We start from the raw sequence: 239,567 nt of genomic DNA on the forward strand, positions 1-239,567 counted from the left end.
CGCATTCTTAAACTCCAGTTTGCATCAGAATCCGTCGGAGGGCTTGTTCAAACAGACAACCAGGCCCCAACCCGTGTTTCTGACTGAGTAGCTCCGGGGCGGGACCTGGGCACCTGCCTTTCTAACGGGTTCCCAGGTGACTCCAATGCTGCTGGTTCGGCCCCTCGTTGAGAAGCACTGCTTTCAGTGAAACATTTTCAATGCCCAGAGTCCCCCGCTGCATCTAATCAGTCCTTATCTGTCCCACACCAGATCATCCCCAAAGGCTTCTTTTTGATGTGGTTTCTAACAGTCTCAACCCCCTGACTCCTGTCACTTCTGATGAGCAGGCAGGTTCCAACCTCTGTGGTTCACACAACGGCTGCTCCATGAATGCCCAACCAGCAGTCGGTGGCTGGCTTCACAGCAGGGGCAAGTAGAGGGAGCCGGGACTGCAGTCCCGGAGCTCGAGGCTGGACAGTGACCCGGATGGCATTGACGCCACCGCTGCTTAAGTGTGCTGCTGAGAACCCGGCCTGGATAAGGTCGCGAGGATTCCCAAGCGGGTGTCCCCACTGTTCCCCCCAACTCCCACCCCGCACCAAGCAGGACCTAGGCTCAGGCAGGTGGAGCACGTAGCTGACAAGCAACAAGGCTGGGATTCACCCTGAGTCAGGCTCCTTTCAGAGGCTGCAATGTCCCACGGCCACCAGCCCCACACGGATTCTGACAGTGCCTGAATGAGTGAGTGTGTGCGAGAATGAATGAATGAAAACACAGACGCCAGAAAAGAGAGGAAAGGGAGCGTCGTTTGATTGTTCCCCTGTATTAGGCTCCTGAGGCTGCCAACACAGACTTGGGCTTAGAACAACAGAAAGTTACTCTGTTACGGTCTTGGAGGCCAGAAGCTGGTCGAAGTATAAATGGGGACATGCTCCCTCTGGACGCCATGGAGGGAGGATCCTTCCTGCCTCTTCCAGCTTCCGGGGGCTCAGGCACTCCCTGGCTTGTGACTGCATCGCTGCCGCCTCTGCCAGCATCATCTTCCCAAGCTTTCTCCTCTGTCTTCTCTTTTCAGGAAGGCCCACCCAGATAATCCAAGATGATCCCATGTCAAGATCCTTAATTATATCTGCAAAGACCCTTTTTCCAAATAAGGTAACAGTCGCAGGCTCCAGGACATGGCATAAATATGTCTACTGGGGGCCACCATTCAGCCCATTACACCCCTCACATCTGAGATCTGTTTGAGTTCTCATCAGTCATTCAACAGACACTGATTGACTGAGCACCTACTGGATGCAGGCACTGGAGCTCAAAGGTGAAAGAGAAGGCTCCTCCGGAGAAGGGGACGGTCCCGTGGGGAGCTCACGATGAGACAAGCCACCCCAGCCCAACGGGAGAGGACTGGACTACGGTACCCAAGAATGAAGGTGAAGCTGGAGGGGCTTCCTGGAGAACGTGTGGGGGCTGAGGGGATGTCTGTGCACCATTGGTGAAGGGCTGGGAGGATGTTCTGGGAAGTGGAGACTCCAGTGGCAGGTGCATGAGCCAGTGCTCCCGGGAAGGGCCCCAGGGGACTGGGGTTCCCTAGGATAGAGACCTAGGTCAGCGCTGAGCTGGGAAAAGGCTTAAACTGTGTCCCACTTGCTGGAGGGTCACTAAACCGTGTGGAGATGGCACTGGACACAGCAGGGAAGGCGGGGGCTGCAGGTGACACTGCAGGCAGGGCCCGGGCACTGCCCAGGCTGCGAGAGGGTGGGGGCCACACAGAGTCTTCACACAGCTCTCCCCGGCCTGCCACAGACGCCAAGTCAGTCCCACTCCCCCCAAATCCAGCCTCCTGAGGAGATGAAGGGCCCTTCATCGGCGGCTGGGGGCTTTGTAGTCCTTAATCTCCACTTGGGGCTGGGGGGACATTTCCCTGTCCCTGCCAGTGGGTCCCTCATTAGCGGTCCATTAACGTGCATGACTTAGAAATTGGCCACTGGGCTGTGAAATTCCAGGCAATGGGGAAAACCTCTTAATTTGGAGGAGCTTTGATATCCACTCTCTGCCGGCCTCACAGGGCTGCGTGACCTTTCCCTGCTGGGCCCCATCTGCAGCCGGTGGGTGGGCGGGCGGCCACCCAGACCTGACATTGGCTCCACTGCAGCAGGAGCACGAGGAGGCCACACAGAGGTGCCCGTGTGGATGCTGCCGGCCATGGCCCACCCTGCACCCTGCACAGGAAAGCCCAGCACGGGGTGGCCTCTCTCCCCTGTGGTGTGGGGACCCACCCCACCAAGGGAGCTCCTGAGGACCCCTCCCTTCCTCCCTCAGAGCCCGTGTCAGGTGACAGGCTTAGGAACTTTCACAACAAAGTGGACTCTGATCATTTCCCCAGACCTTTCTGCTCATGTCCGATAGAAAATGCTGGAGAGCCCCGATGGCTCACACAGAGGCGGGCGGATCACCTGAGATCAGGAGTTCAAGGCCAACCTGGCCAACATGGCGAAACTCCTGTCTCTACTAAAACGACAAATATTAGCTGGGCATGGTGACAGGCACCTGTAATCCCAGCTACTCAGAAGGCTGAGGCAGGGGAATCACCTGAACCTGGGAGGTGGAGGTTGCAGTGAGCCGAGATCGTACCATTGCACTCTAGCCTGGGCGACAACAGTGAAACTCCATCTCAAAAACAAAACAAAACAAAACAAAACAAAAAAACAAACCCAGAAAATTCCAGAGAACAGGTAAGGGCAGGCCTCAGGAGCTAGCCGGCTGCAGCACACGGTATCGTCACCCTGGCTCTGGGGTCTCAGGCCTGAGCCTCACTTGGGTCACCTGCGAAATGGGAGGACCCAGGCGCCTGCTGTCTGGGGCCATCAGGAGGGGCCCATGGAAGGTGCGCACAGCACAGGAGTGGCACGTGGCAGCTGCTGAGGTTGGAAAAGAAGTGTGTGCCATACTCCATTATCCAAATTTCCGTTTTCACCTGGGTGCTATTCGGAGCTTCTAGAACAGTATCCTGAACCTTAGCTACACAAAACTGTCTTGGGATTTTCACACTACAGATGCCAGGCACACCCGCAGAGCTGCACATTAAACTGGCCAGGGTGGCACTGTCAGAATTTTTTTTTTTGAGACAAGAGTCTCACTCTGTTGCCCGGGCTGGTGTGCAGTGGCACGATCTGGGCTCACTGCAGCCTCTGCCTCCCGGGTTCAAGCCATTCCCCTGCCTCAGCCTCCCAAGTAGCTGGGATTGCAGATGTGCACCACCATGCCCAGCTAATTTTTGTATTTTTGGTAAAGATGTGGTTTCACCATGTTGGCCAGGCTGGTCTCGAACTCCGGACTTCAGGTGATCTGCCCGCTTTGGCCTCCCAAAGTGCTGGGATTATGGGCAGTCAGAATTTCTACGAAGCTCCCTCAGGAGGGTCTACCGTGCTATGAGGGTAGAAAACTCAGGTTTTTTTTGTCTTTTTTTTTTGTTTTTTTTGAGACGGAGTCTTGCTCTGTCGCCCAGGCTGGAGTGCAGTGGCCGGATCTCAGCTCACTGCAAGCTCTGCCTCCCAGGTTTACGCCATTCTCCTGCCACAGCCTCCCGAGTAGCTGGGACTACAGGCGCCCGCCACCTCGCCCGGCTAATTTTTTGTATTTTTTAGTAGAGACGGGGTTTCACCATATTAGCCAGGATGGTCTCGATCTTCTGACCTCGTGATCCGCCCGTCTCGGCCTCCCAAAGTGCTGGGATTACAGGCTTGAGCCACCGCACCCGGCGGAAAACTCAGTTTTTAGGGCCTCCCGCTGACCCTGCTGTCCCCAAGACTGAAGCCCCTCCTTTCTCCGAAGCTCTCAGCCCCGGGGCTGGCCAGCCAAGGCTGCTTAGTAAGCAGCTCAGCAAGCCCAGTATGTTGGAGCAGAGCTGGCGTCTACCTTCTCAGATGGCAGAGGGACCCTACCTGCAGCAATTACCAGGGACCTTGGGATGGGAGACAGATGTCACAGGCCCAAAGTCCTGGGATGGGAGACAGATGTCACAGGGATAGAGAAACCGCTTGTGGTTGGTGAAACGATGGCCTCAAAGGTGTGCTCATCCCAACCTCCAGGCCCTGTATGCTACCCCACATGGCAAAAAAGGGGCTTCACAGATGAGATTGGGGACCTTGTGGGGAGGGACCCTGGGCTACCCAGGTGGGCTCTGTGTGTAATCAGTGTCCTTCTAACACGAATGCAGGAGGGGGCAGAGGTCAGAGAGGAGACAGTGGCGTGGAGACAGCAGCAGAGGCTAGATGGGTGTGCTTGGAAGAGGGAGGAGGAGCCACCGGATGCTGGGAAAGGCAGGGAAATGGGTTGTCACCCCGGGCTTCAGGAAGGAAGCAGCCCTGCCAACATCTTGATTTTAGGCCAGTGAGCCTGAATTTGCACTTCCAGCCTCTGGAACCCTAGGAGCATAAATGTTTTAAGCCACTGAATTTGTGGTAGTTTGTCCAGGTGGCAGTAGGACCCACACACACCCACATCCTGAATCCGACCCTTGGGTAGCTCTGAGGACAGGCCTATGGGCTCCCTCTGGGCTCAGCAGCAGAAGCTGGGTCCCTCAGGGGACACGGCCACAGGGCACAGGCCTTGTCACATCCTACAGTCCCTGCCTGGGGGCTGTCTCCAGAGCTGCAGTCAGGAGACCCGCTCTGGGTAAAGCAGGCAGCGGGTGAACTGTGGGAGTGAAAGCAAGCATCCTTCAGGCTCACTCTCCTCCTGCCGCTGTGTCCAATGGAGGAAACACAGGGGGTGCAGCCAGGGTCGGTCAGCAGCCAACACAGGGCTGGGGGCAGAGGGCAGGGAGGAGGGCATGGTGCCAGGGCTGAGCCCACAGGGTCTTCATCCATGGGGTTCTGACCCCTTGAGTCCACAGTGACACTGGGGGTCAGAGGGCACAAGAACCTCTTCCAGGTGCTAAGCCAGGGCTCCCAAGGGGGCCGCCTATTGACAAGAATCTCCAGGCCGGGCGAGGTGGTTCACGCCTGTAATCCCAGCACTTTGGGAGGCCAAGGCGGGCGGATCACAAGGTCAGGAGATCGAGACCATCTTGGCTAACACGGTGACACCCCATCTCTGCTAAAAATACAAAAAATTAGCCGGGCGCGGTAGCAGGCGCCTGTAGTCCCAGCTACTCGGGAGGCTGAGACAGGAGAATGGCGGGAACCCGGGAGGCGGAGCTTGCAGTGAGCCGAGATCGCGCCACTGCCTCCAGCCTGGGCGATGAGCAAGACTCCATCTCAAAAAACAAACAAACAAACAAAAAAAACAAAAAAGACAAGAATCTCCTGCGGAGGGAGCGTGTGTGTTAGAGTTAACATGACATAAAATTCACTTTAACTCCATCTGGGGCTTACCATTTTAGAGTGTGCAGTCCAGTGGCTTTAAGTACAATGTTGTGCCAGTATCACCACTATCTAATTCCAGAACATTTTCAACAGCCCCAAGGCACATCCCTTCCCCCAGCTCCTGGCAACCACTGATCGACTTCCTGTTTTTGTGCAATCTGTTTACGGTGGATATTTCATCATACATGATGTGGCCTTCTGGGTCTGGCTTCCAGCATGTTCTTGGGGTTCCCCTACTTGGGAGCATGTGTGAGAACTTCGTTTCTTTGTATGGCCGTGGTCAGTGGCACAGAGAGGCCACCTTTGTCCATGTGGCCATCACTGCTGGGCGTGTGGGCTGGCCCCACCTTCTGGCTACTATGAATAGTGCAGGCGGGACTTCCACACAGAGGTCTTTGAACAGCTTGTTTTCAGTTCTCTTGAGCAGAGGCTTAGGGGCTGTTGCGGTACAGCTCCAGTAGCCGTTTGCTCTGGGGAGTTTTTGAAAGAGATTCCTAGTCCCTTCCCAAGGAACAGATGATCTAGTCAAGCTGGGGTGAGGCCAGGGATCTGGATTTCTAGGACACTCACCTGCAATGCCTCCTTGTTACCAGCAAATGAAACCAATATTCCATGAGTTAATATCTAATTAAGGGAGTAGCACCAGCCATGTTTTTAATGAAGAATTTCAATATTTCTCTAGAAACGTCTATCTAATCTGTATATAAAAAGGGAGACAAACCTTTTGCATATCCTTGACCCTGTATTTTGTGTCCCGTGAAATCAAAATCTAAGTAAACCCTCGCGTTACTTCCAGTAGGCAGCACCCTCCCCCGCCGCAGGAGGGAGGTAGCCTGGCAGTGAGGGCTTCAGAGCTCAGGCCTAGGCCAGACCTGGGGTTTCTCCTGAAAAATGGATCTGAGAGCCCTGGGCAGGATCATGTCCACAAACCATTGGCCTGAGGCACCGAGACGAGGGCTCAGCAGGTCCCAGGGCCGTCACTGTGCGCCAGGCTCACCTACTGTGCATGGCTTTCCCAGGAGGTCTCCTTGGAGCCATCGTATGTGGGACACGCTCTGCACAGAAAGGACAAGTGTGTGTGCAAAGGAAGATCTAGACTTGAGTGTCCTGTACAGGGGAGGGGGACAAAGGGGGAGTCACTACTTGCATCTCATCTTAAAGATTCCTGTAGTTGCGGCCACTGCGTGAGTCTCCACAGAGAGCCAGGGCGAAGGATGACACCTGACACCGCTGTGAACCCCAGGTGTATCTGTGGTTGTGGCTGGTTGGTCTTTTTTGTTGTTTTTTTTTTGGTAGAGACAGAGTCTTGCTTACGTTGGCCGGGCTAGCCTCAAGTGATCCTCTTGCTTCGGCCACCCAGTGTTGGGATTACAGGCAGAGCCATTGCCAGCTGGCCTTTTCTGGCTTGTTAAAAAGATGTAGCTGTTCACTAGGACAATGAGAGTCTATGCCAGGGGCAAAAAGGAATCCTTTCGAAGTGGGGGTTGGCCCAGCCCAGGACCACGAGTGGGCCCAGGTGACAGAACGTGGCCTCAACCTCCAGGCACGTCTGTCCCCGTAATGGCTGACATCAGCACTGGCTGTCAGGCACACGGCTAAGCACATGGCCTGGGTGACACCACACACCCAGCACACAGCACTTGGTGGTGTGAAGGCCCCTGGCTAGGGCCCACAGGAGGAGTGGCCGGGCTGAACTGGACACGGCAGCTTGAGTCTAGGGCCAGGGCCATGACATCCTCTCCAGGACCTCCAAGGCAGACCCTGGAATCCCACAGCTGCCCCCCAGCAAGGGGGCGTCCCTCCAGGGCCTCTTCTGTTGGGTGGCACATCTGAATGCCAGACCCAGTCACCTCAGCAGACCACATGGATCTGGTTCCTCCTGGAGACCTAATCCCCTTTCTACCTAAACTCTCCACCAGGGCATTCTCTCTCCAGGTTCACCCTCACCTGCTCCTCCACTCAATCCTCTCAGACTCTGTCCCAAGGCCCCCAGCATCTGGGTATCCTGTTGGTGTGTCACTGTCCCTTTAGGGAGAGACAGACATGGGGCATCACACAGACACCAGCAGGAGAGAACATGGGTTAAGTACACAGGTTTTGGAACTGAGGGCAACCTGAGTTCAAATTCTGCCTTGACTACTAGTTACATGACTAGACAAGGCGACGAGTGATCTCCAGGCTTCCGTTTCACCTGTGTGATGGGCCCAGTGATGCCCACCTTACAGTGTGTGGGGAATGAAACAAAAACACGTGTTATAACTAGCATAGCATGCCTGGCACACAGGTCCTCATGACATCATTCCAGCAACTGGACAGAAAGGGTCCTCACCTCCTGGTTCGAGGCAAAACCTTTAACATAAGCCTGTCCTTTATGGTCCTGAGCACCAGACGGTGAGCAGCCTGCACCTGTGGAGACCTGTGAGACGAGAGGCTCCCGAGCCAACAGCATGGAAGACCCCTGTGTGGATAAGGAGAGTAGCTCAGAGTCACAGCCACCTACTAAGGACGGCAGGGCTCCTGAGTGCCAGATGCTTGCAGCCCTCGGACTGCTTGTGAGGCCCTACACCCTTCGGCCAGGAACGAATGCCTCACGGGACCTCAGCAACACATTCGGATTCTCGAAGCACCGACAGCAGAATGCAGTGACAGCCGCAAGGTGAGCACGTGACCTGCCAGGGACGAAAAGAATCACAATGGACAGACGGCCCGACGGCTCCTCCCCTGTGTGGGCCAGGATGTTCTCTGCCCATGACCTCAGCAGCACCCTGCACGGCCTCTGCCCTCCTTCCCAGTCACCCTCGCCTTTGCTGTGTGGACAGGTGCTCGGCCAGTCAGCATACAACACCCTGTTCAGGTGGGGATCAAAGATTAACAGGCTGTCTGGGATCAGGCAATGCTTTCTCGGATATGACCCCTAATGTACAAGCAACCAAAGAAAAAAACAGAAAAAATGGACTTCAAGATGAAAACCTTTTCTATTTCGAAGGATGGCATCAAGAGAGTGAAAGGCCTAAGAACAAGAGACAGTATCTGCAAGTTACATCGCTGATCAGGGACTCGTCTAAGAACTCCTACAGTTCAATAAAAAGACAACCCAATTAAAATATGGACAAAGGCTCTGAACAGACATTTCTGCAAGGAAGACAGACAAATGGGCAATAAACACATGAAAAGATACTCACCATTGTTAAGTCTTGAGGGAAGTGCAAGTGAAAGCTGCAGTGAGACAGCACTGCACACCCACGAGGACGGCTAGCATTTACAAGATGGGGAACTGCAGGTGCTGACGAGGATGTGGAGAAAGTGGAGCTCTCGCACGCTGCTGGGAGGAATGCAAGATGGTGCAGCGGCTTTGGGAGCTCCTCAAAAACTTAAACACAAAGAAGTATTTCATACCTAGGTATACTCCCAACAGGAAAAAAAATAAAAAACAAAAAACTACATTTGCACAAACCCCCGTACACAAATACTCAGAGCAGCGCTGTTCACAGCAGCCAAAAAGTGGGAACACACAAATGTCCACCAGCTGAGGAAGAGAGAAACACAACTGGGCTAGCCACTCCACAGGACGCTGCTCAGCCACACGGAGGAATGCGTCTGAACACCTGCCACAGCGCTGGTCAGTGAACCCTGAAAACACGACACGGAGTGAAGACAGTCAGATGCCAAGGACCCCGTACTGTGCGATGCCATTGAAAGGACATGTCCAGGACCGGCCAATCCACAGACAGAGCAGCCCGGCTGCCGGCGACCTGGGGCAGGGGACGCATGGGGGTGACCTGGAGTGGGAGTGGGGTTTTCTCTGGGGTGATGGAAATGTTCTGGAAACTGCACAGCCTTGTGAGTGCACCGAAAACCACTGAGCTCTACACTACAAAGTGTAGTTATGTGAATTATGTCTCAATAAAAACAAAATTAGCAGGTTGATTCAGAACCCGTTCCAGACTGTCATCAGAGAGAAACGGGACAAGTGGAAAGAGTCCGTTACGCAGTATCTTTCAGCTTCAGACGGGTAATACATATTTATTGAAAATTTTCTTCACCGACAATGGTGAAATCAAGACCTCAAATTACAAAACATGGTGGCAGGTGATACTTACAAAAATAAAGCGAAGGTCTATGTTTCACAGATTTGTGTACGTTTCCTTCAAATCTCAGTCTGTCCTATCATTAAAAAGATCATGGAATCTATGTTGTTCCTCATGATGGAACAGTAAAAAAACCACATTCCACTGACAAAAAAAATAGTTTTGCTTCCGAATAGCACAAGTCTTTAAAGTGACTTTTCCCAACAATAAATATAGAAAATAGCCTTTAACAAGCGTATTTTAGCTTGGTCAGGGTTGTATCATTTGTTTGGAAAGTACATATTTCCCCTCCAGTCAGAAGACCCCAGACAGCCTTTCCAGGTTCTCCCGAGTCTTTGGTGCGCGTAGCTGCCCGGTGGGAAGTCTCAGTGGCGGCAGAGCCTCTGAGTCCCTCCTGACGGGACGGGACCCACAGGATTCTTCTCGATGTACCGGGAGCCTCTGCCCATCACAGGAGGGCAGGCCCATGTAGAACAGACTCTAACAAACCTGCAGCTGGAAACTAGATCCCTTTTAAACCGCCACCACAGCTCAGCTCACCCACCAGCGCCATCCGTGAAGGCTCTCTCTGGCCCTCACGGTCAGCCAGGCTGCCGGTCACACCGAAGGGGTCTTTGGCGGGTGAACCTGCTGCATGAGCTGCGGGCGCTTCACCCTGGGCTTCCTTCGCTTCGGCCTGCTCTTGGCCTTGTTGATTTGTACCACAAAGAAGGCCAGGACCACCATGGCTCCCAGGAAGGCGAAGACAGGAATGGTCTGGCCCACCTCCTGGTTGTAGCGGCCAGGCATGATCCCTGCAAGAGGACAGATGGTGAACAGGCAGGAAGGCCACAGAGCTACCATGACAGCCTTTTTCCATGACAGCTGGATTCATCAGAAACTAAATGCGAGCCAATTTCACTAGCTGGCCTTGCAGGGCATACCTCATTTTAAAGCCTTAGCTAAAGTAACCCAGGCCATCAGTAAACAGTGGATGAGAGCAAAGAGCAGTCATGTTCCCAGTCCGTGTTGACGCCACTTCCTGGCGGGGCAGAGGGCTCAGTGGGCTCTCTGCTGCCCCTCCTCCCTGGGCTCCCCACAGGTGGATGATCAGGCCCAGCTCTGCTTCCGTCACAACCTACCGAAGGGAGGCCCAGAGGCGCTCTGTGTTTCCCTAAAAACAGGGGAAGATGGGCACGTCTCTATCCAGGGGAGAAGGAGGGGCCTGTGGTTCCAGCTGAGTGGGAGGAGAAGAAAGGAGGCGTGGCGGAAGAAGCACGTCTGGCAGTGCCCCGCCTTTGGGGAAAGCCCTCTATGGAGGAGACGCATGACTGAAAACCAGGAGAAGCCATCAGAAGACCCCTGGTTCAGAATGTCAATATGATTGACTGGGCAATGCTAAGGGCTCTGGAATTTACCCTCAGCGCACCCCGTGACCTACGCACAAGGCCCTCAGGACCCTGGCACCACCACCACCACGCAGTGTCCAGGCCTGGACTGCACGGACAAGGGTGCCCCTTCCTGACCCCATTTCTGGACAACTCCTGGAACCCAGAGAAACTCCCTTTGGTAGCTGTAAATTCTTTGGAAGAGTACAGGGGACTCCAGAGCAAAAGACCTGCCCAGGTTCTGCTGGAAAGGCCTGGTACCAACTGCCTTGGGTAGTGGAGAATAACCTGCCCCAAGCATTCTATCGAGTCGCCCTCAGAGTCTGTCAGATCCCTGCAGAGACACACAGGATGAGACCACCCCAGCTCGGTCAAGCCCCTCCCAGGGGGAGCAGGGCAGAGAACTGCAAGGGCCTTCTGGGCTGAGAGCTGGGAGCCAGGGCGGCTGCTGCCACTGGCTGGGACCCAAACCAGCAGACAGGCGTCCTGTGAGGGACATAATAGGTGGCTGGCAGAACTTTCATAAAGAGCATGCAAGTTACTTTGAACATCTTTAAGTAGATCACCCGGTCGTTGTAAAAGAAATTCCAGTGTGAAAATCTAGGTAGCATTTTCCAAGGGAAACAACAATCTCTTAATCTCTCAGGTCTGCCCTTGGTCGTGCTGGTTTGTGCCACAAAAGACGCCAAGAGCCAAGGCCACCACAGCTCCCAGGAAGGCAGAGACAGGAAGAGTCCGGCCCGCCTCCTGGGGGAGGGAGGGAGACTCCTTTGAACAAAATACAGGACGACTGAGCACAGTAACAAAGCACCCGAGAACTCACCTCCAGGAATGTCCCAGGCGCCGCTCTCCCCAGGGGACAAGGGCCTCACTTGAGGGCGATTTGATCGAAAGTTGGGTAACACCACCTTGTCCAGGTCGATGGAGAGTAGCTTCTGATGTTTCCAAAGGTTACTTCAGAAAATAGATTAAAACAAAATCAAAATAAGCCATTGGACTAGTCTAGGAAGCTCAACTAAAACCCAAGAAAGAGAAAGTGATCTACAGGGAGATGTGAAATGCTATTTGCATCCACGTCTACCTAAATGCCACTGAACAGCAACTGTGGTGGCCGCTTCCAGGTCCTGAGAGAGAGATCAAAATCAAGTCCCTGTTCATGAGATTCTACTGAGTTTATCATATGACCAGCATGAGCCTGTTTTTGCATAAAGCTGGCAACATGACCAAGCAACCTGGGAGGACAATCATGGTGCGGCCCTGGAAGGAGCCTGTGGGTGGGAGAAGCTGAAGCCCACCGAGTGGACGTGAGCCTGGGGCCACTGAGGTCCTCTCCCTAAGGCCTGGAGCAGTCGGAGGCAATGGTGACTCCACAACCACTGCATATAAGGAAGTGGGCAAACTGGTGCCAGGAACCAGACAGCATCTTTGTCTCTGAAGAAACCGCTGTCTAGAGGGAGAATAGGAAATATACAAGGAAGCAACAGTGGGGAGAGTCTGAGCAGCGAAACGCGGGGTCCCCATCTGCCGCGCCCGCAGTGGGGGGATGATCAAGTGAACATGTGCGCTTTCTGCACTCTGTGATGCACCGTATCATTATTAACTTTGGGATCTGAAAAACTTGTTCAGGCCAATACAACTTAGACCCAAAGAACGCAGAGAGGTTGATATGCTGGCAACAGCAGCACAGAGCTTGGGGGGACACCTGAGCTAGAGCGAAGAGCGCGATGGGAAAACACTACTCTGGCTTAAGTGAGGGGGAAGAATACAGTAAGTTTCCCAATGAAAAATTCTCTGTTTTTCTGTTGTTGACTCATTTGGAAACTGTCGGCCTGTCTCTCTCACTTGGGGCAAGTGAAAGCAAAGATGTCCAGTCCTATCAGCAACTAGGCTGAAAGTCAACGCCAAGCTAGCGGACAAGGGCTGGTCTGAGCAGAGGCTTCTTAGGCAGGAAAGAGGGAGACTCCCACTCGATACTCCCAGCTCGGCAACTGCCTGAATACCAATGAGCACTCATTATAACCCTCCTATTTTATAGGATTTAATTTTACACTTCCAGTTTAATCAGTCTGAAAATTAAACTGACAGTGTTAAGTTACAGAATCAATGACATTTAGGCTTTACGACTTTCGTAGCTGAATATATATGGGCTACATTTCCATTCTAACAGTGACATCCTGTTCCGGAATCTAATTCTTTGGTGATGGCACTTTCTAGTGGAGTAGTCATGGTAACAGTCCACACCCATTACCATGTGGCTGCTTTACAGCATACTGATGGAAGGACTGAGGAGCCACCGGAGCAGGGGTTCCTCTCAGGGAGGACGCTGACACTTGCACAGCTGCCCTAGGTATGGGCACCTGATGCCCAACAGAGAAACCCAAAGCGCCTCTCCACTTCACAGACGGAAACCTGCCCCCGACACGGGGCTGACAGGCATCTGGAGCTGTCTCCTGGTCTCAGATCTCTTTTAGAGACTCAGAATATGCGTTGATCTAGGTCTCTGGGGACCGAAAATAATTTTCAACAAGATGTGAAAAGCAAGATAAATGTAAAACCCAGCCACGTACTGAGAAGGAGGAATTACTGAGTGATTGTAAAAATCAAATTCCAAGAGCTGTCCATGATCAACATGCTGGATGGGCCAGTCCAGAATGTGACGGATTATTTGATGTGAACAGGTAGATAGCCAAGGATAGAAAAGACATTGTTATCTGCTTCAAGTCCTCAACAACACTGTGGAGAATAATTGGGTTTCTGGAACTTCAGCTAACACTGTTCACTGAGTATGAATTGCTGACCATGGCTGGAATATAAACTCTGGTTTGAATGCTAGGCTAATAGAAGGTTATAAATAAATAGGATGCAAAAATGGAAACTTATCAGAAATTTTTAAATGATGAGATGTGAACTGGAATGGAAAAGGACCCAGTAATGAAGGTTCAGAAAGAAAGCTGCTGATGAAACAATGTGATGATTGCACCATTCTCCTGTGTTCTATTAAGCATATTCGAAATGAAGACATAGGGTCAGTGCGTGGTGTGTTGAGCACTTTTGGTTTATGATGAGCAGTCAAGGCGGAAGGCGGCCTCAGCACCTTCCCACAGGCATTCTCCTCTTCACCTTACAGGATGGAGGGTGGCCTCTTGTCCCCGGCCCCATACCATCACTGGAGGAAAAGGGGGCCTATCTGAGGGGAGCCTCCTGCCTGAGGGGGTTGGGGAGAGGGGCCGGGTACCAGGTGGCCAGAGAGGCTTGGAGGGCAAGACCCCCGCTTGACGGGGTGGGAGGTGTGCCTGCCAGGCCAGGGGCACAGCTCACAGCGCTGACGGCTCTGACGGCTGTCCCTGGCTCAACCCCTTGCTCAGGAGAAGCTCCCCCTTCCTTCTGATACTGTCCTGCTCAGGCAGGGACGTCATAGAAAAAGTGAGAGGGTGGGATCTGAGAACACGGGGGGGACCAGTCACGCTGAGCTGGCTCGCCTTAGCTGTAGGGGGAAACAGCAGAGCCACCTCGGACACTGGCTACGGAAAGGAAACAATGCAAATGAAGAAGCCGAGTTAGTGAGCTGGAGAAGGGATCCGGGCGGCACTGCACACAGCAGTGCAGTGACAGCAGGAGAGGTTACAGCCTGTCGTCAGAGGCGGGTGCTTTCACCCCCAGTCACAGTCAGCACAGGACATAATGACACAGAAGCATGCTCTTCTTGGAAAGGCTGCAGCCGCGGCCCCCGGGGATGACAGAAGAAGGGAACTCTCTGTATCTTATCATCAATGTCTCAAACAGGGAACACACTGCAGCCGGCAGCTCTCGACTCCCCAGCCACAGGACTCGGAGCTCCAGCTCACATGAAATCACTGTTGGATCACAGCTTTTTAAAAAAGAATTAACCAAATGTAACAAAATGCTAATTATCCAAAGCACTTTTTATGCAGGATACCACCAAAGAGCCTATTTCCAAAGGCCAATACAGGGTTCACTAAATAACTACCACAAATGACAAACCTGAGGATCTGACAATTCAATAGTGACGTCAGTAAAATTCCATTCTCTCCTATAAGAAAAGCAATGACTCACAGGCCCCACGGAAAGAGTGGAAGGGCACAGGCGGGCACTAACCTGGGCGCTGTCTCGTTTAAAGGCTGTGGCTTGGCCCAAGACAAATGTGGACAGGCTGGCAGAGGCCGAGGTTTTGGGTCTCCCAAATGGGCCTCCAGAACCTTGGAGTACCGATGAAGATGGTTTCCTGTGGTTAGAAGCAACAGCAACAAAAAAGAAAATCATCTCTATTATTAAAATGCAAAGGGAAAAAGAGGACTTTATCATGAGTTTGTCGGCTTTCCCACAACAGAGCAGAGTCCCTGTGCTCTGTTAAAGCTGTCCTCCACGTGCTGCAGGAGCCACGCCTGATTGGTTCCTCCCAGACAATGTGTGTTTCCATCGCTGAAGGTGGGTGAGAAAATCAGAACTTTCCTTGAAGATGGGCAGATGTGTGCACGGCACTGGCTGGTCAACCTTTGCTGACCACCACCGACACACACAAGGCTACACTTGCAGAATCTAAGCTACAGACCAATTTCACAGAAAAAAATCCTTCTCTTCTAAAATATTTAATTCTCTGGCCAAATAAAAAAAATCTCAGCATTTTCAAAATTCTATTTCTTCGATCTGCACCATTGAACACTGTAGCTGCCAAACACATGTAGCTATCGAGCAACTGAAATAAGGTATCACGTGTTTAAATCCTAATATTCTTCTTGTCTTTGGCTCAAGTATATTATTAAAATAGTTTCATCTGTGTTTCTTTCTACTTTTTAAACGCAGCTCCTGGAAAATATTAAATGACGCCCGTGGCTCACATGACCCTTCTATGGGCAGTGCTGTAAGGACCAGCACACCAGGGACTTACAGGCACTGATACCCACCCCGCTAAGTGCCAAGCAGCTGGGGGCCCCACAGCACCGGCACAGGCCCCAGAGGCGGGCTGAGGCTCCACCACCACATCCCGCCCGGGGGATCTCAGGCAGGTATCTAGTTTCTCTCAACTCTCGTTTCCTTATCTGGAAACTGGGAATGATAGTATCTATTTTCACAGGATTACTGAGAGGGGACAGTGAGGTCATCCATGGGAGCATCCCAGCCTGCGGCCTGGGACCTGGCAAGTACTCTAGACGTCAGCGATTCTTCCTGAAGGCCTGTAGGAGCCAGTGTCCTCACCTGTGAAAGGAGGTAAACACACTTGGAGGGGCGCGAGGGGCGTGAGGGGCAGGGTGCGTGCGGAAAAGCAGCTGCACACTGGGCCCTCAATCATGTCCCTCTGGGGACTAAGGATGGCCTCTCGGCAGGTTAGAGCTGCTGTGTGCTGGTCTACCTGCAGCCATTACGAAAACCGCTCAGCTGTGCTCACAAACTGGCCCCACTTGCTGGCAGGCACAGCCACCGGCTGAAGTAGCATCATGTTCAGCTGGATCCGATTTCCTCCCCAAGGCATCCTGCCCATCCACTCACCTTCCATCCTCTCTGGAGTGGCTGAGCCTGCTCCACTGGGAGGGCGCTGGCGGTTCCCAGAGTGACTGAGGCTAGGAGGTGTCACCCCATACGATGTGTACTGGAGGAGCGCATCCAGAAGCCAAAAGCAGTCTGCAAAGTCAACAAGCCTGTTTAGGAATTCTTTTTTTTTTTTTTTTTTTTCAGACAGAGGCACGCTCTTGTCACCCAGTGCAGTGGCACAATCATAGCTCACTGTAGCCTTGAGCTTCTGGGCTCAAGTGATCCTCCTGCCTCAGCCTCCCGAGTAGCTGAGACTGCAAGCACATGACCCCATGCCTGGCTAATTTTTTATTTTTGCAGAAATGGGTCTGGCTGACCTCAAACTCCTGGGCTCAAGTGATCTTCCTGCCTCGGTCTCCCAAAGCACTGGGATTATAGGTGTGAGCCACCACACACGGCCCGGAATTTAGCTTTTAAAAAGAAATCTCTAAAGGAATTTTTTTTTTAAGTTAGTCCCCAAAAGAGGGGGAAATGGGAGTTTAGAAGTCACGAGTTTACGTCCAAGTAAATCCAATACACTCCAGATTCCCCTATTCTCGTAAGACATGCATTCTCAGTGGCCCAGCTCAGCCAGATCGGCACACACAGGCCTGACCTGACCAGGGCTCCACTCCCCAGTGCCTTGTGGCTCCAAGTGGTCAGCACCACTGTCCACCGGGCTGCACCAACTGCCTGAGTTCCACACTCAGCTTCTCATGGATAGGGGCAGAACGGAGTTCATTCAGAGACAGTGAGACCATGTGACACCCACTGAGAAAAGAAGGGCCTGAGAGCGGGGGCTCAGGGGCAACAGGGAGAGGAGAACAGAGTCATGGCTCCTGCTGCGTCCCAGAGGCTCTCCTGGGGAGGAGGAACTGTACTGACACCCCAGGGGGTAGAGGCAAGGCCCAACACCCATGGAGCATCTGTTCACCGGAGCTGGGCTTCGAGTCGGCAGGGCCCTGACCACTGAAAGTGCGACAACAGAGAAAGGGCAATTTGTTTTTGGGGACACCTTAGAGTGAAGGCACTGGGCTAGCAACAGCTTCCGTTCACAAAGGATCCTTTCTGAGCGCGAAAGCGCCACCCAGTATTGAAACCGGAGCTTCTGTTTCCATCTTGTTTCTCCTGTGTCTGCCCCTTCAAGTCCCATTAACATCAACCTGGACCAGACAAGATCCATGCAAGAAAAATGCCATTAAGTACTCTTCTTTCATTAAAGTGCACTTCTGGTCAAGTGTTTAATGCCCCTGAAAGGTTAAAAAAGCTGCCATTTTAAATTTAAGGCCTAGGACCATCTTCACAGGCATTTAAAATTTAATACAGATTCTCACCAGGAGATCTCAGGTCTTAAAATCTCTGTGGAAATAAAACATTAATCTCCTTTAACTGTGGCTTTAACCCTCACTTTTTATTTTTATTTTATTTTTATTTATTTATTTATTTTTTTGAGACGGAGTCTCGCTCTGTCGCCCAGGCTGGAGTGCAGTGGCCGGATCTCAGCTCATTGCAAGCTCCGCCTCCCGGGTTTACGCCATTCTCCTGCCTCAGCCTCCCGAGCAGCTGGGACTACAGGCGCCCGCCACCTCGCCCGGCTAGTTTTTTGTATTTTTTTAGTAGAGACGGGGTTTCACTGTGTTAGCCAGGATGGTCTCGATCTCCTAACCTCATGATCCACCCATCTCGGCCTCCCAAAGTGCTGGGATTACAGGCTTGAGCCACCGCACCCGGCCTTATTTTTATTTTATTTTCTTTAAACAGTGTCTTTCTCTGTCACCCAGGCTGGAGTGCAGTGGTGCGATCTTGGCTCACTGCAACCTCCACCTCTCGGGTTCAAGCAACTCTCCCGCCTCAGCCTCCTGAATAGCTGGGATTACAGGAACACGCCACCACGCCTGGCTCATTTTTGTATTTTTAGTAGAGACGGGGTTTCACCATGTTGGCCAGGCTGGTTACGAACTCCTGACCTCATGATCCACTCACCTCGGCCTACCAAAGTGCTGGGATCACAGCCGTGAGCCACCGCACCCAGCCCATTTTTGATTTTTAAAAAGACCCATCCCAGTCTAGAGATTTACATAAATGCCAGGAATGTAGTCAACTTCAGCCTGAAACGGAGGGGCACACACACACCTCTCAGTGCATGCTCTCAGGGCCTCGTTCCTGTAACTCACCACCTGCCCTCTGCCCCAAGTTCCCCAGTGATCACAGTGTGTTAGAAGGCTGTCCTTCAGTCCTGGAGGTGTCCTCATCTTACCAAAGTGCTTACTATGGAGCACTTTTACCACTCTTTTTCCCCTTTACAAAATGAGAAAAATAGTCTGTGCCCAACCTCAAGCCCCCAGATCTAAAGGCTGCATTGAGAGACTGAAAAAGAGCGGAGGGAAGAGGACTGATGTGCCCATTTGCCTTCCCTTCACGCCTCAAGATAACAAAAGCTCTTCACTGATAAAGGCTCAGAAAAGCCTAAATTCCAGGTCTGGAAGGACAACCAAGAACCAGCCCTCCAGGAAAAGAATGTGTCAGACCAGAGAAGGGTGCCCCCACGTGGCAGTGCCCACAAAGTGCAGGCAGCACGGGGTAGGAAGCCTGGGAGGGGCAGGCCCCAAGGAAGCCAGGGACGGGGCTCTCCACCAGAATGCGGGGGTCCTGCCTCCACTGGCCTCAGGAAGGTGAAGATGGAGAAGAGGCATTATGGCCCGAAAAAGTAGTTTTGTTTTGCTTATTAAATGTGTGCAGACTCAGACACCCATCAAAATATTCCAAGCAATCAAAGCGGCTGCAACGTCTCCAGCTGAGCCTGGCTCGAGTGAACAGATGTCGGCTGATCTGCCAGCATCTCACGGGCGCCTTTCCAGAGACAAAGGGAAGAAAGGATCTGAGTGCTGAAGTCACTAAGCCCATTTGCGGTTTTCATACCCTTCTGTCGGTGACTGTCATCCAAGCAATTGGAGTCCCCATACAGTACAATCCGGCCTCCACCCTCAGCTGGAAGCTGATAAAGTCCCAAAATGGGGACATTTTCAACAACTGCTGTTTCCTGCTTTAAAACCTCCAATCCTGAAATCACACAACAAAGACAACAGACATGAGGGTTTCCACTGAGCAGTGTCACTGCCTGAGATTTCATCCACATGACAAACAAACCACAGTTACAAAATCTAATATTCAATTAAGACATGGCAAATTTTTAGAACAGAAAAGCCTTAAGAATAAGCCTTTTAGAATAGAAATGTCTTAAGTGCCATTAATTTGTTTTAGCAAAATTCACTTTGTATTTCCGTATCTATCCACTTTAATTTTTACTTGCCACGGCGGTACATAATATTCACAATTGTAAGGGTGCTGCCTCTATCTTAAAAAAAAAAAACTAAATTTTATCTCCTCTTATTATCCTGAAAGGCCTATGTTTTCAGACAGTTACACAAAGGGCAGCCAGCAGCTCTTGCTAAACACACAGGTTTCTCTATGAATACAGTAATATATACTAATACCCAGGTTTCATGTTTTATTATGAAAAGCTGGGACAAATGTAACTAATTTTTTAAAGTATGTCCATATATTTTTAATTTAGGTTTAAGACACTGGTTACATTAATTTCACAAAGACACATGTTCCAACAGCACAGCCTCCTATCTTTGCCCAGATGACATACTTTAAAATTTATAATGAATCAAGAAGTCAAAAATGTATAAATGCCACAGGTAGCATCATCAGTGGCACCACCAGATAATCTAGGAGTCTCTGCCCCTAATTCAATTGCTTTCCTCAGCACTAGAACATGATGTACGTCTTCACCAGAATCTAGTATTGTCCATGTTGATAACCTCTGAAATGTCTGTAGCTCTATAAACGTGACATTCCCTGCTCTCTGTGTGGGAATCCTACTAGGAGCTGAGTAGAAGAAAAAATACGCTTTTCTTTGGAAGAGGGAAGAAGTCAGGAGAAACTGGAATACATTCACCGCCATTTGCCTTATGGTATTTGATGGGAGTTTTATTTCTGCCATCAGGGTCTTTTCTGATGAGGCATAACCCAAATTCCTATTTTCAAATTCTTATTTTGTACCCAAAAGACTATTCGATTTAAAGTCTTTATGGGAATAAAATGACCCTTAAAAAAATTTCATTTTCACACTGTAGTAGAACACCAAAAGAAAGCATGTATCCTTAAATCTACTTCTGATTCTCCCTACCCACCAACCAAAAACAAGGATCTCCCAGAGGGTACAAGCCAATGAGACCACCGCTTTGAACCCTTGTTATAGCTAGGACCTGAAGTGATACTGCCTACGAGAAATGCTTTTAGAAAGAATCACTAGGCCGAGCGCGGTGGCTCAAGCCTGTAATCCCAGGACTTTGGGAGGCCGAGACGGGCGGATCACGAGGTCAGGAGATCGAGACCATCCTGGCTAACACGGTGAAACTCCGTCTCTACTAAAAAAAATACAAAAAAACTAGCCGAGCGATGTGGTGGGTGCCTGTAGTCTCAGTTACTCGGGAGGCTGAGGCAGGAGAATGGCGTAAACCCGGGAGGCGGAGCTTGCAGTGAGCCGAGATCGCGCCACTGTACTCCAGCCTGGGCGACAGGGCGAGACTCCGTCTCAAAAAAAAAAAATAAAAATAAAAAAAAAAAGAAAGAATCACTAACCCGTGGCCAAGTGACTGTGAAAACAATCATTATGTACCTCAAGTTGAAATATAACCCTCTGAAACACAGATCCAGTTACCAATCAACCTTGCTTTTGATAAAAGGAAAAAATCCCTTCCAGGTAATATAAAAATAAATTCTATATTCCAGTTGCAAGTAGATAAGGTGAGAAATCCTCTCTTTTCACCGTTTTCAACTAATAAAACTATCCTTAACCTCCACGTACAGAAAATGGCAACCTTTACAATGGAGGGGGCCTCTCATTCTGAAATACACAGTATCAACTTGCATGACAAAAATGAATCTTGTACATTTTCACAAGCCTATTGTTTGGGGCACGTTAACAGTCTCAAAGCTCCAGCACCCACGTGTGAGAGTAGACACACGTGGTTCAAAATGACAGCTCTGGGCTGATAGCTCACAGGAAGGCTGTAGTGTGGTTTCTGCTCACCTGCCCATACCCTCCTGCACCTGGCTTTCCAGAAGGCAGAGGCAGCTACTCCCACTGCTCTCCAGTTCACCAGGTGGGCACGGTGCACTAAGCACAGGGTGGTATCACGAATATCAGTTCTAGGAGAGCTTCCTGGGTGATGCCTATACACAGCTGAAGCAAAACTGCATGCAAACACCGCTCTTCAGAGAATTCTGAGAGGCTGGTGTATAATGAATGTTTCTTATCTTTAAATAGTTCAGAACTCCAAAACATGGTCAAAATGTTTCTAAAATCTTTTCTGGCAATCACAGAAGCAGAACAATTCATAAAGGATAACAAAAAAATTCGTCAAGTAACCTTGAAGGTGGTTTTTTTTTTTTTTGACACGGAGTCTTGCTTTGTTGCCCAGGCTGGAGTGCAATGGCATGATCTTGGCTCACTGCAACCTCTGCCTCCTGGATTCAAGTGATTCTCCTGCCTCAGCCTCCTGAGTAGCTGGGACTACAGGTGCGTGTCACCACACCCGGCTAAATTTTTGTATATTTAGTAGAGATGGGGTTTCACTGTGTGAGCCAGGATGGTCTTCATCTCCTGACCTCGTGATCTGTCCACCTCAGCCTCCCAAAGTAGTGAGTACCATTCAAGTAATAGTGCAAAAAATTTTAAAAGAAACCAAAACATCCAATGGACATGGGAGTTCTCATTGGGGTGATAACATTGTTCTGGAAGTAGACAGTGGTGATGCTTCCACAATTTTGTAAATACACTAAAAACCACTGAACTGTACACTTTAAAAGGGCAACTGTTACGGCATGTAAATTATATGCAATTAAACTTATTAAAGAAAGACAGAGAGAGAAGTGGGGGGAAAGGGAGAGAGAGAAAGAAGCAGCAAAAGGCCCATGAATGGCACCCTTTACCTTGGTCCTTGAAAGTCTGTGTTATCACGACGCCATCTTCTGGAAACTTCGCGATGCTGCACCCCGACGCATAATACACTAGGAAAGAGTTCCAAGTCAAGGGAACGCAGGAACGCCGAACGCTTTAATAAACAATAGCTACTCGTTTACCCAAAATACATCCTTCAGACGCTATGTATTTTTTTTAAACTGTTTTTAATTTTGAGGGAGGAGCTGCTATTGCCTTGTCACACATAAAGTACAAGTAATCACCTCAAAATTCAAGTGAAAAACACTACTAACATCAGGTTTCTGAATATATTTTATAATTCAAGGAAAAATATTAATATTAGGTTTCTGAATAAATGTTAAAATTCAGAGCAGTCAAAGGCTCAAAACAAGCTGCCCAGACGTGCAGAATGGGTACTAAGAATGCTCAAGACGTTCTTCTCAAAACCAGCTACCAAAACCTTATCCGTGGGGAAACTTCCTACACGAGAAACACAAAGTTACTTCATGAATAGAACTTTGTAAATAATTAGGAAGCTATGAGGTAGTTCCTATTTAGGACTGTTACATAAAGACTCTAATAGGTAGCACTAAAATTAGGAACGGCTACATAAAATATTTTCATTAAAAAAAAATCTGGATAAAACTAGAGCCTCACAGATGTACTTCTGAAAAAACGGATGAGTTCTTTCCACAGACTCCACTAACTGAGGGATCATCATTTTCTTTCTCAAGAAACCTAGACTTCAGAGGTGTACAACTTCTGCCCTCACACCTAAGACCACGCCCTCGGGAAACACACAGAGCCTTACTGTCATGGTTGGCCAGCGTGAATTCTCCTTCATACAGGCCATCGCTGAACCCCATGTTCCACACAGACAGCAGCTCATTCAGAGCTGGGATGTTAGCTCCTCCAGTATCCGGCATCCACCACTGCCTGGGAAAGTGGTAACAGACACACAGGGCACAGGGAATGAAGACACGCCATACACATTGATTTAGTCTCTATGACAAAACTCAATTTCTCCTGCCATAATCCAGCCCTTCCACACTAAGGTTTCAACGGAAACCAACTGTCTGAGTTTGGGTAAAACTGCAAATGTAAATGCTTCGGTTGATGTGCAGAATTAATTAAAGCGAAATTTATTTTAGGAAATGAAAATCAGTACTTCACTGAAACACACCAGAGAAAACTGCTTAGCCTACACCCAGCAAAGCTCAGTGAAGGAAAAGGAGATGAGAAAGAAGCATAGAAAGGTTCAGTCACAGATTCTAAAGAAACCAATTCAAAACATAAAGGTGATTATGTTTATAATACGCTGGGAATCCGTGATCCCAATTAAGGGGAGGACATTTTCCCCTTGAGTAAATTAACTACTATAAATACAAGTAAATTAGTATACTTATTATATTAGTATACTGTATAATTATCTAAATATACAACAATTAATTTACTTGAAATATTCTTTAAGTAACAGTTCCTTTGGTGCATTTAAATTTATATATACTCAGTAATAGAGTGAGAGTGGAGAAGAATTAAACAGAAATTTAAAGCAGAAGTATCTCATATCTAAGATCAAGGAAAGACAACCCTCTATATTACTAATAGTACTCACAGTCAATGAATGTCTTACTTTACGAGCAACTTTCAAGAACATCTCTACTGTATAAAGGACTATTTTCTTTTTGTGTGTTTTATTTTTCCTCTTTGAGACAGGGTCTGTCTGACACCCAGGCTGGAGCGCAGTGGCTTCATCTCAGCTCACTGCAGCCTTGGCCTCCCAGGTTCAAGCGATCTGCCCAACTCAGCCTTCCAAAGTGCTGGGATTACAGGCATGAGCCACCGCACTCAGTCAAAAGGATTTTTTTCTAATCAAGCTCTCTGAATATGTCTGTACTAACTGGAAAGACAACCAACAGGTCAAATCATCACGTAAGTATTTGCTGGGTAGAATTTAATTCACCAAAAGTCACATTTCTTATAAACACCAATGCATATCATCAGTACCTTGTGTTTTCATCATAAAACTTCACTTTTCTCATAACGGAAGTGTTGTACCAGTCACTGAAGATGACTAGTGAGAGGCCATTGTCCACGTCCCTCCGGAGCTTGGCGATCTCTTCGGGAAAGTACTCCTCCTCACTGTCCACCATCAGCAAAGTGCCTGGTGAACAAAGAACCAAGGCTGGGAACTGTCACCTCTGAATGACAGGACACCACCGCTGCAGAAACACAGCGTGTCACCGGGTCCATGTCTCAGGTTACTGACACCTAACAGTCTGGTTTGTGCCGCCCTGTACCACTTTAAAAGGGGCTATCAAAAGTAGAGGATCAGGGTCCAGCAATACACAGGGACTAACTGTGATCTGATTTCATTTGTGGTGCTCAGGATAACGATTTTTCACTCACTTGAAAAGGAGCAAAATATATGGCAGAGCAATTTTAACTTAACAGAAAAAAGAGTGCGAATGCCCCTGTCTCCAATCAGTCTGTCTTGTATTTCAGCTGAACGTCACACCCACCAACACCTGCTTCAGAGCCTCGCCCCAGGCTCACCCAGCTGTGGAACCCACGGTGCATACTCCCTTCGTAGCTATCACTGAAAACTGGGATTCACTCCTCAAACATTTGACAAACATCCAAAGTGGGCAGAAAGACCATCTGGCTAGCACAGCGTCGCCACTTACCATACTGACTGGCATCAAAACATGTGAAGGGGGCCCCGAGGACCTCCACAAAGTAGCCCATGCTTCTCAGATGCTGGTACATGTCCCTGAAGTTGGTGTGGATGTGATCACCATTCCTGAAAAACAACAGGCCACAGCATTAAAATGATCAATCTTTACTGGCAATAAAGGCATATCCGGCCACAGGGCCGCCTCTGCAGGAGCACCGTGCCGTGGCCCACAGAGAAGGCCTGGATGGCTGGCCCACTGGCATAGGCTTCAGCTTAGGAGGCCTGTGTGCTCTGACCTGGACACAAGGAAACGGCTGATAAGAAGAAACTATGTGCCTGGCAGGTGCATGAAAGAAACAAAATGACAAGAAATGGCCAAAGACATGTTTAAAGTGTACTAGACCATCACTGTAGCGGTGGTGTGTACAGGGCGGCACAAACCAGACTGTTAGGTGTCAGTAACCTGAGACGTGGACTCGGTGACACACTGTGTTTCTGCGGCGGTGGTGTCCTGTCATTCAGAGGTGACAACCATCTGTGTCTGACAGAAGACATGCAAACGGCCGCAGGAGTGAACGGACGCTGGAACAAGCCACGCAGGGCCACGGTGCTGAGACAGCAGCAGAGCTAACTGGTATCACTGCCACTGGTCAGCTTGCCATGCCCATCCCTCCCAAATGTGCTCACTTTCCTATGCGACACTGTATACACCCTCTATGGGTCACCCCATTCTCACCTCCCAGTCCCCCAGCACCCTACTCCTCAGCAGCACGGACTCCAGGCGCTCTTCTGCAGGCCCACAGGCTCACCTTGGTCTATGAACTTCCCACCACTTCCTGTCTACCCGTCTCTGGTCTGAGCCCCTCCAATCTGGCTGCCAGAGACATCTTATTTTAAAAGGCAAGTCTGACTCGGTAACTATCCTGGGCACATCTTTCAGTGCTTCCCCTTCCCCTGCTTTCAGCATGGAGTTCAAACTTAGTCCAAACATGAAAGCAGAAATGAGCTTGGCTAATGGGCCAAGAGAAAGTCAGCCCAGCTTCCCTGCAGGGAACAGGCACAGGGAGAGGAGGTAAAGGACTGCGGGGGAAGCAGTGCCAGATTCTGAAGGGCTGCATGGGTCACACCAGGAGGCTTGGCTAGGTGAGGAAGTCAGAAGAGGCAGTCACTGGAGAGCTTGAGGCAAACTGTGTTAGCATCTGTTTTAAAAAGACTACCAAGGTTGCTACAAGAGGAGCGGAATTTAGGGCAACAATAGCAACAGCAGTGGCATTCAGGAGCTATGGATGCCATCCAGGCAAGAGATGACAATGGCCTGGACTAGGGTGGGAGAGGGGAGAAGGCCAGAGACGGCATGATCCAGGATGTAGTCTGAGGGTAAGACTGACGGCTTTGCTGACTGGCTCAATGGGAGAAGGAAGGAAAAGAGAACAGTTAAAGGGAACTTCAAGCTTTTACTGCACAATCATACTTGTGAAAGTTTCAAAAGAGAAGTCAGGCTGCCCTAAGAGCATGGCAAAGGCCTGAACATCGCAGCGTCACCAGAGTCCAGGCTCCACGAGAAGCTGAGCAACATCTCCTTTCCAAGAGCTGCGGGGACAGGGGTGCCTCCTCCCGCCACAGAGGCGGGGGCGGTGAAGTGCGTCCTGTGGGGCGCTTACCAGTCTAAAGGGTCATTCTTCATCCTTAAATTATCCCTGGGGAAATAGCCAGGCGGATAGCGGAGGTTGTGGTACTGATCCCAGAGCACTCTCTTGCTTCGCGGCGGAGTGGGAATTATCTTCACTTTAATGGGGAGCTTTACTGTTGAAGTCTGTTCTGCACCATTTTTTGACTAAAAAGAAAAAAAGAAACTTGAAATGCCCTCACTGCCCAGAACGAAACTTTCAGCTTTAAAAACATGATTTATATTTATCAATTTAACCTAAATAATTTGAATACAAGAATTTCCAATAACAAATGTCTGATAAAAGATTCATGTATCACAACTAAGTCTATTCAAACACCTAAAGAGTTTAAGAGTTAAGCTAGTTCTTCCAACTCCAGCAGCTCCGGAGGCCCTGGAACCATCCATTGCGGCCATCGAGGCTAAGCCTATCTATCAACTGTACTTCCAATGGAGACCCCAGGCATTTGGCCTTCCCTCCCTGAAAGGTGATGTCCAGCAGCTAGGAAAACAAGCCACTTTCCCGCATGTCCTTGCCTCTGTCTCTGCTGGGGAAGCCACAGTGATCATGACATGGCCCTGAGCAATGCCTTCCCAGGAAGCCGCTTTCTTGGTCACAGAAATGGAGATGGCCAGGTAGCCCGACCAAGGCCATAAGACCGAGGAGTAGGAGAAGGCGACTTCAATGTTGTCTCCGTTCTGTGGCAAATAGGGCTGCCAGTCAGGCTGCAGGAAAAAGAAATGAGGCACAGGCTGAAGTGAAAACCTCCAAGAGAAAACACGTGGAAACCAGACAAACTCAATTCTTACCAAAACTGGTTCTGAGAAATATTTCATTAAATAGGGAAAAATAAAATTTATACACAGATACTAAGTAACTACAACCAAAGTAACCTATGGACTGCCTGGAACATACCACTAGAAAAGTCTAGAAACCGCTATTTCTGACAGCCTCCAATTTTATGGAGACATTTTTTTCCACTATAAAACAGAGGAACTTTTGTCAAAAGTTCTTTGGTGAAGAACTTTATCTGACTGAGAGAACTCACACAGATGAAAACTCTCAGATTTAAGGTTATTTCCCAATTAGTTGTATGCTTAAAAAAATCCCATTAAGTGAAAGTAGTAACATGACAGGGACACCAGCTGTCCAGAGTCACATTCTGAAGCTAGAAACAGGTGGCCGGAGGGAGGGCTGGCTCAGCTGCGAGATGACCACCCTTCTACTCTCCAGGTGGGAGAAAAGCAGAAAGGGAAGCATGAGCAGAGGCCATCTGGAAGAGACGTCAATGAGAGCTTGCAACTAACCAGTATTTCAGATGAATCTAAATTACTCATTTCCCTCACAATCCACACAGCCAGAACTTACTTCCCAAGTAAGCTAGTGTGTTAAGAAAAAAGTATGAAAAAGAAAAATATCTGTAGGCTACGGTGTCCAAAATAATGAGGAAGAAAAAGGATTTTTAAAGAATGCTCTTGGGGCCACTGGTTTGCAAGTGAAAAACTTTCGCTCATCTCTTGTAACACATACCAAATTAACACATATGAAAGAATTAAATATTTAACAATCATATACATAAAAATTAGAAAAAAATAAAATTTTATTCTATCTCTGGAAGGATGTTTCTCATCTGTAAAACAATAGAAATCATAAAACATAAAAATTCAACTACATGAAATGTAAAACTTTTACAGAAGCAAAAAAAATCCCCACCACAATAAGTAATATTAAAGGGAAAAGAACATCACCTGGAGGAAGATTTTGCTTAAAACACAGCAATGGTTAATTTCTCTACGACAGGATGATCTTGTTAGGATTGACAGAGAAAATCCCAATTCCAGCAGAAAAATGGGTTAATGAGATGAACGTGTAACTCATACAAGAGGAAACACAATTCGTAAACACACCAAAGATATCCACCCCACAAAGAACTGAAGTGCACATTAAACACAAGGCACCCATTACACAAGGCACCCTCTAAGTTGAAAGCTGAAAGATGTACCATCTAGAACAGCCACATGCCCAGCAACAGGCGAACGGAGAACCACCACGTGGCCGACCCGCCCAGTGGAGCACTACTCCACGTGGAAAGCAGCACGGCACTGACAGCGCCACGGCGTGGACACACCGTGAAAACCTGAAGCTGAGGGGAAGGAAGCCAGGCACAAAAGGACAGATACTCTAGGATTCCATTGATGTGAGAAGTCCAGAACAGGCAAGCCCACAGAGACAGAAAGCAGGCTGGTTGCCAAGGACTGGAGGAAGGAAGAAGGAGTGGCTGACATTGGGTATTAAGGTTTCTTTTAGGAAATGTTCCTGAAGGAGATGTTGGCACAACCTTGTGAATATACTAAAACCCACCGAACTGTATGACCTAAAAGGGTGAATTTCATGGTACGTGGATTTTATCTCAATTTTTTAAAACACTACTGGAATAAAAACACTTTAAAAGGCAAATCCCCCAGTGAAGGTCTGGTGGAGCCATCTTCTCCCGAACCCCACTGGCAGCAGTCTAAGCTGACATAACTCTACTGGACAGAATTTGGTAGGATGTGCCAAGAGCCATCCTTGACTGTTCACACCCTCTGATTCAGGGAGCAAATCCAGGGAGTTTATGTTAAAGACATAATTCAAAAGAAAAGAAAACCATATATGCAAAAATATTCAGTGAAATGTTTATAGTTGAAAACTACTTAACAGTTCAAACAAAGGAAAATAGTAAACAAATTATAATTTACTATTTCTACATAAACAACCATTAAGAAGTATACTGGTGCCACGCATAGTTGAATTTTTCTTTTCTTTTCTTTTTTAGAGACGGAGTCGTGCTCTGTTACCAGGATGGAGCGCAGTGGCATGATCTCGACTCACTGCAACCTCCGCCTACTGGGTTCAAGCGATTCTTCCGCTTCAGTCTCCCGAGTAGCTGGGACTACAGGCGTGTGTCACCACGCCCAGCTAATTTTTGTATTTTTAGTAGAGACAGGGTTTCACCATGTTTGCCAGGATGGTCTCGATCTCTTAACCTTGTGATCCTCCCGCCTCGACCTCCCAAAGTGCTGGGATTACAGGTTTCAGCCAACATGCACAGCAGTTGAATTTTTCAATGTTTATGATATAATGAGAACCACCAAAAAAATTGTAAATTTTTGACAGTTGCACAATGATAACAAAAAAATAAGTATTGCAGACAAGGGCTGGAAAAGAACATTTAAAAAACAGTGGCCCTTCTATGCTAAAGCTGGAAGCGAGTTTTCTATTCTTTTTCTCTATTTTTAATTATTGTGATAATGTCTATGCAGTTAAGATTTTTAAAAATTTACAAAACAATATTTTCTTTTTTTTTGAGATGGAGTCTTGCTCTGTCGCCCAGGCTAGAGTGCAGTGGCCGGATCTCAGCTCACTGCACGCTTCGCCTCCCGGGTTTACGCCATTCTCCTGCCTCAGCCTCCCGAGTAGCTGGGACTACAGGCGCCGGCCACCTCGCCCGGCTAGTTTTTTGTATTTTTAGTAGAGACGGGGTTTCACTGTGTTAGCCAGGATGGTCTCGATCTCCTGACCTCGTGATCCACCCATCTCGGCCTCCCAAAGTGCTGGGATTACAGGCTTGAGCCACCGCGCCCGGCTACAAAACAATATTTTAAAAAAAAGACTGTATCTTTCAAACACATTAAAGGATAAAATACTGGCAGGCGCGGTGGCTCACACCTGTAATCCCAAGACTCTGGGAGGCTGAGGTAGGTGGATCATCTGAGGTCAGGAATTCGAGACCAGCCTGGCCAACATGGTGAAACCCCGTCTCTACCAAAAATACAAAAAATTAGCCAGACGTGGTGGCAGGCACCTGTAATCCCAGACACCTGGGAGGCTGAGTCAGTGGAATCGCTTGAACCTGGGAGGTGGAGGTTGCAGTGAGCCGAGATAGTGCCATTGCACTCCAGCCTGGGCAACAAGAGCGAAACTCTGTCTCAAAAAAAAAAAAAAATGAAATACTACAACTGGGCCTTTAATTACAGGCGCAAAATTATATAGATGAAAAATCAAATGTAATTAGCTGACTTAGGAGCCAAACTCAAGATGCCAAAGCAAAAAGGCAAAATTGGTTTAATTAATTTCTGCCCTGACTTATTCTGTACAGACTTAGGATATAACAAACCACTGCTTCCAACAGCTCTGGCACCCTAGGCAGGGCTAGTTCCTTTTTTTTTTTTTTTTTTTCCCCAGACAGGGTCTTGCTCTGTCACCCAGGCTAGAGTGCAATGGCATGCTCTTGACTAACTGCAGCCTCAACCTCCTAGACTCAAGTGATCCTCCCACCTCAGCCTCCTATGTATCTGGGACCACAGGCACGTGCCACCATCCCTGGCTAATTTCTTTATTATTTGTAGAGACAGGTCTCACTTTGTTGCTCAGGCTGGTCTTGAAGTCCTGGGCTCAAGTGATCCTCTCTCCTTGGCCTAGAACTTTTCCTTTTTTTGAGTTATTTCTCAGCAGAAATAACTATGGCCTAAAGGTCTGGGCTATGTCTAAGTTCACCATCAAGTCAGAGACCAAGTCAGAGAGAAGTTTCACCTTATCTACAATTCTTCCTGTGACTCCCATGCCGTTGAGGATGGTGACATTAACAACTGTCGGCATTCCTCCATAGTAGATGGGCTGGGAGCAGTAGGGCCACATGTAGGGACACTCAGTCAGATCTATGTAGCTGGGGCTCAAACTGAAATAAAGAATACAGTGTTAGAGTAGATCATATGAGAAAACTACAATGAAGCAACACAACTGTACAAGAAAGAGTTAACAAAGCAGACCGAGCTTGAGAAGGGCTTGCTTACAGGGCTGCCCTAGGCTGGCATCTGGGGACTTGGCTCTGGAATGCTCCTGCACAGATAAGGCCTCTGTGCCAACCTGCTGTCTATACAGATAGTGCGATGTGCAGGGACACCTCTGCTTTTGCAAGTCTGGAGCTGTGGGAGTTGACTGGCAGAGAATGAGTATGTGACCAGCCCTAATGGAAACTTGGACTTGAGTCTCTAGAGGGCTTCCCTGGGCACAAACATGTACACATGTCAATGCAGTCTGCTGCTGGGAAAGGGGCCAGCTCTGAGACCCCACCTGGCAGGAGAGAGGGGACAGCTTAGGAAGCTGTGCCTGGATTTCTCCAGGCTCTCTCCGTGTGAGGTGTCTTTTTCCCTTACAGAGCCGCTGTGCGTCCTTGCTGTGCCACTATAATGAATCTTAGCTGGGAGTGTGACCACAGGCTGAGTCCCATGAGTCCCAAAGCGCCAAGCGTGCGAGAGGTGCTGGGGACCCTGACGTCATTTGTGTCAGAGGTGCTGACACAAGTGCTCTGGCGATTATGCTGGTTTCATGGTCTCCCCTTATCTGAACTGAATTTGTGTTGGGTTCACATCGCTCCTAGTGCAGCAGCGGTGTCAGCTACACCCGAACAGGTGAAAAGACAGGCAAGAGACAAATGTTTCAGACAAGACGTGACCCAAGACGGCCTCCCTGAGAGCACCAGGCATATGTGGATCCTGCTTCTCAAGCTGTACCCATGTGCAGTGGACATGAAGCTCTGCTCAACTGCTTCACCTCATTACAGGAGATGCTAGCCTTTCTCAAACAGCAACTACAGTATAAGGACTATTTTTTATTAGTTTGTAATAACAAAGATGTATCTGGGCCAACTGAATTGCTACATAAGAAACCAAATGGAACATCTTTAGGGACACTGTGACTTTCACAGGCAGTTATAATCAACAAATATCACAGTTAAGTCATCTAAATAGATACCACCTTCACAAATCTAAAGTTCACAAAAAAAAGTAAAGGAAATAGGTACCACCTAGTTTTAAAAATCTGAATGGATTGGCCATGTGACCACAATTGTATGCATCAGCAAAGGTATCTGTTCTACCTGAAATGTGTTTGTAAACTTTGCTGGTAATTGTGCTCTGTAATCAGTTTAATTCAACTACTAATTCAACATGATTTAACTAAGAAATCATTATTAGTAAACAGAATTCAACATCATATTAAGAAAACAACACCGCAAAACCAGTGGGATTTATTTCAGAAATGTAATATGGGAAACTCATTAATATCATAAACCATATATATTAATAGGTCTAAAGTATTCATATGATTACCTTTCTAGATGCTGAAAAAGCCTACAAAATTCAATCCACAGTCCTGATGAAAACACTCAAAAAAACAGCACTAGACAGATAATCTACCAAAAAAAAAAAATATACACACACACACACACACACACACACAGACACACCCCTACCTTAGGGATAAATCCTTCATCTTACTTAACGGAGAAACACAAGAGGCATTTCCATTAAGATTAGGAACAACAAAAGGATAGCCACTATCTCCATTGCTGTTCAACACTGTGCTAGAGATACCAGCCCATGCAACTAGACAGAAAATAATCAACGAAGCCTTAAGAATCGGTAAGGAAGACGTAAAACTATCTTTATTTCCATATGACAGGTTAGTATACCTGGAAAACCCGAGAGACGCAATAATAAAACTAACTCAAACAATAATTCAGTTAGGTAGCAGGATATAAAATTAACATATAGAAATAAATCAGTTAGAGAATATAAAACAAGAGAAAACCCCATCTACAACAGCAACAAAAAGATTAAATACTTAAACTTACCAAGAAATGTGTAAAACCTATATGAAGACAACTGTAAAACCTCCTGGAAGACACACAAGACTTGAGCAAATGGAAACATATCCTTTGCTCTTAGACAAAATAACAGCACTGTAAAAATACTACTTCTAAGTTCATTTAAAATTTGATGCAACAAAAACTCCAACAAGCTTCTCTCATAGAATTAAGTAAGTTGGTATGCAAATTCATATGAAGAAAACAAACATGTAAGCATGGCCAAGAAGGGCCGGGTGCAGTGACTTACACGTGTCATCTCTTTGGGGGCACTTTGAGAGGCCGAGGCGGGAGGATGGCTTGAGCCTAGGAGTTCAAGACTAGCCTGGGCAACATGGCGAAACCCTGTCTCTACTAAAAATAGAAAAATGAGCCAGGGGTAGGGGTGTGTACCTGCAGTCCGCCTACTTGGCAGGCTGAGATGGGAGAATCACCTGAGCTCAGAGGGCAGAGGTTACAGTGAAGCAAGATCATGCAACTACTCTCCAGCCTGAGCCACAGAGCAAGACCCTGCCACACACACACACACAAAAAAAAAAAAAAAGAAAGAAAGAAAAAGGAATACTCAAGAAAACACTTGAAAAAAAATTACAAGAGGAACTAGCACTAACAGACATTAAAAACATGCTACAAAGTCTTTATAATCAAAACAGTGTGGTGCCAGTACATGGACAGACAGACCAGTGGAACAGAATGGAAACCTCAGGGATAGACCTAATACACATGACAACTTACCACATAATAAAGACAGTACCTCAAATCACTGGGGCAAAGATGAACTTTTTAATCACAAGAGCTTTAACAAAAGAAATGGGTGGCCATTTGGCAAAAGAAAAAATTAGATCCATACCTCCAAACAATACACAAAAATAAATTCCAAATGGATCAAGGAATCTCAAGTAAATAAAAGAAAGCAAACAAGTATTAAAAGAAAACATGGATGCATTTCTCTTTTATCTACCTCAGTGCAGAAAAAGACTTTCTAAGGACTCAAAATCCAGAGGCATCAGCAGAAGAGTAACAAATGTGACTATATTAAAAAACAACTGCATGGCAAAAACACCTTACATTAAGTCAAAAGACAATGACAAAGTGGAAGAAAAATCTGCAACATGCATCCCTGACAGAGGGTTACTAACCCTAATATATTGAGAACTCTAAAGAGGGGCCAAAAACCCCACTGAAAAATAAATGAACAGACAATTCACAAAAAAGGTAAAAAAAAAAAAAAAAGGCCGGGCGCGGTGGCTCAAGCCTGTAATCCCAGCACTTTGGGAGGCCGAGACGGGCGGATCACGAGGTCAGGAGATCGAGACCATCCTGGCTAATACGGTGAAACCCTGTCTCTAATAGAAAATACAAAAAACTAGCCGGGTGACGAGGCGGGCGCCTGTAGTCCCAGCTACTCGGGAGGCTGAGACAGGAGAATGGCGTGAACCCGGGAGGCGGAGCTTGCAGTGAGCTGAGATCCGGCCACTGCACTCCAGCCTGGGTGGCAGAGCAAGACTCCGTCTCAAAAAAAAAAAAAAAAATAGCTCTTAAACATAGACTTACGTGTTCAAATTCACTCATAAATAGAGAAACACGAATTAAACAATAGTGAAATACTATTCCTTACCAATCAGATTTGTAAAAGGTAACACGTATGACAAAACATTCTGTTGGTGAGGCTCTGGGGAAACCAGCACTCATGCACACTGCTCACACAACACAAACAGGCACAACCCTTCCGCAGGGAAACAAAGCAAAGCCTAACAGAGTTACCCGATGCTCTCAACGCTGACCAGCAATGCCACCTTACCTAACAGAGCTACCAGACGCTCTCAACGCTGACCAGCAATGCCACCTTACCTAACAGAGCTACCAGACGCTCTCAACCTGGACCAGCAATGCCACCGTACCTAACAGAGCTACCGGACGCTCTCAACCTGGACCAGCAATGCCACCGTACCTAACAGAGCTACCGGACGCTCTCAACCTGGACCAGCAGTGCCACCTTACCTAAAAGAGCTACTGGACACTCAATGCTCAGCAGGGTAAATTTTTAGGAATTTACCCTGAAGGAACACCTCCAAGAAAACTAAGACACACAGGCCTGAGGTTATTCATTGCAAGTTTATAATTACAAAATACTGGAAACAATTTAAAAGCCCACATGTAGACAAGTAATGGCTTAAACAATTGTACATTCACAGGATACGATTGTGAAAAAGGAGGAGAAGTTCTATGCACTGACGTGGAGAGATTTCCAAGACGTTAAGTGAAAAAAGCAGAATCCAAAAGAATGTCCACAACGATGCTATCCTTCTATGTATGTGCTCATTTGTGGGGTGGCGGGGGCGGGGGGAAGCATAAACCCAAACCTGATGTGATCGTTACCTAAGGCGTGTGTGGAAGCCTGGTAGAAAGAACAGGCGAATGGGAACTGACATGGTTTGGATGCTTGTCCCCTCCAAGGTTCATGCTGACTTGTAATCCCCAATGTTGGAGGTGGGCCTGGTGGGAGGTGATGGGATCATGGGGGCAGATCCCTCATGGCTGGTTTAGCATCATCCCTTTGGTGACAACTGAGTTCTCGCTCAGCTCAGGCAAGATCTGGGTATTTAAAAGTCTGGGACCTCCCCACTCTCTTGCTCCCTCTCTTGCCATGTGATGTGCTGGCTCCCCTTCACCTTCTGCCATGATTGGAAGCTCCCTGAGGCCTCCCCAGAAGCAGGTGCTGGCGCTAGGCTTCCTGTACAGCCTGCAGAACCAAGAGCCAATTGAACCTCTTTTCTTTATAAATTACCCAGTCTCAGGTATTTTTTTTATAGCAATGCAAGAACAAACTAACACATCCTTCGAACCACAGTAATGTTTCATACACCCAATAAGTTCTAATCAATCAGGATGTGGGGGAAATCTAAAAAAGAATACAAATATGAATAAATGAGTCCAATTGTATTAAAAATAGACACCAAGGAAATAATTAACCTAAGTAACTGAAGAAAACATTATAACTATATTCTGTAGGGCCAAAGATAATGATGTACTATCATAAATACTATATTTAAAAAATTCACAAAGACATGGGTTAGCAATTCCAAAGCTGCTCCGTATGTATATACTAGGACTAAGCAAATAAGTCAATATATTGTGGATAATGAGAGCCAGGCTTCTCACTGTTGGAGAATAGAGCTGAAACAGAGGTTTAATATGACTATCTCTGTAAACAAGAAATAAATAAATAAACAGAAACAAGGAGAGGGAAAGGCTGGAGCGAACACTGAGATACTAGGTGGAATCTGGAGGTGGCATTACTCATGTTTCCGGTACATACACCGATAGGCAGATACAGAAGCAGGCGTGTGTGTCTGTGCACATGTCCATACACTGCCCAGCTCTGTCTGAAGAGTGCAGTAACCACTGTGAGCACAGCAGCTGTGAGCACCCCGAGTGCCCAGGTCTTGGTATCTCAATACCATTAGAACAGGCCACCAGGAAAGACCTGCTTGAAGAAAGAACTGATACCAAGGCTAGAGCACAGAAGTGCATGACAGGACACCCTGCGCTGCCAAGAAGACAGGAAGTGCTCAGAAAAGGCTGGACACATGCTGAAAACACACACAAGCCAACTAGACGGAGCTCCCAAGAGCCAACTCCGGGACAATTTGGACGACCAACTAAATGATGATATTAATTATAATCTACAGAGTAAAATAAGTATCTATGCTTCCATACTGATATAAAGAACTGAATAATTAAATGGGAGAGAAAGGACAGTTCTTCCTTCCAGCAGAGTTCCCATTAATAAACGCAAATGGCATGAAGGAAAAAGAAAATCATCATGTGTCAAAGTCCTCAGGAGTAATCAGCAAAAGCAAGAGCCATCAAGGCATGCTAACATGAGTGAGTGGAGCATGTGAAGAAACGAGACCCTCTCAAAACATGCCCCCACCAGACACTGAGAAGTCACAAAGGAAACAGGGGCTACACAGTGCAGACATCTGGCAGGTGCCACCTCTGGCCCCACAGGGCCAGCAGCTCAGATCTCCTCTGCAGGAGGACACCTGCAGCTGCTGCCCTCGGGTTCTCACACGTCTGTGCCAAGCCCATGCCTCCCCCCTGGGGCTGCTCCCAGCCAATGACTAAGCACAGAGCAGGCACTAGGGCAGGCCCATTCCTGGGGGACACAGGACTCCTCCAACAGGCAATCTGGTTCAAGGATTTCCCATGAGCTAAAACTTTTTCAGGCCTGTGCGAGCCTCTTCCTCCCCAGTTTTTCTAACTTTTCGGTGTCAGATCAGCACTGCAGTTCTTGCCTATTCCCACACCCTTCCCTTTATCCTTCAGAGGCCCTCACTCCCCACAAATCTTTTGAACATCTAATCCTAGCTTGGCGTCTGCTTCTTGGAGGACCCAGACTGACAGACCACATTAATCAAATGATGAAAACGAACACCACCAGTAATAAGATGAAGGAAAACGGAGGAACCATCTGTGATTAGAGGAAACTAAGAAGACAGGAAAATGAAATCTAACGTGGGATCGTGGACTGGATCTCAGAGAAGGGACCTGTGGGACAATGGGCAGAATCTGAATGAAGCCTGCAGGTCAGTCATCAGAGCTACACCAAGGTTCATTTCCAGATTATGAGGCTCATGCTGTGGTCAGCAGTGCTACCAAGATTCATTTCCAGGCTCTGATGCTCACACGGAGGTTTCGGAAGATATTAAGGTTAGGGCAAGCTGGGTGAAGGACTTAGGGGTTCTCATGAACTATTTGTGAAACTTTGCTGTAAATCTAAAATCATTTCAAAACAAAGGGTGAAAACAAAGCAGGGCCCAGGCCGGACGGGAGCACCATGGGAGCTGGCGACATGCATGTGGTCTGCAGGTGAATTACAGCACAGGGTCAGTGTTCGTATGTTAGTTTTAACAGCTGTACTCCAGTGATCTGAAACGGTGGCATCAGGGGAAACTGGGCAATCTTGTTATGACAACTCTCTCCTATTTTTGCAAAATTTCTGTAAACCTAAGATTATTTCAAGTCTAAAAAAGTAAACAAAAGAAAAAAAAAAACCAAACCACTCAGAAATCATCACTTTTAACCATTTATATTAAAGATAACATCAGTAAGTCGAAAGTAGCTACCAGTTGTGCCAGCGGTACCCTGGTAGAAGCAGCAGCAAAACCTCTCTGAGCACCCCGAGAATTCTGCGCTTAGTCATCATTTTTTGTTTCGACGCTTGTACTAGTGCAGAGGGAAACTTCGCCCAGAGCCCAGTGAAGGAGAGAAAGGCCCACTGGCAGGATGGCGCACTGACCTTGCCTGTGGCTTGTAGCTGTTGAGGATCTGATAGGCTCTGAGCAGATCGAGCTTGCCGTGGCCTTGCTCAAACATGTTGACCCCGGGGAGTCTCCGGGCTGATGCAATCAGGGCCTGCTTCATACTGGCAGGATTCACCAGCTCACGCTTCTGGACTGTGCTGGAGGAAAAATCAAGCATTTGTTCATTTTCTCTCAGTAAAAGGATGAAAATCAGACCACTGAACCCTAACCTACACACGTGCACACAAGAGGCCTGTGGTCTTGTTTCATATCTAACAGGTGCTTGTCTGGCACAGCCTGTGTGACAGCATGAGAGCACACTCATTTCTGTACCCGCTCCAGGACGGACCGCTCCGCAACCTTCTATGGGACCCATGGGCTAGGGCCGTTTATGCTAAATGCACCAGGAACACGTATGTTTCTGATAACTTAACTGAACAACCACATAGGTTGCAGAAGGCATGAATGTGTAGGACGTCCTGACTCCTCAGGGGAGCGGAAGCCTGCTGGCCACAGCAAGAAGATGCCATGGGACACCGCCTGGCTGGGAGGAGGAGGAGCACACTCAGATCCTGGGGAGGGGCCACAACACAGGACTGGCAGGAGGCACAGGTCTGAGTGAGGACCGCTGCCTCCAAAGCCAATCCTCACCTTTTTGTTTCCAGATTGGGAGGCTTGTCTGGGATGAGCCACCCTGATGGATGATGCCTTTCAGAATGACGCAAACCTAAGGCCACCTTCAGTTTCACCATGAGAATGCATCTGAACAAGCTTTAACACACAGTGCGACCTGGCTAGGAACTCAGCCTGGTAACACTAACATTAAAACATCTATTTTTATGTATCTACGTATTATAAATACAAGTCAATTTTAATTCCTAAAATTGAGGGAGGAATATCAGTACGCAAAAAAGGAAAACTTACTCTCCTAAGTTCCTAAATATTTGTATGTGATAGTGGTTGGTCTTGGAGTCTATGCAGGTTTTCTAAATGGGAAATCTGACATAAGACGACGAGATAAAGTAGAATTAATTTTTAATGACAGAATAAAAGAACTGCTCAAAGCTGCAGGTCAACAATCTTCCTCCTCTTCCTGCCTATAAAGTGAACTCAAGGGCTGCGTTCCACTGCCTTTCACAGCATCATCAGGCTGGAGCTCAGGAGGCCGCCACTGCTGCTCGGCTTCTATTACGAGTGACTGTCACATACAGAGGTGTTTCTGAATGATCACAATGGCATTTCTGTCTGCTGCAGTGAGATGATGAGATTGAAAGGCTTCCTTGTTGCTGAAAATATCTGTACTTAAAGAAGCTGCTGGGAAAAGGAACAACCCCTCGGATGCCCACTTACTAAACAGCAGAGAGCTGATGGGCTCAACGGTGAAGGCAGAGCCTTCACTTCCCACTAACAATCATGGCGTGTAGGAAAAATGAACCAGTATTTTCTGTTTCTAGAATCAACAAAATTAGAAACAGGAGCCCTAACTGAGTCCTCTCCACCTGGCAAATACAAGGGTGCAAGTAGGCCAGGTAGCCCACTATCCACCTTCCCTCCACTTTGTTCCTCACTTGATGTAACACTGGAGAGAGGAAAACAACTGGAAGAGAAGACAGTGTTTCCAGCAAGCACACGGTTATTCTCCAGAGGCCAGTCTGGCCAATGTCAACATTCTCAAGAATTTGGCTCCAAACTGTAAGGGAAGAACAGAGGAAAGGGGAAAGAGAGAGATATCTACCCCCTTTTTTGGTAGAGATGGGGTCTCACTATGTTGCCCCAGCTGGTCTCAAACTACTAGCCTCAAACAATCCTCTTGCCTTCGCCTCCCAAAGTGCTGGGATTACAGGTGTGAGCTACCACACCCAGCCCAGTATCTAGCTTTATTAAGGATTACTAACAAAATAATATCTGGCATTAGAAGCTGAAATCAGTATTCAATTTACTTAAAGAGAATTTAAAATATAAAGACATTTAATACTATTAGCTTATATTAATTAATTTTTAAATTAGCATAGAATAACTTCCAAATATGCAGAGTTTTGTGTGTTATCACAACACTCAACTAAAACTTCATCTAGATAGAAGAAGTACAATTTATTCTGGGGGAAGATACAGTGACAAGATAAATGCCAGCCCCAAAGACTTCTTTTTATATAACTGAGTAAGGAAACACGGGCCACCAAAGAAAGTGACACCATGTGAACATCAACTCTGGTCTACTCGCTTGGAGAACTTTAGTTATTGATTGGCTGATTGAGACAGAGTCTTGCTCTGTCACCCAGGCTGGAGTGCAGTGGCGCGATCTCAGTTCGCTGCAGCCTCTTCCTCCTGGGATCAAGCAATTTTCCTGCCTCAATCTCCTGAGTAGCTGGGATTACAGCTGCCCACCACCATGCCTGGCTAATTTTTGTAATTTTTAGTAGAGATGGGGTTGCACAACATTGATCAGTCTGGTCTTGAACTCCTGACCTCAGATGACCTGCTCCCTCAGCCTCCCAAAGTGCTGGGATTACAGGTGTGAGCCACTGCACCCAGCCTCTTTGAGAACTTTCTCCCACTTTCATTATCTTCAAGATTAAGGCCCAGTCACTAAGCTCCACTCCAACTGCAGGAGATTCAGTGAGACAAAGCGGAGTGGTGACTGTCAGTCCCTGGCAGGTTTGACATCCTTAGCTACAGTGAACACTAAAAGGTGAGTCCCTGTCACAAAAACAACAAATGGGTAACACTGAGAAGATGGATGTGTTAATCTGTTTCACTAGAGTAACCTTTTTACTATCTCTATGTATCCCATAACATCATGTTGAATATCTTACATAGATGCAATTTTTTTTTAAAGTGAATCCCCCAGGAAATGGAGGATATATGGCAGGGACATATCTTACTTTTTGTTCCCTGCCTGATATATATGCTTGCTTGGATATAAAAAGCACACTTCTAGCACATAAATGGGATATTAGAAAACAGAACACAAACATAAACAGGTATTTTGCCTATCAGCACTTTGTTTACTTGAGCTTATAAAGTGTGTTCACATTCAAGTCATCTAACTATAAAAGAAGTGACTCCTACTCTTTGCAGAGATGAAGAAAGAGAGACAGAGCAAGGCTGTGAAGGCCCTAAGCTCTCAAACCCAAGTCAGGGCAGAAGTAAGACACAACTCCTGCTCCGCTGGCACGGAGTGCTCCTGTCCTGACGTGGGAGCTACTGTTCTCTGGGGGGCAACACTCACCTCACTAATAAGGTGACAGCACCTGCAACCACTGGAGAAGCAACACTGGTCCCTGAGAGGGCCCGGCACCCCCCTTTCACGCCGGAACCCCGCACGCCAGCACCATAGGTGACAATGTCAGGTTTCACGCGACCGTAGCCTCCTGGTAGCTCCTATGAATAAAAGCAGCTTGGTTTCTATGTCTGATACTTTGGCGTACAGCCACATGCAGTTATGAGTGAATCAAATCAGAACAGAGATATGGGTTACACAGTATAACCTTAGGAAGGTACTGGTTTTAGTCTGAAATTCACTCCAGGCCGGGCGCAGGGCTCACACCTGTAATCCCAACACTTTGGGAGGCCAAGGCAGGTGGACTGCTTGAGCCCAGGAGTTCCAGACCAGCCTGGGCTACACAGCAAGAACCCTATCTCCACAAAAAATACAAAAATTAGCTAGATCTAGTGGCACAAGCCTGTAGTCCTGGCTACTCAGGAGGATCACCTGAGCCCGGGAGGTCAAGGATGCAGTGAGCCGTGATTGTGCCACTGCACACCAGCCTGGGCAATAGAGTGAGATCTTGTTCCTCTCAGCCCCCGCCTCCAACAAAAGAGAAAAAAACAAAGATATTCACTACAATACAGAAAATAAGCTTAAATGATAACGTAGAAAGTAACATTTTAAAAATATATTTTATAACAACCAGAACAACGGCAAAGGCATAAAGCAATTAAAAGATAAGTATTTTAATTTTGCTGACATGCCAGACTAGAAAGCGGACACTGGCTTATCACCAAGACCAGAAACCGGAAACTGCTTTATCTCTAGATAAGTTAAACTTAGAAATATGTTAGAAAAATTAGAAAATTAAAATGTAAAATAACTCAAACATGTTTCTTTACAAGGAAAAAAGTACAAGGTATGAGTGGATGTTTCAAATGGTTGTAACAGAGGAAATAAGAAACCATTGAGAAGGAACAAGATAACCACCCAACTAACTTGGGATAAGGTTTTAGTAAGTACTCGCTTAAGCTTCTTAAGAATTGGGGCAAAACGAGAAATACTCCATCAGAAAACATGAGACCAATTTGAAGGGAAGGCCAAGGACCGCGGACACACACTGGGACACTGAGGGAAGGCGCCCTCCACCGCAGCTGTGAGGATGGAGGGACACTTCCCAAACGCCATTCAAAAGCTGGTTGGTGATGAAGGCCATGGACGTGACATCTCATCACGGTTCGGTGACAGCGTTTACATGGGGAGCTGGGGACAAAGTGGGTGACATCTCATCACGGTTTGGTGAGAGCGTTTACACGGGGAGCTGGGGACAAAGTGGCGGATGCAGTTTCCTAGTATCTGGCAGCACAAGGAACATGCTGAGGGAGCATGGACGGGAGGATATGCAGCCTGCCCTGGACAGACTATCACATGAGAGACCAGTCCCCAGACAACAGGTCAGCTCCAGGAAGAGGCATGTGAGTGTGGGAGGCAGGGACCCCTGGTGAGGCTGGGTGGCAGGGACACTGGGGGCTGACATTGTCACAGTACAAAGGCTCAGGTAGAAGGCACAGTACAAAGGCTATCCCGTAAAGTGCTGCAGTGTGGACGAGGCCCACAGTGTTCCCAGGCAGTTGGGAATCTTTGCAGGGACTTATCTGAGGCCTCCGAGTGTGACACGTGAAGTTAAAGCATGGAGAGATGCTCTGACCCTGAAGACAGCGAAGGGCAGGTGCTCCCCTCAGCCACCATGAGGGCAAAGGTACACAATTGCTGTTCTGCATGAGCGTCTAATTTTTCATCAAACTTTGACAGGTAAAGGCGGGTGAATTTGCTGCATAATTAAAGCCCGAACAGCTGAATTATTAACTGTAGCAGTTATTTTGAAATTGTCCAGCTAAGTGCAATTGTTTCTGGGTTAGCAGAGTTGTTATTAAGCTGTTCTCAATGGCTTCTCCAACTTCTTAAGGTCCCCCGCAAAAAAAAAAAAAAAAAACAAAAACAAAAACAAATCATCTCACCTACCACTGAGGAGCACTGCTTACCACTACTAGATAGGTAGGGTAAACGGTTACCACTACTAGATAGGTAGGGTAAACGGTTACCACTACTAGATAGGTAGGGTAAACGGTTACCACTACTAGATAGGGCAAACGGTTACCACTACTAGATAGATAGGGCAAACGGTTACCACTACTAGATAGATAGGGCAAACGGTTACCACTACTAGATAGGGTAAACGGTTACCACTACTAGATAGATAGGGCAAACGGTTACCACTACTAGATAGGGTAAACGGTTACCACTACTAGATAGGGCAAACGGTTACCACTACTAGATAGATAGGGCAAACGGTTACCACTACTAGATAGGGTAAACGGTTACCACTACTAGATAGATAGGGCAAACGGTTACCACTACTAGATAGGGTAAATGGGCAGGAACCCAATTCACCTAAAGATGAATTCAGGCCGGGCGCGGTGGCTCAAGCCTGTAATCCCAGCACTTTGGGAGGCCGAGACGGGCGGATCACGAGGTCAGGAGATCGAGACCATCCTGGCTAACACAGTGAAACCCCGTATCTACTAAAAAAATACAAAAAATCTAGCTGGGCGAGGTGGTGGGCAGCTGTAGTCCCAGCTACTTGGGAGGCTGAGGCAGGAGAATGGCATAAACCTGGGAGGCGGAGCTTGCAGTGAGCTGAGATCCGGCCACTGCACTCCAGCCTGGGCGACAGAGCGAGACTCCTTCTCAAAAAAAAATAAATAAATAAAGATGAGTTCCTCAGAAATCAGTTAATAAGTGAAACTGCGAGACACACTTAGAATGATCACAGCAGCTGTGGACTTGCCAGAGTGAAGGGGCACATGCTGAAGGGGCCAGATCTCTTGTCCTCATGGCTGGGCAGGCACTCACAGCCCCAGCTATTCAGCTGCGAATGTGAGGGTGTCTGTACACTTACAAATACACCCCACGGCTCATGAACAACCGGTGCTGCTAGCCACAGTAGTCTGTCCAGCTAAATACAATTATTTAGCAAAGAAAAGCGTACCCAGGTAGTCATTCCCCTTGAAGAAAAGCGGGCGATGTTATCTTCAAAGTCAATGCCGCCTACTCCAATCACATCCATTTGATCAGCAGGGTTATTCAGAGTGCTATATTGAGACAAAAAAAAAAGAAAAGAAAAGAAAAGAAAAGAAAAAAACCAAGAGAAATAATTTACAATGGATGATTCAAACCAGGGCAAATACTCCCAGAACAATCTAAGACTGTATGAGCTGCTTCTGCGGGAAGATGTGTGCAGCTCCTCACGGCTGTCCTGTGAAACGCATGACCCTGCCACGTTCATACTGTGCTCCAATTCCACCCTCTCACCTGGAACGCCCCTCCTTTCTTCTCCTCCCTGTCAACTTGGCACACCGGGGCTCAAGGCTCACTTTTTCCCTCCAGCAATCCAAGCCTTAAGGATCTGTACTTGCCTTGAACTTCACAACACTTAACATGATCGCAGTTCATCATCTAATGACACATTCTCACATCACTTTCAGACTGTTCCCAGTACATTCATCTTAACTCCCCAACTAAATCACACACTTCTCTGGGAAGAAACCGTAACCACACATTTGCATCTGCCAAGGTCAGGAAGTGGTTAAGTTTTCAATTGAACTTCTGTGGTGCTGTTCTACCCTCTTCCTAGGGACTGTGGAAGGACTATCATTACTCTGTAATCTTGCGCTCCTTAGAGTCTCTCCAATCCCTTAAGTGCACTAGATCTGCAAAGAAATTACAGTGAAATAAATAATGGCAAAAATGTGTAAACCACAAAGTCAAGATAAAGATGAACTATTTGAAAATATGAGACACTCAGTTATAAAACTGCATTGCTAAGCTTTATCTATTATGGCTATACTACCAAAAAAAATGAACTCTTTGACAATTCAAGAACTACAACTGATTCCAAGTGGCTTATGAGATAATAGCAGCATGAAGTTCTCCTCCCAGAGTTTGTTTTTAACTGACAATTCCCAACACACTGAGACAAAGTGGTACTGCCTTCTCAGCCCACTGGCCACCAATATCCTACCAGCATTCGGAGGAACCAATAACGATTTTCTGATGACTGATGATAGATATTTACACATTCCCAGGAACACAAGGAGCAGAGGTTGGTACAGAAGTCACTGATAGAAACTCCCACCAAAGGTGACCAAAAAAATACCACCTTCCCACCCTCCTCTACCTGTCAATCCCTATAATGCTTAGTGTACTTTAAACTCTTAAAAAATAAGATAAGGCATTAAGAAATCATTGCTGGTACTGAAAAGGAGGGAGCTGAGACTGCAGGCTCACTGGCACCACAGAGTGCAGGACCCAGAGAAAGAGACCACAGCAAAGAGGACCAGAGGATGTGTGCCTCACTCCCAGAGGAGCTGACGTATACACGTTACTGTCCTCAGACCAGCCCTGGGAGTAGTCCCACCAGATGCCCGAGCAGAAAAAACCACACCCGCCACAAGCTGGGCTGCTGTGATCATATGCCATGTCCCATCACTGCAACAGCCAGCAGGTGCCCAGGTCTGTGTGAGGCAGCACAAGCGTACAAACAAGGTGGAGACGGGGCCTTCCTTGCAAGGCTCTTCTCCTCCAACCCACTATAAACTCACGATTCTGATAAGAAGCTATCGAGTGCAACCACCCACAAAAGCCACAGGGTTTCAGAACGGCAGCCAGCATGTGAGAAAGCAGTCAGAAAAGCAGTCAGAATAGCATGTGAAAGAGCTGAGAATCCAGACAGGTGTGGCCAGGAAGATGGGCAGAGGGACGGGGTGCGGAAGACCTGAAAGAAACAGAACGCGGACACTTATTCCAGGAAGGTGTGCGTGGGGAAGTGGAAGATCAAGGTGAACTGAGATTCTGGCTGGAGTTGGCCAACTACGGCCCATGGGCCAAACCAGGCCCACACCTGTTTTTGCAAATACAGCGTTCCTGGAACACAGTCATGTTCATTTACATATATATCACCCACAGCTGCTTTCACACAATAAAGCCTAAACTATTATCTGACCCTTTATAGAAAAAGTTTGCAATTCAGCCCAGAATACTGAAGACCTTGAAAACCAAAAGAAAAATGTGGATTTCATCTATTAGACAATAATAATCCGCTGCAGATTCTTGATTAGAAAACTGCTAGAATATATGTTTGAACAGTAGAAATACACACAAAACAGAAAGAGAGCAGCTGTCATTCACAGAGCATCTGTCATTCACAGAGCATCGTCGGCATTCATGGTGCTCTCCTACCCCTGCTGTCTGATTTCAGCCTCACAGGCACCTTACAGGCTGCTCTCTGCTCCCATGACAGGTGAGGGAGCTGTGGCTCAGAGAAGTGACGGTGCCTCAGCCGTAAGCGGCAGGTCGGACTTGTCTGCTTCCACACCTACTTTCATCCCTGTCCATGCTGGAAGAGCTGGGGTGGGAAAAGACTCAGATAGGAAAACAGGCTAGGAAACACTGACACCCGGTGACTCTGAACTGGTGAGTGCCAGCCTTGAGTGAGGACATAAAAAATGGGACGAACATTTAAAAAGGAGACAAGAAAACCTGACGAGATGACTTAATAACTAGAAGTTTATCACGGCAGAGCTACAGCAAGGGTATGTTCGTGCCACTTGCATCTATGGCTCATGATACGTATTACTGATGCCACAGCAAAATCCAGAACTGTGGACCTCTAATGAGTGTTAGGATCATTTACTCAACTATCAGGCTAGAATCCTAAGAACGCCAATATCCGCGTTTTCTGAGATATACAAACATGAACTTCACATAGCTTCACCTCCTATTACGCCCTGGATTTGCGTAAAGCATCCTACAGAAACTGAGCACAAGAAATGACTTATAAACATTATCTAGAGAGTAAAATGAAGCTGCTGGTGGAAAGAAAACTGAGACCTCTAACCAGACAGGAGTGTACTGGCTGGGATTCAGTGGCAAATGTTTCACATCTCGTGCTGCTTAAGTTCAGCACAAAGGCCCCCTGTGACACCATCCTCCCTGCCTCCCTCCTACATGATCCCTCTCATCAACTCCCAAAGCACCATCCATGTTGCCATTAGGCCCGCCAGCACTTCCTCCGTGAATGAGTGTCACTGTGCTCGCACCTGCTCTTTCGGAGACAGGCAGAAACCTCTTCCGTTTGCCTCTTTACCCCAACGCTTTGCACACAGATCTCATCAACACTGCAGAATCTCTTTCTAATAGATTCACTTTTCTGATTGATTTTGGGGAAAAAAAGGTAGTTAGAATAAAAACTTTAGGCTTCTAAATTACAATTTGTAACAAAATTTTAAAGACATATAAATAGAAGGAAGACTGGCCTTGAGGTGACAACTGCTGAGGTGGGTGGTGAGTACCTGGGTGTTCATCATGCACCCTACAGTATTTTTTTACATGAGGAAAACATCCTTAAGACAAAGTTTTAGGCAGATATAAACAGGTAACCATAGGTGAATACACAAACAGATAACAGTTTTTCAGTTATTTAAGGGGGAAAAAATTCCCAAGGTCATCCCTGCTGGGGCTACTTACCCATAAAGAGGTCCGTCATTGCCAATAGCAGAAACCATGATTACGTTGTTAGCTGTTAATTCCCACACCTACAAAATGAGCATTTATTTAATGAAAGTATACCACTCTTAATGTATAATTGTCCAAAAAGAAAAAACAAAAACAAAAAACCTACACAACATCTAAAAACAGTTCTAAAAAAGCAGCACTGGACCATCATAAAGGTGGATGTGCTGGCAACTTGCAGGTTTAGAGAATACCACTCGGGACGGAGAAGCATGCAGTGCACAGAGCAGATGCTGACTTTTAGTCACTTTCAGGAAAACAAAATTGCATGTTTAGGTAAGCAAGAATCGGCAGGGCATGGTAGCACACGCCTGTAATCCCAGCACTTTGAAAGGCTGAGCTGGGTGGATCACCTGAGGTCAGGAATTGGAGACCAGCCTGGCCAACATGGTGAAACCCCATCTCTACTAAAAATACAAAAATTAGCCAGGCCTGGTGGTGTGCGCCCGTAATCCCAGCTACTTGGGAGGCTGAGACAGGAGAACCGCTTGAGCCTGGGAGGCGGGTTGCAGTGAGCCAAGACCACGCCACTGCACTCCAGCCTAGCCAACAAGAATCAAACTCCATCTCAAAGAAAAAAATACAAAAAAAAGAATCAGCAAGGCACCATGTGCTCCTTATAAACACCTACTCTAAGGCCTCTAACCCACTCAATTTATGACATGCACATCACTGAAGCTCATGTCATTAGCCATCTGTTCTCACAAAGCTGTCACCACCTGGATGAAAAGCCACCAACACACTAGATGTGATGCACAGTTGGACTGCGAAAGAGCAGGAGCTGTCAACCAAACCCTGTGTGCAATGACTCCACAAACCTTGTCAACAAAGGGATGATCCATGAAGTCCGGGCCGCCAATGCTGAGGTTTAACACGTCAATCTTCTTTAAGATGGCATAGTTGAAGGCGTCCAAAAACCAAGATGTGTAAGATACCTAGTTAAATATTAAAACAGTCCGCTTAGTGTTTCAATCAAGTCTTAAAGAGCTAGGACAGTTTTTATTTCTAAGGCTCTTAAAATCATAAAGTATTTCCCTTAATTTTTTTTTTTAACTTAAAACCAGAAATAAGGCCGGGCGCGGTGGCTCAAGCCTGTAATCCCAGCACTTTGGGAGGCCGAGACGGGCGGATCACGAGGTCAGGAGTTCGAGACCATCCTGGCTAACACGGTGAAACCCCGTCTCTACTAAAAAATACAAAAAGCTAGCCGGGCGAGGTGGCGGGCGCCTGTAGTCCCAGCTACTCGGGAGGCTGAGGCAGGAGAATGGCATGAACCCGGGAGGCAGAGCTTGCAGTGAGCTGAGATCCGGCCACTGTACTCCAGCCCGGGCCACAGAGCGAGACTCCGTCTCAAACAAACAAACAAACAAACAAAAAAAAAACAACAAACCAGAAATAAATCCTGAGTATGCATAATGCTCTGGAGAGTAAAATACAACACCTAGAAGTTCTAAGTCCTTGGAGCTGAACCTAAGGAAGAGACAGCTGTGTTCCGCAGGTGGCCTATCTCTCCAGGTGAAACGCGCAGCTCTCTACACAAAGAATGTCTTCCTGGAAAATGCTTCCAACTGCCCTCTCCTGTAAAAGGACTTATCCCAAGGCACTTCTATTAAGTTAAGCATTTTGGAATAGTTCAACTTATCTATCTAATCTTCTCATTCCTAAACAGACTGAAGGACAAACGGCAGCGGTAACAGTTATTTCATAGTATTAGTCCTCTGATGTTCAAGTGCTCCTATGTTCCTTACAAAAGGTACATTACTTTGTGGATCACCTTCAGCTGTTGCTTTTTTAAAAATATAAAATTAAGTTTACAGTAGGAAGAGAAGCAATGTAATGATTAAGATTATGTTTTTAAAAGGCTTTTAAAAGATCACGTATTTATATTTTCTTATATACACCAAAGAAATTCTAGAAGGAGGTATAAGAAAGGAACATCATCACACAAGAGACACGGGCAAGTGAGAAAAGAACCTGCTGGACAGGGACGGGGTGGGGGCCTCACTGTGTTACCTTTTGACATTTCTGAGCTATGTATTACCTATTCAAAAATTAACCTTCAAAAATAAATGATGAAAAAAGAAACAAATACTAGGACCCTCTCCCTTTTCTACAGTTTCCAAATGAAGAGTGAAGGAACAAGGCTTGTAAACTCACATTACCCAACACAATGCCAGGTGTGGGGACACAGAGGTAAATAAAACAGCTGAAGGTGGTAGGAACCCAATCAGGGAGGCAAACACACTTATTCTATGTGCAACTGTTCTATTCTATCATGCAGACACCCGACCCAGGGCACAGAGGTCTGGGGAAGCCTGGAGGTAGAGAAGAAACAAGGGAAATCAAAGAATCGTTGTAAGTGGTAGCCTCAGCAGGGTCTTCAGTGTTCAAGTTAGGTCGACACGGTGGTTGGTGGGAGAAGGGCGGAGCCACCCAGGAGGCAGAGGAAGAGTAAACTGGGCACGTGTGCTGCAGTATGAATGGCTCAGCGTCACTGACGTGCACTCCTTTTACATAAGTGTGTAAAGTCCAGTGATTCTGCTTTTTACATTTCAGTATGAATTCCTCAAGTTTCAGGGGTGCTCAAAACACCTACCTGATTATTGGTAAAGACCCTGAAAATGTGAAGCTCTGCATCTGGAGCAAATCCTTGGCACTCCCTCATGCTGGCTATCACACCTGCCACGAATGTGCCATGGCCCAACCCTGTAGTCCATAAAGAAAACAATCCCATTAAACACACTGGATAGCAAGTACCAGGACGCAACATTCCAGGCCATGAGTTTCACAGCCTTCTATTTCCGAGTGCTGGAGAGGAGGGTCTCTGCTGCTGCTCTATGATCCCCTTGGACATCACTGGCACAAGCACCCCTTCTAGGTCTAGCCACCTCCACGCTCTTCCGGACAGGGAGCTGCCCCTGCACCAGGCATCCCCACTCTCCCCTGAAGCACTACTTCCCGACATCCTCTGAGGTAGTCAGAGCAGTTTCTGCCACAACAAAAGGCACAATAACAACTTGGGCTTGTCTGAGTAATTGCTGACGGACTGTGGAATCATGCACTAAACACCCTCTCAATCAATCAGAGAGGACGGGAGTGATGTCCTACATCCACACATGACCACATTCTCACTGCCACTGAGACCCACCATCGTCCAGCGTTCGCTCATTGGTCCAGTTGGTTCTCTCCTTCACATTTTTGAAGTGGGGATGCTTCTCGCTCAGCCCAGTGTCAAAAACAGCAACTCTTACATTAGCACCTTATTCGGAAAAGAAAGCAAACACAATCATGTCTGAAGAAATCATCTTTTTGGATTTTGCCTGTAAAATACATTCTTTCCTGGGACCCACAGAAAATGACATACTGTGGAAGGCCAAAGCCTGCTCAGAGCAAACAAGTTAGGCCAGCTGCTCCCAGGGTCAGCTGGCTAAGCCAAGGCCAAGCAAAGAGGACAGCAGGAGCAATGCCATCATCTGTCACCAAATTAAGATTTAAGGATAAGCAGAAAATCCTTCTAGACCCTCCTCAATTGCCACTAGCACTCAGGATGGAACCACTCCTTCCACTCCTAGCGGGCTTCTCAAGCCTCCAGGATGGCACCTACCGATACTCTCCTTCTGGCAATTTATCACAGGTCTCCACCCCCGCTTCTCAGAGGCCCTGCAAAACACTCACAAACCACACACCCAAGGTGCAGGACACAGAAAAGGGGAAAAGGGGAAACCATTCCCATTCCTGACAAGGACAGCAATTTACTCCATGCAGCTCATTTATAAAACAGCAAATGCTGCCGCGAGGAACACCACCACACGGGGCTCATCACACCTCAGAAAAATCACTGCAGCGTGCCCTTTTCTAGAATAGTAAGTCTATTCCAGATACTGGCCAAAGCCATCAACACCACTGTGAAATACAACTGGCCTGTCTGACCAAAAATTCTAGAAAGCATCTAGAAAAAATACAGAATACCTATATGACTTAACAGCTAACCAGTGTAAAGAGGGTAATGTTTTTCTGGCAAAAGGGCTGTGTACATATCAATACTATGTTAAACAATCTATTAAACTGAGATAAATATAAAAATCAATGCTACTTTTAAAAAATGCACACAAAATCAGAAACCATTTGGTTTGGGGGGAATAAAAAATTATTTCTGATGATTAGAAAACTTGTTTTGTGAAGGAGTTCTCACTCTAAGAAGGTAAAACTATGGGAAGACACACATTTTAATGAAATGCCAGTCCACCAGGTATTATAAGTTGAAGTATCTCAGACATTTTGGAGGGCAGGGCGCCAAGGAGATCAAAGGAGAGGTAAGGGTCCCTAAGTCAAGGAGATACCAGAAAGACACTTAGGCAAACTGAGATTTCCTGGGAGCAGGTGAAACTGGTTTACATTTAGAAGGTAAAAATCTTCCCATTAGATAAAATAGGAATGTTTTGTCATGATGAATCAGCAAAGGAAAAACCCTTATTGTTCTGAGTTTTATTTCACAGGACATGATCATTAACACCGCTTCCTGTTCCGAAACAAATCACTAGCAGGTTGATAGTCAATTACTTAGTCACTCTGCATTCAGGGCACCAAACTGAAGTGATAAACTAATTTCCATGGAATTACCCAGATCAGGCACCATTTTTCCCCAAGAAGTGACAGACCTCTGCAGGCCTGTCGGTCAGTGCCAGCAGCCGGCAGTGCTGTGCTCGTTTGTGTACGTGTCAACAGGAGAGAAGTGCTCCATAGTCTGCCCCTTCTAACCTCAGAAATGGTAACAAAAATAGGACACAAATGGTGGCAATGAGAAAAGCCACAGAAACGGATGCCTGGCATAACAGGAGTGAAAGACGAGGAGTACTTGGCTACCTTCCAGCTCAACAAATAGTAAGAAGGTTAGAAGTGGAAGGTTGCAGGGCTTTCGCACTAGGCAGTCCCGAACACGGAATTCCTAGATGTCTGGACTTGCCGCACCTTCCCTGGGTAATAGCACACACCTGTATATCCCATCTGCCAGAGCACGTCTGCCTGCAGTGTCTGGGCAACCTGGCGCGGGATGGCTCTCAGCAGCCGTCTACTTGAATGCCTTCCCGTAGCATGCCAGAAGCCAGAGCCCAGGGAGAGACTGGCTCTTCGCAAGGGACGTGATGACTGCCACTTCTGGCTCCATCGGGTTTCATTGCAGGGTACTGTGGGGTCAGCTAGAGGCAAGGGAGAGAAAGGTCAGAACAGAAAAACAAAACACGATACCCACCAGGCAAAACGACCCCAAACACAGCGAGGATTACCATTTGCCATTCTGTTTGAGGGAAGGTGGGATTATCTTCTTTTTCTAGAAGGACAGTCTCAATGCAATTATGATTACAGGATGTTATTTAGCTGTCATACTATTCCCAAATAGTTCTCTACTTGAAATTTTCTAACCAAGATAAGGCAGAGAAAGACTGATTAAATTAAATAATAATAATTTTAAGAAGCTAACTGTGATACTAAAACTAAAGACAAACCTGATTTTTCATCAGCAACTTGTTCTCACTGAACCAGAAAGGGGAGAAGTTAAAGAAAATGACCCTAAGCATTCATGGAGTTTCATTTTCACTAGAAGTTTCACTGGATTTCTGGGATAGGCAAAAGCCATGTTATCCCATTGAGCATCAAATATCAACGGGACTTTAAAAAACCGTATATTGCTCAATATTCTCAATATTCTTATCTGCTAGAATTTCACCTTTCAAAAAACAAAAGAACTACAAAGGAGTGAGAGATGGGGAATTTCTGAGGGTGATGGAATTATTCCATATCTTGATTTTGTTGGTGGATATTTGATGGTATACTTTTGCCAAAACTTGCCAAACTGTACTCTAAAAAGGACGAAAAAAATAACTAAATAAAAATAAAAAGGACGAATTTTACTACCTGTAAGTCTATTTTTACAAAGCGGAGGAAAAAGGAAATACCACAGAAATGGCCTAAGGGTTTTCCCTTTACCGGCCGGGCGCGGTGGCTCAAGCCTGTAATCCCAGCACTTTGGGAGGCCGAGACGGGCGGATCACAAGGTCAGGAGATCGAGACCATCCTGGCTAACACGGTGAAACCCCGTCTCTACTAAAAAATACAAAAAACGAGCCGGGCGAGGTGGCGGGCGCCTGTCGTCCCAGCTACTTGGGAGGCTGAGGCAGGAGAATGGCATGAACCCGGGAGGCGGAGCTTGCAGCGAGCTGAGATCCGGCCACTGCACTCCAGCCTGGGCGACAGAGCGGGACTCCGTCTCAAAAAAAAAAAAAAAAAAGAGTTTTCCCTTTACCTTTCAAAGACCATGTTATAATGAACAAGTCATATCTCAAATCAGTTTTAAGAGGAGAAAATCTATACCACGAATACAGTTCTGTTTCTAAAGCAAATCACTGTCATTTTTATTCCAGCCTTCCCAAGCGACACCCATGTGAGTACAGGGGCCTGGAAGCATACACAGTCACGCCAATCCTGCTAAGTAAATATCTGCACAGTCCAGCTGAAATTGGTCTTCACTGAAATTCCTGTGCTGAGTCTGATCTTTAAGTCAACAGCACAGGACCATGCTGGAGGTGCTGACTGAAGAACAACACTGAGACCAGGAAGGGGTCTGCTCTGCTCAACCCTGCACAGGCCAGACTACACCTCCAGTATTATACTCAGTTCAGGGGCTTCACAGCTTTAGAATAATTTAGAAAAATTAGTACATTCAAAGGAAAACACTTAAAATGATGAGGGGACTTGAAATCATGTCATCTGAGTAACTATGGAAGGAACTGGGGATTAGCTTGGAGAGAAAAAAATTCCCAAAACAGACACACCATGGGTATCTTCAAATATCAAAAAGACAGTTATCTTCATCATATCTTTAACTATTGTCTTGCAGAAAACAGGTACGCTTTGTCTTACGGATAGAATCAAATGGGTGGGATCCAGAGTGAGAATGGTGTCAGCCCAAAATAAAGCATAAAGCAAAACCTTCTATGAATAAGAATCATAGAAATCGTTAACATTTGGTTACTTACAACATCCTGAACACTCTACTGCTTTCCTCATATGCATGACTTCATGTTATCTTCACGTCAGCCCCGTGAGGGAGGGAGGATCATCTCCATTTTATGAATGAGAAAAACAGAAGCTTCAAGCTGGAAAAGGCGCTTACTACTGAAGGTCACAGCTAACTTCAAGGGGCATGGGCAGGCAACGTGGGCAAGGTTCCCCTCACAGGGGTGTCAGGCACCCAGGACACACGCAGTGGAGATGGTGTCCAAGGGAATCCCACCTCCAGAGAGTCTAGGATTCTTGTGCTAAAATTAGGCAACTCCGTGTCTCCTAAAGCATTCTAGAGCTCTTTAAGATAACTGAAGTAAAAATAAAGTCAAGTAAAATACCACAATGTATATATTTGGCTAATTGTATCAGGTTTGATTGGCTTTTATTTTCCTGGATTATTCTGAGGTGTCACTGCTTTTTAAGGAGAATAATACATAACATCTGGAGTAAGCAGAAAAGGCTCTGAGAAAGTCAGATGCCTGAAGTTTACACCTGGTTTTACTATGAAAATTAAACTTCTCTTCGTGTGTGTGTGTGTGTGTGTGTGTTTAATGCAGCAAAACCTCAGAGGCTCTTAGGTCTAAAATATGATAGATAAAGAAGAGAAAAATTTTAATTTCTTCTTCCTTCTGATGAAAGAAATGATAGTAAACAATAACAGAACTAGCAATTTGTTAACCTGATTTAAGATAAACAGGAAAAAAAAAACCCTTTTCCTTTGGTAATACATATCTTTGGAAAATATCATTTAATAAATATGCAATTTATTACTTGAGGCTAAACTCTATCTTGACAAGCCCAATTGTAATGAAGTAGGAAAGACTAAGCCCTGGAGAAGAACAGGAAAAGCCAAAGTCCTTCCATCCTCACACGTGCACAGCTGATGACTTAACCAAACCCAGCTGATGCATGACTATGCTGGTCAGGAGGCTTTGAGAAAAACAAAATGAAACCCAAGGAAAACATATTTTGCAAGAGTGCCTTAAAAAATGGGACCGGGCACGGTGGCTCACGCCTGTAATCCCAGCACTTTGGGAGGCTGAGGAGAGCAGATCACCTGAGGTCAGGAGCTCAAGACCAGCCTGACCAACATGGAGAAGCCCCATCTCTACTAAAAATACAAAATTAGCTGGGTGTGGTGGCAGGCGCCTGTAATCCCAGCTACTAGGGAGGCTGAGGCAGGAGAATCGCTTGAACCCGGGAGGTGGAGGCTACAGTGAGCCAAGATCACGCCATTGCACTTCAGCCTGGGCAACAAGAGTGAAACTCCGTCCTGAAAAAATAAAAAATAAACACACACACACACACACACACACACACACACACACACACACACGGAGAGAAGCAAACTGCAAGAAACAAGCAAACATAAGGGTGCGTCTTTCAGCACAAGAAGGCGCCGCAGCCTTGAAGTCTGAAAGCTCTGAGACGAAGCTGGCGAAAGTCACTTCCAACAGAAACAAAGATCACTACCATCTACTACTGCAAACCCTCCGATTTTCTTTTACCAGAAGAGCACGAGGTCTCTTTTTAAAAAATAATTCCACCCCCCACCACCAACCCTGTGCACGAAAAAAACAAAACTAAACTAAAACATTCCTACCAGGAAAATGTTCACAATGAGCAAACTAGATGGAAGGACACGGATACTCACTGTACTATTTTTCAAGTACTCTGCTGCAGTTTGAGATTTTTCAAAGTAAATGGCAGAGACAGAAATCTGCCTACAATCACAATACTCACATTCTGCATCCTTGAGGGAGCGGAAGACCTTCCGCTGGGGCGTGACCCGTTTGATGTTCGGATGACCTTCAAGTGTCAGCAGGCCCGCTTTCTGTTTTTCTTTTATCTGAATCACCTCAAAATCACTAGGGTAGTCACTGGATGGATTGTTTCGAGGGATAATTCTCCAATTGTCTACTTGACTGCTCTTCAGGGCACTTGAAATAAATGAATTTCTAGCTTTGGCTGTAAAGTATCCATTGAAAGCCACAATATATTCTGAAACCAATCACCACACACAAAAATAAGAATTTAGGCACCTACATTGTAACATATACTACATTGTCTCTAATCTAAAATCTGGCAAAACAAAAATTATCTTAAAGCCCACAGCAGATGAAAGGAAAACACAAAGACTAGTTTCAATGCCTAGACAACTGTCTGCAGAGCTTTGAGTAAAAATCATCTATATGGGGCTGGGCGTGGTGGCTTACACCTGTAATCCCAGCACTTTGGGAGGCTGACGTGGGCAGATTATGAGGTGAGGAGTTTGATATCAGCCTGGCCAACATAGTGAAACCTCATCTCTACTAAAAATACAAAAAATTAGCTGGGTGTGGTGGTGGGCACCCATAATCCTGGGAGGCTAAGACAGGAGAATCACTGGAACCCGGGAGGCGGAGGCTGCAGTGAGCTGAGATCACGCCACTGCACCCCTACCTGGTGACAGAGCAAGACACTGTCCCAAATAAATAAAGAAATAAATACCTGTATGAATCACCTAACCACACAGAATACATCATTCAAAACCAGATACCTGTGATTTTTTAAAAAAGCATATACCTACAGAAGTCTGAATACACAACAAAGAAATGTATATAATTTTTTTTCAAATAGGAAAAAAATTCAGAGAACTGAATGCTCAGTGTTTCTTAAAATGAAAACAATAGCAAAATTCCAGAGTGGATTATGTGACACTGCTTAGTTCTTCATATAAACTCTAGAACATAAACATTCAGCACCTCCCAGCTCCCCATCCTTACCAACTATAATGGCACCTGTTCCAAAGAATCAAGGTGTAGGCTGGGCACAGTGGCTCATGCCTATAATCTCAACACTTTGGGAGGCCAAGGCGAGAGGATCACCTGAGGTCAGAGTGCAAAACCAGCCTGACCAACATGGAAAAATGCAGTCTCTACTAAAAATACAAAATTAGCCGGGTGTGGTGGCGCATGCCTGTAATCCCAGCTACTCGGGAGGCTGAGGCAGAATGGCCTGAACCCGGGAGGCAGAGGCTGTAGTGAGCTGAGATGGCGCCACTGCACTCCAGCCTGGGCAACAAGAGTGAATCTCCATCTCAAAAAAAAAGAAAGAAAGAAAAAGAAAAAAATTAGCTGGGCATGGTGGCAGGTGCCTGTAGTCCCAGCTACTTGGGAGGCTGAAGTGGGAGATCACTTGTGCCTGGGAGGTCAAGGCTGCAATGAGCTGAGATGGCACCACTGCACTCCAGCCTGGGTGACAAGAGCAAAACTCTGTCTCCAAAAGAAAAAAAAAACAGAAGGTGTAGATAAATAATTCATGTCAATTTCCTTGTATCATATAAGCTTACTCTACTGGGAAAACAAACTTACGCAAAGTTAATATTCATGAGCTGTGCAGTCAACTCATTGGAAATTCACCACAGAAGGCCAGGCACAGTGGCTCATGCCTGTAATCCCAGCACTTTGGGAGGCCAAGGAGGGTGATCACTTGAGGTCAGGAGTTCAAGACCAGCCTGGCCAACATGCTGAAACCCCATCTCTACTAAAAATACAAAAAAAAAAGGCCATGAGCCACCATGCCTGTAGTCCCAACACTCTGGTAGGCCAAGGTGGGTAGATCACGAGGTCAGGAGTTCGAGACCAGCCTGGCCAAGATGGTGAAACCCTATCTCTACTAAAAATAGAAAAAATTAGTTGGGAGTTGTGGTGGGTGCCTGTAGTCCCAGCTGCTTGGGAGGCTGAGGCAGAATTGCTTGAACCCGGGAGGTAGAAGTTGCAATGAACCGAGATCATAGCATTGCACTCCGGCCTGGGCAACACAGTGAGACTCCATCTCAAAAACAAAACAAAACAAAATATTAGCCAGGCACGGTGGCAGGTACCTATAATCCCAGCTACTTGGGAGGCTCAGGCATGAGAACTGCTTGAACCCAGGAGGCAGAGGTCACAGTGAGCAGAGATCATGCCACTGCACTCCAGCCTGGGTAACAGAGTGAGACTCTGTCTCCAAAAAAAAAAAAAGAAATATACTGTAGAAAAGAGGAACATGTTCTTCAGCAATAGCTAATGTTATATTAAGTAAACTTGAAAAAAATAGGATGGGAGGTCCTAATATTTAAGACAACATCATTACCATATTCCACAACTGTTGATGAGAATTCCACCTTCAAAGTCAGGTGGGAACAGCCAGGGCATGGGGCCTTTTCAAAAGATTTCTTTTCCAGTCTGTCGCCCAGATGTTTCTTCCCACAGAGCAAAACCATTAGCAGAAGCAGCCAGATGTTGACAAGCTTCATGGTCATAAGTGAATATGATCATAAAATTGCATACGTTCAAATCACACTTTTTTCTTCTTGATTAGAAGTAAATTTTTGTTTCGGCTAAAAGCTGCAACATTACTGATCAGCCATCTTACAGTCTTGTCCAACGTAAATAAAAGTTAAATCCCATGGCCTTTTGTGGTTCAGCCTGAAGCGAGGCTTTCATTTCTTTCTCCGCTTCTTCTCCATCTTGGAAATAAGGCTTCTCTCACTCAGGCCGTGATGACTGAGTCCTATACTCCATTTGTACCACAGAACCAACGTCCAACGGGGTTGATCAATCAACCACTGTGAGCCAATCTATGAAACAAAAAATAGTGCAAACAGACATTAGTAGCAAACTGACATAGCCAGGTATGATTTAGTTGTATTTATAATTTAAACAGGTGGGTCAGTCAGGCAAGGTGGCAGGTGCCTGTAGATCAGCTACTTGGGAGGCTGAGGTAGGAAGATCATTTGAGCCCAGGAGTTTGAGTCCAGCCTGAGCAACAAAGTGAGACCCTATGTCTAAAATAATAAATAAGAGAGTAAAAGAGATATCTCAGTTTTAAGACAAATTAATGTGCCATACAACCATGAAACGTATTATTTCGTGTTTATTTACTTATTACTCACTGCTTTCATGGGAAAATTTTTTTAGGCACCTTCAAAAATAAAACAATAAAATAAATGAGAAAAATGGAAAAAACTAAGGATAACAAAACAACACCAAAAATATTAAGCACACTGGACCTGAGCATTCTAGCAGTCAAAGAGAAGAGGGAATCAGGATGATCATTTGTTCTGTTTCAGATTCTGTATTTCCCATCATTTGCAACTCAATCCCCAGAGGATTTCCCCAGTTGGCACTTTTACTTCCCACAAATTTCATGAAGTTTTCAGGCAAAAGCTTGGTATACATCCTCACTTTCTGCTGTAACATTAATACCTAACAGCAAAGTAATTTCCATGTAAGTGATATTTAACACCTTCTTTAAGAAACACTATGCTTTAACATTACAGATTTTGAAATATTTTCTACCAATTCTACGAAAAGAGCATAAAAGGGTTTACTGTCTTGAAATCTATTTTACCTGAAACCTCACACTTAAAGAAATATAACTCGCTAAATGTGTTATAAAACCAGATGATCTCTTTACTGGAGTGACATGAGAGGACAGTTTGTGAAGGAAGTTACTGCTAAAGAAAAATGTCATTTGAATATTAAATTACACATGGACACTGACATCTTCCAAAACATCTAAATTGTAAGAAAAACTGCCATTCTTCACAATGAAAACAGAGCAATAGTAAAGAACAATGCTGGCTGTAACATACCCAGAAAAATCAGTTGCACAGACCATACCTGGGGCATAAATAATCCAGCAGGGTGGGGGATGCGTAAATGAAGCAAGAGAGGCCTTCCAGTGTTACTTAGGATTTTATTATTCTTATTTATTTATTTATTTATTCATTTATTTTGAGGAAGGGTCTCACTCTGACACTGAGGCTGGAGTGGGTGGCGCAATCTCTGCACAGTTCACTGCAGCCTCAACTTCCTGGGCTCAAGCAATCCTCTGGCCTCAGCACCCCGAGTAGCTAGGACTACAGGCATGCATCACCACACCCAGCTAATTTTTGGATTTTAATATAGAGAAGGGGTCTCGGCATTTTGTCCAGGCTGGTCTCAAACTCAGGTGATCCAGCCACCTTGGCCTCCCAAAGTGTTGAGATTACAGTCATGAGCCACCGCGCCCGGCCCACTACTTGTATTTAAAAAGAAAACATTAAGGACAAGGAGTTAGTCATCTATTAGGAAAGGTACTTCAAGCTGTAAAACTCATTCTTCTGGCAGAAACTGGTACTTCTGAGTTTTTGGTTTCTGGAACTATCAACACGTGCTTCCGCAAGTAGAAAAACATTGATAAAAGTACTGTGAGGGGTTAAAATATCCAAACGGTATTTTCACATTTACTAATTAGGGACTCTCACGACTGTACTAACAACTGATCCTGAAAAACAAGTCTATCTCTAGTACTGGCACTGGCAACTAAGAGACGTGGAACTCATCTGAGACGAGTGAAAGTTTAAAGCGTTACATCCACCTTGACAAGAACAACAACAACGAGAATGCCAACGTACGAGCAAAAGCAAAGAGCCAAACAGAAAGACCAGAAAAGCAGAGGGCAACTAAAGCCACCCTAACAGGTTTCACAGAAGTTTACTCAGGAGTAAGCCCCTATTTCTCAGTTTCTTTATGCTTGATACATCCAGCAGTGGAGTACAAAGAAAATAATGACATGAAGCATGTATCTAGCTTAATTAAAGGCTACTGGCCAAAGAAGATAAAAGCCAGTAGTAACAGTTCTCATAGCACAGCAAATGAATATATATTTAAAAGATACTTATTAAATGGGTTCCTTACTCAAGGCAGGTTTTTTGATGTTGCTGTTAAAAAGGAAGGAATAATCATTTGAGCCCAGGGGTTTGAGACCAGCCTGGGCAACATGGAGAAACCCCATCTCTACAAAAAAAAATTAAAAATTAGTCGGTGGTGCATCTATAGTCCCAGCTTCTCAGGAAGATCGCTTGAGCCTGGAGGGTTGCAGTGGGCCAAGAGTGCACCACTACATTCCAGCCTGGGTGACACAGTGAGACTCTGTCTCCACTTAAAAAACAAACAAAAGAGCCTCTTAAAACTTTTCTGCCTCAAGCTAAAGAATCTATGACACATGTCGGCTCCATATAACACAAATATAAGTAATAGTAGTGAGAAAAATCTTAGACCCAACTGGGTTAAATCAACTTTAATTCAACCTGTTCTAAAATAATTCACTCGCCGGGGGCGGTGGCTCAAGCCTGTCATCCCAGCACTTTGGGAGGCCGAGACGGGCGGATCACGAGGTCAGGAGATCGAGACCATCCTGGCTAACATGGTGAAACCCTGTCTCTACTAAAAAATACAAAAAATTAGCCGGGCGAGGTGGCGGGCGCCTGTAGTCCCAGCTACTCTGGAGGCTGAGGCAGGAGAATGGCGTAAACCTGGGAGGTGGAGCTTGCAGTGAGCTGAGATCCGGCCACTGCACTCCAGCCTGGGCGACAGAGCGAGACTCCGTCTCAAAAAAAAAAAAAAATTCACTCAAAAGTAAAGACTCTTAGGTAAGAACTTATAACACAGCCCATGCAGAACAGATGGCTGATGTTCTCTTACAACTTAGGCAGATACTTGCCTTTAAAAGAAATGGAAAGAAAGGGTTTGGTTGTTTTTTGTTTTTTTTTTTCTGAGATGGAGTCTTGCTCAGTCACCCAGGCTGGAGTGCAGTGGCACGATCTCGGCTCACTGCAAGCTCCGCCTCCCAGGTTCACATCATTCTCCTGCCTCAGCCTCCCAAGTAGCTGGGACTACAGGCGCCCATCACCACGCCCGGCTAATTTTTTAAAAATATTTTTAGTAAAGACGGGGTTTCACCATGTTAGCCAGGATGGTCTCGATCTGCTGACCTTGTGATCCACCCGCCTCAGCCTTTCAAAGTGCTGGGATTACAGGCGTGAACCACCACACCCGGCCGGGTTTGGGGGTTTTTTAATGAAAAAAAGGCCAGGTGTGGAGGCTCACACCTGTAATCCTGGTGTGATTCCACTTTGGGAGGCTGAGGCGGGTGGATCACTTGAGGCCAGGAGTTGGACACCAGCCTGGCCAACATGGTGAAATCTACTGAAAAAAAAATCAGTTGGGCATTGTGGTGCATGCCTGCAATCCCAACTACTGGGGAGGCTGAGGCAGGATAATCGTGTGAACCCAGGAGGCAGAGGCAGCAGTGAGCTGAGATTGTGCCACTGCAGCAGTCCCGCCTGGGTGATGGCAAGACTGTCTCAAAAAAATAAAAAATAATAAGTGAAAAAAAAATGCTAAGGTAATCAGTTCTTCCCCAAATTAAAAATAATAATACATTTGGGGTTTTTGGAAAACGGAGAAGGCAATTATTATCATAAGACACTTTACCTTAACTTATTCATTAGATCAGGCAACTTTAGAGTACTTACCAACTTAAGATACTATCAGGCACTACAGAACAAACACGGATTATTAGCGCGTCGGGACACAACCTTCAAAGTGTGATCTAGTTAAATTCAAGGAGGCCAAACACAACTAAACAAAATGCAGGAAATGAAAATGCCAAAGGAGAGGCAGGCATCCAGGGTCATAGATGCTGAACTGACACACAGTTCTCTCCAGGCTGTGAAGAGACGGCTTCTGCTGGGGAGAGGGCACCGCAGCAGCTCTGGAAGAATCTGAGCTCAGCAGGACTGAAAGATGGGCGTGAGGGAGGGAGGAGCAGAGCATCCCAAGGACGGCAACGCTGTAAAGACACGGACGTGCACAAGGATCAGCACCACCCAGCCTGAGGAGGGAGGCAAAGACGGGTCAGTCTGGAGAGGCTGAAAGACGAGGGGGGCAGAGAGGACCTCAAGCAGGTACACCCCAGCCAACAACTGGAAATGCGGACCTCTTCCATCCAATGGCAGTGAACAGCACAGAGATAAAACACGGCCAAAGGATGAGATTGCTGAGCTCCTGTGTTCACCCATCCAACTCATTTAGTGAGAAACTATTAAAAGCCAGTAACTGTTCTAGGAGTAGGAATAGAGTAATAAACAAAACACCATAGAAATCTCTGACCTCATGGCGCTCACCTTCCAGTGCAGGGAGACAGACCGTAACTAAGACAAGTAAAACATATGGTATTTAGATGGTGATAAAAACTACATTTGGGAAGGAGAAAAAACAGCTGGGCACAGTGGGTCACATCTGTAATTCCAGCACTTTGGGAGGCCAAGGCGGGTGGATCACCTGAGGCCAGGAGTCCGACCATCCTGGCCAACATGGTGAAACCCTATCTCTACTAAAAACAAAAAAATTAGTCGTGTGTGGTGGCAGGCGCCTGTAGTCCCAGCTACTCAGGAGGCTCAGGCAGGAGAATCACTTGAACCCAGGAGGCAGACATTGCAGTGAGTCAAGATCACACCACTACACTCCAGCCTGGGCAACAAGAGCAAAACTTCATCTTAATAATAATAATAATAATAATAAATAAGTAAGAAAAAACAAAGAAAAGGAATACAACAAGTCAGGAGAGGGCTGGCTTTCTGCTACAGTGCTACCTACAGCAGCTGCTGAGAAGGGGCCTTTTCACTGAAGGCCCTTCGGATGCAGGAAGCTGGCCAAGGGTCTGGGGAAAGAGAATCCAGGCAATCGGAAGGCAAGTAAAAAGGCCCTGGGGCAAGGACCATTCCTGGTATGTGTGAGGAAAGAAAGGCAAAGAGGCCAGCGTGAAGCAAGGGAAAGCCGAAGATGAAATCCGAGGAAACGAGGAAACGGGGGAGATAGCCCGGGGAGGGCCTGCAGGTCCCAGAAAGGACTTTAGCTTTGATTCTGAACGGGAAGAGAAAGTGTGAGGCAGTCCTGAGCGCAAGAGGCTTGAGTTTTAGCCCAATCGCTCTGGCTTCGGTGTGGAAGAGGGCACAGGCTGAGGCAGGGAGCATCTGGAGGACTTCTGTATAGAAAGAGCCAAGGGAGAGCAGATGCTGGCTTGGACCAGGGTGGGCAGGGGAGGTGATAAGAGGCAATGACATTACAGATACGAAGGTAGAAGTGACAGATGTGCTGTCCACCAGATGTGGGGGGCACACAAGTGAGGATTCATGGCAACACCAAGGCTGGTTGCCCGACTGGACCAGTGGAGCTTGCCCCTAACTGAGACGGGGAAGATAGCAGAAAAGCTGGCTTGGGAGACACCAGCAGGAGCTGAGCTCTGAGCATGTTCAATTTAGGATGAGCCTCAGGGTCTAGAGCATGGCTTAGGGCAGAATCCCAGGCAATCCAGTACCTTTTCTTTCAGACATGACAAAAGACAGAGGGCACAGGAAAGTCAGAAGGAAACCACAATCTGTGGGAAATAATTTGCAAAAGGAAGGTGGGCAAACTGAAGAGACAGAGACCGCTAGTTTAGTAACTGGTCCCTTCTGGAAAAGGGCCACACTAGTGAGGGGGTGAGCCTGGCCGCGAGACTGCATTTTACCAAGCCTATCAACTCCAGCCCACCTGCTCTAGTCTACCAAACCACCAGCGGCTGCAAGGTGCCTTCAAGTGTAAAAATCCCATGGGGATGAATGATGAGGCTGGAAATGACAGGGACAAGGACACACCCCTTGCTGTGTTTGGATCTCGTGGACCTGCTTGTGTTCCTAAAAGGTGAGCTAAAATCCAGGTTCTAACAAGACACTATTTCAAAGGATTTATGGTTCAAAAAATATGGCAACAGATCCTGAAGTTTCTGTAGTTTCCCAATCCTAGAATAAGGTGGTTTCAAAATGTAAATTTCCTTTAAGGAAAACAAAAATGCCGAAATGGGGGCAAGAGACCGGTAAATGATGGCAGAGGGACTGGGGTCCCCAAGGCTGTACTTGTTACCAAGCCCCGAACTCCTGGGCCTTTTTTTTTTTTTTTTTTTTGAGACAGGGTCCCGCTTGGTCCCCCAGGCTGGAAGGCAGTGGCACAATCACGGTTCACTGCAGCCTCACCCTCTTGAGGCTCAAGTGATCCTCTCACCTCAGCCCAGTAGTTGCTGGGACTACAACAGCACCACTATGCCCAGCTAATTCTTTTTTTTTTTTTTTTTTGGTAGAAATGGGGTCTCACCATGTTGCCCAGACTGGTTTCAAACTCCCGGGCTCAAGAGATCCTCCTGCCTCAGCCTCTCAGAATGTTGGGATTATAGGCATGAGCCACCATATCTGGCCTGGGCCTAAAGAGATCTTGTTCCCACTGACTCACTAGACAAGTCCGTGAGGCTTTGCAAGCACAGACTGCACTTTCCAGGGTCTAATACGTCTATTCAGCTGTGACGACTGGTCCCTCCTGGTTCTCACTATATAATGCAAACCTGATGGGCACACTTCCCAAGACAGGCTCACCACTGAGAGGTAAGCAGGTAAGCAGGTAAGCAGCAGCAGGACAGGCAGACAGAGCATGCACATGCAGATACAGACACACACACCTAAGGAAAAGCATTTTTTTCTTCTTTTTAGATGGAGTCTCACTGCTTGCTTTTTTGTTTTGTTTTGTTTTGAGACAGAGTTTTGCTCTTGTTGCCCAGGCTGGAGTGCGATGGCGCAATCTCCGCTCACTGCAACCTCTGTCTCCCAGTTCAAGTGATTCTCCTGCCTCAGCCTCTCCAGTAGCTGGGATTACAGGCGCCCGCCACCACACCCAGATAATTTTTGTACTTTTAGTAGAGACGGGGTTTTGCCATGTTGGCCAGGCTGGTCTTGAACTCCTGACCTCAGGTGATCCACCACTCCCCTCGGCCTCCCGAAGTGCTGGGATTATAGGCCTGAGCCACTGCGCTCAGCCCAAGAAAAGCACTTTCTAAAAAGAGTGCTAACTCTGCCTTTTCTTCTTCCCTTTCTGAAGAATTCTGCTGAAGACAAGAAGGTAGGTATTCATGGGAGAACGGCAGAAGCCCACCATGGGGTCTTAGAGTCTGAGCGGAGTGAGGAAGGTATGTGAAGGGAGAGGCACCAGGTGAGGGGGTCAGAGCCTGGCAAGTGAAGAAGGCACCACGTAGGCAATGGGGTGATAGCAGTGAAGGTGAAACCGTCTGATCAAACAAACATTTTACATATAATGGGATGGAGTTTTCTTACTGTCAGAGAAGGGAGTTAGAAATATGAAACAGAAAAATACAAATGAACCATTCAGTATCAGAACAAAATGATAAATGCTGGTCTGCATTTAAGGTTTTCAATACATAGACTAACAGATGTAGAAAGAAAGAAATCTAAGTGCATGTGTACATGCTACATACATTTCCTAGCTATCTCCAAAAGGGTGTGGCAGCAGTGAAATCCCAATAGCAAGGAGCCCACCTAGTGCCCACAATTGGTTCTAAATATCTCTCTCCACTAAAAGAACCCAGGCTCTTTGGACAGAGAGCTAGTTCCAGGTTGGGTAGGGTAAGAATAAGACGGGTTTGGAACAGTGACACTCAGCGAGGAAAGGCTCACAGAATGATGGGGAAGTGTCCAAGGAACACGGAAGCCAGTCTGGAGGGGCCCCCACTAACCAAATCCAGGGCAATCTGAGCATCGCAATAAATGATGAATATAACAGATCCCAATTCGTGGAATAAAACAGGAACACAGGAGTCCACAATGACATAAAGTTTGAAGAAGAATAAGATATTTACATCATCTCAAAATGCCTTACTGCTAACAAAACCTCTCTTTTCAAAGGGGAAAAGTCATTTTACAGCGGAGAGGCTCCACCAAGTTGTCCAAGGGAAGCATTAATGGGACAAATGGAGCCAGGTCTACAAGAGCAGATGCACTGAGAAGAGCCTGCATCACTTCTGGGAGGTTCCTGACAAAGATGCACAACCTGAAATCAAATCATGAGAAACATGAGACCAACCCAAATTGAGAGACATTCTACAAAATCAACTGGCCTAGAATTTTCCTAAGCACCAAGGTAATGAAAGGCAAGAATGTCTGAGCTACTGCCCCAGACTGAAGGAGACTCCAGAGACAAATGCAACTCCTGAATCCAAACTGGATCCATTTGCTGTAACAGGCACTCAGGGACAACTGGCAAAACCCAAATAAGCCTGCCTGTGGATCAGATGGTAGTGATGTATCAAAACTAATTTCCTGACTTTGACAACTGTGCTGTGATTATGTAAGAAGGTACTTGCTTGGAAGATACGCCCACTAAAATACCGGGGGATAATGGAGTATCAGGTCTGCAATTTACTTGCAAATGCTTCAGAGAAAAAAAGGTTTCATACTGTTCATGCAACCTTCCTGTTAGGTTCAGCCTGTTTCCAAAGCAGGGAGAAAAAATAAGTTCTTTATTTAGCCTCACCTACCAGGGATCCACGAGCCTGGGGGTATTTTAAATGTGGTGACAGGGGCATTCTAAGCCTCTTATATTGGATTCAGTCAGTGCTGTTCACTGCTACGAAACCAAACCACATACCATGTCAGATAGATTTACACTCATCAATTGTTATGTAGAAGGACATCCAAAGATGGGACTGAGCTAGTTAAAGGGAAATTAAAAGTATATCTCATTTTAGGAAATTGACAGAATTCCTGAAAAGATTCATGGTAAATTTCTGCTAACATTAATCTGTGTTTCTATGATTTACATTCAACAAATCAAATGACATTTTGACAGAAAAAATGAGGCACCCCCTGTAGAATAAAAATCATGTTTATTAAGTCAACAAATCCAATAAAGTAAGTACTCTCACACGTTGCTGGTGAATATTAAAAAAAAAACAACTCAACCTTTTAGAATGGCAATTTTCAAATATGTATTAAAACGCTTAAAAACGAACATTAAAAACTTTTGGTCCAACAAATCCAAAATAACAAAAACTAACACTCACTGAGCATTGATTATGTAGCAGGTGACATTTAAGTAGTCTGCAAGTATTAACTCATTCAATCCTCCCAACAACCCATTACTACCCCCATTTTCAGATAAGAACTGAAGCCCAGAGTAGCCAGGCAACTTGCCTGGGGCCACACCACCAGCAAGCAGGACAGCTGGGCTGGAAACTCAGGGGGTCAGCCTGGCTCCAGAGGCTGCACTCGTCAGAGGCAGGTCGCCTGCTTTTCTAAAATCTCCCCTAGGGATTTAATTCAAGAAGTATGAATGTGGAAGCACATAAGGCTTTATGTCCAAGGATACACACTGCAAGATTATGAGTGAAAAGCTGGAGACCATCTAAATGTGCATAAACAAGGAGACTGAGTAAATAATTATGGTTCGTGCATACCACAGAATGCCATGCAGCAATTTCAAATGCTCCTCCTGCAGTAGGCTCAACAATGGTCCCCACAAACATGCCCACATCCTCATTCCTAGAACCTGGGAATGTTCCTTTATACACAAAAGCATACAGGCCAAAGGGACTTTGCAGCTGTGACTAAATGAAGGCATTAAGACAGTATCCTCGATGATCCAGGTGGGCCAGGTGTCATTACAAGGGTCTCCATAAGAGAGAGGCAGGAGATGAGAACAGGTAGTAAGAGACGTGATGATGAAGCAACGGGTTGGCTGGCCACAGGGGCTCATGCCTGTAATCCCAGCACTGTGGGAGGCTGAGGTGGGCAGATCACCTGAGGTCAGGCGTTCAGGACCAGCCTGGCCAACACGGGGAAACCTCATCTCTATTAAAAATACAAAAATTAGCTAGGCATGGTGGTGTGCGCCTGTCATCCTAGGTACTTGGGAGGCTGAGGCAGGAGAATCACTTGAACCTGGGAGGCAGAGGTTGGAGTGAGCCAAGACTGTGCCACTGCATTCCAGCCTGGGCGACAGAGAGAGACTCCATCTCAAAAAAAAAAAAAAAAAAAAAAGAAGGCAATCAAGAGGATGAGATAATCTGAGGAAGAAGTCAGGCGCCAAGGAACACAGGTGGCCTACAGAAACAAAAACGAAAGGAAACTGATTCTCTCCACAGAGCCTTCAGAAGGAGACAGCCCTGCTGAAACTTTGACTTGAGCTCAGTGAGACCAATTCTGGACTTCTGATATCCAGAATTGTGAGACAGTAATTTCACCTTGTTCTAGGCCACTGTTTGTGGTCATTTGTTACAACAGAAATATGGGGAAATGCCAATGAAATGTTAAGTAAAACAGTTCATATACCATATAATCCAAATTTTATTTTACATTTTAATTTTAAAATGTGTCTATGAGCAAGTAAAAAAAATGCAGCTGGGTGTGGTGGCTCATGCCTGTAATCCCAGCACTTTGGGAGGCCAAGGCAGGCGGATCACTTGAGGCCGGGAGTTCAAGACCAGTCTGGCCAACATAGCAAACCCTGTCTCTACTAAAAATACAAAAAATGAGCTGAGCGTGGTGACACATGCCTGTAATCCCAGCTACTCGGGAGGCTGAGGCATGAGAATCGCTTGAACCAAGGAGGTAGAGGTTGCAGTGGGCGGAGATAAAGCCACTGTATTCCAGCCTGGGCAACTGAGCCTCCGTCTCAAAAGGAAATGACGGCAACAAAAAAACCCACTGAAAGCCACATACCAAAATGGTTACAGTGGTTCTACCTTTCAACTGTATGATTACAGATAGTTAATTTCTGCTTTATTTTATTTATGTTTATAGGGAGCACGTTACTTTTATACTTAGATAAAACATATCATTTAAGTATTTTAATAAACCTTTTCAAATAAATTTTAAAGAATAGGCCAGGCCTGGTGGCTCATGGCTGTAACCCCAGCACTGCAGGAGGCTGAAGCTGGGGGTGTGCAGTGGGGGCGGATCACCTGAGATCAGGAGTTCAAGACCAGCCTGCTAACATGGTGAAACCCCATCTCTACTAAAAACACAAAAATTCGCTGGGTGTGGTGGCGTGTGCCTGTAATCCCAGCTACTCAGGAGGTTGAGGCTGGGAGAATCGCTTGAACCTGGGAGGCAGAAGTTGCAGTGAGCCAAGATCAAGCAACTGCACTCCACCCTGGGTGACAGAGTGAGATGCCATCTCAAAAAAAAAAAAAAAAAAAAAGAATAAATCACACTTTCTGGTAAGACAGTGGCACAAAAATTCAAATATATATGCTAGATTTAATTTTATTTGTACATATACTAAAGCTTAAAAGGGTTCTATCTCCTACAAATCGTTCTCAAAGATCTGTCTAAAGCTATTTTCCAGCCTAAGGAAAAGACAGCCTTTGAAAGTACTAAGCTTTTGGCTAGTTCATTCTGAAAGGCTTATTATCATTTTTAATATCACTTAAGAGAGCCTACTTAGGGCTGTTACTGGATCCACTAAATGTTAACTGGATTTAGTTTCTATAAATTCTTTATGCAGAAGACCTGGTTATCTTTCCATACAAAGGCATAACCTTAAAAGATAGTATTTCTATACCTATCGATTTTTCATGAGAATGATTACATCTCTAATACAGGAATAATTTAAAATTTTTGACATCAAACACTAACTTAAAAAGACACAGTTCAAATTATAGACATAGAAAACAGGACTTAATGGGATTTGTGTAGAAGGGAGATTCGGCAGAAGAAATGGATTACCGAGCAAGCAGCTGGCCCAGTTGGTGGCTAGCATTCTGTGCAGCTCTTGGAGCCTCCCACTTACAATTTTCACAAGAAAAGAATATCACAAAGATTATAATTCTGGGCATAACTAAAATATACCTGAAATTATCTCTTTAAAAATAATTAGAACATAATGCAGGTGAGAGAAAATGACTTGTATCACCCGATAATCATCTAATTATGCAGCTATGCCTTGCTTTGTAATAAACTAGTTTACTAAAATAGCTCCAAAGGAGACTGAACTGTGTTTAGACCACAAAAGGTTACTATCCAGTCCAACTAAAAGTCGGCTGAAAAACTACCACCATCAGAACCAACTGCATACTTGGCTGTATTACCACTGTTTAACAGGCTAACAATTAAGTCATGCCAGACCAAACTATAGTAAAACAAAGGTGTCTTCTTTTTTTTTGAGACGGAGTCTCGCTCTGTCACCAGGGTGGAGTGCAATGACGCGATCTCGGCTCACTGCAACCTCTGCCTCCCAGGTTCATGCGATTATCCTGCCTCAGCCTCCCAAGTAGCTGGAACTACAGGCGTGTGCCACCATGCCCGGGTAACTTTTTGTATTTTTAGTAGAGATGGGATTTCACCATGTTAGCCAGGATGGTCTCGATCTCCTGACCTCATGATCCACCTGCCTCGGCCTCCCAAAGCGCTGGGATTACAGGCATGAGCCACCGTGCCTGGTCTACAAAGGTGTATTCTTACATCCAATGCAACCATTTCTTCTGGCACACTCTATCCATCAGGTGGTCTTGTATTAAAAACAAAAAAAATTCATCCCAATGTATCACTACAGTCAAGAGTGAGAAACCTTGGTCTGTGGTGTCTTCACTGCCTACTATCTCACACAGGTCACTCTTGTCTTTTAGTCTCACCCTTGAGTCATCCAGTATTAGTGGGCCACACACAGGGCACCTCCAAACTTCTTACCTTCTTTATTTTACTTTAAAATGCGTTTCCTCAACTGGGCACGGTAGCTCACGCCTGTAATCCCAGTACTTTGGGAGGCCGACGCAGGCGGATCACAAGGTTAAGGAGTCTGAAACCAGCCTGACCAACATAGTAAAACCCCATCTCTACTACAAATACAAAGACGAGCCGGGCGTGGTGGCAGTCGCCTGTAGTCCCGACTACTCGAGAGGCTGAGGCAGGAGAATCGCTTGAACCCAGTAGGCAGAAGTTGCAATGAGCTGAGATCCGCCACTGCACTCCAGCCTGGCGACGGAACGAGACCCTGTCTCAATAAATAAATAAATAAATAAATAAAGCGTTTCCTCAAGCAGATTTCTGCAGTAATGATGGGAGCAATGCACAGTTCACCTTAGCCTTCAGTCTTCCCAGTTCTTTTTTTTTTTTTTTTGAGACATAGTCTCACTCTGTCACCCAGGCTGGAGTGCAGTGGCGTGATCTTGGCTCACTACAACCTTTGCCGCCTGGGTTCAAGCGATTCTCCTGCTGCAGCCTCCGAAGCAGCTGGGATTACAGGCGCCTGCCATTGTGCCCGGCTAATTCTTGTATTTTCAGTAAGGACGGGGTTTCACCATACTGGCCAGGCTGGTCTTGAACACCTGACCTCGTGATCCGCCCGCCTCGGCCTCCCAAAGTGCGGGATTATAGGCGTGAGCCACCGCGCCCGGCCCAGTCTTCCTAGTTCTTGCTAACCTCCTGACTAGAAGAGCTCCCACTTCATCCCTAGGTGCTTCAACGGTTTCGCAAGCTCCGCATTGGAATTTCCCCTTTTTATATAGAAAGGACCAATTCTTGATTATACAGGGTGCCTGGGGAGTGCAGTAGTTTGACACGTGTCTGGGTCAGGTCCCAGCTTCCATCCCCAATCAACAATTTTGCTGTCATCTGCATCACACACTAGAGCATAAAATAAAATTTTATTTGACAAAAGTATTCTGCATAAATGTTTAAACAAAATGCAGTAGAGCCATACAACTGAATATTATTTGGTCATAAAAGGAATGAAATCCTGATTCATGCTACAACATGGATGAACTGTGAAAACATGCTAAGTGAAAGAAGCCTGACACAAAAGGCCACATATCATATGTTTCCATCTGAATATATGAAATAGTCATCAAAGGCAAATCTAGAAAGTCAAAGTAGATGAAAGGTTGCCTGTGGCGGAGCTTGGAAATGGGTATTGACCATGAATGGGCATCAGAGGTCTTGGGGTAACGGAAATGTTCTAAAAGTGGATTTGGTGGTGACTGTGCAGCTGTAAATTTACTAAAAACCAATGAATAGTACACTTAAAACAGGTGGATTTTATGGTATGTAAATTCTACTTCAATGAAGCCCTTACATTAAAAAATAAGTATAAATAATAAAAGCGGATTCTCCAGATTGAAAAACAAAAAAATGAGAGGAATTACTTCTCTTCTGCAAGCCCTCCTTTTCTTACATATACAATCGCAGACCCTGAAGTTGGGAGGGCTTACCTACATAGTTAAGACTTAAGGACGAGTCTCCAGAATTCAATTCAGGTCATATTCCACTCCATGTCATTTGGAAGTGTCAATCACAATCTAACAACTCCATGTCATTTGGAAGTGTCGATTAGAATCTAATAACTTGTGTAGACAAATAGACAATCCAATACGAAAAGTAAACATCTTAATAAAAATATTGACGATCCACAACGATCCTAGGTAGCGCAACCATGCCAAGGCGAGGCAAGATTTTTAAGATGCTACAGGTTTAAAAGGCAACCAGGTTCTGAGAGTTCGCCGAACAGGATCCCTGCATTTCCAAAAACCAGCAGTGGAATATGCACAGACCGAGATAAGCCAAAGACTCGAGGTCTTTTAAACCTGAAGCCAGCACTGCCCCGGAAGCACACCTAGAATTCAGTCTGTTTGCAGGCTCGGGGCCAGAGCAGGGCGTATTGTTCCACTCGGTGACTGCTCATTTCACGTAAAGAAAACCATGCAACGGAACAAGCCGCCGGAGCGCGCACACCCTCGCAGGGCCGCGGGACAGGCACGCTGTGTCCAAACAACACCGGAGGCCCCGCGCCCATCTTCCCCGGCCCGGCCCGGCCCCCGCAGCCCTCGCCTTGGGGCCTCGGACGCAGCCGGCACAGCTGAGCGAGTGGGCCGCCGCTGCTAGACAGGCGGGCAGGGCAGCTGTCCGGGAAGGCCGCGCGCGCGCGCGGGCGGCTGACGTACCTGCGCCGCCTGGAGCTCAGGGCCGGCGGGCCCGGGATAACGGCGCCTCCGCGGCGAACACGCCTGGGCACTCCATTCGGGGCTGTTTACTCCCAACTCTCGCGAGACTGGGCGACAGGGCCAGGGAGGCCCACAGCTGGGAGCGTCAGCCCCACAGACCCAGCGTGCCCTGTGTGTCCCGCGCTCCCGGGCCTGCGTGCGCGCTCTGGACGCCGTGGGCCGCGGGACCACGCCGGGAGGATGGACGATGGTCTCGCGACATTTGCGGTCTGGGACCTGTGGCAGGGTGGAAGCGGAGGGGCGTGGCCAGCGCGGGGCCAGGCGGCGACAACGCGCCGGGGGAACGCCTTGTCTGCGCTGCGAGTCGCTCTAGGATCCCAGACTCGGAAAAGGAGCCCGGATCTAGAAAGACTGCCTGGTGCAGGCTCCCTACCCCCACGGGCCTGCTGTCATGGAACCGTGGAGAACTCGCTTCCGGCGCGGACCCTCCCTGCAGGGGTCCACGTCCAGGCATCGGCGGTTCGGACTCCCCAACCCCGACCGGGCACCTGCCCTGGGTGCCCCTTAACCCGGGCGGTAGCTGGTTAAGATGGCGAAGTGCCAGACCGGAACACGCGAAACCCCAAATTCCGCCTGCCCGACCTCCTGACCCCTGGCGCCGCAGGACGACAGACTGGGCCTCCCGACGCGCAGCGCCCTGCCGGGACACCGGTGCGTGCGAAACGGAAGGACCTTTGTAACGCCACGTGTTTGCCCATTTTGAAAAAACAAGAATGTGTTAAACTCTCTGAAAAGCTTGGCGCCTGAAAGATGTCTGGGTGACTTAGATGCTAGGATCACAGGTTGTTTTCAATGTAAATGGCCCCATAAGGGCTGCTGGTGGGCGGTGATGCGCTATAGGTCGATCAGACGATTTTTTGTCTTTTTGAACTTGACACTGCACCACAGTAATGCTGAACTGCACCAGTATTACAGATCACAGCGCACCATCTTCCTTCAACATGATTTAACACAGTTGACTTAATATAGTGGATACATGTGGAACTACAAATTACCATACCCCACCTCAGGCTTCTACTTGGTAATTTTGAGCAAGTTATTTAACCTCTTTGTACCTCAGCTTCTTCATCCCCAAAATAGGGGTACCAGCCAGGGGGGGTGGCTCACGCCTATAATCCCAGGACTTGGGGAGACCGAGGCAGGCGGATCACTTGAGGTCCGAAGTTTGAGAACAGCCTGCTCAACATGGTGAAACCCCATCTCTACCAAAAATATAAAAACTTAGCTGAGTGTGGTAGCCTGCGACTGTAATCCCAGCTACTCAGGAGGCTGAGGCAGAATTGCTTGAACCTGGGAGGCAGAGGTTGCAGTGAGCTGAGATTGTACCACTGCACTCCAGCTTGAGCGACAGAATGAGACTCTGCCTTAAAAATTAAGTAAATAAAAAAAATTTTTAAAAATATGGGTACTAATATCTACCTTAAAGGATGAGGGTTAAATTAAGCACAGACATAAGGCCTAGCGCAGTGGCTTATGCCTGTAATCTCAACACTTTGGGAGGCTGTGGCGGAGGATCACTTGAGCCCAGGAGTTGGAGACTAGTTTGGGCAACAGAGACATGTCTCTACAGTTATGTTTGGTTTTGTTTTTGCCAGGAGTGGTGGTGTGCACCTGTAGTCCCAGCTACTAGGGAGGCTGAGGTGGGAGGACTGCCTGAGCCCAGGAGGTCGAGGTTGCAGTGAGCCATGATTGTACCACTGCACTCCAGCCTGGGCAACAGAGCAAGACCTTGTCTCAAAAACAAACAAAAAGCATACGCATAAAGTACTCGGCTCCTACATGACTCAATACTTGGTGGATACTTGAATCCTTTCCTGACTCAGATCTCATACGATTTTCTGAACTTTTGGAGAACCCTTGCCTCTCTTTGCATTTGCAAACTGTCAAAGGCACTCCCTTCTGCCACCACAGAAAGCATTTGATCTTAAACTTGACTATGTCCTTCTGTTCCAACTTTGGGTAAATTAATCTTGGTCAGGGTTCCCTGAACAGCCCTTTAGTCACTGTGCCATTGAATACATGGCCCTACTGTTGGAAACTGGGGTAGAATAGTGATTGCAGATATCAATCATGTGACAGTGAGGCCCCACAGCAGGGGAGAGAATACCACCACCACCAGTTCCAGAGAATGCCTGTACACTGAGGGGACTGCCGTGTGGTGGAGGAAAGTTACTTGGAGAGCTACCAAGACAGCCTGAGCTACAGGATCCTAGTCTACCACTGCTGGATTCCCACCACTCTGGTTCTAAAATAACTTCCTCAACTTGTGCTTCACATACAGAATAAAGCATCTGCAAATCTTTATTCAAATGAAATGTTATTTTAAAGAATAAGAGCTGATGGCACAGGCATGAGCCAACCCTGGGAAAGCCTCCCTGGAGTTGTGGCTCCTGGGGTCCCAGCAGCCACTCTGCAGCGATCTTGGAGGTCCTAGTAAACCTGCCGGCAGCACTGCAGGCAGGCTGCTTTTTTTGGGCAGGGATGGCTTTGCCAAGAGCATCAACACCTCGGAGGCAAATACCAAGGAGGTGTTTTCAGGCAAGATCGCACCTGAGTCACTGCTGCTCGATGTGCACCTGGAGGAGACATCCCTGCAGACATCTCCAGCCTCTCACTATACTCACTACAGCCTCACCCACCAGCACATCTCAGGGGTCTGTGGCTTTTTCAAGGACAACTTCATGCTCCTGGTGCTGGAGCTCTGCCACCTGAGACCTCCCGTGGACCCGCACACAAAGACAGCCCGAGGGTGCTACTGCCCGCAGTAGATTATCCTTGGCTGCCGGCACCTGCCTGAAACTGGATTATTCACCAGGACCTCAAGCTGTACCCCCTCTTCCTGAATGATGACCTGGAGGTGAAAACGGGAAGATTTGGACTGGCAACCAAAGTCCAACATGACGGGAGGCAGAGGAAGACCCTGGGTGGGACTCCTGATTCCATAACTCCCAGGGTGCGGGGAAAGAAAGGGCACCGTTTCAAAGTGGATGTGTGGTCCCTTGGGTACGTCACACATACCTTGTTAGTGGGCAAACCACCGTTTGAAACCTCGTCTAAGAGACCTACCTCTGGTCAAGAACACACACAGCATTCCCAAGCACAGCCACCCCGTGGCCACCTCCCTCATCCAGAAGATACTTCAGACACACCCGACAGCCCCCCACTGAGAAGCTTCTGAATAACGGGTTTTTCACGTCTGGCTCCATCCGCGCCCATCTCCCCATCATCTGCCTCCCATCACACTGAGGTTCTCAATCCCTCCCAGCAGCTTGGACCCTCACAACTGCAAGCTTCTCGTGATCCTCAAGGCATGGAGAACCCCTGCCTGAGCAGCCCCAGGAAAAAGGAACCAGTGCCACCCGCAGCCCCAGCTTCTGGGTCAGTGAGCGGGTCAACTGTTCCAACAAGCACAGCCTAGGGCATCAGCTGTGTGACAAGTGTTACACATGCCTTATCTTCGACAACACCGTGACAGCCTGCAGTGCGGTAGTGCTCCCTTATCCAAGGGGACATGTTCTAAGACCTTCGGTGGATGGTCTTGGACTCACCGTGGCTGGAACTTCAGCAGTTTGAGGTGCGACAGCAAAACTTCCATGAATTTCTTTTTCCTTCTTCCCAACGTCATGGAGAGAAGACTTGTTTTACTGTAGATCTCAGCAACTTCAGCATACAACGTTTTTCTTTCCTTATTAAGTGGAGAAGTTTTACCTTTTCACTTAAAAGAGCACTTTCCAGCTTCTCGGCATATCCGTAGTGCCAGCATCACCACTCTTGGGCTTTGGGGACATTACGAAGTAAAATAAGGGTTACCTGAACGCAAGCTGTGGACATGGGGAGAATTCTCATCCCAGGCAGGAGGGAGTGGGATGGTGCGAGATTTCATCGCGCTACTCAGAACTGGGTGCAATTTAAAACTTATGAACTGTTTGTTTATGGGATTTTCCATGGAATGTTTTCGGACCTTGATTGACCACAGGTAACTGAAACCTCAGAAAACAAAACTGTGGCAAAGGGGAAACTACTGTCCACAGAACATGATGACACAAGTCCTGCCCCATTGTGAGTTCCCATCCAACTCACTGATGGAGGTCACCCCCGTAAGAATTTCCACAACCACCTGAGCAAACACTTACTGGAGAAGGGTGTCAATGTCACGCCACAGGAAGGCCATGAGCCTGTCCACCCCCTCCCCTCTGGGGAGCACCTGGCTCCATACCTGCAGCACCATTATCCCGCCCTCAGCAGTGGCACTGTGCGGGGCTGCAGAGAGCACATCGCCCTCGCAGGGGGCTTGCTGTGGAAGTTCTATTTATGCATGTTTCAGAGTGGGTTCTAGAGCCTCCTCCCCTTCCCTTTCAGTCTCACCATAGGAATTACATAGAGTCTTTTTTTTTTTCTTTTTATCTTTTGAGATAAAGTTTTGCTCTGTCTCCCAGGCTGGAGTGTAGTGGGGAGATCTCAGTTCACTGCAACCTCCGCCTCCCAGGTTCAAGTGATTTTCCTGCCTCAACCTCCTGAGCAGCTGGGATTACAGGGGCGTGCCACCACGCCCAGCTAATTTTAGTATTTTTAGTAAAGATGGGGTTTCACCATGTTGGTCAGGCTGGTCTCAAACTCCTGACCTCAAGATCCGCCCGCCTCGGCTTCACAAAGTGCTGGGATGACGGGCGTGAGCCACCGCGCCCGGCCAGGAATTACACAGAATATTTCTACTGAATTCACGACTGTCCTGTGCTTGGCTTTATACTCATTAAACACATATGAATCTTTAAAAAGAAAAATAACACACAGGCCAATACTGAGATTGAGACATAGATAGACTGGAATAGGTTTTGAGGACATAACCACCTAACCCTCTGGTTCCCAAATGTGGTTAGATTTTAAGTAATTGAGGTTGAAACACAGGAAAGTCTCCTAGGAGCTGTCTCTATCTGCTCTCTTCCCTTTTTTTCTTCCCATTCTTTCTTGAATCCATTACAATCTAGCTTAAAGATTGAAATGGCTCATGGAAAAAAATCACCAATGATCTCCCTCCACACAGCCAAATTCCACAAGCAAATCAATCTTCACCTTACTCAACCTACCAAGAGACAGAGATCCAGAAGTCAACTCAGCAGCTTCCAAAGACTAGGTACATTGTTCTCAACAATTTTGTTACTGACTTGTCAGCTTTCAACCAGTTATGACCACTGGTGTTCCTAAGTTAATTTCTTGTAATCACTTCTAAGAAAAAAAAAAATTCTCTCATTCCAAATTACAAACATCTGGAACAAAACACGTCCAAAGGAAACAGAAACAACTACTTTTATTGTTAAACTTTCAACTGACAGATTAAGTTTCAAAGGTTCATATTTCCCATGTTCTTTTTTTTTTTTTTTTTTTGAGACAGGGTCTCGCTCTGTCTCAAGGCTGGAGTGCAGTGGCATGATCTTGGCTCACTTCAACCTCTGCATCCCGGGCTCAAACGATTCTCCTGCCTCAGCCTCCTAAGTAGCTGGGACTACAGGCATGCACCACCATGACTGGCTAATTTTTGTATTTTTTGTAGAGACAGGACATGTTGCCCAGGCTGGTTTCGAACTCCCGGGATCAAGTGATCCACCCACCTTGGCCTTCCAAAATGCTGGGATTACAGGCGTGAGCCACCATGCTCGGCCCATATTTCCCACATTCTTAATGAGACCCCATCCACAGTGGTCCAATCAACTTTCAAATTAGCTCTGGGGAAAAAAATATATTTAATGAAAGCTAGAAAACCTAGAGGTCTTGCTCTTCATCTTTCGCTACAGCTACGGACAGCTCTGCGCCACACTTGCACCAATCAGCATGTTTGCCCATGTCCTGCCAAGGAGAGAATTTTACATCATCACTGACAAGGTGCGTTCACCTATTCTCATCACGTAACACTGATTCCGATTCCATACCTAATTTATCAATCTAAGACATTACTGGACCACGCAACCTTACATATTTTCACACGACAGTATTTTCACACGAAGTTATGCTGCTTATTACACATCAAAGTTCACGTCAATGTGGCATGAAGTCAAGAGGATTCCAAGTTAGCTCAATCAAAACCTTGGGGGTCACACAGCATCTCCCAGTGTGTAGATGTTCACATCTAAGTTCTGAAGACATGATCTGAGCATGGAAGAGCTTCTGGAGTTGGCCGCTGATCTTCTGAGTGCAAGTCCCATCTGGAAATCCTGTAGGCAATGTTATGGGCAAAACTGTGTCCATAAAATTGTGCTCAGGTCTGCTTATGACAGATTATCATACCACAAAAAAAAATGCCACAGGAGTCCAGACTTTTAACCAATCTACCAGCTTCTGCATCAGTATCACAATGCCAAGCCCTGAATTTTAAATGTGCACATATTGTCATATTCATATAGTGACTTATAGTTTTCAAAGCACTAGGTACATGGTCCTCAAAAATGGTTGGCTTTATAAGACCCCAACTAAGGACATTTCATAGGTTTCAATGTTAACGCATATTGTGAGGGTCTGTGCATAATTATCTTCACACCAATAAAGGTATTCACTACAATACATAAATTCATTACACAAACCAAGAATAAGCTTCTAACTTATTGACAGATATATCATGTCACACACATAATTTGTCCATATTTTACTATTCCATAAATACGTATTATTTCTATCAATAATGCTACTGGAATAATATTACATAGAAAAACGTAGGAAAACCAGATATAACAAGCTGCAGAGGGCTAAATTTCAGTTATGAAATGGGTCAGAGGCTGAGAAATCACTATTTATCCACAAGGATTGCCTTACAAATCAAAAGATGACTGCAGGTTTCTCTTACATATCTAAATCTAGGAATAAGTTCATTCCATAGCAGATTTGAAAAAACAAAAATATAATGTAGGAAGTAATATTATTGATGGCAAATCAACAGCATGAAATTTGGTAGGCTTATCTAGGATGAAAAGGAATAATCTAGATTGTTTTAATACCCTCTAAGATTCCATGTTAAGTCATTTTTTAAAAAGACAAAAAATCTTTTTAAAAATATGGTAACCATAAATAAAGTTGCTCAAAGACACCACACCCACACACACACACACACACGCGTACACACACACGGTTCTCTAATGAAATACCAGTTGAAGTGCAGCATTTTCATTACAGATAGTCAAACAGCTAGAGCTATACAATACACACAGATTTTTCCTAATAGTACCAGCAATCTTAGTTATAAAATAATACTTTTCAGTAGTCTTTCTTGATGCACATTTAAAAACTAGTACAATTCCTCTAGTGTAATGGTCAATTTCCCTTAAAAAACAACATCTGAAATTATAAGAGCTGACAAATCACATTATATTTCAATATTAGACTGCTGTGGCTCTAGAACAACAGAAAAGCGTAACTTTTGAACAGGTTAGGGAAAAAGCATGAAATGTAGATGTCTTCAATCAGCCTCAGGCATTATTGATCCTGTGCCATCCACACACCCTTGAGGTTTTTCACAGCATTCTGACAGTATGACGTCTGCTTTGCAAATGACAAATCAACAGTATGCTGAATAATCAGCAATAAAACACAGGAGATAAATTAAATGTGTTTTTCCAAATGTCGGAATACCAAGGTTCCCAGGAGTTGGCAAAACTTCTCAAGCGGCCATCCAGACTCAGGCTGTGCAGGATAAGGCCTCCTTACGTAGTGAACGGTTGAGAATATTTGCTCCCCACACCCAGAGCCATTCAGGCATATACTGTGCAAAAAGAAACTAAAAATGAAAGAGAAAAAGGTTGTGAGGTTAGAACGAGAAATCAACACTGAAGGAACAAGTACACAGACCAGCACATGAATACTCACCAATCACAACAAATACCCACCAATCAATTACAACAAATACCCACCAATCAATTTTAACAAATACCCACCAGTCACAACAAATACCCACCAATCGATCACAACAAATACCCACCAATCGATCACAACAAATACCCACCAGTCACAACAAATACCCACCTATCAATCACAACAAATATCCACCAATCACAACAAATACCCACCAGTCACAACAAATACCCACCAATCGATCACAACAAATACCCACCAATCGATCACAACAAATACCCACCAATCGATCACAACAAATACCCACCAATCACAACAAATATCCACCAATCACAACAAATACCCACCAGTCACAACAAATACCCACCAGTCACAACAAATACCCACCAATCGATCACAACAAATACCCACCAGTCACAACAAATACCCACCAATCGATCACAACAAATATCCACCAGTCACAACAAATACCCACTAGTCACAACAAATACCCACCAATCGATCACAACAAATACCCACCTATCAATCACAACAAATATCCACCAATCACAACAAATACCCACCAGTCACAACAAATACCCACCAGTCACAACAAATACCCACCAATCGATCACAACAAATACCCACCAATCGATCACAACAAATACCCACCAGTCACAACAAATACCCACTAGTCACAACAAATATCCACCAGTCACAACAAATACTCACCTATCACATTAAATACAACAATGGAAAAAGCCCCCAGGCACTACTGTATTGAATACCTAGTTTTGCCTAAGATCTTACCCTAGATTCTACAGGGAATAGAAACATGACCACCACCCACCTACCCTACTTTCTGTAATGAGGCTGGACTGTCCTGCATGTAAATACAATTCTATCTTTACTTAATGTGATATGAACAGAATGTTCACTGGTTAAGAACCACAAAATCGGCAGGGCGCGGTGGCTCACGCCTGTAATCCCAGCACTTTGGGAGGCCAAGCATGGTAGATCACAAGGTCAGGAGATCGAGACCATCCTGGCTAACAAGATGGAGCCCCGTCTCTACTAAAAATACAAAACATTAGCCGGGCGTGGTGGCAGGTGCCTGTAGTCCCAGCTACTCGGGAGGCTGAGGCAGGAGAATGGTGTGAACCCGGGAGGCGGAGCTTGCAGTGAACCGAGATCGTGCCACCCACTCCAGCCTGGGCGACAAGAGCCAGACTCCGTCTTAAAAGAAAAAGAAAACAAAACTCAAAATCATTCTAGGACTAAATCAGTTGGAACAGACACACGCACACACGGTTAGTACTCTATGAGAAAACTGGGGCTTCTCGGGTAGGCTGGAACAAAGTTCAACAGGAAAACCATCAGAAACACCAAGACGTTGGGATGGTATCTTGACCTATGACAGGGGGGCTCAGGGGACCAGGGGAGGGAGTCCTGCTGATGCTGCTCTGCTTCAGGGGTCTCACTCAGGGCCTTTGTGCTAGCAGCAGACGTAGAGCAATGTCTGAAAACATATTTGGTTGTCACACTGGGAGTGGATGCTACTGGTATCTAGTAAGTGGAGGCCCAGGGTACTGCTCAACATCCTACAATACACAGGACACTCCCCATGACAAGGAATTATCCGCTCTCAGTGCCAACAGTGCTGAGGTGGAGAAAGCCCACACTCCTCTAACAGATTTGTCCAGAACTGAATGAAAGTTCTACTACCGCATATACGAAAAAGAGACAGGCCCTTGGCAAGTACTGACATTCTAGCCATGAACTGAACTGATGCATGATAACAGAGGTTATCCAATCCTCTTGTCAATAAGTGGACACAGGTTACTCTCCAGGGAGGACACACACACACACACATATACACACTCACGCACTCTGTGTACAAAGAAAATCACAGCAGCAAAAGCTACCAGAGAAATATGCCACAGACAAAAAGCAAAGGATGAATCAAATCTTTGATGTAAAATTGGAAATAAAAAATGATAGTGTTGAAAATAATTTGAGTAACATAAAATGAAAACAGAAAGTTTTAACAACTTTATACAGAAAACTACTCCAGGAATTAAATCAGCTTAACAGAATTTCTTGGCAGAAAAACACATTCTCAAGGAAAGTTTATCAATGTGAACAAAATTTAATTGTGAGTAAAATGTTTGTGTTTTTTAAATACAGTCAAAATACCTACTGCATCTAGACCTCATCCTCATCATATCTTTATTTCTAAAAAAAATTTTATGGTCAGTGACTTCTAAGACTACTTTTTAGGTTTCTCTGCTTTTCTCAAGTAATTAAAGGACCTAGAAACAACTACTTAAATAAAACTGCTTCTTTTTTTTTTTTGAGATGAAGTCTAGCTCTGTTGCCCAGGCTGGAGTACAGTGGTGTGATCTTGGCTCACTGCAACCTCTGCCTCCTGAGTTCAAGCGATTCTCCTGCCTCAGCCTCCCAGGTAGCTGGGACTACAGGCGTGCCACCATGACCAATTAAGTTTTGTATTTTTAGTAGAGACGGGGTTTCACCATGTTAGCAAGGCTGGTCTCGAACTCCTGACCTTAGGTGATCCACCTGCCTCAGTCTCCCAAAAGTGCTGGGATTAGAGATTCGCCATGCCCAACCAAAACTGCTTCTTATTAAGCTCTCATTTTCTTTTCTTTTTTTTTTTTTTTGAGACGGAGTCTAGCTCTGTCGCCCAGGCTGGAGTCCAGTGGCTGGCTCTCAGCTCACTGCAAGCTCCACCTCCCAGGTTTACACCATTCTCCTGCCTCAGCCTCCCGAGTAGCTGGGACTACAGGCGCCCGCCACTTCGCCCAGCTAGTTTTTTGTATTTTTTGGTAGAGATGGGGTTTCACCGTGTTAGCCAGGATGGTCTCGATCTCCTGACCTCGTGATCCGCCCGTCTCGGCCTCCCAAAGTGCTGGGATTACAGGCTTGAGCCACCGCGCCCGGCCTTAAGCTCTCACTTTCATAAAATAAGTAACTGTTGATATACGTATATGTTTATTTGGTAGAGGTAAATCTAATACTCTTTATGCAAACGTCCCAAAAATATCTGTTTGGTAATTAAGAAAACTCCGAATATTTAAAAAAAAAAAATTGGACCAGGTGTGGTGGCTCACACTTGTATTTTATTTATTTTATTTTTTTTGAGACGGAGTCTTGCTCTGTCGTCCAGGCTGGAGTGCAGTAGCACAATCTCAGCTCACTGCAAGCTCTGCCTCCCGGGTTCACGTCATTCTCCTGCCTCAGCCTTCTGAGTAGCTGGGACTACAGGCACCCACCACCACGCCTGGCTAATTTTTTTGTATTTTTAGTAGAGACAGGGTTTCATCGTGTTAGCCAGGATGGTCTCAATATCCCGACTTTGTGATTCGCGGCCTTGGCCTCCCAAAGTGCTGGGATTACAGGCTTGACCCACCGCACCCAGCCAGCTCATGCTTGTAATCCCAGCATTTTGGGAGGCCGAGGCGGATGGATCACCTGAGGTCAGGAGTTCGAGACCAGGCTGACCAGCATGGTGAAACCCCATCTCTACTAAAAATACAAAAATTAGCCAAGCGCGGTGGCAGGCACCTGTAATCCCAGCTACTCCGGAGGCTGAGGCAGGAGAATTGCTTGAACCCGATAGGCGGAGGTTGCAGTGAGCCAAAATCGCACCACTGCACTCCAGCCTGGGCAACAAGAACAGAACTCTATCTCAAAAAAAAAAAAAAAAAATTCTAAACTAGGGCACAACTCTTTACTAGACCAGATAAAGGAACTCAAGTATATTATAATGAATAATGATGCATCCTCATATGAATACTCAGGATGACAATTTCAAATATCTGACCCAGTTACTTTCCAAAGTCCTAAAAGGTCCCAATCCTTTGTCACGCCTAAACGATAAACTTAAAATAAAAGTTCTATGCTGCTTGAAAAAATTAGTCTAAGACTATATGGACATATTATTTGATAAAATGGTTGCATGAAATATAGCCCTATCTTGTGGTTTTGTGGTTTTTTTGGATTATATTTTTAACTTAGAGGTAGTCCTCAAGCAGTACTAGACTCTTTGAAATTCCCATGTAAATACTTAGCATTTTTATAGTCCTACCATCCACTTACAGCAGCATATTTCTTTTTTTTTGAAACAGAGCCTTGCTCTGTCGCCCAGGCTGGAGTGCAGTAGCGCGATCTCGGCTCACTGCAACCTCTGCCTCCTGGGTTCAAGCGATTCTCCTGCCTCAGCCTCCCAAAGCAGCTGGGACTACAGGTACACACCACTAAACCTAGCTAATTTTTGTATTTTTAGTGGAGACGGGGTTTCACCATATTGGCCAGGCTGGTCTCAAACTCCTGACCTCAGGTGATCTGCCCACCTCAGCTTCCCAAAGTGCTGGGATGACAGACATGAGCCACCACACCCCGGCCAAAGCAGTATATTTCACCTTTAAGGTGCCACATAGATTGAACTTTGAAAGAATTTTGAAAATTCTTAATGTAATAATCTCACAAAAGAAAATGTAGTGTCTTAACCAAAACGATTAAGTGTCAGGCTTCAAAGTCAGAATTTACAATTCTCATCTTAGGCTTTAATCATATTCCTCTGTATCACTGAGAAAGGTTCAGGATGCATTAATCTAATTATGAGACCTGAAGCACACTCCTACCTGAATAGAATGGGACCAGTACCCTGTGGTCCTTTTGGAAATCCCAAGAGTAGAAACAGCATGATGTGCATAGACTTTTGGCGAAGGCACCAACCACGAGCACCTGTGCAGAAAGCTGCTGGGTGCTGCCATGCTGGTGGCTACATAGAAAGGGATTAGACTCTGTACAAAGATTCCTTTAGAGGCATATTCATACTGCAAGGCTCTGCTGAAGTGGTCTAAATAAGCCTGTTGAGACAGAGGGAAGGAAAAGACTTTTAATTCTGGGTGAACTTGAAAATCCAGGAGAAAAAAAGATTTGCTTATTATCAATTCAGGAAAAAATACAGGATAAGCAAATGTGAGTTGCTGACAAAGAGTTCAACAAATCAGACCAAACAATTGTTAATAAATGTTCTGTGGTATTAGGATTTCATCTTCCAGTAAGTAGTATCTGACCTTAGAAGCAGAAAATGCAGCCAGCTGAGGAGTGGGTTTGCAGCAGGAGCCAGAAGAGATCGTGACGATGGCACCTTTCTTTCTCTCCACCATTCCCGGTAACACGACATGGACCATCAAACTAGCGGCGGCTATGTTCACATTTATGATGTCCCAGAGCTTGTCCTCGGAGAGCTGAGTGAAATACTGCGGGTAGGGATAAAACACACCCACGTTATTTACCAAGATGCCAATGTCTTTGTCCTTCAGGGCTTCTCGAATTGGAAGGTAGATCTCACGGCCGCTGCTGAAGTCCGCAACTATAATATCAGTTTCCACTTTGTACGTGTCGGCTATGTCTTTGGCAACAACCTGCAACTTCTCCTCGTTCCGACTAATCAGGATGATATTGAGACCTCGGCTTGCTAACTCCTCAGCGTAGGCTTTTCCAATCCCATCTGTTGCACCTAGGATGCAAGTCAGGAAAAGTGAGCACGCGCACTTCATGGTGTGACCCTTAAAATGGACCTCAAGTACCCCCTGTCAGGTTTAGTCCGAGAAAAATTCACACTAGAAGTCAAGTGAGTTCTAACATCTACGAGTCAAGGGCACTGTTGCTGAGTCAGGAACGTGAAGGGCGCATGCTACACAGTCTCCCAGACATCCTGACACGTGGACAGGGAGTTATTTTACATTCACCATATTGATTAGGAGACACAGTAGGAATTTGTTTTCAAACTATTATCTGGCTTGCATGAGTGGCAGGAGGTGCTTTTCTGGGAAATCTTCATAAATTAAAATGAAATTCAAAATACGTGAAGCATTTCTGAAAGTGATGACAGTTTCTAAAGACGATTTTAAAACAGAGAACAAAAAGGAAAAGCAAGTGGTACAAGTGGGTCTGGAGGAGGCCTGGGAACAGCAGAGAGCAGAATAGGAAGGATACCAATCATGAGGCAAGTTCTTCCTCAGATGAGAGCAGTAAGAAAATGTGAACATGGCCGGGCGCGGTGGCTCAAGCCTGTAATCCCAGCACTTTGGGAGGCCGAGACAGGCGGATCACGAGGTCAGGAGATCAAGACCACCCTGGCTAACACGGTGAAACCCCGTCTCTACTAAAAAATACAAAAAACTAGCCGGGCGAGGTGGCGGGCGCCTGTAGTCCCAGCTACTCGGGAGGCTGAGGCAGGAGAACGGCGTAAACCCGAGAGGCGGAGCTTGCAGTGAGCTGAGATCCGGCCACTGCACTCCAGCCTGGGCCACAGAGCGAGACTCCGTCTCAAAAAAAAAAAGAAAATGTGAACATAATCACGGCAGGAGTCATAAGTTTCATTTTTTTATCAGCATGTTCCAATAAAAACATCACATTAAATTCAATAACTCCTTGAATAATGCATCCGACTTCATAGAAAAGATTATTTTGATTATAAAGTAGGTTACCACTGACAACGGCCCATCTTCCATACTGCTTGATCAAGTCTGCTCTGCTCCCCAGGCGGGGGATAAAATGCAGCCTGATCAGGCTGTAAAAGTCACAGATGACAGTGATGCTTTTTCTGGCGGTATACCAGGCTCCAACCAAAGCTAGAGCTTCCATATAGCAATTGCAAGACCTGGCGATTTCCCTGTACAAGAGGTAGAAGCTGTCAACAGCAGCCATGGCAACCTGCAGGGAGAAGGAAAGAGAGAGAGCCTCTTTGGTTAATAAATTAAAGGAACATACACAGTCTGAGTGAAGACATCCAGCTGAGGGCTTCAGATCTTGTCAGTTGTGCATTCAAATAACAGTAACTTTTCAAATGCACGTGGCCCATGGATTCAGTCTGTCTGTCTGTCTGTCTATCTATCTATCTATCTATCTATGAGACAGAGTCTCACTCTGTCGCCCAGGCTGGAGTGCAGTGGTGTCATCTTGGTTCACTGCAACCTCCACCTCCCGGGTTCAAGCGATTATCCTGCCTCAGCCTCCCAAGTAGCTGGGACTACAGGCACATGCCATCACACCTGGCTAATTTTTTATTTTTAGTAGAGATGGGGTTTTACCACGTTGGCCAGGATGGTCTCGAACTCCTGATCTCAGGTGATCCGCCCCCACCCTGGCCTCCCAAAGTGCTGGGATTACAGGCGTGAGCCACCATGCCTGGAGATTCAGTCAATTTATGATCTCATCATTTAACATCTGTAGCTTATAAAGTTACTTTCTTCCAAGGAGACTAATCAACATAACTACCAGAAGTTACCAAATTCCCACTAAAATCAGGTACTACACTACATGCTGTGGCTACAGAGACAAACACAATATGCTCTGTGCCTGAAACATGCTCCTAGTCTAATAATAACAAACACAAAGCTTCTAATGCATACAGCGGAGGTACATGTATTTCTTTGCTTTATTCACAATCAGCAAGTACGGAGGACCTACTACCTGTGTAGGGACAAAGGAGATGAAACAGAGGTGGCACTAAGACACGGCCTTGGCCTCAAAAGCTTACGATCCACTGGAGACAAAACTCAGCTTTTAAAAACCTTTACATCAATTAAAAAAAAAATTTTTTTTGTTTAAAGAGATAACCTCCAAGCTTGGAAAAATGGCTTCTCAAATGACAACAGAGTGAGCACTCCTCCATCTTCTAACTTAATTTGTAACCATCATGTTGCCTGGTCCCTTACATTTGAGGAAAGAAAAGTCCAACACAACTCTGGTGAGTGTCCACAGAGCATGCATTTACTAAGCACCTACTAGGTTCTATGTACTGTGATTTGAAGGATTCACAGATGAACTAAATGACCGTCCCTAGGTGAAGACACAGACATTTAACAAAATAATGTATAATGCCACATGATCTGGTAGATGTGTGCCTGCAATCAGAGATAACCCTGCAGAAGTGGACCAAGGCAAGGCATGGGGAGCCCTGGCCACAGACCGAGTGAGTGGACTTCATATCAGGCTAAACCAACTGTGTTCATCCTGTGAAAGACAAAATATCAAAACAACTGCAATAGACTACACTTATATTACAGGGAACTCAAGATACACACAAACCCAAGGACACAGCTTATATTCTAAAAAGAACATTGATTTAAGCCAAAAGAAAAAGAAATATAAAACTTCTGGGGGTGGCCACTTTTAAAGAATCCCTTTAAAATAGAAAAAAAAAAAAAAAAAAGGTCTGGAACCTAAGAAAATACCCAACAGTAGCAGCAAAAATTAGCATAAGTTTAAGAAAGAATGGGTGAATTCCCTCCTACTCCACTGCAGTGTAATTTGAGCTCAACCAAGTTTTGCAGAGTAAAAAAGGAACCAAGCAGAAGAAAACAAATTAACCACTGAAATGGAACACGCACAAGAACGGCACCATATTGTGACAAAAGGCATATAAAATAATTTTAAAAGTGTTGAATAAATATATGTAACTGTGTAGTGTTAATTACAAATCAACAAAACATACAAAATAAATATGACTGAAAACTGAAGAAGTAGAGAAGCAGTAGGATTCCTAAATGCCCTACGGTAAGGAAACAATCTCTCAAAAACAGAAAGTTCCACAGTGGTACCGTGTGACGTTGATATTGCTACCATATGAAGTTACCAAATTAAGCTAATGTGGCATTAAGTTTAAAAAATGTTTTCCTCGGCCAGGCGCAGTGGCTCATGCCTATAATCCCAGCACTTTGGGAGGCCAAGGCGGGTGGTCAGAAGTTCAGGACCAGTCTGGCGAAGATGGTAAAACCCCATCTCTACTAAAAATACAAAAATTAGCTGGACACGGTGGTGGGCGCCTGTAGTCTCAGCTACTTGGGAGGCTGAGGCAGAGAACTGCTTGAACCGGGGAGGCGGAGGCTGCAGTGAGCCAATATAGGGCCACTGCACTCCAGCCTGGGCGACAGACTGCAACTCCATCTCAAAACAAACAAACAAACAAACAAACAAGTTTTCCTCAAATGAAAAGTCGGGCCCCTTTATTCCCTACAGGTAAAATGCTGCCCACTGGGGCTCTGTGCACAGAAACTCACCTCCCGCAATGAGAATGCCAAAGTTCATCAGGAAAAGGAAACGTTTTAAATTTGACTAAGTACATAAGCCAAATACTTAAGCTAAAAACAACTAAAATAAATGCTCCTTTGGGGTAATTTTTCTTTATGCACCAGATTGGCTGAGATCACCTAAAATATGAGCTGTCTAGTTCAATGAAGTCTTTCTTTTTTCTGAGCAATCTTCCAAACAGCAGTCACCAATACCCCTTACTGCTCCCAAATCCTTTGATTGACAATCCTTTGAAATATATTCAAAGTTAGCCCCCCTTCTGGGTAGCGAATGAGCATGCCTGTTTCCAGATGTGCATGACAGGAAGCCGCGCCACCACCCCCCCACAATCCTCCTGCTGCTGGATACGCTGATGACGGGGCAGGTATCAGAGTTTTCACACTGGCTGCAGCCCGTCAACAGTCATAATTACTGGGTTCCCAAAGACATGCCCAAAACAGATTCCCAAAGACGTGCCCCAAACATTAATACCCTATAAGAACAGTAAAAACTGAGATTTCAGCCAGGGACAGTGACTTACACCTGTAATCCCAGCACTTTGGGAGGCCGAGGCAGGCAGATCCCTTGAGGTTAGGAGTTCAAGACCAGCCTGGCCAACATGGTGAAACCTGATCTCTACTAAAAATACAAAAATTAGCCGGGTGTGGTGGTGCATGCCCAACTTGAGGGGCTGAGGAAGGAGAATCACTTGAATCTAGCAGGCGGATATTACAGTGAGCCGAGATTGCACCACTGCACTCCAGCTTGGGCAAGAGTTAGACTCCATCTCAAAAAAAAAAAAACCCAAAAAACAAAACAAAACAAAACAAAACACCTGATATTCTATGTTAGACCACCCTAAATTGTGAGTTCCAGAAATAACTCATAAAACGTGTGTGTGCCTTTTGTCATAACTAATCAAACACATGGCCATGAGGAAAGTAAATGCAAAAACAATTACCTATATGTAGTTACCTGTATGTACCAGGACTTCTCAAGCAAAATGTAATAAAACTGGGAATAACAAGCCATGACTAAAGAAACCTAGACACTTGGAACATTAAGCTTATTCTTCTAATAACAGGTAGGCACACATCTAGGCTGTTAAAACAATGTTTTCAATGAAAAAATAGATAACTACAGGCCGGGCACAGTGGCTCATGCCTGTAATCCCAGCACTTTGGGAGGCCAAGGCGGGCAGATCACGAGGTCAGGAGATCGAGACCATCCTGGCTAACACAAACCCCGTCTCTATTACCAAAAATACAAAATATTAGCCGGGCATGGTGGCGGGTGCCTGTAGTTCCAGCTACTTGGGAGGCTGAGGCAGGAGAATGGCGTGAACCCAGGAGGCAGAGCTTGCAGTGAGCTGAGATCGTACCACTGCACTCCAGCCTGGGCAACAGAGCAAGACTCGGTCTCAAAAAAAATAAATAAATAAGAAAAAAAAAGAAAAAGAAAAAATAGATACCACATATCAAGATCAATGGGTTGTAGTCGAAGCAGTATTTGTGGGGAAATTAGCTGCTCTAAGTGTACCGAGTAAGGCTCTCGCTACAAAAAGAAGGTCAGGCTTGTCTCATGGAGGGACCCCACACTGATGGAAGCTTCCTCCTTAAGCCTGATTTTTTTCAAGAATCTGAACCTTTTTGAAGTAAATATCTAGCAAAAGGTGTCTGACAACACAGGGGGCCCCAGTTTCTCTGCTGAGGTCGTTACCTGCCCTGGGGTCTCTTACCTTCTAAGTCTGCCAGTTCTGGGTCGTCAGCAGTATACAGCTCTGTCCTTCTCTTAAGGCCAATCTGTGAATAAAACCAACAAGAAACAAATGCCTTTTCTTTTCCTCTTAGTTCAGCTGGGAAAACTATATTAAACTAACATCCAAGGGCTCAAAAATTAAGAAAACACAAAAATTCTTACGCCATGAATCTCTGTATGGCAGCAAACCACGTACTAAGCTCCAAGTACCCTCCTCTCAGAATAAGAAAAGCTTCTGGTGTCTGTTGGGGACACAGTGCATGTGTCCTCAGGAACAGCTGGAGGGTGCCCCCCTTATCCTATGCCTTTTTTCTTTTTTTTTTTTTTTTTTGAGACAGAGTCTCGCTCTGTGGCCCAGGCTGGAGTGCAGTGGCTGGATCTCAGCTCACTGCAAGCTCCGCCTCCCGGGTTTACGCCATTCTCCTGCCTCAGCCTCCCGAGTAGCTGGGACTACAGGTGCCCGCCACCTCGCCCGGCTCGTTTTTTGTATTTTTTAGTAGAGACGGGGTTTCACCGTGTTAGCCAGGATGGTCTCGATCTCCTGACCTCGTGATCCGCCCGTCTCGGCCTCCCAAAGTGCTGGGATTACAGGCTTGAGCCACCGCGCCCGGCCTTTCCTATGCCTTTTTTCTTAGGGAACATTTCATCAAATGGGACAAAAGCCCATTCCAATCCCAGGGACCCTTGGGGAAACACCACCCAGGCACCACGCCGGCGTCAGGGAAGGGAGCAGCCACAGCTGCCCTTGGTGCCTTTCTCTGCCTGGTGCCTGTCTGGGTTTCACATGGGCCTCCCACTGCCTCGCTCTGCACACCCCTTCTTCAGTTCCACCTGCAGCGTTCCCTGGAACATCCACATTGCCACAGGCTGTCCTGGCCTCTCTTTCCAAATCCTGGCAGGGATTCTGGCCAGCCTACCTGAGTTCAGGTGTCCACCACCTGTCTAATCTCCTGGCAGGGTGGCAGGGAGGAAGGTGTCCCACTGTGTTTGGGCGCAGCCCCCCTGAGGCTGTGAGTGGGTCAGGTGCTGAGGAAATGAAAGGAAACCTCTGGTCCACATTTTCCCTCTCCTCCACCACACACACCGCGCTGGAACTGTTCTGTCTCTGACCACCCCAGCAGGCTGCAGTCCTCCAGCACAGAGGCCAAATTCTATTCCTCTCTGTTTCTCCAGCACCTTCCACAAATCCTGGCACAAAGAAGCTCAACACTACCACATCTCTGGCTGCAGCTCAGAGGCAGAGTCTTTTCCTGTCCGGCTCTCAGTCTCCGCATGGCAGGATCCATCTCAGCCCCCAGCTCAGGAGCAGACCACCCACAAATTCCTTTGATCCTTTACAGAAAGAAAAGCTTGCGTGCTAAACCCACCAGAGACCTCCCACTCAGGCCAGCAGAGGAGACACACCCACTGCAGAGGTGAGTACAGGAACCGGGGGCTGAGAGGCTTCAAGTCCATCACGGCCCAGCTTTTCAACACCCCCACTAGACACCCCTCACCATCTTGTCAGGGGAGGGCCATCATGTGCAAGTACCTTAAACATGTGTTAATATTATGGTTGCTACGTATATTTTAAAAATCACAGAGCATCAGAGGGGTTGATGGCATTCAAGGTCTGGTCCTCAGCCTTGATGGATAGAAATGCAAGTTTTTCATTCCTCAGAGGCAGCTCAAGACAAAGAGATCTGACTCACATCCGCAAAACCCACAGAAGACTGATACATTCAAATGCCGATTTAGGAATGGATAGTGAACCCACAGCGAAGAGGCCTAAACACACATGGTCACTGGTCCCACAGTCTCTCGAGATGTACATGGAAAACCAAACTTCTAGAATAGCAATGAAGACTGAGGACACCATCATGAATAAACCAGGACTCCGTGCCACCTGCTATACACGGAAGCCAGAGAAAGATACACCAAGCAACTGCAACGTAAGGTGGCAAGGGCGCCACTGGGGAGAAATGGGTCTTGAAGTGTGAGTAGAATCTCTAGGCAGAGAGGAGGGAAGGGGCCTCCCAGGCCTGGGCCCACGGAGAAAGGCTCGGCACGGTCAAGGATCTGGCCTGCTCAGGAAACACTGGGAAGTCCCCCGCGCGGACAGCACAGGCTGTGCCATCCTGTGTGAGGCCCCATGTGTGCAGGCACACAGGCTTGAAGGAGGCTGGGAGAGGCAGACTGGAGACGCCTTCACGCCAGACTGGAGTGCTTGGGCCTCCTCCTTGAGCACCAAGGAGGGAGCTGGTGGGGCTTGTTTGGGAAGGTAACGCAGCAGGGGAGACGAGGGGTCCTGAGCCCTCGTCACCCAGCTGGGGATGAAAGTGGGCCACATGGAGAGCACAGGCTCTGTGGCCTCTGCTGCTCCTCAGCCTCGCCAGACGCTTCACATATTCTCTCACACCCTGATGGGCCAAAAATGTTAAGAGAATTGGAAATTAAAATTCATTCCCTCCTCTCGATCTTCTTCCCTACCCTCTGTACATGATGGAAAATAACATTTTTCTCATGACAAAGGAAATCAGTACTTTCCCCCAAAGCCGCCACATTTCAAAAGCTCATGGCCTCTCACTGAAACTTTCAAAGGAATCTATCACACATTTAAGCCTAGAAGCCCACTAAGGGATATGTAGATATCAAGCCTCGTCAAAGTTGCTTTAGGTGTCTGACTCGTTACTGTTTTGTGGCTTGAATAGTGAAAGCTATTAACCTGTGCTACGGTCTGGTCTGAGCATTCGGCCCCACTACCCGACTCTTGGTGTTGAAACTTAACCCCCCAGGTGATGGTTTAGAAGGGAGGGCCTTTGGGAGGTGATCAGATAATGAGGGCTCCACCACCTTGATCTTGGACAATTCAGCCTCCCAAACTGTGAAAAGTGTTTGCTGTTTCCAAGCCACCCAGTTCATGGTATTTTGTTATAGCAGCTCAAAACCAACTAAGGCAGCCTACAACCTAGAGAAACCCATGATGCGGAAAGCAATACTAAAACACAGTAAAATTCTGATTCCTGTACAATCTACCTGCAAAAAGTTATTCTAAAGCTTTGTTTTCTTAAACAGAGAGTAGAATGGTGGTTGCTAGAGGTGGGGGCATGGGTGGGAAGTTTTCGTCAAAGGGTACAAACTTTCAATTATAAAATGCACACATCTGGAGATCTAATGTACAGTACGGTGACCGTAGTGAGCAATACCAAACTGTAGGCTTAAACTCTGCTTAGAGGGTAGATCTCAAGTGTTCTCACCATAAAGAAATAAAAAGTAACTGAGGAGATGAATGTCTTAATTAACTTGGTTGTAGCGATCATTTCACAAAGTATACACATATCAAATCATGTTGTACACCTTAAATTTCTATAATTTTGTCAATTATAGTCCAATGAAGTTGGAAAAATATAAAATACTTATTTTTAAAAAATTTTAAGCTTTGTTTTCTCATCTCTGCAGAAAACTAAAACATCTGTGAACAAAACAAAACAAAACCAGAACTGTCTCCAAACTAGAAAAAGAAGAGCAATTCCCTATTATCTTTTAAGCATTTTCTACTTCTATGGGTCAAGAGTCATCAAAAACCTACAGGAAACATTACAACTGCAAAAGCGTCATGGGACAATTATGGTCGTAACTGCAAGGAGCAAAGTCACCTCTTCAAAGCACCACTGCTGTGGCCTGTAACCTGATCCCACTCCACAGTGAAGGGGACTCCACTCCACCTAGCAGTGTAAAGGGCAATCAGATCAAATACAAAAACCTTCATGAACCAAGAGTTCTGGGAGGAAAGTCTTGGCTGAAACATGGACATCACCAAGCTATCCAAATGCATGTGACGTGGGGCGGGTGGTAAAAGAACACAAGGCAGACTGGCCAGGGTTTTAAAGAAGACAAAGCAAGTAGGACAGAAAAAAAACAATCAAAGCACCAGCGAACGACAGTGTGGTGGGCAGAGTAATGGCCTCCAGGGGTATCTACAGCCTAATCCCCAGACCCTGTAAATACGTTACCTTATGTGGCAAAAGGGACTCTGTAGATGTGATTGAGTTAAGGACTCTGAGCTGGGGAGGGTGGGTCCAATGTCATCATGTGTCCTTGTAAGGGGGGCAGGAAGATCAAAGACAGCGAGCAATGTGACTAGAGGGAGAGGTCAGAGACAGCTCGAGTTGAAGGTACTCTGTGCTGCTGGTTTCGATGATGGACAGAGGGGTGGGTCACCAGTCAGGGACTGAGGGTGGCCTCTAGAAGCTGGCAGAAGCCAGGAAAAGGATTCTGCCCTGGAACCTGCAGAGGAAGACAGCCCTGCTGACACCCTGCCTTTAGCCCAGTCAGAATGATCTCAGATTCCCGTCTCCAGAAGGAAGAGACATCTAGGTCATTTTAAGCCCTACCTTTGTGGCAGTTTGTTCCATCAGCCACAGGGGATAAGGCTAAACAGTGGCAGGAAGGGATGGATGAACAGTCAGTTCAACTTTCAGGACATGGAAGAGACAAACTGAAAACTCTGCAACCTCCCTTAGGCTAAAACCACGATGTGTATTCAGGAGCCAGAAAGTCTCAGAGATTCCTGTCATCTTCAACTGACCAGGGTAGACCTGAGGTCCCCCTCCTTACCAGCTGGGATTATCTAGCTTTTCAGTAAGGCTCCAGGGCTATGACTGTTTTCATTGAAAACACTTTTTCAAAGAAATCTTACTTTTTTTCAGAGTGTGACTCTGTCTTGTACTCAGCACTCCAAATCCTCTGTTCTTCCTAACCTTTCATGTCCCATGCCTTCTCCTCAGTTCAATCACTTCCTGACAAGCACCGACAACGTGCCAGCCTGGGGAGAAACTTCCTTCCTGTCTCTTCCCTTCCCAGGTCGTGGCACTGCCCCCGCCTCTGAGTTCCTCTCCATCTCTCTTACCCATGTGGCACTTAGCACACACTGCTCTGGATTCTATGTAAACACTAAACTTGCTTATATCTCAGTTTCTTGGTTGTCCAAGGAGAGCACAGCCCTCTGGAGGACAGGAGATGTATAGAAAACAAATTTTTCTGTAATTAAAAAAAATTTTTGTTTTTAGACAGAGTCTTGCTCTGTCTTCCAGGCTGGAGTGCAATGGTGCAATTTCTGCTCACTGCAACCTCCGCCTTCTGGGTTCAAGCAATTATCCTGCCTCAGCCTCCCAAGTAGCTGGGACTATAGGTGCCTGTCACCATGCCCAGCTAGTTTCTGTATCTTTAGTAGAGATGGGGTTTCATCATGTTGGTCAGACTGGTCTTGAACTCCTGACCTCAAGTGATCCACCCATCTCGGCCTCCCAAAGTTGCTGTGATTACAGGCATGAGCCACCGCATCTGGCAAAATTTGTAAAATATATACAGAAGTACGTAAAACGTATTATGCACAGTTCAAAGAATAATAAAACAGCCACTTAGCCACCAGCCTACTTAACAAAACTAGTGTCCTAGAAGTCCTGTATGCTGCTCCTCTGATTATAGCCCCTCCTCTATCCTGGAGGCAGCCTCTGTCCTAAATTTTGGGGTAGTCACTCCCTGACTTTTTTAACAAAACAGCTGTATACCCCAAGCATGTATTCTGAAAGAGTAACAGTACTGCCAAGTTTTGCCTGGTTTTGAGCCTCATGTAAAGGAGCCACACTGCAGGGACCCTTTGGTGACTTCTTTCTTTCACTCAACATTATTCCCGAGACTCATCCATGCCCCTGCAGCTGTAGTCCATCCTCCTCTGCAGCTGCACGGTATCTCACGGTTCAGATGCACTGCCGTTCACAGATCCCCCTGCTGCTGGTGCTGGGCACATGCATTGTTTCTGTTGGTTTTGACTTTACAGTAAGGAACAGCACTGCAGGGGGCACTTGTCCCCATCTCCTGCACACCTGTGCAAGAATTCTCAAAGGCATCTGCCCATGGCTGAACTGCTGGGCCACATGCATTCCACTGCCAAATGCTTTTGCAAAGCAGCAGAACCCATTCACACTCCCGCCAGCAGCGGGTTCGTGCCACTCCTCAATGTCACTGGCTGGTAGCGTCCAAAGCTTCACCTTCTGCCAACAGGGTGGCTGTGAAATGGTATCTCATTCTGGTTTTAATTTACATTTCCCTGGTTACTAATAAGGCTACAGTCCTTTTTATACGTATGTGCTGCCTGTGTTTTGTAACCTTTGAAATGCTCATTCCTATCTTTTGTCCTTTCCTTCTTTTTCTCTTAGAATTGTAAGCATTCTTTAAATATTCTAGATACTAGCTCTCTGTATGTTTTGTGTCTCATTACAGTATCTTGGATACACTAAATGTGCTATTATTATTTTGAGACAAGGTCTGGCTCTGCTGCCCAGGTTGATGTGCAGTGGCATGATCACAGCTCACTGCAACCTCCGCCTTCTGGGCTCAAGCCATCCTCCCACCTCAGCATCTCAAGTAGTTGGGACTACAGGCATGTACCACCAAGCCCAGTATTTTTTTTTTCTTTTCTGGTAGAGATGGGGTTTCACCATGTTGCCCAGGCTGGTCTCTAACTCATGAGCTCAAGCAATCCACCTGCCTTGGCCTCCCAAAGTGCTGGGATTACAGGTGGGAGCCACTGCACCCGGCTGAATATCTTAATTTTGAAATAGACAAACGCATCAATCTTTCTGCTTTAGGATGTGTACTCATTACGTTTTATTTCAGAAATCCCTCCTTAGCCTCAGGTCATGAAGAAATTTTTTTGAATTATTTTCTAGAAATTTTACACTTTTGCTTTTTCAGTTTAAGTCTTTAATCCTCCTGGAGTTTTGTGATGGTGTGAAGCTGGGATCTCACACAACTTCTTTTTTTTTTTGAGACGGAGTATCGCTCTGTCGCCCAGGCTGGAGTGCAGTGGTGCGATCTCAGCTCACTACAACCTCTGCTTTCCAAGTTCAAGCAATTCTTCTGCCTCAGCCTCCCAAGTAGCTGGTACTACAGGCACGTGCCACCACACCTGGTGAATTTTTGTAGTTTTTTTTTTTTAAGTAGTGACGGGTTTCATCATATTGGCCAGGCTGGTCTCAAATTCCTGACCTCATGATCCGCCCGCCTCAGCCTCCCAAAGTACTGGGATGCGCCCAGCCGGATCTCACACATCTTTATATTCCTCCTCAGCACCTGATATGCTGCTGTAGACAATTTTATTTAATAAATAGAACCAAATACTGCTTTGTGTTTAAAGCTTCAAATTTAACTCTTGAGAAAAAGTTTTTTTTTTTTTTTTTTTTTTTTGAGGCGGAGTCTCGCTCTGTCGCCCGGACTGGAGTGCAGTGGCCAGATCTCAGCTCACGGCAAGCTCCGCCTCCTGGGTTTCCGCCATTCTCCTGCCTCAGCCTCCCAAGTAGCTGGGACTACAGGCGCCCGCCACCTCGCCCGGCTAGTTTTTGTATTTTTAGTAGAGACGGGGTTTCACCATATTAGCCAGGATGGTCTCGATCTCCTGACCTCGTGATCCGCCCGTCTCGGCCTCCCAAAGTGCTGGGATTACAGGCTTGAGCCACGGCGCCCGGCCAAGAAAAAGTTTTAAGAAGCTTCTCATACTCTGTGTCAGCAGTTTGACAAAGTTAGTCATTGGTGTATCATGACTTTTTGGGATTTATTTGCCTTCACTGCCAATTTTTGGTATATGACTAAACGCACAATGAAGCTGAGCCTAAGAGCAGCAACATGGAATTAGAAACCTGGATTCTAGTCCAAGATCCAATACTCCTCACTGTCATATCTGTATTTGTGCAATAAGAATTAAAGTATTCAGAGTACCCCACTTCTAGGCGGATACCTAAGATAATTAGAAATTTTGCTCACATAAAAACTCCTACTTGCATGTTCACGGCAGCCTACTCACAACTGCCAGAAGGCAGAAACAAACAAAATGTCTATCAACGAATAAATGAATAAGCAAAATGTGGTGTTACCCATACAAAGGAATATTATTCAGCCATAAAAAAGCATGAAGTACTGATACATACTACAACATAAACTTTGAAAACATTATGCTAAAGGACAGAAACCAAATACAAAAGGTCGTATGTTGTATGTTTCCACTTGTATGAAATGTCCAGCGTAGGCAAATCCACAGATAGAAGATAAATTAGGGCTGCTGAGGGACGGGGGAGAAAAGGGGTATGCCTGTTAATGGGGTTGGGGTTTCTTTTGTAGGTGATAAAATGTTCTGGAATTAGTTACTGGTGATGGATGCATAGCATTGTGACTATAGTAAGAACTACTGAGTTATATACTTTAAAATGGCTAAAATGATAAATTTTATGTCATGCGAATTTCAATTTTTAAAAACCTACTTTAAAAAAAAAGTAGCGCCAATTTGTTCAACTCTATGCCCCTGCAATATTCCTGCAGTGATTAAAACCAAAAATGGCCGGGTGCAGTGGCTCATGTCTGTAATCCCAGAACTCTAGGAGGCCAAGGCGGGCTGATAACTTGAGGCTAGGGGTTCAAGACTACCCTGACCAACACAGCGAAACCCTGTCTCCACTTAAAAAAAAAAAAAAATTAGCTGGGTGTGGTAGCACGTGCCTGTAATCCCAGCTACTCGGGAGGCTGAGGCACAAGAATTGCCTGGGCGGGGGGGGGGGGGGGGGGGGGGGGGGGGGGGGGGGGGGGTGGTGGTGGTGGAGGTAGCAGTGAGCTGAGATCGCAGGCACCACTGCACTACAGCCTGGGCAACGGAGCGAGACTGTCTCAATCAATAAATAAATACACACACACACACATTCTGAAAGGGGCCTGCCTGGGTTGGAATCCACCTCTCCATTTAAGAGCTGTGTGTCCTGAATGAAGTTACTTTGCCTCTCTCTGCACGTTGTTCACACCACCTGTAAGAAAGGGGATAACTGTTTCTGCCTAAGAACAACAAGAGGAATAAAATGAGGTGGTCCATAGAAAGCACTCAGAACAGTGCCCGTCCATGAGTGTTCAACAGACCTAAGCTATTAGCCACAATTATTGTGTTTGATATTAGCTACTGGATATCTGTGGCGGTCAGAGTAAAACTGAGAACTCACTTTATGCAAAAGATGCTGCTAAGTGCTTTATTCCTATTGTCTCACTTTATTCTCTCATTAACCTTATAAAGCGCAGTCAGATTCTCCTGTTTATATATGGGGAAATTGAGGCTTACAGAGGTAAAGTAGTACACTCAACACCCCACAACTCAGAAAGGGCTGCTTGCAATTCAGATGGAGGTGTAGCAAGGCGCAGAGTCCTGGCCAGGGAGCCCACTATGAGACCCCCAGACTGCCTCGCAGTCAACTGTACACATCCTGCTGGGATCGCCGAGGGGCGCTGCAGCGATCTGGTTTCTGGGGCTGTGTCTGGGTGGCACGTTTTCAGAACAGGGACCTGCCTGGTTCGTCTTCCAGTCCTTCCCCTCCAGCACCCGGCAAGGCCCAGTCAACACGAGCAAACTCGGAAATCCTAGCTGAACCCACGACCGCTGCATGAGGAATCGGCGTGCACTTTCTTTAGGAGGTCAATTCTTCTGAATTATTTCCATTTTAGAAAAACAACGGCAACAACAACTCAAACCAAATCGTTTAGAAAGGAGAATAAAGCAGCACCGACAAAGGAGGCGATTGCTGGGGTCGCTCGGGGTAGGAGCCGGGTGAGAGGCTGCAGGGAGGGCAGGGCACCCGCCGGCGACAACGGGGTTCGGGGTTTGGTGGGAGAGGCCCGGGGGAAGGGAGAGTATGGGGGTGCAGCGCCGCGGCGGGGGGCGTGGGGATGGAGCCGGCGGAAGGAGGGCTCTGAGATGTGAAGGGGCGGGGCTGGGGGTGTTTGGTCTGAAGGAAGGAGTCTCACGGGACGGAGGGACGAAGATTTCCTGGGGTCAGGGGCGCCGAGGGGCTTCGGAGCCGGATGCCGCGGAGGGGGCCCGGGGCCTGGGGGGCGTGGTGAGAACTCAGAGGGGTCCGGCGAAGCAGCCGGCTGGCGCAGAGGGGGCCGAGGCGGGGTCTGGGGCGGAAGGGCCGCGAGAGGGCGCCCAGGGCGCGGGGGGGCGCGGTACCTGCAGGGCGGCAAAGTCTTCCAAACCGGTCCCGCCAGACCCGCGCGGCCACCGCCCACGTCTCTGCCGCCGCAGCTGCTGCCGCTCCGCGCCCTCACGTGACTCGCGCACGCGCCGGGGGCGGAGCCGTCTCAGGCCCCCCCGCCCGGCGTCCCCAGCGCGCCGGCCCGACCCGAGTGCGCGTGCGCGGCAGTTGCCTTGGCGACCGGGGAAGCGTTGGGCTGCAACGACTAGGGCGCGAACGGCTGGCGAAGAAGGAAAACTGGGAGTCTCTGGCTGGGCTGGGGCCGTAGCTACGTCCACTGCGGACCAGGGCTCCCCACAGCTGCGAGGCGTTCGGTGTCGCCGAAGTAAACATGCATCCTAAACCCTCGGAGCCTGCGGCAGGTGGGGCAGCAGAGCTGGATTGCACGCAGGAGTCCGGCGTGGAGCAGTCTGCGGGTGACCACGGGAGCGCAGGCCCAGGGGGCTGCAAGGAAGGTGCCGATTGCCCCCTACGGAGGGTGGTGGGCAAGGGGCCGACACGGCTGGGCGCTCCAGCCCCCTTCCCACACCACATACCCGATCTTCACAGCCAAATAATAACAATAATAGTAACGGTAGCAGCCAACGCTCTGCAGTAGGGGCTTCTCTCCCCATTTCGTACAGAGGAGGAAATACTTAAGATACTTAAGGGATTATAAAACTTTCTCCAAACAGATAACCCTCGGCTAGTCAGTGACAGAATAGACTCGGCCGGGCGCGGTGGCTCATGCCTGTAATTCCAGTACTTTGGGAGGCGGAGGCTGGCGGATCATCAGGTCAGTCAGGAGTTCGAGACAAGCCTGGCCAACATAGTGGAACCCTGTCTCTACTAAAAATACAAAAAATGAGCTGGGCGTGGTGTCAGGCGCCTGTAGTGTCAGCTACTTGGGAGGCTGAGGCAGGAGAATCGCTTGAACCCGGGCGGCGGAGGTTGCAGTGAGCCGAGATCTCACCGTTGCACTCCAACCTGGGCGACAGTGGGAGACTCCATCTCAAAAAACAAAAACAAAAACAAGACAAAAACACCCACCAGACTCAGGCCCAGACAGTATGGGTCTCCAGAGCCCCAGCCCTTACCCACCACGCCATTCTCCCTGCTCCCAACTTTGATGCTTTAAATATATCCCTTTATTGCTATCAGCATGTAAGATCAAAGGCTTTCTCCCCCTCCAGACTGCATGTTGTGTCAGGGCAAGACATCCTGATTGAATTTGGAGTTTAGTCCAGTGCCTGACCTAGGGTAGAGAGTCCAAATGAAGAGTTGGTGGTTCTGGGGTCAGGGTGTGACCCCCTCACCAAAGTTTGCCAGAATGGACTTGAAAGATAACCTTCATAGCTGGGCGCAGTGGCTCACGCCTGTAATCCCAGCACTTTGGGAGGCAGAGGCAGGCGGGTCACCTGAGGTCAGGAGTTCGAGACCAGTCTAGCCAACGTATCGAAACCCTGTCTTTGCTAAAAACATAAAAATTAGCAGGGCGTGGTGATGTGTGCCTGTAATTCCAGTTACTTGGGAGGCTAAGGCAGGAGAATTCCCTGAACCGGGGAGGCGGAGGTTGCAGTGAGCCAAGTGGGAGGCTGAGGTTGCAGTGAGCCAAGATCACACCACTGCACTTTAGTTTGTGGGCAACGGAGCAGGACTCTGTCTCAAAAAAAAAAAAAAAAAAAAGAAAAAAAAGGAAAGAAGGAAGGCCAGCTTCAGCTTCTGCTCCCACTAGACTAGACTTGGTGCCCTAAGGGAAACCTTTTAGTGATTAGATTAAAAAGCCACTTGATTTGTGTTCCAGTTTCTGAACCCAGGCAACAAATAAACCAGCTGATTTGTGTTCCAGGCAACAAATATATCTTAAGCATCAACTGTCCAGATGAACCTTGTATGAGGAGCCATAGGGAACTGGCATTGCTCAGTGGAAAGACACTGACCTTGGAGCCATTGACATTGGGTTCAGGTTGAGGCTTAGCAGCTGGCCAGCTTTATGGCCATTGGCCCAGAGCTTAATCTCTCGGAGCCTTAGTCTCCTCATCTGTAAGCTGGGATAATTATACAGGAGTATATGGAGAGAATTACAATTAAATGCTCCAGCATATAGTGGGCCATTATTAAATGGTAGCTCTTGTTATTAATTACATATTGATATTTATATATCGAGCGCTTATTCTTTATTTTTTCCACAAACATTTATCTGTTGCTTCCTGTGGCTGGGCATTCTATGCAAAATTGATGAGTTTAAGAATCAGTCCCCCCACACACAGCCTTTAGTCTTATTCACTAGACCACACAAACACAGAAAGCAGCAGACAACTGCTCTTTAAGTGCAGTTGAATTGGCTAATTTTGAATGACCTTTAAAAAAAATTATTCATTTGAATGTGCTCATGTTATTTTTATCAAAGATGTTCTCACTATTTTTGTTTCTTTTCATGTGATTTTCCTTTCGAAGATTTTTTTTAAGAGATAGAATCTCACTGTGTTACCCAGGCTAGATCTTCCTGCCTCAGCCTCCTGAGTAGCTGGGACTACAGGCGTGCTCCACTACACCTGGCTTGAGAAATTTTTTAAAAGGCAAAAGAACAAAGAACATTGAAACGAATACCCATGTTTTGCCAGCAAGAACGGAAAATGATTAACATTTTATCATATTAACTTGAAGTCTTTTTTAATTAAAGAAATAAGTTCCCCCCAAACAAAAAATAAATGAAAATAAATAAGGTCGGGCACGGTGGCTCACGCCTGTAATCCCAGCACTTTGGAAGGCCAGGGCAGGCGGATCACCTGAGGTCAGGAGTTTGAGACCAGCCTGGCCAACATGGTGAAACCCTGTCTCTACTAAAAATACAAAATAATTAGCTGGGCATGGTGGCAGGCGTCTGTAATCCCAGCTACTTGGGAGGCTGAGGCATGAGAATTGCTTGAACCTGGCAGGCAGAGGCTGCAGTGAGCTGAGATCCCAGCACTGTACCTGGGGGATAGACCAAGACTGTCTCCCCCCCCCCAAAAAAAGAAAGAAAACATTTCACATAAAGTTGGTGTTCCTTTTGTCCCCTATCCCCCACCTGATTTCTAATCCCATTCCTTTCCTCCCTTGTCCAGAATTTTATATGGATTCTTGCAAGCACTTCTCTATACATACATGCCCTGAAACAATGCATAGCATTGGTTTGCATATTTTTAATTTATGTACGGTATCCTGTGCTTATTGTGAAACTTGCTTTTTTCACTCCATATACGTTTCTGAGAATTATCCCTATGGATAGATGTACTTCTAGTGCATTCTTCTCAAAGGCAGAAAAGCAAGTCATTGTTTTATGTAACCAGTCCCTATGGAAGGACATTTACATTGTTAACACTTTTTGGCTTTTATAAAAAAATGCAGAAACAAATCTCTTTGTCCATGTTTTCTTGTGCACCTGTACAAAAGTTTTTATAGAGGACTATCTAGAAGTGAAATTTACATAGTCTTTGCCAGTGCTTTAAAAATTGTTATACCTTTAGGCCGGGCATGGTGGCTCATGCTCGTAATCCCAGCACTTTGGGAGGCCGAGGTGGGCAGAACATGAAGTCAGGAGATTGAGACCATTCCGGCTAACACAGTGAAACCCCATCTCTACTAAAAATACAAAAAAAAAAAAAAATTAGCCGGGCATGGTGGTGAGCACCTGTAGTCCCAGCTATTCAGGAGGCTGAGGCAGGAGAATTGCGTGAACCTGGGAGGTGGAGCTTGCAGTGAGCTGAGATCGCGCCACTGCACTCCAGCCTGGGTGACAGAGCGAGACTCGTCTCAAAAAAAAAAAAAAAAAAAAAGTTGTTTGCATTTAAAGATTACTAGTGTTTTTTTTTTTTTTTTTTTTTTTTTTTTGAGAGACAGGGTCTCATTTTATTGCCCAGGCTGGAGTGCAGTGCTGTGAACACAGCTCACTGTAGCCTCAACTTCCCAAGCTTGAGTGATCAACCTGCTTCAGCCCCACAAGTGGCTGGGACTACAGGCACGCACCACTACATCTGGCTAATTTTTTTTTTTTTTTTGAGACGGAGTCTCGCTCTGCCGCCCAGGCTGGAGTGCAGTGGCCGGGTCTCAGCTCACTGCAAGCTCCGCCTCCTGGGTTTACGCCATTCTCCTGCCTCAGCCTCCCAAGCAGCTGGGACTACAGGCGCCCGCCATGTCGCCCGGCTAGTTTTTTGTATTTTTTAGTAGAGACGGGGTTTCACCATGTTAGCCAGGATGGTCTCGATCTCCTGACCTCGTGATCCGCCCGTCTCGGCCTCCCAAAGTGCTGGGATTACAGGCTTGAGCCACCGCGCCCGGCCGCTAATTTTTGTATTTTTTGTAGAGATGGGGTTTGCCGTGTTGCTCAGGCTGGTCTCAAATACCTGGGCTCAAACAATCCACCTGCCTCAACCTCCCAAACAGTGGGATTACAGGCATGAGCCACCATACCCGGCCGCTAAAGAATACTGGTGTTCTATAGTAAAAGTGGATGGTCATTAACCAAGCTGAAGTTGGGGGATATTTTTTGGTATATATCTTGATCTCTACAGACCTGATCTCTTTTATTTTACAGAAGTTAATGATCCTAAGGAAATATGTGTGGGTTCTTCTGCCACATCCTACCAAAGCCAGCAGAAACAGAGTGGTGATAATGGGTCAGGTGGTCACTTCGCACACCCAAGAGAAGACAGAGAAGATCGGGTCCCCAGGTATGTGGGCATGCTGCCAAGTAGTGCACATTTACGGAGTAAGGTGGATGACGTGGCCGGGCGCGGTGGCTCAAGCCTGTAATCCTAGCACTTTGGGAGGCCGAGACGGGCGGATCACGAGGTCAGGAGATCAAGACCATCCTGGCTAACACGGTGAAACCCCGTCTCTACTAAAAACTACAAAAAACTAGCCTGGCGAGGTGGCGGCGCCTGTAGTCCCAGCTACTCGGGAGGCTGAGGCAGGAGAATGGCGTGAACCCGGGAGGCGGAGCTTGCAGTGAGCTGAGATCCGGCCACAGCACTCCAGCCTGGGTGACAGCGCGAGACTCCGTCTCAAAAAAAAAAAAAAAAAAAAAGGTGGATGATGTAATCACTCCCTTGTACAGATAAGGAAATAGAGGCTGGTAGAGACTGAATTGCCTGCCTGGTGTCTGAGAATGGAGTGAGGATGGCACTGCCTTTGCTGCACAACTGAGCGCACATTCTATTCAACTTTAATGCCAGACCTGCAGAGAGGAACAGCAGTAGTTCCTGATGACACCATTTAAAGTATTTTTTATTAGAACATACATTGCAATTTTTAGGCTGGGCACAGTGGCTTATGCCTGTAATACCAGCACTTTGGGAGGCTGAGGCGGGCGAATCACGAGGTCAGGAGTTTGAGACTGGCCTGGACAAGATGGTGACACCCCGTCTCTACTAAAAATACAAAAATTAGCTGGGCATAGTGGCGGGTGCCTGTAATCCCAGCTACTCAGGAGGCTGAGGCAGGAGGATCGCTTGAACCTAGGAGGTGAAGGTTGCAGTGAGCCAAGATCGTACCACTGTACTCCAGCCCGGGTGACAGAGTAAGACTCTGTCTCAAATTTAAAAAAAGAACATACATTGCAATTTTTAAGAATGCTGAAAATAGGCCAAGCACAGTGGCTCATGCCTGTAATCCCAGTACTTTGAGTGGCCGAGGTGGGTGGATCACCTGAGGTCTGGAGTTCAAGACCAGCCTGACCAACATGGTGAAACCCCATCTCTACTAAAAATACAAAAATTAGCCGGGCATGGTGGTGCATGCCTGTAATCCCAGCTACTTGGGAGGCTGAGGCAGGAGAATCACTTGAACCCAGGCAGCAGAGGTTGCAGTGAACTGAGATTGTGCCATTGCACTTAGGCCTGGGCAATAAAGTGAGACTCCATCTCAAAAAAAAAAAAAATGCTGAAAATAATACTGGATGAGGCCCTAAAATCTATATAAAAAAGAAGAAGAAAAAGAAAAGGAGAAAGAGAAAAAGAAGAACTTAAAATAGGTATCAGGCATATAGGATGTTACAGAATTTTGGGCAGGAATGGATGTGGTAAAGAACTGTGAGAATATATTTTACAGCTGACAATTTGCAATAAGCTTATTCATATTTTACATTTTAACAGAATGACTAAAAGTTCCCTGCAAAAACTCTGCAAGCAGCACAAGCTTTATACTACCCCAGCATTGAATGATACTCTGTATTTACACTTTAAAGGTAAGGCCCTAAGAGAGGAAGTGGTTCATGTCAGGTGGAAGGATTCTGTCTAGTGGTATAAAAAATTACTTGCAGGGATCATCTTTAGTTCTCAGAATGTATCTAAGCAGGACATTTCAGAGTTTAGTGGAGATTTATGGAAAAGGAATAACTTTTATTTCAAGAAAAAGTCTTGCCTGACCAGAGTTTACAAAGGAGCCACTGGCTATAGGAATACCAAGGAAACACATTATCTTTTATTGTTGTTTCCTAAGGAATTTTTTTCTTTTTTCTTTTCTTTTTTTTTTTTCAGATGGTGTCTTACTCTGTTGCCCAAGCTAAAGTGCAGTGGCACAATTTCTGCTCATTGCAGCCTCTGCCTCCAGGTTCAAGCTATTCTCCTACCTCAGCCTCCTGAGTAGCTGGGTTACAGGTACCCGCCACCACACCTTGCTAATTTTTGTATTTTTAGTAGAGGCAGGGTTTCACCATGTTGCCCATTCTGGTCTCAAACTCCTGAGCTCAGGCAATCCACCTGCCTCAGCCTCCCAAAGTGCTGGGATTACAAGTATGAGCCACTATACCCAGCCAGGACTTTAATTCTTCATACCAGAAAGTTAGTTTATAAGTACTTTGGGCTTGGGAGGTATATGTTGGGAAGGATTGCAGCTTGATGTTGGAAACAAATAATGAAGATCTTTGGGTGCCCCTTAGAATGGAGAGGCATGAGCAGGAGCCAGGGTTGGAGTCCAGTATCACATATAAATGGAAGCTCAGGGTCACAGACAGGGCTTTTCCCAGCCTGAGGGCTCCCAGCCTGTGCTGATGGGGTGACCAACTTGCTCATCAGTCCTCTCATTGTTCATTTGTTTCTTCAGTAGCTGTTTGCTGAGAGTCCACCGTGTGCCCAGCACTGCTCAGTGCTGAAAATGCACAGAGGGAACCGGCAACTGTGTCTTTGGTGTCCTGGGGGATGGGAGCAGCTATTGTGAGGATGGTGCCCTGGCAGGGAGATGCCCAAAGGGATCCAGGAGCACAAATGCCTCAAGGGGCCAGCACAACTCCTATGGGTCTCCTCACTCCAAAATTCCCCACCCAGCATCCAGGTGTAGCAGTGAGGAAGATGATGTAGGAGGACAGACCCCCGGGGGACTGATACTTAGGAGGCGGAAAGAAAAAAGGAACCAGTAAGTTTGACTAAGTAGAGACAGTCAGAGAGGTAGAAGAGCTAGGAGAGAGAGGTGCCCATATTAGTTATCTATTGCTACATAATTAACTACCCTGAAACGTAGCAACTTCAACTCATGATCTCACCCAGTTTCTGAGGGCTGGGAACTCGGGAGTCATTAGCTGGGTGGTTCTGGCTCAGGGTCTCTCATGAGGCTGTAGTCAGACTGTCAGCGCAGCCTCACTCATTTGATGGCTTGAGTGGGGCTGGAGAATCCACTTCCAGGCTCTAGGCCTCACCCTCATAGCTGTCAGCCAGAGGCCTTAATTTCTCACCACATGAGCCTCTCCATGGGAGCTGGCTTCCCTTAGAGCAAGTTACCCAAGAAAGGAAGCAAGACCAAGACAAAAGTGGAGGTGACACTTCATCACTCCATTGTATGCTGTTGGTGTCAGGATCCACTCCTGTCTTACTGCATTGCTAACATGAAGGCATCGATACTAGGAGGGTGATCCAGAGAGCCTGAGGAGGAAGCTTGGAAAGGGGTGCAGGGCCCATGGGCCAGATGCCTTGGAATAGTCAAGGGCTAAGAGGACTGCCAATAGCGTATAGCAATTAGGATCTTAGGGAGACTTGAGCCAGGTGGTTGCAGTGATGGGGGGATCCAGTGGTAGCAGCAAGTTGGAGATGGCTTGAACAGCAAAGGGGGAGGAGATGGGGTGAGAGCTAGAGCAAAGACCAGGGAGAAAAACCAGAATGTCAGAAACCAAGGGGACAAATAATCCAGTTTCTTCAACAAAAAACTGCAATGGAAGAAAGAGAGAGACACACACATACACACTCTAGGTTAAAAGTGACGTAAGGCCGGGCGTGCGTCTGTTGCCTGTGATTCCAGCAATGTGGGAGGCCGAGGCAGGCAGATCAGGAGTTTGAGACCAGTCTGGCCAACATGGTGAAACCCTGTCTCTACTAAAAACACACACACACACACACACACACACACACACAAAAGCCAGATGTGGTGGTGCATGCCTGTAATCCTAGTTACTTGGGAGGCTGAGGCAGGAGGCGGGCTGCAGTGAGCTAAGATTGTGCCACTGCGCTCCAGCCTAGGCGACAGAGCAAGATTCTGTCCAAAAAAACAAAGGTTGGCTGGGCGCAGTGGCTCACACCTGTAATCCTAGCACTTTGGGAGGCCAAGGCAGGCAGATCACCTGAGGTAAGGAGTTCGAGACCAACCTGGCCAACATGGTGAAACCCCATCTCTACTAAAAATACAAAAATTAGCCAGGTGTGATGGCGGGTGCCTGTAATCCCAGCTACTCAGGAGGCTAAGGCAGGAGAATCACTTGAATCCGGGAGGTGTAGGTGTAGGGTATAGTGAGCCGAAATTGTGCAATTGCACTCCAGCCTGGGCGACAAGAGCCAGACTCCATCTCAAAAAAAAAAAAGTGACTTAAGAGACATCCACTAATGACAAGGTTCGGACCTTATTTGTGTGTTGATTCAGGCAGTAAACAGTTTGGAAAAAAAGACAACAAAGAAGTGTGACCAGTTACTGGCTATTTGATGACATTGAGGAACTGTTGTTGAGACGTCACAATGGTGTTGTGCCTATCTTAAAGACGTAAAGACAAAAAAAAAAGTTCCTATCTTTCATAGATACTGACTTCAGCACGAAGACCTTGGAGTAACATGACAAATACTTCCGCTATAAAAATTTTTGTGGAGAGGGTTTGCAAGGAGGGAGAGCATCAGGAAGACTAGCTAATTGATGCTGGGCTTAGTACGTAGGTAACGGGATGACCTGTGCAGCAGACTACCATGGCACACACTTACCTATGTCACAAACCAGCACATCTGGCACAGGAACCCAGGAACTTAAAATAAAACTTGAAGAAATAAAATAATCAAAATTTTTGTGGAAAAAAGATAGGATTTTAAAAAGTCTATCTATACAATACCTATGTTTAAGTGTATTCTATAACTATTTTAAATATTATGTATGCTCATAGCAAGCTTGGAAGGCGAGAGAGAAAAATGAAAACGATTATCTGTTGGCAGGAACATGGGTGCATTTTTGCTCACCACTGATATGAAAAATTTGTAATAAAAACTTTTTCAGGCAACGAAATAAAGAACTTTAAAAAGTGTTGGTAATAGTAGGTAAAGCATGAATTACACATTGATGATGAGTTACTAAAGGAAACTGAAACGTTTGTTTTCCTAACCCTAAATTTGGCTCATAAAACTGAAAAAGAGAACAAAACAAGGCCTACAGTTTGCACCAGGGTTAGGCCTGGTGGGGGCATTTTCAGGGCAGGTTTACCCCCCACTGCACCCCCACCTCCACCCACTCCCTACCATGAAGGCAGCAGTAGGCTCCACCCTTTCAGGTGGGTGATTCCAGCAGAAACACTATTGTTCTTTTCAGCAAGACCCCCTGGGATGCATCAAAGTTGGTCTTGCTTGGCTAAGTGTGGCCACCCCCGAATGAGTCCCCATGACTCTGATAGGCTGCCCAGAGAGCCGTCAGGTGATATTAGGAGAAGGATGGTTCCTCCAAGAAAAGTTGTTACTAGAGGAAGGAGGTGTGGATGGCTGTTTTGAGCAGACTAAGATACCATAGCCTGGGTGGCTTGTAAACAACAAAAATGTATTTCTCACAGTTCTGGAGGCTGGAAAGTCCAAGGTCAAAGGACTGGCAGATATGGTGGCTGGTGAGAGCCTGCTTTTTTATTCTCAGATAGCACTTTCTTGCTGTATCCTCATGGAGTGAAGATGGCAAAGGAGCTCTCTGGGGCCTCGTTTATGAGGCCACTAATCCCATTCCTGAGGGTTCTTCTCTCGTGACCTTATCACCTCCCTAAAGTCCCACCTCCTAATACCATCACATTAGGGGTTAGGATTTCAATGTATGAATTTTGAAGGGACACAGATATTCAGTCCCTAATAGTAGGCAAAAACAAGGGTGACCATGACCCCTCTGCCCTGTGAGTAGGAGCTGAATTCCCATGTGCTTCCTCCTTGTTAGGTTTTGATCGCATTGAGAACCTGGAAGAGTACACAGGGCTGCGCTGTCTCTGGCTGCAGAGCAATGGAATACAGAAAATCGAAAACCTGGAGGCGCAAACCGAGTTGCGTTGCCTCTTCTTGCAAGTGAACTTGCTCCATAAGATCGAGAACCTGGAAGCTCTGCAGAAACTGGATATTCTTAACCTCAGCAACAATTACATCAAGACCATTGAAAACCTCTGTAAGAGTACCCAGGAAGCAGTGTGCCTATTTGCCATGTGTCCATCACTTTCCCCTGAGGGAGCTTCTAAGATTTTATATTATGGGCAAGAAGTGTTTTTGGTTTTGTTTTGCTTTGCTTCTTTTTGAGACAGGGTCTTGCTCTGTCACCCAGACTGAAATGTGGTGGTGCAGTTACAGCTCCCTGCAGCCTTGACCTCCTGGTCTCAAGCAATCCTCCCACTTCAGCCTCCCAGGTAGCTGAGACCACAGGCACGTGCCACCAGACCTGGCAAGTTTTTCTACTTTTTATAGATATGGGGTCTCACTATGTTGCCCAGGCTGATCTCAGACCTCCGGGGCTCAAAAGTTTCTCCTGCCTTAGTCTCCCAAAGTGCTGGGATTACAGGTATAAACCCCTGCACCTGGCCCAAGAAGCATTTTTATGCCTTTGTTTTTGACTTCTGCTGACCTTACCTTCCAGCCTGCCTCCCAGTCCTGAACACACTGCAGATGGCCCACAATCACCTGGAGACCGTGGAGGACATTCAGCATCTACAAGAGTGCTTGAGGCTTTGTGTCCTTGACCTTTCACACAACAAGCTGAGTGACCCTGAGATCCTGAGCATTCTGGAAAGCATGCCCGATTTGGTAAAAACAAAAAAGCAACGAAAAAGCACCACAGGAAACCATTTCTATTATTTTCATCAAATATCAAGTCCTTTTGTCTTTTTTCTCCTTCCTGCCTTCCTTCCTTCCCTTTTTCACACTTTTTTCCTCTTTGTGTTTTTAGCTGGAATATCTGAAATGCCAGATGCCATATTATTTTACCCTCAAACAGTTCAGTGTGTACCTCTGACAGATAAGGCCTTTTTTTTTTTTTTTTTTGAGACGGAGTCTCACTGTTGTCACTCAGGCTGGAGTGCCATGGCACGAACTCGGCCTACTGCAACCTCTGCCTACGGGTTCAAGCAAATCTCCTGCCTCAGCCTCCCGAGTAGCCGGGATTTCAGGTGCACACCACCACACCCAGCTAATTTTTGTATCCTTAGTAGATTCAGGGTTTCATCATGTTGTCCAGGCTGGTCTTGAACTCCTGACCCTAAGTGATCCACCCGCCTCAACCTCCCAAAGTAGTAGGATTACAAGCATGAGTCATCACGCTCAGCTACCACTCAACTGATTTTTCAAGGAAACCAGGTCCTCTGTCTGGTGTTATCCACATTCTGGATTTAGCTGACTGCATCCTTGTGGTGCCACTTAACATGTTCTGCTGGGCCTGGTATTTCCTGTAAAATGATATCGGAGTCAGAGACTGGGTGGTATTCGGGCTCAATATTTCACCTTGAGGTGTGCCAGGTCCTTCCACTGCCGGTTCCTCACATCAGGGAGCATGTGATGCCTGCTTGCTTTTCCTTTTGTCATTTTAAGATTCACTAGTGGGTTCAGATGTTGTCAGCTTTATCCAGCCATTATCAAGTTTCCCATCAGTCCTTCTCCCAGTTATTTCAGCAGTCACTGATGAAAGTTGCCTAGATGAATTATTTAATGAGGAGTCACACAATGACAACTTTCCAGTTCTCTCACTGTCTCAGCATTTGTTAGTTAGAATGCGTCAGCTAGAATGCTTCTACAAAGAGCTTTCACTCACCAACTAGTGGTTCATGCAGTTCATGCAGAAAAGGCCAGAATCAATGTTTGGCCCTTTTATTTATTAATTTTCTTTTTCTTTCCTTTCTTTTTTTTTTTTCTTTTTTTGACAGGGTCTTGCTCTGTCACCCAGGCTGGAGTGCAGTGGTATAATCATGGTTCACTGCAGCCTCGACCTCCCAGGCTCAAGCAATTCTCCCACCTTAGCCTCCAAGTAGCTGGGAGCACAGGTGCACACCACCACGTCCGGCTAATTTTTATATTTTTTGTAGAGATGGGGTTTTGCCATATTGCTCAGGTTGGTTATTTATCAATTTTCAGTAAAATGAATTGAGACCCTAGCAACCTCTCATGGCGACAATGAAGCCTTTCTTTTTTTAGTATCATTATGAATGCATGCATTTATATATACAGTATTTGACAAGATTTAACTCTTTTTTTTTTTTTTTTTTTTTGAGACGGAGTCTCGCTCTGTCGCCCAGGCTGGAGTGCAGTGGCCGGATCTCAGCTCACTGCAAGCTCCGCCTCCCGGGTTCCCGCCATTCTCCTGCCTCAGCCTCCCGAGTAGCTGGGACGACAGGCGCCCGCCACCTCGCCCGGCTAGTTTTTTGTATTTTTTAGTAGAGACGGGGTTTCACCGTGTTATCCAGGATGGTCTCGATCTCCTGACCTCGTGATCCGCCCGTCTCGGCCTCCCAAAGTGCTGGGATTACAGGCTTGAGCCACCGCGCCCGGCCGACAAGATTTAACTCTTGCAGTCACTTTAACTTTTCATGTTCAAATTTTCCCATCCAGGTGAGGTATGGTGGCTCATACCTGTAATCCCAGCACTTTGGGAGGCCAAGGTAGGCAGATCACTCGAGGCCAGAAGTTTGAGACCAGCCTGGTCAACATGGTGAAACTCTATCCCTAATAACAATACAAAAATTAGCTGGGTATGTTGGTGCACGTCTGTGATCTCAGCTACTTGGGAAGCTGAGGCATAAGAATTGCTTGAACCCAGGAGGCGTTGCAGTGAGCTGAGATCTCACCACTGCACTCCAGACAGAAAGAGACGCTGTCTAGAAAAAAAAAAAATTCTCATCCTTTGGCTTGCTTCCCATGTCCTTTTAAGTCCTCTCTAGTAACTTTGACAGCTTCCTTGCTGCTTAGTGTCTATGTGTTGTCATGTGTACTAGGAAAAAAATACTAAAACTAGTACACAAAACCCTTGAGTTTATTGTATACCGCTTAGTGCGTTGATAAACAAGGAGAAAAGCGAGTCAACTGAAAGCAAATCACAGTTCAGGAACAATCTGTAGCATGTACTAACAAAAGACTAGTTTAGAACTGCAGGGCATGGTGAGAATAGAAAGCTCTATTATATTATAATCCTCCCATTTGTTCGTTTTTGTTTTGGCTGGGGTTGCCATAAGTACTGGGTGGCTTAACCAATAGAAATATATTTTTTCGTGGCTGGGTGTGGTGGCTCACGCCTGTAATCCCAGCACTTTGGGAGGCTGAGGCAGGCAGATCACAAGGTAAGGAGATTGAGACCATCCTGGCTAACATGATGAAACCCTGTCTCTACTAAAAATACAAAAAATTAGCCAGGCATGGTGATGGGTGCCTGTAGTCTCAGCTACTTGGGAGGCTGAGGCAGGAGAATGGCGTGAACCTGGGAGGTGGAGCTTCCAGTGAGCTGAGATCCGGCCACTGCACTCCAGCCTGGGCCACAGAGCTAGACTCCGTCTCAAAAAAAAAAAAAAAAAGAAATTTATTTTCTCATAATTCTAGAGACTGAATGTCAAGAGCAAGGTGTGGGCAGGGCTGGGTTCTCCTGAGTCCTCTCCTTGGCTGGTAGAGGGCCGTCTTCTCCCTGGGTCCTCACATGGTCCCCCCCTATGTGCTGTGTCCTACTCTCTCCTTCTAAGGACACCAGTCAGATTGGATTAGGGCCTACCCTAATGGGCTCATTTCAACTTCATCACGGCTTTAAAAGTCTTATCTCCAAATACAGTCACATTCTGAGGTGCTGAAGGACTTTAACATGTGCATTTTGATTAGGACACAATTCAGCCCAGAAGGAAAGCAGGTTGCTTTATATTAATAGTTGTTTTGTGACTGCATTTAAATCCTCCCCACACTGTGTACCCCTTTATTGCTGCCTGGGTGTATTGCTCCCACCGCCCCACCCTGTGCAGGGTAAGTCCCTTGAAAATAGAGCAAGAATGGTAAAGACAGCATGAGAATGAAGTTTGGGAAATGCTAAACTAACTCATTTACGATATCTTCAACAAAGAAACAGTTTAGATATGAAAAATATTCCATCAATTTAGGCAGACAGATTTTGAAATGGTTCACCCTCATGTTGCCTTAAGCATTCAACTTCTTTTTTTTTCTTTTTTGAGATGGAGTTTTGCTTTGTCACCCAGGCAGGAGTGCAGTGGCATAATCTCGGCTCACTACAGCCTCCGCCTCCTGGATTCAAGTGATTCTTCTGCCTCAGGCCCCTGAGTAGCTGGGATTACAGGTGCTCGCCACCACACCCCTCTAATTTTTGTATTTTTAGTAGAGATGGGGTTTAACCATGTTGGCTAGGCTGGTCTCGAACCCCTGACCTCAAGTGATTCACTCACCTTAGCCTCCCAAAGTGCTGGGATTACAGGAGTGAGCCACCAAGCCCAGCCGCTCTAAGCATTCAACTCCTTTGAGTTTCTTTTTTTTTTTTTTTTTTTTTTTTGAGACGGAGTCTCGCTATGTCTCCAGGCTGGAGTGCAGTGGTGCGATCTCGGCTCACTGCAAGCTCCACCTCCCGGGTTCACACCATTCTCCTGCCTCAGCCTCCCAAGTAGCTGGGACTACAGGCGCTCGCCACTACGCCCGGCTAATTTTTTATATTTTTAGTAGAGACGGGGTTTCACCGTGTTAGCCAGGATGGTCTCAATCTCTCAACCTCGTGATCCACCCGCCTCGGCCTCCCAAAGTGCTGGGATTACGGGCGTGAGCCACCATGCCCGGCCAACTTCTTTGAGTTTCTTAAGGCAATAGAGGAGGTGACAGTATTTAAAGATGGGGGAGGATGACAAGTGGGATTGCTGAACCCCTTCCTCCTCCCTGGTCCTAACTGACAGCAGGGAGAGCTGTAAGCTGAGGGAGAAGGGCCCTCCATCCTGCGGCACTCAGCAGAAGTAAGCGGGCACTCTCCATCCTTTCCCTTAGTCACTGCTGCTTCTCTGTCTAGCAGCTGTGTGCATTTTCTTAAAATGGATCCTGGCTGGGAAGAAAAGAAAATCAATTAGGCAGAGATTCATTTCAGTAAAAGAGGTTGGGTAGCAAAACTAATATAATCAACTGCTCTCAGAAAAAGCCTCAGAAAATGTTTTCCAGTATTGTTCCGGAGGGACAATGAGATCTAAGGTCTGAAGTTCAAGTGGAGGAAAGGGCTGCTGAATGATCTAGATGCTCTGATAGCATGAGAGCGATGGAAACCTTCCGATTTCTCCCATCAAGTCACCAGGACGTGATATTAGCACTTCTCTAGATTTTGTTCATTTATTCTTAGTGCCCAGCACATATCAAGTAATTCAGTCGCATCTTTCAGTAATCATTTTGGTTCTGCTTGTCTTCTGGCAGCGCGTACTGAATTTGATGGGAAACCCGGTTATCAGAAACATTCCTAATTATAGAAAGACAGTCACTGTACGACTAAAGCACTTAACATACCTGGATGATAGACCGGTGTTTCCAAAGGACAGGTAAGAAGAGAAAAGCCTTCTGATCACATTTTAATGTTTAATAGTTGACCATGCTTAATATTAAACTTTTAAAATTTCTGATTCTTGAGCAATTTCACATATCAAAAACGTTCTTTGGAAATAGGCTTGATGGCTACATAACTGACTATAATGGAAATGTAAGCACTTATTCATAGATTTTTATATTCCTTTGATAAGTATCTTTGTATTGGTGGTTTACCTCTTTGCTGATGAGTTCCTTGGAATGGAATTTTGGGAGTAGCATCACTGCATTGAAAAATGCGGTTTCAGACTTTGTAAAAACTCTTACACATATTTTCTAGTTGTTTTCTAGAGTGTGTGTACCAATTTACAACCTCACAAGACATAACCATGAGAAGAAATCTTTGCCAAGTTAGTTAATGGGTGAAGATAGTACCCCGTTGTTTTAAATTGCCATTTTTGGATAATTGATGAAGTTGGGCATTTTTTTCACTGTTACTGGACACTTATATTTCCTCCTTTATGAATATTCTGTCCGTGACTTTTTCCAAGTTTCTTTCTGAAGTGATTTTCTTACCGATTTGTAAGAGCTTCTTTAATATTAGGAACATTGTACCCTGGACTGCCATGTTTATCGTCACTGCTTTTATCTGTGTTTTTAACTTACTTTTAAATTTAGATCAATTTAGTAATTCTAATTAGAATAAAATATCAGTCATATAGGCTACTTGATGAGAAGTACAATCTGAATTTTGCGTTATACGACATTTAAGATCAATGTAGCTTGTAATATGTTTTTAAACTCACAAATTTAAATCAAACTAACAAATATTTCCAATAGAGCTTCCACTTTAGCCAGGTAAGAAAACAAGACCTGCTTCTGAGAGGTTCAACAGAAATTGACCCAGCTCCCTGGGCCCCAGGTCTGGGGGTGGTGAGGACGGGGAGAGCAGCCAGTGTGCAGGGGCCTGACTCCCAAGCCAGCTCTGCAGCCACGAGCTACGTTACGACCTTGGGGGAGCTCCCTAACCTCCCTGGGCGCACGTTCCTCATCTGCAGAGTGGGGATGAGAATATTGTTGCCACAGGGTCGTTGTGAGTGCCTGTGAGCAACATGCAGGACTCTGAGCAGGTGCTGGGCTCCTAGGAGTGAACCAGTGGGAGCAGCTGCCACTGAAGAGGCTGCCCCCGCCCCGGGGGCCATGCTGAGGAAAGTAACGTGGATGTGAGCAATAGGAGCCACTGTCCTTTACAGCATAGCCCAAGACTTCAGCTCAGGAGTCAGATTAACCTGGCTTGAATCTTTTTTTAGAGACAGGGTTGTACTCTGTCACCTGGGCAGGAGTGCAGTGGCGCCATCACTGCAGCCTCAAACTCCTGGGTTCACACAAGCCTCCTAAGTAACTGAGATTACAAGCGTGCATCACCAAACCCAGTTAATTTTTAAGTTTTTTGTAGAGATGGGGGTCTCACTATGTTGCCAAGGCCAGTCTCAAATTTCTGGCCTCAGGTGATCCTCCTGCCTTGGCCTCCCAAAACTCTGAAGCTCCCAAAGCCTCACAGGCATGAGCCACCACACCCCTGGCATTGAATCTTAATCCAACCACTGACTAATTGTTTGACACTGGGTACTTGCTGTCATCTAGGATGCAGCAGGCATGTGCTCACCTGTCATTAACGCACTCTCCATGACCTATGTAAATAGTGCCTTCTCCACTTGATGTCTCTTCGGCCTGATTTAATTTCCTCTTAGGACACATCAGCCTCTGACATTTCTTTGTTTAGGATCTGTCTTCCCCGACTAAAAGGGCTCCTCTAACAGAGATGAGCTCGTACACTCACTGCTGGGTCCCCAGCCTCTAGAACGGTGCCTGGCACGTAGCAGGCAACAGAGAGGCCTCTGCTGGCTGTCTGCTCTGAGATCAAAGGGTCTGAGGTTTTCTCACTGTGTGGTAAATGGACTGGAACATGGCTTATTCTCCTTAGCATTTTCTGTCTCAGTGACTCGTGGTCTTTCTCTGCTATAGTATACTGTGCAACAGCCTGTCCGAGTATTTCCAAACCCCTGTACCTTTGATTTTACAGCAGGGATCTGCTGCTTTTCTCTGAAGGTAAGCCTCCTGTTTTTAAACCACCAGACTTTATTTTTCAAATAACAACTTTGTTGAGGTATTATTCACATCCCATACAGTTTATGTATTTAAAGTGTACAGTGTGGCTGGACGCAGTTGCTCACGGCTGTAATCCCAGCACTTTGGGAGGCTGAGGTGGGTGGATCACTTGAGTTCGGCAGACTCCCTCTCAAAAAAATAAAAAATAAAATAAAAATATAAATATAAAACAGTGTACAATGCAATGGCTTTGAATATATTCACAGAGTTATGCAACCATCGCCACAATCAATTTTAGAACATTCTCATCACCCTAAAATGGAAACACTGGGCCGGGCGTGGTGGCTCACGTCTATAATCCCAGTGCTTTGGGAGACCAAGGCAGGCGGATCACGAGGTCAGCAGATCCAGACCATCCTGGCTAACATGGTGAAACCCTGTCTCTACTAAAAAATAGAAAAAAATTAGCCAGGCATGGTGGTGGGTGCCTGTAGTCCCACCTCGTCAGGAGGCTGAGGCAGGAGAATGGCATGAACCCGGGAGGTGGAGCTTGCAGTGAGCTGAGATCACACCACTGCACTCCAGCCTGCACAACAGAGCGAGACTCCGTCTCAAAAAAAAGAAAAGGAAACACTGGGCATGGTGGCTCACACCTGTAATCGCAGCACTTTGGGAGGCCAGGGTGGGCAGATCATGAGGTCAAGAAACCAAGACCATCCTGGCCAACATGGTGAAACCCTATCTCTACTAAAAGTACAAAAATTAGCTGGGCATGGTGGTGGGCGCCGGTAGTCCCAGCTACTCCGGAGGCTGAGGCAAGAGAATCGCTTGAACCCGGGAGGCGGAGGTTTCAGTGAGCCGAGATTGCGCCACTGCACTCCAACCTGGGTGACAGTGCGAGACTGTCCCAAAAAAATAAAAACACCATCCCCATTAGCAGCCCACCCCCTATTTCTCGCTGCCTGAAGGCCCTGGCAGCCACTCCTCTCCTTTTCCTCTCTGTTGATTTGCCTGTTCTGGACATTTCATATCAATGGAGTCACCCGCCATGCGACCTTTTTTTCTTTCACTTGGCGTCATGTTGTCAGGGTTCATCTGCGATGTGGTGTGCTCCGTCCAGTACTTCACTCCTTTTTGTTGACACATGATACTGCATTTTGATACACTACATTGTATTTGTCCATCAGCTTTTGGAAATTAGGATTGTTTTCACTTTTTGGCTATTGTCAATAATGAAGTTTTTGTGTGGACAGCTGTTGTCTCCTTCTGGGTACGTATCTAGGAATGGAATTTCTGGGTCATACAGGGACTTTATGTTTAATTTTTGAGGAGACATCACATTGTTTTCCAAAGCAGCTGCACCATTTTACATCCCCATCAGCAGCGTAGGAGGGTTCCAGTTTTCCCATATCCTCACCAACACTTCTGATTGCCTGTCTTTTTCTCCCTTTTTGTTTTTTTAAGATGGAGTCTCACCCTGTCACCCAGGCTGGAGTGCAGCAGTGAGATCTCAGCTCACTGCAACCTCCGCCTCCCAGGTTCAAGTGATTCTCCTGCCTCAGCCTCCCTAGCAGCTGGGATTAGAGGCATCCGCCACCATGCCCAGCTAATTTTTCTATTTTTATTAGAGACGGGGTTTCACCATGTTGGTCAGGATGGTCTCAATCTCTTGACCTCGTGATCCACCTGCCTCGGCCTCCCAAAGTGCTGGGATTAAAGGGGTGAGCCACCACGCCCGGCCCTGTCTTTTTATTTCTAGGCCCCTGGATGGTATGAAATGGTGTCTCACTGTGGTTTCCATTTGCTTTTCCCTGGTAGATAATGATGTCGAGCATCTTTCATGTACTTATTGGCAGTTTTTATGTCTTCTTTGGAGAAATGCCTTTTCAGTTTCTTTGCTGATTTTTAAAAAATTAATAGACTTCTGACAGATTTTTTTTTTTTTTTTTTTTTTTTAGACAGCGTTTCGCTCTGTCGCCCAGGCTGGAGTATAGTGCTGCAGTCATGATTCCCTGCAGCCTCCACCCCCTGGGCTCAAGTAACCCTCTCACCTCTCAGCCTCCTGAGTAGCTGGGACTGCAGGTGTGCACCACCACGCCTGGCTAGTTTTTGTGCTTTTTGTAGAGATGGGGTCTTGCCATGTTGCCCAGGCCGGTCCGGAACTCCTGGGCTGAAGTCATCTGCCCACCTTGGCCTCCCAAAGTGCTGAGATTACAGGCATGAGTCACTGCACCTGGCCTAGACTTTATTTTCAGAGCAGTTTTAGATTTACAGAAAAATCGAGCAGAAAGTAAAGAGAGTTCCCATATACTACCCACCCTCACAGTTTCTCCTATTTGTAACGTGTTACATTCGTGTAGGACATTTGTGACAAGCAATCAACCAATGCTGGTACCTTATTATTGACTGAAGTCCATCATTTCTTTAGGGCTCATGCTTGGTGTTGCACATTGTATGGGTTTGGACAAAGGTATCATGTCATGTATCCCCCATCACAGTATCTCACAGAATAGTTTTACTGCCCTAAAACCCTCTGTGATCTGCTTATTCATCCCTCCCACCTCCTCAGCCCCAACTCCTGGCAACACTGATCTTTTTGCCATTTCCGTGATTTTGCCTTATCTAGAAAGTCATATAGCTGGAATCATACAGCATATAGCCTTTAGGGACTGGCTTCTTTCACTTAGCAATGAAGTTAGGCTTCTTCCATGAATTCGTGTGGCTTGACAGCTCATCTCTCTTCACTGCTGAGTGATATTCCTCCCTCTGGGTGTGCCAGAGTTTGTCTATCCATTCACCTACTAAAGGATATGTTGGTCGCTTCTAATTTCTGCCAATTAGAATAAAACTGCTGTAAACATCCATGTGCAGGTTTGCGTGTGGACATAAGTCTTCAGTTCATTTGGGTAAACACTTAGGAGCACAATTGCTGGATCATATGGTGACAGTATTTTTAGTCCTGTAAGAATCCGCCACACCGTTTGCCAAAGTGGCTGTACCATTTTGCATTCCCACTAGGAACAAGTGAGAGTTCCCGGCACTCCACATCCTCATTAGCACAGCATTGCCAGTGTTTTGGATTTGAGCCATCTTATAGCCACATCATGTTGTCTTGTTGTCCTAATTTGCATTTCCCCAGGACACGTGATGTGGAGCATCTTTTCACAGGCTTATTTGCCATCTGTGTATCTTTTTTGGTGAGGTATCTTGATCGTTTGCCCAGTTCTTTATTGGGTTGTTTCCTTATCTTTGAATTTTAAAAGTTATTTGTATGTTTTGGATCCAAGCCCTTTCCCAGATAGCTTTTTTTTTTTTTTTTTGCAAATATTTTCTCCCAGTCTGTAGCCTGTCTTCTCATTTTTTAAAACTTTGCTCATTTTTTGTTTTGGGTGGAATCTCACTCTGTCACCCAGGCTGGAGTGCAGTGGTGTGATCTCAGCTCACTGTAACCTCTGCCTCATGGGTTCAAGCGATTCTCCTCCTACAGCCTCCCGAGTAGCTGGGACGACAGGTGCATGCCACGACACCTGGCTAATTTTTGGATATTTAGTAGAGATGGGGTTTCTCCATGTTGGCCAGGCTGGTCTTGAACTCCTGACCTCAGGTGATCCACCCACCTCCTCTTCCCAAAGTGCTGGGATTACAGGTGTGAGCTACCATGCATGGCCTAAACTTTGGTCATTTTGAAATTGTGTCATCTTTTTATTAATGAGTTGTGAGGCTTATTTATATTTTCCAGGTACAAGACCCTTATCAAATATATGATTTGCAAATCTCTTCTCACATTCTTTGAGTTGTCTTTTTACTTTTCTTCGGTAGAGACAGGGTCTCGCTATGTTGCCCAGGCTGATCTCAAACTCCTGGGCTCAAGTGATCATCCCACTTTGGCCTCCAAAGTGCTGGGATTACAGGCGTGAGCCACTGTGCTCTGCTGGCTTTTTTTCTTTTTTAAATTATTATTTATGATATTCTTTGCATGACAAACATTTCTAATTTTTATGGAATCCGATTTCTCTATTTTTTCTCTTGTCACTTGTGCTTTTGGTGTCATATCTAAGAAGGCTGTGCAGGCCGTTCCACCTTAAATAATAAAATTCACACGTGTAACTTTCATCCTTACAGTCACATGTCTGATGCTCACTTTGCTTTGATTTTGAAGAAAATGAGCAAGTTGATCAGAGAGTGTGTGTTTGGAGTTCACCTCCCCTATTTATGTTTCTTTGTTTTTTTTAAACAGAGCTTGTGCGGAGGCCTGGGCTACAGGAGGGTACGCAGCTGAAAAGGAGGAGAGACAGCAGTGGGAGAGCAGGGAGCGGAAGAAGATCACAGACAGCATTGAAGCCTTGGCCATGATCAAGCGGCGGGCGGAGGAGAGGAAAAGACAGGGAGAGAGTCAAGAGAGAGGTATGCGCTGGGCCGAAGACAACAGCCCCAGAGTTCCTTTGAGATTAGGCGAGTCTAAGCTTTCAAACTCACTCTTTAATCTTGGGGATTTTTTTTTTTTTTTTTTTTAGACAGAGTCTCGCTTTGTCGCTGAGGTTGGCGTGCAGCAGCATGATCTTGGCTCACTGCAACTTCTGTCTCCCGGGTTCAAGCAATTCTTGTGCCTCAGCCTCCCCAGAGCTGGGATTACAGGCACGCACCACCATGCCTGGCTAATTTTTGTATTTTCAGTAGAGAAGGAATTTCGCCATGTTGTCCAGGCTCGTCTCGAACTCTTGGCTTCAAGTCATCTGCCTACCTTGGCTTACCAAAGTGCTGGGATTACAAGCATGAGTCACTGTGCCCAGCCCTGGATTTTCTTTTTTTCTTTCTTTCTTTTTTTTTTTCTTTTGGTGGGGACCAGATCTTACTCAGTTGCCCAGGCTAGAGTGCAGTGGCACAATCTTGGCTCACTGCAACCTCCACCTCAAGTGATCCTCTCACCTCAGCTTCCTAAGTGGCTGGAACTGCAGGTGTGCACCACCATGCTTAGCTAATTAAATTTTTTTTTTTTCCCCGTAGAGATGGGGTCTCACTATGTTGCTGAGGCTGGTCTCAAACTCCTGGGCTCAAGTGCTCCACCCACCTTGGCCTCCCAAAGTGCTGGGATTATAGGCATGAGCTGCTGCACCTGGCCAGGGATTTTATTAAATTCTGTGGGTCAGAAGCCCAAAATGGGTTTCACTAAGCTAAAATCGAGGTGTCTCAGGGTTATGCTCCTTCTGGGGGCCCCAGGGGAGAACCTGCTTCCTTGCCTTTCCCACCTCCTAGAGGCCGCCTGCGTTCCCTGGCTCGTGGCCCCTTCCTCCAACTTCCAGGCCAGCAGTGTGGCATCTTCCAGCCTCGCTCTGGCTCTGACACGCCTGCCTCCCTATTCTGAGGGCCCTTGTGATTATTTTGAGCCTGCCTGGATAACCCAGGACAATTTCCTGATCTCAGGGTTCTGGATCCTAATCACATCTGCACAGTCCCTTTGTCCATGTAAGGTAACATATTCATAGCCTAAGATTAAGGTGTGAACATCTTTGGCTAATATTTTTGTATTTTTTTTTTTTGTAAAGACAGGGCCTTGCTGTGTTGGCCAAACTGGTCTCAAATTCCTGGCCTTAACCAATCCTCCCACCTCAGCCTCCCAAAGTGCTGGGATTATAGACGTGAGCCACCGCGCCTAGCCACATACACATTTTTATGTAAAAATGGCATAATTATGTTGCTTCCTGTCTAGTCTTTTGAATTAGCATACTATAACTATTTTCCATACAATAGATATTTTCTTACTACATATATTTTGTCTTTTCCCAACTTTTCATTTTGAAATGTTAAAAATTTTCAGAAAAGCTGAAAGAATAGTAAAACATAGTTGTATGTCTGCATTTATTAATAGATTCTGTGGTTTTTCATAATTTGCTACATATATTTGCCACACACACACACAAACACACACACACACACTTTGCTTTTCCCCTGAACCATTTGAAGATAAAGGCAAACGTCATAGCCTTTAAATCCCCAGTGCTTCAGCATGCATCTTCTAAGAACTTCTTGCGTTCTGTTTTCTTGATGGCTGTGACTTGTTCCATTAAAGGGCTGTGCTCAGCAGCGCCTTCATGGGCATTTGGCTGCTGTCATTATCCACTGTAAACGACACTAATGAATATCCCTCAAGGATACTTTTTTTTTTTTTTTTGAGACAGAGTCTCACTCTGTCACCCAGACTGGAATGCAGTGACTCACTGCAACCTCTGTCTCCTGGGTTCAAGCGCTTCTCCTGCCTTGGTCTCTCTAGTAGCTGGGATTATAGGCATGTGCCACCCTGCCCAGCTATTATTATTATATTATTATTATTTTAGTAGAGACGAAGTTTCACCAGGTTTGCCAGGCTGGCCTTGAACTCCTGATGTCAAATGATCTGACTGCCTGGGCCTCCCAAAGTGCTGGGATTACAAACATGAGCTACCACGCCCAGCCCCTCGAAGAAACTTTTTAAACTGTGTTCCTTATTTATTTTTATTATTATTTGGACACAGAGTCTCGCTCTGCCTCCCAGGCTGGAGTGCAGTGACACGATCTTGGCTCATTGCAGCCTCCACCTCCCAGGTTCAAGCGGTTCTCCTGCCCCAACCTCTTGAGTAGCTGGGACTACAGGCGCGTGCCACCACGTCCGGCTAATTTTTTGCATTTTTAGTGGAGAGGGGGTTTCGTCATGTTGGCCAGCCTGGTTTTGAACTCCTGGCCTCAAGTGATCCACCCTCCTTGGCCTCCCAAAGTGCTGGGATTACAGGCGCGAGTCACTGCGCCGAGCCCCTCAAGGACACGTTTTTAAACTGTGTTCCTGACCTCTTTCCTGGTCTCAGAAGTTTGCTGTGAGCCCTTGAAGTATGCACGAACACCCTTGTCCTCCTGGGACACTCCCACATTCACCTTTGCATTTTCCGCCAGTAGGGGAGAGGACATCTTCAGATGATAGTGAGAACGTGTCTGCCAGTGAGGAAGGCAAGGAGGAGGCTCCCGGGGACAGAGAAACAAGGCAGAAGATGGAGCTATTTGTTAAGGAAAGCTTTGAGGCCAAGGACGAGCTCTGCCCGGAAAAGCCAAGTGGAGGAGAGAAGCTACCTGTGGAGGTTAAAAGAGAGCATGGAGATCGAGAGCCAGAGAGAACCTTCCCAGCTGAGACTCCACCACCCCTGCCACCTGTGGAGGTTAAAAGAGAGGATCGAGATCAAGAGCCTGAAGGGACCTTCTCACTTGAGACCCCACTACTGTCGCCGCCTGTGGAGGTTAAAGGAGAGGACCGAGATCAAGAGCCAGAGGAGACTCTCCCAGCTGAGGCCCCACTACTATTGCCACCTGTGGAGGTTAAAGGAGAGGATGGAGATCAAGAGCCAGAGGGGACCCTCCCAGTTGAGGCCCTGCCAGCGCTGCCCCTCGGATCTGCCAGGGAAGGTAATGAGAGCAGAGAAACACACACAGACACACATGCCTCTCAGGGAGCCCCAGCCTTTGACTCAGGCCTCTGTGGGACCTGGGGCCTGAGTTTCACTTCTTCTGTGTTGCTGTTTCTAGAAGATAATGTACGCAAGTTGTCTTGTTATCTAGAACAGTGCTGCTCAACAGAAATGGAACAGGAGGCTGGGCGCAGTGGCTCACGCCTGTAATCCCAGCACTTTGGGAGGCCAAGGCGGGCGGATCATGAGGTCAGGGGATCGAGACCATCCTGGCCAACACGGTGAAACCCCGTCTCTATTAAAAATACAAAAAAGTTAGTTGAGTGTGGTGGTGGGCGCCTGTAGTCCCAGCTACTCAGGAGGCTGAGGCAGGAGAATGGCATGAACCCAGGAGGCGGAGCTTGCAGTGAGCCGAGATCTGGCCACTGCACTCCAGCCTGGGCGACAAAGTGTGACTCTGTCTCAAAAAAAAAAAAAAGAAAAGAAAGAAATGGAACAGGAGCCACTACTAGATTCTCTGGTAGCCCTATTTTAAAAAGTAAAAGGAACTTTGGGAAGCCAAGGCAGGAGGGTTGATTGAGGACAGGAGTTTCAGACCAGCCTCAGAAACATAGTGAGACCTCATCTCTACCAAAACTACAAAAATTAGCTGGGCATGGTGGTGTGCCCCTGTAGTCCCAGCTACTTGGGAGGCTGAGGCAAGAGGATTGCTTGAGCCCTGGAGGTTGAGGCTGCAGTGAGCCAAGATTGCACCACTGCACTCCATCCTGGGTGACAGAGTGAGACCCTCCCTCAAAAAATAAATAAACAAATAATTTAAAAATTAAAAAGAAACAGTAAAAGTATTAATGATATATTTGATTTAACCCAATATATAAAAAATACAATCACGTTAACATGGAATTAATATAAAAATTATCAATGAGATATTTTACTTTTTAAAAAAAATTAAGTCATCAAAATCCAGTATGTATTTGACATGGTTGAACGGTAACTTTTTAATGGTGAAAGGTGGGCCATTCATCTCTGACATAAATGAAGCCCTGAGAGCAATGGAGGGATCAGAGTACAGGACCCAAGGATACAGCCTGCGAGGTGGCTCACTCGTAATCCCAGCACTGTGGGAGGCCGAGGCGGGCAGATTGCTTGAGGCCAGGAGTTCGAGACCAGCCTGGCCAACATAGTGAGAAACCCCCTCCCCGCAACCCCCGAGCCTCTACAAAAAAAACCCCAATAAATTAGCTGGGCATGGCGATGACCACTTGTAGTCCCAACTACTTGGGAGGCTGAGGTGGGAGGGGTAGGAGACGGGAGGTCGAGGCTGCAGTGAGCTGAAATCGCACCGCTGCACTCCAGCCAGGGTGACAGAGTGAGACCCTGTCTCAAAAAAATAAAAATAAGTAAATAAAAAGGAAAAGTAGGGGCCTGGACGAGGAAGGGGCCCATCGCGATTCCACATTCCTCAGGCGATCTTGCAGTTATGAAATTGTACAAGCCCTGACCCTCGTGCAGCAGGAGGGGCGTGTGCCTGGCTGAGGGACAGGCCAGCGGTGGGCTATGAAGCCTGCCCCTCTGTCTCTGAGCTGGCATCACTTGTCGCCCCACAGCGGCTGCCGTTTCCAAGATTCCTGCGGCTGCTGCTTTGATTCCTGGATGGTGCTCTTCATCTCATGGGATTCGCCTCCAGGTTATAGAAAGGGGGAGCTGTTCCATTCTCTTCCCAGCAGACAGAAGCCTGTGGTGAGCTGCGGCCTCTGTCATGGAGGCTGGCCTTTGGGCTCTGAAGAGGGTTTTTGTCTTTTTTTTTTTCGAGATGGAGTCTCACTCTGTCACCCAGGCTGGAGTGCAATGGTGTGATATCGGCTCATTGCAACCTCCACCTCCTGGGTTCAAGCGATTCTCCTGCCTCAGCCTCCTGAGTAGCTGGGACTACAGGTGCCCGCCACTACACCCGGCTAATTTTTGCGTTTTTCATAGAAACGGGTTTTGCTATGTTGGCCAGGCTGGACTTGAACTTCTGACCTTGGGATCCGCCCGCCTTGGCTTCCCAAAGTGTTGGGATTACAGGCATGAGCCACTGAGCCCAGACCTCGGGAGCCCTTCTTCACCGTGGGCTTGTCCATCTGCCCACTGTGTGTTAAACTAACTGCAAGACTTGTTGTTGCTCTTTAGAGCTGACTCCCCAGGCTGTGGCCACTGAGGGTGTATTCGTTACAGAACCTGATGGGACGAGAATGGAAGATTTAGAAACCGTTAGACTGGAGACAAAGGAGACATTCTGCATCGATGTACGTGAAGTATTTAATCTTGGAGATAAGTATCAGTTTTACTGTTAGTAAAATAGGTGATCAGATGCAAACTCTGGAGACCCTCGATACCCCAAGTGTGGTCCTTGGGCCGGCAGGACTGGCACTGCTGGGGCGCTGGTTAGAAATGCAGACTCCCAGGCCTCACCCAAGGCCCACTGATCAGAATCCAACTTTAATGCACTGCCATAGGTGATTCGTGCACATGTGTGCTCAAGTTTCCAAATCACTACCCTTGAACCATGTCTACCACACTCGATTCGTTTTTTGCTAAAGAAGCTACTTTGCTAAGCAGTTCTGACTAGTTGCCTTATCCAAATTGGTGGTGAGAGTTACATTGTATCATCAGAGTTACATTGTATCATTATACATTGTATCTTTTTCCTCCTCCTCCGACACCACCCAGCAGGTAGCTCAGGCTCTCACTGGCCTTCTGGCTCATAGAGGTGTGACGGTGCAGTGTTGCATTCCGTTGAGTGAATGTTTGATCGCAGCCTTGCCTGTCACTCTTCCCTGAAGCTCTTCCCATTTTGATGACAGTCCCAAATGCTTAGGCCCACAAGAACGGTACCATGGGAATTCACACATTGTGTCACAAGCCCCCAAGAACTGTCCTTTGATGGGGCAGGAATAGGAGAGGCATTTCTGGGCACCTCTGACCTCATACCTTGGAGAGGTGGTCCCCTCCCTACTTCCTTGTTAAACTTCTCCTAAACTGGTGTTTCTAATGTCCAAACTTCAGAACTTCACATGACCCAGTAAGAGTTAAAGTGATCACGGTCAGAAATCATAGTGGGTTTCTAGTTTTCTGGAGCTATGTAAAAAAAGAAACAAAGGCCAGGTGTGGTGGCTCACACCTGTAATCCCAGCACTTTGGGAGGCCAAGGTGGGTGGATCACATGAAGTCAGGAGTCAGCCTGGCCAACATGGTGAAACCCCATCTCTACTAAAAATACAAAAAAAAAAAATTAGCTGGGCATAGTGGCAGGTGCCTGTAATCCCAGCTACTTTGGAGGCTGAGGCAGGAGAACTGCTTGAACCCAGGAGGTGGAGGTTGCAGTGATCCAAGATCTCACTACTGCACTCCAGCCTGGGCGACAGAGCGAGACTCTATCTCAAAAAAAAAAAAAAAAAGAAAGAAAGAAAAAAAAAGAAGAAGAAAGAAACATAATTGGGCAATTTATCTCTCACATTTGAGAACTGACCATACAGATAACTACAACACTAACAGCTAATATTAGCTGGTTTCTTATTATATGCGTGACACCATTCTAAGTATGACTTGTATTGATTGATGTAACCCTTCCTACAACTCTAAGTGGTACATACTATTATCACCCAATTTCCCAGATGAGGAAAATGAGAAACAGAGAGGTTAGGCAACTTGCCCAAAGCCACACAGCTAGAAAATGGTGGTGGGGGAGTAACAACCCAGGCAGCGTGGCTCCAGTTCATGCATCCAACCACGCACTATGCTGCCTCCCCAACCATGCCCTGGTTTTTATGGACAAAGACACCAAACAAACACCCACAATACAAAAAAGTCCTACCAGTTTTGGAGAGATACAAAATATATTACTTTTATACCACCTAGAGTTTTTGGACTAGTTTGTACAGAGGTGCATTTGGTTTGGGTCCTGTTATTTCCCCCAAGATGAACGGACTGTGTCTCTAAATAAAGAAACAGAAAAAAGATGTGGAAATTCTTTAAATATGTCACACATTGCAAGTTCCCTTTCTTTTATTAGATCCAGACACCTGAAGTGGCAACGCTTGCTTTGTTTGTGCCTAGAGTTTCTTTGGGTGGGGAACAGGCAGAGGAGTCACCCGAGTGATTTGAGTAACTGTAACTAAGGCTGGGTTGACTGTGTGTTTGCCTTTATCGTGCCTATCAGAACATTGACAGCGCATGTGCCTCCCTGGTGATGTGCGGCTCACTTGCTCTTTCAGGACCTACCTGACTTAGAAGATGACGATGAAACAGGCAAATCTCTGGAAGACCAGGTTAAGGTCATTAGTCCATTTTCCCACAGTCAGCTTAATTCCACTTTCATTCTTGTCATTTACAGTCTCTCTCCAAAACTTGAAAGTAAAATGTTCCCTGTGCATAAAAAGCATTGAATCCCCCATATTCTCTTTTTTTCTTTTTCTTTTCTTTTCTTTTTTTTTTTTTTCAGGCAGAGTCTGGCTCTGTCACCCAGGCTGGAGTGCAATAGCCTGTTCCTGGCTCACTGCAACCTCCACCTCCTGGGTTCAAGCAATTCTCCTGTCTCAGCCTCCCGTGTAGCTGGGATTTCAGGCATGTGCCACCACGCCCAGCTAATTTTTGTAGTTTTAGTAGAGATGGGATTTCACCACGTTGGCCAGGCTGGTCTCGAACTCCTGACCTCAAGTGATCCACCTGCCTCAGCCTCCCAAAGTGCTGGGGTTACAGGTGTGAGCCACCGCACCCAGCCCACATCCCCCATATTTTCACCTTGCTGAAGGAAATGCCATTTGTTCTTGTTCAATTCTTTAAGATTTTATGATTAACCCCTTGAGAATCTATTGCTGGTTTGTAACAGCTGAGCACAGTGCAGAGTTACCTGAAAGCACTTTCTGTCGTTAAGATGTAGTTCTATGTCCATCCTATGAATGTCTGTCTGAATATAGCTACAGGTAGAGGGAAAGAAATGAAAACAGGAGAGAGGAAAGAAAGGGGTGAGTCTGTGAGGCACGGTGGGGAATTCTCTCAGAGTGGCGTGACCCTCTGCCCAGAGGCCATGACTGAGATTACCAGGAGCCCATATGTGTCAGACCCGTACCCTGAGGGAGAAGGAGGCATCAGCCAACATCTCTGTGCGCGAGCTCAGTGGCAAAGAAAACAGACACAGTTATTGTGGGGGGGCTGCTGTCCAAGGAGCTAATTCTAGAGAGTCTGTGAGGGAAGCTGGGTTCAGGGGTGCGTCAAGCAGAGCCCAGGGCTCAGGGGTGTACCCTCTCGGGTAGCAGGAGGGTGTGGAATAGCCAGTGGCTGGGGGAGCAGAGGCCGGAGAGAAGGGCATGGACATGAGCCGTGCCCAGGGAGTGGCCACCCCACCCCCAGGCCTACCTTTCAGAGTCCTGTGCTCCCTTGGGCCTTTCTTGGATGTGGCAACAGAATAGTTTGTGACATTGGGTGAAAAAGCAGAACTGGCATGGTGCATTGTAGAGTGACTCTGTTGTGAAAACAGAAACTTGCAAACACATCTCTTCTTCTGTGAATAGAATATGTGCTTTCCGAAGATTGAGGTCATCTCAAACTTGAGTGATGACAGTGACCCTGAACTGGACTACACGTCACTCCCTGTGCTGGAAAACCTGCCCGCAGACACTCTGTCAAATATATTTGCCGTCTCTAAAGACACCTCAAAGGCGGCTCGGGCGCCCTTCACAGACATCTTTATAAAAGAAGCTAAGAGGGACTTGGAAGTCCGAAAACAAGACACCGAGTCCCCACGACCCCTGATCCAGGAGCTCAGCAATGAGGACCCCTCTGGCCGGCCACTGATGTCCCCCACCTGCCAAAGAGACGCTGCACCACTCACTTCCAGTGGAGACGGGGACAGCGACTTCCTTGCAGCCTCTTCAGGTAAGAGCATGGGGCCGAGAGCACGGTGGAGATGGTGTTGGCTCCCCGGCCCGGGATGGGTGGGGCAGGGCAGTCACTCAGCCCTACCCCAAGCTTTCATGTTCCTGGAGGAGTCACCTAGGACAGAGCACACAGATCCTCTGAACGTCCCATTCCTGAGTTCACGGCTCTGAAGCTGCCACTTGCTGGTAGCCAGCCTGTTCTTGGGCAGCCAAGTCTGACTGTGTGTGAGGGTCACAAGGCACCTGTGGTCATGCAGATCTCCTGGGGCAGGGGCCTAAGGACCCTGCATTTCCACCCTCTCCTCACCATCCCTGGCCTCAGCTGTTCTAGACCAAGGCTTTTGGAGGGGACCACGGACACCACTGCTGGGGAGTGTGGGGCAAGCGAGGTGACAGCGGCAGGAGGGCGTGGCTGCTCCACAGTGACCCAGGCCTGGGTGAATCACAGGCCAGTCCTACTGGCCTTCAAGGTGGGGAAGGCAAAGGGGCACCAGGCAGGGAAGGCGGCCAGAGGCCTGGCTGCAGAAGACCCAGAAAAACATGCTTAATGTACTGGGGCCTCCCCTCATGCTGCAGGCTGGCACATGTGCCTGGCAGATGTGGTTTGGGGGAACAGCTGGTTAGTGCTGAGGACAAGCAAGCTGGGCTGTTTTTTCATTCAGCACCTGCCTTCAGGTGCACCCCCAAATCAGGGGCTTTGTGGAGCCTGGACCATTCTACTCTCACCCAGCACGCATTGGTGGCCGGGCTTTTTTCTGAAGACAGCTGCCTGGCTGACTCCAGACTTGCAGGCAAGAAGCAGGGAGGGCTTGAGTGCATTTCCCGGGAACACTGAGTGGCCTTCTCTTTCACTCTAGGAACCAGCACAGACAAGAGAAGTGCAGTCTGAGCTGGAGCCCGTGGAGCCTCGGGTGGGGGCAGGCCTGGAGGACACTGAATAATTTTTGTTTTGTTTGAGACAGTCTCGCACTGTGGCCTAGGCTGGAGTGTAGTGATGTGCTCTCGGCTCACTGCAACCTCTGCCTCCTAGGTTCAAGCAATTCTCCTGCCTCAGCCTCTGAAGTAGCTAGGATTACACTGTCACAACGCTGGCTAATTTTTGTATTTTTAGTAGAGACGGGGTTTCACCATGTTGACCAGGCTGGTCTTGAACTCCTGACCTCAGGTGATCTGCCTGCCTCGGCCTCCCAAAGTGCTGGGATTACAGGTATGAGCCACCACGCCCAGTCAAGGACACTGAATTTGGCCTGGACTGAACCCCAAGGCTGCCCCCTGTCCTTGGAGTTACAGTGACAGGGAGAAAGCACAGGTCACCCTTCCTCCCACAGTGCCGACTGAGAGCGCCACCACACCCTCAGAGACGTGTGTCGGAGTTGCCCAGCCCAGCTCTGCCCACGTGGGACCTCACTGCATTCCCACCACCGAAAGCATCATGGTTCCCCCCAGTTGTATGTAGCATAAATGGTTTAATTATAAATGTCTCCTTTAGGCATGATAAACATTTTAATACCCACGCAAGTTAATGTGTGATTGGGCTATCTCCTATTTGTGTGAGTCACATGCAATTCCTTTCACCAGCCACCCTGAAGAAAGACCTTTCTCTTACTGTGTCATCAGAAACCAGACAGACCCCAGGTCCCTGCAAAATCTCCAGTGGGCCTTTTCCCCACAGGAAAGCAGAATCTTCCACTGCAGCTAGAGAAACTCTGGATAAGGGACTTGATGCTTTAGACATCAAAATAAGAAGGGGAGAGAGGAAAGACAGGGGGGAGTCCGTGAGGCACAACAGAATTCTCCCGAAGTGTTATGACCATGATCCTCTCCTCAGAGGCCACTATCGAGAGCCCACAGGTGCCAGACCCACGTCCCGAGGGAGAAGGAACATCAGCCATCATCTCTGTGCGTGAGCTCAGTGTCAGGTAGTTACTGCGGCGGGATGCTGTCCAGCCTAAAAAATGTGACCATTCCAGTTCATCTTCAGCTGACAAGTTTATTTAATCCCTGAACCTGGATCCAAGGCATCTCCCTGTACAAAACATCAGACCGTGGCAGAGACTGACAAAGCAACCCAAAACAGCAGCTGCCGACGGCCGCTGTGCCCACCTCAGCAGTAGCTCTGTGGGGGCCTCACTCCACCCTCACCAAACACAAGGAGGAGCCAGCACTACTGCCCCATTTCACCAGACAGGAAGGCACGAGAACTGAGAGACCTGCCTGAGGCCCCCACAACTGCAGGGCAGCGGAGCCCTGTCTCCCAGCACACACTAGACTCCCAGCAACACAGGCCCGCCAGCACCTCCAACCTGCCTTTTGGGATGATCCTCAGGCGAATATACAAAATACAGAAGAAACTACTATTATATTTTGTTGCCCTATCCCTTCAACTTGGCTCCACCTTGCTTGGCTCATCATCACAGTGGCCTCCAGAAGGTGGCGAGACCTGTTTTTTTTTTTTTGAGACAGAGTCTCACTCTGTCGCCCAGGCTAGAGTGCAGTGGCCAGATCTCGGCTCAGTGCAAGCTCCGCCTCCCGGGTTCACGCCATTCTCCTGTCTCAGCCTCCTGAGTAGCTGGGACTACAGGCGCCCGCCATCGCGCCCGGCTAGTTTTTTGTATCTTTTAGTAGAGACGGGGTTTCACCGTGTTAGCCAGGATGGTCTCGATCTCTGACCTCGTGATCCGCCCGCCTCGGCCTCCCAAAGTGCTGGGATTACAGGCTTGAGCCACTGCGCCCCGCGAGCTCTGCTTCTTAAGTTTCAACAGTGGAAGGCACATCTGGTCCGGAGGAAGGATGAGGGGCTCTCTGGGGCTTGAGGGCAGCCCACCTTGTGTCCTCAGAAGCCCATTCGAGGCTTCTTCCGGGGGCGCTGAGAGCCAGAGAGGACGGGTGTGTGCTGCTGGGAGCGGGTGGTCCAGACGCTGGAGGCCTGGGAGGAGGGGGGTGTGGCGGCACATCCTGGGGTGCCCCTTTGGGGTGGCAGCTTAGCCATGTAGTCACAGAGCATCTGCCGCCGCTCTGCGGGGACGCCCTGGGCACACGCATCCGGAGTCAGCTCCTGGGAGGGTGGGGTCACAGGGGGCCGGGGCAGAGCATCAGCACGTGGCCACTCAGGGCTGTGAGGGGGGCTGGTGTCCTCTGAGGGGTCCACATGGCCACTGAGCGAAAAGGTGCTGGACAGCTGGGTCCGGCGCTTGGGCCGCCTGGGCTGTCTCCCGGGCCCTGAGGTCCTGCCCTGCTGCCTCTCCCACCAGGCAGCCCCTCGGCCTGCCCAGGCTTCCCCCAGGCGCTCACTGAGCTTGTCCTCCGGGCCTGACTCGGGTGCAGGGGGTGGCTCTGCCGCAGGGAGGGAGCCCAGGTCTCTCTGCAGCAGGAGCCGCCCTTGGGCCATGGCCTTGCGGAGCACGTCCGGCCGCTGCCCTTCCTTTTCCTCCCGCCACAGCTCTATGCTACCCAGCAGCTGGTGGTGGGTGAAGGTGGGTGCTGTCCACACAGGAGGAGCTAGGGGCACTTTTAGCAGGGCCTTCAGCCACTGGCTACAGCCAGCAGTGTCTTGGGAGGTCCAGGAAGCAGTGGGGACACGACAGTCAGATTCGGTGTCACCGCAAGGCCCGGAGTCTCTGCGGTGGTCGGAGTCCGCCTGCGGGCGGAGCTGCTGGTAGAAGACATCTCCCGCCGCGGAGAGCTGGAAGAGCACCAGGCCTGGTGTGGGCGCCGAGGGCAAGGGTGGGACGACGGTGGCCAGACCTGGTGATGGGAATGACAGTGACCTCCAGGGCCTAGCGGGGGAGGGGTGTTTTCCACCGCGCCCCCCAAGCTCGCTCCCCTGCCCCAGCACACACCTATGGTTGGTGCTTTCAGGCGCTCCTGCAGCCGCCACTGGATCTTAGGCTCCAGCAGAGGAAATGCAGGGAGGGAGTCGGTCCTGGAAGGAAGAGACTGGGGGGGGCCTGCCAGGCGGGGCACTGACGCCCCTTCTCCTGAGGAAGGACAGACAGCTGAGGCCCCATTGAGGCCCCGACAGCCCCATCTCCCACATGCCGCCCACCCTGGCCTAGACCCTCACCAGCCAGGTGCAGCAGTTGCAGCTGCCCACCCTGGCCTCCGAGGAGCAGGGGCTGCACGCAGCTGGGTCGGGGCGGAGGCAGCAGTCGGGCCAGCAGGAGTGGGGAGGGCAGGCCATGGTTCCACTTCAGCATCGGCACCAGGGGGAGGCGCTCGTCCACTAGGTAGAGAGAGAACTGGGGCCCGAGAAAGAAGGGGGATGTGGCCGAACCTGGGAGCTGAGCTGTGTAGTGGCCCTCCAGGCCCCATGTGGCTCTCCGGGTGAGTACAGAGCCCTGAGGGGCAGCAGCATCTCCCATCAGCCTCCAAGTGCCTCTCAGACTGTACCTGCCAGCCCTGAACAGGAGGTGCGTCCCAAGTGGGTGGCACCTTCACCAATTCTGACCAACAGCCAGGTAGAGACAGAACAAGTGGGAAAGGTGTGCTCGGAAGAGGTGTGGGGGAGCCTTGCCAGCAGAAACCTGCCTGGCCTTCCCGCAGCCACCCCCAAACTCTCCTGACCCCAGAGCCTATGCTCGAGGCATGCTTACAAACGTCCCCAGGAGGGCGGGGGGAGGACGGACCTGCTCCCTCAGAGCCCCTGCCTCCTGCACAGCAGAAACTGTCCAGCTCTGCACGGAAGCCCCACCCCGAGGCTCCTCCTCCCCCCGTTCCACCCCTGGCTGTATCTTGAAGCCCTTACTAAGGGGAGGCCCTGGCAGGGCTTCCCCACCTGCCTGTTAGCACTGGCTGTAGGATCCACTGCGTGTTTGGGCCACAGATTCATCCAGGGTTGAGTCTGGTTTGCTGCGTGGTTGTCTGGGCCCAGCAGAGCCGCTGGTAAGCAGCAGCCTCTAGTGACCATCTGAGACAGAGCAGAGGTGGGGCGGGGCGGTGTTGTGTGCCACTCACCTGGGTACAGACGAGATGGAGAGTAGGGGGTAGGCATTCAGAGCTGGAGTGCCCCAGGTACTGGGTGAGCAGGACACGTTCCCCTTTCTGGCACGAAGCCTCTGCCCCCACACGAAAAAGCAACAGACCACAGCCCGGCGGGCCCTGGAAGAGGAACACAGGGTCAGCCTCCCCAGTGCCAGGCCCATGACACCATCCTCGCCCAGGCCGCAGCCAGCCTGGGGCTCACTGCTCTGCGGCTGCTCCCGCCATCAGGGCAGATCTCCCGCCGCCACCGCATACCTGAGCGTCAACCATCTTCACTCCAGTGCGGTCACCCACAGTCAGCACCCGAGGGTGGGCGGTGAAGTCTGCCCAACGCCAGGAAGACGAGTCCCGGAACACAAGGGTCTCAGGGTCCTTGTAGACTTGCTGCAGCCTTGGGGAGATGGGCAAGCCATGGGTAGGGGGGACAGGCTGATGTGGAAGGCAATCAAGGGTCGCGACATGCTGAACAGGGAGTGACGGGCCAGAGCTGTTTGTTAGGGTGGGGGGTTACACGGGAAGCGGCAATACCCTTCCTCAGGGCTCCACAGGCAGACGGCTCCTGAGCGGCTGCAGATGGCCAGCTCCCCGGGCAGGTGAGGGCTACGGGGCAGGAACGCATTCACATCAGGCTGCTCGCCCCTGCCCCCAGCCCCTCCTCACTGACCAGACTGACTCCCCCTCACCTGAGGCTGATCCCTGTGGCCCCCTTCTCCACCTGCATTGCCTGCAGAAGGGTTGGCTGCCACTGTTTACCAAACTTCCACACGGCACAGTGGTAGTCAGAGCGGACGGCCAGCAGAGCTGAGGAGGGATGGAGAGGGTCAGGGGTCAGGGGTCAGGCAGCAGGTCAGCCAGTGAGGGAGGAACGTGTGTAAGGGCCTTACTTTCTCCCTGGACAGTGCATGTCACCACCTGCCGGACAGGTCCCTGGAGCTGGATGCGTCCAGGGTTCCCAAGGAATTGGGGACTGTCACCTGGGCTCAGAACAACCTCTTGGAAATCTGGGCCTCTCACTAAGGATCAGTGCACGAGCTGTGGCCACTGCAAGCCCCACATTCCTGCCCTTCCCTGGACCATGCCAAGAGCACCTCCTCCACCAGACGGGAGCCCGCTGGGATCTCCTGTCTCGAAAGAAAGGATACGCAGCCTGTCCAGGGCGCCTCCAGCAGGGTAGACCAGCTGCCCGAACTGGGGTGTCCTTCCAGGCACCCAGGCCAGCGCACCCCCAGTGCAGGCCTCGTCCAGAAGCAGCTGCTCCCACCGCAGCACCAGCTCCTCGTGCAGCAGCTCTGCCAAGTGGCTCGCCACCGACGTGCCCAGGATGGGGCCTCCAAGGATAGAGAAGCGGCGCTGTCGGTTGCTGAGGTAAGCCCAGGGACACCTGGGGACCAGAGAACAGCAGGAGGATCACTCAGTGGCACTCAGGGAAGACAGGTGCCATCCCAAGGAGGCCAAGTGCAGTGGACACATTTCTTATTCACCTAGAATTTCTTCCTTTGGGAAACCACCCCATCCTGTTCCCATGCCCTGGAAGCAATCAGGTGACCCAGACCTGGCCATCAACAATATTCCATTGCCCTTGCCACAGTGACTGGCTCACAGACGGCTGTGAGACCCAAGCCAAGCCAACCAAACTCCTTTCTGGGACTTCTGGTGCCTCAGAAAGGACACTGGCTCTTTCCTTAGATCATAAGCCATCTTGCTGCTACCTACAGACAGCCTGTCTAGGAACTGTGCAGGAAGAGGCAAGTGGACGACAGAGTAAAGAGAGACACAGCTCTACGAATATTATTCAAACAACTGGACGCAGCCATGCCTGAAGTCCACAAATTTAAATCTGCTTTCCCCTGAGATGATTTGGAGTTGGAAGTCTGCTATAAGGAAGTACAGCTCAGACTGCGTGGAGCAGGGGGGAAGTGTGTATGACAGAAACCTGGATGTGCGTCCTAGCACCTCCTATATCCCCACCGCCAGCTACGTCTATCCATCTCCTCCTTTCTCATTAGCCACTTGCCCCCAGGGCTGGTGTCCACCGAGGTCCTGGAGCAGCTTCTTCACACTGACCACTGTCGTCTTCTTAGTGCGGCTCTGCATGGAAAGGCCTCGTCAAGCTCACACACCCTCAAGTTCACCCCTGAAGGACAGCAGGGAGTCCCTACCCCTGGTGTCATGGGCCACTCACCCCTGCTCCCTCCAGCTTGAAATTCTCCAGCATCAGCTTCCCCAGGGGTGCAAAGGCTACGTCTCCATGATCCCAGAGGAACCAGCTGATCTGGGGAGAGGAGAAGGCCAGGTCACTAAGCATAGTCTCCAGGCTACGCAGCACTGTCCCCCGTGGGCCCACTCACCTGCTCAGTCACATCCAGCACGACTCGGGGTCGCCTCCGATACCGGTACCCTCCGCGGAAAAGCAGGTCCCGGGCAGTCAGGCCGGGGTCCCAGGGATCTGAGAAGGAGGTTGTGGAAAGGGCTGGGGCGGGCACAGGAGTGCAGCCAGATGCCCTGGGCGACTGGAGGCATCCAAGGGCCCCGAGCGAGCACAGGCTTAGCAGGGAGAGGAAGGTCTCAGGAGTGGGAGCCGCGGGAAGAATAGGTGGAGCGGTGTGGAATGAGCCCAGAGGAATGAGACCCTCACCGATGACGGAAGGCAGCATGGGGAGAGGCCCAGGGGTCGCCGGCTCCCACAGCAGGTCCTTGGTCACATGCAGTGCCCCGTTCTGAAGGGAAGACAATCACAATGACAGTATCATGACGAGTGCCTTCCCCGGGCCAGGCTCTGTTGCAGGCATTCATCTTTTATCAACTCATCCAATCCTCACAACAATCCTGCGAAGTTGGGATGACTGGCATTGTCACACTACCACCTGCCCCATGACAGAGCTGGTAAAGAGAATAGCTGGGACGTGATCCCAGGCAGCCTGACCCCAGAGTTCATGTTTCTGACCTCCGCCTGTGCTGGCTTTCAAAGAAGGAAGCCCCTCATGCCACCAGTGGCTGGTCCGCATCCCACTTAACCTCACTTCCATTCAGGAGACCTTGCAGTCACTCTGGGAGCGCGGCAGGCGGTTCCACCTCCCTTTGCTGGGCTGGCCTGAGATGTTTCAGCTCAAATGACACAGATCTAGCCAGCCAGACTCCTAGAGGAGCCCCAATTTGATGTCAGACCTTCCCTCATAAGGAGGCCATCCCGACCCCTGTTCCCCAAGCCCCCACTCACTCTCTGTCTTTTTATTTGCTCATCCATTTGCCTCTGCCAGGCTTCATTCCTAGACAGCACGTTTCCAAGGGGAACTAGGGGGCTGAGGATTCTAAGCAAAGGGCCAGTGTCCCTCCAGAGGCACCAGAAACCCTGGCAGGTCTATCCTCCCCTCTCCCAATCCTACTATGCTGTTTCGGCATCCTTCTGGTTTCATTCCAAGCTCGGATCACATTTTGTAAACACCTTATCCATTGGATAAAGTTCACTTGTTTATTCTCGCTCAACTCAGCTCTCCGTTCCAGGAAGGAAGGGGTCAACCGACTGATTCAGGCAGCATTTCCAGGGTCTCATATGGCATCCGGCATAGTAGGGGCATCCGTCTAGGGATGGCAGGGTAGCCCACGTACCCCAGAGGAGGTGGCACAGCCTGTGTCTCAGCAGCCTTGTGTGAATGCCACCCCACTCTGTGGCCTTTCAACTGGTATGAATGTGAGATAGGGGACCCAGGAAGGGGTGCCCCTGGAGCTGCCAGGGCCCCTGCCTCCATCCTCACCTCTGAGTTCTGGGGCTGGGTCTCTGGCAGAGTCAGCGCATGTTGCCAGCTGCACATGAAAGAGAGGTCAGGGATGTCGCTCAGACCAAGGGGTCCAGTCATAAACAACGCGGGGCAGAGGGAGCGGGGGAAGTCCATCCCGGAAATAAGGCCCAAGCAGCACACTGGCCACCTCGGGAGACTGGAAGCTGGTAAGGGCGTCAGGGTTCCTGAGGAGAGAAAAGTGTACGATGGGAAGCATATGCTCTTTGAGGAAGCAGATAACAAAAAATATGTAGCCCAATGCCAAGCAGTAGTGAGAACTGTATTACAGCAAACCACCCGTCCAGGAGAAGGGGATCTGGTAATGGGCTGAGGGCATGGTTTCAGCAAAGCCAGCCAGGAAAAGCCTCGTTGACAAGGTGGCATTTGAGCACAGCCTGAACCCAGTGAAGGAGAGAATCACGTGCACAACTGGGGAGAGGGTTCCAGGCAAAACGATCAACAACTGTGAAAATCCTAGAGCAGCGAAGTGTGTGAGAAACGAGGCAGCCAGAGGAAGCGAGGTGACAGCGGTAGAGATGGAGTCAGACAGACGGCAAGGGGTGGCCTCTCTCACAGCTCGAAACCTCATCATACATTTACAGACTACACCCCCAAGACGCTCAAGTTACTCCACAGCCAGGGACTGCATCTCAGCATTGTCTTCCTACTGTCAAGCACAGTGCCTCCCAGAAAATGCACTATGGGTTGAATAAAAATAAATTTCTATCACAAGGGGCTAGGCGCAGTGGCTCATGCCGGTAATCCTAGCACTTTGGGAGGCCAAGGCGGGTGGATCACCTGAGGTCGGGAGTTCGAGACTGGCCTGACCAACATGGAGAAACTTGGTCTCTACTAAAAATACAAAATTAGCCGGGCGTGGTGACGCATGCCTGTAATCCCAGTTACTCGGGAGGCTGAGGCAGGAGACTTCCTTGAAGTCGGGAGGCGGAGGTTGCAGTGAGCTGAGATCGCCCCATTGTACTGCAGCCTGGGCAACAAGAGAGAAACTCCATCTCGAGAAAAAAAAAATTATATCACAAGGCTTTGGTAAATACAGTCCTCTAGAAGTATAAGCAGCCATAGCATCCCTCCTTTTTAATTAACAAAAATAACAGGGGCAAAAATAACAGCAGCTCTCACTGACCAAGCGCCAGCATCTATCTGCCAGGCACAAGCTAAATGCTGCGCTCTTCTACCGCAGCCCCTGTTAAGTTCAGGAAACCAAGGCTCCGCGAGAACTTTTTAGTTCAACAACTCTTACTTAGCTGCCACATCCAAGACTTGATTCCCATCCGATTCAGAGGCAGAGCTCTGAACCACTGCTCTCGCATGCACCGAAATGCAAACGCTAGCATTAGAGTCTCGCTAAACACAAATCTTTTCCCTTTGGCCGAGTGCGGTGGCTCCCGCCTGTAATTCCCGCACTTGGGGAGGCCAAGGCGGGTGGATCACCTGAGGCCAGAAGTTTGAGACCAGCCCGGCCAATATAGTAAAACCTTGTCTCTACTAAAAATACAAAAATTAGCAGGGCGTGGTGGTGCACACCTGTAATCGCAGCTACTGAGGAGGCTGGGGCACGAGAATCGCTTGAATCTGGGAGGTAGAGGTTGCAGTGAGCTGGGATCATGCCACAGCACTCCAGTCTGGGTGACAGAACAAGACTCTATCTCAAAAATAAAACAGAAACAAAAATATTTTCTCTTGGAACCGCATAGCCTGAAACGATCGTAGGGAGGCGGAGAGGGCTGGTGGAGCGCACGACCCCACAAAAGCCCTCAGACAAGGCAGCCTCGACTTCCCCGGCCGGCTTCCCGCCCTCGCTGCGGGCTCTCCAGGCCCCTTTAGACCTCCAAGACTACAGGACTCAGTCGGGTCCGCACTAACGACAGGCCGGGGACTGCGAAACGTGAGCCAGCCGCGGGGACTGGGAATTGGTGGAGTCCCTCCCCTCCTACATCTGCGCGGGTCCACTCCTCTCGAACATGCCCAGTCCGCGCGGAGGGGCGCATGCACTTACGTGACCCCGGTCTCGTCGTGGTCGTCTGGAAAATGGGCTTCGGCGTGATGCTCGCCGGACCCTGACACCACGAGGGAAATCTCAAGTAGAATCCCAGCTTTGGCACTCAGGACGGGTCAGCCCCGCCGCAGCTACTCACGGTCTTCCGGTTTGGACCGGAAGTGCCTCCTGGTGAGGCAGGAAGTCCCACCTCCCCGCCGGGCCTCTTAGGGTCCTGGCGCGCCCCCTCCCGGGAGGAGAGGGAACGGGCGTGCAGGCGGCGCGCGGGCAGCGGAAATAAAGCTCCCTCGAGTTCCAATAGTGGAGGCCGGTGGACTTAGGTTCGAATCCCACATCTGCTTCACCAATTTCCTCAGAGTTGTATTAAATTAATCATTTAACGAACTCTCACGGAACACCTACTATAAGCCAGACACTGTATTAGTCAGTAGGTATCCTACTGATTGTCCTTAAATCCCAAGAAGCGGGCTTCACAAATAAGGGTACAAATACCTCCTGAGAGTGAGGCTTTTCCAGTGGTAGTCATGCAGGGAGAGCTTTAGGCAGTGGTCCTCAAACTCTAGCTAGTGTGCGTCAGCAGTAGCACCTGGGGGGCTTGTTAAAACACAGTCTCCAATTCGGTGAGTCTGGGGTGGGGCCTGATAATTTGCCTAAGTTCCCAGGTGATGCTGATACTGCGTATCTGGGGCCCATGCTTTAAGAACGACTGTCCAGTCATAAACCTTACCATTATCCTAACATAGTAGTTCTCAAACTTGAGTGAGCCTTAGAACCACCTGGGGGAAGTTTGCTAGGCTCCGCCCTACCTCTGCCCCGCGAGCTGCTGATTCAGTAGGTCTGGGATGTGGCCCAAGAGTCTGCATTTCTAGCAAGTTCCCAGATAATGCTGGTCCAGGGGCCATACTTTGAGAACGGTTGCTTTAAATAATCAATTTCCAAATTCTCAGCTGTCATCTATACCTTTATTTGTTTATTTTTTTGAGATGGAGGCTAGAGTGCAGAGGTGCGACCTTGGCTCACTGCAACCTCTGCCTCCTGGGTTCAAGCAGTTCTCCTGCCTCAGCTTCCCGAGTGGCTGGGATTACAGGCCTGCGCCACCATGCTTGGCTAATTTTTGTATTTTTAGTAGAGATGGGGTTTCACCATGTTGGTCAGACTGGTCGAACTCCTGACCTCAAGTGATCCTCCTGCCTAAGCCTCCCAAAGTGCTGGGATTACAGGATGAGCCACCATGCCTGGCCTGTATGTTTTTTTTTCTGGAAGTTTTTACCTGGACTAAAAGTGTCAGCAGGGCTGTGTTCCTTTTGGGAGGTTCTAAGGAAGAGTCCACTGTGTTGCCTTTTCTGGCTTCGGGAAGCTGCCTGTGTTCCTTGGCTCATGACCCCTTTCCATCTTCGAAGCCAGCAATGCCAGCTGGATTCTTCTCATGAGGCCATCTCTCTAGTTTTGACTCTTCTGTCTCCCTCTTTCCCATGTAAGGACCCATGTGATTATAGTGGGCCCACCCAGGTAATCCAGGATAATCTTCCTATTTATTTTTTTGAGACAGGGTCTCACTCCATCGCCCAGGCTAGGGTGCAGTGGTACCATCATGGCTCACTGCAGCCTCAATTTCCCAGGCTCAGATGATTTTCCCACCTCAGTCTCTCGAGTAGCTGGGATTACAGGCACGTGCCACCATGCCTGGCTAATTTTTTTTTTTTTTTTTTTTTTGAGACAAGAGTTTCGCTCTGTCACCCAGGCTGGACTGCAGTGGTGCGATCTTGGCTCACTGCAACCTCCGTCTTCCAGGTTCAAACGATTCTCCTGCCTCAGCCTCCTGGGTAGCTGGGACGACAGGTGCCCACCACCACACCCAGCTAATTTTTCTATTTTTAGTAGAGACAGAGTTTCACTATATTGGCCAAGCTGGTCTTGAACTCCTGGCCATTTGATCCACCCACCTCAGCTTCCCAAAGTGCTGGGATTACACACGTGAGCCACTGCACCCAGCCTAATTTTTGTAGTTTTTGTTGAGATGGGATTTCATCATGTTGCCCAGGTTGGTCTTGAACTCCTGGGCTCACGTTACCCTCCCACCTCGGCTTACCAAAGTGCTGGGGTTACAGGCATGAGCCCTATTTTAAAGTCAGCTGATTAGCAACCTTACTTCCACCTGCAACCTTAATGCCTCCTTGCCAAATAATATACTCATAGGTTCTGGGGATTAGGCTGTAGGCATCTTTGGGGGAACCATTATTTTGCCTACCACACTAATATTCTATATTACCCTTATAAAACACCTATCCAGCTTTGGCACTGGGAGGCCAATTCCAGTTCTTCCTTCCCTCCTTTCTCTGAATAAGCCATTACCAATTTGCTTTTGTAACTGACATATACTTAACATGCAGTAAAGCACACAAGTCTTAAATGTACAACTCATTGAGTTTTTATTAATACATACATAGAAACCCACATAAACACCACTCAGATCAAGACAGAGAACATTTCTATCACTCAGGAAAGTTCCAGCCAGGCACAGTGGCTCATGCCTGTAATTCCAGCACTTTGGGAGGCCGAGGTGGGAGGGTTGATTGAGTCCAGGAGTTCAAGACCAGACTGGGCAACACAGCAAGACCCCTGTCTGTACAAAAAAAAATTTTTAAAGAAAATTCCCTGGCGCCACTTTCCAGTCAATACTTCCTTCAAGAAGGAACCACTATTCAGACTCTTATCACCATAGATTAGTTTTGCCACTTCAAGAACTTTACATAAGTGGAATCATGGAGAGGATGTGTCTGGCTGCTTCTGCGCCCTGTGCCTAATAGATTCCCCTGTGTTGTGCACGCAGCTGTTGGTTCCTTTTTAAATTACTGAGTCGTGTTCCATTGTATGAATATACCACCATTTACTTGTTCACGCAACCTCCTGTTGGTGAGCGTTTGGGGCATTACTGGGTTTGATGACTTTGTGGAAGCCTCTCTGTGGATATGTGCAGCCCTCAGTCCATTTCTGGACATCTGCTGTGCTGTCCCTTCACTCTCCTGGGCCTCATCCCACTCTCTGGGCTGCACACACACACAAAATGGAATTGTTCTTCCTGATGTCAATCCTTGACATGTTGAGGAGGCCGATTACCCAGCCCACCACACCTGCTCCTCCCAAGTCAAAGGTTCTGGGAGGACTCCACCACCTGCTCCTTATATGCCCCAGCACCCTCACTGTCACAATCCTGGTGAGCGCTGACAGGCCTAGCTTCAGCAGCAGCAGCAGCAGCAGCAAGCACTGTGATAAATCTTACAGTCACTGGTCATGCTTTCCCAAGTAAGTGGCTACTGTAAGACTCAGTTAAACTTGCAGCCTCCTTCAAGCAAATACGCGTTGCATCACAGTAAGCCTCGTGTAAATTGTCTTCATCCCTGTCTTCATCTTATTTTTCCTATTTCTCTTGATCTCTAGCTCCTCACTTTAAACAATTGTTATCTTGTGGTATTTTTATGAATCAACTCAAAATCCCTTCTTGGGGGGGGAAAGGCAGACTGTCAACTGGCTATTTAAAAAAATTTTTTTTTTTTTGAGACAGTCTTGCTCTGTTGCCCAGGCTGGAGGGCAGTGCCACAATCTCAGCTCACTGCAGCCTCTGCCTCCCAGGTTCAAGTGATTCTTCTGCCTCAGCCTCCTGAGTAGCTGGGACTACAGGCGTGTGCCACCACACCAGGCTACATTTTGCATCAAATGGCTAATTCTTGGCTTGAGAGCACTTCTGTTTGACTTCAGAAAGGCCTGCAGTGAAATTTTATAGCGTGGATTCCAATGATCCTGCTGACAGTGTGAACCCGGATTTCCTGTGTTGAAGTCTCCAGACTCAGCCAGTGAAGCAGCTGAGCAGCCTGTGATGTGGAGGTGCCTAGGGGCCTATGGCAGGAGTCAGAGTGTGGAACTGGACCTGAGGCCCCCAGATCCTCCTCCCCCGCCTTCAAGGCTCCGCGACCACCCACGGTTAGAAAAGCAACTGCTACAGCAACCCCTCACCCACCTGCCAGAACTTCCGTTCAGGCAGTGAGACGTTGGCCTCAGCCATAAGCATCCAAGCCGCCGCGGTTAGGAGACTGGCTTTCCCATTGGCAGGATGCACTGTCCGTCAGAGATCTAAGGGCTCTCATTGGCCAGCGGTGTGGCAAGGGTGGAGCGCACCATGCTTTGTCCACGTGGTCCCCACGTGAAGGAACCCGCCCTGCGCGTGTGAAAGGGCGAGAGCAGCGCGAGATAGGGCCCAGCGCCGCAGATCTTTGTTGGCGACTATGGCTTCGGCTTCTCAAGGCGCTGACGACGGCAGCCGCAGGAAACCCCGCCTGGCTGCCTCGTTGCAGATCAGCCCCGAGCCCCGCCCCTGGCGACCGCTACCCCCCCAGGCCCAAGGTGCCTGGGAGCCCGCGCCCGCGATAGACCACGCGGAGGGCGGGCAGCCCCAGGTCTCGGTGTTGAGGGACAGTGGATCCCCTGGGGCAGGGGCCGGAGTCGGGGAACTGGGGGCAGCCCAGGCGTGGGAAAACTTGGGGGAACAGATGGGGAGGGCCCCGAGGGTCCCTGTGCCCCCCGCAGGGCTGAGCCTGCCGCTCAAAGACCCACCTGCCAGCCAGGCTGTGTCCTTGCTCACGGAGTACGCGGCCAGCCTGGGCATCTTGCTGCTCTTCCGGGAGGACCAGCAACCAGGTGAGGCTGGGCCGGGGCATGGGTGTGCCAGAGGACAGATCCGCGGAGGGCTGGGTCCCAGGACGTGGGGAGGAGGTCTGAGGAAGGTGGACCTTGGTCCCTCTGCTCAGAAACACTGCCAGAGCAGGACCTGGCCTGAGCCTGAGACCTCGGGGTGGACCCTGCTGTGAGCAGTGGTCTCCAAGAATCACCAGCCACACCAGATGCTCAACTGTGGCAGGGTCACGGCAGGTGAACGTTCTCTCCACCTGACGTCCAGGGAGACTGAGGCCCCTTGGTATTTCTGCATACGTTTTTAGAGCCACTTACATGCAATTTAAGTTGCCATGCCACCATTGGAGATACCGGAATGAGAGCCACTCCCCTGACTCAAAGACGTTATTAAGCACAGTTTGGTAAATGTAACACCGTGTATGTGATACAGAGGTAAACCGTTATTTCCTCTTCTTCAGTACATACCCCTCAAACCCCTTGACTCAGTGTTTGTGTGTGTGTGTGTGTGTGTGTGTGTGTGTGTGTATTTAAGCCAGGGTCTTACTCTGTTGTCCAGACTGGAGTGCAGTGGAACAATCTTGCCTCACTGTAGCCTCTGCCTCCTGGGCTCAAGTGATACTCCCGCCTCAGCCTCCGGAGGAGCTGGGACTACAGGTGGACTCCACTACACCTGGCTAACTTTTTTTTTTTGTAGTGATTGTGTGGTTTTACCATGTTGCCAAGATTGGTCTTGAAATCCTGGGCTGAAGCTATCCGCCTGCCTAGGCCTCCAAAGTGCTGAGATTACAGGCGCGAGCCACCACACTTGGCCCAGGGTTTTAATTTAAAAGCTAATTGCAGACATTATGCTCCCTACCTGTAAATACGTTCACGTGTTTATGTGTGTGTGTGTGTGTGTGTTTTTGAAACGGAGTTTCACTCTTGTGGCCCAGGCTGAAGTGCAGTGGCACGATCTTATCCCACTGCAACCTCTGCCTCCCAGGTTCAAGTGATTCTCCTACCTCAGCCTTCCGAGTAGCTGGGATTACAGGTGTCCACACCAAGCCCGGCTAATTTCTTTTTGTATTTTTGGTAGAGAATCACTTTTGGGGTTTCACCATGTTGGCCAGGCTGGTCTCAAACTCCTGACCTCAGGTGATCCGCCCACCTTGGCCTCCCAGAGTGCTGGGATAACAGGCTAGAGCCACCTTACCCAGCCCTCTTTTTTTTTTTTTTTTTTTTTTTTCCTTTGAGAGAGTCTTGTTCTGTTGCCTAGCTGGAGTGCAGTGGTGAGATCTCAACTCACTGCAACCTTTGCCTTTCGAATTCAGATGATTCTTGTGCCTCAGCCTCCCGAGTAGCTGGAATTCCAGACTTGTGCTGCTGTTCCCAGCTCATTTTTTTGTGTTTTAGTGGAGATGGGTTTTACCACGTTGGCCATGCTGGTCTTGAATTCCTGTCCTCAGCCCCCCAGAGTGCTGGGATGACAGGAGTGAGCCACTGTGCTTCGCCTCATATATATTTCTTAAGAACAAGGGCATCTCTTATGTATCTACAATACAATGATCAAATCCTGGAAATGTAACATTGATAAACTACGATCTTCTAATTTCTATTCACATTCAAATTTTGCCAGTTGTCCCAGTAATGACCTTGTGGCCATTTTTTCCCTCCCCAGTATGACGTTACAGTTAGCTGTCCTACCTCTTTAATCTCTTACCTGAAACAGTTCCTGTCTTTGTCTTTCACAATATTGATGTCTTTGAAGAGTAAGGGCTGGTAGTTTTGCCAGTGTCCTTCAGCTTGGGTTTGTTTCCTCAGGACTGAGTTCAGGTGATAGGTTATTGAAGTGATGTCGAGTCCTTGGCCACGCATCTCCCCAGGAGGTTTGCAATCTTGGTTTGTCCCCTGGCTATGTGAGCTGTGGGCATTTGACTAGGGTTGCATCTACCAGGTGTCTTCACTTTCTTCTTTGTGCTGAATAAGTCATCCAGGGGCATTTGGAGATCTTGTAGATATCCTGTCCCCATAACATTGTCACTTGTGGTTTTGATGGCTCTCCCCAGATTCAGTCGCTGTTAGGATGGCAGCCACGTGCTGGTTTTCTTTTTCTTTTTTTTTTTTTTTGAGACGGAGTCTCGCTCTGTCGCCCAAGCTGGAGTGCAGTGGCCAGATCTCAGCTCACTGCAAGCTCCGCCTCCCGGGTTCACGCCATTCTCCTGCCTCAGCCTCCCAAGTAGCTGGGACTACAGGTGCCCGCCACCTCGCCCGGCTAGTTTTTTGTATTTTTTAGTAGAGACGGGGTTTCACCGTGTTAGCCAGGATGGTCTCGATCTCCTGACCTTGTGATCCGCCCACCTCGGCCTCCCAAAGTGCTGGGATTACAGGCTTGAGCCACCGCGCCCGGCCTACGTGCTGGTTTTCTAAGGCCAACATCCCTTCCACGTCTGTCTGTGGTTGCTGGTTGTGATGCCCGTTTAGAGCAGACAGATCTCAGTGCTAGTGAGGAGTGCTGAAATGGGTTCCCTTCCAAAAGGGAAGTCCCCAGAGGGGCAGTCCTTGGGAGAAACAGTTTAGCAGCAAGTACTGTGAAATTAAATAACCCTGCACCTTTGACCATGTGATCCCAGTTCCAGATTTTTCATCTATCTCTTTTGTGTTATAAGTAATACCCAAAATGATACTGTTTCATAGAAAAGGTGTTCAAATACAGGGCCACTGGAGGAGAGGAAATAAAATCAATGTGTATGTGGCAGGTGGAAGTGCTTGGCGGCTTCCTCCTGAGAACAGGGTGGTGTGGGCTCTGGAGAGGGGACCTGGATATGGGTCCTGACACAACTTGGGCAAACTGCCTGCCCTTTCTGCTCATCTGTGAAATGGAGTCACGCATCCCTGTTGTAGAGGGGTTGGGTGAGGACTTGGTTGAGTCAGCGATGGGTCACAGCCTGCAGAGGCACTCAAGGGTGTGCGCGACATGGGGTGGAGATGGAGCCCGGTGGAGTAAGGGAAGGGCAGTCAGGGTCTTGTTATTCTGGCTGTCCTCGATGTCAGGTGTCAGGAGGAGGCAGAGGTGGTGCCTGTCACAGGGCCGAAGGCCGGGGGGTTCCTTCCTCACCTTGCTCCTTCCCCAGGTCCCTGCTTCCCTTTCTCTGTGAGCGCGGAACTGGATGGGGTGGTCTGCCCTGCGGGCACTGCAAACAGCAAGACGGAGGCTAAACAGCAGGCAGCGCTCTCTGCCCTCTGCTACATCCGGAGTCAGCTGGAGAGTCCAGGTAACGGAGGGAGGGCCAGGCAGCTGAGCCTCAGCTGGGGACAAGAGGCCCAAAGCCGGCAGTCCTGTGGGGAGGCTGAAGTGGCTGTGCGTGTGGGCAGGAGGTGGGTTGCTGTACGAACCATCTGGGCATCAGGACATCACCTGCAGGGAGCTGGGGCAGGGGACAGGTGCCGGTCTCTGCTTTCATGTCCTCTGGGGACACTGGGGGTAGGGACTGCTAGAAGAGCAGCTCATGGAATGTCCTGTGTCTGGAAGATGAAAACGTCCTCTTCCCTGTTCCTTGGCTTCCTGAGGGATGGAGGGTGTGCCTTGGCACCCACACCAGCCCATCCTCCTTGTCTCTTCCAGAGTCCCCCCAGACCTCCAGCCGGCCTCCACCGCCCCCCCTGAGCGTAGGTAGGTGAGCTCTCACGGACGCAGGCTCTAGTGTTGAGGGGAGAGGCGTGGGCCCCCTTCTACCTGCACTCTCTCGCCCCGGCACAGACAGCATCCTGACCCACGGGGAGCGCTGCGCAGCCTTGGTGAGCGCCGGCTTTGACCTCCTGTTGGACGAGCGCTCGCCATACTGGGCCTGTAAGGGGACTGTGGCTGGAGTCATCCTGGAGAGGGGTAGGGATCGCCCCAACCCCGGCCCTGGCCCCCTGGGAAGGGCCCCCTCGAGCTGCTTGCCTTAGGCTGGGCCCTCTCTGCCCTCCCTGCACAGAGATCCCAGGTGCCAGGGGCCACATGAAGGAGATCTACAAGCTGGTGGCCCTGGGCACCGGCAGCAGTTGCTGTGCCGGCTGGCTGGAGTTCTCGGGCCAGCAGCTCCATGACTGCCATGGCCTGGTCATCGCCCGCAGGGCCCTGCTGAGGTGAGGGGCTGTGGGGTGGGTGCCTGACAGCAGCCTTTGCCGGGACAAGGTCGTCCCCAACCACCCTCTACCTGTCACTCCTAGGTTCTTGTTCCGGCAGCTCCTGCTGGCCACGCAGGGGGGCGCCAAGGGCAAGGAGCAGTCCGTGCTGGTCCCCCAGCCGGGGCCCGGACCCCCATTCACCCTCAAGCCCCGCGTCTTCCTGCACCTCTACATCAGCAACACCCCCAAGGGCGCGGCCCGTGACATCTAGTATGCAGGGCCCCTGGGGCAGGCGGGGGATGGGGTGCCCTCGGTTGGGCTGCTGGGTGGGAGTCAGGGTCAGAAGAGTGGCCCTGATGCTGGTGTCTGTCCCCTCCCGGCCTGCAGCCTGCCCCCCACCTCAGAAGGCGGCCACCCGCACAGCCCGCCCATGCGCCTGCAGGCCCACGTGCTTGGGCAGCTGAAGCCTGTGTGCTACGTGGCACCCTCACTGTGTGACACACACGTGGGCTGTCTCTCAGCCAGTGACAAGCTGGCACGCTGGACCGTGCTGGGGCTGGGTGGTGCCCTGCTGGCCCACCTGGTGTCCCCACTCTATAGCACCAGCCTCATCCTGGGTGAGCACGTGACGAGGGCTGGAGGGTGGGAGGGGAGGGCAGGGAGGTCACTCACCTTGTCCTGTCCCTTCTGCCCTGCAGCTGACTCATGCCACGACCCTCTGACTCTGAGCAGGGCCATCCACACCCGGCCCTGCCTGGACAGTGTCCTGGGGCCATGCCTGCCACCTCCCTACGTCCGGACTGCCCTGCACCTGTTTGCAGGGCCCCCGGTGGCCCCCTCTGAACCTACCCCTGACACCTGCCATGGCCTGAGCCTCAACTGGAGCCTGGGGGACCCCGGCATCGAGGTTGTGGATGTGGCCACTGGGCGTGTGAAGGCCAAGTGAGAAGGGCTCCCTGGGGCTGGGGTGAGGAGGGGTCCTGGTGATGGGGGGCTCCATGCATGAACTTCCTCACCTCAGGTCTAACCCCAGCTCAACCCCTTACTAGCTCCGTAGTGGTGGTGACACCTCTGCCTGTCCTGTGACTCCTGTGACAATGTCACAGTGTGAGAGGAGGTAGTGTGAGGCGTGTGGCAGGCCTGCTGGTCCAGCTTGTATCTCTCTTATCTCAGTGGCATCCTCTCTTCATCCAGTGCCGCCCTGGGGCCTCCCTCCCGTCTCTGCAAGGCCTCCTTTCTCCGGGCCTTTCACCAGGTGGCCAGGGCTGTGGGGAAGCCCTACCTACTGGCCTTGAAGACCTACGAGGCTGCCAAGGTCGGTCCCCGTCAGTCCCGGTCCCTCTCCAGCCTTGCAGTCCCTGCCCCCTGCAGGCATCTTCTCTCACCCCACCGCTCATCTCCTCCCCTAGGCTGGGCCCTACCAGGAGGCTCGCCGGCAGCTCTCTCTCCTCCTGGACCAGCAGGGCCTGGGGGCTTGGCCCTCGAAGCCACTGGTGGGCAAATTCAGAAACTGAAGCCGGCCTCGGCGGGCCCAAGGTCCTGGAGTCAAGCTGTACCCTGCTGGGGGAGTGCCCTGTCTGAGGAGGGTTGTTGGGGAGAACGTGGGTTGTGCAGGGTGAAACGGGCTGGAGGGAAGGAGGAGCCTGCTGTGGTTGGGAGGCTGCTGCTGCACATTTGGGCTTGAATAAAGAAGTATTTCTCGTGACTGTATAGTTGGCTGTGTGTTTTGGGGTGGCCAGGGGCCCTTTGTTTGCGGGGAGAGCCCCTCCTTTGGGAAGCCCTGTGTTCACTGGGCTCCCACCTGGATCCTCTCACTGAGCCACTGAATTGTTACCCCAGCCCCTGTTCACAGGGCTGGAGGCAGGTTTAGGAGGGGAGGTGACCTCCCCTGGTTCCTCCTGTTTTCCAGCCTGTGTGCTGGGGGAGGCCACTGAGGCCATGCGTTGTGGGGGTTGTAAAGGGCAGGAGGAGGGCAGGCTGCTTGGGTGTGTGAGCATTTTGTCCTCTCGCCACAATTGGGGCTCCAAATCCTTGCCTTTCTGGGCCCCTAGGATGGGGGAGAGTGGCAGAGAACGCCCTTACCTGGTGAGAGCTTCAGCTGCTGTGGTCCTCAAGGGTGCTGTGGGTGTCGGGGCAGCCCCGTGTTGAAGGATGCGGGGAGGGCATGAGCAGCATCAGTCCTTTCCCTGGGCTGCCCGGCTGTTTGACCTGGGCAAGTCATTGGACTGCTAGAGCCTGCGTCTTCCACCGTGGAGAGGGACAGTGCTTCTGCCCGGTGTGGGCTCGGCAGTTCTCTCTCCTTTTCCCCCAGGGTAGCATAGTAAGCCCACATGGCAGTCAGGCACTCTGTTGACTCTGGATGTGGAGAGAAGATGGTAACACTAAAAGCATGTGCGTGTGCGCACACACACATACAAACCCCTGGAGCCTCGCCTGCATGGGCATTATATCCATTGAGCCAGGAGCACAGCGGCTTTGAAGTCCAGGGACCTGGGGCCAGGGATGGTAGAGGACCATGGCCAGCCCTGTCACCCCCACCCCGTGACTCCCTCCCTGCATCCCCAGTAGGTGCAGGGTTCAGAACCACAGGCTGCTCTCCCTTGTGGGCCTGGGGACACTGGTCAAAGATGGTGTGATGGTTAATTTTGTGTCGACTTGACTGGGCTAGGGGATGCCCAGATGGCTGGGAATGCATTATTTCTAGGTGTCTGTGGGGTGTCTCTGGGAGGGATTCACATCTGATCATTGGGCTGAGTGAGGAGATTGCCTTCCCCAGTGCAGGCAGGCACCATCCAATCCATTGAGGGCCTGGTTCACTCTCTCCGCTGGAGCTGGGACATCACAACTCTGGGTCTCTGGCCTTCAGACTCGGCCCAGGACTCACACCATTGGTTTTCCCAGTTGTCAGGCCTTTGAGTGAGGGCTAGAGCATCATCACCCGGGCCCCCGGCACTCACAGCAGTTGGCACTGCTTAGATTCCGTATCGTGTGAGTCAATGCCTCACAATACAACTCTATGTATCCTGTTGGTTCTCTTTCTCTAGAGAACCCTGACCAGTGCAGACAGCCCCTCCAGAGCTGTCACTCGGGGCCAGGCCTGATGTTGAAGTCGTGAGATTGGGTCGTCTCCCTCCAACCCCCTCTTGTCTCTGCCACTGGGCATGTGTGGCCAGGCCAGCCACTTAACCTCCGTGCATGTGCGTCGACTCTTCTAGAGAAATAATCACAAGGCTGGTCCCAGGGGTGTGTTCCTGGCCAGGCTGCCCATCTGCAGGCCTAGGCTTTCCCTCTGCTTTCACTGGGCTCATGCTGTCTCCTTTTCCCAGTGATGATGACATGGGAGAATCTGAGGGAGGTGGGGTGGAGGAAACAGCACCAGTGGACAGATCGGATAGCTCCAGCAGGCCCCAGCCCGAAGTGTGGCGTATCTGTTCTGTTTTAACCTCCCACAGCTCGCCATGATAGATGCAATCATTGCCTCAGTGTACAGGTGAGGAAACTGGCAAGATGCAGTTAGGTAAGTTCTGGAAGAGCACCCAGCACCTGAGGTGGGCTGGAGCTGTGGTAATGTGCAGGTTGCCGGCCTTCCAAGCCCTTCAATTGCAGTCACCACCCACAGCTGCAGCTGGATTTCCTTACATGACCTTGGATGAAACTCTGAGCCCCAGTTTGCTCATTTATAAAACAAGGACTAGGTGATATCCTTCCTAACGTTCCCTCGCGTTCTCTGCTGTGCTCTTTCCCGACTGCTGCAGGAGGTCAGGAGGATGCCCAGAGCTGCAGGCTGGCAGGCTGCGGGGGGGCGAGGCTGGAGCTGGGAGCATCAGGTTGGGAAAATGGCAGCAGGGAGGGCTGGAGAGGGGAGCTGAGGCAGGAGGAGCTGTAGTTCACATGTGCAAAGGACAGGAGGTGAGCCCTTGCCAAGGGAGGAGGACTACAGAGAGAGGCGTTTGCACCAGCAGGAAGGGTCCGCAGGGCCTGGAAAGCCAGGAAAGCACCGATTTCTTGTTTGAGAAAACAAAGATTTTTACCTTAGGTTTTGCTTTTTTAAAAAAACAAAAAACAAACAAAACCACGTGTCAGGCCAACATTGAAATAATTATTTCTCATGGCTCTTTTTTTTTCAGGGATGGAGCAGGGGGTTTAAAAACACCCAAACCTATTAATTAGCCTGTGTATTACACATTGTTTTCCTCAGGAAATAATTTAAATTGATTTTCTTTCTGTACTGCAGTAGTAACTACAACCAGATCTGGAAATATACCAGCCATTTCAAACTTCAGTTGGATGCAGTGAGCTTTTTGGTATTCATTAATCACATAATCACTGGGCAAATAAGTTATTCAAATTGACATTAACTCTGTTGTGTTCCGCCAAATAAATAATATTTGTCCCCACATTGCATAAATCTGCTTGTCCAATCCTTTTCTCCCAAGACAGTCTTTTCACGACACCAGAGTCGCTCAGTTCTTTTGACTCAGCTTGTTGGTTACTGCGGGGTGATGATGAAAGCTACTTTTGAAATGCAGATCTGTTAATGCCTAGTTGGCCATAGCTCCTCTGGGTGAAGTTTTGCCAACAGTAGCATATTCAAATTGGGAAGTGACTTGGCACAAGTCAAGTACTGCCTCCTCCTATTGCCATCCTGTCACTCCACCCTTCCTCCTGCAGCCCAGGGCACCCTCTGTTCCGGGCTGACCTGTGCGTTGTCTTCACTCTGGGACAGAGTGTGCCGAGTGGAAGTGTGGACCTGGGAAGTCTCGGGGAGGCCAGGGCGCCGGTCTCAAGAGGGCAGCTTTTGAGGGAGGAGTGTCAGAGTTTGGGGGCGTATTTTAAAACCACCGCACCAATCACAGCTACAGAAATCTCATTTATTTGCTCATTTAAAAACTGCCTCCTGGCCAGGCGCGGTGGCTCATGCCTGTAACCCCAGCACTTTGGGAGGCCAAGGCAGGTGGATCACTTGAGGCCAGGAGTTCGAGACCAGCCTAGCCATCTTGGTGAAACCCCATCTCTACTAAAGATATAAGAAAAAATTAGGGCCGGGCGCGGTGGCTCAAGCCAGTAATCCCAGCACTTTGGGAGGCCGAGACGGGCAGATCACGAGGTCAGGAGATCGAGACCATCCTGGCTAACATGGTGAAACCCTGTCTCTACTAAAAAATACCAAAAATTAGCCGGGCGTGGTGGCGGGCGCCTGTAGTCTCAGCTACTTGGGAGGCTGAGGCAGGAGAATGGCGTAAACCCGGGAGGCGGAACTTGCAGTGAGCTGAGATCCGGCCACTGCACTCCAGCCTGGGGGACAGAGTGAGACTCTGTCTCAAAAAAAAAAAAAAAAAAAAGAAAAAAAGAAAAAATTCGCCTGGTGTGGTGGCAGGTGCCTGTAATCCCAGCTACTCAGGAGGCTGAGGCAGGAGAATCACCTGAACCTGGAAGACAGAGGTTGCAGTGAGCCGAGATCGTGCCACTGAGCTCCAGCCTGGGTGACAAGAGCAAAATTCCATCTCAGAAACAAATAGTATTAACAAAGAAGATACTCCAATGGCAATAAACACATGCAAAGGCACTCAGCACCATTGGCTATCAGGGAAATGCGCATCACCATGCTAATGACAGCTGGAGGGGTTGGTGTGCACATGTGGTTCCAGCTACACAAGAGGCTGAGGCAGGAGGATCACTTGAGCCCAGGGGGTTGAGGCTGCGGTGAGTTATGATTGTGTCACCCTGTACTCCAGCCTGGGTGACAAAGTGACATCCTGTCTTTAAAAAAGTGCGATATCGGCCGGGCGCGGTGGCTCAAGCCTGTAATCCCAGCACTTTGGGAGGCCGAGACAGGCAGATCACGAGGTCAGGAGATCGAGACCATCCTGGCTAACACGGTGAAACCCCATCTCCCATCTCTACTAAAAAAATACAAAAAAATCTAGTCGGGTGAGGTGGTGGGCGCCTGTAGTCCCAGCTACTCGGGAGGCTGAGGCAGGAGAATGGCATAAACCCAGGAGGTGGAACTTGCAGTGAGCCGAGATCTGGCCACTGCACTCCAGCCTGGGCGACAGAGCGAGACTCCATCTCAAAAAAAAAAAAAAAAAAGTGCGATATCACTTTACCCCCACTAGGATGGCTGTAATAAAAAAGGCAGATAATAGCAAGTGTTGGTAAAGATGTGGAGAAATTAGAACCTTCATGCACCGCTCGTGGGAATGGAAAATGCTGCAGCCTCTGGGGAACACTTAGGCAGCGTTTCAACTGATCAAACATAGTTAATATGTGACCCAGCCATTCCGCCCTTAGGTGTAAACCCAATAGAATAAAATATATGTCCGCTCACAGATCTGCACACCAGAGTTCACAGAAGCACTATTCATAATAGCCCTCAAATGGAAACAATTCAAGCACCATCAACTGATGAATGGATAAAGGAGATGCAGTTCATCCATATCATGGAAATTATCCAGTCATAAAAGGAGTGAAATAGTGACGCATGCCACAACATGATTAAACCTTGGAAACTTCGTGCTGAGTGAAGAAAGCCAGACACAAAAGGCGATGTATTAAATGATTTCATTTACATACAATATTCAGAGTAGATAGACAGATTTGTGGTGGCCTAGGCCTGGGGAGAATGGAGGAATGGTATGTGTGTGTGTGTGTCTGCTAATGGATGTGGGATTTCTTTTTCAAGTGATGAAAAATGTTCTAAAATTGACATGGTGATGGCTGCACAACTCTGAATATGCTGAAAACCATTGACCTGGAGTTCAAGACCAGCCTGACCAACATGGAGAAACCCCGTCTCTACTAAAAAATACAAAAATTAGCCTGGCGCAATGGCTCACATCTGTAATCCCAGCACTTTGGGAGGCCAAGGTCGACGGACCACGAGGTCAGGAGTTCGAGACCAGCCTGGCCAATATGGTGAAACCCCCATCTCTGCTAAAAATACAAAAAAACTAGCCAGGTGTGGTGGCGCATGCCTGCAGTCCAAGCTACTCAGGAGGCTGAGGCAGAAGAATTGCTTGAACCCGAGAGGCAGAGGTTGCAGTCAGCCGAGATCATGCCACTGCACTCCAGCCTGGGTGACAAAGAAAGACTCTGTCTTAAAAAACAACAAGGCGGTGGCTGACGCCTGTAATCCCAGCACTTTGGGTGGCCAAGGCGGGCAGACCACGAGGTCAAGAGATTGAGATCATCCTGGCCAACATGGTGAAACCCCATCTCTACTAAAAATACAAAAATTAGCTGGGTATGGTGGCACGCACCTATAATCCCAGCTGCTCGCGAGGCTGAGGCAGGAGAATCACTTGAACCCAGGAGGTGGAGTTGCAGTGAGCTGAGATTGCGCCACTGTACTTCAACTTGGTGACAGAACAAGACTCTATCTCAAAACAAAACAAACAAACGAAAACAAAAATTAGCTGGGTGTGGTGGCAGGTGCCTATAATCCCAGCTACTTGGGAAGCTGAGGCAGGAGAATCACTTGAACCTGGGAGGTGGAGGTTGCGGTGAACTGAGATCATGCCACTGCACTCCAACCTGGGCGACAGAGCAAGCCTCCATCTCAAACAACAACAACAACAACAACAAAAACCATTGGCTTGTACACTTGAGTGAATGGTATATGAATTGTATCTCAGTAAAGTGGTTATGTGAAACATCTTAAAATTCCATTTTCTTGAAAGTCAGGGTTTCTATTACAACGCATTGCTGTCTTGAAAGACCTGATCTGGGCCAGGCGTGGTGGCTCACGCCTGTAATCCCATCTCTTTGGGAGGCTGAGGCGGGCAGATCACCTGAGATCAGCCTGGCCAACATGGTGAAACCCCATCTCTACTAAAAATACAAAAATTAGCTGGTTGTGGTGGCATGTCCCTTTAGTCCCAGCTACTTGGGGGCTGGGGCAGGAGAATCACTTGAACTTGAGAGACGGAGGTTGCAGTGAACCAGGATCACACCACTGCACTCCAGCCTGGGCAAAAGAGTGAGTGAGACTCTGTCTCAAATTGAAAAAAGACCTGATCTTCCTGATGTCCTTGTGCCTGCCTTGGGTGCGTGCTCAGATGCTATGGCAACAAAAGCCAGGTGCTGCGGCTCTCACAGGAGTTTACTCCCCACAAGGCAGTCTGGAGTAGATAGCCCGGGACTGGACGGGTGTCTGCCGCCCTCACCTCGAGGGGAGGCTGCCTCCTCTTGTAACTGACCCACAGGTTCCTCATCCCCCCTGCTCACTTTCCTTTTGGTCCAGACTTAGTCACAGGCCACGCCTCACAGCAGAGGTGGCTGGGAAATGAGTCTGACTGCAGCTCCATGTTTCTTCACTAACAGGACAGTGCGGGGTGGTGGGGAATGGTGGTATCAGGGTCAGTGGTCTTTCTCACAGGGTGCTGGGAAGGACCGCCAGGCCCCACCCCGCTGTACCCCCGAGAAAGGCCTGGCCATGGCAAGGGAGCCTTCTGGCTGCATGGACCCAGGCCACATGCCCCGCATCACCCTGGGGTGTTCCACCCTCTATCCCCTCCTGCCCTGACCACATCTCCTTACTCTGCTCTGTCACTTTCTCTGCTCCAGACATAATGGCCGCCATGATCAAGTACGTTCCTACCTCTGAACCTTTGCATGTGCTTTTCCTCCTTCTCCAAAGTGTGTCCTCCAGAGGCCCTCACACCTCACTGCCCCTCCCTTCTCCGGGAATTCTTGAATGTCATGGCTCAGTGAGGCTTTCCACGGTCACCCTCTGCAAAATTGCAACCTCTCCTTAGCAACCCCCACGTGCCCCTGCTTTCTTCCTCATGGTTATTTGTCTCTTCTGTTCCTGGCCAGACCACCCAGGACCTGGAACCATGTCTGGCACAGTGAAGACTCTGGGTGAACGAACGCAGAATGCATTTGGGAACAACACCAGCCAGCAGTGCTGGCACAGTGAAGACTCTGGGTGAACGAACGCAGAATGCATTTGGGAACAACACCAGCCAGCAGTGCCGTTAATGCCGCAGCCCAGCGGCCACAGCCTGACACAGCAGCCACTTTCTGCAGCCTCACCCGTACCCAGTATCCTCTTCCCAATCTGCAGTCCTCTTGCCAGCTAGTCCTGACACTCTCCCAGGGACCCCAGAGCAGGCTCATTTATTTTCCAAAGATCCCAGGGTCTCCAACTCAAACACAGGCACCTAGCACGCAAGAGCGTGTGTGAGGGTTCCTAGGCAGGTGGGTAGGAAGGCAGGGGCCAAACACTCCTTGTGAGCGAGGCTGTGTCCGTTCCCCTGTTCACTGCCTTGTCCCTGGTGCTGACCACGGGGCTGGTGCCCAGTGGCACTTAGCGAGATGAGGGAAGCAGGTACCGCTCCAGGGAAAGGATGGGCACGCACGTTCCCAGCACACCGCCTGCGCGTTGGGCCCTGAGGGGAGAAGGCTTTAGGACACATGCATAGGGCTGAACAATGATTCCCAAGGTCACTACGAAAAGGAGATGTGGCCGGGCGCGGTGGCTCAAGCCTGTAATCCCAGCACTTTGGGAGGCCGAGGCGGGAGGATCACAAGGTCAGGAGATCAAGACCATCCTGGCTAACACGGTGAAACCCCGTCTCTACTAAAAAGTACAAAAAACTAGCCGGGCGAGGTGGCGGGCACCTGTAGTCCCAGCTACTCGGGAGGCTGAGGCAGGAGAATGGCGTGAACCCGGGAGGCGGAGCTTGCAGTGAGCTGAGATCCGGCCACTGCACTCCAGCCTGGGCGGCAGAGCAAGACTCCATCTCAAAAAAAAAAAAAAAAAAAAGAAAAGGAGATGTTTCACTGCGTAACAGAGGAGGTGTTGGCTGAGAAGACATCAAGTGTGGATGTCAGGGTGAGGTGGCGACTGGGTCTGAGTGCGTGTTTCTCTCTGTGAGTATTTGCTAATGCACTTTGGGTGCAGATTCTCCCTCCCAGGATGGCAGACCGGCAGGGCCGGCCAAGGCGGCTGGAAAGGCCAAGCTCCTCACCCCCAGCAGGGCCGGAAGCCAGTGCTGGTCTGGATGCCTCCGTGTGGCAGGCCAGGTGTCACTAACACAGGCCTCCATAACAACGGTTTCGGCACTGACCGAGTGGTTCCGTGAAATATTAGAAGCTTCTAATAGAGTGCCCGTGCCCTTCTACAAAGGCTGGACTGTCACAAAAGCCCATCAAGAGCTTTGCCTGGGCCTTTCCTGGGGCTTGGAGCATGACAGGATAACGAAGGAATTCTTAACGGGACCCGTTTAGATTTAAACAAGTTTTACTGAGGGTCTGAAGAAGCTCCCTAGGCCTCCACAAACAAGCCTTATTGGGGACTAAAGGAACTCCCCAAACCTCCATGATTTAGCAGGAAAGATGAGGCATTCACCCCAGCACCTGGACCCATTTAGCTAAGTAAATTTACTGAGGCTCCAGAGGAAGAGCTTCAGAACTCAGATCTTAGTTATACATTAAAAGAAGTTAATCACTTATGTCTTTAGATGAATGCACACTTACATGTAGACATATAGCTTAGAAGGTGTATAAGGTCTGGATAACTCTGTAGTTTTGAGTTGGTATGGCGATAATTTCCAGGTTTTCTCTCTGTAACCAGTGACAGAAATAAAAATTTCTGTCTCTCCAGTTCATCTGCATCTTGTTACTGGGCCACGAGAAATAATCAGCCCAACGCGTGGTTTGGTTTGGGAGCACTTGGAGCCTCTGTGGGACGTGAGCCCTTTATCCATGACATGCAGGGTCATGCTAGTCAGGGTGCACCAGCTGCTGGAACAGACAGCCCACAGTTTCAGGGACTTACTACAGGCATCATCTTGCTTAGGCCACCCACCAGCGCAGGGGATCAGCAGCTGGGCTGCCGCCTCCCTCTTGCAGCCCTCCTCCGTTAGGGTGGGCCTACAGACGTTTCTGTAAAGGACCAGAGAGTAAAGATTTTCGGCTTGCAGTGCAGGCCATAGACTCTAAGTCATGACTGCTCAGCTCTGCCAATGGAGCGCAAACCCAGCCAGAGACAATACCCAAATGAAGAGCCCGGCTGTGTTTCAGGAAAGATGTATTTATAAAAACAGGTTGCAGATGGGAGGCAGTTTGCTGACCTCTGCCTTAGGGCTTTGGAGCATTTGGAAGGATCTTCTACACTGGGCTGAGGCACGTGGAGGGGAGGAAGAGGGCAGAGGGTTACGCAAGAGATGTTTGCAGCCAGACCTGGCAGTGCCTTGTACCCTTTCTGCACACCCCACTGACCAGAACCCCTACCTGCAGGGAGGATGGAACCGTGGGCCAGTGCTAGCACAGAGGAAGAAGAACCAGGTATTGGCAAACCCATTGTACTCTCTGCCACCAGGAAGGGAAGAAAACAGCCTCACAGTGTATAGCAGCTGATACAGTTTGGCTGTGTCCCCACCCAAATCTCATCTTGAATTATAGCTCCCATAATTGCCAGGGGTTGTGGGAGGGCCCCGCTGGGAGATAATTGAATCAGGGGGGCGGTTCCCCCATACTGTTCTCGTGGTAGTGAGTAAGTCTCACGAGATCTGATGGTTTGATAAGGGGTTTCCCCTTTCGCTTGGTTCTTATTCTCTCTGCCACGTAAGACGTACCTTTTGTCTTCCGCGGTGACAGTGAGGCCTCCCCAGTCACGTGGAACTGTGAGTCCATGAAGCCTCTTTTTCTTTATACCTTACCCAGTCTCAGGTCTGTCTTTATCGACAACGTAAAAATGGACTAATACACCAGTGCTGTTTGATAACAAGAGGACAGGCCCTGGAACCAGCAAACATGAGTTCGAATCCTGACTTCTCTTACTATCAGTGGAACATTTTGTGCCTTGATTTTCTCATTTGTAAAATGAGGGCCTCCCTTAAGAGCTGCTCTGTGGATGAAATGAAATAAGGTGTGAAAGGTCTTGTGTTGGGGCTTTATGCATGGGAGACTCTCAGATTGGTCATTAAAAAAAAGGCTTTATAGGAGCAGTGTTAAGTCCACAGCGAAATTGGCAGGCAGGTATAGAGATTTCCCATATACCCACATACCATGGCGGTATATTTGTCACAATCCATGAACCTACATGGACATATCATTGTTACCCAGAGATTGGGCTCGCTCCTGGTGGTGTACCTGCTGTGAGTTTGGGTACATACATGCAGACATGGGCCCACCATTAAAGTGGCCTGCAGAGCAGTTCCGCTGCCTAAAACCCTCTGTGCCCTGTCTATGTACCCTTCCTCCTACCAACCCCTGGCAACGCTGACCTTTTGTTTTTCTGAGACAGAGTCTGGCTCACTGTATCCTCTGCCTCCCAGGTTCAAGCAATTCTCCTGCCTCAGCCTCCTGAGTAGCTAGGATTATGGGCGCACGCCACGCCTGGCTAATTTTTGTATTTTTAGTAGAGACGGGGTTTCACCATGTTGGCCAGGCTGGGCTTAAACTCCTGACCTCAGGTGATCTGCCTGCCTTGGCCTCCCAAGGTGCTGGGAGTATTGATGTGAGCCACTGTGCCCGGCCCAACGCTGACCTTTTTACTGTTGCCATAGTTTTGCCTTTTCCAGAATGCCCTATAGTTGGAATCATACAGTGGGTAGCCTTTTCAGAGTGGCTTCTTTCACTTGGTAAAACACGTGTGTCAAAATAATGAATTGTGAGGCCATTAGGCCGAGTCAGCTCCAGTGCTTGGGGTTCCTACATAAGCAAATCAAACCCTGACTCAACGGAAACAGTAAAATGAAACTTAGGCCTCATCAGAAACCACCAATTAACCCCTAACTGGAGATTTTACCAATCAGATGCCTCCAAGTAACCTCTAACTAAGGACTTGCCACTTTAGCCAATCAAATATTTTCTTTGTTTTGCTTCTGTGAACATCTCTAAAAAAGTGTCCTACCTACAACACCCTCTGGGGAGAGCCCTCAGCCACCGGGAGTCTGGAACTGCCTGATTCCTGAATCATTGTCTGCTCAAATATACGCATGACAATTTTAACGTGCCCAAGTTTATCTTTTAACACATTTATGTTTCCTCCACGTCTTCTCAGGCTTGATAGCTTATTTCTTTTCATTGCTGAGTGATATTCCGCTGTCTGGATGTGCCATAGGTTTTAAATCCATCACCGACCGAAGGACATCCTGGTTATTCCCCGGTTTGGCAGTTATGTAGAAAGCTGCTATAAACATCTTCGTGCAACCTTTAGTGTGGATAGAAGTTTTCAATGCCTTTGGGCTGGTGGCTTTTTTTTTTTTTAGAGAGAGTATCAGTCTCTCACCCAGGCTGGGGCACAGTGGCGGGATCTCGGCTCACGGCAACCTCCATCTCCCAGATTCAAGTGATTCTCCTGCCTCAGCCTCCTGAGCTGGGATTACGCTATCATGCCGGGCTAATTTTTCTATTTGTAGTGGAGACAGGGTTTCGCCATGTTAGCCAGGCTGGTCTTGAACGCCTGACCTCAGGTGATCCATCTGCCTGCTGGGATTAGGCATGAGCCACTGTGCCCAGTCAATCTTAACATCATTTTTGTAGTGAGAGACAGAACCCCAAAGAGCCCACCGGGGACTATAGGTGGATGAGGTGGGGGGTTCCGAGAGGGAGTAGGAAGTAGAGGTTAAGAGCATGGAGTGTGGCCGGACGCGGTGGCTCAAGCCTGTAATCCCAGCACTTTGGGAGGCTGAGGCGGGCGGATCACAAGGTCAGGAGATCGAGACCATCTGGCTAACACAGTGAAACCCCATCTCTACTAAAAAAAAGTACAAAAAACTAGCCGGGCGAGGTGGCGGGCGCCTGTAGTCCCAGCTACTCGGGAGGCTGAGGCACGAGAATGGCGTGAACCCGGGAGGCGGAGATTGCAGTGAGCTGAGATCCGGCCACTGCACTCCAGCTTGGGCGACAGAGCGAGACTCTGTCTCAAAAAAAAAAAAAAAAAAAAGGCGTGGAGTGTGGGGCCAGACAGGCTGGGTTTGAATCCTGAATCCATCACTGAGAACCAGGGGACCTTGGGATAGTGACCTAAACTGCCTGTGTCTCTTTCTTCATCTGTAAAGTGGGGATAATAGTACCTTCCTCGGACGGTTGCTGGTAGGATTAAGTGACGCTTGTGAAGCCATGAGACAGGAGCTGACATGCCACCAACACTCCACAGATTCTGTGATCATCGCCCCGAGTTGCTGCCCTGCGCATTTCCCTCTCTCTCGGGACAATGTCCCGATTTTCCACTGGGAAACTTCACCCTCTCCATTTTTTTTTTTTTTTTTGAGATGGAGTCTAGCTCTGTCACCCAGGCTGGAGTACAGTGGTACAATCTAGGCTCACTGCAACTTCCGCCTCCCAGGTTTAAGTGATTCTCCCACCTCAGCCTCCCAAATAGCTGGGATTACAGGTGTGAGCCACCAAGTCTGACTAATTTTTGTATTTTTAGTACAGATGGAGTTTTACCATGTTGGCCAGGCTGGTCTCGAACTCCAGACCTTAGGGGATCCACCAGCTGCAGCCTCCCAAAGTGCTGGGATTACAGGCATGAGCCACCGTGCCTAGCCTCACCCTCTCTATTCTTAACCACAGGGTTTAGGTGGGATTGAACCTGTTTCCTGCTCCAGGGTGAACGCTGACTCCCAGAAATCGATCAGTATAGCAACAGTGGTTGGTTTAAGGAGGTGTTTGTAACCCACTGCAGAACCAATAAGGCCAAAATCACACACTTGGAATTCTTGGAAAAAGAGACTTTCTCTTCCCAGAAGGCTTTGTGGAGTGAGAGTGTGAGACTTGGAGCTTGTGCAGTGATCTTGTGGCCATGAGGAGAACCTGGGGGGTGAAGCTGACACACCCAGGGAGGCAGGAGAAAGATGCAAATCTAAGCTTGCTTGTTTGACATTGATGACATTGGCTGAACTCCTGGATTAAACCACACCTGAACTCCCATGTGGATGTTCAGTTACAAGAGTCAATACTTCTTTCGTTTGTTCATTTGTTTAATGAAGTCTGAATAGAGTTTCTTCAACTTGGAAATAAATCATTCCTAAGTGATATTTACAGGTGTGTTTTAGAAAGGAAGTTCTTAGAGCTATTACCCTTGGACATTGGAATGGGAGTCTTGCATGAGAGTGAAATTTACTTTGGTGCAACAAGCCCTCGGCATTTCCCCTGTGTATTCTGTCTCCCAGAGTCCCCACGGGAGCTCCAACTGTAGTTGCCCATGTGGTCTACAGGACTGATCACACCCCTTGTGTACTGACTGCCTTCCTTTCCCTGTTGATACAGTTTGGCTATGTTCCCACCCAAATCGTGTCTTGAATTATGGTCCTCATCATCCCTATGTGTTGTGGGAGGGACCTGGTGGGAGGTAATTGAATCATGGGGCAGTTACCCTAATGCCATTCTCATGAGAGTGAGTTCTCAGGAGATCTGATGGTTTTATAAGGGGCTTTTCCCCCTTTCGGTTGGCACTTCTCCTTGCTGCCTCCATGTGAAGAACGTGTTTGCTTCCCCTTCTGCTACGATTGTAAGTTTCCTGAGGCTTCCCCAGCCATGCTGAACTGTAAGTCAATTAAACCTCCTTCCTTTACAAATTACCCAGTCTTAGGTATGTCTTCATTAGCAGTGTGAGAACAGACGAATATACATGGCTCAGCTCCCTCTCCCCTGCTAGTGTTTCCTGGGATCATCTTCAGGTGAAATGCCTGCACTCAAATCCTTGCTCCAGGGTCTGCCTCTTGGGGAACCCCAAGATCTGGGAAAACCAAGAAGCACCTCCTCAGGAGCCTGTGTGAATGTGGCAACCCCCACGTACGATGACTCTGAGTAATCACTTGGCCTCCTTTCTTCCTGGGACTTGTCACAAGCCATGCTTGTTTATTTATTTATTTATTTATTTATATTTTTTGAGACGGAGTCTCGCCCTGTCACCCAGGCTAGAGTACAATGGTGTGATCTTGGCTTACTGCAACCTCCACCTTCTGGGCTCAGGAAGTGATTCTCCTGCCTCAGCCTCCTGAGTAGCTGGGATTACAGGTGCACGCCACTATGCCCAGCTAATTTTTGCATCTTTAGTAGAGACGGGATTTCACCATGTTGGCCAGGCTGGTCTCGAATTCCTGACCTCGTGATCCATCCTTGACCTTCCAAAGTGCTAGGATTACAGGCGTGAACCACTGTGCCTGGCCACTTGTCTTGTTTATTGCCTTTTTTAAAATAAAAAAAAGAAGATTTTAAAAAATAGAGATGAGTCTTGCTATGTTGCTCAGGTGGGTCTCCAGTTTCTGGGCTAAAGTGATCCTCCTGCCTTGGCCTCCCAAAGTGCTTACAGGTGTGAGTCACCACATCCAGCCATTGCCTTCTTTATGTATTTGTGCCCTGCCTTCCTACCTCCCCTCCATCTGCCACTCTAGTTCCACACAGTCATCTGTCTTGCTCATTATGGTCTCCAAAGTGTGAGAAGATCTGGTGCATGGTGGGTACTTAAGAGATATTACCCCCAGAAACCAAACATTGCCCCACCAACCTTATTTTTTGTTTGAGACAAGGTCTCTTTCTGTTGTCCAGATTGGAGTGCAGTGGCATGATCACGGCTCACTACCGCTTCAAACTCCTGGGCTCAAGTGATCCTCCCACCTCTGTCTCTCAAGTAGCTAGGACTATGACAAGGAGGCCACAGGGCCTGCAGGTACAGCTGGGCACCACCATGCCCAGCTAATTAGAAATAACTTTTTTTTTTTTTTTTTTTTTTGTAGAGAGAAGGTCTTGTTGTGTTGCCCAGGCTGGTCTTGAACTCATGGGCCCAGGCGATCCTCCTGCCTTGGCCTCCTAAAGTGCTAGGATTATAGGCCCAACTTTTTTTTTTTTTTTTTGAGACAGGGTCTTGCTCTGTCACCAGGCTGGCATGCAGTGGCGTGATCTTGCCTCACTGCAACCTCTGCCTCCCAGGTTCAAGTAATTCTCCTGCCTCAGCCTCCTGAGTAGCTGGGGCTACAAGCATGCACCACCTCGCTCAGCTAATTTTTTTGTATTTTTAGTAGAGACAGAGTTGGCCAGGATGGTCTCTATCTCCTGATCTCGTGATCTGCCCGCTTCGGCCTCCCAAAGTGCTGGGATTATAGATATGAGCCACTGTGCTCGGCCTATAGGCAACTTTTGACTCAAGTCTTGGTGGTGCACTGAGGTGAGTGATACCTGGCCCCTGCCACCTCCTTTCCAGGGAGAATCTCTCACATCCTCAAGGTCAACCCCAGCAGGCCTCATGAGTGGCCCCACCCCAATACACCAAGGATGCCACAGCATCACTTCTTAATATTGTTTAATGTTTCTCTGAGATTTGCAGGGAGGTGGGGGCCCTGAATGCTTTGTTAGGAAGGTGCAAGGTGAAGCTGCTGAACTTACCAAAGGGGATCTTATTTCAGGCTGCTCATTAGCCAAGTACAATGGAAACCTTTGGAAGCAGCAAGATTGGCTAATTTTAGCTCAGGGCATCTGAGTTCATTCCAAGTCACATCACATGGACCCCAGCGTTCCCCTCGGCTTTGTTCCCCTAACGGCAAAGGTGAGTTATGAAAACTGCACAGCAGCTGAGCCACTGGCTCCACGGCTTTCCACGTGTCATCTGGAAGTAGGCTGCCGTGGAGGCAGGGCTGGGCTCTGCTCAACTCAGCAAAGTCCACGTCAGACCAGACAGCTGCGGACGACAAGGAGGCCATACGGCCCGCGGGAACAGCGGCTTCCCTTTGTTTTACTTTTAACCGACATTAGATTCCTGGAGATGCCCCTTGGTTAGACGTCACGTACAGACCTCAGCACTGGATAGAGGCTGGTGCTGGGCGGGGGTTGGGTGGCATGGAGTTGAGAACAGCAGGCTAAGAGTTCAGAGCCCGGGTTTTGAGTCTTGGCATGGCCACCCTTGGCTGTGTGGCTTGCCAAATTATGCCTCCTCCCTGGGCCTCCACACCCACACCTGTAAGATGGGCAGGATGGAGCCAGTGACCATGAAGGTCCTTTTAGCTCAAAGAATGTGTGAGGCAGGTCATGCCTAAGCTGGCCAGAGTCCGGAGGGACAGCGGAGGGTCCCCTCCGTGTCACAGCTGGAGAGAGATGATGTGCTCTGAGCCTTGGGGACTTGTTCGTCTGTAAGGGGCAGGCGCTGTCCTCCTCAGAGGTAGTCTGGGTGGCTGGCACATACCCGGCCTGCTGTACATTCTATCTGCCTGCTGGAGTGGGGGCAGGCACAACATTAATTTCATTTTTTATTTGAATGTTGTTAGGCCAGGCTGACACTCCCCCAGTCCCCCTTTCCTCCCCTCTGTCAATCTCCACTCCCCTGCGAGCATGTCCTGGGGTCACTTCCCCAGTACTCCTGGGCCCATCTCCTAAATAAACGACTCACAGGACATGGCACTCCCAGACACAATGCCCTGAGAAGGACACAGCCTCACTTATGTAATGTCCTGGCCAGGAATACATGGCCTCAAAGCACCAGGAGACAGCGAACGAACACAAAATGAGCGTCCTTGTGTGCGTGCTATATTCGACTCATAATTTCAATGCCATCTAAGTCAAAAGCTGGGGAAATGGTCCAGATTACAGGAGATGAAAAAGATAGGATCCATACATATAGTATCTGGTATATCCCATCCTAGGCTGGACCCTGTACTGGAGGAAAAAAGGCTATAAAGGATATTATTAGGTCAGCCGACAAAATTGGAACTGACAGTAGATTAAAGTAGCGCATGGAAGTTAATTGTGCTGAAGTTGAGAAACGTACTGTGGTTCTATAAGAATCTCCTTATTCTAAGGATCTATACGCTGATGTATTTAGGGTCTCCTTGGGCTTTCCATCCTAAAATAAGGCAACTGGTTTACTTTAGAGCTTCCTACCCTTTTGCAGGGGCAGGGAGAGGAGTCGAGGATTCTTTTGAGAATCTGATGAAATTGTTGAACACTTAACATTTTAAAGTGCACCTACCCCCAGAGGTTCATAGACCTCTGGAACCTCGTGGAAACTCCCAACTAAGACTCCTTGGGCTGAGAGTCTTCTCCTGAGCCTTCTGGTCACCACATTCTAAAGTGACAACGAGGCTGGTAGTGGTGGGCTCACACCTGTAATCTCAACACTTGGGGAGGTTGAGGCAGGAGGATTGTTTGAGATCAGCCTGGGCAACATAGTGAGACCCCATTTCTACAAAAAATAAAAAACATCAGCCAGGCATGGTGGTGCATACCTGTGGTCCCAGCTACTCGGGAAGCTGAGGCAGGAGGATTGCTTGAGCCCGGGAGGTCAAGTCTGCAGGGAGTTATAATTGTGCCACTGCACTCCAGCCTGGGCAACAGAGCAAGATCCTGTCTCAAAAAAAAAAAAATCAATTAATCAAAAATAAAGGTGCACCTAGAAAGCAGAGGGCCATGATGTGGGGAACTTACTTTCAAATGGTTCAATAAACATATTATTAACAATACCATGTAGATAGGACAAAAATATAGATGGAGCAAAGGAGAAAGCAGATGAACAAAATGCAAAAAAAAGACAAAAGTGGTGTTCAGGTGTTTTATGCACTATTTTTGTTCTTGCAACTTTTTTGTGGGTTTGACATATTTTCCAAATAAAATGTTAAAAAAAAAATCAGTTGCTTGGTGACTAGTAATCTTTCATTAGGTGATCCCCAGGATCACTGTGTCACTGTGAGGAAGAGGAGGCAGGGAGTTTAATATGCTGCTAGAGAAAGGCAGGCCGCTGAGTGTGTGCCAGGTAGCCAGGCGCTTCCAGAATGAGGCCTCATGGCGGAGGAGGTGCCCTGATGCGGTGGGCGGGTGGTGGAAAGAGAGCTCAGTGAACTTACATTCAGACTTGGACCACTTGCTGATTTTTGCCAAGGGGGCAATTTTGTGGATAGTGAAGGGACAGAGTCTGTTTTTCTTTCTCACCTCTCTCTGTGTTCTTATCTGCCCCCTCCATGGTATCAACTATGGCAATGAGCCCTACTTCCCAAAGTCACAGACTGTCCAAGCCGGGAAGGACTTTCATCCTCTCGTCTAAACTCTCCCTGGGATACATGAGAAAATGAAAGTCTGGTGAAACTGATTTGTGTAACTTTGTGTTACACAAAGTACCTGGGACACCCCAAGACATCTGCTCAGGACAGCATGGCAAAGTGTTGTTACAATCTCATCTTGAATCTTTTCTTTGAGGGCTTGGATGCTGTTTTAGATGAGCCTAACAGCAGCAGCATGACAGAGTGATCTGCTGGAAAGTGGGATACTTGGATCTAACTAGATGACCTGGCTGTGTGGCCTTGGGTTGGTGACCCTCCCTCTCTGAGCCATAATCTCTCCTTTTTTTTTTTTTTTTTTTTTTTAAAGACAGGGTCTCACTCCATCGCCCAAGCTGGAGTGCAGTGGTACCATCATAACTCACTGCGGCCTCGACCTCCCAGGCTCAGGTGATCCCCCCACCTCAGCCTCCTGAGTAGCTGGGACTACAGGCATGCGCCACCACACCCCGCTAATGTTTGTATTTTTTGTGAAGACTTGGTTTTGCCATGTTGCCCAGGCTAGTCTTGTGCTCCTTGGCTCAAGTGATGCGTCCACCTTGGCCTCACACAGTGTTGCAATCACAGGCATGAGCCACTGCGCCGGGCTTAATCTCTCCATTTTAAAATGAGGGAGTTGATTTACTTAAGAATTTGTTATCCTTCTGGAGGGGTCATTGATTCCCTTGAGAATCCAATGGAATCACTGGACACTTTGCACTGTGAAATGCACATCACCTGCAGAGGTGCACGCGTCCCTCGTGGAAACTCCCTGCTCGGATTGACTGTCTTCCAGTGGGACTTCCAGTTACTATATTCTAAAGTCCTAAAGCCATTGAAATAGAGTCAGTGGTCCCCAGTACAGTCTTGCATCCCTTTCATGCCATTGAAGAATTAATTCACCCTTCCCCAGCTCACTACTTGGGCTCAACTCTGTCTGGCTAGGACATGCTGAGTCAAAGTTTCCCAGTTACCACTGGCAACCACGTCCACAATACAACACAGAATGGCTTGCCGTGAAGGGCTGTTTTCTCTTTGCCTTCGGCTGGAAGATGTCCACCTTTGGCTACAGTCGTGCCCACTGGCCTCAGAGAACACAAGCGCTTCTGGGTAACAAAAGGGACCTTTCAGCCAACAGGGGTGAAGAAACTGCCTGGTAGCTTGCTTGTCACTCCCCCCCATTCAATCAGCATGAAGGAAAGGTGGTTTGGCAAAGCTAGACTAAAACAATTTAGACCCGTCTCCTGGGACATTACCAGGGAGAAAAAATAGAGCATTTAATTAAGCCCCACATGCGAGCAATCAATTCCAATTTTCCATGTCTAATTTAGCAGAGAATCTCAACTGGGTGAACGTTAAGACTCTATAGAATCTCATAACGGTGGTGGTGCTTCACCTAATTTTGATTTTAAATGTTTCTTTTAGTGCTGGCACACTTTGGTGAAGATGCCTGGTAGGTGAAGCAGAGGAGAAGGGAGATGCCTGGGTAGAAGCCAGTTACAGGGATAGGCAGAGCTGTCATTAATAAGTTTTGTACCAGGCATGCAGCACAAAAAATGTCTTCAGTGAGAAGGCAGGGCAGATGTGGGGGCTGACATGGGTCCCAGACCTTCCAGTGGCTGTTTAGGCTTTGTCTCTGGTTCCAGAGTGAGCTTACCACCCAGTTCAAAGGGCTGGGCTGGACACTGACTGGAAGGAGAGGAGACTGGGGATTTGTACATTTTTTTCAGCATCATTAATTGCAAATGTTTTGCCCCAGGAGGCAGAGCTCTGCCTGCTTCACTGCTTGTCTTCTTCATCCACAGGACAGTCCTTGAGCTTGCTTTGTGGAACCCAGGTCAGAAAACCATAGGTCTAGCCCAATACCTGCCTGCAGCTGACTGAGGGGGAAGGGGCCTGCCCGAGGTCACATAGAGAGCGAAGACACTGGGTTTCAGCCAGTGCCCAAGCCAGCCAGCTCCCAGAAAGAGAGCAAGTGGGAGACTTTGCCCTTTTACTATTTTGCCTAAGAGTAGTTATTAAAATGTCAGTCCGGGCCGGGCGCGGTGGCTCATGCCTGTGATTCCAGCACTTTGGGAGGCCGAGGCGGGTGGATCACCTGAGGTCAGGAGTTCGAGACTAGCCTGGCCACATGGTGAAACCTTGTCTCTACTAATAATACCAAATTAGCTGAGCATGGTAGTAGGCGCCTGCAATCCCAGCTCTTTGGGAGGCTGAGGCAGAATTGCTTGAACCCAGGAGGCAGAGGTTGCAGTGAGCTGAGATCAAGCCACTGCACTCCAGCCTGGTAGACAGAGAGAGACTCTGTAAATAAATAAATAAATAAATAAATAAATAAATAAATAAAATGTTAGTCCAGAACAGAAATACTTCTATGGCTGCTGTCCAAGGTGCCTGTCACATGGAATTTCTATCCAAGATTTATGGGAATCTGCCTGTGACTTTGTGGAGTGGAGTGGCTGTCCAGGCTGGGGATTTTATAGGGTGCAGGGGCTTTCCTTGTGTCATGGCCACTGGACTACTATGTCACCTGGTGACATGTCAGCTTGGGAAATATTGGGGTCTAAAAGAATGGGGCCATGTGCCCACATCAGCTGGGGGGACACCCGGAGGACTCCAAGGAAAGGTGGGCTCCCCAGGAGGCCAAGGCTCCCTGGACACTAGATGCTGGTACAGGGTGCTTCCTGGGCCAGAGCCCTCTGCCACGCTGCTGCCTGGCATTGCCATCCGTGGAGGACTGTGCCTGGCACATAGCAGGACATTGTGAAAAACTAACAGAACGAATGAACAGCAAGGGACTTGTTAGCAGTGGTAAAATGCTGACTACTCTCATACGTACACTACATCAGATTGGCAGGGCCTAAACCACTTGACTGTCATCCATTTGGATCTCGTGCACTTTCTCCAGGGGTCTTAGAGCCAACAGCAAACTCCTGTGCGGGCCATGCCACTCTGGGGAAGTGCCATCAGGATGTCTCCCAGGTGTGTCCTTCTGGGAGAAGCCAGGATTTGACAGAACCTTGTACGATTAATCCTAGGAAGGAGGGAGGGCTGTCTTGCCTGAATGGCTCAATGGCTCCTCATCCCAAACTGGGCTTCTGACGCCCAATCTAGCCTCATCATCTCCCTAACCCATAGCCTGTGCACATCACTCTGCCCTCCATAGAGCATGCAAGGCCCACGCCTTCTCATCCCAACCCACCTGTTCAGCTTCATCTCCCAAAATACCCCTCTACTCTCCAGCCCTGCCCATGTCTCTGTGAAACCTTTGGGAGCCCACTGCTTGGAATTCATTGCTCCTTCCTGCCTGCTCTCAGAATATGCTGCTTTATCTCCAGTGACTCAGACCTCCATCTGCCTCCTCCCCTGGATGCAAAGGACAGACTCTGTTCACAGATGAATGGACAAATCAATAAATACATTACATTGAAATGTGAGCTAAGAATGTCTATCTCCAGCATGGAGAAGACTAGTCTGGGAAGCCAGCAGGGGGCAGCGCCAACAATTCCCCTTGTTTCTGTGCCAAAGCTACACTGAGTCCATGGGGGCTCAGCTGTGGATGAAAAGCCAAGATCCCCTGCAGTGTGGGAGGAACCAGCAGCAGGAACGATCTTCTCAAGGGACAACGTGGACCCTGAAAGAGTTTGTCTCTGTCAAGGCTAAGGACTGGATAACTGGAGAACACCACACCAAGAGTCCAGGCAGCCAAGGAGGGCCTGGCTGTGCTGGCAAGTGGAGTTTCTGCCCAGGTCCCAGGTCTCAGGTCCCAGGTCCCAGGCATGCCTGGGGATGCCCTGCTCCTCCTTGAGCTCCAGGTGGGGGATGGCAGGCTTGTGGGCATCAGCCTCAACATGGACATGGGATTTACTGCAAAAAGGCTGATTCTTCCTTCTTAGCTACAAGTGTTCAGAGCTGGCAGGAGGCAGCAGCATTAGGGGAATACCACTGGTGGTGGTAAGCGGAAGGAGAACATATTGATCCCTCTGGAACCCGTGGAAAGGTTGGGTGGGGGAGTTTGATCAGAGGGGTTTGCAGTGACTGGACCTTTGATTTCCAATGGTGGCATGACCCAGGAAAGATGGTCTTAGCGAAATCATGAAATTCTGTAGGCTCAGTGTGCAAATACCAATGGTTACTAGTTCTGTGGGCATCCAGAACCCAGCCTGGGATGTTAAAGCCTCTGCTGGGAAGGAAAAGAGAATGAAAGAAGACTGAGCTACTCCAGCAAGATTGGACGTGCTCAGTAGATGGGCAGATAGAGGAAAAGGCAAGCAGGCTGGACACAGTCAGCCTGGGACATCGGGCCCCGAGGGACAAAGATCACAGACACACAGCCTCTGTGGTCTTAGACCCCTCCAGCTTTGGGAATCCTCCCTGGGCTCTAGAACATCACTAGGTGGTCTCTGTGGGGTACTAGGTGGTCTCTGTGGGGTACTAGGTGGTCTCTGTGGGGTACTAGATGGTCTCTGTGGGGTACTAGGTGGTCTCTGTGGGGTACCCCTGAGTGTGTTTCAGGCAGGGCGATGGGTTGAGGTTACCATGTAGTCACAGGGAATGCTGAGTTACATGTGCATGATAGGCAAGGCTGGGCCCTCCAGGATGAGGTCATTGACATCGTTCATGAGCTCGTGTTCACTGGCCACGTGGGGGTCCAGAAGTTCACATTCACTGGCCGGACCAGCGCTTTGGAGGTGGCGGAGGCGGGCCTGAAGCTGCTCCTGCTCCTTCTTGAGCTCCAGGTAGGAGTGGGAGAAGGTGTGGAAGATAGACGTGGCTGGGAAGGCCATGATGAGGATCCCGCTCAGGATGCTGCTGAGGGCCACCATCTGGCCTGGCACACTGCGGGGCACCATGTCCCCGTAGCCCACCGTTGTCATGGAGATGATGGCCCACCAATAGGAGGCGGGGATGCTGGTGAACTCCAGCACCCGCCCTGACTCCTTCTCGGCCACGTAGACCAAAGGGGAGAATAGGGTGACGGCCACAGCCAGGAAGAGAAGGAGCAGGCCGAACTCGCGTGTGCAGCGGCGCACAGTGAGCCCCAGCGTCTGCAGCCCCAGTGAGTGGCGGGCCAGGCGCATCACGTAGAGGATGCGCAGTGCCCGCAGCACACGCAGGACCAGCCCCACCTTCTCCAGGTAGGAGCTCCCGCTCGGCCTCTCGCCATCCTCCGGGGGCTCCTCAGACACCGCCAGTGACACGTAGTATGGGGAGATGGCCAGGATGTCGATGATGTTCAGGGGTCCCTGGAAGAACTGACACTTGTCTTGGGCCTGGACAAACCGCAGGCAGAACTCCAGAGAGAACCAGGCCACGCAGACGGTCTCCACGATGAAAATATAGTAGCACTTCCGAGAGCATTCGCCCTGCGGGGAGAAGAGTCAACAACGCTGGGTAGAGAGTGGACCCGCAACAGCGCTGGAAATTGGGGGACGACTTCATGCCCATGAGCTTTGTGCTGTAAACTTAGTTGTCCACCAGAACCTCCTTTTACACAGTTTTCCAGTTGTGGCTGGGTATACAGCAGATCGGCTAGGTCAGAGACTGTTCTTTCTGGCTTCCCTTGCCACTAGGTGTGGCGAAATGACTAAGTCCTCACCTCTGGACTGGAAACAGAAGTGATGCAAACCACCTCTGGATCTAACTCGTGCACACTCTTTTCATCGTTCATGTGAGCCAGGACAGCACAGATGGGCCTGCAACCCAGCTAAGAAGAGAGGACTGGACCAGTGCTCCAGGGCAGAAGGGAACATCAAGGTGGGAGAATCTGGAATAAGAGTTGTCTATACTCACCCACATCCCTCACCTTGGGACTATTGCACAACAAATTTGGTTTAAAACTATTCTAGTTTGCGGTCTCTTTGTTATAGCTGCCAGCCTCTACCTTAATGACATAAGTACCTCGGGGGACCATGCGATGCTCTCCTGCTGTTACTCGAGCCACACAGCACTGTCGTGAGCAGGCAGCATGACCCCATTTGACGGCCCAGGAAGTTGGTCACAGCAGTGAAGTGACTCGCCTGAGCTCACATATGTAAGAGGTAGTACCAGGGTCTCTTAGCTGCTGTTGGCTATTTTGTAACTTTGTTGTTTACCACCCCTCATTTGTTTAGCCAACAGAAATGTATGGAGGGCCCACTTTGTGCCAGGCATGGTGCTAACCCCTGGGCATACTGTGACTAGACGAACAGATATCGTTTCTGATGGCTTGAAGGCTGGTGGGGCAGAGAGGGTTCCTAAATCCCCAGGACAGCCCTTGGGATGTGTAATTGCTGTCCTTGACATGCGGGATTCCAGCTCGGCACTTCCAGCCGGGTGGGCGCCATTCTGCGTTCTGTATTTTGTTCTTCCTCCCGAATAGTTCAGGGTAGTTCCACCAGCCCTTCTGCCGCTCAAAGTGTGGACCTTGAGCCAAAACCATCAGCCTCCCTGAGGAGCTTGTTAGAAACATAGCATCTCAGGCCCCACCCCATCCCACGGAATCATATTCTGCAGTTAACAAGATCTCCAGGTGACTCATGCAAATTGAAGTTTGACAGGCACTGTTCTAATGTGTGGTTCTCAACCTTGGCTGCAGGTTAGAATCACCTTGGGGTTCCTTGAAACATTCTGTTGCCTGGGTCAGGTCCTCCCAAGATTCTAATTTAATTAATCTAGGTTTGAGCTGAGCAGTAGAATTTTCCAGAACCCCCATGGATAATTCAAATGTGGAGCCAGGGTAGACATCTTTGCTATAAATATTTTACACACCACACACACAATACATATACTTGATGGATGGATGGATGAATGGCCGAAGCAACTTGTCTGTGTAAAAGACAAGATGTTGTTGACAACCACAGTTTTCTTTTTTTTTTTTTTTTTTTTTTTTTGAGGCGGAGTCTCGCTCTGTCTCCCGGACTGGAGTGCAGTGGCCGGATCTCAGCTCACTGCAAGCTCCGCCTCCGGGTTTACGCCATTCTCCTGCCTCAGCCTCCCGAGTAGCTGGGACTACAGGCGCCCGCCACCTCGCCCAGCTAGTTTTTGTATTTTTAGTAGAGACGGGGTTTCACCGTGTTAGCCAGGATGGTCTCGATCTCCTGACCTCGTGATCCGCCCGTCTCGGCCTCCCAAAGTGCTGGGATTACAGGCTTGAGCCACCGCGCCCGGCCCACAGTTTTCTTTAGATTAAAGTGCTCTGAAGTGGAAAAAGAAATTATTTCCAGTGCCCACAGAAATCATAAGCGGAAATGTTCTTTATGCCTGGCTGCTGGAGGAAGAGAAACAGGCTGAACCATGCCAGTCTCTATTTGCCTGTCCAGGGCAGGGTACCTTTCTGGTTGGACTTCTGTGTGGACTATTGCAGGGCTGGGAGTCAGAGGCAGCACTGCCAAGGGGTGGAATCCAGAGTGTTCCAGCCTCTTCTTTGGAAACTGAAGCACAGAGAGAGGCAGGGGTCACTGCGAAGCCACACAGCAAGTTTTTTTAGCAAGATTGGAGAATCAGGAACTTTCTGTGCCCTGCCAGCCTTCAAGCCCTCCAGAAAGCACGTCTGCTTGTCTAGTTACAATACTCCCAGAGCCTAGCACAGTTTCAAATCCCATCTCTTCCACTTACTTGGGCAAATCACTTGTCCCTTCTGGACTTGCAGTTGTCTAACCTCTGAAGAGCTGTCGCGATGAATGGAAATTATGCATAGAAAGCCATTAACAGGACCGTGCGCCTCGCAGGCACAGGATGCACTCTAGCCATTTTAACACAATCATACATTGGTCGTGGACCACAGTCTGCCTGGTCAGTGTAAGGGTAGCAATACCTTCTTCCTATTGCTGGATATTACAGGAAGATGAGGGGATTCTCCAGCCCACTGAGAGGTCTTCGCCACGACTACGCAGGGTTTGCTTCAGGATCCTGAAGGGCTCGGAAGATTTGGGTTCTGATTCCCCAGCCCTGCTACAAACTTGCTGTGTGACTTTGCAGTGGCCACTGGCTCTCTCTGTGCTTCAGTTTCTAATACAGAGCTTGGAACGAATTGGTATTTCTCAAAGCTGATTTGGAAACCCTGGCACCAGAAGCCCCCAGGGTGCTTGTTGTAAATGCAGATTCTTGGGCTCCCATCACAAAATCCAAACCTTAGGGTGGGGCCCAGAAATCTACATTTGGCAACTCCCCCCATTCACTCTGAGGCACCTGGAAGGTTTTCAGGCTCTGAGCTAGATTCTGCCTACAAGGCCTCTTTCTTTGCAGACATCCTGGGAGTTTCTCCCTAGGCTTAAAATACTCACAGCCTGGGAATAACTTCCACACTGATGACCCAATAACTCAGGAAGGTGACTCCTGAGAGGCTGAGAAGGCTCTGCTGGGTCCTCCTGCCTGTGGGGCTGGCGTTTGGACATTCAAGCCATGCACACCGACTCCTCCCCTCCCACGGCCTGGCCCTCTGGCCACCTCTCTGGACTGCAGCAAGGGCTCTGCTCTGCCGCGTCACTGCACCTGCATCAGGCTCTGCTCTGCATCCTAAATCCAGCCTCCCAGCACTGGTCCCTCAGAAATGCCAGTATTGGGCAGGGGGCGTTTATGGAGCGTGGGCAGAGGAAATAATTCCCAGCTTAGCAAATATTCGAAGAAAAAAGAAAAGGGGAAAGAAGGAAAGAAAAAAGTTATCCTTTCTCCCTTTGTGGAAGTTCTGTGCTTAAACCCAGAAAGTTCCAGGTCCTAGGAAACCCCTGGTCCCTGGGCACACCGGGATGGTTGGTCACTCTATTCCTAGCCCTTGTCACAGGTAGAGCGAGGTGTGTTCTGGCTCCTTCCTACAATGAAGAAGAACAAGTGTCGGCCCGGAGAAGGCCCAGGGCATGAATGAGGAAACAATACGGATGAATCCCACGGGCCTGGTGTGGAGCAAAGCAAGCTGGCTGTGTGTTTCCATTTGCAGGAAGCTCGAGATCAGGCAGCCTCATCTAGGTACACAAAGTGAGCAGAACAGAGGCTGCCTCTGGGTAGTGTAAGGATGGCCTGTGAAGGAGATATTCTGTACTCACAGGGGAGAGGCTGACACGGGTGCATCCGCTTATTAAATTCTGCACCTAAGATTTGTGCATTTCAGTGTATGTACATTTTGCCTGTAAAACTGTAGAAGAAAAATAGTAACAAATGATAAGTGATTTGTGGTGGAGAGGGGATGGAAAGAGAGAGGAAACAAGAATGGCAGAATATTGGCTGGGCACGATGGCTCACGCCTGCAATCCCAGCACTTTGGGAGGCCAAGGCGGGTGGATCACCTAAAGCCAGGAGTTCGAGACCAGCCTGCCAATATGGTGAAACCTTGTCTCTACTAAAGATACACAAATTAGCCAGGCGTGGTGACACACGCCTGTAATCCCAGCTACTTGGGAGGCTGAGGCAAGGAGAATGGCTTGAACCTGAGAGGTGGAGGGTGCAGTGAGCCGAGATCGTACCACTGCACTGCAGCCTGGGTGATAGGTGATAGAGTGAGGCTCCATCTCAAAAAAAAAAAAAAAAAAAGTGGCAGAATATTGACCATTTAGTGTAGCTGAGTCATGGTTTCCCAGGGGTTCCCTATATTATTCTATTGACTTTGTAAATGTCTGAAATTCTCCATAATGAAAAGTTAAAAAACAAAAATAAAGGATAATCAAAACCACAATAAGACACAATTTGACATCCACTAGGATGGCTAGAATCATAAAGACAGACAATAGCCAAGTGTGGGTGAGACTGTGGAGAAACAGGAACCCGTCACTGCTGGTGTGGATGTAAAATGGGGCGGTGGCAGTGGAAACAGTTTGGCACGTCCTCAAAAGGCTAAACAGAGTTAACATGCAACCCAGCTGTTCCACTCCTAGGTGTGTAGCTCAGACAAATGAAAACATATGTCCACACAAAAATTTGTACACAGGCCGGGTCTGGTGGCTCATGCCTGTAATCCCAGCACTTTGGGAGGCCGAGGCGGGTGGATCACCTGGGGTCAGGAGTTTAAAAGCAGCCTGGTCAACATGGTAAAACCCCGTCTCTACTAAAAATACAAAAATTATCCAGACATAGTGGTGGGCGCCGGTAATCCCAGCTACTCAGGAGGCTGAGGCAGGAGAATCACTTGAAATCAGGAGGTAGAGGTTGCAGCAAGCCAAGACTGTGCCACTGCACTGCAGTCTGGGTGACAGCATGAGATTCTGTCTCAAAAAAACAAAACAAACAAAATAAAACTTGTACACAAAGTCTATGGTAGTATTATTCATAATAGACCCAAAGTAGAGACAACTTAAACATCCACAAACTGATGAGTGAATACATAATATGCGGCCTATTCATACAATGGAATAGTAGTCAGCCACGAAAAGGAATGAAGAGCTAAATCATGCTACAACATGAATGCACCTTGAAAACACGATGCTGAGTGAAAGAAGCCAGACACAGACACGCCATGTTGGATGATTCCATTTAAGTGAGATGTCCAGAGCAGGCAAATCCACAGAGACAGAAAGCAGAGGGGTGGGGTCCGGGGTTGGGTGGAGGAGGAAGGGAATGATGGCTTCACAGCTCCATGATGATTCTAAAGACCACCGAATTGTGCACTTGAAAAGGGCGAATATTGAGTTACAGTCAGTCTGAGCTGGCTGCGTACTCCTGGGGGAGGCAGCAAGTGGGAGTAGTGGGGGTCCCGTAGCCTGGCCTGCACCTGTTTTCACGCAGCAGCAGAGTGAGTTTCCTGAGGGCAAAGCTGCTGCCCTGGGGGCCCTGCAGGTGCAGAGAGGGCCTTCGGGAAGCTCCATCTGGGAGGAGCTCAGGGTCCACACGACCTTGGAGGCTTCCTCGCTCCCTCTGTCCCTCCCACCAACTCCTGCCAGTACCGCTTTGGAACGTGGCCACCTCTCACTTTTGCTGCAGCTCCTTAGTCAGGGCTGGTCCGTTCCTCAGCTCCGCATCTCTTCCTCCCCTCCCTCCTGCTGTGAGTTCACCATTTGTGCCTCTGGCCCTGGCCTGAGGCCCTGAGCTGTTTCCTCTGAGGCTCTCCTGGGGCCTGGATGTGCTGACTCACTCCTCCTCCCACTCCTTTAGCCACTTTTCTCTCCTGCCCGTGCCCTCTGCCACCCTGCCCTCCTTTACTCTGCTCCCATGGGCCTCCCCCAAGCCCCCCGTCACCATGAGCCACAATCCCTCCTCCCTAGGTCTCCCCTCCTGCCCACTCCCAGCAGCTGTCCCCCCTTCCCAACGCTGGGACACAGGGACTCTGAGAGTGTTGCAACCAATTGGACAGGGTCAGCCCCACCATGGGACCTGGCCCATGAGTCATCTAACTGAAGGCGTCTTCCCTTCTGTGAACTGGGGAAGGTGATTCTCATCCCACAGGGCAATTGTGGGCACCAGGGAGACCTGCTCAGGGACACTGTAGTGTAGGAGCTTCTGAAATCTACGTTGCTTGTCTTCTTCCTCAATCCTCTACCCCCACTGCTCTCCGGTTCAGGCCCTGCAGCTGATCCACCATGGGCTCTCCCTGGCCTTCACCTTGGGCAGGTTGGATGGCTGACTTCTCTTCTAGAGCTTCCAGCAAATTCTTATTAGAAAGCAGCTGCCACTGGGCTGGGCATGGTGACTCACGCCTGCAATCCCAGCACTTCGGGAGGCTGAAGTGGGCAGATCACTTGAGGCAAGAGAGTTTGAGACCAGCCTGGACAATGTGGGAAAACCCTGTCTCTACTAAAAACACAAAATTTAGCTGGGCCTAGTGGTGCATGCCTGTAATCCCAGTTACTCAGGAGGCTGAGGCATGAGAATCACTTGAACCCAGGAGGATGGAGGAGAGCCGAGATTGCACCACTGCACTCCAGCCTGGGCAACAGAGCAAGACCCTGTCTTGAAAAAAAAAAAAACCAACTGCCGCTGAGGGAGCATTACTAGGTTAGCTGCTGTCAGGCAAGTTACGTAACTTCTTGGGGCCCAGTTTTCTGATCTGTAGAATGGGATTGCAGTGAGAATTAAATTAGGAAACAGGGAAATGACTAGCACAGGGCCAGGAGCCCAGCAGGGGTCTAAGAAGTATCCACTGACTCTGAACCTCAAGTGGTTCTCCCTGTGTGGAGAGGGCAGGCGGCCATCCCATCGTCTCTGCACTAATATCCCTTCAGCAGTCACCGAAGGCGAGACCTAGGGACCCTCCCAGTGTCCAGCACAGGTCCAGCCTGCAGGGGCCCTTCCTGAACGACCCATGAATAAAGTGTGGGTGGCGGTGTCTGCGCAGGGCACTTGCAGGGGGCTGGGAGTTGGACACGCGGAGGCCGGGGGAGTGTGAGGAGGCAGAGGAAACTGTCACCTGCAGAGCATCAGGGAGGCCCCAGGCCAGGAAACAGGGAACGTTGCTTCTTGGCCGGGACACAGGGAGAGACACAGCTGCAGGAAAAAAACAACCAAAACCAACAAAACTAGGATAAGAAGCATTTGCTAGAGCAATTACTAAATGCCACCGAGCACAGAGAAGCTCCAGAGAGCAGGCCAGTTCTTTAGGAAGCTGATTCATGGTCCGAGAAAGGGATAGAGGAGGAGGCAGGAGCTGGCTCTCACATGGGGCCTCTTACTAAAGGGTGAGGAGGCAGGGAGGTGGACATGGCAGCCCAAAAGGTGAGCTGCATCCTGGGGAGGGAGCCCCAAGAGTCTCAGTTGGTCTTTTAAGAATCTCTCTCTGTGGGCTGGTCGCAGTGACTCGTACCTGTAATCCTAGCACTTTGGGAGGCTGAGGCTAGTGGATCACCTGAGGTCAGGAGTTCGAGACCAGCCTGGCCAAAATGGCAAAACCCTGTCTCTACTAAAAGTACAAAAATTAGCTGGGCATGGTGGCGGGCGCCTGTAGTTCCAGCTACTCTGGAGGCTGAGGCAAGAGAATCACTTGAACTTGGGAGGCGGAGGTTGCAGTAAGTAACCTGCACTCCAGTCTGAAAAAAAAAAAAAAAAAAAGCCGGGCGTGGTGGCAGGTGTCTGTAGTCCCAGCTACTTGGGAGGCTGAGGAGGCAGGAGAATGGCCTGAACCTGGGAGGCAGAGCTTGCAACGAACTGAGATTGCGCCTCTGCACTCCAGCCTGGACGACAGAGTGAGACTCCGTCTCAAAACAAACAAACAAACAAACCACTCTCAGTGCCTTCCTTCCCCAGCCCTCCACCTTAGTAAGACACTGAAATGTCTACAGTCTAGGATGAGAAGGAAGGCAAGAACCAAAGAGCCCATGTGGTGCTGCAGAGACATAACCAAGGGTGCTTTACTTGGTTGCCATAGGGTGTGCATGTCCCTTTGACAATATCCCTGAAAGCCCCAGGCAATGCTGTGGGGCAGGAGTAGCACCCAAGGTGGGAGGAGAACCGTGGGAAGGCCGGCAGGGATGGTCTTAAGCGTGGTGAGTTCCCTTGCTTCTCCTACCGAGTCTCCAGCCAGAGCAAGCCCTCAGAAAAGACATGCTGAAAGCCAGAGCAGAGGAGCAATGAGGGCAGGCACTGGAAGGGGATGGAGAGGACATTTGAGTCACCGGCTCCTGACTCGGCCATTGCAATTCAGGTTGGAGGGAGCCAGGGACGGAGGCTGGTGAGCAGAGCAGCAGAGCAGGTTCAGGGGTGTGAGCCCAGCTCCAAGGGGGAGCAAAACAACAAGTGTCCACTCTGTGCTGGCGCCTGATGTACAGGTGCTCATTCAGTCCTCAGCACCGCCCTCTGAATAGTGTTATGATTGTCCTCTTTGATGGGTGAGGAAATAGAGGCACAGAGAAAGAAAAGGACTTATCTGAGGGCAGAGCCAGAGAGTGGGAGAGCTGGGACTCAACCCAGGACCAGCAAACTGAAGATGCTGGCCCTTTCCATGACCTGATACTATCTGCAGTGGTTGGGATGTCTTAGTAGCAGTAAAGAGGAAGAAAAACGGTCCTGGCCAGTGGAGTTCAGGCTGCCCCGGAGGGAGGTAAAAGGCAGAGCTGTGCGGCCAGGTCTGAGGTCACGTGGAGAGGGCGCGACGGATGGATGGCAGGGAGGACAATGAAGGCAGAGGGAAAGAAAGAACCTGGAAAACTGCAGCAAACAACAAGGACATGAGGCTGCAGGTGCCCAGGGCTGGAAGGACGCTAGAGACAAGTCAGCCGTAAAATGACAAGTCCAGACCATCATTTTACCGGCAGGAGTTTGAAGTCCAGGGGCGGATGTGACTTGCCCTGGATCTCCCAGTGCATTCAAGTGAGAGTCGGGGTCAGGCGGGGTGTACTCTCCGCACTTTGGGAGGCAGAGGTGGGTGGATCACCTGAGGTCAGGAGTTCGAGACCAGACTGGGCAAAATGGCGAAACCCCATCTCTACTAAAAATACAAAAATTAGCTGGGGATGGTGTTGCATGCCTGTCATCCCAGCTACTTGGGAGGCTGAGGCAGGAGAATCGCTTGAACCTGGGAGGTGGAAGTTGCAGTGAGCTGAGATCGCACCACTGCACTCCAGCCTGGGTGACAAGAGCAAAACTCCATCTCAAAAAAAAAAAAAAAAAAAAGAGGGTCAGGACTAGATCTTGAACCCTGCCTATTGAAAGGGGTCTGTGTGGCAGCCGTGGGAACAGAACCCTGGCTTCATGTCTCAAACTCAGCTTGTTCCTTGGAGGTGGGGGCCGGCCTTTGGAGTGTGTCTTTCTGTCTTCAGCTATCAACATGGAGTAGGCCATCAGGGCTGGATGGATAAACCAACAGTGGCATATACATATAGTGGAATAGTATTCGGCCATGAAGAGGAATGAAGGTCTGACACATGGCACAGTGTGCATGGACCTTGAAGACATGATGCTGGAGCAGGAAGTCAGTCACGGAAGACCACACCTAGCATGATTCCATTTCTAGGAAATGTCCAGAATAGGCTAATTCATGGAGATAGATAGTAGATGGGTGGTTGCCAGGGGCTGGCAGGAGAGGAGGGAGGAGAGACTGCCTAATTGGGACCGGGTTTTCTTTTGGAGTGCTGAGAAAAAGTTTTGGAACTAGATAGAGGTGGTGGTGGCTGCAGAAGATCGTGATTGTACTAAATGCCACTAAATGGTTCCCTTTAAGGTGCTCGATTTCATGTTTTGTAAATGTCAACGCAGAAAAATGGAGCAGGGGGCTGGGGTGCGGTGACTCATGCCTGTAATCCCAACACTTTGGGAGGCCGAGGTGGGAGAATCACTGGAGCTCAGGAGTTTGAGACCAGCCTGGCCAACGTGGTGAAACCCATCTCTACAAAATATACAAAAATTAGCCGGGCGTGATGATGCCTGCCTGTGGTTCCAGCTACTCAGGAGGCTGAGGCAGGAGGATTGCTTGAACCCGCGAGGCAGAGGCTGCAGTGAGCTGAGATTGTGCCACTGTACTCCAGCCTGGGTGACAGAGTGAAACCCTGTCCAAAAAAAAAAAAAAAATACGAGCAGGGCTGCTCAGAATCTAAGCTCCAAGGAAATAAGAAATTTGTCTTCTCTCCAGCACCCAGAAGAATGGGCTTTAGTGGGCAGTCAATGACTGTTGTTGAAGGAAGGTAAAGGATGAATGTTTGGTTTCCAGTTAACTACTACCGAATGAATGAATGAATGATGATCAGTATGACGGACGTTCACTGAGCACCTCTGTGTGTCGGCACTGTCCCAGCTGCTTTATGCACCACATGACTCCTTGAGGGAAGTGCTTAGAGCACCCCCATTTCACAGAGGAGGAAACTGAGGCTCAAGGAGGTTAAGCGACTTTCCCAAGATCACTGAGTTAGTCACAGGTGAGGCCAAGGTTGAAACCCAGGGCGTCTGGCCTTTGCACCATCTTGCTGGCCTGAGAGCTGTTTCACAAAGTCTGGCTGCCTCAGAAGCACAAAGTGCCCCTGAGGCTGAAGTTCTAGACTACAGGTGAAGTGGCCCAGAATTGAAAGTTAGGACTGGGCACGGTGGCTCATGCCTGTAATCCCGGCACTTTGAGAGGCCAAGGCAGGTAGATCACTTGAACTTAGGAGTTTGAGACCAGCCTGGGCAAAATGGGGAAATCCTGTCTTTACAAAAAATACACAAAAATTAGCTGGGTGTGGTGATGCACACTTGTAGTCCCAGCTACTTGGGGAGCTGAGGTGGGAGGATCACTTGAGCCCAGGAGATGGAGGCTGCAGTTAGCTGCCAAGGTCGTGCCACTGCACACTAGCCTGGGTGACAAAGTTAGACCCTGTCTCAAATTTAAAAAAAGAAAGAGGGAAAGAAAAAGAAAAGGAAGGAAGGAAGGAAGAAAACAAAAGGAAAGGAAAGAAAGATGATATCAGTGTTGTATAGTCATAGGGGGTTGGATTTTACAGCCAGTCAGAGGTGAGTTCAAATCTTAGCTCTGCCACTTACTGTGAACTTAAGAAAGTGATAAAACCTCTCTGAGCCTCAGTTTCCTCATCTGTAAAATGGGGGTGGAAGTGGTATTCACCTCCCCATGCTGCCACAGGGGTGAAATCAGTACACGGTGTGAAATGCCAGCCTCATGAGCGGCACTTAGGAAACATTGGTTCTTTCATCCTTTTGGGGAAGAGTCCCCAGGGAAATCCAGAACTTTGAAATCTGGTGCCCCTTAGAAGAGCTCAGGCGCTGGCTTGGTCCTTCCTGTCTACACTGCCTCTTCCCTTCTCCATTGTAATGTTTTTTGAGATGGAGTTTTTCTCTTGTTGCCCAGGCTGGAGTATAGTAGCACAGTCTTGGCTCACTGCAACCTCTGCCTGAGGGTTCAAGCGATTTTCTTGCCTCACCCTCCCAAGTAGCTGGGATTACAGGTGCACGCCACCACACCCGGCTAATGTTTTTTGTATTTTTTAGTAGAGATGGAGTTTCGTCATGTTGGCCAGGCTGGTCTCGATTTCCTGACCTCAGGTGATCCACCTGCCTCGGCCTCCCAGACTGCTCGGCTTACAGGCGTGAGCCGCTGCACCCGGACTCCACTGTAATTTGCAATCCCTGGCACAGACCTTTACCCCACTATCAGGTTTACTCCAAGGGACGTTGCTATGAGAAGGTAGAAAAACGGAAAACTGCTTACAGCAAATGTCCATCCATTGTTTCTGTTTCGGATGGAGGAGTTCTGTGGGTTATACCCCTGGGGTCTGTTCCCCCACCCTGTCATCGTGACATTTCATCTGTGTGGATGCTATCAGGGTCAATCTGCAGGACACTGGCCCCACACCCAACGGGCACTGCCTGACCCAGAAGCAGCTGGTCCCTCTCAGACTGACATTCCCTGAGGGCAAATAAGGAACACAAAGCACGTGTGTCCAGGAAGAGGCCATCATCCTTTTACGTAAATGTAAGGTCACCGTCTTGGGAGAACAAAGACTGCCCCGTCCTCAGCCTCCCTGCTCTCTGAATTATTATCTAAACAGGAACACAGCCACTCTCCGGGCAGCACCTCATCCTGTCTCTGGGCACACACACAAAGGCGCGTTCACTAAGGAGAAAGCGTAAAGATACTGTGGCTGGGCCCAGGCATAAATCTCTCTTGTCCCAGGAGGAGACGTGGCTGCCTGATCCTCGGCTGAAACTTTGGACTGCACAGGTCTGCAGGCCCACGTCTCCCCTCTAATTTGATTTCTCTAGTCACTGTTAAGCTGGGCCTGGGCTCATACCCTTCGTCATTTTCAAAGCATTAGATTTTGAAAAGATCTTGGCCCTCTGCACAACCGAAATCCTGGCTCCTACACAATTTCTCCCCTCTCTGGAAATCTCTAAGAGGGAACAGGTTTGTGGGCATCCGGGGCCTTTCTTTATTCATTGGAATCAGGGCACCCTTAAGAAATGGGGTAGGGAGGTCACTTGTTTTGTCTTAATCTTTGTACTGCAGAGGCCATACATAAATCTTTCTGTGAACAAGCAGGCGCTTAAATCACATGCTTTCATGCTGCAGAATGAAAACATGCCTGTGATGGGCATTATCGCCTTCTCCATGGGAAAACAAGCTGTTTAGAGGCCCAAATATTTTGTGGGGTTTTTTTAGGGTCCAACTTTTGTAGGTTGGACAAGACACATTTTATTCAACCCATATTTACTGGGATCCTACTGTGTGTGAGGCACGGGCTGGTTCTCCATTTCAGTCCTTTCTATCTGGCAAGTTCTCTGATCCTGTTGTCTTGCCCTGGGACATATCTTTAAGCAAAGCGAACTTATTAGGTGGGCTGGCAACTGTTATGAGCCAAATAGAGCAAGCAGCGTCTTACGTATGTGTTTAGTTTCTCTCTCTGTTGATTACAAGGTAAGCTCCAAACGTCAGGATGATGGGCAGCCCCAGGGAGCTCGGTGCCGCGGAGGAGTGATCTTTTACATCAGGAAACAATCTAGTTCTCTGAAGCTTTCCAATAACCCTCTCAACCAAATGCTAGGTTCTTATTTTGCTTCTCAGACCATCTGGTTCCCGGGTGGAGGGAGGGTGTGTTGGGGTCTCCTGTAACTCCATGGAAAGGGGATGAAGGTGTGGGCAAGCAGCACTTTTTGCTCTGGCCTCCTGGGGCAGGGTGACTTACAGATCAGCTCACCTGTGAGTTTCCCATCCAGTGAGACTGGCCCAGACACTGAGCACTGCAGGGAAACTGAGGTCCGGGGACCTTTGCATCATTGGTGTCCTTACTGTGGAGCTCTGAGGAAAATAAATGGCCTGTGCCTCAGTTTCCTCATCTGAAAATGGAGTGGGGATGCCCAGGAGAATGTTAGCTCAAGAAGGCAGGGATTTCATGTTTTTGACCTGGTCTAGGGCTTAGCACAGAGTGCTGCTCAGTAAACACATGTTGAGTTCACCGGGTGAGTAAACCTCGGTGGTGATATTACCCATTTCACAGAGTGGGAGACAGGCTCAGAGAGGAGGTGGAGTGATTTGCCTGTAGTAACAGAGTCAGGAGAGCCTGGAGAGGCGATGCTGGGTCTGTCTGGCCCACTGAGTCCATGCGTGACTGAGGGCCACTGAATGTTTTTCACAGTGAGCCTTAGGCACTTTTGCCTTTGTAGGACTCCAAAAAAAAAAAAAGATGAAAAATTGTCTTTTATCACTGGTGGTCTAATAATGAATATAATCCACGTTGGATAATATTCATTTTTTTCTTCTTATTTTAAGACCTGAAGACATTTTTGTAGGCCCCTAAAAGACACCCCCGCCCGGGCACCCTGAGGGATGGAGCCATGGGCCCCATCAGAGGCCACTCACCTGGTCCTCCTCCGCCCTGAGGTCAGGCATGGTGCTGACGCACAGGCTGACGGCCGTGGTGGCCACGAAGAGGATGGAGAGGCAAGCAAAGACCTTCCCGGGCAGCCCGGACTGCGGGTTTTCCACCATCTCGCGCAGTCGGTTCATGCAGAGGCCCCAGCGCGAGGAGTGCGAGGCAGGGCGGCGGGTCTCCCTCTGCTGCCGCAGAACCTCCTCCCTGTGCAGCTTGGCCAGCTCCTCCAGCTCCTCCAGCTTCCTCAGCAGCTTCCGCAGGCAGCACCTCTCCAGGTGGGCCTCCTCGATGCCCCAGTAGGCCAGCTCCTCCTGGAAGGACAGCGCGCACATCTCCTGCAGCAGCACCAGCTTCCCGGCCGCCAGGAAGCTCACGATCACCCCGAAGGCGCTGGGGCTCCTGTCGAAGAAGAACTCCTGGCTGTCCTCGTCGTAATCATCGCAGAGCTGCGCGATCTCCTCGTAGCTCCGACAGAGCCTGAGTTTGCTCAGGCGGCTGAGCGGGAACTGGTCCAGCGTGCTCCAGGGGAGGCGATACCTCCTGCCCCCCACGTTGATCAGGATCTCCTTCTTCAGGTCCACCGGGGAGACGTCCAGGGCGCCCACCTTCCGCACCCTACGGTAGTAAAGGCCCTTGATGGACGGCATCTTCACGGGGCTGGACAGGAGCTGACTCCACGGGCTGTGGGAACCATAGTGTTGGTGTCTGGGATGCAGGCCCCGGTCTGCGGAAGGCATGGGCATTGCTGAAGACCACACGGGGAGGAAGTGCTGGGTTTACCAGTCTGACACCCAAGGGACAAAGACCGAGAAAAAAGAAGGGAAATCAGTCTTGGGGCAAAGAGTCCTGGATGTCGCGACTGCAGATGTTCTTACATGTGCTTTCCTGCAACTGCATCTGCATGGCTTGTTCTTTTAACCTTTAGCTCAACACATATTTATTGGGCATCTACTGTGTGCTTGGGATACATCAGTGAACAAAACCCTTCCCTGGTGGAATAGCTACTGGTATCGCAGAAGAATGTCTCCAGAACAGACGTTGCATGGATGGGGACTGAATTGCATGGATGAATAATTCAGTCCTGAGCTGGACAAATCAGAGCGGTGCCACTTCTGGGCTCTGTGGTCTCAGGTATGTGGCTTTACCTCTCTGATCTCAGCATCATTCATTCAAATGACAAGACTCAGACTAATCTTGCAAGGTACAGTTAGTAAAAATAGAGCTTAAGAATGTAGGCTCTCAAGGCGGACTGCCACCACAGGTGGGTTACTGAGTGTCTCTGAGTCCTTTGCCTTATCTGTGTGACGGGGGCAGTTTGAGTGCCCACATCGTAGGGCATGGCAAGGGTTATATGCAGTAATATACAAGAAAGTGTGTATTAATAACACTTCTAGATGCTTCTGACATGCCTGGCTCCCCCTAACTCACTTCAACAACCTCACAAAGTAGACATAAGATCTCCACTTTATAGATAAGGAGGCTGACGCACGGAAGGCTTGCGTGTCTTGCCTACAGTTTAGCAAGCACCTGACATCAGGAAGTTCAGCGAGGGTCCTGTTATTAAAGGTTATAACAGACCAGGAATGTGACTGTCCTTAGCACAGCATCTAAGCATCTAGGTCTCAGGAGGAACTCCACCAGTCTCGCTTAATCACTCTTGGTTGCTTTCTCATTTGGGGAGGCCTTTGCTAAGGGGACAAAGGAGCATGGCATACTTGCAATCACAGTACTCCTCCACGTTCATTGCGCGCTTGCCTTAGCCATCCTTGCTGTGTGACCTCCAGCCAGTTACTCCCCCTCTCTAGGGCCATGGTCTTGTATCTGCAGAATGAAGGAGGCCTCCGGGCACAGTAGTTCACACCTGTAATCCCAGCACTTTGGGAGGCCAAGGCAGGTGGATCATCTGAGGTCAGGAGTTCGAGACCAGCCTGGCCAATGAAACCCCGTCTCTATTAAAAATACAAAAATTAGCCAAGCATGGTGGCATGTGCCTGTAGTCCCAGCCACTCGGGAGGCTGAGGCAAGAGAATGGCTTGAACCTGGAAGGCGGAGGCTACAGCAAGCCGAAATTGTGCCACTGCACTCCAGCCTGGGCAACAGAGCAATACTCCGTCTCAAAAAGAAAAAAATGAAGGGGCCTCTAATGCTCTCTCCTTTTCAGACCTATATAAGGTGCTTGACTTAGTGTGAGTGTTTTAGATTTAGCCAATTCACATATTTAAAAAGTCCTTTCCACAATATTTCTAACCTTCAGATCCTGCAACCATTTCTTATGCCATTCATTCTAGCCAGAGCCATTTCCAAAGCATCTATAAGCTTACATTTTCAGATGCACTCCACTCCAATCAAGAGAGAAACTCGGCGGCTGAATGGAAATCAAAGTTCCTCTCAATTTCAGAGCCAGTTGGATTCTGGTAGGTAGTGGAGAGTGAACTGCAGCCTGTTTCACACTCTTGCTCCCCACACAACATTCTGGTGTTCCGAATGCATTACTTTGCTCACAGGGGATGGCCGGAGGAGGATGAGGAGCCTGCAGAGAGAAGAGTATTTTGAAATCCCGGGATCCCTTTGCAAGCTTCCTCATTTTCCCAGTGCAAAAACCAAGATCCAGCGAGGGGAAGTAACTTGTCCAAGGTCACACAGCAAATCCAAATCCAACCCAGCACTCTGTCTCCCAGCCTGGGGCTCCTTCCAGAACCTGAACAGTTCTGGATTGTTCAATCCCCTTTCTGCATTCACTGAATAAACCCAATTTTGCAGTCTACGGCTCTCCAAACAGCTGGCAAGCAGCTCCTTCCGGAGCACGGGAAAGGAATTCACTTAAAACAGCACTTTTGCCAAGGATGTTTAACAGCATCAACCTCCCCCCGGCCCCCGCCCGCCCTGCAGCAAGCATTAACTCTTCCCCTCAAGTTTCACTCACCCTCTTGTCTCAGGGAGCCAGTTTCCAGCTGTTTCTCTGCCCAGCAAGGGGAGCCCATGTCTTGGTGCCCGGGGAAGGGACAGGTTTGTGGTGGAGATGAAGGGGAAGAAAAAAAATTCCCAAAACAGCAGTTTCTGGCAGAGTTAGTTCCAATTTTTCTTCCCGTGCCTCCTCCAGAAACCAGAAGTTCATTCATTCTGCATCTCTCTCCAGCAGCTGCAGGAGAGCCCTGGGGGATTGAGGTGGGATTGTTTTCAAGGACCCAGAAGTCCCTTTCCTTATGAGAGATGAGGGTCTGGGGGTTCTTGCTGGGAGGGAGCCAGGGCAGCTGTTCTGGTTGAGCAGCGGACTCTGCACTTCAAGTCCCACAGGGACCGGCCAGTGTGGTCCTGCAAGAGAAGCCAGTGTGTGTGTGTGGGGGGTGGTGGTGGTGGAATGGGAAGGGCTTAGAAATAATCTCTCCATCAGCCAGCAGCAGGAAGGAGCAGCAGCCGCTGCCACTCTGCCAACCGCCTAGGAGGCAAGGGAAGCTGTCCTCCCTCCTCTGGCATGGAGGAGCACAACTCGGGAGGGGCAGAGGGCAACTTGGGGCCGGAGGCATCTGCAGCTACCTGTCCCCAGCCACCCCAGAGGCTCTTGGGGTATGCTGATGATGGTGACAGGCTCAAGTTGAAGCTGCAGAAGGAACTTTTTGCTGCTTTTAACCAGCCCAGGCCTGGGACAGGTTCAGACAGAAGCCCAGGCTCTGAGCCCTGGGTAGGAGTCAAGGGGGCCGCGTTACAGAACAGGGATAGGAAGAGGTGTGAGCTTGGAATTCACGCACACGCCTGGCTCCTGGCTCCTATGTGAAAGGCTGGGTGACCTTGGGCAGGTGAGTTACTGCTTCTGAGCCTCAAATGTCTTGTCTTTAAAACACAGGAATGAGGGAGGGTTCAGGGAAGGTCAGACCATAAGTGCAAGCTCCTGTGCTGGTTGACTGGTTGGCTGGGTGAAAAGGAAGAGGCATCGGTCCAGGGCCTGGGTGTGGACTTGGACTCTGCACTGCCTGGCTGTGTGTCCTTGGTCAGTCACTTCACCTCTCTGGGCCTTGGGTTTCTCAGTCAAATGAGGACAGTGAAACCAGTGATGGCTGCAGTTGCAAAATCAGCATCTTGTAGGTGCTCACTATACGTTAACTGTTCTTCATTTTCTTTTTTTTTTTTTTGAGACGGAGTCTGGCTGTGTCGCCCAGGCTGGAGTGCAGTGGCGCGATCTCGGCTCACTGCAAGCTCCGCCTCCCGGGTTCATGCCATTCTCCTGCCTCAGCCTCTGGGACTACAGGTGCCCGCCACCACGCCCGGCTAATTTTTTGTATTTTTAGTAGAGACGGGGTTTCACCGTGTTAGCCAAGATGGTCTCGATCTCCTGACCTCGTGATCCGCCCGCCTCGGCCTCCCAAAGTGCTGGGATTACAGGCTTGAGCCACCGCGCCCGGCCTCTTCATTTTCTTAAGAGGTTCTGAAGCCCAGGCTCTTGGCTTCTGAATGTAGGTTATCTTCACTGCATTTGATAGTTGAGGCCCTGGAGGTCTGAGAAGAGGTTTGCTCAAGGTCACCTTGCTGGCTAGAACCATCACTTAGGCCGGGTGTGGTGGCTAACAGCTGTAATCCCAGCACTTTGGAGGCAGAGGCGGGCAGATCACAACATCAGGAGTTCGAGACCAGCCTGGCCAACATAGTGAAACCCTGTCTCTATTAAAAATACAAAAATTAGTTGGGCATGGTGGTGGGTGCCTGTAATCCCAGCTACTAGGGAGGGTGAGGCAGGAGAACTGCTTGAACCCAAAGCTTGCAGTGAGCTGAGGTTGCACCACTGCACTCCAGCCTGGGTGACAAAGTGAGACTGTCTCAAAAAAGAAAAAAAAGTGATCACTTAACAGACCCTTGAGCTTTGATGTGAGGATCCAGGAGTGAGAGAGATTAGAGGGTGAGCCTTCCATAGCTGTCTGCAAGGGGATGACAGGTGCTGCTGGCCTAGGTGGGCTCTCTATGGACTTGGCAATGGGAACAAATCCAGGCAGAGCAGAGAACTGACTGAATGGAGGTCTGTCTGGTGCTGCGGTTTTCAGATGGTATTGCTTGAATCCTAAGGACTCTGCAGAAATGATCGAGGGGCCTGGCCTAGGGCAGTGACAAAGGGGAGGACAAAAGGATGAACCCCTGGGCCTGCTACCTCAACCATGGCAGCTGCACTGATCTATTTCCATAAGACTGTAAGTGTAACCCCAATAAAGGCTGTGACCCAGCATGGTCCGGCGCCCACACAGAGCCACTCAGAGAGATCCCAGAGCACCTGCCAGTAGCGGAGAAGCTTCCCTCCTTCCTCGGACTCCCCTGTTCCTCAGACCCCACAGCTACTCCAATGGTGCTCTTAGAAGAGACTTCAGAATTGTGTTTCCAGCTCATGGTCCTCCCCCTACCACAGCTGTCTCCCCACCTCTCTCAGCTGTTTCTTATTTGTCTGGATTTAGCCTGTCTGGTTAAATCTCCCCTAACTTACTCCCTTCCTCTCAGTTCTCTCTGGATCCTGAGTATACGGGTTCAAATCAAGAATTTATCAATTCCCTGCTGGGTGACCGTGAGCCAATTTCTTAACCTTTCTATGCCTTAATTTTTTTTTGTCTGTGACCTGAAGATGATAGCACCTATCGATTTGCTGTGAGTTTTGAACAAATCAATTTACATTGACAAGGCTCTTAGAAGACTGCCTGTCTCAGAAGTGAGTCCTATTCAAATGCTTGCTATTATTATGATTATCATCTTTTTTGTTTGTTTGTTTGTTTTGAGATGGAGTCTCACTCTATTACCCAGGCTGGAGTGCAGTGGCGAGATCTTCGTTCACTGGAGCCTCCGCCTCTGGGTTCGAGCAATTCTTGATCCTCAGCCTCCTGAGTAGCTGGGATTACAGGCACCCGCCACCATACCCAGCTACTTTTTGTGTTTTTAGTAGAGACAGGGTTTCCCCATGTTGGCCAGGCTGGCCTCAAGTGATCCACCCGCCTCTGCCTCCCAAGGTGCTGGGATTACAGGTGTGAGCCACCGTGCCCGGCCATGATTACCGTCTTAGCAATTTCTTTCCAAAATTATGCAAGAAAGATTTAGTGTAAATACAGGAGTCTGCTGTTCAAAAACTTTTCTAAAAGAAGGCTTGATTTACTGACCTAGTGCAGGTCCCTCATTTTGAACTCTCCAAGTCAGTGGATGGCACTGCCAGGCTCAGGGTGGACTTGCAGTCCATTGCTCTTTCCACAGCTTGGCGCCTTCTGTCAATATGGTCACTTTGCCCAGGTGGTGGGACCTTTCCCTCAGCCTGGTGTTCAGCCCCGTCAGCCCCTTTCCCAGGGCATCCACTCAGCCTTTCTTCAGGTCTTTGTGAAGTCCCAGTCACCTTTTGGCTTAGTGCTACTGTCTTCTTGTCCCCAGTGTCCCTCCCCAGTATGGACACTTGACCTCAGCTAATCAGGGCCAGTAACCCATCTCCCATCCTCTTGGCATCCTGGAAGTCTGGAACTCGAGGCATACATAGAAATGCCCAGCCCAGATGTCTTCTGCCACATTTTTCTGATCAAGGGATGAGTCACAGTGACCACATGTGAATTTCTTATGGCTGCGGTAACAACCCCAATGCAGAAGCTTTAAATAATGCACATTTGGCTGGGTGCGGTGGTTTCCGCCTGTAATCCCAGCACTTAGGGAGGCCGAGGTAGGTGGATCACGTGAATCAAGGAGGTGGAGGTTGCAGTGAACTGAGATCACGCCACTGCATTCCAGCCTGGTGACAGAGTTAGACTCCCTCTCAAAAAAAATTATCTTACAGTTCTGGAGAGCAGAAGTCTAAAAGGGGTCTTATAGGATTAAGTCAAGGTGTTGGCAGGACTGGGATTTTTCTGGAGGTTCTGGGGAGAATGCGTTGCCATACCCTTTCCAGCTCCTAGAGGCCTCTTGCATCCCTTGACTTGTGGCCCCTTCTCCATCTTCAAAGCCTGCAGTTACATCACTATGACCTCTGCTTCTGTGCTGTCATCTCCATTTCTGACTCTCCTCCTCCTCTTTCCCTTGTAAGGACACTTGTGATTACATTGAGCCCCCTGGATAATTTGGGATTGTCTTCTAGCCTTAAGATTTTTAATCACAACTGCAAAGTCCCTTTTGCCATGCAAAGGAACTTATTTCCATATTTACAGGTTGCAGGGGCATCTTTGCAGGGTTGGGGGTAGGTGGCATTAGTCTGCCTATCACAGATGATATTTATATCCAGTACACTGCCTCCTGGCCCTAGCCAATCAGATAGGACCAAGATTTTTTTGTCCAATCAGACAAAGGAAGGACACCTACCCTAAGAGTGCTTCACCCATAGGCTGAGATGAACCAATCAAATTTGCTCTCTCTCTTTCCTGAGAATTTGGACCTAAAGACATGGAGACTTTGGCATGGGTAGTTGGTGCTGGCCCTCTAAGATCATCTAGAAGTGGGGCTGGTGGCTGCACTGGGCTATAGGTGAGGAGGAGTAGCAGAGGAAGCCACAGGAAGAAGAGTTCCTATTGACCCAGAGTTAGTTTCTGTAAAGGCCATAGAACTCGGCCCTGCTCTACCTAATACGTCAACCATCATCATCATCATCAAAATTAGACTGAGCACATCTCTCTGTACTGTTTTGGTAGAAGGAGGACCCCAAGTCCCCAAATTGGTGGATGTGATCACATCTAGCTTTTACCTTCTTAGATGTTACCAAGGCCTGGCTCATCACATCTAGCTTTTACCTTGTTAGATGTCACCAAGGCCTGGCTTTTTCCTGAAGTGTCCTTCAGAAGAGGGAGTTGTCTTTGTCCCACAAAATGGAGCCAGAAAAGGGGCAGCCCTGTGAGAGGCAGAATATTGACCTCCAAAAGATGTCTGTGTCCCAGTTCCTGAAGTTGCATGTGTGTTACTTGACATGGCGAAGGGGAATTAAGGTTGCAGTTGGAATTAAGGGTGCTCATCAGCTGATCTTAAGTAGTGAGAGTATCCTGAATTCACCAGGTGGGCCCAATGTTGTCATGGGTCCTTAAATGTGGAAGAGGGAGGCAGAAAAGAGAAGACGGTAAGAGAGTGATGTGAGGAAGCACTCGATCAGATACTGCTGGCTTTGAAGATGGAGGAAGGGGCCATGAGCCAGGGAATGTAGGTGACCTCTAAAAGCTGGAAAAAAACAATGAATAAATTCTCCCCTGGAGCCTCCAGGAAGGAACATGGCCCTGCAGATACCTGGATTTTAGCACCATAAGACTCACTTTAGACTTCTGGCCTCCAGAACGGTAAGATATTAAATTTGCATTATTTTAAGCCACTAAGTATATGGCTTTTGTTATAACAGCCATGGTTAATTAATACCGCCCTGCCTGAAGGAGGGGATAGGCCAGTCACAAACCATCAGGGATATTTGCAATTTGCTGAGGACAAGGCCCTACCTTGTCTATCTAGCCAGGCCGCCCAGCACCTGCTTGCAGAAGTTAGGATCCCTCCCTCCACGGGACAAACATTGACTGAGCATCTACTGTCACAGCTGTGTTGCTCACTGACTGTGTGACCTCAGGCAAGTCACCTTTCCTCTCTGTACTTCAGGATGTTGGAGGTCACGACAGTCCTTGCCTCTTAGGGTTATTGTAAGGAGCAAATGAATGCACACACATAGGCTTTCATTTCAGTGTCTGGCACACGAACGTGCTCAGTAAGTGTTAGCCATTATTATTGTCATCATCTTCACTGCCATCTATGATTACAGGGGCTGAAAGTCTCCTGATAACAGCATGAGAGGAGTTGGAGTCGATGAAATCCCTGCTGCCATGAGCACGCAGAGGAGCTTTGTAACACCTGCATGATGTTAATTGATAATAGCTGGCTTTCTGGGGAAAAACAGTTCCAGATATTTGGTGGTTGCCAGTTGCTGTGACATAAGTACCCCTGCCATGGCCAGTGTCGAGCTAACAACAGCATCACTGAAGAGGGAGTTGGGAAGAGAAGCTCAGGATTGGCTCTTGCAAGCTTGTGCCTGTGGCCCCCAGTACATCACTGTGACTGTTGTTCCCCAGGAAGGTCAGGGAAGGCTCCTAAAGGTAGAATCCCTGGTTAATCAAACCTTGAGGAGTGAGTAGCAGCTAGCAAGGTGGAGAAGTGGGTACTGGCAGAAGGGGCAGGTTGGGTCAAGACAGATGGGCTGGAGAACACCATGCTTCTGGAAGTCTGAAACGGATTCAGCAGGACCAGAGAGTGGACATGAAGTGGCAAGTACCAAGAAGGGTAGAGAGGCAGGAGGGCATCAGAAAATGAAGGGCCTTCTTTATTTTGCTGAGGAGGCTGGACTTGATGTGGTGGGAATAGGCATGGGGAACCACTAGTGAATTTATAGCTGGGGTTCTGTAGGCTGGAACATTCTAGAATCACCTGGGGAGCTTAAAAAAAGTCTCCAATGACTAGTCCACATGTTAATTAACCCAGTCAGAACCTCAGGGGTTGAGGCCTCACTTACAGGGTTGCTTTGAAGTCTCTTCGGGATTCTGCTGTGCAGTCAGTGTTGGGGACGGGTGGCTTTCAATTAGGAGGATGGTGATCAGATAGGCATTTTCTTTTTTTTATTTTATTTTATTTATTTTTTTTGAGACGGAGTCTCGCTCTGCCACCCAGGCTGGAGTGCAGTGGCCGGATCTCAGCTCACTGCAAGCTCCGCCTCCCGGGTTTACGCCATTCTCCTGCCTCAGCCTCCCGAGTAGCTGGGACTACAGGTGCCCGCCTCGTCGCCCGGCTAGTTTTTTGTATTTTTAAGTAGAGACGGGATTTCACCGTGTTAGCCAGGATGGTCTCGATCTCCTGACCTCGTGATCCGCCCGTCTCGGCCTCCCAAAGTGCTGGGATTACAGGCTTGAGCCACCGCGCCCGGCCCAGATAGGCATTTTCAAGAGCTCATCTGAGCTGCTCAGATATTGCTGGAGGCAGTGTAAATGGGTGCAGTCCTTTTAAAGGGCAATTTGGTGCGATTGATCCAAATAAGAAATGCAGACCTCCTCTGACCTGCAGTCACAGGTCTAGGGATTTATTTTGCAGCTGTATTTGCTCATGTGTGCAAAGACGTGTATAACATTACAGTATTGTTTGTGAGATAGTGGTGGGTTGGAAATGACCAAAATGTCCCTCATTAAGGGGCTGGCTAAATAAATGATGGTCATAAAGGCAAGAGAAAACTCTGCAGCTGTTCAAAAGAATCGGGAGAACCTATATACACACCGCTGTCAAGGCCCAGCAAAGCACACAGAGCAAGCCGCAGGACAGACCTCACTGTATGCACCAGCCTGCATCAAAATAGACAAGGGTAGTGAGTGAGTTTATTTGATTTCTGAAAAAATGGTTAAGAAATTAGAAATGGTGGTTGCCTCTGGGGAGGGAAACTGAGGGGCTTGGGAGAGGAGGGGAAAGGAAAATTTCCTTTTCTCTCTATATATCATTTTATGTGGCTTAAGTGAAATTAAAAGTCATCCTGAGAAGGAGATAGCCTGGAAGAAAGAGATTATGTATCAGGCCAGCCTGGAGGTGATATGAGTGTAAATAAGGGCCCATCTGTGCGGCTAGAGGGTTGGGAGGGTGGGAGAGGAACTGGAATAAACAGGAGGAAGGTACAGAAGGTGCGGAGTAGATAGCAGCAGCTGGGGGGCCCTGACCTGCCCTCAGCTATTTCAGTTTTGGTTACACCACATCAGGGGAAATTATGCTGGAGTACAGTGGTGAAATATTGGCTCACCACAACCTCTGCCTCCCAGGTTCAAGCGATTCTCCTGTCTCAGCCTCCCGAATAGCTGGGATTACAAGCGTGTGCCACCATGCCTGGCTAATTTTTTGTATTTTTGGTAGCGATGGGGTTTCACCATGTTGGTCAGGCTGGTCTTGAACTCCTGACCTCAGGTGATCCACCCGCCTCAGCCTACCAGAGTGCTGGGATTACAGGTGTGAGCCACTGTGCCTGGCATACATCAGGGGCAATTGATTCCCGCTCAAGGCCTCAGACTCCACTGGAGTAACATGAGCGCAGTCCTCAGGCCCCCAGGATCATTCAGAATGGACTAACTGGGGAAACTAAGCTCAGTAATTTTCATTGTGGACTTGAAGTAAAAGCACACTCAGATCATTTAGCATGGAGAGTCCCAAAGTCACGATGCCTCCAGGAGCTGGGAAAATGACACAAGGCAGGCTGGGTTGGGCTTGGCAAAACAGGGAGCCCAAACACCCAACTCATGAAGGTGGAATGTGGGTCTAGTGTTGCAATGTTTTTCCATTTGCCTGATTTTTATGCTAAATCTCTCAAATTCTTTTTGAGACAGGGGCTCGCTCTGTCACCCAGGCTGGAGTGCGGTGGTATGATCTTGGCTTACTGCAAATTCTGCCCCCCAGGTTCAAGCAATCCTCCCACCTCAGCCACCCAAGTAGCTGAGACTAAAGGTTCACACCACCATGCCAGGCTACTTTTTTTTTTAAATTTTTAGTAGAGATGGGGTTTCACCATGTTGGCCAGGCTGGTCTCAAACTCCTGGGCTCAAGTGATCCGCCCACTTCGACCTCCCCAAGTGCTGGGATTACAGGCATGAGCTACCACGCCCTGCCTAAATCTCTCAAATTCTAAATGTTACTAACCAACTCCGAAATTTACAAGGCACCATGGAGCTGAACATGTGTGTTTCCGATGACCCAACAATTCCGCTCCTAGGTGAATGCCCATGAGAGCCGTGCACATTTGCTCACCAGTTAGGAGATTTGTCACGGTGCTGTTTCATGACAGCTGCAAATTGGAATGCCCACTAACAGGAGAATGGGCAAATCAATCATAGCAGAGCCACACCATAGAATATCACACGGCAATGAGAATGTGTGCACCACAGCCATTTGCAGCAATGCAGAAGCATCTCCCAGTCAGCGTGCTGATGGAAGACACCAGACCCAAAAAGAACACAGACAGCCTGATTCCATGTATGGGAAGTTCAGAACCAGGCAACACTACTCCACAGTGATACAAGTTAGGAAGATGATTCCCTTTGGGAGGGCGTAATGACTGGGAAGGACACAGGAGCGGGGTCAGGGGGCTGGGCATGTTGTTTTGGGGGGCTGATGACACAGTGTTCAGTTTGTACAACTGATTTGTGCACTTTAGTATGTATGTTATATTTCAATTCAAAACAAGCACAGCTGTGGAGGGTCGAATAAGACATATCAATGGGCTGATTCAGCCTTGGCTGCAGGTTAGGATCAGGTATCACAGTGAGTGGCTTCTAAGCAGCTGGGCCTTTGAAGCTGCTTGAGCCCCAGAAGCCCCATTTTTTTCATCAGTCACCACTGCAACTATACCCAGCTCTGTGTCCAACTCTTCCCCTGTGACTGCCCTCCCTCCTCCTCCGCCTCCCTTCCTGGTGGAATGCTGAGGTCCTGAGGATGGAGGAAAGGCAGAGATCAAGGTTGGCCCTGATACCTTCTGCCCATGTTCTGTCTTCCTTTTCTGGGAAGGAAGAGGAATCTGGTTGAACCATTTACAGCCGCTTAAGCTTCTTGTTTAAAAATATTGCTCAGGATGTAATTATCCCCATTGAAAGGTGCAAGCTCTTCCTGAGAGCGAGTCTGTCCTCGGGCAGTTGCAGGTTGTCAGAGACAGCCACTGCTACAAAGGGACGTATAGTTGAGTTAAAACTGTGAATACCAGGCAGCTGAAGCTCTGGCAGTGGTGGAGTCCTTTCTTTTGGAGCAAGGTGACTCTCTAAGGAGCTCTGACATTCTTAGATTCTGATTGGAGGGTTACCAAGCAGACCAAGGACTGGGGTCTCGGCCCCCCAGATCCTATTATCTATTTATTATGAAATGTTTTCAAGCAAGTGGAAAAATTACAAAACGAGTGCAATGAATATCTCTATTCAGTACCCAGACTTATCATTATTAGCACTTTGCCATATTGACTTTATACATGCATATATATAGATAGATACATATAATTTTTTTTCTCCTCAAGGCACTTCAAAGTAAGTTACAGACTTTGATATTTTACTCTTGAATTCTTCCTCATAGACATTCAGAAAAATAAGGATAACTTTCTACATAACCACAAAATCCTCATCAAGTTGAACACAATGAACAATAATTCCCTAACACCATCTCATATCTACCCCGTTTCCAAATTTCCTTGTCTCCAAAAGGTCTCTTATGGTTGTTTTTATTAAACAAAACAAAACGAAACAAAACTAAGATCCAATTAAAGATTAATTGAGGGTTATATTTCTTTGCTCATTTAATCTCAAACGCTCCTCTGTTCTTTCCAGCACCTTCCTTTGTCTCCCCTATGACACTGACTTTTTAAAGAGATCAAGCCAGTTGTCTGGTAGACTGTTTCTCCTTCTGGATTTATCCGATTATTGCCAGCTGTCCCTCTCTCCCCTCTGTGTCTGGAAATGAGGTCTGAAGTGTTGCCTGCACTTGATTTCAGCAGTTTTGGCAAGAACGCTCCGTAGGTGGAGACGCTGGGAGCTCAGTGTGCCTGGCTGTCTGCCCTGGGTGAGGCTGGGTGCCTGGCTGGGTTAAGGTGGTCACAGCGGATGTCACCACTACAAGGGAATGCTTTCTCTTTGCCACGAACAAGTATTCTGGGGGTGATATTTGGCCCTAAATCTTGTGATTCTTTGGTCCTGTGGAGGAGAAGGGACAGGAGCTCAGGGGTTTTGCACATGGGTTAGGAGTGCTAACGTGCCCTCCACAGGAGGCTGGCTCCCAGCACACACGGTCAAGAGACAACACATCACTTTGTTTCTCCTTTGCTAGGTTGGGGTATCAAGAATGGCCAATGCAGCATCACTATCACTTCTCATGGCTTCTTTCTGCGTACTCATCTTTTTTTTTTTTCTTGGGATGGAGTCTCACTCTGTTGCCCACGCTGGAGTGCAGTGGCGCGATCTCGGCTCACTGCAACTTCTGCCTCCTGGGTTCAAGCGATTCTCCTGCCTCAGCCTCCCAAATAGATGGAATTACAGGTGTGTACCATGATGCCAGGTTAATTTTTGTATCTTTTTTTTTTTTTTTTTTTGAGATGGAGTCTTGCTCTGTCGCCCAGGCTGGAGTGCAGTGGCCAGATCTCGGCTCACTGCAAGTTCCACCTCCTGGGTTTACGCCATTTTCCTGCCTCAGCCTCCCGAGTAGCTGGGACTACAGGTGCCCGCCACCTCGCCCGGCTAGATTTTTTTGTATTTTTTTAGTAGAGATGGGAGATGGGGTTTCACCGTGTTAGCCAGGATGGTCTCGATCTCCTGACCTTGTGATCCGCCCGTCTCGGCCTCCCAAAGTGCTGGGATTACAGGCTTGAGCCACTGCGCCCGGCCAATTTTTGTATCTTTAGTAGAGATGGGGTTTCGCCAGGTTGGTCTCAAACTCCTGACCTCAAGCCATCTGCCCACCTCAGCCTCCCAAAGTGCTGGGGTTACAGGCATGAGCCACCATGCATGGCTTCTTCGTATTCATCTTAATTAGCCCTTCCGGCAGCCTTCCAGGTCAATCCGATTATTCTCCCGGTTTAGAGATGGAGACACTGAGGCTTGGAGAAGGTAAGGAACTTGCCCCTGATCCCCAGGATTCAAAACCAGGTGGTCTGCTCCCAACCATTCTTATTTTAACTTCCGCCAATATTTTAACTTCCATGAAGACTCCATTTCTGGGGCTGTGTCCCTGCTCAGGAGGCAGCAGAGGCCAGGAAAAGGGTTCATGGCTGAGTAAGAAGCATGACACAAGATGGGGTATAGACTGAGCTGTGATTGATAACCTTAAGGTTAGTAAGATCCTGAATTTTACTTTTAACCTGTTTTTAATCTTCTTGTGTCTTTTGAAGCCCGCTTATGGTCATAATGATTTAATAGGACATATTGGCAACTATAATAAAGTTATAGCTTTTAAAATATTTTTTGATGGCTGGGACAGTTGGCTAGTTTATTGGGTCTGTTGCACAGATGACCACAATCATGTTGGAGGTACTGCCTCCTGGGGGATATCTACTTCCTGCTGAGTTCTGCCATGGACAGAGCATGATTGTGGAGCCTAAGGGGTGTTCAGAGTGAAAAAGACACAGCCCTGTTGGATGCAGTAGCTCACACTTATAATCCCAATACTTCGGGAGGCTAAGGTGGGCAGATCGCTTGAGGCCAGGAGTTCAAGACCAGCCTGGGCAACATAGCGAAATCCTGTCTCTACAAAAAAAAAACAAAAATTAACCAAACTTGGTGGTGCACACCTGTGATCCTAGCTACTCAGGAGGCTGAGGTGGGAGGATCACTTGAGCCCAGAAGGTTGAGGCTGCAGTGAGCCATGATTGCGACACTGCACTCCAGCCTGGGTGACAGAGTGAGATCCTATTTCAAAAAAGAAAAAAGGAAGAAGACAGAGCCCTGGCCTTAGGCCTTCATATGGGGAGGCAGACTCATAACCAAGCCCATCATTACAAAGATGGATTTAGAGTCATGAGGATGGAGTGTAACCATTGAGTCTGGGGAAGACAGGGAAAAACAGATTTGTTTGCACTGGGAGAATCCAAGGAAAATTTTTGGAGGAAGGGGCATTGAGCTGGGCATGGACATATGGGTAGGAGGTTGGGCAGTAGCACCGACGAAGGCATTTGGGCTGAGGGGAGTGCAGGAGTGAGGGTTGAGGTGTACAGGGTGGGGCATGTCTGTGTGGCTGGCACAGGACAGCCCGGGATTAGGTTAGAAAGGAAAATGGGGTTAGAGCAAAGATGGTGCTGAATCCTGGGTTGGGCACTTGGGTCTTACTCCAAAGGCATCGCAGACTCAGGGAAAGAATTCAGAAGTACTTGGCCAGGTCTGACATACCCTTGAGGGAGGATTCATCTAGGGTGGGGCTTGAAGACCCGATGAAGGCAGAGACAAGACGGCGACCCCAGTTAAGAGACCACAAAAACAGTGTGTGAATGAGATAAGAACCTGAACGAAGGAGGCAGTGGAAGGAATGCAGGGATATTTCAGGGAGTATAAATGTTGACAGGGCTTGGGACTAGGTGGTTGGAGGGAAGGAAGGGCCAGAGGAGGCTAGTATGGCCCCAAGATTTCCAGTCTGTGTGGCAGAGTGGATGAAGCAGGCAGCCACTCACACAGCAGTGGGGGAGGAGAGGTTGGACCACAGGATGTTGGCCTTGCGCATGCTGGGTTCAGGGCATCACTGGGGATGTGGGGATTTTGAGTCCGGAGCACACAGAATTGCACAGTGCTGGAGTTCAAAGGCGTGTCTCCCCAGCACCTTTGTCCCTGGATCAGAACTCACCTTCAGAGGGGTGCAGTGAGAAGGAGAGAGGTGGGGGTGTATACAGAATGGGGGTCATCCAAGAATGGACAGGGAGGCACAGCCGGCACAGGACTCTGAGCAATTGGAAGGTCAGTGGTCACCTTTCAGGGTTGTTTCTATGGCAACAGAGGGACGTTGCAATGCGGAGGGGAGGGGAGCCCAGGAAGCTGGAAGTTTGGGAGTGAATGAAATGAAAAGGAAGGTGGGGTGAGAGGTGGTGGGGACAGGGTGGAGGCCAGGAGGTAGGGGAGTTAGGATCCAGTGGAGAGGGAGTGAGGGAAGAGGGAGACACAGGCAATTGAGGGGCAATCCAGAAGGCAAAACTGTAGGGGAAAGCAATGAATTTCCCCTCGGCCCTGTGAGATGGGAGGCCTGGAGAGAACCCCGGAAAGAGAACTTCTCACAGAAGGCCAGGTCCTGGCTGACAGGCAGGGAAGGAGCCAGGATCTGGGGCCTGTTGGATGTGGAAATGGGCTGGTCCCCGGCGTGTCCTGGACTGTGATGGGTAGGGAACCTTTTAAAGTTTCCCAGGGTTTCCAAAGAACAGCCTGGGTGAGTCTGTGTAGCCCAGCACACGAAGACCCTACTGGGGCAGCCTTGAGAGGGTAGACTGCCTCCAACTATTTCTTGTCAGTTACTAATTATTTCCTGCAGGAGAGTGTGTGTGGGGTGGGAGTGGGTGAGGTGTTAGTTTCTTCCTCCGCACCTCTTTCCTCTTTCTCCTCTCCCCTACTCCCTGGTGCCCTCCTGGGAAATATTTGTGCTGTGCGTCTGTCCTCAATGGCCTGCCATCTGCTGAGCCATTCCTGAGGATGAGTGACGCCAGCTGTCCAAGGAAAAGAATGTCATTCCAGTAAGTCTGGGGGCAGGAGGGCCAAGCAGATTCCCTTCTTGCAGAACTGCTCAGCTCCTTCGAGAAGTTGATGGAAAAGGGCAACACTGGGGTTGCAGTGGAATCCTCAGCATGGTGCAGGCAGGGCGTTTTGCACCAGCCTCGTTCACAGGAGTGGAGTCTACTCAGGGGTGACAATGATGGGACAAGAAGGCCAAATGGCAGGAGATGGGAATAGGAGACTTGGGGGTAGGGCACAGTGATGGGGAGCAGCTGGCTCATTTCAGGGGGTCTTACTCCTGGAGGCCTCACCTCACAGCCTATCAACCTTCTTACGTGCACCCGCTTTTCACATCCAGAAACTGTTTTGCTCTACAAAGATGTGGGTACATGTTTATTGTTTTGCTTTGCAAATCTTTTGGCTATGAGGACCTTGTTTAATGGGTGATTGGCACTGACTCCTCAGCAGACATTCTACCTGCTTTAGAGAGGTCACTTCCAGTGTGACAAGGAAGCCGACATGTGCTTTTCAATGTAATGAAATATTTTGGATGCAAAATTGACTAATAAACAAATGGACATATTAAATATCAAAATCTGTATTAATAAGAGGTTTTTCTTCCACATGATTTGGAAACTTTGTATGTTTTCAGAATCATCCATCTTTTGGTAGGTCTTTGGGAAGCTTGAAGGTCCTGGATCTTGGGGGCTAGGGGTGCCTCGTGGGGTCAAGGGAGGTCTGGGGGTCTTGGAAAGCCAGGAGGGGTGGGAGCCTGAGGTCTCCAGGAAGACGGGGCGAGGTGGAGAGAAAGGAGATTGTAGGCAGAGATTGGCATCTACGTTCAGGATGTTGGAATTGAAGCAGTGTTGGCGGCCGGGCGCGGTGGCTCAAGCCTGTAATCCCAGCACTTTGGGAGGCCGAGACGGGCGGATCACGAGGTCAGGAGATCGAGACCATCCTGGCGAGCGCGGTGAAACCCCGTCTCTACTAAAAAATACAAAAAAAAAACTAGCCGGGCGAGATGGCGGGCGCCTGTAGTCCCAGCTACTCGGGAGGCTGAGGCAGGAGAATGGCGTGAACCCGGGAGGCGGAGCTTGCAGTGAGCTGAGATCCGGCCACTGCACTCCAGCCTGGGCAACACAGTGAGACTCCGTCTCAAAAAAAAAAAAAGAAAAAAAGGGAAGAAGCAGTGTTGGCGGAGGGGTTTGGGGTCCCCTGTGTACCTGATGTGCCTGGGCAACGGAGAGTTTCTGCTACCAGGACTCTCCTGAGGAAAAAGGATCTAAAACTTGGGAGCAAGGCAGACGTGTGCGTCCTTTCAATGTCATGCTGTAGCTTCTGTGAACAGGCCAGCGCGGGAATTATTTATATTTAATTCTCTGGGGGAATTGTGGCTTTGTTTGACTCTCTTTGTACTGTTGAGTAGGGCCCCTGGAGTCTGAGGTTAACATGTTAACTTGCAAATTTTTGTGTGGTAGAAATGAGTCTGATTGCTGTCTGTTAGTGAAGAAACCTCAAGGTCATGGTTTTATTGCCCTGAAGGATGTTCTCCAGTTTTGTGTGTCACCCAGGATCCCTGTGCCAGCATTCTTCTCCCATGCCTGTAAGTATTCAGGATGGTCACCAGCTTTAGTGTTCTTGGTTCCTTCACTCATGAGAATGAGGGATTTTTGACACATATTCCTTCATTCTATATTCGTGGGACAAACCTTTTTTTTTTTTTTTTTTTTTTTTATAGTAGAGACAGGGTTTCACCGTGTTGCCCAGGCCAGTCTCAAACTCCTGGACTCAAGCAGTCCACTCGCCTCGGCCTCCCAAAGTGAGGGGATTACAGGTGTGAGTGATCGTGCTGGGCCCCATTTTTAAAAACTTTTTGAAAATTATATTTTGATGCCCTTTGCTAGTAGAACACATCTCCTGGAGGCCCAGGAAGGGAAGGTGGAGACTGGGATCATTGGGATCACTGAGAGATTTTTGGTCTCATGGCACATGGTGGTGCCTCAGATGCAAGTGCAGCAACCTGTGAGCCCTGCTCCAAGTTTGTGTAGGTCAGTCCCCACTTCCAGGTGCCAAATTCTGTCCCAGTGATCTTTTGCTCTGCAATAAGCCATCTTGAACATATTGGCATAAAATAATGACTATTTATTACAAATTTAAAAAAAAAGAGAATCCTGGCTTCTGTGGGTCAGGACTTTGGGCAAAGCACAAGAAGGGCTTCTTTCTACTTCATGATGTCTAGAGTCTTAGCCAGAGCCCCAGAGCTGAGGGTGACTCTAGTATCTGAGGCGGGGGCTGGAGGATCCACTTCTAAGGTGTTCTTTTTAGTCCTGTGTCTGACACGTTGGCAGCGATGGCTGGAAGACTGGGCTCAGTGGGGACGGTTGCTCAGAGCACCTCTCTGTGGCCACTTCAGCATGGCAGCCTCCATGGGTAGTGAGACTTCTAAAATGGCAGGTCGGTGCCTTGTGAGTAAGGTAGTTGCTATATGGCCTTTTGTGGCCCAGCCTGAAAAGTCACATAGTGTCATGTCTGCTGTGTCTAAGCAGTCAGAAGCCTGCCCACTCTCAAAGGGAGGGGACCCAGGCTCCACCTCTCAGTGGGAGGAATGTCAAAGAACCTGTGGTCATGTTAAAGTTGCTGCTGCCGCTTCTACAATTTCCATCCTCTTTGGTCCTTTCTGATGACTCCTAACAACCCACATCTCATAAACCACAAGACTTTGCCAGAAGCCAAGGAAAGAGCAGCCCTCCAAATTCCACCTTTGTTCCCGGTTCCCACAGGAGTCCCTGGAGATTTTATCCACTAGTGATATCTTCTTTCTCTTGGTTCTTCCAGTTTTAGGGGTGGAGCTTCCAGTAATATATTTTTGTTTCCAGAGAGTTCAAAATACAGCTGAAAATATGCCTGTTGGCCGACGGAATGTTCATGCTACATTTAGTAAGTGAAGAAAGTAAAGGAAAAATCAAGTGGAAGAATATAGATCAAGGTGCTAAGTGGTTATCTCTGAATGGAAGATTTAGATATAATTTCTATTTTGTTTTTGCATATATGTATTTTTCTTTTTATACAAAGCCCAACTATCTCATGGAAATTAAGCATGTAGGCTCTGAAGTCAGACCCCTTGGTTAACCCATTCCTTCAATTTCCAGCTTTCTAACTTTGGGCAAGTTAGATTTTCTAAAACTCAGTTTCCTCATCTCTAAAATGGGACTAATAATAGAGCAATAGTTTCTACCTCAAAGGGCTGTTTTAAGGATTAAATAAGATTATGTATGTAAATGCTTTGCATAATTTTTGGCATGAAATAAGCAGTAAAGGTTAGGGATTATTTTTAGTGGTTTTATTAATAAGTTTTAAAAGAGATAAATGAGTCTTATTTCTAATATCTTGACAATGGCTCTTTGTATGAATGAATCTGTATGTTTTACCAGAAACACAAACCCAGTTTTATTGCTGGAAATATCTCATAATTTGCTTTCACACCTTTTAAGAGCTATTTGCTCCAGACATACTGTGCTTTTATGAAGATTTTGAAAATCTAGGGCAGTGATTTTCCTCAGAGGGGAGCAAGAAGGTCACCAGGAAAGTCTGCTGTCCTCCCCTGGATCCTCAATTTTCTAGAGTAAGTATTTAATCAGGCAAGATTGAGAGGCTAAAAGCAATAGAATAATTGACCTGATTTTTTTTTAAGTGCAGAAGTTTTGTTCTTTGCCTGAACACAAACATATTTCTTATCCTAAAAGGATTTTTAAAAATTTGTTTTGCTGTCAGCAAAAATTTAGGCTTTTGCACATAACACTTTTGCTAGCTAAGTAAATAGAAAGGACAGACAGGACTATCCACTGTATATTTAGTCTGAATGAGCAAAAAGTGGTGGAGAAGCGGGGGTTATGGTCTCCTTGTCCCAGTAAAACTAGGAGACTGAGACCCTCCAGTAGTGTTATGCTGTGGGAACAGGGCTGGCCTGGATTTAAGAAGTCAGAGTTGAGCCAGAGCTGGAAGTTTGTCAGTTAGGCACCTGGCGTAAGAGCTAACGTGGAAGACAGATGGATGATGAACAGATAAATGGACGGGTGGTGAATGGATTGATGGATGAATAGACAGATGATGAATGGATGGATGGATGATGGATGGATGAATAAACAGACATTAGAATGGGTAGATTTCTTTCCACTCTCCTAGGCTGCCTGAAGGTCTTGACTCTTGGATCTTCTTGTGAACAATCAAGTTCTTGCTCAATAGTTAAATATCAGTTGAGACAAATTGGCCATGAGAGACATTTTTGGGTAAATTCAGATCATTTGAATTTGGTCTGGGTATTAGATGAGGTGAAATCTTACTGGAATGAGAAGGTGAAATTTATTGACCAAAAAATGCGTGCACAGAATGTTGTGTAATCTTGTTTGGTTTGAAAAACTACGTATACGTATAAATCCAAATGCTGGCACTCCCAAAACACTATTAAAATGGGCTCTCGAGAAGACAAAGCGGAGTGGTCCGCTAGACTGTATCACCCTTTTCCCCACTGTGGGTCTCTGCTCATGCCGTTCCCACTGCTTGGAAAGTCCTTTCCTTCCCACCCTCCACCTTCCCCAGTTCCTACTCTTCGTTCCGTGTGCAGCTTCACCGTCTCTCCCTCAGGGAGCGGCTCCCCCTCACTCCAGGCTAGAAAGCCATATGCATGCTCTTGGCTCTCATTATTTTCTTTCCAACACTTATCGTAATTTTTTAAATGTTTGAAAATGTTTATAGCTAGCACAACACAACACATTCCCTGAATGTGTACAGTAGGCATTCAAAAATGTATTTCTAGGTTAATTATGTAAAGAGAAATGTTATGGAATGTGTTATTTTTCCTGTTCCCTTCCACAGGATCCTGGCATGTTCCAAAAAGAGAATATTTGCTAATTTGACAAAATGCTGGAAGATACAGAAATTCTTTTTTTTTTTTTTGAGACAGTGTCTCACTCTGTCGCCCAGGCTGGAGTGCAGTGATGCGATCTTGGCTCACTGCGCCCTCTGCCTCCCGAGTTCAAGAGACTGTCATGCCTCACCCTCCTCAGTAGCTGGGACTATAGGTGCCCACCACCACGGCTGGCTAATTTTTGTATTTTTTGGTAGAGATGGGGTTTCACCATGTTGGCCAAGCTGGTCTCGGACTCCTGGTCGCAAGTGATCCACTCACCTCAGTCTTCCAAAGTTCTGGGATTATATGCATGAGCCACTGTACTTGACCTGGAAGAGATAGAAATTCTTTCAGCAAAGTAATACCAAGAGCTGGGTTAAGAGGAGCCCCATTTAGCAGTAATGCAGCTGGAAGGTGGTGTTGGTGAACTCCCTATGAGAGGGGAAGCCACTTGGACTTCCTGGGTCCAGTAGGGACTTGGAGAACTTTTCTGTCTTACAAGAGGTTTGTAAAATGCACCAATCAGTGCACTGTAAAAACACACCAATCAGTGCTCTGTAGCTAGCTAGAGGTTTGTAAAATGGACCAATCAGCACCCTGTAAAATGGACCAATCAGCACTCTGTAAAATGGACCAGTCAGCAGGACATGGGCAGGGACGAAAAAGGGAATAAAAGCTGGCCACCCCAGCCAGCAGCGGCAACCAGCTTGGGTCTTCTTCCAGGCTGTGGAAGCTTTGATTTTTCCCTCTTCCCGGTACATCTCGCTGATGTTCACTCTTTGGGTCTGTGCCACCTTTAAAAGCTATAACACTCACTGCAAAGGTCCGCGGCTTCATTCTTGAAGTCAGTGAGACCACGAATCCACCGGAAGGAACCAACTTGGACACACCTACAGATGGGAAGCCCCACCCTTTGGTCCACGCAGACCCAGAAGCACTGAGAAATGGAGAACCCTTGGGGTAGGGAAGGCGGTCAAGGGTCCCTGAAGAGGAGAAGGGAGAGGGGATCTGAAAGGGAGAAGTCATGGTGCCCTGTGACACAGAACTGAGAGCGTTCGGGGGAGGGACCTTGATAGTTTCAGAGGAGTTGAATGATGCAACTTTCTTGACCCCCACCCCCTCCAAATCCCCTGGGCACTAGATTGGAGGCTATGAGTAAAATCCAAAAGAAAGGACACTTTTTATTTTTTTTCACATTCCAAGTAGGACTTGCCTAGCTAAAAATGAGAGCATTTATTACTGACCCACCATCTCCTTATTACTGACCTACCATCTCTCTCTTGGGAATAGGATGGTAGGTTATAGAAAACAAGGTTTATTTTTCTTCCAGATAACTTTCCATATTTTCTCAGTGTTCTTATATGTATATGTGTAAATCCAAATACTGACTCTCCAAAAATACTATGACAATGAGTTCTGGAGAAAACGGAGCCGAGTGTTTTTCTCTACTGCCCCATCTTCCCTCCTCTGGTCTCTGCATCCACTGCATGAGCATGTGGTGTTGTCTTAGATAATTTGAGCTGCTGTAACAGAGTACCATAGACTGGGTGGCTTATAAACCTCAGCAATGTATTTCTCATGGTTTTGGAGAGACTGGAAGTCAGATCAGGGAGCCCGCCCGCATAGTGGGTTCTGGTGAAGGCCAGCTTTCAGGCAACAGGCTGCCAACTTCGTGTTCCATCCTTACCCGAGGGAAGAGTGCAAGAGAGTCTCTGGGGTCCCTTTTATAAGGGGACTAATCCCTTTCAGGAGGACTCCATCCCCCTGACCTCATTACCTCCCCAAAGCCCTTCCTCCTACTACCACCCAACTGGGGGTTAGGATTATAACATATAAATGAAGGTGGGGAGAAATACAAGCATTGAGTCCATAACCATTGTTTGCATATTTGTACAAAATTTATGTCTACAGAAGATATTCGAATACACATGCTTATCTCAAACAATCACCGTTTCCATCTTGTCATGTGTATTTCCAGACCCATAGAGTAGTAAATGGTTGAGAGCTGATGGCATCCTTTCCATCATGACCTCAATGAGCCTCCCAGCAACTTTGAGATAGAGACGCTTTATATTATCTTTTTACAGATGAGAAAACAGAAGCTCAGAGAGGTCAAGCAACTTGTCCAAGGTCACACAGCAGTGAGGAGAATGTGGGTGAGATTTGAATGCAGGCATTCTAAGTCCATGCTCTTAAATACTCTACTGGACTGCCCCATCTTTATAAACCTAGCAAAATTAATTCACAAGTATATTTTTTGTGATTTAAAGGTGAATTTATTATTTGTGGGTTTTTTTTTCATTTTTTGTATGTGAATTTTTCTTTCTTTTTTTTTTTCTTTTTGAGGTGCAGCCTCGCTCCGTCACACAGGCTGTAGTGCAGTGGTGTGATGTCGGCTCACTGCAAACTCTGCCTCACCAGTTCAAGCGATTCTCCTGCCTCAGCCTCTTCAGTAGCTGGGATTACAGGTGCCTGCCACCCCACCCAGCTAATTTTTATATTTTTAGTAGAGACAAGGTTTCACCATGTTGCCCAGGATGGTCTTGAACTTCTGACCTCAAGTGATCCGCCCGTCTTGGCCTCCCAAAGTGCTGGGATTACAGGCATGAGTCACTGCACCTGGCCAAATTTATTTTTTTTAATAAGGAAAGGAGAGGACGATGGCCTGCTGACAGGTGCAGAGGTGCCTGATGACTTACGTTTCCTAACTGGCTTATACCATGTGACTAAGAAGGTGGCAGAAGTGATACCATCTGTCCAGGGGAGTTTTCTGGTACATCCTGGGAACTGGTCTTTTACGATCATGGTGGAAAACACAGCTCTGGTGGATTCAAAAGACCCCTATGTCCAGTGTATGCTCCAAGTATGGAAATCAACATATCCGTGGGCCTGGGGAGTCCAGATGGCCATCTTTTCCAGGGATCGTGCTCCCTCTAGCATACCAGGCTGTCTTTTGTCACCTTTGTGTCCGTGTCAGAGTACATCTCGCAGGTCCTCCTTTGCTCACGGTTGCCATCTCAGCCCTGATGCATCCTGTGGTCCTTGCAAAGATGAAGCGTGATGATGTCGCAGGGCGCCCTTGGGCAGGACCCTCTCTGGTGGCCAGGAATGCGAGTGGTGCAGACGGGAGCTTTGCTGGTAAGGTGTGCGTGTGCTGTGGCTCTGCTGCGTGGGAGGAAGAGAAGCCATTCAGCCCCATGCCCAGCCCCTTGCAGACCTCGCCCAAGCAAGTTCTGAGCTCCGGCTCCAGCAGCTCATAATACAAAGGAGCCACACCGCATCCCTCGACTCCAGGACCCCCAGCGTCTAGCCTGTCCTCTCTGTGTCATGCAGAACTCCTTTTCAGAGAGGCAACAGCCCATTTGACACCTTCCGATTCTATCTTCCAAGCTGTGAGCGCATAACCACTAGCCCCTGTTTGGCTCTCACAGGAATTTCATTGCTTTTGGTGGCACCACCTCACTAAGACTACAGCCACTGAAGCTTTGAAGATTAGAATATGAAGAGAAATGGCTGGGCGCGGTGGCTCACGCCTGTAATCCCAGCACTTTGGGAGGCCGAGGTGGGTGGATCACGAGGTCAGGGGTTCGAGACCAGCCTGACCAACATGATGAAACCCCATCTCTACTAAAAATACAAAAATTAGCTTGGCATGGTGGCGGGCGCCTGTAATCCCAGCTACTCAAGAGGCTGAGACAGGAGAATTGCTTGAACCCAGGAGGCAGAGGTTGCAGTGAGCTGAGATCGCGCCACTGCATTCCAGCCTGGGCAAAAGAGCGAGACTCCATCTTAAAAAAAAAAAAAAAAAAAAAAAAAAGAAGATGAAGAGAAATTATTTAAGGACATGCATTTGAACTTGAGACAAACTAAACCTAGTTTAAAAACGTGGAGATCCAAATGGTCAAATCTTGGCAGTGGGCTCTTCTGCTTGACGAAAGATGAATACTGACTGACATCTGCATAACGTGTCATAATCGACAAACTTGTGGCCTGTGATTGAGTCTTACTTGATTTGGTAGCTCTCTGACATCAGTGCATCCCTGCAGCATCACACACAAGGATGCCAAGCTGCAGAGAGGTTGAGTGCCTGGCCCAAGGTCACATGATTTCAAAGGACTAGAGCAGAAATTTGAACCCAAGTCTGTATGCCATTTTTTTAAAAAAAAGTTTTAATTTTAATTTTAATTTTTTTGAGATGAAGTTTTGCTTTCGTTGCCCAGGCTGGAGTGCAATGGTGTAATCTCAGCTCACTACAACCTCTGCCTCCAGGGTTCAAGCGATTCTCCTGCCCCAGCCTCCCGAGTAGCTGGGATTACAGGCGTGTACCACCACACCCAGCTAATTTTTGTATTTTTAGTAGAGACGGGATTTCACCATGTTGGTCAGGCTGGTCTTGAGCTCCTGATGTCAGGTGATCTGCCTGCCTCAGCCTCCCAAAGTGCTGGGATTACAGATGTGAGTTACCGTGCCTGGCCTTTTTTAAAATTTTATTTTTATTATTATTATTTTTAATAGAGACAAGGTTTTACCATGTTGGCCAGGCTGGTCTCAAACTCCCGACCTCAAGTGATCCGCCCACCTCGGCCTCCCAAAGTGCTGGGATTCCAGGCGTGAGCCACTGCGCCCAGCCTCTCTGTGGCTTTTAAGTCCAAGATTCCTCTGGGCCTGTTTGATAGAATGATGTTTGTTCCTGTGAAAAGTGCTCAGTGAGGCTCTCTGTGACTCTGGTTTACTCTATTCATGATGTATTGATTTGAGGCTGAGAAACAACCATTTGCAAATGTATTTAGAGAGAAAAATAAGTCCTGTGATGTCCATAGGGACATTTAAGCCATCAGAAATTACATGGAAGACTCACTATTGCTTCAGGCAGGACATGGGCTATTAGTTAGGGAATCGAGTGATGACAATAGCAGTCTAATGAGGAAATGTAATGGGCTCCCACAGTCTCATTCTCGTGCTTATGTACGTGGAGAATCCACATTTCCATTCCAGCTCAATATCATCAAATCCAATAATTTTCCTGGCTTGATGTTATTGTGTGCCTGGGGTTGAGGTAATTTTTAGAGGGTGAGACAGTAACTGTCACCTAATGGGGTAGAATTTGTAACTGTGGTTAAGCCCTGGGTGGTTGCACAGACCCATGCAGAAGCCCAGGTCTGCCTCCTCCTAGCGGCATGACCTCAGCGGGAAGCTTCATTCTCTAGCTAAGCCTGCATCTTCTCACCATCCAAATGGGCAATAGAGGCGCCTCCTCCATTGCACTGTTGTGAGGGGGGTCTACAGGGAGCTTACTGGGTTTGTAGCAAGCGGATCAGTAAACGTTGACCTCCATTATTGTTGTCAAGGGTGGAGTCGAAGGGTGACCCTCAAAACATGTGTCCACCGAGAATGCCAGAACGTGAGGTTTTCCATCCAAGTACTAACCAGGCCCAGCCTTGCTTAGCTTCCGAGATCAGATGAGATCGGGCACGTTCAGGGTGGTATGGCCATAGGCCAGAATGTGGGGCTTTTCTTGGGGAGCCAGGAGAGCTGATACAGTTTGAGTCCAAAGGTAGGGGAAAAAAAAAAAAAAAAGCAGAAAAAAAACCCCCAGTGTTCCAGCTTGAGCAGTCAGACAGAAGGGATTCCCTCTTTCTCAGCCTTTTTGTTCTCGCTGGGCCTACAACTGATTGGTCAAGGCCCACCCACATGAGGGAGGCTGATCAGCTTTGCTCAGCGTACTGATGGAATGTTCGTCTCGCCCAGAGGCACTCTCACAGACATGCCTGGAATCACATTTGGCCAAATGTCTGGGTGCCTCGTGGCCCAGTCAAGTTAACACATAAAATTAACCATCACACTGTAGAATACTACGCAGCTATTAAAAATAGCATGATAGCATTCTGTATAACAGACATGGAGGGATCGCAAGCATGTTGTTAAGGGGAGGAAGCAGGATACAGATCAGTGTCTCTGGTGCAGTCCTATTTATATTAAAATCTAAAGCAAAAAACCAGGTGTCGTGGCTCACGCCTAGAATCCCAGCACTTTGGGAGGCTGAGATAGGAGAATCCCCTAAGCTCAGGAGTTGGAGATGCACCTGGGCAACACAGTGAAACCTCATCTCTACAAAAAATACAAAAATTAGCCAGGCGTGGTGGTGCATGCCTGTAGTCCCAGCTACTCAGCAGGCTGAGGTGGAAGGATTGCTTTGAGCGTGGGGAGGTCGAGGCTGCAGTGAGCTGTGGTCATGCCACTGCACAGGTGACAGTGAGATCCTGTCTCAAGAAGACTAAACCACACTAGCTATGTGTGGATGGTGAGTGCCCCGTGATCTGCAGATGCTGCGGAAGGGGTTTGAGGGTGAGTGTGCATCTGGTTGCTAAGGGCCGTCTGAGGGTCCTCATCCCTGAGGAGCCCTTTGTGTTTCTGCTTGTGTACACTCCGAGCTCCTGCTGTGGTCTGGGATTGCAATGGCATGAGACACACAGAGAGAAGCTGGGCCTCCAGGCCCCTGGGTAAGCCGTGCAGAAGCAGAGCGCCGAGTCTGGGCTTCCTGTGATGTCACCTTAACATGACCACAATGCGGGAGACTGACAGTGACAGGGAGACCCCAGAAGAAGTTGAGCTTCCGTCTGGGAAATCAGTCCGAAGAGAGCGCCAAGACGAGGCCGGGGTCCTGGAGGTCAGTGGGTTTGATTGTAAGCTCTGTTTGCACACAAGTTGCTCTGTGGCCTTGTGTGTCACACAACGGAGAGGCCTTTTTAACCTCTTGAGCCTCAGCTTTCCTCTCTGTGGAATGGGCTTGTGAGGATTTCATGCGCTGGTGAGCACTGAGTGTGGTGCCTGTGGGTCATGGGAGCCTTCGAGGAGGCTTGTTCCGTGAAAAGGCTGTGTATGCAATGTGGCCTCCAAAAACCAAAGGAGGCCAGGCGTGGTGGCTCATGCCTGTAATCCCAGCACTTTGGGAAGCTGAGGTGGGCAGATCACCTGAGGTCAGGAGTTCGAGACCTGCCTGGTAAACGTGGTGAAACCCCGTCTTTACTACAAATACAAAAATTAGCCAGGTGTAGTGGCGGGCGCCTGTAATCCCAGCTACTTGGAAGGCTGTGACAGGAGAATCCCTTGAACCTAGGAGGCGGAGGTTGCAGTGAGTGGAGATCCTGCCGCTGCACTCCAGCCTGGGCAACAGAGTGAGACTCCATATCAAAAAAAAAAAAAAGCCAAAATAGTCGAGAAACCAAAGAGCAAGGCAGACAAATGGAGTTTGTGGGTAAAGCGTGTTTTATGGTTTTATGGGGGGAGCTTGCAGACAGAAGCATGGTCTTGGAGGCAGCGGGACAGGTAGATCTCTGTACCTGTTACCCCCAGACTCAAGGCTTATCTGCTGTGTTAGTCTGTTCTCATGCTGCTAATAAAGACATACCCAAGACTGGGTAATTTATGAAGGAAAGAGGTTTAATGGACTCATGGTTCCACATGGCTGGGAAGGCCTCACAATCATGGTGGAAGGCAAAACAGAAGCAAAGTATGTCTTACATGGCAGCAGACAAGAGAGCTTGTGCAGGGAAACTCCCATTTTTAAAACCGTCAGATCTTGTGAGACTTACTCACTACCATGAGAACAGAATGGGGGAAACAGTCCCATGATTCAGTTATCTCCACCTGGCCCCACCCTTGACCTGTGGGGATTATTACAATTCAAGCTGGGATTTGGGTGGGGACCCAGAGCAAAATCATATCACAGGGGAAGAGGGTACATATTCCAGTAAGACAAAGGCAACCTCCTAATAGGCAAGAATGTCATGTGTGCCATAGCTTAGAATTTGTCCAATAATATCAAGGTTGTCATGTTCTTACACTAGGGATAGTAAATAAAGTAAGCAGCAAGAGGCATTCCCAGGACTGGAGACAATCGGAAATCAACATGGCAGACTAGCATCCAAGATGGAGTCACCACTGTCTCCGCAAGCTCAAGGGTCTTCCCCTCTGCTGCCTCCTCAAAGGCAGATGCCGGTTTGGGGGTCAAGCCCCCGAACATAATCAGCCCTGTTTCTACACTATGGCCTGTTAATGGAAGGGGTAAAGCTAAGCCCAACTTGGCAAAAGCTCTGCCCCTTGTTTTCTTGGCAGGTTTTTTCTCAGGCACTCTTTGGAGAAGTAAGGTTGGAGGCAATCTTGGCTCACTGCAACCTCTGCCTCCCAGGTTCAAATGATTCTCCTGCCTCAGCCTCCACAGTAGCTGAGACTACAGGCACATGTCACCACACCGGGCTAATTTTTGTATTTTTAATAGAGATGGGGTTTCATCATGTTGGCGAGGCTGGAGTGTACTGGCATGATCATGGCTCACTGCAGCCTTGAACTCCCTGGCTCAAGCCATCCTCCCACATCAACCTACTGAGTAGCTGGGACTACAGGCATGTGGACCTAGCTAGGTTTTTTTATTTTTTATTTTTTGTACAGACAAGGTCTCCCTATGTTGCCCAAACTGATCTCAGACTTCTGGCCTCAGGTGATCCTCCTACCTTGACCTCCCAAAGTGCTGTGATTACAGGTGTGAGCCACTGTGGCCAGCCTTGTTTTGCTGTTTGAGAATCCAATACTGGCCCTGTGTACAGCTGAGACAGCTGAGGCCTGGAGGGCATGGGGACTTCACCTCAGTCATGCAGCTTGTGGGTGGTAGACTCAAGAGGAAAGCAGAGTGCCCTGGATTTCTGGTCCAGTTCCAATATTTCCATCTTCCTGCCGCAAATTCACACAGAACATGGAGGACACATAGTGCTGGCATGGAGGAGGGAGTTGATTATAATGGGTGTCAGTTCTGCAGGATTTCTGTTTAGAGGCAAGTTTCTGATGTGTTTATTTCTCATGTGCTCTGCTAATATTTCTTGTCCAATGGTTTATTAAGCAAAATGTACCAGATGCTCCCAGGATTATCTCACTCTCTGTCCTCGTGGCTCTGACAGCCTCTGGCTTTAATCAGCTTCCTGACTGCAGCAGGCCGAAGAGATTCCATGACCCATTGAGCCAATTCTCTCTTCTTCCACTGTAATATAACATTAACTGTCCACTCCCCACCCCTAGAATAAAGACTACATTTCCCAGCCTCCCTTGCAGCCAGGTGTGACCATATGACCACATTCTGGCCAATGGGATGTTAGTGGAAGGTCATGGTGGTGGCATCTGGGGATCTTATTGGCTGGCTGGCAAGTGCCGTCTGCCCCTTCCCTCTCCATGGTGTCTGTAGCTGTCCCCTTGGACCCAGAGGATGAGTTCAAACGTTAGAGAAGTGGAACCAAACTGCCATCTAGTCCCAAACTGCTAGTGTTTGTCCATTTCTGTCCAAGTAAACCAAACTACTGTCCAGTGTAGGTCAATTATTTTAGGGTCACCATTCCTTGCAGGCAACCCCAATCCTAACTGAGGAACCAGGTAATGACAGTGACTAACTATATGCCCAGTTCTCTCTCTAAACTTGTTAACCCTCGAAACAACCCTGTAAAGCAGGGCTCTCCTGCTCAGATGGATTTGCCCCCCAGGGGACAGCAGGCAATGCCTGCAGACATTTGGATCATCCTGACTGGGGAGGAGGTGCGACCCATAGCCAGAGGGTAGAAGCTGGGATGCTGTTAAACATTCTATTATGTTCGAACAGCACCCACAACAAAGAAGGGTCTGTTTCCTCAGGTCCACAGTAGTGGGGTTGAAAAACTCTGTTTTCTTGTTTTGTTTAAAACTAAGGAAATTAGTTCGATCTTACAAAAGGCTGAAGTCACTTGCCTGTGGTGACAAGACTTGTAGGTGGCAGATTGGGATTTAGACCCAGGCAGTCTTTGTTCAGAGGTGAGGGTTGATGTGCACCAGGAGGCAAGGCATGGGTTGCCTTCAATATGTCCCCAACATTTTGCATGCTCCCACCTTATCCAGAGGAGTCTGACAGCTGCTGGAGGTCCTGACTCTGCCACTCCCTGGATGATTGGCCTTGAGCTAGTCACATTCCCTCTTGGAGCCACAGTTTCTTCTGCTCTACAAATGGGGGGTGAGGAGCCCCATGGAGAGGATTGGTGGGTCCAATGCAGCACCTCTATGGTATGATATTCACTGGGCTGTAGGGCTCAGAGCTCCCTGCTGTCCAGGGTTAACCCTTCGGTTGTCAGACCATGGGTGGTTGGGGGCAGGGTGCAGGGAAGCTGGGCACTTGGGATGCAGTGGGAGAGGCTGTTTGCTCATTGGTACGGAAGGGTGCTTTTACTTGTTTTGGCTACATGGCCATTCTGGCACACATCAGCCACATGTCAGCATGAGTAGAGAGAAGTAGAAATTGCTGAGGTCAGGGAGGGAACCTGACCTCATTTGGAATAAGGAATCTGAAGAGCCAGTCTCTCCTTCAACTTTCAGTGTGTCCAGCTCACTTTGGGTTTAAATAGATTAAAACACATCCACAATTAAGATGAGCTATCTACAGAGATGAAGGGTGAGAGGTGATGCCTGTTAGGCATGACCCATCTTAGACCTGGAGTTTTACTAGAAGACTCCACTCCCACGACTCTGTGGAAGGTGCATTGTCATTTGCCTCCATTCTCCAGATGAGGAAACTGAGACCCAGAGAGACTTAATGTCACTGTCAGGATTTTGCAGCTGGTGGGTGAACTCAGGAGTTAATTTACAACCACCCATTAGAAGGCAGGTGGGTGCGATTTAGGGGCCTGAGGCCATCCTAGATTTATGCGGTTAGGCAACCCCTAACACCCAGAAAAAAACAAAACACACACACACACACACACACACACACACACACACACACCCCTGGACAAAGACCTGGCCTCAGAGTGCGTTTGGCTTGCCAAGGTCACTCATCTGGCCTCGGCACACAAATTGCTCCGGGGTAGAGGCAGACACCTGGCATTTCTATTTCCTGCCACTTTCTTCACCTTGACCCCAGGGGACCTGCCTGCCTTATCTGTACTCCCAGGCCGGCGCCCTGTGTCAGCACCATCCTTGGGGTGTTTGTGCGCCCCTCTCCCCCGCCACCCGGACGTGTTAGGCAGAGTTAAGCCACCCCCGGATTATGGAGGCGCTAATGATTTGATATTTCAGCCAGGGATTTAATGGATCTCCAAGCTCAGCTGGAAAAATTCCCTCCCTCAAATAGCTGTTTTATCTTTCAGCTCCTGCCACCACTTTAATCACACTAAGTCCTCATCAGATGCCTCAAATGAGAGATTTTTTTTTTTTTTTTTTTTTTTTAAAGAAAAAAAGGTAAGAAATTGGAACCAGGCTGGGTTTTCTCTCTCGACTCTTTGGAACACGGTTGCCTATTTTCACCCTCTGAATCATCAGCTTTCACCTGGAGATTAAAGGGTGTCCCACCCCAAGACCACTTGAAATGAACAGTGTGGCACACAGCAGTTTAATCTCCTTAGTGTCTTGAAATCTGGGTTTTATGGGACATTTCGCCCTCCAGCCTCCCATTTTCCTTCTCAGGCCATCGGTCCCCTTGGCTAAAACGGTGCCCTGAGAAAATTCATGCCTCCACAAAGTGACTAATGGACCACGAAGCCATTTCAAAATGTAACTAGAATGCCATGTTTTCAAACGTTAACCTTCTACGGAAGGACACCACTGACTCAATTTGGGGCTTTTCAGGTCCTGGGAGCTTGTAAAGTGAATGCTTTTGTTTTACTTCTTTTTTTTTTTTTTTTTTTTTTTTTGAGATGGAGTCTCGCTCTGTCGCCCAGGCTGGAGTGCAGTGGCCGGATCTCAGCTCACTGCAAGCTCCACCTCCCGGGTTCCCGCCATTCTCCTGCCTCAGCCTCCCGAGTAGCTGGGACTATAGGCGCCGCCACCTCGCCCGGCTAGTTTTTTGTATTTTTTAGTAGAGACGGGGTTTCGCCGTGTTAGCCAGGATGGTCTCGATCTCCTGACCTCGTGATCCGCCCATCTCGGCCTCCCAAAGTGCTGAGATTACAGGCTTGAGCCACCGCGCCCGGACTGTTTTTACTTCTAATATAAGCTTGACTTTAATAAAACTGGAACCTTTTTAACTTTTAATATACATTGTAAATATATATATATACATTTACCTTTATCATAAACTTTACCTTAATAAAATTGGAAAACCAGAAGATAAAACAATATGACTAATACATGATTCAAAGAGTTTCCAGAGGCCAGATGTGATGGCTCATGCCTGTAATCCCAGCACTCTGGGAAGCCGAGGCAGGTGGATCTCCTGAGGTCAGGAGTTCGAGACTAGCCTGGCCAACATGACAAACCCTTTCTCCACTAAAGATACAAAAATTAGCTGGGCGTGGTGGCACGTGCCTGTAATCCCAGCTACTCAGGAGGCTGAGGCACAAGAATCGCTTGAACCCAGGAGTCGGAGGTTGTAATTAGCCAAGATCACACCACTGCACTCCAGCCTAGGTGACAGAGTGAGACTCTGTCTCAAAAAAAAAAGTTTCTAAAGGCCAGGAGTGGTGGCTCACGCTTGTAATCCCAGCACTTTGAGAGGCCGAGGTGGGCTGATCTCTTGAGGTCAGGAGTTTGACATCAGCCCTGTCAATAAGGTGAAAACCTGTCCTTACTAAAAATACAAAAATTAGCTGGTGTGCTACCATGCCTGGCTAATTTTTGTACTTTTTATAGAGATGAGAGTTTCACCATGTTGCCCAGGCTGGTCTCGAACTCCTGACTCAAGCAATCCACTGGCCTTGAAGTTATGTACCCTCTACATGTATATGTAGGTTATATTTTCATTTAAAAAATTCTTGAAGTCACCACAGTGTAACCTGGTCAGTTACACTGTGCCCTGTATTACACTCACTTGTCTTGTACGTTCTGTCTGGCCTGGCCCCTCAGGCACGCACATCCGTGACTTCTGGAGTAGATGATCTTGAGAGCGTGTTCCCTAACTGGAATATCCTTTGTTTCTTGTTTCTGCTGCCTGAGTACAGGTCCAGGTCAAATCATTCATGACTTTAGCCCACACAGTGGAGATGCATTTTACAGCCATTTGTTGAAGTGGGTCATTTCCCTTCGGTACCCAAGCCATAGCCCACCCAGGATGGTGTACACACATCTGAACGGAGCCAGGATCTGGACTCCTTCATCTGCCCCCAGGACTCCAGGGCCGGCTGCTCCAGGGAAGTGGAAGACATCAGCACGCCCCACCCCCATGTTCCCCAGCCAGTAGGACTAGGGAGTAACACCAGATGGGCCACAGACACAGAAGGATGAGACTGGGAGGTGCAGAGAGTTGTGCCTCTGGACAGTGTGAAGGTGCAAGCATGGCCTGGACTTGGGGCGCAGTTGATGGGGGAGGAAAGTCAAAAGGAACGATTGTCCTCTTGGCTGGTCCAGAGTTAAAAACTGGCAGCCAATGATTGACCATCTTCTTTTGTGAGGTACTTTTATTTAATCCTCACAACAAATCTGGTACCTAGGAATCACCTTCCCTCCTTTTCAGATGGGGAAACTAAGGCTGAAAGATGAACCAAGCACAACAATGGTTTGTGATGGTCTCATGATCCTGTGGGTTGCCTGGGGCTCAGCTGGGTCATCTGCTGATGTCACCTGGGCCCAGTCACACAGCTGGAAGTTTGTCAGCAACTTCACTGGGTCTGGAACATCAGGGTGGCCTTGCCTGTGAGGCGTCTCCACAGAGCATCTCATGGTTTAGTAGTCCTGGACTTCCTCACAGCATGGCGGCCAGGGTCTGAGAGAGGAGATGAGAGCTGCTGTGTTCTAAGGCCTGAGCTCCCTGAATTCTGTTGCTTATGGCAAGTCATAAGGCCAGCCCAAGGGGAGGAGAGAAGAGCACCGATTCTTGGTGTCAGCACTGGCAGGTGCATACAGGATTAGGAGGAATTTTCAGTGACCCTATTTGGAGACAATCTTCAAGGCAGGAGATTATGATGCAGATGTTACATGCTATGATCAGAGCACAGGCCAAGTGGGAGCTCAGAGGGGGAGGCAGCAAACCTCGCCTGGGAGTGGAGAGCTTTCTTGAGGAAGTGTGGCCTCATCTGGAGTGTCTCTAGAGTGTAGTGGTAAGAGGAGGACTCTGGAGTTAGACTGCCTGGGTTCAAATCTCTATTTCAATTGCCAAGCACTTGGGCCAGTTACGGGAGCTCCCTGCTTCAGTTTCCTTATGTGTAAAATGGGCATAACAAGAAACCCTACTTCATAGATCATAAGGATCCAGTGCCATTTGCCTGTGAAACATTTAGCACTGTGTCTAGCACATGGTAAGTTCTCAAATGTTCACCATTGTGGCCATTATTACCATTAATGATAATCATGATGATGTTGATGAGGAAGAGGAGGATTGTCCAGGTTGAGAGGGATAGGGAAGAGTGTTCTGAGCACAGGGAACAGTCTCTGCTCAAGCCAGGAGCTGAGAGAACCCGTTGCATGGAAGGAATGGAAAAGAATCCCATCGTGTAGAAGGGCAGTTTGGAGAATGGTGGTCACAGTCTGGAAAGGTAGGCTAGGGACTGGGTTAATGCCCCATTGCTAGCCACAGTGGAAAGGCTTGGAGGGAGCAAGGATGGGGATGGGGCAGCCAGCATGGGAGTGAGAGGGAAGAGGGCTGGGACTTGTTGGTGGCAGAGAGAGTGGGGTAGCTTGGGAGAACATAAGAGCTACAGGAGAAGCCCAGCATTTGACGGGGGTGGGGATAAGGGTAGGATCCTGAATTCCTCCTGGGTTTCAGGTCTAGGGGATGGAGCAGATCCTTCAAGAACATGGACGATACAAAAGGACCAGCTTTGGGCTGGAGATTGGGAAGACTTTGTGTTTGAGGGACCAGCGGGTCTTCCATGAGGGGACAGTTGAGACAAGAATGAAGGCCATTCCCTAGATGGAGCAAAGGAGAGCAGCGTTCTGGGTCAACAGAACAGCCTAGGTGCATGCCTGGAGGCTGGCGGGGGCAGGATCTGTTCTCACAATAGAGACGGATTTCACATGGTGGCAGCACATGGGGTTTGTGTGAGGAGCTGGAGAGGGATGAAAGATGAAGCTGGTGAGTCAAGCTGGCACCAGGGTGTAAAGGACCTTGAGCACCCTGGAATCTGTACCAGTCCTGTGAGCCAGAGATTGCCCCCTGAGACTTTTAAGAGTTTTAAACAGGGAAGTAATGTGAGCAAGTCATTTTTTTTTTTTTTTTTTTTGGAAGGGGACCAGAGCACAGAGGGGCCCCACTCGTGGTGGGAGAATTTAGTGCTAATGCTTTGAAGTGGGATTACCAAGCCCTCGTGATCAAGCAGCTAAGTCAATAGCTGTGTGTGGGGGCCCAGGCATCAGGTGGGGGAGTTTATCAAATATAGATATTTGCTGATGAGTTAAGATGATTACAGAATCTGGTTCAGAGGATTAGAGGTGCAAACAGCCTGTTGACCTCTGTCACTTTGTAACGAATGTCAGGAAGGTATAGAGCAACCTCTTCAAATACAGATAGAAAATATTGATCCAGCTCAGTCTGGTAGCCACCTTTTGAGGAATTTTATATCTTCCATCCATTTACTCCCATTTCTTTCCATATATCCTCCATTCAGTCACGCTTTATTCTATCCCCTCCTCTTCTGTCTTTCCTTCCATCCATGTATTTCCACCCACCCATCCTTCCATCTACCCATTTTCTCTTTCATTCATTCAACCTTCCATCCTTCCATTTAACCATCCTCCCATCCATTCATCCATCTACTCATTCTTCTATTTGTCCATCATTCTATTGATTCATGTCTTATTTTTTTAATCCACATATGCATTCATTCACCATCCATTCATTGTTCCATTATTCTATCCTTCTATCATTCCATCAATCCAACTTTCTATCCTCCACCACCCATCCTTTAATCCATTCAAATATCCTTCCATCTGTCTATTCTTTACTCATCCGTCCGTCCATCCATCCATCCATCTTCTTATTTTACTCATCCTTCCGACAACCTGTTTTGCCATCCATTAACCCTTTAATCCATTAATCAATTTTCTTTCCATCCACCAGTTTTCCATCTATCCATCCTTCCATCCAACCATCTACCCATGGTTCCATATTTCTTTCCATACCTCCATCTTTCCCTCCATCTTTCTATCCAAACAAGCTTTTATCTTCCCATCCATTCACCAGTCTTCCATACATCCATTATCCATCTGATATTTGAATACCTACTCTATTGCATGTTCAGCTCTAGGCACTGAGGAATCACTAGTGTACAAGGTAGGTGAGGTCTCTACTCTCTTGAAGCTGACCTTGAGCAGGAGACAGGCAATAAACAAAGCAGACAGGAAGATACAAGAGTGATAAGTGGCTGCAGAGAGAATCATAATAGGGCAACGAGAGTGAGTGACAGGTTCACCCTACCATTAGCTGGGACAATAGGGAAGGCCTCTCTCTCTCTCTCTCTCCAAAGAGATGACATTTAAGCTGAAACTTCAATGATAGGAGGACAGGTATACAAACTTTTTTTTTTTTTTTTTGAATAGGTGAAGACAGCGTTCTGGATGGAGCATTCACTTCATACAGCAAGCGAAAAGACTTGGTTCAGGCATGAGCCTGGTGTGTTTGAGGGACAGAAAGAAGGTGAGTGGAGCTGGGAAGGGTGATTGTGGGGAAGAGTGGACAGGAGTGAGTTAGAGGATGGAGCTGGATTTTGAGCCTTGTACATGAAAGTGAGACAAGAAAACTCAGACCCTCTTGCCCTCCTCCTTTTTTTTTTTTTTTTCTGAGATGGCGTCTCGCTCTGTCACCCAGGCTGGAGTCCAGTGGCACGATCTCAGCTCACTGCAACCTCTGCCTCCAGGGTTCAAGCAATCTTCTGCCTCAGCCTCCCAAGTAGCTGGGATTACAGGCATCCACCACCATGCCCAGCTAATTTTTGTATTTTTAGTAGAGATGGGTTTTGCGATGTTGGCCAGGTTGGTCTTGAACTCCTGGCCTCAGGTGATCCACCTGCCTTGGCCTCCCAAAGTGCTAGGATTACAGGCATGAGCCGCCCACGCCTGATCATTGCCCTCCTTCTTATAAGGACCTTGGTCATGACATTGGGCCCACCTAGATCATGCCGAATCATCTCCTCACCTTGAGATCTTTGACTTAATCACGTCTGCAAAGTCTACACCTGCACATCTGCCATGTAAGGTAACCACAGTAGCCAGATGGACCCAGGCTCTGGAAATAAGGATGGGGACATCTTTGGGGGTCATTCTGCCCATCACAGCCTGGGTCCTATCCCACAGCCTGAATTCCTGCAGCAGCCCCCGACCCCTGCCAGCCCTCCTGGCTTCTGCTGCTGAGCCCGCCTTCCCATTCTTCACCCAGTTTTCAGAGTTGCCTTTCTGGAAAATAAATGTGATCGATTTCTGGCTTAAATTCCTTCGACGGCATCCCCTTGGCCACAGGATCAAGTTCCACCTCTTTAGCACGTGCCTGAGCACAGGCTTCAAGCCCTTGCTTGATTTTTTGCTACGTCTGTGACCCTGAAGAAGTGATTTAACCCCCTCGAGTCTCAGTTTCTTAGTAGGTGCTCTGAGACCAGAGGCCCTTCAGACTGAAGGCCTCAGCCCGTCAGCCACTGGGAGTGCTGCTGGCAGTCCCCGGCGCTCGGCCACCAGCCTACTTTGGAGAATCCCTTGGCTGGCATTGTGGGTTGATGTGTGTCCCCCAAGAAAAATATGCTGATTTCTGACCCCCAGAACCAAAGAATGGGACCCTGTTGGGAAATCGGGTTGTTGCAGATGTAATTTGTTAAATTAAGATGTGGTCGTACTGGAGTGGGGTGGTGTCCTTATAAGAAGATAGTGTGTGGCCGGGCGCGGTGGCTCAAGCCTGTAATCCCAGCACTTTGGGAGGCCGAGACGGGCGGATCACGAGGTCAGGAGATCGAGACCATCCTGGCGAACACGGTGAAATCCCGTCTCTACTAAAAAAAATACAAAAAAACTAGCCGGGCGAGGTGGCGGGCGCCTGTAGTCCCAGCTACTCGGGAGGCTGAGGCAGGAGAATGGCGTAAACCCGGGAGGCGGAGCTTGCAGTGAGCTGAGATCTGGCCACTGCACTCCAGCCTGGAGGACAGAGCAAGACTCCGTCTCAAAAAAAAAAAAAAAAAAAAAAGAAGATAGTGTGTAAAGCCAGACACTTGGGGGAAATGCTGCGTGCAGGCAGCTGTGGAGATCTGAGGGATGTGTCCACGAGCCCAGGAACACCAAGGGTGGCTGGCTGGCCCCAGGGTCGGGAGAAGGTCCTTCCTCAGAGTCCACAGAGGGAACCAAAACTGCCGATGCCTTGATTTCCTGTTTGGACTCCAGAGTGGTGAAAGACACATTTCTGTTGCTTAAAGCCACTCGTTCTGTGATACCTGGTTATGACAGTCTCAGGAAGGAAATGTGGGAAGAACTCATACATGTCATGCTGCCCTCCCCGAAAGTGGCCTGTGTCCCATGACTGGCCAGTGTGGGGAGGTATGTGGCTGGGTGTAAGGCCCAGCCCCCTCGCCCAACCCCAGGGCACCTCTGAAGGCTCTTCCAGCTTCAGAACCCACCATGAGGTTGGCTGAGGCTCTCCTTGAGACTGTGTCCCAGCCAACTTCTTCCCTCACCTCCTGCTCCCTTTCCACGGACGTGGCCCCAGGAGCATAACCTGAGCAACCTCCTGCCCGCAGATCTGTGTCAGGGTCTGCTTCCTGGGAATCCAGTCTGGAAATACTCTTTCCAGGGAATAGACGAAAGCTGCCCCCGTCTCGTTTCTTCATTTGCAAACAGGAACTAATGAAGGAGGCTGCATTACATAGCTGTCCGTCCACTGTGAGGGTCAACAGGACCATGTGTAAGACACCACAAGATCAACTGCTCTGTGTTCCACAGCTGGCCTGTTAGCTCGGGACATGGGGCAAAGCTCCTATCATTCTTGGCTTGCTGGTCTCCTTCCCCCTACAGCATGAACTCCTTGAGGTCAGCAACTATGTCTTGTTTTATTCATTCAATTCACGCGTTCATTCCTTTTCACCTCCTCCCACTCATTCATCCCATGCATTCACTGTATCTTGTGATTCAGGCAGTTCTATGGTATTTATTCACTCTAGGCCATGCCTCTGATTTTATCATTCTATTCATTCATGATAGTCCATTTCACTCCATTTTATCCACTTCATTCCTTTTCATTTCCTTCATTCCCTGTATTCCACTTATTCAGGTATTTATTCCATTCTACCTTGTTATTGAATAAAAGCCGCATCCTCCATTCTATGTGCCAGTGGCGTGCCAGGCACCAGGGCTTAGTTCTAGACTGTTGTGAGGTTGCATCCACTGGGTTTTAGGGCAGAAGGTGGCACCTGGTTTACCTGCTCAAGGGTGTGTGTGTATGTGTGTGTGCATGTGTGTGTTGGGCACATGCATGCTGCTTTCCTAGGACGGGGAGGGGCTGTGCGGGCCCACACTCACTGTTCCTTGGTTTCTTCTGCTTTAGGGGGAAGCTGTGTGTTGCTGAGGCGGTAAGTTGCATATGAACCTAGGTCAAGATGCCTAGTACCCATGGGGGTCAGATTCTAGTCCTTGGCCTCTCTGAAGCTAAATAAATGTGATTAATTGAACTGACCTAAAACAAATGATTTTGCAAAATCTTGGAAAACAGTTTCATTCCTTTTGGTAGGTCAAACACTTCTCCTGTAATCCCATTTCAATGCTAGAGAGATACTTTATCATGTTATATATGTGAGCTGTCATTTATAGAAAAATGGGAGAGCAGAGGCAAGTAAAAAAGGGAGGATTCCTGATGCCACCCCCTAGAAATAACCAATGCTAATGTATTGGTGTGTATTTCTTCACATTTTCCAACGCACATGTGTACATAAAAATATGTGTTTTATGCCAGTGGCTCACGCCTGTAATCCCAACACTTTGGGAGGCTTAGGTGTGGGGATCACCTGAGGTCAGGAGTTAGAGACCAGCCTGGCTAACATGGTGAAACCTCGTCTCTACTTAAAAAAAAAAAAAAACAAAAAGTTAGCCGGGTATGGTGGCGTGTGCCTGTAATCCCAGCTACTCGGGAGGCTGAGGCAGGAGAATCGCTTGAATCGCACTCCAGCTTGGGCAACAAGAGTGAAACTCCATCCCAAAAGCAAACAATGGTTTTTTGCAAAAACTGAAATATAGAATACATTATGGTATATAATTCATTTTTATCAATTAGCAATACATTGTGAGCATTTTTCCAAATCAATAATTATGTACCATTTCAATAGGGGCATAGAATTCCATTGCATAAATCTATATAATTCCATAACCAATTCCTTAAGCTTGAACATTTGCCCCACCCCGCCACTCCAACATTTTATGATCATAAGGTATGTCCCTGATGGGCATCAGTGAACGTCACCTTCTTCTGTAGTTGTCTTTATTGTTATTTCACTTAGCCAATCAGGTGGAGATGACAGATAAAACTCAAACCAGCTCTGTTCAAATCATGACAAATTTCATTTTATAAAGGGAGGAGATTAACGAGGTCAGTTAAGTTGGAATCAGGCAGTATTATACTCTAGTTTAAATGCCTCACTTCTTCCCTTAGTAGCATCTGGCTTCTTCCAGCAGGGGGCGTTGTGAGCCAGAGCCTCATCAGGCGTGGACACTCTGCAGGTGCCTAATTGCATGGTGGGTTCCCGTCCCCTACCTGGGGCCCTACCTGTCTCACTGTCTGTTGGCAACTCTTTCTTTAATTCATTATTATTATTATTATTATTATCATAAGTTATTTAATTCATTATTATTATTATTATTATTTTTTTTTTTGAGATAGAGTCTGGCTCTGTCGCCCAGGCTGGAATGTGATGGTGTAATGTCAGCTCACTGCAGCCTCAACCTCCCGGACTCAAGCCATCCTCCCACCTCAGCCTCCTTAGTAGCTGTGATTACAGGCATGTGCCACTGTGCGCCTCTAATTTTTTAAATGTATAGTAGAGATGGGATTTCCCTGTGTTGCCAGGCTGGTCTTGAACTCCTGGGCTCAAGCGATCTGCCTGCCTTGGCCTCCTAAAGTGCTGGGATCACAGGCGTGAACCACCGTGCCCAGACTCTTTCTTTTGCTTTCTCTCTCTCCCTTCTCTTTTTCTTTCTGTTAATTCGATTATGCTCACTTCCATCTACCCTGGACCAGGTCTCCCAGATTCTGCTAAATACATTTATCAAGGTAGCAAAAGCTAGAGTGCTATTGTGGCAATTATCCTAATACCTTTTAAAAGTTTCACCATTTTAAAGTTTTTAGCATTTAAGATTTTCCTTTGAAGCCTCCTTTCATCTAGGGAGTACAGTGTTAGCCACAGTAATGATATACAGGTGGCTGTCCTGTGGCCATGAGAGGTGTGGATATACCAAACAGAAATGTATCCAGTGTTCGGGAAAGATATTGGTTCTGGTAATGCCTCTCAATATTGGGATCTGTTAATTTTGTAGATCTTAATTCTTGTTTGCTCTCCTGATTTAGAGACATGGTTTGCTTAAAATGCTGGCAGCAAACATCAGAGTCAACAGGAGCTTGCTTTGTGGGAAGGACTGATGTGATTTGTGGATGGAGATGATAGTGATCAATTTCTTAGTTTTCATTGGGCTGTTTTTCTTTTCATGGGTAGTCATTTTTAATTTGCATAGCACTCCTGTGCAGCAGGTATGGTTATCCCGTTTGATGGGGAGGGAACTGAGGCTTGGAGAACTCACACACTTGCCTCAGTCTCATTTATGGGAAGCAGCAGGGCTGGGGCTTGAACGCAGGGCCATGCACCTCAGGGTCTTTGCACTTGCCATGCCCCCTGACTGGATATGCCTTTACTCCTCTCTGCAAGAGAATTCCTTTTCATCCTTCCAGTCTTGACTAGGATGTCAGCTGCTCAGGGAGGGCCTCCCTGCCCCCCACCCTACACAAGCCGTTCTCATCCTCACCACTTGCTTTTATTTTCTTCATAGCACTCACCACTGCGTGGGGGTTATCTTGTTTGTTCATTTCTTTCTTGTTTATTGTGTCACATCCCCACTCCCCCCTAGAATGAAAAGTCCAAGGGAGCAGCGACCTTGTCTTTGACCTCTCTGAGTCTCAGTACCCAGCACATGGCAGATGCTCAGTAACTATTGACTTACTAAACGAACGGAAAATTTCTGCCATCACTTTGGAATCTATCAGCTTTTGATCCAGTTGCGGCGGGTGGGGAGGCAGGGTGGGTGGGAAGAAGAAGAAAGGGAGATAGAAAATAAAAATGGTAACCTTTTTGAGCAGGGAGGGCATGTATTTTGCAGTGAATACATGTGCTGCTCCTGAGTCTGCTGTCCCTTCCCTTCCCCCACTCCTGCTCTGCAGGACGTCACAAAGGGACTGCCTCTTGCAAGCAGTGTGTCCCTGGCTCTCCTTCTGTCACTAGGCTCAGCCAATAGGCAGCATTGTGGGGAGGCTGAAGGGGAGGAAGAGGGAAGCCAGGGCATTTCTTCTCACCTCTCTGGACAAGTCTCTTCTTGGATGGGGTTTCTACCAGTGGCCATGCACCCTCCGTGGCCCCAGCTTTACCGGGCTGGCTACTGTGACTCCAGCTTCCTTCTGCAGCCCTAGATCCTGGCTGGTAGAAACGCCCCCTCCTCTGTTTGTTGCTCGCCCTGCAGATAGGGTAGCACTTCTTGCTATTCATCTCTGGGTTGCCTTGTCACCCCTTTTGTGGTTTCTTGGCCCTTCTCTTCCTTGTATAGCCAATTCTCTGCATCTCCTCTGTTTTCAATATCCAAGGTTGTTTCCATTTTCCCACTGATTAATAAAAAACCTGTGCCTTTGTTATTAGAATAATGAAAATATAGGCCAGGTTCAGTGGCTCATACCCATAATCCCAGCACTTTGGGAGGTCAAGCGGGGGTGGATCATCTGAGGTCAGGAGTTTGAGACCAGCCTGGCCAACACAGTGAAACCCTGTCTCTCCTAAAAATACAAAAATTAGCCGGGCGTGGTGGTGGGAGCCTGTAATCCCAGCTACTTGGGAGGCTGAGGCAGGAGAATCGCTTGAACCCGGGAGGTGGAGGTTGTAGTGAGCTGATATCGTGCCACTGCACTCCAGCCTGGGCGACAAGAGCAAAACTCCATCTGAAAAATAAATAAATAAAATAAAAAATAAGCGTTAGAGAAACCATGGGAAGCCGGTTCTTGAGGAAGGAGAGAGGCTGAACTGGTGCGTGGGCCTGAGCGGGGGCTGTCACCTTTCCCACAGGCCTGCTGTGTGTGAGCCCCGCATGCCTGGCCAGGCAGCGGCTAGGAGCTTGAGTTCTGGATTTATGCGCCCGTCACACTGTGATTTATTATCGGACAGCTTGTTTTTGCAAGCGATAGATTTATTTGCACCAGGAGCTGCATAGTAAGGATCAAGGACTCTTTCTTTCTCTTTTATTTTTTTAAACTCCTGCCATGCTAACGTGTTCCCCAAGGTCCCTGCCAGGAAGGGCATCAGAGAACTCAGTGTG

The 239,567-nt window shown here is 48.5% G+C and overlaps 6 protein-coding genes across 12 annotated transcripts; 2 read left to right on the forward strand and 4 right to left on the reverse strand.

Annotated features, from left to right (window-relative positions):
- Positions 1–9,348: 9,348 nt before the first annotated feature.
- Positions 9,349–75,367, reverse strand: MBTPS1 (membrane bound transcription factor peptidase, site 1). Of its 2 annotated transcripts, XM_033219155.1 has the most exons (23): positions 75,165–75,367; positions 59,673–60,159; positions 57,300–57,557; positions 53,489–53,692; positions 51,646–51,756; positions 51,094–51,203; positions 49,316–49,432; positions 48,453–48,520; positions 44,917–45,019; positions 41,889–42,040; positions 38,656–38,817; positions 31,238–31,382; positions 27,202–27,390; positions 26,660–26,832; positions 25,009–25,124; positions 24,329–24,485; positions 23,133–23,257; positions 22,333–22,410; positions 19,249–19,389; positions 16,309–16,440; positions 14,920–15,046; positions 11,627–11,757; positions 9,349–10,230 (listed from the first exon to the last, which is right to left on the reverse strand). In XM_033219155.1, the coding sequence occupies exons 2-23, from the start codon at positions 59,839–59,841 to the stop codon at positions 10,034–10,036; spliced, it is 3,165 nt and encodes a 1,054-aa protein (XP_033075046.1). In that variant the 5' UTR covers positions 59,842–60,159; positions 75,165–75,367; the 3' UTR covers positions 9,349–10,033. The 2 variants fall into 2 exon arrangements, with proteins under 2 accessions (XP_033075046.1, XP_033075047.1); XM_033219156.1 differs by lacking the exon at positions 27,202–27,390 and having other exon boundaries at positions 75,165–75,303.
- Positions 75,368–80,503: 5,136 nt separating this feature from the next.
- Positions 80,504–104,028, reverse strand: HSDL1 (hydroxysteroid dehydrogenase like 1). 4 transcript variants are annotated; one of them, XM_033219159.1, is made up of 7 exons: positions 103,918–104,028; positions 94,817–94,925; positions 93,880–93,943; positions 89,558–89,783; positions 88,139–88,584; positions 87,701–87,928; positions 80,504–82,983 (listed from the first exon to the last, which is right to left on the reverse strand). In XM_033219159.1, exons 4-7 carry the CDS (start codon positions 89,775–89,777, stop codon positions 82,885–82,887), a joined length of 993 nt encoding a protein of 330 aa, XP_033075050.1. In that variant the 5' UTR covers positions 89,778–89,783; positions 93,880–93,943; positions 94,817–94,925; positions 103,918–104,028; the 3' UTR covers positions 80,504–82,884. The 4 variants fall into 4 exon arrangements, with proteins under 4 accessions (XP_033075050.1, XP_033075051.1, XP_033075049.1 ...); XM_033219160.1 differs by lacking the exon at positions 94,817–94,925 and adding an exon at positions 102,625–102,727 and having other exon boundaries at positions 103,918–104,021; XM_033219158.1 differs by lacking the exon at positions 94,817–94,925.
- A 69-nt stretch (positions 104,029–104,097) lies between these two features.
- Positions 104,098–137,703, forward strand: DNAAF1 (dynein axonemal assembly factor 1). The gene is given in 13 exon segments (XM_033219157.1): positions 104,098–104,397; positions 108,498–108,633; positions 110,056–110,147; positions 114,329–114,550; positions 115,013–115,179; positions 119,794–119,915; positions 126,245–126,411; positions 128,932–129,432; positions 131,607–131,722; positions 133,691–133,744; positions 134,987–135,350; positions 136,681–136,735; positions 136,737–137,703. Coding segments are annotated over 13 exon segments (2,259 nt in total). The 5' UTR covers positions 104,098–104,273; the 3' UTR covers positions 136,876–137,703.
- A 260-nt stretch (positions 137,704–137,963) lies between these two features.
- On the reverse strand, positions 137,964–145,589 carry TAF1C (TATA-box binding protein associated factor, RNA polymerase I subunit C). The gene is given in 16 exon segments (XM_033219162.1): positions 137,964–139,096; positions 139,192–139,329; positions 139,416–139,590; positions 140,306–140,449; positions 140,588–140,723; positions 140,861–140,932; positions 141,016–141,164; positions 141,166–141,205; positions 141,207–141,333; positions 141,475–141,713; positions 142,347–142,420; positions 142,515–142,604; positions 142,681–142,778; positions 142,968–143,049; positions 144,085–144,293; positions 144,999–145,589. Coding segments are annotated over 15 exon segments (2,613 nt in total). The 5' UTR covers positions 144,223–144,293; positions 144,999–145,589; the 3' UTR covers positions 137,964–138,185.
- Positions 145,590–150,297: 4,708 nt separating this feature from the next.
- ADAD2 (adenosine deaminase domain containing 2) lies at positions 150,298–156,605 on the forward strand. 3 transcript variants are annotated; one of them, XM_033219166.1, is made up of 11 exons: positions 150,298–150,817; positions 153,485–153,700; positions 153,922–154,062; positions 154,413–154,460; positions 154,548–154,673; positions 154,768–154,918; positions 155,003–155,170; positions 155,288–155,517; positions 155,599–155,842; positions 156,095–156,215; positions 156,310–156,605. In XM_033219166.1, the coding sequence occupies exons 1-11, from the start codon at positions 150,406–150,408 to the stop codon at positions 156,412–156,414; spliced, it is 1,962 nt and encodes a 653-aa protein (XP_033075057.1). In that variant the 5' UTR covers positions 150,298–150,405; the 3' UTR covers positions 156,415–156,605. The 3 variants fall into 3 exon arrangements, with proteins under 3 accessions (XP_033075057.1, XP_033075055.1, XP_033075056.1); XM_033219164.1 differs by lacking the exon at positions 153,485–153,700 and having other exon boundaries at positions 156,074–156,215; XM_033219165.1 differs by lacking the exon at positions 153,485–153,700.
- A 22,762-nt stretch (positions 156,606–179,367) lies between these two features.
- KCNG4 (potassium voltage-gated channel modifier subfamily G member 4) lies at positions 179,368–196,587 on the reverse strand. Its single transcript, XM_033219929.1, has 3 exons — positions 196,388–196,587; positions 194,054–194,850; positions 179,368–180,242 (listed from the first exon to the last, which is right to left on the reverse strand). The coding sequence occupies exons 2-3, from the start codon at positions 194,807–194,809 to the stop codon at positions 179,439–179,441; spliced, it is 1,560 nt and encodes a 519-aa protein (XP_033075820.1). The 5' UTR covers positions 194,810–194,850; positions 196,388–196,587; the 3' UTR covers positions 179,368–179,438.
- Between the last annotated feature and the right edge of the window lie 42,980 nt (positions 196,588–239,567).

Source organism: Trachypithecus francoisi, unplaced genomic scaffold, assembly GCF_009764315.1.
Source record: "Trachypithecus francoisi isolate TF-2019V2 unplaced genomic scaffold, Tfra_2.0 Lachesis_group10, whole genome shotgun sequence".
NCBI classification, from domain to species: Eukaryota; Metazoa; Chordata; class Mammalia; order Primates; family Cercopithecidae; genus Trachypithecus; species Trachypithecus francoisi.

What these genes read in the sequence shown, in the direction of transcription:
- MBTPS1 (XM_033219155.1), bottom strand. Translation starts at nt 59,841, where the DNA reads ATGACCATGAAGCTTGTCAACATCTGGCTGCTTCTGCTAATGGTTTTG. An exon ending in AATGACGGACCTCTTTATGG is followed by an intron (nt 45,020 to 48,452) that starts GTAAGTAGCCCC and finishes GTCTCAATATAG; the next exon opens with CACTCTGAATAACCCTGCTG. An exon ending in CGCCTGGGACATTCCTGGAG is followed by an intron (nt 10,231 to 11,626) that starts GTGAGTTCTCGG and finishes GTCCTCTTGCAG; the next exon opens with GGATCATGCCTGGCCGCTAC.
- HSDL1 (XM_033219158.1), bottom strand. Translation starts at nt 89,777, where the DNA reads ATGGCTGCTGTTGACAGCTTCTACCTCTTGTACAGGGAAATCGCCAGG. An exon ending in AAGATGGGCCGTTGTCAGTG is followed by an intron (nt 88,585 to 89,557) that starts GTAACCTACTTT and finishes CTTGCATCCTAG; the next exon opens with GTGCAACAGATGGGATTGGA. An exon ending in ACTGGTCCCATTCTATTCAG is followed by an intron (nt 82,984 to 87,700) that starts GTAGGAGTGTGC and finishes TTTCATTTTTAG; the next exon opens with TTTCTTTTTGCACAGTATAT.
- ADAD2 (XM_033219166.1), top strand. Translation starts at nt 150,406, where the DNA reads ATGGCTTCGGCTTCTCAAGGCGCTGACGACGGCAGCCGCAGGAAACCC. An exon ending in CCCTGTTGTAGAGGGGTTGG is followed by an intron (nt 153,701 to 153,921) that starts GTGAGGACTTGG and finishes CTCCTTCCCCAG; the next exon opens with GTCCCTGCTTCCCTTTCTCT. An exon ending in ACTGGGCGTGTGAAGGCCAA is followed by an intron (nt 155,843 to 156,094) that starts GTGAGAAGGGCT and finishes CTCTTCATCCAG; the next exon opens with TGCCGCCCTGGGGCCTCCCT.
- KCNG4 (XM_033219929.1), bottom strand. Translation starts at nt 194,809, where the DNA reads ATGCCCATGCCTTCCGCAGACCGGGGCCTGCATCCCAGACACCAACAC. An exon ending in TCAGGGCGGAGGAGGACCAG is followed by an intron (nt 180,243 to 194,053) that starts GTGAGTGGCCTC and finishes TTCTCCCCGCAG; the next exon opens with GGCGAATGCTCTCGGAAGTG.